The 288,358-nt window shown below is 43.9% G+C and overlaps 4 protein-coding genes across 7 annotated transcripts; 3 read left to right on the top strand and 1 right to left on the bottom strand.

The window, feature by feature from the left end:
* The first annotated feature begins 69,372 nt into the window (after positions 1–69,372).
* On the top strand, positions 69,373–133,607 carry PDLIM3 (PDZ and LIM domain 3). 3 transcript variants are annotated; one of them, XM_073578664.1, is made up of 9 exons: positions 69,373–69,460; positions 69,596–69,713; positions 100,565–100,716; positions 103,169–103,241; positions 113,833–113,900; positions 119,787–120,050; positions 126,314–126,444; positions 126,697–126,805; positions 130,852–133,607. In XM_073578664.1, exons 2-9 carry the CDS (start codon positions 69,621–69,623, stop codon positions 131,039–131,041), a joined length of 1,080 nt encoding a protein of 359 aa, XP_073434765.1. In that variant the 5' UTR covers positions 69,373–69,460; positions 69,596–69,620; the 3' UTR covers positions 131,042–133,607. The 3 variants fall into 3 exon arrangements, with proteins under 3 accessions (XP_073434765.1, XP_073434757.1, XP_073434776.1); XM_073578656.1 differs by lacking the exon at positions 69,373–69,460 and having other exon boundaries at positions 69,470–69,713; XM_073578675.1 differs by lacking the exons at positions 69,373–69,460; positions 113,833–113,900; positions 119,787–120,050 and adding an exon at positions 110,666–110,853 and having other exon boundaries at positions 69,473–69,713.
* Positions 133,608–159,501: 25,894 nt separating this feature from the next.
* CCDC110 (coiled-coil domain containing 110) lies at positions 159,502–185,334 on the top strand. Of its 2 annotated transcripts, none has more exons than XM_073576127.1 (4): positions 159,502–159,788; positions 164,531–164,646; positions 176,669–178,012; positions 185,148–185,334. In XM_073576127.1, exons 2-4 carry the CDS (start codon positions 164,581–164,583, stop codon positions 185,205–185,207), a joined length of 1,470 nt encoding a protein of 489 aa, XP_073432228.1. In that variant the 5' UTR covers positions 159,502–159,788; positions 164,531–164,580; the 3' UTR covers positions 185,208–185,334. The 2 variants fall into 2 exon arrangements, with proteins under 2 accessions (XP_073432228.1, XP_073432231.1); XM_073576130.1 differs by having other exon boundaries at positions 159,776–159,788; positions 176,730–178,012.
* Positions 185,335–205,774: 20,440 nt separating this feature from the next.
* CFAP96 (cilia and flagella associated protein 96) lies at positions 205,775–252,278 on the bottom strand. The gene is made up of 8 exons (XM_073578643.1): positions 252,141–252,278; positions 246,143–246,273; positions 242,269–242,488; positions 241,289–241,426; positions 241,139–241,214; positions 236,728–236,907; positions 213,593–213,759; positions 205,775–205,941 (listed from the first exon to the last, which is right to left on the bottom strand). The coding sequence occupies exons 2-8, from the start codon at positions 246,237–246,239 to the stop codon at positions 205,893–205,895; spliced, it is 927 nt and encodes a 308-aa protein (XP_073434744.1). The 5' UTR covers positions 246,240–246,273; positions 252,141–252,278; the 3' UTR covers positions 205,775–205,892.
* Positions 252,279–252,480: 202 nt separating this feature from the next.
* UFSP2 (UFM1 specific peptidase 2) lies at positions 252,481–285,883 on the top strand. The gene is made up of 12 exons (XM_073578633.1): positions 252,481–252,630; positions 261,573–261,651; positions 261,845–262,028; positions 262,109–262,172; positions 264,045–264,199; positions 264,394–264,586; positions 265,457–265,603; positions 268,012–268,176; positions 271,127–271,251; positions 272,511–272,587; positions 277,069–277,193; positions 284,423–285,883. The coding sequence occupies exons 1-12, from the start codon at positions 252,628–252,630 to the stop codon at positions 284,507–284,509; spliced, it is 1,404 nt and encodes a 467-aa protein (XP_073434734.1). The 5' UTR covers positions 252,481–252,627; the 3' UTR covers positions 284,510–285,883.
* Positions 285,884–288,358: the final 2,475 nt, after the last annotated feature.

Genomic DNA, 288,358 nt, shown 5'->3' with positions numbered 1-288,358 from the left:
AATCTGTCCATAAGACACTTTCCCAAAAGGATTTTGGCTTACTCACATACGTTTTGGCAAACTGCAGTCTAGCTTTTTTATGTCTGTCAGCAGTTGAGTCCTCCTCGATCTCCTGCCCTAGCATTTCATTTCATTCAAATGTCGACAGATAGTTTGTGCTGACACAGATGCACTTGGAGCCTACAGGACAGCTTGAATTTCTTTGGAACTCAATTGGGGCTGCTTATCCACCATCTCGACTATCCTGCATTGCAGCCTTTCAGCAATTTTTCTCTGCAGTCCATGTCCAGGGAGATTAACTAGAGTGTCATGGGTGTAAACTTTTTGATTATGTTGCGCACTGTGGACAAAAGGAACATTAAGATCTCTAGAGATGAATCTGTAACCTTGAGATTATTGATATTGTTCAACAATTTGGGTTCTCAAGTCCTCAAGTCTTCTCCTCTTTCTGTTCTCCATGCTTAGTGTGGCACACAATGCAAAGACTGAGTTAACTTCTCCCCTTTTTATCTGGTTTCAGGTGATTTTCATATTGCCCACACCTGTTACTTGCCACAGGTGAGTTTGAAAGAGCATCCCATACTTGAAATAAAGTTGTTTACCCATATTTTTTATAAAGTGACAACAAATTTTCAGGCCCTTTTTGGGGTTGCGTGAAATTATGTCCAATTTGCCATTTTTTGTGTTGTTCCAAAACACAAAGGAAATAAACATGTTTATAACAAAAAAATGTGTAATTGCAATAACAATATTCTGGGAGAAACACTTAATTTTCTGGAACAATTTCAATAGTGCCAGAAACTTTGGTCATGACTGTAAGTAAGCAAATAAATTTAAAAAAAAATTCACATCTTATGATTTTTAATTGTTTTGAACATGTGCCTATACAGAGACATTCGTGTTCAGGGTCCTCATACAGTGGGCAGGTCAGTAATCAGTGGATGCTGGACTAGAAGCTGCAAAATGCCTCCTACCATCCAAAATCCATTGAAGTCTCTTCTAATTCTTGTTCTAGCATGATCTCATGGTTGTTGCAAAACAGATGCATAATGTCACACCTGACAGACATGGATTCTGGCCGGTAGATACGTTTTTGCAGAGATGTGGTCTAGCGGCTATGTACATGGCTAATGGATCAGAATCCTGTGTGCAAATCTTTTTGTTTATCTCTAAAATATAAAATATGTACGTATTATTTTGCATCTAAGGAAAATATAACCATATGAATAGAGATTGATATGGATACATATTTACACATGCTTGTTATGATACATTTTATGGAACTTTGTTATTACTGGATGGAATTTCAATAACCAGCAGATTTCCAGGCAACAGTAAAGGATACATGCATCCTTATTGGATCCTTTCCTTTGAGAAACAACTCTTTTATAAGGCTGGTTTAACATTTGCGTCTGCGCAGCGTTTCATCCGCAGCAATCCGTATGTGTCATGTTTCCTTATCTTTAACATGGTGTACACAGGGGCATGCACTTGCATCAGTTCGCATGCGTCAGCGTACACATGCATTGTTTTTTGGTGTGCGGCGGGGTCCGGCAAACGCATCATGTGGGATTTTTGAAAGAGGCAAAAATCCGCCAAATATACTCATTTGTACGCATGCAGGTGAGTGCGTCAAGTAAACGCATTACTGTCTATGGGAACGCATGCGTACTCAAGGACATGCCTATGCATGCGTTCGAAACCCATGTGTTTTTCACATAATCATGTCCGGGAAATGAGACATGCCCATTGGGTGTGGCTTGTGTCATGGAAATTCTCCGAACGCATGCGCTGAAAAAAACTCATATGCATGCAAAAAACGCATGCAAACGCAGCATTTTTTCCCCGCCATGCGTAAGCTGATGCAGATAAAAACCGCTGCATAAACATAGAATCATAGAATCGTAGAGTTGGAAGGGACCTCCTGGGCCATCTGGTCCAACCCCCTGCTCAAAGCAGGATTCACTAAATCATCCAAGTCAGATGTCTGTCCAGCCTCTGTTTGAAGACTTCCATTGAAGGAGAACTCACCACTTCTCGTGGCAGCCTGTTCCACTCATTGATCAATCTAACTGTCAAAAAGTTTTTTCTAATATCTAATCTGTGTCTCCTCCCATTCAGTTTCATCCCATTGCTTCTAGTCTTTCCTTGTGCAAATGAAAATAAAGTTGATCCTTCTACAATGTGACAGCCCTTTAGATATTTGTAGACAGCTATTAAGTCTCCTCTCAGTCTTCTCTTTTGCAAACTAAACAATCCCAAATCCTGCAACCTTTCCTCATAAGACATGGTTTACAAACCATGCGCTTATACGTGTTTTGACATGCGTTTGCGCATGCAGATACGCTGCGCACACAAACGCTAATGTGAACCTAGCCTAATGCTAGCTGTTAACCCCCAAGCAATTACTGTCCTTGCACCTACCTCCCTTACCAGACCTTTTTTCCCCTTTCTCTATTACAGCACCTCCTGCCTATTTTCTCTTTTTTTTTTCCTTCTCTCTCCTTCCTTTTTACCTTTTCTTCCTTATATTAAAGGAGCTGCACGTCTACCATCAATCCACGTTGTGAGTATTCTCCGGAGCCAGTACCAGGAGCTGTGGGCGCATAACAACAAGTATGTGATTTCATAGAATCATAGAATCGTAGAGTTGGAAGGGACCTCCTGGGCCATCTGGTCCAACCCCCTGCTCAAAGCAGGATTCGCTAAATCATCCCAGTCAGATGCCTGTCCAGCCTCTGTTTGATGACTTCCATTGAAGGAGAACTCACCACTTCTCGTGGCAGCCTGTTCCACTCATTGATCACTCTAACTGTCAAAAAGTTTTTTCTAATATCTAATCTGTGTCTCCTCCCATTCAGTTTCATCCCATTGCTTCTAGTCTTTCCTTGTGCAAATGAGAATAAAGTTGATCCTTCTACAATGTGACAGCCCTTTAGATATTTGTAGACAGCTATTAAGTCTCCTCTCAGTCTTCTCTTTTGGAAACTAAACAATCCCAAATCCTGCAACCTTTCCTCATAAGACATGGTTTGCAGACCATGCGCTTATACGTGTTTTGACATGCGTTTGCGCATGCAGATACGCTGCGCACACAAACGCTAATGTGAACCTAGCCTAATGCTAGCTGTTAACCCCCAAGCAATTACTGTCCTTGCACCTACCTCCCTTACCAGACCTTTTTTTCCCCTTTCACTATTACAGCACCTCCTGCCTATTTTCTCTTTTTTTTTTCCTTCTCTCTCCTTCCTTTTTACCTTTTCTTCCTTATATTAAAGGAGCTGCACGTCTACCATCAATCCACGTTGTGAGTATTCTCCGGAGCCAGTACCAGGAGCTGTGGGCGCATAACAACAAGTATGTGATTTCATAGAATCATAGAATCGTAGAGTTGGAAGGGACCTCCTGGGCCATCTGGTCCAACCCCCTGCTCAAAGCAGGATTCGCTAAATCATCCCAGTCAGATGCCTGTCCAGCCTCTGTTTGATGACTTCCATTGAAGGAGAACTCACCACTTCTCGTGGCAGCCTGTTCCACTCATTGATCACTCTAACTGTCAAAAAGTTTTTTCTAATATCTAATCTGTGTCTCCTCCCATTCAGTTTCATCCCATTGCTTCTAGTCTTTCCTTGTGCAAATGAGAATAAAGTTGATCCTTCTACAATGTGACAGCCCTTTAGATATTTGTAGACAGCTATTAAGTCTCCTCTCAGTCTTCTCTTTTGGAAACTAAACAATCCCAAATCCTGCAACCTTTCCTCATAAGACATGGTTTGCAGACCATGCGCTTATACGTGTTTTGACATGCGTTTGCGCATGCAGATACGCTGCGCACACAAACGCTAATGTGAACCTAGCCTAATGCTAGCTGTTAACCCCCAAGCAATTACTGTCCTTACACCTACCTCCCTTACCAGACCTTTTTTCCCCTTTCACTATTACAGCACCTCCTGCCTATTTTCTCTTTTTTTTTTCCTTCTCTCTCCTTCCTTTTTACCTTTTCTTCCTTATATTAAAGGAGCTGCACGTCTACCATCAATCCACGTTGTGAGTATTCTCCGGAGCCAGTACCAGGAGCTGTGGGCACATAACAACAAGTATGTGATTTCATAGAATCATAGAATCATAGAATCGTAGAGTTGGAAGGGACCTCCTGGGCCATCTGGTCCAACCCCCTGCTCAAAGCAGGATTCGCTAAATCATCCCAGTCAGATGCCTGTCCAGCCTCTGTTTGATGACTTCCATTGAAGGAGAACTCACCACTTCTCGTGGCAGCCTGTTCCACTCATTGATCACTCTGTCAAAAAGTTTTTTCTAATATCTAATCTGTGTCTCCTCCCATTCAGTTTCAACCCATTGCTTCTAGTCTTTCCTTGTGCAAATGAGAATAAAGTTGATCCTTCTACAATGTGACAGCCCTTTAGATATTTGTAGACAGCTATTAAGTCTCCTCTCAGTCTTCTCTTTTGCAAACTAAACAATCCCAAATCCTGCAACCTTTCCTCATAAGACAGGGTTTGCAGACCGGTCACCATTCTGGTCGCTCTTTTCTGAACTTGCTCCAGTTTGTTGATGTCTTTTTTAAAATGTGGTGCCCAAAACTGGACACAATATTCCAGATGAGGTCTGACCAAAGAGGAGTAGAGGGAAATAATGACTTCACGTGATCTAGACTGTATGCTTCTGTTAATACATCCTAGAATTGCATTTGCCTTTTTTGCTGCTGCATCACACTGTTGACTCATATTCAGTCTGTGATCTATTAGTATACCCAAGTCTTTTTCACATGTGCTGTCACTAAGCCCTATTCCTCCCATTCTGTATATGCTTTTTCATTTTTATTGCCCAGATGTAGTACTTTGCATTTCTCCCTGTTAAAACCATTCTGTTAGTTGCTGCCCACTTCTCCAGTTTATTTAAATCTTTTTGAATCCTCTCTCTCTTCTCTAGTATTAGCTATCCCTTTTAGCTTTGTGTCATCAGCAAATTTAATCAGTTTACCCTCAATTCCTTCATCTAAATCGTTGATAAAGATGTTGAACAATACAGGGCCCAGGACAGAGCCCTGTGGTACCCCACTTGAGACATTCTTCCAACTGGATGTGCAGTCATTTACGACCACTCTTTGGGTCCGATCACTAAGCCAGTTATGAATCCACCTAACAGTTGCCTTGTCCATTCCATACTTAGTCATTTTTTCAACAAGGATTGTATGAGAGACTTTGTCAAATGCTTTGCTGAAGTCAAGATATACTATATCTACAGCATTTCCTTGATCCACCCAATCAGTGATACCGTCATAGAAGGAAATTAAGTTAGTCTGACATGACTTATTAGTAACAAACCCATGCTGACTCTGTTTAATCACTTCATTCTTATCCAGGTATTGACATACATGTTGTTTAATAATTTGTTCAAAGATCTTTCCTGGTATAGAAGTCAGACTCACCGGCCTATAGTTGTCTGGGTCCACCTTCTTCCCCTTTTTGAAGATAGGAACAACATTTGCCCTTCTCCAGTCTTCTGGCACTTCTCCTGTTCTCCAAGAATTTTCAAAGATTATGGAGAGGGGTTGAAAAATTTCTTCTGCTATCTCCTTCAGTACTCTGGGGTGTAATTCATCTGGACCTGGAGACTTGAATTCATTTAGGTTAGCTAAGTGTTTCCTCACTATCTTTCTGTTTATAGATATCCTGGATTCTTCTATTCCCTTAATAGGACAGTGAAGAACAGTTGATGTTACATTTCCTTTCTGAGAGAAAACAGATGCAAAATAGGAATTTAAAAGTTCAGCCTTCTCAACATCCTGTCTTACCATTTCATCATTTTCATCCTGTAAAAATCCTATAGCATCTTTGACTTTTCTTTTACTTTTGACATATCCCCAAAATCCTTTATTATTGCTTTTGACAACTCTTGCAAGCCTCAATTCATTTTCAGCTTTAGATAATCTAATTTGTGCCCTGCAGGTTCTGCAGACAGCATTATATTCTTCTTTAGATATGCCTCCCTCTTTCCATTTTATAAACATTTTTTTCTTCCTTTATAGCATGTGCTTAAGTTCTGTGTTCATCCATCCTGGTTTCCTTAAATGCTTCCTCTTCTTCCCTCTTTTCGGAATTGTTAACAATTGTGCTTTGAGAATTTCATTTTTCAAGATTTCCCATCCATCCTGGACATTTTTGTCTTTAAGGATATCCAGCCATTGGATCCCTCCAATTCTGTTTCTGAGTCCCTTAAAATCTGCCTTTCTGAAATCTAACCTTGACGTCTGAGTCTTCACATGTCTTCCTCCTCTTGTTATCCAAAATTCTAAAATAGCATGGTCGCTACCTCCTAGGGTCCCAGCCACTTTTACCTCCTCAACCATTTCCTACCTGTTTATAAGGATTAGATCCAAGGTAGCAGTTCCCCTTGTTTTCTCCCCTACCTTTTGGAAGATAAAGTTGTCAGCAAGAGAGGATAAGAATTTCCTTGACCTGTTAGTTTTGCCTGAGAGAGATTCCCAACAAATGTCTGGATAGTTGAAATCTCCCATGACAACTATGTCATATTTTTTGGAGAACTTGGCCATTTGATGCATAAAGAGTTTATCCATATCTTCAGCTTGCACAGGCGGCCTGTAGTAAATGCCTACAATGGTGTCCTTTCCATTGTTCTGTCCTTGTATTCTTACCCAAATAGTTTCCACAGAACTCCCAGTCTCTGAAGCTTCAATCTCTGTGCAGATATATGGGTTTCTAACATACAGTGCGACACCCCCTCCTCGTTTATCAAGTCTGTTTCTTGCAAATAAGTTGTATCCTTCTAGTCTTGTATTCCAATCATGTGTATTGTCCCACCAAGTTTCAGTGATTCCAATGACATCATATTTATTTTCCTGTGTTAGTAGTTCCAATTCTCCTTGTTTGTTGCCCATGCTTTGTGCATTAGTATAGAAACATTTTAGTTTGTGATTGGTTTCTCTTTCTCCAATATTTGTATTAATTAGATACTTTTGTCTTTGTTCTTCCTTTCCACTTCTAATAGCAGAGTTCTCAATAGCATTTGTCAGGTGTATGGCTTTTTCTGGTCTTTTGCTTCCCTTCCCATGTTGTTCTAGTTTAAAGCTCTCCTTACAAGTGTAGCAAGGTGACTTCCAAATACATGCTTTCCAGTCTTCGTAAGGTGCACCCCATCTCTAGCAAGTAGTCCATCGTATAAGTAATTCACTCCGTGATCCAGAAATCCAAATCGTTGCTGACGGCACCATCGACGTAGCCAGTTGTTCACCTGCAGAAACTTATTCCACCTCCTTGTTCCATGGCCATCCACTGGGAGGATGGAAGAGAAGACCACCTGCGCTCCCAGTTCTTTCACTTTCTTGCCTAAGTCTTCAAAGTCTCTGCAGATGGTTTCCAGATCAATTCTTGCGGTGTCATTTGTCCCCACATGTAGTAGCAGGAATGGGTAGTCATCTGTAGGTCTGAAGAGTCCTGATATCCTGTCAGACACATCTTTAATTTTTGCACCTGGAAGACAGCACATTTCTCTTGAAGTTATATCCGGTCTGCAGATAGCATACATGCGGCCACATGTGCCAACTAGATGCCCATGGCCTCGTTCAATGCAAGTGCATTAAGGTCTAGTTCAGGGATGTCAAACATTCAAATATATACAGACACAAAATTAAAACCTTGGACAAAGTTGCGGACCAACTTTGATGTTTATTAAAAGTTTACAATTGAGGACCTTTTTCCTTATTATCAAATATAAAGGTGTTGTCCCATGAACAAAGTACATTTTAACTAATAGTTCTTAGGCTACGTTCACAAGTAGTGGAACGCCCGCGGAAGTTACTGCGAGAATTCCGGAATTCCGTTCCGCAGGAAAATCGCATTTTAAATTTAAATAGCGATTTGCAAGCCTAATTAGCTTGCAGAATGCTAGCATTTTACAAGCGATTTGGAGCATTGCTTGGAGAACTGATTGACAGGTTGGTCACACTCGTCAAACCTAGCGTTTGACAAATGTGACCAACTTTTTACTACTGATGCTGCCTATGCAGCATCAGTAGTAAAAGATAGGATATTAAAAAAATAAATATTATTATTCTGACCTTCTGGCGTCCTGCGCAGCCTTCCCGCCTCTCTCCACGCTCCCGGCATCTTCCGGTCCCAGTAATCCTTTGCGCGAATGACCGCGAGACGTGGCGCTCCCGCGAGACCGTGACATCATCGCGGTCATTCTCGCAAAGGATTACTGGGACCGGAAGATGCCGGGAGCGTGGAGAGAGGCGGGAAGAAGATCGCCGGCCGTTGGAGGGTGAGAATAACAATATTTTTTATTTTAATTCTATTTTTTACAGGGATATGGTACCCACAGCCCAGAGGACAGTCTCCTCTTCTCCGGACCGTGGGTACCATCCGCAAATGTTCTGCTTATTTTTCGCATGGTGGGCACAGCCACATGCGGAAAGTAAGCAGAACAACGCATTCCTATGTGGGTGGAATCGCCGCGATTCCGCAAAATGAATGAGCATGCTGTGCATTTTACCGCGATGCGATTCCGCCGCAGGAAAATCCGCAGCATTAGCACAGCATTGCGGAATCCCATAGGATTGCATGGGATGCTGTTTTTTTGTGTTTTCGCTGCAAAATCGCTTGTTTAAAATCGCCACGAGAACGCAAAAAAACGCTACTTTTGTATCCAGCCTTAGAATAAAATATTGGAAAAATATAATATGTAATGTAAGAGGAGTAAGAAACATATGGCCCCGTGGCCTAAGACGAGGAGTGGAACAATCAGAGGAAAAGTGTAATAGCATCCTGTCACCACTTCTGTATTTATCACCCACTCCTGGTTTTGGCTTTTACTGATGTAAAATACTGACCAAGTAATGAACGTGTGAACAAAACCTAATACAAATAATAAAAAATGATGCAAACAAAAGTGCCCCCCAAAAAACAGTATGATATTCCCACAGTGATTCCTCCACAGTACCCTCTACACGCATGATATGATGGCCCTACTGTACCCACCTTCTCTCAATCCGTCTGGAAAAAAATTGGTGACCCCATCACAGTATAATTCTATAACTGTAATCCCCAAATAGCCCTCCATACAGTATAATGATCACAAAAAAGTGCCCCATACAGTATAAAGTAATGGGCCCCACATAATCCTCCATACAGTATAACAGGGTCCTGCATTGCCTTCCATATATGATAATGGCCCCACATAATACTCTATACAGTATAATGGGCCCTGTACTGTGCTTCATACAGTATAATGGACTCAAATAGTGCTCTATACAAGATAATGAGCTCCACATATTGATCCATACAGTATAATAGGCCCCACATTAAAAGAAAAAAAATACTTACGTCTACCCATTCCCCCACTGCTCTGGTCTCTTCAGATCCTCTGTAAACCATGGTACAGTGGGTGCGTTGTAATGAAATCATCACACCCACTGTGTTTAGATGTTAGATGCAAAGGGGGATGGGAGAGGGCGCATCAGCTGCTCCATCACTGCTTTCAACTGTATCGTCAGGGGCCAATTATACTCACGCTGTGGACCAAATTTGGCCCTTGGGCCAGAGTTTGACATATATGTTCTAGTTGCATATAGCTTTTATGCCATATTTGATCAAATACAGTATTAGTATGAAGTCTGAATTATTTAAATTCACTTTTGCTTTTTATTTATTTAATTACAGCAGGGTTTTTCTCATTTTGTCTTTTGTAGGTTTCGTATGCTTTATGGCCAATGTGAACATGCGTTTATGTGCTGCATGTGTACCAATTCAAACCAAGCTCAATTTTTGTGATATTTTCTTTGTATTTTTACATTCTGTGCAAGCTGGGGTGTGGCCTCCCTCTCCTGAGCTGGAAATTGTATTTAAAGGCTTCCCCTGACTGGTGTCAACTGGTTGGGACCTGGTCCTTTTGTCTGCCCTTATTCACACATGGACGTCAACTTTGACACATGCTAAGGTTTTTAATAGAAGACAGTGAAGGGATCAGAGTCACCTTCTAGATGGTGGGATGGCTTTTATGCTATATTTGATCAAATACAGTATTACTAAGAACTCTGAATTATTTAAATGCACTTTTGCTTTTTATTTATTTAATTACAGCAGGGTTTTTCTCATTTTGTCTCTTGTAGGTTTTGTATGCTTTATGGCCAATGTGAACATGCATTTATGTGCTGCATGTGTACCAACTCAAACCAAGCTCAATTTGTGGTTTTTTTTTATTGCCTTCCATATAGTATAATGACCGCACCAAGTGTTCCATATAGTACAGTTGTGGCCAAAAGTATTGACACCCCTGCAATTCTGTCAGATAATACTCAGTTTCTTCCTGAAAATGATTGCAAACACAAATACTTTGGTATTATTATCTTCATTTACCGTAATTTGTCTTAAATGAAAAAACACAATAGACTGAAGCAAAAAGCAAAACATTGATAATTTCACACAAAACTCCAAAAATGGGCCAGAAAAAAGTATTGGCACCCTCAGCCTAATACTTGGTTGCACAACCTTTAGCCAAAATAACTGCGACCAACCGCTTCCGGTAACCATCAATGAGTTTCTTACAATGTTCTGCTGGAATTTTAGACCATTCTTCTTTGCCAAACTGCTCCAGGTCCCTTATATTTGAAGGGTGCCTTCTCCAAACTGCCATTTTTAGATCTCTCCACAGGTGGTCTATGGGATTCAGGTCTGGACTCATTGCTGGCCACCTTAGAAGTCTCCAGTGCTTTCTCTCAAACCATTTTCTAGTGCTTTTTGAAGTGTGCTTTGGGTCATTGTCCTGCTGGAAGACCCATGACCTCTGAAGGAGACCCAGCTTTCTCACACTGGGCCCTACATTATGCTGCAAAATTTGTTGGTAGTCTTCAGACTTCATAAGGCCATGCACACGGTCAAGAAGTCCAGTGCCAGAGGCAGCAAAGCAACCCCAAAACATCAGGGAACCTCCACCATGTTTGACTGTAGGGACTGTGTTTTTTCTTTGAATGCCTCTTTTTTTCTCCTGTAAACTCTATGTTGATGCCTTTGCCCAAAATGCTCTACTTTTGTCTCATCTGACCAGAGAACATTCTTCCAAAACGTTTTAGGCTTTTTCAGGTAAGTTTTGGTAAACTCCAGCCTGGCTTTTTTATGTCTTGGGGTAAGAAGTGGGGTCTTCCTGGGTCTCCTACCATACAGTCCCTTTTCATTCAGACGCCGACAGATAGTACGGGTTGACACTGTTGTACCCTCGGACTGCAGGGCAGCTTGAACTTGTTTGGATGTTAGTCGAGGCTCTTTATCCAACATCCGCACAATCTTGCGTTGAAATCTCTTGTCAATTTTTCTTTTCCGTCCACATCTAGGGAGGTTAGCCACAGTGCCATGGGGTTTAAACTTCTTGATGACACTGCGCACGGTAGACACAGGAACAGTCAGGTCTTTGGAGATGGACTTGTAGCCTTGAGATTGCTCATGCTTCCTCACAATTTGGTTTCTCAAGTCCTCAGACACTTCTTTGGTCTTCTTTCTTTTCTCCATGCTCAATGTGGTGCACACAAGGACACAGGACATAGGTTGAGTCAACTTTAATCCATGTCAACTGGCTGCAAGTGTGATTTAGTTATTGCCAACACCTGTTAGGTGCCACAGGTAAGTTACAGGTGTTGTTAATTACACAAATTAGAGAAGCATCACATGATTTTTCGAACAGTGCCAATACTTTTGTCCACCCTCTTTTTTATGTTTGGTGTGGAATTATATCCAATTTGGCTTTAGTACAATTCTTTTTGTGTTTTTTCATTTAAGAGAAATTAAATGAAGATAATAATAACAAAGAATTTGTGTTTGCAATCATTTTCAGGAAGAAACTGAGTATTATCTGACAGAATTGCAGGGGTGTGAATACTTTTGGCCACAACTGTATAATGGCCCCACATAATACTCCCTATAGTATAACAGGGCCCTGCATTGCCTTCCATATAGTATAATAGCCCCACATAATACTCTCTACAGTATAATGGGCCCTGTATTGTGCTCCATACAGTATAATAGACTCACATAGTGCTCCATACAATATAAGCTTCACATACTGATCCATACAGTATAATTGGCCCCACATTAAAAGAAAAAAAAATTACTTATGTCTACCCGTTCCCCCACTGCCCTGGTCTCTTCATGGTGTCTTCAGATCCTCTGCACACCTTGGTATAGTGGGTGCATTGTAATGAAATCATCACACCCACTTAGATGCAAAGGGGCAATGATGGGAGAGGGCGCATCAGCTGCTCCATCACTGCTTTCAACTGTATCATCAGGGGCCAATTATACTCACCCTGTGGACCAAATTTGGCCCATGTGTCAGAGTTTGACATATACAGTGGGGAAAAAAAGTATTTAGTCAGTCAGCAATAGTGCAAGTTCCACCACTTAAAAAGATGAGAGGCGTCTGTAATTTACATCATAGGTAGACCTCAACTATGGGAGACAAACTGAGAAAAAAAAATCCAGAAAATCACATTGTCTGTATTTTTTTTTCATTTTATTTGCATATTATGGTGGAAAATAAGTATTTGGTCAGAAACAAAATTTCATCTCAATACTTTGTGATATATCCTTTGTTGGCAATGACAGAGGTCAAACGTTTTCTGTAAGTCTTCACAAGGTTGCCACACACTGTTGTTGGTATGTTGGCCCATTCCTCCATGCAGATCTCCTCTAGAGCAGTGATGTTTTTGGCTTTTCGCTTGGCAACACGGACTTTCAACTCCCTCCAAAGGTTTTCTATAGGGTTGAGATCTGGAGACTGGCTAGGCCACTCCAGGACCTTGAAATGCTTCTTACGAAGCCACTCCTTCGTTGCCCTGGTGGTGTGCTTTGGATCATTGTCATGTTGAAAGACCCAGCCACGTTTCATCTTCAATGCCCTTGCTGATGGAAGGAGGTTTGCACTCAAAATCTCACGATACATGGCCCCATTCATTCTTTCATGTACCCGGATCAGTCGTCCTGGTCCCTTTGCAGAGAAACAGCCCCAAAGCATGATGTTTCCACCACCATGCTTTACAGTAGGTATGGTGTTTGATGGATGCAACTCAATATTCTTTTTCCTCCAAACACGACAAGTTGTGTTTCTACCAAACAGTTCCAGTTTGGTTTCATCAGACCATAGGACATTCTCCCAAAACTCCTCTGGATCATCCAAATGCTCTCTAGCAAACTTCAGACGGGCCCGGACATGTACAGGCTTAAGCAGTGGGACACGTCTGGCACTGCAGGATCTGAGTCCATGGTGGCGTAGTGTGTTACTTATGGTCGGCCTTGTTATATTGGTCCCAGCTCTCTGCAGTTCATTCACTAGGTCCCCCCGCGTGGTTCTGGGATTTTTGCTCACCGTTCTTGTGATCATTCTGACCCCACGGGGTGGGATTTTGCGTGGAGCACCAGATCGAGGGAGATTATCAGTGGTCTTGTATGTCTTCCATTTTCTAATTATTGCTCCCACAGTTGATTTCTTCACTCCAAGCTGGTTGGCTATTGCAGATTCAGTCTTCCCAGCCTGGTGCAGGGCTACAATTTTGTTTCTGGTGTCCTTTGACAGCTCTTTGGTCTTCACCATAGTGGAGTTTGGAGTCAGACTGTTTGAGGGTGTGCACAGGTGTCTTTTTATACTGATAACAAGTTTAAACAGGTGCCATTACTACAGGTAATGAGTAGAGGAAAGAGGAGACTCTTAAAGAAGAAGTTACAGGTCTGTGAGAGCCAGAAATCTTGATTGCTTGTTTCTGACCAAATACTTATTTTCCACCATAATATGCAAATAAAATGAAAAAAAAAAACAGACAATGTGATTTTCTGGATTTTTTTTTCTCAATTTGTCTCCCATAGTTGAGGTCTACCTATGATGTAAATTACAGACGCCTCTCATCTTTTTAAGTGGTGGAACTTGCACTATTGCTGACTGACTAAATACTTTTTTTCCCCACTGTATGTTCTAGTTGCAATGTGACCAAAAGTCTGCAGTCAAACAGAGTGACTGCAGTCTTCTTGCCTAAGGTTGGACAACCCTTTTAAGAATTAGATGTGAGATCTCTGGTGGACTTCATCCCCACAAGCAGCATATCTTATATATTGATACCTGTAAATAAACAGGCATTGATCTGATTTTGTATTGTATGTATTGACTCTTCCACGGCTATTATGAATGTTATGAATATCTTTATACTGCATTCCAAATTATTATTCAAACTGCATTTAAGTGTCATAAAGATGTAATTTGTTTTTCAAATAAACTCATGGATGTATTCTTTGGATAACTGAAATCAATCTCAAACACCTGTGTTAATTAGTTTGCCAGGTGAGCTCAATTAAAGGAAAATTACACAAGTTTCAAGTACTTTTTCTTTCAAATGTTATCTCTGCTGCCGAAAAGAGTCAAATAGCGTAATGCCTTGGACAATGTATGAAAATGAGATATTTCATGAAAACTTAAGCGTGATCATAATATGGTGAAGATATTTGTGGCTGATACAGAGCACAGATGGGTTCGTGCAGATGAAGGTATAATGAGGAAAGTTTTTAACAAAATTCATCAGATTAAGAGAGCACCTGCTAAAATACTATTGCAAAGCAGCAAACAGGTGATATAGAAGAGTTAATGGTTTGCTTTATATCCCTTTAAATGCCTTTAAGACTTCAATCACCTTTTGCCTAATATTGCTAGAATTATTCTTATGTAGACTATTAGTCTCTGTGTTCAAGGAAACTATACTTATCGTATTTGTTCTCAACAACATGCTCTGGGTACATTGTAAACATGGCATAACTCTGAAGGTGATGGGGGGGCTACATGTGTAGTGTCGGTGGTGGGGTGCCGAGCTGGGGGGGTGGTCCTACTTTTATACCACGCAGAGATGACAACAGAGACACGATGGAGGCAGATTCTGGGTGCAACAGGTCCAAGTTTATTTCTTCACTTGCCGTCCGACTGACGGCACACCTCGCGGCCCTCCGTTTCCAGAGCCGCTTCTCACACCGTACACTGGAGACGTGTCTGCACACACCGTCCCCTCCTTTACTGTCGACGCTCCTGACAGTTCCGTCACTGTGGCCGCCTTAGGCCCATTAACCAACAGCGCTTCTACTGCTCAGTCGTCGTGTCACATACGGTGTCTTACACCCAGTACCTCGTCTCAACTGCGGTCCTTTCCTGTCAGGACCACCCCCCTGACGTCCTCTCTCCTCAGTCCCCCTGGTCTGGATTCTCCTCAGAGTGCACAGACTGTCGTAGTCCTCCTGTCACTTGAGCTCCCCCTGGGGACTGGAACCTTCTGGAACCCTCCCTCAGTATTTATAACTCTCCCGGTTCCTTGAAACGGTCACTCTAACTGTCACCACGCCCCCCATGACCAACGGTTTCTAAAGCCCTAAGCTGCTGTAAAGTCCTTTGCTCACACTCCTCCCTCCCATCTAATGTCCACCCAAGGTACTGCACGTCCACTACACTTTCCTAGCTGTTTCCCCTCTATAATAACTGACACCTACCTACACTGTGCATACCTATCTTTCTCCATTCTGACACGTCCGTCCGTCCGTCAGGTCACCTTCCCTACACTCCCCCTTCCTTTGTCCATTGTCGTCCTCGACAATCGTCATCCCTGCCTTCGTCGTTCTGAATCTACACCTACATTCTGTTGTCGGACCAGAAGTTGAGCCAAACCCACTATCTGCGGGGGGCCGAACCATACTGGGAGCACTATGCTCTGAGCAGCCTACTGCTACTCACCAGCGCGCACGCCACATGACGTCTTTCAAATTGGGCAAGGTACACCTGTATTCTCTCTACGGCGTGTATCTTTCCCCTACTCTCCCCTACTGTTACCTTTCACTATCCGGTACGCCATGATCGAGGCCACTCACCTACCAGATCATTGCCGGCGCCCGCCTTTCCTTCTTCAGGGGTGTCCGTGGTGTTGGGGACCTGACCTAGGACGGCTGTCTTTCTCACGTCTTCCAACTCATTTTCCTTCTTTCAATTACATGTCATGGTCGGCGTCCCGGTCTCCCAGACCTCCTCAACTCTTAGATCCCTACCGGATCTCACACTTTCCTTTGGTCCCGCAGACCTTCCCTTACCCGGACCTGTTGCATTTTACTTTGCATATTATACATCATACAACTTTATAATAGCACAAGTACCCCATTTTTTATAATTTTTTTTTTTCCGTTTTCTTTTGCTCATTTTAAAACCAACATATAACAACATAACATTGCATGTCTTCTTTCTCCCCCCTTCCTTGGACATGGACACTCCCTCTCTTATAAGTATCCCCGCTCTGTCAGTCTAACAAGTAAACACAAACTATCCTGTAAGAGGAACATAGAAAAACAGACATAAAAATCACAGATAAACATTTCTTTTTTTTTTTTAAAAGCTGACCGCGAACTGTCCTTTTGACCTGCACAACGGTGCAACGAACTCCTGACAGTTCAATCCTCCTTTCGGTGGTCAGTAGTATGGGACCCCACAACCGTGGAGCTCCCAGGATGCAAGAAGTGTCCCTTTCTGCAAGATAGTATAAACGAGCCGTCCCGGGGGTCGTGCAGCCGCCATGCCAGCCTCTCCCCTCTCATGGAGCAGGTTCCAGACTTCCTGCCCCCTGGCCCTCTTCTTCTCTATAACTCCTGCGACCCAAACAGAGGGTCCGGCATGAGCCCTGGAGTCCGGTGGGCGGGACTTAACCGAGGAAGGACGTGGATCAGAGGCGGCCGATGATTCCTGCGGCTCAACAGCCGCTGGGGCCAGGTGGCAAATGGGGACAACCGGGTCCTTGGAGGCTGGAATCACAAGGCCCACTAAGTCGGCCGCAGTCGACTTCAGCAGCGGCATTACGCGGCCTCAGGACAGGCCGCATCCACTACTTCCAATGGAGCCGGAGTAACGGCCTGTTCCAACGACGCAGCTGCTATCAGCAGGGGGAACGCAGCAGCGTCTTCTTTGGATGACTTCCGCACTGGCGGCTCCAGGCGGGGTACCTCAGGGACTTGAGCAGGGGCCTCGCACAACTCTGCATACACCACTGGGCCCGATGTACCCAGGCCTTCCGGTGCGCAGGGGGCAGCGTGCTGCGGCGGAATGATGAGGGCCGCTGGCGGAGGCACTGGTGGTGCCGGGGGTACTCTCACCTTCCCCGGCGCTGCGGCCTCCATCACATCAATACGCGGCTTCACCCGCAGCCTCCGTCCCTCGCTCCACTGTCCCGCGGGTCTTTCCCCCAAACTCGGGGGCTCCGCTGAGAAGTCCTCTGCTGGTATTGGTGGCGGCCGTTCTCGCTGACTCCGCTCAGGCTCCACTCCCCAGCTCAGCATCCCGCTGCTCTCCCGTGGCTCTGAGGGCGACTTCTGGCACAGCTCCATCCCCTGCCGCCACTGCCACTCTAGGCGGCCGATGCCCCGACACCTGCAGAGTCTCATACCGTCCGTTGGGCAGCACTCGAATGGCATCAGACAGCCGCAGCCAAGTTTTTCTTCTGTGCCACTCCCTCTGTGAGGTGAGGTGTCCGCAGGCCTCTCCACCCTCCTGTCAGGGTCCAATATATGGAAGCGTCGATCTCCAGGCACATACTGCTTCCTTTTGGGATACGTTGGAGGGGGTCCCAGTCCATTCAACATGACTGCAAACACCCGGACCTCTCCTCTGCGCTGAAGCAACACCGCCATACTGCACAGTACCTGGTACCGCCCCGGATCCTCTGCTGGCCACACAGATCCGCCACAGCGCTTCCCATTTGTATTCCACAGGTAGGTCATTTGTAATCCACAGGTAATTGTAATCCAAAGAGTAGTCCAAGTCCTTTTCCAGTCTTTGAGGCAGGCCTGCCGCAGAAGATGATGTATTAGCGGCGTCTATCCTGCCGACTACGCCAAATGTAGTGTCGGTGGTGGGGTGCCGAGCTGGGGGGGGTGGTCCTACTTTTATACCGCGCAGAGATGACAACAGAGACACGATGGAGGCAGATTCTGGGTGCAACAGGTCCAAGTTTATTTCTTCACTTGCCGTCCGACTGACGGCACACCTCGCGGCCCTCCGTTTCCAGAGCCGCTTCTCACACCGTACACTGGAGACGTGTCTGCACACACCGTCCCCTCCTTTACTGTCGACGCTCCTGACAGTTCCGTCACTGTGGCCGCCTTAGGCCCATTAACCAACAGCGCTTCTACTGCTCAGTCGTCGTGTCACATACGGTGTCTTACACCCAGTACCTCGTCTCAACTGCGGTCCTTTCCTGTCAGGACCACCCCCCTGACGTCCTCTCTCCTCAGTCCCCCTGGTCTGGATTCTCCTCAGAGTGCACAGACTGTCGTAGTCCTCCTGTCACTTGAGCTCCCCCTGGGGACTGGAACCTTCTGGAACCCTCCCTCAGTATTTATAACTCTCCCGGTTCCTTGAAACTGTCACTCTAACTGTCACCACGCCCCCCATGACCAACGGTTTCTAAAGCCCTAAGCTGCTGTAAAGTCCTTTGCTCACACTCCTCCCTGCCATCTAATGTCCACCCAAGGTACTGCACGTCCACTACACTTTCCTAGCTGTTTCCCCTCTATAATAACTGACACCTACCTACACTGTGCATACCTATCTTTCTCCATTCTGACACGTCCGTCCGTCCGTCAGGTCACCTTCCCTACACATGAGCGCCATAGAGTTGCATTTGTTGTAAATGGTATAAAAGTTTTCCTTGTATTTCATTACGTCAGATAAAGTGATTTGACCACGGCTCATGTGTGTTGAGTCTCTTTGTCTCCAAGCGCTTGCAACAGAAGGGCTAAAAACCTCACAATCCGGACTCACTGGTGATCTGGCATAGCTGATGCTTGGTCAGAACAAAAAGCAGCTACAACAGTTTTTGATGCCCAACAGGGGCCATGGAAACCAGCCTATTCGGAATCCGTATGTGGGAGCTTCCTGTGAGGTTGAATATGCAGAATCCAGGCTGCAGCAGGTGAGAACATTTATTCTTACATTGATTCTGCATCTGCAACCTTTCAAAGGATGTCTACATATCTCTGGATAAGACTGTACAACACGGTTCAAAAGAACCCACATGACCAGTGAGTGGTGAGTATGTCCGTATGAGAGTTGAATAATAGACTCTGTGCAGTGTTTATTTGGATTGGCAGTAAATCATATGAGGCTGTATTTTGTATAGGGCTGTGGTTTTTGGTTGGTTTGGTTTTCACTGATTCTTGTTGTTTAAGATGTTGGCTTTGGTGTTCTCAGAGTTCTCAGTGTGTCAGTGGACACTGCTGTAGGTTAAGGTGTCAAATCCAAAGCGCAAGATAGGCAGGCTGTGTGAATCCTTGTATGTATGTCTATGAGAACCTCTGAATGAGTTGAGAGATGAGTAATTGAGTATAAGGGATATAAATAAATCCCTGATTGATGAGGGGTTCCATTAGGCATGGTCCTCTGTATGTGACAGAGGACATTATTCAACTCACTTTGAGCTGAATTAGGCGGCGTGATGGAGATAAGGGATTTTTGTTATCTTCTCTTTATCAAATGACCGCCGAAAAGTGAAAGAAAAAAAAAATCCCTGAATGAGCACGTATGAATGAATCATCACACATCATTTTTGTGTCAAGAGATTTGTTACCTTTCTAGGTTTGTGGGAGATCCCGGACAGATGCATTATAGATATTTCAAATCTACATATGAGACTGAATGAATTGAGTAATGCTATAGCTCGTGTTATATGTGGCATTACATTGTAAAGTTTCCTGAATGCATTTGGCCATAAAAGGGCAAGGCGTAGTTACTCACATTATACAGTTATCTGCTCTTACAGTGAAATCCTGTGATTTTGAGGTTTTTCTTGTAGAAATTGATTTTGATCAAGTCTAAAAAGCTATGGCATTCTGTTACTCTGTGAAGGACACTACATTCTGATGGGAGGGGGAAGGATGGCGCTGCGCGGTTTCTTCTCTCCCCTTCTCTCAACTCTGCTGAGTGTCTAATAAGAGGATTCCCAGAGCTGCGCTCAGATTCTCTGTGGTTCTGAAATGCTCGCTATAAGATTTGCGCATTTTAAAGCAACAGTACTTAACTGAAGTGGAATGAAATTTTTTAAATTGAAGTTGGAAGTTGAAAGTAAAATATGGTGCCTAATTTAGAAGGGAATTGTAAGTGATTGTTTGGTCATTTGTGTTTGAACCTGCTTCTAGTTGTGTGATTGATTTGTATAGCAAATTGTGGATCAACAAAGGAGGTAGCCGACTGTATGGCTGATAATGTAGGTCAGAGGCCTATCACACCTGGGCCTTCTTACTTTAGTCAGCGGGTTTTTTTGTTGTAGGTGAGAGGCAAGGGCAAGGAGCCCTCTGGTTATACCTTGGCAGGCTCACTCTGACTTGTTATGTGTGGGTAGGTCTACCGGGTGAGAGGTAAGGAGCCTTCCTGCTACACCTTGGCAGGCTTGCTCTGACTTGCTATGTGTGGTCGCCCGTAGATAAGGTTAGGCACACTAGAAGGGCATTTCAGAAGAAAGGTGAGCTGTCGGGAGAAAAAGGTTGAAGCCATGGGCAACTTTTTCTGTATACGGTCGGTGCTCCCTATGGGATCCAAGACAGCTATGCAAATTGTAAAAGACAGAGAAGAAAGGAAGCAGTGAAACAAGTGGGACCAATATTGAAAAAGGCAAAAATACCAGAGTGTGAATGTTTGGATGTACAAAAAGGCACAGACAAGGGAAGAAAATAGCAAGTGAATAAATGGTGTCTGAGAATGTACAGCAGTATGAAAGGTGTATTATGAATGTTTTGATTGACAAAGTGTAACCAGAGACCCAGACAAAACAGATGGACTTGTAAACACTGTGGTCAGACTCAGACAAACCCAGAATGAATAGCTACTTGTGTGACCTGTGCTACTGACCTAAGCAAATTGCGCTAAATCCTGTCCAGACAAGATCATATGCAGTGACATAAGAAGCTGACATAATAGTGTGGTTAGTGGGTAGCTGACAGTAGACATGAGATGACCAACTGCATCAGGACCTAGAAGGGCGACTAGAATAAGAAAGATGCAGGTGTATTATCCCTGGAGCCCGTCTGACCAGTTGGCTATGCTAAAGCAGTTACCTGACCCTGAAAACCAACCATTCCCATTTTACAGACACATAAAGGAAGTAAAGAAGACATATAAGTGCACCTGGGCAGACCTAGAGAGGTTGGTGAGTTTAAAGGCAGGTGACACACTAGGACACATAATTAAGACACACACAGATGTGGCAAAGAATCAGGCTTGGGGCATGGATGATAAATCTGCACAGTCTGGGGAGACATACTGTGAGTCACTAAAACAGTGGGCTACAATGGAACAATCAGAGCAGTCTGTACTCCTGACTAACGTGACACAGCAAAGAGGAGAGAGTGTAGAGATGTACTTTGGACGGTTACAGCTGAAATGGGCATACATGGGGTACAGTCGCATAAACCCACTTGATGTTAGAATACTGGTGAATGCATTCATTGACGGTATGAACAAAGACTTACGAGACGCAGTACAGACAGTCAGACCTGAATGGAGATATGTAGATCCAAAAGACCTCCTTAAGGTGGTTAAAGAAGTTGAGCAAACAAGGACGATAAGACAACCTGTCATGTATGCTGGAGCACAAGGAAAACAGTGGAGACGTAATAAGGGACCAAGGGACCTAGAAACAGTGAGGTGCTGGAATTGTGGTGCTTACAAAACTTATTGTTAGCGACAATACCCCTATAAACTTATTGTCATGATTAAATTGAAAAAAAAAAAAAAGGGGAACCACTCCTCCTTGTTTAAAGCAATACACCTTGAGCCTAGCCAAATCAATGGCCCCGAGCAGAGATATTAGAGAGTATGTTAAGGCAGGGGTTCTAGTGCAAAGATTTTCACCCTGCAACCCCCCATTGTATCCCATTAGGGAAAAAGGACTCAAGGGTTTGCTGACACTTACAGAAAGGTTCATGATTTAAGGGCTATTAATGATGTTACAGTGAGTGTGACCTCAATTGTCCTAACACACACACAATACTGTCACAGATCCCAGTAATGTCAAAATGTTTCACAGTCATTGACTTAGCAGGTGCATTTTTCTCTGTACCCCTGCACCCTGACTGTCAGCATCTTTTTCCTTTACTCATAAAGGTAAATAATATTGTTGGACAGTCCTCCCACAAAGGGGGAAAGAAATCCCCTGCCATCTATTCAGCAGCGATGGCAGGGATCCTTGAGTAGTGGCAATCACCTCATCTGCTGATAGTACTATTACAGTACGTGGATGACCTTTTGCTGTTCTGCCTGGACCAGAGGTCCTGCAGGGAAGCTACAGTTTCCTTGCTATGTTTTTTTTAGCAGAAAAGGGTTGCAAGGTCTCACGTGACAAATTACAGTATTGCAAACAAAAGGTGACATTTTTAGGACATTGTATTGCCAAAGGTACCAGACACCTGACTGAAGACAGGAAATAGGCAATTCAAAATCTCCCTCTACACAGGTCACATCAGCATCTACACACTTTCCTAGGCTTAGTGACCTACTGCAGGCCTTGGATAAGGCCTGCTTCACAAATGTTGCAGCCACTTTATGACTGTTTGTCATCAGACCCCTATGGTATCACTACTTTGACAATCCTTTCCATACTCGTACAAGTTCAACCAAAACATCTGTCTATGGCCAGACAGCTCCGACTTGCATGTGCTCTACTTATTACTGAGTATGTCACCCTCAAAAGATGTAACGTTCTGAAACCAGCCACCCTCCTGCCTGTGGACCCAGAAAATGGGGAATTGGTGTACGTATTAGCAAGTGAGGAAGAATACTTTGACATGATGCATGAACATAACTGCATAGAACTGTTCCTCATGCAGATTTTGAGGGTTTTTTTGGTAGATGGCTCCAGATACCACCAGGATGGACGATTCTTCACTGGATATGCAGTAGTATCCTCAGATGAGGTAATCCGAGCTGAACCACTCCCTCCTCACATGTCGACGCAGGAAGCAGAGTTGAAGGCACTCAGTGAGGCGTGTAGAGCCGCTGCTTGTAAAGTCGCTAATATTTTCACAGATTCGAAGCCCATTAAAAATGCAGAGCTGGTGAAACAATTGATGGAGGCATTGATGTTACCAGTCCAGGTTGGCATTGTCAAGGTAAAAGCACACACAAAAGGTGATTCCGTGGAGGTAGAGGGCAACAGAAGGGTGGACGAGGCTGCTAAAGTAGCAGCAAGGCGGCTGAGAGAGCAGTGGACGGTGGCGGGGAGTCAGCGTATTCCAGCCACACTGAGCCTATATGTCCAGAAATCTCTCCAGCAACAGGCTGCCCAAACAGAGAAGGTACACCGGGGGTGAATGGGAGCTGAGCTGAAATCAAACGGAGCATGGCAGAATAAGGATAAGTTGTGCCTTCCAAAGTCCCTGTTCCCGATTATGGCGCAAGCAACACATGGCCTCACTAACGCCTTAAAAAGTCACATGTGTGCCATGGTGGATGCCTTCTGGATCGCTCCTGGTTTCAGTTACGCAGCTGCGAAACTTGTACAATCATGCCTCATCAGTGCACAGCACAACCCAGGTAAAACAGTAAAAGTCCCTAAGAAAGCGACACCTAGGCCTCTCTACCTGTTTCAGAGACTGCAGATTGACGACATACAGCTACCAAGGTAGGAGTGTATGCAAATGCCCTAGTATGTGTAGATCTCTTCTCTGGTTGGCCGAAGCCTATTCGGTAAAATGTGCAAATGCTAAAACGACTGCAGACAAACTGATGAAAGAACTGATCTGCAGGTATGGTGTCCCAGAAGCCATAGAGAGCGATAGGGGTACACACTTCACAGGAGAAATAATGAGGGAAGTCATGAAGGCCCCGGGTGTACAGCAAGCATTTCATACACCATATAGGCCACAAAGTAGTGGGAAAGTGGAAAGACTAAATGGGACACAAACTGAAAATTCAAAAGGCCATGGCAGACACAGGAAAGAGCTGGGTAGAGTGCTTGCCTCTTGTACTCTTTCCAGTCAGACACACTCCAAATAGAAAGACAGGTCTGTCTCCCTTTGAAGTCCTGTTTGGTAGTGCACCAAAGACTGGTCTGTACTTCCCACAGGTGCTACAAATGCGACACGGTTCTATGACAGCCTACGTCCAGGCCTTGCAGGAAAAACTTAATGTGGTGCATAAACATGTGTTCTCATCCATTTCAGATCCTAATGCCAGTGCAGATGTGCATCAGCTGAATCCAGGTGATTGGGTGGTTATACGCAGACACGTGAGAAGGAGCCTGGACCCACAAGTTGACGGCCCCTTCCAAGTCTAGCTGACCACATCCACCTCAGTAAAACTTGAGGGAAAGCCCACCTGGATCCATGCCAGTCACTGCAAGAAGGTCTTTTCAACAGCAGAATGACTGTTCTACTCATCACCTTGCTGGCAGTGACATAGACACAGGATAAACTCTTAAATGCTGACTGGGACAACAAACTTATTCGGCATCATGCTCTACTTATAAAGGACATGTAGGACAGAAATCGAAAGACTGTTGGATCTGTACACACAGCCCAGTATCTGCGAGGACTATGCCGTACTTAGCCTTACCTCTGGAGCCATGGGAGGTATTAACCCCACACTGCATACACCATGAGACTTGGACTCAATCTAGGTTTTGGGGAAAAGATGTGCCCCGTGATATATCTGCCTCATTGGCTGTAATCAGATGGGCTGCTAATCCCTGGTTTCAGTTTAATATAACGCGGCCTAAGGTACAAATGTGGTGGCGGGAATATGATTCAGATGTCGGAAATATGGTCGCCAGGAGGAGGACTGAAATCCCTCACTCAGACCCCATTCCCAATGATGGACTGTGGTTCAGTCTTCAACACACTGGAGCAAACACCTGTGGTGAGGACAATAATTGCTTCCGTATATACACTCATGATCAAACACCGGTTAAGGAGACGGTGTACCAGGATGGTGTTGAAGGCTGTAAAGCATCTATGGGTAAAATAATAAGAAAGGGGTAAATGTACAACTGGTATAAGTGGAAAACAAATGAATAATACTTGGTGTGCCCATAAGCCTATGTCAGGACTTTTGAGTTTATACCAATGTATACAGACCCCAGGTCACGTTTGTGTTCTAACCGAAGGAGTATTCTTGGTTTGCGGACATCGTGCCTACAGGTGGGTGAGCCCAGACACAAGAGGGGTTTGCACTCTTGCCAAACTAACACCAGCCACTTTCACAGTTCCTCATAGTAAAATAGACACAGCAGCAGTCCCAATTCATACTTTGTATTGAAGGGCTGCAGACAATAAGCCAAATGGTAGGCCGCATCTAGTAGAAATGGGGATAACAAATAAAATATTCCGTAGTATGCTAATATACCCCTTCATAACACAAATGTGGGATAAATTAGTGGAAGCTACCAACTTCCTGGACGATCAGATTTTCCAGATTCTTGAAGTTCTTAATTAAACTAATACAATACAGAGACAATTAATCATAGTTACTAACCAACATACTATAGTACGAGATTACCTGACAGCAAAAGAAAGAGGAATGTGTCAGATAATGGGTCCCACCTGTTGTAATTATATTGACCCTGCTGGCAATCTCCAGATCAGTGCCAGTATAGACAAAATAGGTGAACTTAGAGACCAATGGTTAAAATAACACAGTGCAAGCAGAGACTCCTGGTGGGGTAACACATTCTCTTTTCTAAATCCAGCAAATTGGTTTAATGGCCTTGCAGGATGGATTTTTGGCATTGTACAGACTTTGTATGCAAATTTTGTTGTTTTGCTTATTGTTTTATGTAGCCGTAAAAGCGCTAATATATGTAGTACTTAAGCTACTGAATAATGTATGCATAAAAAAAGAATCTAAGGCTGAACCTTCTGTAGTGTATCATAGACCCCAGGTAGCTATTGCTGATGGGGAAAGTGAGTGTCCACACTGAGGTTGGATGGGCGAAGCAGGTAGGAAGCCCCCTTATGGGTACTAGACCCATGAGACAGTAGCTCCTTTGTGGACATCAGCTGACCCTGTGGCAAAGGTTATACTATTTACAAAAGGGGGAAATTGATATAGAAGACTTAATGGTTTGCTTTATATCCCTTTAAATGCCTTTAAGACTTCAATTGCCTTTTGCCTAATATTGCTAGAATTATTCTCATGTAGACTATTAGTCTCTGTGTTCAAGGAAACTATACTTGTTATCATATTTGTTCTCAGCAACATGTTCTGGGTACATTGTAAACATGGCATAACTCTGAAGGTGATGGGGGAGCTACATGAGCTCCATAGCGTTGCATTTCTTGTAAATGGTATAAAAGTTTTCCTTGTATTTCATTACGTCAGATAAAGTGATTTGACCACGGCTTGTGTGTTGAGTCTCTTTGTCTCCAAGCGCTTGCAACAGAAGGGCGAAAAACCTCACAATCCGGACTCACTGGTGATCTGGCATAGCTGACGCTTGGTCAGAACAAAAAGCAGCTACAACACAGGTATTTGAAACAGTTGGTGCCTCTGGAATCCTACAAACCCCAAGGTATAGGATCCTCCAGAGGTTCACAGTTGCCTACTATTCGGCCATGCCTAAGCAGTGCTTACAAGCAGAAATGATTGCATTGGGCCCAGACATGCATGAAGAGTGATCTTAAAACAGTTTATTAATCAGAGTCCCGTGCAACTCTGGATGATCCTGATGGATGGAGTAGTGGATGGTTGAAGGATGACCACAATGTCCCAACAAGGCTGTGATGTCAGCATGGAGGTGACGGAGTCATGTTTTGGGCCAGAAGCATGTTTAGAGAGCTTTATAAAGTTCAAAAAGAAAAACCGTTCCATCTGTAGCAAAATCATCTTTATGCATGACAATGCACCATCTCATACTACAAAAAAATACCTCTGAGTCATTGGCTGATCTGGGCATAAAGGAGAGAAACTCATGGTGTGGCCACCATCTTTTCCTGACCTCAACCCAATTGAGAACCTTTAGGCTATGTGCACATGTATGCAGAAAATTTCTGCATGAAAACCGGACTCCTTCCCAGAAAACGCGCGTTTTTTCCCCCGCACGTTTTTGCCGCGATTTTTGCGCGTTGTTTGCCACGATTTTTTCCGGAGAGTCTCCAGACACAGAAAATAGCCAGAAATGCGGAATATACCGCGAAATTAATGAGCATCCTGTGTTTTTTTTACTGCAAAGCGTTTTTTTTGCGGTAAAAAACGCATCAATATGCACAAAAAGTGCAAAATGCATTAAAATGAATGGGAAGCTTCTTTTAGGCATTTTTTGAGCGGATTTTTTGGTAAATCCATGGGAAAAACAAGAAAAAAAACGCAACGTGTGAACACAGCCTTTGAGTATCCTCAAGAAAAAGATCTATGACAGTGGGAGGCAGGTCACAGCAGAACAGCAGCTCTGGGAGGCTATTCTGACATCCTGCTACAAAATCTATGATTCTATGATTCAAGCAACTACCTCAAAAACCACAAGGGTACAAGAATTGTGAAGGTGATATCAAAGAAGCGTCCTATGTTAACATCTAACTTGGCCTGTTAAGAGGTTTTTTAATTGAAAAAGCTTTTGATTTCAGTAAGACTGACCTCTTAATGCTGCAAAATCACCAAATGCCCATTTCCAGTTCTTTACAACCTATAAAATATTTGGAAACTTTGTTGTGCACAATAATTTGGAGCAGGGCAGTTAGAGTTGTTTTACTTTTGAAAAAATACTGTTATTAGAGGTCTTTCCAATAAAATGCAATTTATTCTCTAACGATTGATGATTTGAACATTATTACATACTCAATTTTATTGACCATTTAAGAAAATCACAGAAAAATATAATTTGCATAATAATTTGGAGCGTGGTGCACATTTTCCTAAACTCATTATGCAGTTAGTCCCTCCTCTGTGCTAATTTCTATTTTCTAAATTAAAAAAATTATTTATCACGGATGGTAACTTGTATCCCTGTTACAGCCGCTCCATCCTTTCCCTATGTAGGTGTAAATGTGGAGAAGATGAAGACTCACCTTCTCTGAAGACTCCGGTTTTATTGTGTGTAAATTGTATTTTATTGTGTATTTTATTCTCAAGTAGGTTGCAGCTTCCTGTTAGGCAGGGGTGACAGGGTTAACTGTAGGGCCAACCCAGAGTTGCCGAGGGGTAATGGGAACCAGTGTTTTACTTCCTGGTTTTCAGATCAGTCTAGAGAGAGCTTGAGAGAAAGAAAGGACACCCTCAGACAGTTCTGTCATCATTGGATATGTTTGAAGTAACAGACCGGCAAGGGAGCAACTTATTCACTAGGCAATATATAGTGGCGGGAAACTTCCACATAGCAGCCAAGTTGGAGTATGTATGCAAGAAGATTTTAAGCAAGTCTCAGTGCTAGCCAGACTTGGTGGTCAGCAGTGAAAGAATATGGGTCAGCCCGGGTGGAGCATGTTCTTAAGGTGGTAGCTAGTGAGCACTACGTTACCCCGTTCACAGAGTGTAGTTAGGATACAGTGGCGCAGTATAACACGTTGACCCGTGTGACCCTGTACCAGGAATATGAAGGCCCCCCAGGCGTAACCTGTTATGCATATGCAACGTTCTTCAAAGGTTATGTAACCACTACAAATGTGCCTCTGTATTGAAAAGGTCAAGCATCGTTCCTGTTACCCCTTTTCTATATGTTTCAACCTCTGTTAACAAGACTTTAGTTTTGCAAAACCGTCTGTTTTCTGCATCGGGAAATGAAAGGGGTCCAGTGCTGCACAAAATTTGCAAGAACTAAACCTGAAGTGCCTGTAACAGAATTGTAACCACATAGACGCACTCAAGGAGCTGTTTAGGGGTGCAGGAATAGAAATCGTCCAAATTTCCCCCCTTTCATAGGTGCTGCAAAAAGCCAAGAGCAGCACTCGACAACATCGTGGGAAGTGATGGGCGCAGCGGTTGAACTTGAGCACTGCAGCTTATTCTAACGGGGATGAAAATTTCCCTTTATGCTAATCGATGTGGATGCAGTCAGACACCCTCATGGATAGGTGATGCTTTGTTTTCACTGGAGAAACCATTTAAAACCATATAAAAATAATACATAACCACTATATTTAGCTTAAAAAAGGCAAGTTATAAAAATTATAGAAATAAAACCTCAAAGTTTAAAGACAGAATCAACAAAAAAATATAGAAAAGATTGGCATGATCAAGTGACAAGAGACAAATGCATAAAAATCATATCTCAAGTTACAAAAGACAACTCCACATATGGGATTTCCCGTGTTGCTCATATATTTATGCCTGTGACTCACTAAGCCTGGATCAGGGCTTGTAGAAATCAGCACTTACTCCACTTACGAAAGGAGATACAACTGCAGAAAAGGATCCAAGCAAACAAGTCCATCAGGGCTTTGAATGGAGAACTTCCATCTATTAGCTCAGAATTCTCGAACGGGGTTATGAAAATTGCATTTGTAAATCAGACAAGCCCTTTACTGGTAGGACTGTGGGAACATAGAGCCTAGACTATAGATCTGCTTATTAGGTTTCAGCTATCAAATACTGTATATATTAAATACATTTTTTTTGGTTCAAACTATTTTTCTTTTCATTGATTCTCAAGGTTTGCTTCTGCCAGTGTTTTTATACTACAAATTGTTTAATTGTTAAAATGTAAAACCAATAACCTAAAACTAAAATAAAGTAATAGGCACTGAAGAAACTCAATACACACTCCGCAATATAATGATGTTGCGCTGCTGAAAAACATTTTAGATATTAAAAGACCTTGGTATCTTGGCAGCACATTTCAATTGATACTGCTCACAGCATAGCTAGTATTGATAGCTCCACTCATATTGTGTATGTTAAAGAAAATCTGTCAGCAAATTTCTGCTATTTAGTCTGATAGCAACATGACATCGGGACAGAGATCCTGATTCCAGCAATCAGTTTACTGGGATCAGCAGTTGTGACAGAATCACAGTTTTCTCAGCTGCAAAATTAGGAGAGTGTGGAATGCTGAGCTCTGTATAACCCTGCCCACACCACTGATTGGCCACTTCCTGTGTACACTGTGTATTGGCAGAAAGCCACCAATCAGTGGTGTGGGTGTGGTTGCACAGAGTAGTTGACTAGGAGGCACGAGACACCTAGTCCTCTAGTGATAACCTCCTGCTCGTAAGACAATGATTTTATTGAAACAGAAACACACAGCCTAGTAAGGCTACTTATACATAAAACTAACACATTGATCTTTTGTAGGTTTTATGTTTTATGGCCAATGTCAACATGCATTTATGTGCTGCATGTGTATCAACGCAACCCAAGCTCAATTTTTGTGTTTTTTCTTTGAATTTTTTGCATTCTGTGCAAGCTGGGGTGTGGCCTCCCTCTCCTGAGCTGGAAATTGTATATAAGGCTTCCCCAGACTGGTGTCTACTGTTTGGGACCCAGTCCTTTTGTCTGCCCTTGTTCACACATTGAGGTCAACTTTGACACAAGACAAAGTTTTTAATATTAGACAGTGCAGGACCGTCCCGAACAGAGTTACCGTGTCGTGGTGGGATGGCTTTCATGCTATTTTTGATCAAAAACAGTATTACTAAAAACTCTGCATTATTTAGATGCACTTTTGCTTTTACTTATTTAGCTACAGCAGGGTTTTTGCTCATTTTGGCTTTTGTAGGTTTTACATTGATCAATATGTAAACCACACCCGGCGTCAGCACCCGGTGTACCCGGGCAAGTGCCGGGGCCCTGGCGAGACGGGGGGCCCACTCACACTGTCTGGGAATGCGACCTTGGCTTGAATCAGTGGCGGCGCGCCGGCAGCAGATGCGCTTCTATTGGATGCATACATTCTCATTCAGGCCAACGATAGCGTGCCGTCAGCCAATCAGAGTCCAAGCAGTCAGGAGTGTCTTTCTGTGATTGGTGGAGAGCTCCCCTGTCCCCCTCCCCCTGTTTCTTCTCACGTGTGCCGCGCAGGGAGGATGTGACGAGGCGGAGACAGGAGGAGGCGGGCGGAGGACAGAAGCTTAGTTTGTGTGCATGGAAACGGAACGGAGGGACCGTCCGGAGACACCGACACATCCAGGCGCTCGCTGAGGCTCCAGGGGGAGGGGGTGATACCTGGGGAGGGGTGATAGTTACAATGAAAAAATGATTAGGGGGGACCGGGCCGGGGCCGGGGTCTCATTGCTTCATAATCATTACAATTCATCAGGAGGAACATGCTGATAATGACAAACCTCCAGGGGGACTCCGAGGAGGGTATGGTATGTAACTTATGGAAGCCACTAGTGATGAGCCCAGCGGAGATGAGAATGAGCCCAACGGGGGAGATGAGCCTATTATTCTCTATGGGGCATTATATGGGGCCCATTCTATATGTACGGAGCATTATCCTGTTTGGAGCATTATATGGGGCCCATTATCCTGTTTGGAGCATTATATGGGGCCCATTATCCTGTATGGAGCATTATATGGGGCCCATTATCCTGTATGGAGCATTATATGGGGCCCATTATCCTGTATGGAGCATTATATGGGGCCCATTATCCAGTATGGAGCATTATATGGGGCCCATTATCCTGTATGGAGCATTATATGGGGCTCATTATCGTGTTTGGAGCATTATATGGGGCCCATTATCCAGTATGGAGCATTATATGGTACCCATTATCCTGTATGGAGCATTACATGGTGTCCATTATTCTTTATGGAGCATTATATGGGGCCCATTATTCTGTATGATGCATTATATGATGTCCATTATTCTGTATGGAGTATTATATGTGGCCAATTCTGTATGGAGCAATGTATGGGGCCTATTCTGTATGGAGCAATGTATGAGGCCCATTCTGTATGAAGTATTATATGTTGTCCATTTTTCTGTATGGAGCATTATATGGGGCCCATTATTCTGTATGGATCATTATATGGGTGCTCATTATTCTGTATGGATCATTATATTGGGACCGTTATTCTGTATGGATCATTATATTGGGCCCATTATTCTGTATGGATCATTATATTGGGCCCATTATTCTGTATGGATCATTATATTGGGCCCGTTATTCTGTATGGATCATTATATTGGGCCTGCTATTCTGTATGGAGCATTATATTGGGCCCGTTATTCTGTATGGAGCATTATTCTGTATAAAGCAATATTTGGGGCTCATTATATTGTATGGAGCATTATATGAGGCCCATTATTCTGTATGAAGCAATATTTGGGGCTCATTATTCTGTATGAAGCAATATATGGGGCCCAAAAAACTGTATGGAAGACTATGTGATGCCCAGAATACTGTATGGAGTTCTATACTGTCCGATCTTAAATGAAAACTTTTGAATCCACACTAGGGCACGCACTGTGCTCTGCGAGGATTTGCTGGTTTCTGAGCCATTGTAGAATTTACAATAGAGATCACTCATATAATATAAGAAGTTAGTGATATCTTTGGCATTGTACTATACCTATATTTCTTTGCCGTATCTGTGCATCATGAATTGTGGTACATGTTAAAGGGGCCCACTGAGACACTTTCGCCCGGAGCCCACAAAAATCTGGAACCGGCCCTGACGTAGACAATCAGTAGAAGCCTTTTTTTTTTGCAAATAAACCTCTCATTTAATTTGTCAGAAAATAGATAATGCCAATGGAAAAGCTGAAAATTAGAAACTCGTCTAATTCTTGGACCTACATCGTGAGCAGCTTACAATACGTTGACACATGCTTTTTCCGTGTTATATTTTCAGAATCTCTTTTTAAGCTTTTAGGCAAAACAATTTTTCACAAAGAAGAAAATTGAATAAAACAATATAATAGAAATGTGTTCCTATTCCCAGGAACACAGAGCTAATTTTGGCCTCGAGGACGGGAAGACTGTTTTTGATTATTTCTCTTTTCATTCCAGCAGTCGCAGTTTTGTTTTTTTTAGCTATTTGTATGCGTCTTTCTGTTTGTTCAAGACGAGTTGTATTTTGTGTAGGTACCATTTTTGGCACATTTACTTGAATAAATGTACTTACGGCGTATCTGCGAGTATAGTTTTTTTAATATTTAGTTTTGGTTGGATTTGAAATTAGGGAGAAAAAAGAAAAAGTGATAAATAAGAATTACTTGTCTTACATTATTAAATTATTTGGATTGCAGATAACAATGGCTGTCAGTCTCCATTTCTAAAAGCATTCATATTGCTATGTTGTTGGTCTGTGCTAACTAGACCAAAATTATAATTTTTGATCCTGTTCATACAATTATTCTTCTCGGTGGGAAACAAAACATAGTGCGGCATTCTGACAGTGGGATGGCTACTGAATAGAGCACTATTTGGCAATATTATTTATAGCTTTATAGCTTGTAATGTTCTTTAGGATAGCCGTGTTTTGTGGTTAATGATTATTACAATTATGTAGGCCCTGTTATGTAGCTACTGAAGGTTTATAGTTATGGTCACTATATGCAGGTGTTATATATGGACTGTATAGTGGTATTATACAAGCATTGTTTGGCATAATGCAGGCCTCTACAACATACGGCCAGCAGGAAGCATGCGGCCCGCCGAAGGATGTTGTGCGGCCTGCAGAGCTGTCCGGGATGAGCCTCTGCTTCTTCTTGTATTCAAATGTATTTGCATCTTTTGAACATAAATACATTTGAACACTGTGGAGCCGGGAAAGGAGCAGCTGACATCACACTGCCGCCGGCACTGAAGCTCCCGGATAAGGGACGACACGGCCAATGGTCAGCGCTCCATCATGGAGCCGAAGATTGAAGGCTTTATTATTTCGGATGAGGTGGGGAGGTGGTTAATGTTACTCTGAGAGACTATAATGGGGTGACAATTTTGAAAGGGGACATAATTTTGAGGGAGGTAGTTGTAGGGGGGTACTTTATTCAGAGGACCAGTGTGCTCTGGATATTTTACAGAGGTGCAGTGTTTGTATGTCTAGGGGGGTGATATTTTGTAGAGGGGCAGTGTGGGGAGATATTTTGGAAAGACATAGTATGGAGGGTATATTTTGAAGAGGGGCAATGTGAGGAGATATTTTGAAGAGGCGTAGTATGTGGAGTATATTTTGCAGATGGAGAGTGCGGGGGAAATTTGCGCAAGCAAATTGTGCAGGGGGTATTTTGCAGAGGTGCCGTGTGTAAGAGATACAGTTGCTTGCAAACGTTTTCACATCTTCCCCCCTGGGCTTTTTACCTATTTTGTTACATTACAATTTGTGTTTAAATATTTTTGTAATCAATGAGCCAAATCATACTGCTAAAGCAACCCTCAAGTGGTTTAAGGGGAAATGTGTAAATGTTTTTGAGTGGCCTAGTCCAAGCCCAGACCCTAATCCAAAATCTGTGGTTAGAATTGAAGATTGCTGTTCGCCAGAGTAAAACATCTCACTTGAAGCAGCTGGAGCAGTTTTGCCTTGAGGAATGGGCAGAAATCCCATTTGCAAGATGTGCAAAGCTCACACAGACATATCCAAATCGACTTGCAGCTGTATTTGCCGTAAAAGGAGGCTCTACAAAGTAATGAATTTAGGCAGGTGAATAGTTATGCACGCTGAAGTTTTCAGTATGTTTTCCTATTTGTTGTTTGTTTTACAATAAAAAGAAAACCAAATGTTCACAGTTGTAGACATGCTTTTGACATGAACTGATGCAAACCTTTAAAAAAACAGTGAAATTCCATGTTTTGGAAAAGCACAGTGTGGGGAGATATTTTGGAGAGGCACAGTGTGCAGGGGACATTTTGCAGAGGTGGCAGTGTGCAAGGAATATTTTGGAGAAGAGCAATGAGGGGGGATATTTTATGTAGGAAATACAGGCAACTATTTATTCAGGTATTTTTAGGGCCACGGTGTCGATAATCTTTGCTGAAGATTAAGAAGAGCGAAGTCTGGAGACGTGCTCTGGGCATGAAATCTCTTCATGTTGTCTATTGCTACATTGAGACAAAAAGTGACGGGAAAGTCTTAAATCATGTTAAATATAAGGTACCTGGATGTAATTGTTTACTTGTAATACAGACTATGTCTCATGACTTCTGTGGTTCTTGTGTGGTCCGCAGTCTGATGATGACTGTTAACACCCAGTATCTCCTAACCACTGCAAAATACATACTGGGAGTTGTAGGTTATTTTCATACAAGTGTATGTGGGGCTTACCTGACATTGCAACTGATCTCTCTGCTAAGCTTGATGATTAATTCATGTACTAATGGTTCTGGAGCTGCTTTCGCTGATGGTGGTTTTGGCGCTGTATACATGTACTGACCGTGGTTCTGGCTCTGCATTCATGTGCTGATGTTGGTTCTGACCTTGTACATGTGTAGTAATCCAAAACTTGCAACATGGCTATGTTAACCCCTTCACCCCCAAGGGTGGTTTGCACGTTCATGACCGGGCCAATTTTTACAATTCTGACCACTGTACCTTTATGAGGTCATAACTCTGGAACGCTTCCATGGATCCCGGTGATTCTGACATTGTTTTCTCGTGACATATTGTACTTCATGTTAGTGGTAAAATTTCATTCAAATAACTTACGTTTATTTAGGAGAAAAACGGAAATTTGGCGAAAATTTTGAAAATTTCGCAATTTTCCAACTTTGAATTTTTATGCCCTTAAATCACAGAGATATGGCACCCAAAAAACTTGATAACTAACATTTCCCACATGTTTACTTTACATCAGCACAATTTTGGAACCAAAATTTTTTTTTGTTAGGAAGTTATAAGGGTTAAAAGTTGACCAGCGATTTCTCATTTTTACAACACCATTTTATTTTTACGGACCACATCACATTTGAAGCCACTTTGAGGGGTCTATATGATAGAAAATACCCAAAAGTGACACCATTCTAAAAAATGCACCCCTTAAGGTGCTCAAAACCACATTCAAGAAGTTTATTAACCCTTTAGGTGCGTCACAGGAATTTTTTTGAATATTTAAAAAAAATGAACATCTAACTTTTTTTCACAAAAAAAGTACTTCAGGTTCAATTTTTTTTATTTTACCAAGGGTAACAGGAGAAATTGGACTGCAAAAGTTATTGTGCAATTTGTCCTGAGTACGCTGATACCTGATATGTGGGGGGGAACGACTGTTTCGGCGCATGGCAGAGCTCAGAATGGAAGAGCGCCGTTTGACTTTTTCAATGCAAAATTGTCTGGAATTCTGATCGGACGCCATGTCACGTTTGGAGAGTCCCTGATGTACCTAAACAGTGGAAAACCCCTACAAGTGACCCCATTTTGGAAACTAGACCCCCCAAGGAACTTATCTAGATATGTGGTGAGAACTTTGAACCCACAAGGGCTTTACAGAAGTTTATAACGTACAGCGGTACAATTAAAAAATCATATTTTTTCCACAAAAATGATCTTTTCACCCCAGTTTTTATTTTCCCAAGGGTAACAGGACCCTAAAAGTTATTGTGCAATTTGTCCTGAGTACGCTGATACCCCACATGTGGGGGTAAACCACTATTTGGGCGCATGGCAGAGCTCGGAAGGGAAGCAGCGCCATTTGACGTTTTTGGCTGGAATTGAGATCGGACATCATGTCGCGATTGGAAATCCCCTGATGTACCAAAACAGTGGAAACCCCCCACAAATGACACCATTTTGGAAACTAGACCCCCTAAGGAACTTATCTAGATGTGTGGTGAGCACTTTGAACCCCCCAGTGCTTCACAGAAGTTTATAACGCCCGGGCGTGAAAATAAAAAATTTGTATTTTTTCCACAAACATGATCTTTTAGTCACCATTTTTTTTATTTTCCCAAGGGTACCAGGAGAAATTGGACCCCAAAAGTTGTTGTCCAATTTGTCCTGAGTATGCTGATACCCCATATGTGGGAGAAAACTACTGTATGGGCACACGTCGGGGCTAGGAAGGGAAGTAGTGATGTTTTGGAATGCAGACTTTGATGGAATGGTCTGCGGGTGTCATGTTGCCTTTGGAGAGCCCCTAATGTACCTAAACAGTGGAAACCCCCCACAAATGACCCCATTTTGAAAACTAGACCCCCTAAGGAACTTATCTAGATGTGTGGTGAGCACTTTGAACCCCCAATTGCTTCACAGAATTTTATAACGCTCGGACGTGAAAATAAAAAAATCATTTTTTTCTACAAAAATGATATTTTTGCCCCCAATTTTTTATTTTCCTAAGGGTAACAGGAGAAATTGGACCCCAAAAATTGTTTTGCAATTTGTCCTGAGTAGGCTGATACCCTACATGTGGGGGTAAAACACTGTTTGGGCGCATGTCAGAGCTTGGAAGGGAAGGAGCACCATTTGACTTTTTCAACTCAGAATTGGCTGGAATTGAAATCAGACGCCATGTTGCATTTGGAGAGCCCCTGATGTGCCCAAACAGTGGAAACCCCCAATTCTAACTCCAACCCGAACCCCAACACACCCCTAACCCTAATCTCAGCCCTAACCCTAGCCCTAACCCTAACTGTAATGGAAAAAATGGAAATAAATACATTTTTTTTATTTTATTATTTTTCCCTAACTAAGGGGGTGATAACGGGGGGTTTGATTTACTATTTATGGCGGTTTTTATTTTTGGCGGCTGTCGCACGCTAAAAGACGCTTTTTATTGTAAAAATAGTTTTTGCATCACCACATATTGAGAGCTATAATTTTTCCGTATTTTGACCCACCGAGTCATGTGAGGTCTTATTTTTTGCGGGACGAGTTGACGTTTTTATTGGTACCATTTTCGGGCACGTGACATTTTTTGATCGCTTTTTATTCCGATTTTTGGGACGCAGAATGAACAAAAACCAGCGTTTCATGAATTTCTTTTGGGGGGGGTGCATTTACACCGTTCCGCGTGCGGTAAAATTGATAAAGCGGTTTTATTCTTCGGGTCAGTACAGTTACAGCGATACCTCATTTAGGTTGTTTTTTTATGTTTTGTCGGTTTTATGCAATGAAAACTATTTTATATAAAAAATAATTATTTTTGCATCGCTTTATTCTGCGAGCTATAACTTTTTTATTTTTTTGCTGATGATGCTGTGTGGCAGCTCGTTTTTTGCGGGACAAGATGACGTTTTCAGCGGTACCATGGATATTTATATGCGTCTTTTTGATCGCGCGTTATTACACTTTTTGTTTGACGGTAAGATAATAAATCATTATTTTTTGCTTCGTTTTTTATTTTTATTTTTTAAGGGGTTCGCTAAAGGGGTTAAATAATGGGACAGTTTTATAGGGCGGGTCGTTACGGACGCGGCGATACCTAATATGTGTACTTTTATTGTTTTTTTTTTTATTTTCAAAAAATGGATTTATTTGGGGGAATATTTTTTTTTTTTTTTGTAATTTATTTGGCGATTTTTTTTAAATTATTTTAACACTTTATTTTTATTTTACTTTATTAAATAGTCCCAGGTGGGACATCACTGTTCTGTGACAGATCGCTGATCTGTCACATCACAGATCACTGTGACAGATCAGCAATCTGTCACAGGCAGTGCACAAGGTTTCCTCATGCCTGCGCTTTGCAGGCACTGAGGAAGCCAGCTACCTGCAGGCCCCCGTCGCCATCTTGGATTTGGGGGCCTGCAGGAAAGGAGCCTCCGGCAGCAGCGCTGCACATTGCGCTGCCGTGGGGGGCTCAGGGAAGCACGGAGGGAGCCCCCTCCCTGCGGATGCTTCCCTTTAACCCCCGGTACACCGTGATCATGTTTGATCGCGGTGTGCAAGGGGTTAACGTGTCGGGGGCAGTCCGTGACCGCCCCTGACACATTGTGCCGGGTGTCATCTGTGATAATCAGCTGACACCCGTCCGCGATCAGCGGCGCTCACCACGTGGGCGCCGCTGATCGCGGTAGACATACTATCCCGTCCATGGGCATAGGGGCCCGGGTCCCATGGACGGGATAGTACGTCTGATGTCAGGAAGGGGTTAAAACTTAAAAATCCTCAAAACTTAGAGTTTTGAGTTCCTGAAGAGCATCTGGCCAGATTGTGCTCTGTTTCTGCTTTAGCAACTCAGTGTAAGTTAGCATATGTTCAAACTTATTTTTTGAAGCAAAAACTGAACAGAATCTCTTCAAATACTCAAAACTTTGTTCTGGTGATGTATCAATATAAGTACCGGTTTAAATTTTTGGCTGCACCTGTGATTTATTTATTCAGTATGGCATTGCAGCCCCATGACCAAAAAATGTTTTGAACCCCTTCTGTAAACCATTGCAAAGATGGATGGCGTATCATGCAGAAAGTCAAGTTTCTCAAAAGCTCTTGACTGGTTGCTTAGAAGACAAGCTTTGGTTTTCCCTTACAATTTCAACACCTACTTATTTAATCCTTTATTAGAATTGTGAAGGTGCCCTGCCTAACATGTGCCTATTTCAAGAGATCACTTTGACATTCTGCTACCTCAAATACTATACAATCCTCTTAGCACTGTGCAGTGATTTCTCACACTGACAATCATATATACAATTCTATGTACAGTTGTGCTCAAAAGTTTACATACCCCAGCAGAATTTTTGTTTTCTTTGCCTTTTTTCTAATAATAAGTGTTGAACAACAAAGAACAACGTGAAGGTTCTGGAGTGGCCATCTCAGTCTCCTGACCTAAATATCATTGAGGCAACTCTGGGGAAATCTCAAGTGTGCAGTTCATGCTAGACAGCTCAGGAATTTACAGGAACTGGAGGCTTTTTGCCAAGAAGAGTGGGCTGCTTTACCGTCTGAGAAAATAAAGAACCTCATCCACAACTACTACAGAAGACTTCAAGCTGTCATTGATGTCAGAGGGGGCAATACACGGTATTAAGAAATGGGGTATGTGAACTTTTGATCAGGGTCATTTGGATGTTTTGTGTTGACAATAAATGTCTTCAGCAAACCACTAACCATGAGTGGAGAGAAAGGATTGGTGTTATCATTCATATTCTCTGAAAAATGGCAAAGAAAGCAAACATTTTGCCAGGGTATGTAAACTTTTGAGCACAACTGTACACATAGGAAATTAGACATATTTATATGTATGAATTGACAATTGCATGCACTTTTTGAAAAAGCTTTTTATTTATGGACAGCTTTATGAATTTTGAACATAAAGCACACTTACCAATTTGATCACTGAGATGCATAAATAAGTGGACATTAGAATACAGATCTTTATAAATACAGTATAGTGAACAGTTGTCCTGCCCACCACTTCGGCTGTTCATAATAGACTTGGACCTGTCATGGCCGAGTAAGCCCTCTCAGCACATAAGATGCTGAAGCAATACTTTCAGGTTTATATCACTGAAGCAACCTTGACACGGTATCTGCGTTAATGTGTAGTTTCCTGGCCTATGCTCCACATAGAAGCTGAAGTCTTAGAGTGCCAGAAACCACCTAGTCATCTGGGTATTCTTCCCGTTCTTTTCCCTCATTCATCTTAGGGGCGCATGGTCTGAAACTAACCTGAACTTTTGGCCCAGCAAGCAGTACTTCAAAGTGTTTTAATCGCCTATTTGATGACCAAGCATTCTTTTTCCACAGTGGCATAATTTTTCTCACAGGATTAAAGTTTCCTACTTAGGGAAAGGATTGGATGTTCCTCTTCATTTCCTGTGACAAGACGGCTCCCAACCCGACTTCCTCAGTGCATTGAGTACCGCCTGGACTTTCTGCAGATGACTTTCCCAATCTAGGCTGAAGATCACAATATTGCCTAGGTAAGCTGCAGCGTATTTCGTGTGAGGAGTTAGCACCCGGTCCATGGCCCTTTGGAAGGTGGCTGGGGCTCCATACAGATAAAAACGCATCCTGGTCTATTGGAAACACCCACCAGGTGTAGAAAAGGCCATCTTCACCTTGGCTGTTTGGGATATGGGGATTTGCCAGTACCATTTCGTTAGACCCAGGGTGGTGATGTATCTTGCTGACCGCAACCTCTCAATGAGCTCATCGACCCAGGGCATCGAATACACATCCAACCTGGACACCTCATACAGCTTACAATAATCATTGCAAAACTGTAATTTTCCATTTGGTTTCAGTACAAGGACAAATGACTGGACCAACCCGCTCGAAGACCGAAGACTCTGATGACGCCCAGGCTCAACACTCTGCTCATATCCTTCGAAATCACATCGTGGTGGGCTTCATGGATTCAAAATGGCTTAAGGTTTACCCGCACATGCGGTTCCATTCAATTTTCATGCTCCATGATCTGAGTACATCCTGGCAACTCTGAAAACAGGTCTCAACTCAGTTCTTACCACTGTTGTTTCTGGGCTGATGATAGTGTCTCTGAAACCTTGACATCCTCAACATTTGCTCCAGGGTTATCCCCCAGACAAGGAGAATTCCCGGGCGCTCTCTTATGCCATGGCTTGAAATGTTGGCGTGGTAGACCTGATAGGCTTTTCTATTCCCTGGCTGGAGGACTTTATAGTTAACTTCACTCAGTTTTTCAACCACTTACTGGCCCTTACGGGCCCTTGCCACTTAGTCTGGAGGAGGTTCTCTCTTACAATTGGCATTACCTCTGCAAATCGCTTGCATCTGGGAGAAATGCTTAATGCTTCGGTGGGGTGTAACACGTGATTCAAAGGTATCCTTTGCAACATCCAGGAAACTGCAAGGGTTTTGGCCATACGACAGTTCAAATGGGGAGAACTCCGGAGAGGCCTGTGTAACTTCCCTAATGAAAAACAGCAGATACGGGAATAGGCAGTCTCAGTCTCGAACATGTTTCTTTATGACTCTATTGAGTATGGCTTTCGTGGTCTTCTTAAACCTCTCTGGCAGGCCGTCCATTTGTGGATGGTATACAGCCATCCTGAGTTGCAAAATCTGGAAGTTTTTACACAACTCTCTCATTACTTTGGACATAAATTGGGTTATACTTCTGGCTGAGGAGTTTCTTAGACGTACCGCCTCCGTATAACGTGTCGCATAGTCCAGGACCCACCAGGATATATTGATGCCCTCGGGAGGATTTTATCAAGGGTCTGACTAGATCCATGGCAATGCGGATAAATGGGAACTCTATAATGAGATACAAGACTAGGGGACTCTGGAAGTGAGAGACTGTGGCGGTTATCTGGCAAGTAGGACAGGACCTACAATAGCTTGAAATGTCTTGGTGACATCCGGGCAAGTAGAACCTTCAAAGAATCCGCTTCTTTGGCTTGTCTACCAAAAGATGCCCACCCAAGATATGAGAATAGACCACGTCTAACACCCTACGCCTATAGGGCCCTGGTAATACCAGTTGTTCCAATACCTCTTCCCCTAGATTAGTCACCTGAAATGGCAAATCCCCATTTACTGCAAAGTGTGGAAGCCTTGTGTCGACTCCTGGCTCAACCTTTTTTAAACACAGTGAAGTTATCATACACCCCTTTTAGCGTAAGGTCCTTCAGTTAAGCAGTCCCAAAGTTCTCCCCGGGAGCTCCCAACTCGGAAACGTCAACCTCAGATGTCACTGTCTTGTCATCATTCACAAGCACACACAGGGGAAACCTATCTGCATACGACTGTGATTAGGGGTTTTTAAGGGTGACCCTGCTCTTATCTGAGTCACTTGGTACATCCCCTTTCCGACATATGTCCTAGAATAAGATAAAGTCCTGTCCTATTATAATGGAGTGTATCAGGTCTTTGACCACTCCAATCTCGTGGGGCTTAGTTCCACACTTTAGTGCGTTCCGCCGTTCCTAACACAAATAAAAATAATACTAAAGTGCGTTCGCTGCTCGGGGTCCACCGTGCAGTAGGAGTTACAACCGCTGCTGAGTAATGGCAGACGGGCTCTGTTCACACACAGAGGTGCCGCAACAAAAACATACAAAAAGGCTGAGCCTGTTAGAGTCACAGGCCTCAGGTAAATGCACACACGGTATAAGGTCACAGGAGCATGAACTAAGACAGAGGGGCTGTGTCCGTCTAGACCTACCGTGTGCGGCGTTGCTACTGCGAACGCCAAGAAGGGCTGCAACTGCAGCGCGGCGCAGGACACTGCCGCTGGACGACACAGCTACAAAGCAGGCGCTATGTCGGACGCTAGCGCAGAGGTGCGGTGTGCACAGTGGCCTAAGACTTGCCACAGACTGGCGCAGACTACTGAACTAATTCCCTAACCACATGCGTAATATCAGAGGGAAGGGGTTTCATAATAAGTCAATCACCAGAAACATACATTTGTCACCATTCACACATAGCAGTATAGTCTATACTAGCGCACGGTGGAAGGGCCATGCGCGCTTTTTATAGCAGCCGGGACCTTCCGGAAGCTTCCAGATCTCCGAGATGGACCAATGAGATCTGGAGCAGGACCTGAGCACATGACTCCCGATCTCCAATGGGAAACCGTCTCATGAGCATGTTCAGTAGGGGGACAGAGGGACTTGGCCCCTGGAGAGATTGCCTTGCAGCAAATCTCCTCTGCGGTAGATAAAGAGAAAGAGACCGCAGAATGTAAGGGTCTGGATTCCTGCAGAGCAAACGCAGGAACCTGACTCCTAACATTACCCCCCCTCCTAGGGCCCCCTCCTCTCTGAGCCTTCCAATCCACCACCCTGTGCCCATCAGAGGCATAGGCCTCAGACTCATCTGAAGGCAAGTCTGATGTCCCGGTAGGTGACACGGAAAACCGGGACACGTGGAAGGTATCAGAGGCGGCAAGATCGCCTGGTTTAAGAAGGGACATGTGGGAGACAACAGGAGCAGCAAAACCGCCCGGAGCATAAGTTGTAGTGGGACGCAGCGGTGTGTCAGCAAACGTCTCCACTCTCTGTTTAAGGAAGCTTACCCGAGCACACGAGGCGCATGCCTAAATATATTTCTTAATGTCCCGAACCCTGTGCGGCCACCAATACGACCCTGCCAGGAGTTTTGTGGTCTGCATGTAGCCACAGTGACCACCTGCCCTGGACGCGAGTGCCCAAGCGAGAACCTTCGGCCGAAGGCGAGGGGGGACAAAGGTCTTGCCCGGCTGCACAGAGTTTGGCCATTGCGGAGGCCCATTATCCTGGTGAACAGAGTGCTGACAGTGGCAGTCGCAAGTGGAGCTTAGTGCCGGACGCGCCTCGAGACACCTCCATGGGCTCTTGGAGAGAACACTCTGGCTCGGGTGATTCCAGAGGTTCAAAGAAGTTGGGAGCCGGAGTAACCCTCCGTCTGGATTAAGCACGATCCAGCCCGCGCTCCGAAAAATGGAGATCAATACGGGTGGAAATAGCAATCAGCTCCTCCAGACTTGCAGGAACCTCTCTAGTAGAAAGAGCATCTTTAACATGCTCAGCTAAACCTCTCCAAAACACAGGGATGAGGGCTTTGTCAGACCACTCCAGCTTGGAAGCCAGTGTCCGAAAACGGACGGCATACTGACTAACCGAGAGGGATCCCTGAGTCAAAGCAAGTAGCTGCAGAGAGGTGTTGTGCGTGACCCGTGGTCCCAGGAAGACCTGCTTAATAGCTGTTAAAAACTGAGCAGCGGTCCGAACCTCTGGGTCACCACGCTCCCATAGTGGCGTAGCCCACTCCAACGCCTTGCCCGACAGAAGGGAAACAATAAACCCCACCTTGGCCCGCTCCGTAGGGAATCGCGCAGCCAGTAACTCCAGCTGGATAGAGCATTGGCTGACGAAACCCCTACAGGAGGCGCCATCGCCAGAAAATTTATCAGGCAACGGGAGGCAGGTAATGGAGGACGTGGATATACGCGAAACCGCCTCTGCCTGTACAGCAGCCTCCGAAGACTTTGCCGCTGCGATAACACTCTCAAGAGTAGCCAACCGGCCCTCTAGCTGGCGAATGCACTGAAGGAGTTGCTGCTGATCTGCCATCACTAGCCAGACCCTCTCGATAGTATAATGTTAGGAACGGCGGAACGCACTAAATAAAAATAATACTAAAGTGCGATCGCCGATCCGGGTCCACCGTGCAGTAGGTGTTACAACCGCTGCTGAGTAATGGCAGACGAGCAATATGGCGATATAATTCGCACGGGTTCAACTTCACCCGAAGTGCGCAGAGCGGGCTCTGTTCACACACACAGAGGCGCCGCAACAAAAACATACAAAAAGGCTGAGCCTGTTAGAGTCACAGGCCTCAGGTAAATGCACACACGGTATAAGGTCACAGGAGCATGAACTTAAACAGAGGGGCTGCATCCGTCTAGACCTACCGTGTGTGCGGCGTTGCTACTGCGAACGCCAAGAAGGGGACAGAGGGACTTAGCCCCTGGAGAGATTTGCTGCAAGGCAATCTCCTCTGCGTTAGATAAAGAGCAAGAGACCGCAGAATGTAAGGGTCTGGATTCCTGCAGAGCAAATGCAGGAACCTGACTCCTAACACTTTGTTTCTATGGGGACTCGAGTGACAGGGTAGTCCTTATCATAGTCGTATATACAGTGGAATCCCGCAATCCTTCCAGTAATCAATTGATGAAGGAGTGGGTCACTACGAGGGTCACTAGGCTCCCAGTCTCCAAGAGTCCCGACACCAGCACTCCACTTATTGTCACAGGATGTGTCATCCCGAGTTGACAGTCCAAACTGCAGGTTGGATAAGTGTAATAAAAAATGCGCCATCCAAGGCTGCAATTCATCAGTTTGGGGGACATGGGAGAATGAGCAACTTTGTGTCCCAAACCGTGACACCTTCAACCAATTAAGTCCTTAACCCCTACCCTAGGCAAGCAGTCAGCGGGCCCTTGGGATTTGGGTTTATCCTGGTGTAGGATAACGACCAACCTCAAGTAGGCAAAATGTGTAGGCAGTTCCTGATTGATGAAGGAATTGATGCCATTGACTGGTTCTCACATTCTCCACCTTTGATTCCAAATGAGAACCTCTTAAACATTATGTATCAATATATCTGATGCTGAAAAGTAGCATCATAAAACCACAAAAAGCCCATAGAGCACTATGAGCTATGAGGCCATACACACTACTGACACATAATGTAGCAAAAATACAGGATATGCCATAGTGCAGATATTCTTATGAAATTAATGGTAACAGCAAATCCATCAAATTTAAATCAGCTCATCCATTAAAAATAAAGAAATAAAAATACATATTTAGTATCGCTGCCTGTGTCAAAATGTGGTCTTTCAAGATATAAAATCATTTTACCCAAATAGCAGTGACGAAAAGAAAAAGAAATCGAATTGCTATAATTGGATTTTTTTGTGTTACTACAACTTTTTAAAAAATGCAATAAAGCCATTAAAAACATCTTAGGTTTTATTCATTTATCAATATTTTTGATCAATATTTCATCAGTATTTGTATGCAGGGCCGCCATCAGGGCATTATTGCCCTTACTGGCGTATGGGGCCCGATAAGCAGAGGGTGCCCACAGCAGCAGGATCACTTCAGTAACTGACCGCGTGTCCTCCTATGCATGATCAGTTAAAATCTGTTGCTGTGCAGGAACCGCAATGACACATGTCTCCCCACAAGGATCCGTTAGACAGCCATTTTACAAAGAATAGGGAAAAATGCAAACGTAAAAATGAAAATTGGCTGCGGAGGAGAGGGAATAATATTTTTCTGCAAGTATACAGGCCCATGCGGAAAGGTTAGTAACGCGCAGCTGCCAAAAATGAAAAAGGAGGAATTAATGTTTTTATTATTATGATTTTATTCTTCATTTTGGAAAAACGTCTAATTTCTATACAGACATTCTCCAATCGTGACAGTGTCTCTGTCTCTAATAAAGTGGCCATACACACATTTGTTATTATTACATTATAGGAAATATAACATTTCTTCAGATGCACTGTGGCATACTTAAAAGTCTTCCCTGCTCATTTCTTACAGTATTGGCACAGATCCCAGTTGGAGACTTTCCAAGTCAACTCTCTTGGAATGAGCCTGCTCAGTTTCCATTTGCCAGACAGAAATGTAAGCGCAAACCAAATATGGAAGCAGCCTGCCAAACACGAGGGTGACGTATTACTGAAGCTATTAAGCATGGAGCTTAGCCACAGATGACCAGCCACAGAATTAGATTTTTACTTCTAAACTTTCGGTGTTGACAGGTCTCCCAAAGCATGGTGTATAGTAAATTGTCCATGACCCTATATCCGAAAATAACAGAGTGCCACATCAAGTACAATACAATAACCTGAAATAACCAGTATTCAGCATTTGGTTTTTTTAATTTACTTTATTTTACCTGCTAGAATTGAACCACACACTGTAAATTAATCAGTGTGACGGAGTCAGCTTCTGCTGAGTCAATTTCTAGAGTGGACCCTCTGGGTCGTGGCAGCCACCTACCTAGGGTGAGCTGACCTCGTGAGGAACCACACATACACATGCAGGGAGTGTCAGGAGCAAGACCAAGGGGGTGAGTCACCACGACTGCTGGAACCAGACGGCTGGCTCATGGAAGACACAAGTGTGAGTGTCTGGCAACAGGGAACATGCAGGGTACAAGACAAAGTGTGATCACAGGGTTTCTTCAATAAAGTGTGGTCTAGGGGTTTAATCAGGAACAAGACATAGTTACAAGGACAAAGTGAAACATAGCAAGGTGTGTGCGTGGGCATGCCAAGGTCCAAGGCATGATACGTGCTAGGTGGCACAGCAAGGGCTAGATGGCATCGGACTCTGGACATCTGGCAACGATTGACAGGCTCCAGACATCAGGCTGCGGACATCAGCTCCGGACATCAGGCCGCAGTCATCAGGCTCCGGACCTCTGGCAGCGATCGGCAGACTCCGGGCATCCGGCAGGCAAGCCAGGGTTCAGGCAAGGAGGCACGCCAGAGTTCAAGACATGGTGCGTGTTAGGAGACATGCCAAGGTCCAAGGCAGGGTTCCAGGCAGGATGCGTGCTAGGAGACACACCAGGGTCCAGGGCAGGGTTCAAGGCAGGGTGCGTGCTAGGGGGCACACCAGGGTCCAAGGCAGGGTGCAAGGTAGGGTGTGTGCTAGGGGGCACACCAGGGTCAGGCTAGGGCCTGTGCATGCTAGAGGGCATGCCAAGGTACAGGCTAGGCCTGTGCATGCTAGAGGGCACGCCAGGGTACAGGATAGGGCCTGTGCATGCTAGGGGTCACGCTAGGGTTCAGGCTAGGGCCTGTGTGCTAGGGGGCACGCTAGGGTTCAGGCTAGGGCCTGTGTGTGCCAGGAGGCACATCAGAGTTCATGGCAGGACCTGCGCGTGCTTTAGAGAAGCACGGGGAGGTATGCCAAGGAGCAGGCTAGGGCCTGCGCATGTCAAGAGGGCACGCAATGCACAGTGCAGAGATAGCGTGAGTGCAAGGAAGCAAAGAGCACGGCTGGGGCACTGGCCAGCTGGTCGGGCTGAGGCTCAGACAGGCGGGCAAAACTGAAGCGAGCACGGCTGAGACACAACAGGCGGACACAGCTAAGTCACTGGCTGACGAGCATGGCTGAAGGACAAGCAGGCGGGCATGGCTGAGGCACAAACAGGAGGGTGAGGGAAGGCCAGGCACATGCAAAGGGCACGCGAAGAAACAAGGCAAGGCTAGGCAAAGTACAGAACAAGGAGCGAAATGTAGGCAGAAGCACAGAGCCGAGTACAAGAAAGAGAAGTGTAGCATAGCTTCTAGAGCCCAGACCCGGGTCAGAGACATAGAGCAGAGTACAGACAGGTAGCGGAACGTATGCTGAGGCACAGAGCCGGGTACAAGGGAAAGCGGAGCGTATGCCAGAGCACATAGCCGGGTATATGGCAAGGCACAGAGTACAAGACAGGCCTTGTACTAAAGGAGCACGGGAAGGCAGAATACAAAGATAAGGCTTAAAGCAGAGTATATGGCCAAAGCGCGTACAGACCACACGGCGAGGCACAATATGGAAACAGGCTTGTGCAAGAGAGCACGATAGGGCAGAGCAAAGGAAGGAAGCAGAGCTTGTGCAAAAGGAGCACAATAAGACAGAGGATAGGAAAGCCAGGCAAAGCAAGATACAGTACACAAGGCAAGGAACAGGACGCAAGACGAAGTACAGAACACCAGACGAGGTACAGGACAAAAGACAAACACAGGGCACCAGACGAAGTACAGAGCGTGTGCGAAGAAGCACAACAGGGCAGAGTGCAGGTGCACAGAATACAAGGAGCAACCGAGCAGACCAAACATCCTAGCAGGGAAGCAACATGATACTCAGGCCCCGACCATAGGAAGGGACAGTCTGATATAGGGCATTAGCATCTGGACTTCCAGGTCAGGACCATGAGGGGAACTTCCGGGTCAGGTCCTCCAGAACCATAGAGCGGATCGCTGGGTCAGGTCCTCCTAGACCATAGAAAGGATCACATGGTCGGGTCCTCCAGGACCATAGAGAGGATTGCTGGATCAGGTCCTCCTGGACCATAGATAGGATCACATGGTTAGGTCCTCTAGGACCACAGAGGATTGCTGGGTCAGGTCCTCCTGGACCATAGAGAGGATCACATGGTCGGGTCCTCCAGGACCATAGAGAGGATTGCTGGATCAGGTCCTCCTGGACCATAGAAAGGACCACAGCAGGCAGAGCAGAGACGGGCACGCACACAGTAATGGCATGCAGCCATGAGGTAAAGCACACATGCGCACAGCAACGGCATGCAGCCATGGTGAGGTACGCGTGCACACTAGCGATGGCGCACAGCCATGAGATGAAGCACATGTGCGCACAAGCAATGGCGTATAGCCATGAGGTAGAGCATGAGTGCACAACAGCAACGGCAGGCAGCCATGAGATGAGGTGGGCGTGCACACTGCTCCAGGTGCCATGCAGCATAACAGACCCGGCAGGCATAACAGTGAGGTGCGCGTGCACACTGCTCCAGGGGTCATGCAGCATAACAAACATGACGGGCATGACAATCAGCATGGCTCATGTATGTAAAACAGTCCTGCACATTATATATACTGTATATTGTATATCTATATGTTATATTTGGATTTATTTTGTACAACTACAGACGGCTGTGGTGCTATAATGAAGCCTCCATAAAATAATTGACATTTTGGCAGGTCCTGTTTATTAGCAATGAAAGGATCGATCCACGGCAGATCAAGTTTGAGTCAAATTTCTTGAAATTCACGGATTCAAGCAAATTCAAGTATTTTGAAATTAAATTCATGGTTCGTAGAAAAAAATCTGTGTGCCTTGCACATACCCCAGGTAGGAGCTGACGCGGAGGGAGTGCTGGATGGGGGCCGTGGCGGTGAGTGAGCAGAAAATGCCAGAAGAATGGACAAGTCACTCCCTTTAACCACTTGGTAGTTTTACACACCAGATGCCGTTAAAAGACATATAGTGTAGCAGATAAAGCAAACATAATCAGATTTACTTTTTTGCAGGCTGGTTTTCAATATGTCAGTTATGTCTAGCCAGTTGTTTTATGTCTGAGCAAGGCACAAGTGATGCAAAGTTGGGCACCAGTTTGGAGTCCATAGCCAGTAAGAAAAGCTGCATTCAACATTTTTTTAAAATCCTGATTTATGACCAATCCAGTGCAAAAATTGATATGCCACATGATGAAGACAAATCTATAGAAATCTATGGGTTCAGTTTTAGAATTCGTTTCCCTCATGGATTTCTGAAGTTCCCCCAAATGGAAAAACACCAGATGACCTTAAACCTGCATTAAAATATACTTGCAATTTTCTTCTGCATAAAACATTAACGCGCAAATATTAAAGTTGAAAGTGCTCATTGGTATAGCCCTTTAGCACCACATGGCACCACAGATGCTGCAGATAAATCCCCAGCTTGTACCACAGTCCAATTGATAGATGATTCTACACCTTGATTCATACAAATTTTCTATACTATTGTAGCTACGTAAAACATGTCAGCTGTCAATGTTGCCAAAGATTGTGCAACCGCCGAATATTAGGGAACTGTGCCTTTAATCCTAGTCATGTCATATATTAAGTTCCTTATCTCTTTTTCTTTTTTTTAATTACTGCATGTAAATTGACAGATTGACCCAAAAACCACAATATCCCCTTGAGAAACAAGACACATACATACATATTGAATACAATATTGATAGTAATCTAGGCTATTGTTATGAAGTTCGTTTTTATGTCTTGCATATCCCTGTTTCTGCTTAATGTTATTTATCTTTAGTTGAAGTAATATCTAATAAAACATTGCATTTTATCAATTTAAGTGTGACACATTTTTATAGGGATAATATGTTGATCTGTGCATACTTCACTCACATGGTTTCTTGCATATAGGTTCAGATGTACATTGATAGGTCAACTTTTTGTTAAAGGTATTTGAACATGTGATAACATGTGATAAAATACACAGTCGGTACCATATCCTCTTATTTCTGAAGATACAGTCATATGTAAAAGTTTTGGGCACCCCTAATAATGTTAACCTTCAATGATATTCAGGTCTGGGGACTGGGATGGCCATTCCAGAACATTGTAATTGTTCCTCTGCATGAATGCCTGAGTAGATTTGGAGCGGTGCTTTGGATCATTGTCTTGCTGAAATATCCATTCCCTGCGTAACTTCAACTTCGTCACTGATTCTTTCACATTATTGTCAAGAATCTGCTGATACTGAGTTGAATCCATGCGACCCTCAACTTTAACAAGATTCCCGGTGCCGGCATTGGCCACACAGCCCCAAAGCATGATGGAACCTCCACCAAATTTTACTGCGGGTAGCAAGTGGTTTTCTTGGAATGCTGTGTTTTTTAGCCTCCATGCATAACGCCTTTTTGTATGACCAAACAACTCAATCTTTGTTTCATCAGTCCACAGGACCTTCTTCGAAAATGTAATTGGCTTGTCCAAATGTGCTTTTGCATACCTCAGGCGACTCTGTTTGTGGCGTGCTTGCAGAAACGGCTTCTTTTGCATCACTCTCCCATACAGCTTCTCCTTGTGCAAAGTGCGCTGTATTGCTGACCCCTGAAAAGCTATGTTGAATAATCTTTGTTTTCAGATCATTTGAGAGTTGTTTTGAGGAGCCCATGATGCCACTCTTCATAGGAGAATCAAATAGGAGAACTACTTGCAAGTGGCCACCTTAAATACCTTTTCTCATGATTTGATACACCTGGCTATGAAGTTCAAAGCTCAATGAGGTTACAAAACCAATTTAGTGTACCAGGAAGTCAGTAAAAAGTAGTTAGGAGTGTTCAAATCAAGAAAATGATAAGGGTGCCCATACTTTTGCACCAGTCAAATTTTGTTAAAATGCAGAGTGCACATTTTCTGTTAGTACAATAAACCTCATTTGAATACAGAAATATAACTGAGTCCATCAGTTATTAGATATATGAAACTGAAATAGCTGTTGCAAAAACCAAAATTATTATAAAGAAAAAAGGTTAACATTAATAGGGGTGCCCAAACTTTAACATATGACTGTATGGGCTTTTAATAATAAACAATCAAGGTTGCCAAAAATGTTGACCTCAGCAGCACTAGGAAGTGATGTTACATGGCGACCATTTAAACGATCAGGTGATCACTTTAAAGACACGCTTTAGTCCTCCAAAAGGGAGCTGCTCTTTCTAAATAGACATTTTCAACAAAAAACAGATCTCAGGATATTTCTTAATGGTTGCAATGTGTTCCTACTGATTTTCCACTAACCTGAACAAACTCCAATAATATCATGTTCAGAGCTTCCGTATCCTTATCATTTATTAGTCTTTCTGGGAAAATTAAAATCCTGTACATAAAAGAATCAGGAGATTTTCCAATGGGTTTCACGCTATGTTGATTAGATGCAGTAGCAGTCATTAAGGCACTATCTATATTACATTGCATGAAAACATAACAGGACCTATTTAACAATGGTCAATTGTAGCCAGAAACACTTCAATTCAAGAAAATCAGTGAAGAGCTCACTGGAATTAAAGCCTGTATCCTGCAAGTGTGACAAACAAAGCTTAAAATGTGCGTAATCTATCAAATTCACGCTGTTTTATAAATGTAATTTAAAGATAGTCTAGTCTAAGTTTACACCTTCTATTAGTTGGCTTACTTTGTGCCAAAAATTCTTGTAACAATATTCCTGTCTTTTTGGTGCATTATGCAGTAAGTCATGTCCATTTTTAGCAAGACTACACCACTGACTTAGATAAGTCATAACAAGTGTTAGTCTGAATCATAAAGAATTAAGCTTGAAAAATATGCCTATAACCATCGGGGGCATCACACTGTGGTGATCCACCCAGAGGAAAAGCCACTTTTAACTGTAGCGGTGTGCACATCCCGCTGATACAGATGAACTCTGTGGCAGAGCAAGGAGACATGCTCTACCGCTGTCCGTTCTGTAGGTTGTACTTCGCTTTAGTGTGCTAATATCATCACTCCGGGACTCGGATGTCCTGTGTGCGTCCCAGTGCAATGAAATCATTGCGTTGGTCACCCCCCCCATGCTTTTTTTTCATTTTGGAGAATTCTGTTTGTAACAATTTTGAGCACATAAAAATCTAAGCGGTTTGCCACCAGCCTTTTTATTGATGACCTAGCTTTAGAATAGGTTATCAATATCAGTTTAGAGAGGGGCCGACACCCTGTACCCCCACTGGTCAGCCATTAGCAGTGTCGACAGAGGCCGGATGTAGACAGTGCATGGAATAGAGCACCACTGCCCCATTACATTAGTTACTAGCAGCTGCTGGGTAATGCAGATCAGTCATTATGGGAATAGTACCCGGGAGCAGCCATCAGTGTTCTGATCCATACACTGTTTGAATTTGTTATGTATCGTTACTACAAACAGCTGAGCGCCAGATACCCTCCGATCTGACATTCATGACCCAAGAATAGGGCATTAATATCAAAATGGTAAAAAGGCCCCTAAAAATTATATTAAAAAAAGTATATAATTCTATTTTTTCTGTTAATGTTTTTGTTATCCTAAACAGTGTTTTTCATTTGTTGTAAGGTCTGTTATGATTATATAGAAATATATGTATATTTTATATTTAGAGATGGTGAGTTTTCATTCAATGGAAGTCTTCAAACAGAGGCGGAACAGACATCTGTCTGGGATGGTTTAGTGAATCCTGCTTTGAGCAGGGGGTTGGACACGATGATGACCCTGGAGGACGCTTCCAACTCTACCATTCTATGATTCTGTGGCTCTAACTTATTAATTATTTTATGTGCAATTATTTAACAAATTATCCTATGAAGAGAAATGACTTATTCCTATGGAGGTAAAATGCAGAGACAAGCTGTTAGGGCATACCTGTTATACCAATTCATTCTGTCAGGTCAGGTGCCATCACTTTGGTCTCTGGCTGGCACATCCACAAAACTAGGATTATTGCTAGTTTTATTGCCCCATCAGGACATCCTTGTAACCAGCTAATCAGGAGAGCCGGTCAGTAGGTGAATATGTGGGTGAAATAACGGCTAATCAGAGGTGCCCTTTTTAACTTCCCTAAGTTTGTTCCAAATACTGGGTGTAATGGGGTCTTCCAAGCTGGGGTACCTCTTTCAGTACCACCCCGTGTTTTCGGAGGTCCGCTCTGCGTTGGCTGGAATCTGAATGAAGGACGCTGGCTGGAATTCCTCTGAGTGCATGGGCGCATATAAAAGATCACTGCTTCTCCATGTATTTCCAGTCTGACAACACTTTACTCACAGGACACAGAATATATCACACAGATACAGAGGGCCGGCCAATAGACAAGCGTCAGGCCAGACATGCAATACAAAAGCAGCAGGTGACCGGAGCCTGCGTATGTTTACTGTGGGAATTACAAAGGTCGGAGGAGGGCGGACACTGCTGATACATTAGGGACATGCATCTCACATGGAACCTATTATATATACATATAACTGCACAACATATTCTGGGTGCTGAGTTCTGTAACACTGGGCATAGAGCTGTATACCACCCTAGTGAGCTTTGGATTTCATTTTATTTTTCCTGACACTTCACAGCCCTCACTGGTTTTGCCCTTGGACTGCCTGACCATTCTCCTCTCTTTTATTCTGCATATCTTTCCAGGCTTTGACTCAACTACTCCCATCTACATTCTAGGATTCCGTCCCAATTATTCTCAGGTTTTGATAATGGCTCAATCCACTCTTCAGCGCTTGCTTCTCTCAGACACTACCTGTGGATCCCTGGGGTGAAGGCCAGAAGCCTGGAACGGGATTACATGGTTAATACCAGGGAGCCACTTGGGTCCTGTTAAACAAAGTGGCCAGTACAAAAGTCTGATGGTGGAAGGCCTGTTTGAGCTGGCAGATTGTTACAGCACATTCAGCTATGTCCTAACAGGAATTAACACATGGCGGATGATCACGGGAAAAGTTGTTCAACTGTTAATAAACTCTATTTTATGTTGCACGAAAGGAAAATATAACTTACTTGTGATCATGCCTCTGGTTGTTTTAGCTTCTTATGCACTCAATTAAGATGCCACTGAATGCATGTCTCCTTTCTTGACCTCTTCAAGCTTCTTATTACATGTTACAGTATTTCTTCCAGGAACTTGCCTTAAGCAAAATAGCACGCCATTTCTCTAGTAACATAGTAGTATTGTGGTCTGAATACAAATGCCACATATTTAATTCACTGATAAGCAGTACCATTATTATAAATGCCATAATATATATATATACAGTTGTGGCCAAAAGTATTGACACCCCTGCAATTCTGTCAGATAATAGTCAGTTTCTTCCTGAAAATGATTGCAATGATTGTTACCGTCATCCTTAAAATTTCTAAGATGCAGTCCATTACAACAAGGTCAAGCAGAAGTCATTGGGAACAACAAAGCTACAGTCCGGCAGAGGGCGAAAACGACTCTCCACTGACCAGAATGACCGTCATCTTATTCAAATGGGACTCAGCAACTGCAGGATGACATCAAGTGACCTACAAAAGGAATGGCAAATGGCAGCTGGGGTGAAGTGCACAGCAAGAACAGTTTGTAACAGGCTCCTAGAAGCAGGACTCAAATCATATAAAGGTAGAAAAAAGCCTTTCATCAATGAGAAGCAAAGGAGAGCCAGGCTCACGTTTGCCAAAGACCATACGGATTGGACCATAGAGGACTGGAGTAAGGTAATCTCTGATGAGTCTAATTTTCAGCTTTGCCCAACACCTGGTCATCTAATGGTTAGACGAAGACCTGGAGAGGCATACAAGCCACAGTGTCTTGCACCCATTGTGAATTTTGGTGGAGGATCAGTGATGTTCTGGAGATGCTTCAGCAAGGCTGGAATTGGGCAGGTTAATTTTTGCGAAGGATGTATGAATCAAGCCGCATACAAGGTTATCCTGGAAAAACAGTTGACTCCTTCTGCTCAGGCAATGTTCCCCAACTCTGAGGACTGGTTTTTCCAGCAGGACAATACGTCATGCCACACAGCTAGGTCAATCAATGTGTTGATGATGGACCACCACATCAAATCCCTGTCATGGCCAGCCCAATCTCCAAACCTGAACCCCATTGAAAACCTCTGGAATGTAATCAAGATGAAGATGGATAGTCACAAGCCATCAAACAAAGAAGAGCTGCTTAGATTTTTGTACCAGGAGTGGTATAAGGTCACCCAAAAGCAGTGTGAAAGACTGGTGAAAAGCATGCCAAGACGCATGAAAGCTGTGATTAAAAATCATGGTTATTCCACAAAATATAAAATTTCTGAACTCTTACTGAGTTAAAACATTAGTATTGTTGTTTCTAAATGATTATGCACTTGTTTTCTTAGCATTATTTGAGGTCTGCAAGCACTGCATTTTTTTTGTTATTTTGACCATTTCTCATTTTCTGAAAATAAATACAAAATTTTGTGCTTGGAAATTCGAAGACAACACAGAAAAACAATTCAATTACAACCTAGAAAGGAACAAGCAATATAACATCATTGTATCCCCCAAGCCTACAGTGTTCGCACTAAATTTAAATGATTATACCATGTGATGTCACAGCTAAGACCATCTGATGCCTCTGCTAATACCATGTGATGGTACTGCTAATACCAGGAGATGGTACTGCTAATACCAGGAGATAGTACTGCTAATAAAGCATGGCAGAGGAAAATTTCTAAGGCCATAACAGATGTGTGTTCATACTGCTGCAGTAAAGGCATCTTAATTGTGAAATCAATACCACAATGAAATATAAAACACAGCCAAAGCAATAATAGAAACTTTTAAAATTCCCCCAAAAATTAAATTATAGACATAGCAAAAAAGCAATGGTATTTACTAGCCAAGGTCACAAAGGAAAATGCACAAACAGGGTGCAGAAGACCACTTTACTAAAGGAGGTAACCCAAGTGCAAAATTTGGTGAAACACCCACTCAGCCTACCATTCCATGGAGGATGTGATTGCCAGTAATAGAATTGCACACAGATGATGCTTGCAATAGGGCACAAGTCCCACACATGTATAGCACAGTGTCCAGCTAACACACTATTATACGCCTCTGCTATTCGAATAGGCCGGCTTCCCGGCATTATACCAGTGCATCACAGATGTTCAAGCCCCTAATTTGCAAGGTCACCATTAAAGGGCCTGGCTGCACCCTGTAAAGGTGTAGAGCTGTTGGCTGCCACAAGTGTATGTTGTACATCAGCAGCACTGAAGGATTTGAAAATGATAAAAGCTTATCTGGAAAAAGACATTTATGTGGCTCCCCTTTTCTTTGAGCTGGACATAAAATTCATGTAGTTCACCATGCCTGGGTGTCCATTATACTGGCTCAGTCCTTCTCATTCCTTATCCACATATACATCACTTGACAAATAGTAAGGTTTTAAAACTACAGGTTAGGACCATCCCGAATAGGGTCACCGTGACTTGGTGGATGGTTTTTATGTTTTATTTTTTAATCAAAATTATGCTAATTAAGCAGCCTATATTATTTGCATGCACTGTTGCTATTTATTTACTTACTGCAGGGTATTTGCTTATTATGTTTTTATCATGCGTTTTGTCTGTTTAGTTGCCAGTGTGAAAACGTGCCTACATGCTGCATGCACACCAAATTATATTCAAGCTCATCTCTTTAGGTTTTTGTTTATGTTGAACATCAGCCATACTGAATGATTTGTAAATTATAAAAGCTAGACATTTATGGCATACTAAAATTATGTGGGTTTCATTTATTAGACATCTTATTGTGCTGCATTCAGAACAAACCATAGCAGTAAGTCGAGACAGCAGCACATTCGCAACCACCTCTCTTGTCACCACAGCCCAGGTCCTGCTGGAACAGTTGATCAAGAAAACCCTGTTCTTGAGATAGATGGATAGATTTAAATCCCAGAGGTAGGATCCTTATCTGCTGAACATTTTGGAATATACTGGGAACATACGATATACAATCAAAGGATTTGAACTCATTAGAATTTTCCATTTTTCCCTCATATATTTTGACCTAAAACGACATCAGATTTTCACAAGTACTTTAAGATAAAAAGAACAAAATCAAATGAGTCCAAAATATTTAAATTTGTCATTTTTTAAATGAACAAAGAAGTGGTAAAAGTATGTGAACCTTTAGGATTACAGGAGGATTTGAATGTGAAATTAGAGTGCGGTGTTTTCAATCAAAAGACAATTAGGCATAAGGGAGCAATCTGTTTTATTTAAAGAACAGAGACCTGTCAAAGCCTAATCTTCCAAACACATGTCTGAGGAAGAGTATCAGGAAACAAATAACGGAGATTTCTGAAGACCTCAGAAAAAGAGTTACGGATACTCATCAATCTGGAAAACAAAACCATCTCTAAAGAGTTTTTAATCCACCAATCCAGTTATACAGATTGTGTTCAATTGGAAGAATTTCAAGATCATTACTATCCTCCCTAGGAGAGGTCGACCAACAAAGATCTCTTCTATAGCACAACGTACAATAGTTTGCGGGGTTACAAAGGAACCCAAAGTAATATCTTAGCAACTAAAGGCTTCGCTCACATTAGCTAATATTTATGTTCAGGAGTTCACCAGCAGGAGAATGCTGAAGCTTTGGTGTGCTTGGCCAGATTGCAAGGAGAAATCTAGGTCTCTAAAAATAACATTACAGGGGTGTGGTTTGCAGGGGAAGGGATCAGACCTGTTTACCAGGAGCTCCTGCTAACCCCCTATTTAAGCTTGCAAAAGCTTACTAAAAAGCGGAACTTTTTGATCTAAAAACCTGCTAGAACATGCCTGGAGTGAAGAAGTACCCGGATCCAATGAAGATAAACTTTATTTATGAACCAAAAAGCCCTCTGAAAAGATCTGAGGTAGGCCTCCCTTCCAAAACAAAACAATGGAAGCCGCGGCTTGGAGTTCCAGCGTCCGGCCAGGAGAGGGGGAAGATGACTCAGCAGGCTCAATGGATTCCCCGGGCTGAAGACATGAAGAGGATCATGCAGACAGCGGCTCCAGCATCTGAGGAGTCAAGTCAGCATCACCGTCGGGAGACCGCCGGGAGCTGCAAAGCAGGAAGACCGCGGGACAAAGAAGAATCCTCCCCGAGATCGGTGCTGGTCCGGAGCGGAGGTAAGCCCAATGCTGGGCAGGAAGGAACATACAGGAGGCCAAGCAGAGCAGCGGGACCTGCGGCAAACCCAGGGAAAGCAGCGGTGCCGGCGGGAGGAGGACACCGGCATGAATCAGCACTTTCCAAGTCAGTGGCAGCAGACGCAGGCCAGGACCCGGAGAAAGCAGCAGTGACTTATCAAGCAGCTGCGAGAGCGTCCGTAAGTTCGGGAGATGCAGAGGTGAAGGTATCAGCGACTGCAGAGGTCGGGTGTCCGGGGGAGGTGGCGGTGAGTCTGTCAGCGGCTGCAGAGGATGTCAGATGTCTTGGAGAAGTGGCGGTGAGTCTGTCAGTGGCTGCGGGAGCGGCCAGGAACCCCAGGGAGCAGCCGGGAGCCTGGGGGAGGTGGCAGTGTTTTCTTCAGCGGCCAGGAGATCGGGAGAAGTGGCGGCAATTTCAAGAGCGGCTGCAGGAGCAGCCGGGAGCATGAGGGAAGTAGCGGTGATCTCTTTAGCGGCTGCAGGTGCAGTCAGAGGATCAGGAGAAGTGGCGGCAAATTTAAAAGTGGCTGCAGGAGCAGATGGGAGGCTAAAGGAAGCGGCAGTGATTTCATCAGCGGCTGCAGGAGCAGCCAGTAGTCTGGGGGACACGGCGGGGGAATCATTGGCTTCCACAGGGAAAAATAGAAGCTGGAGGGACCTAGAACTTAACGGCTCAGCAGCAGATACAGCAATCATTAAAATTCTGATTGATGCAGCAGCAGACTTAGCAGCGACGGTAAGAGCAACCACAAAACCAGCGGATGTAGGAGCAGATGGGAGACAGACTCGTATATCGATGGATACTATGGGGTTGTCAGGAACAGTCAGGAGTTGGGGAGACATGGCGGAGGATACCTTAGATGTGGTAGAAGTAGACAGGTGCCTGGGAGAAGAAGTTACAGTTTCTCCAGTGTTAACAGAAGTCAGCCGGGGCCCCGGGGAGGCGGCGGTGTGTATGGCAGAGACGACAGTTACGGTGGTAAACTGGAAACTAGCGACGGCAATGGAGATGGGGAGCAGCACTGTAGTACAATGGAGACAAAATGGGGGAGACAATGTTAAACAGAGAAGGGAAGATCCAAACCTTTCTAAAGGTGCAATCCTTGGCTTAGGGGTTAATTCTCATTTATATGAATATGTAGTGTCGGAGGAAGAAAACCAATATGACCAGTATACAACCCCAATACGACATAACCCTTGCAGACCCTTCTCACCCAAGTTAGCTGTAGACGGCAGACTCAGACATGATGTGCCAATGTTTGTTCCAGGGAAAATTGGGAAGGACTCTTATAGGTCATGGGAAGGAGAGAAGATAAAAGGCTGCGATCTTGATCTCTTTAAATCCAGTAATAATGCAAACGATTTATCAGACCATACATATAGCTCATTCAACTCATTGGAAGACCTGCAAAGTTTAAATTCTGAGGATTTTTTGGATATGGGGTTATCTGAATCTGGAGGTAGTGATTCGTCTGCTGACACGGATTCCGAGGAGTACAATGCCTCAGACTCTTTTTCAGAGGATGGGGGAGATGGAAACTCTGTATCTGTACCTGATATTGGAGGAAATTCTAGTAATACTTACAACAAGAAAAATTATAATACCTCCATTACATCATTAATCGACGAAATACCTGCTTCTGATAGATATCCTACAGATGACTTTATGCTTAATATGTTTAAAGCTTTGATAAAATCCATAGAAATACTAGGGGAAAACCACATCACAGATAAAAATTTAGAAGCAGCGACTGAGTCAAAAATCAAAATATCGGACTCTAAGAAAATTAGAACATCAGAGGCTTTTATAAAAAGACTTTCCCAAAAGACGCTGTCTTTTTTCATGGAGGACTCTCACCTTAATTCTACCAAATCCTCAGCCATTCCTCCTTACGACTCCAAAACAGATACATTTTCTTATCCAAATTTCGAGCATTTATGTGTTGAAGAAATTAAGAGCTTACCTACAGTTACAAAATCCGTGGAAAATATTCAAAAGGATATAGATTCCCTTAGAGATAGCTTGGCCACATACGAAGATTATAAGAGAAGAAATAATATCAAGATAAGAGGGATCCCCGAGAAAGTTCTGTCATTTCAATTAAAAAGTTACATCTCATCAATGATCCAACAAATTATTCCTCATGCTGGAGAGAGAAATCTGACTGAAAAAGCTTTCAGAATCCGTAGACCTCCCTTCAATCGGGTGTTGCCAGGGACGTCATTGTCACATTTTATCCCAACTGGGTCAGGAACACGCTCCTAAATATTGCAAAAGAACCATCATTTCTATCATCCTCATATAGCCACTTATCTTTTTATAAAGATCTCTCTAAGGACACCTGGAGGAAAAGAAAATAATTTCATACTATAACAAAGGAACGCCGTTGAGCTGATATTCCCTACAACTGGATTCAACATTCTATTCTCCAGGTCAAATTTGCAGCAAAAGTGACTGTCATTCCTTCACCGGAGGAAGGTGTTGAGTTTTTGAAAAATATCGGAATATTATCTTCGGCAGATTCACCTGAACTCTCTAGTCTTTCCAAAGCAGACCTTAATCCTACATGAAAGCATTTAAAGCATTTAAAGACTGTAAGGCCTCGGATGATGGTGGCGGTTTTGTCCTCCTTTCCCCCTTTTCTTTTCCCAGGATTTTATTATCCATATATTTGAATATTGCTAGGATTCGGACATTAATAATAGTAGTGCTATTTCTTTTTTCAGGGTAAACTATTTGTGTATATTATAACTTAACAGATTAGTATTTATGTAGGGATAAAGAATAGTATTTCGCTTTGTAGTCTTAGATTGAACCATTTTTTTTGCCTCCAAATTGGTCCTAGTAATCATACACCTATAGCTACTAGTTTTCTTGTTTAAGGATATGTATCAAGTCAATACTAGAAAGATTTCTAGAGTTATATCGTAAAATTATGCAAATATGGTACTTTTATGTATGTCTGCCTGTCTATCCGGGGGTCTCCCTGTCTTTACAGGGGGATTTCTTTCCTATTCCTAATCCTTCCTTTCCTTTCTTTTCCTTTCCTGTTAAAAATTTAATAAAAATTATTGGAAAATAAAAATAACATTACTGCCAGTACTCAGTTTGCTAAAGATCACCTGGACTAGCCAAAAAGCTATAAGACCAATCAGAACAGGTTTTGTTGGATAAGACCAAAATAGAGCTTTCTGGTTTAAATGAGATGTGCTATGTTTTGAGGAAGAAAAATAATACATTACAGCATAAAAGCCTCAAACATATGTGAAACTAGGTGGTAGTAGTACTTTGGCTTGAGCTCATTTTGATGCTTTTGGGCCAGGATGGAACAATGAATTCTGAATTATACCAAAAAATTCTTAGAGGAAATTTCAGGACATTTGTTTATAAGCTTAATCTAAAGAGAACATGAATCATGCAGCAAAACTACGAATCCAAACCCACAAAATATTCTACCAAAAATGGTTAAAGAAGAATAAAGTAAAAAGCTTTGGAATGGCCAAGTCAAAGTCCTGACTGCAATCCAATAGAATTGTTCTGAAACAACCTGATGGCACCCACCACCATTACAGATTTTAAGCTGTTTTATGGAGAGCAAATTCAGCTTAGCCAATGTGCAGGACTAATCAACAATTACAAGGGGGTCACACCAGATACTATAAGGAAAGGTACATACAGGTGCTGCCCACAGAATTAGAATATAATCAAAAAGTTCATTTCTTTCAGTTCTTCAATACAAAAAATGAATCTCATATATCATATAGAGTCATTACAAAAGAGTGATCAATTTCAAGTGTTTATTTCTGTTGATGATTATGGCTTACAACCAATTAAAACCCAAAAGTTATCATCTCAGTAAATTAGAATAATTAACAAAAAACACCTGCAAAGCCTTCCTAAGCATTTAAAAAGGTCCCTTAGTCTGTGTCAGTAGGCTCCACAATCATGGGGAAGACTGCTAACTGGGCAGATGTCCAGAAGGCAGTCATTGACACACTCCACAAGGAGGGTAAGCCACAAAAGGTCATAGCTAAAGAAGCTGGCTGTTGACAGAGTGCTGTATCCAAGCACATTAATGGAAAGTTGAATGGAAGGAAAAAATGAGGTAGAAAAAGGTGCACATGCAATAGGGATAACTGCAGCCTTGAAAGGATTGTTAAGAAAAGGCCATTCAAAATTTGGGGGAGAGTCACAAGGAGTGGACTGCTGCTGGAGTCATTGCTTCAAGAGCCACAACACACAGACGTATCCAGGACATGGGCTACTGGTGTCGTATTCCTCATGTCAACCACTCATGACCAGTAGACAACGCCAGAAGTGTCCTACCTGGGCCAAGGAGAAAAATAAGTGGACTGTTGCTCAGTGGTCCAAGGTGTTGTTTTCAGATGAAAGTAAAGAACTTGTGTTAAAATCTGATATAATTTTAGCTCAATAGTGTGTAGTAATATGAAAACTTCTGAATGTTTCACAAACCTTCAAGCTCAAACGTATGTCTGTCACAACACATTCCCATTTAAAGGGAATCTGTCACCCCATTTTAGCCCTATCAGCTGCCGGCACCACCATCAGGGCTTATCTACAGCACTCTGTAATACTGTAGATAAGCCCCCCGATGTAACCTGAAAGATAAGAAAAAGAGTTAGATTATATTCACCCCGGCGTTTGGTCTGGTCCGATGGGTGTCGCCATCCCATCCGGCGCCTCCCATTTTCATACGATGATGTCCTCCTCCTTGCTTCTCCCTCGGCTCCTGCGCAGGCGTACTTTATCTGCACTGTTGAGGGCAGAGCAGAGTACTGCAGTGCGCAGGCGCCGCACCTTTCCCGGCTCCTGCGCACTGCAGTACTTTATTCTGGCCTCAACAGGGCAGATAAAGTATGCCTGCGCAAGAGCTGAGGGAGAATCAAGGAGGAGGACATCATCATATGAAGATGGGAGGCACCGGACCACGACCCCCACCGCACCCGCCCCCCGGTAAGTATAATCTAATGTGTTTTTCTTATCTTTCAGATTTCATCGGGGGCTTATCTACAGCATTACAGAATGCTGTAGATAAGCCCCTGATGGCCTATAGGGCTAAAATGGGGTGACAGATTCCCTTTAAGTACCGTATATACTCGTGTATAAGTCGACCCGAGTATAAACCAAGGCACCTAATTTTGCCATGAAAAACTGAGAAAACTTATTGACTCAAGCATAAGCTGGGTATACATTGTCCCCTCATCCCTGTCCTTGTATGCATAGCTCCCCATCCCTGTCCTTGTATGCATGGCTCCCCATCCCTGTCCATGTATGCGTGTCTCATCGTCTCCATCCTTGTATGCATGGCTCCCCATCCCCGTCCTTGTAAGCATGGCTCACCATCCCCATCCTTGTATACACGGCTTCCCATCCCTGTCCTTGTATACACGGCTCCCCATCACTGTCCTTGCATGCATGACTCCCCATCCCTGTCCTTGTATGCATGACTCCCCATCCCTGTTTGCATAGCTCCTTATCCCAGTCCTTGCATGCATGGCTCCCTATCCCCATCTTTGTATGCATGGCTCCCCATCCCTGTTCCTGTATGCATGGTTCCCCATCCCTGTCCTTTTATGCATGGCTCTGTGGCGCCCCTGAGGGTTCAGTCGCCACAGAGGTACTGCACCTCCTCCTGAGGTGTGATGTCCCACCATCCAGGTAAGGTGGAGACACCTGACCACACTCCAACACCTGCATCCCACACAACATAGTAGTGTAGCAAAGCACCCTTTGGTGGCTCCCTGCTTGGAACACGAAGGGTGCTGAGAGGTGGGTGGAGCTTAGTCTGCACAAGAGAGCAGGAGATGATTAGGACTAGGTCAGTCAGTCTGACGAGGAGTCAGAGAGAGGATCCTCTGAGAGGGATAGATGAAGGAAGTGCTGCAGCAGACCTCAGTGACCTGGGTCTGCTGGCACAAGAAAGAGATATTCAGAAAGCCTAATTCTCCATAAGAAAGATTGATTTGTACGGAACGTAAGGAGAAGAAGAGAACTAAGGATTAGGGTTAGAGCAGAGCCCTTCCTCAAGTTCTAAGCGCATGGCCGGGGTCCGGTCCTCGAGGTTGTATGGATACTAATGGTCCTGCGACAGACACCGGAGGAATAGAAGTTGTCACCACTTTATTCCCACACAAGACTTGGGGGCACAACAGCAACGAGAGTGAGCCAGGACTTAGTAGCAAGGAGTCCCCGAAGCAGGCTACAGCTGTCTGCCATACAAGTAGAGTTCTAAGAACATCTGAAAGGAGGAACTCCAGTGTAACTCAGTACTGTGAGTACTTCACTACGAGCGCTAAGGAGGGAGATGTTCAGAAAAGGCACATATGTTGGCGGAGTGGTGGAACGGAGTGCTTTATCTTGCTTGGAGTTTGGCTGAGCTCCTGACCTGGAGGACACAGCATGGATGCTGGCATCTGTATGCACAACAGACTGTGAGTAAAGCTTTGGAACTACATGCCCTGGTGTCCTCCACTTATTCCTGCGCCAACACACTCAGCACTGCTACATCGCAGTGCCTGACACCGCACCATCTACATCTCCTCCCTATCTCTTCACCTACACTGCCCTGGGACTACAGCCCTGCCTGTGGAGGGCCACACCATCATTGCTGCACCACACCATCTGTCCCAGAGGATCTGTCTGCAGCGTCGGCTTAACATCTTCATTGCCGAACACCACAGGTGGCGTCACGAATCATTCACTAATAAACTTTAATCATCATCCACACATTCAACATTCCCCTTTTACAATGGACGCTCATGGCCACGGACCGGGTCACAGCTACCGTGACATCTCCCATTGAACTCCACGGACCCGGTACAGAGTACCCCGCAGCCCTGGGTGAGGGCGACCGATCCAGCTGCCCATCCCTGTCCTTGTATGCATGGCTACCCATCCCTGTTCCTGTATGCATGGCTCCCCATCCCTGTCCTTGTATGCATGGCTCCCCATCCCTGTCCATGTATGCATGGCTCCTTATCCCAGTCCTTGTTTGCATGGCTCCACATCCCCGTCCTTGTAGGCATGGCTCCCCATCCCTGTATGCATGGCTCCTTATCCCCTAACCTTCTATGCATGGCTTCTTATCCCCTATCATTGTATGCATGGCTTCCCATCCCTGTCCTTGTATGCATGGTTATTATTAAAAAAAAACCTACTTACCCAGCTCATTTAAGTAATGAATATTCACCTCTCTCCACATCTATGGGAGTGGAGAGAGGTGAATATTCATTACCTTAATGAGCGGGCACTCGTGATAGCCCGGCCACTGCTGGAAGCAGGCGGCTGTGGCTGTAACTGTGTGCGCTATACGAGAAATGAATATTCATTTCTCTTTGGCAGTGAACACAGGCATTAGCCGCAGCCACCGGCTCCAGCCTCAGTGACACGCTACTCCCCTTCAGTCTTTCTGGAGCAATGACTAGTGTATAAGCTGAGGGGGGTGTTTTCAGCACAAAAAATGTGCTGAAAAACTCAGCTTATACACGAGTATATATGGTAATTTTACTGTGATTTCACCATACTGTATATAAAGTGTTTAAAATACTTAATAAAACTTAGGGCTTGATTTTTTTCAAATTGGTACCTTTTGGAAATTGATTAATGATGTGTTTTTTTTTATTAGTCACTACTGGTCAAATTTTGGCATTTAGTAAACCAATAAAGAGAGATAAACAAGTCTTAGAATGTAATTGTTAGAGGAATTCTCTATGGAGAACGCTTCCTTATAGAATTAGTAGTGTATACAAACACTTCATATTTACTCTGTAACTGTTTAAAATCTCTGCAACCACTGAAAAAAATAGCTGATTTTGTGACATTTCAAAAATGGAGAGTGTGGCAGATCACCATAGAAGCTTGTGCCTACCCCTTCACCTGGAATGGTACATTTCAAAGTTTAGTAAGTTTATCATCAAGTTTTGGTCTATCCTTAATTTTTTTACATTGGTTTAAAATTTACAGATGTTTAATGTTATTTTAATGGATAAAACTATCCATAAACATAATAGAAAAGAAATGTCCCAACTTATCTGACGTGTCAGTAGAAAGGATTGACATAAAGGATATCATTGTACCCAACTTGGATCCCAATCGAGATACATGACTTCAAAGCGGGTTCCCCACTTCTCCCCTTGTAAACACATAAAAATCCAGCCATGTGTAATGGAGATTTGGAGACTATAGGTATGGGATGACAGGTATCGATGGTGTACAGATAGCTTAACAAACAGTTCTAAACTCAATGTATAGAATTGCACAAGACAAGGACAACCACAGGGTCTTCTCTAATGGTTGATTGTGAAAAGAAACTATTTTAATCAAAGATTGTGAATACTAAACATGGCAATGTACAATGTATTTTCTGTGATTAAAAAACGTTACAACCACCAAAAAAATGCAGATTAACCTCTTTTGCCACCGCTTCTTGTAATATATAAAATAGACCAACGTTATTCTGTAAGTAGCAACAGAAAGAGCAACATGTCCTAGCAGAAAGCAAAATTATACAGCTGTATAAACTGAGGAAAAACTAATATCCACTTATTGAGGAAATATGCATTAATCTGGTCTTAAAGGGTAAATTTTCAAAATGCTAACTAGTTAACATTGCAACAAATAGAGACCATAAGTGGAACCATCAATAAACAAAAGCCGAAGAAATAAAAATCCTTGTGGTCAGATCTCCGGCACAACATTGAAGTAGGACATTCCTGAATAGAGCTAACCAGAAAAAATTGGAGTCTAAGTTCCCTGATACTGCACCTGGAGAAAGCGAACGTGAAACGCGCGTCGGTGGCAGCGTGGCGCGTGTCCTGCAGTAGTGAGATATGGGTAAGCACCGATAGGGTATTTTGGGGGACTTAGACCCAGGGTCTGTACACGCACTAAGGCGATGATACAATGAAAACATTGAGATCTACCCTATCTACCCCAGTTTAAGACATGCACTTTACACTTTATTATATACGTGCCCGTTTCATCAGAACACTTGTGGCATTATTCTACCTGATCCTGCTGCTTTATGTGTCTCTAGTACCATTATTCACATTCTGTTGATTTGTTATTATTATTATTTTTGGTGCTATAATACATGTTTAATAAATTTATGCCTTTTATTAATTTTTTGAACTTAGCACTCCAATTTTTTCTGGTTAGTTAACATTGAAAAGTGCTTGAAAAAAAAAAAGCAGCTTTGCAATTTACTTGTCATTAAAATCTTCTCCATTCTCAAGAACACAGGGATTTTTAATTTGATTGTTTCCTGCTTGTCACTACAGGAGTGGTCGGTCTCCTAGGCGACGAGCGCAGTGCTCACAAGCTTTTTCCTGCAAAGCTTGTAATCGCTGCACCGAGGCTGACAGGATCTCTGAATCCACCCAGCTTAAATGCCCCTGTACTCCTCCAAAGCTGCAGAGGAAAAGCTGTCTCTGCTTGCAGTATTGGAAAGCATACAGTTCGGGTCAGCAGCCAGACAATGGTTCTGGTCCGAACTGACAATAAATCAGGAGCACACTGCCCCCCATACCAGCAAGCAGGAAGCCAGGAGGCTGGGGAGCGGTGCGCTCCTGAAGAATGATTTTGCAAAAAACCTTTAATAAGTGCAGGTACTTAAAATGAAATCATTGGATAATCCAAAGTATTAAATTATATCTAATTATCCAGGTTCTGGCAAATATCTACATATGATTTCATAGTTCACATTGTGCAAGAGACCTGAACGAATACAAGTGGTCTGGCTAATTTAAGAGTTAATATACTGTAGCTGTAATAGCTGAAGTATCTCGAGGTTTAGGAATGTCAGCTCCCAAACACATCCCTCGCTGTCTTTCTTTTCCCTCCCTCTGTTCATTCTCCTCCACTCATACTCTCTTCTCCCTAGGTCTCCATTCGAGGCTGTGACGTCGGTCTGAGTAAGAGCATAAAGAGGAGATCATTAGGAATCAGGGAGTTGGGCTGCTCCAGCTGCAGCTTGGAGGAGGCTATAATCTTTGGATTGTGGATCTGAGACTTTTTTCTTTTGTTGTTTTTGTTTTTCTTTACTACAGTAAATCTTCTAACAGGAACAGAAAAATGCCGCAAAATTTGGTCCTACCTGGACCTGCTCCTTGGGGATTTAGATTGACTGGGGGCGTAGATTTTAATCAGCCTCTAGTTATCTCTAGGGTAAGTAAAGTTCCAAAATATATCTTATTTCTTTTCCACTGTCAGTGTTTGTGATCGGAGAACTGGGATGTAAATGAAGGGATCGCAGTCACATCTGGGTCCTGGTGGCTTAGGAGCTCTATACTAAAATAGCATGTGACACTTGAGAGGCCCCGTATAAATTTTACATCAGTGTAACAGTTACGCTTTAGTCTGTAAGGGCAAAATGAATAGTCTTTGGGGTAGAGTAGGTAAAACAAGAAAATGGGAATGATCTACAACAAATGGTGACCAGATCAAACTCTGGCACACAGGACTACTAAACTTACTTTGTGTTTCTCACATTTATTGGAAAAAAAGTAGCTATGCCTTGTTTAATATATTAATAACATACTGCTAATTATATAGTAATTACAGAGAATAGTATGCAGTAAGATACCTTAAAGGGTTATTCCTACGATATTAAGTAAACCCCTATGCTGCAGGGACCCCCCCATAATCCTGAAAACAGAGACTCTGTATCTCGAGAAGTGGCCACATAGAGCACCGTATTAAATGGAGCAAGGGTGCAGATGTTCAACTACTGCTTCATTGTCTATGTAACTGCCAGAAATAGTGTAGAGCTGTTCTTAGTTTTCTCCGGCAGACTCATTGACCATGAATATAGTGGATTTTGAGCTTGCGCACCTCCTCTCTATTCAAGATGGGGCTTCCCAGGTTCCAGAGCCACGTTCTCAAGTTCACTGGGGGTCCAAATGGTATTATCGACACTCATTAGCAAATTATTCCTATTCTATGGAATCTAACCACACAAAACTACCAAAGAACCAAAAATCAAGCTAATAAGGGCACAGTTTGCATGTAGAAGGTAGAAATATATTAAGTCATTTTTCATTCATTGACTGCTTCAGAAAAGTGTTGTGCCATCCTAAGCAACATCAAAACACTATACATCATATTTTGCAAGTCAATAGGGGAAACGAACCATAGACAACCACTGCAGTAGTAGTTGCCTGTGGTTCATTTCCCCTACTGACTTGCAAAATATGAAGGGAATAGGAAAAAAGCACTTTCGCAGACCTCTCTTCTCAGTCCTTATTATTGCTCCACTCTCATTCCCAAGAATAGTTTTCCTCTCCTCAGTCCTTGCCATATTCTCTCCTCTCATTTTTATTCTACACAACATGTGTACAGTAAGCTTTTCTTTATGCCAAGACAGTAAGCTGTAGGCTGGTGCTTCAGATTACTGCAGGGGTTCAGCTCCGTTCACAAGCAGCCCGATGTTCAGAGAAGAGTCAATTCAGTTATGCATGGAGTTTTTACAACGGGGATTCCAGCAAAACAATGTATTCAAAAGCATTTATTACAAGTGACAATAAAACACTGTCAATCACATAGTATAAAATAGCCACTGAAAAATGGCTATGAATGATCATAGAGCTATGGTTATTTATCTTTTTGCTGAATCTATTTGTTTCTCAGATTGTATCTTTTAGGCTAGTTTCACACTAGCGTTCGGCAAAGCTGCGGAGGGCTGCGTAGTTCCTCCGTTAAGCTCTGCCCACTGCCGCACCTCCTCCATTCAGCTCCGCCTACGTCTGCATGCGGCCTGCGTACCTATCTTTAACATTGAGTACGCAAGCCGTGCAACAAAATGCAACACGCTGCGTTCGACGCGGGTCGCCGCAGGGTCAAAAAGACGCAAGCGGAGGCATCCGCATACATCCGCACGGCCTGCGTATCCAATGTTAAAGATAGGTACGCAGGCCGCCTGAAGACGTAGGCGGAGCTGACCGGAGGAGGTGCGGCAGTGGGAGGAGCTTCACGGAGGAACTACGCAGCCCTCCGCAGCTCTGCCGAACGCAAATGTGAAGCCGGCCTTAGAAAAATCTGTATATACTAAAAAGTTTTAATCCAACTATGAACATTTCTCACTCAACAATGGAATAGGTGATAAATATTAGATTAATGATGATCTAAATTCCACGTTTCCATCAAGATAACAGTGGGGAGACGTTGTATGCAGCACTTGCACAGCTCGTGCATGGACACTTCTTTAAAGGAGTTGTCAGGTGAAAACACGTTGTCACCTATTCGCAGGACACACGATAACTTAATGATTAAAAGTGGTCTGATCACTGGGACCAACACCGATCGGCAGAAGTGGGAACTTAAATCACTGTTAGGAGCGAGCAGCAGTGCAGAAGCTCAACCTCCGCTCCATGTACTCCTTATGGGGCTGCCAAGTGCTGTGCTTTGTTTTTTCTGGTAGCACCAAGAGGATAAAATGGAATGATGGAGCATTTGACCTGCCACGCCATTTTGTAATGGGCATAAAAGTTTGCTGTCAGAGATAAAAATGATCAGTCTGATGATTGGTGTGGTATAGGTCTAGACGGTTGGACACCCCACCGATCAGCAAGTTATCACCTATTCAATGAATAGGTGATAACTTGCTTTAACTGGAAAACTTTTTTAAGCTCTGTGGGATATATGTAAACACGTGAGTACATTTTAGGAGTTTTACTTTGTTAGTTTATTGATAATAACTTATAATATACACACATTGAATTACTCTATTTTCATCTCCCTTTTTCTTCTATGTATTATAGCAAGAGAACACATATTATAGTGTATATAAGTTATGTGTTCTCTTGCTATAATACATAGAAGAAAAAGGGAGATGAAAATTGCTCCCTATGTGTAGTAAAATACTTACAGAAGATGAGGCCGAGTAAGTATTATACTCGACATAGGGAACTGACATTACTGATACCACTACAGAGCGAAAGTAAAAAAAATATACTGGAGTGCTGTCTTAAAATGGACCTTTGACCCAATTTTTCATGTTGAACTAGACACATGATGTAATAGCGGCTGCAGAGTGGAATAAACCAGTTTTTTTTTTGTCTTTTTCACTCTTGATTGCAGAGATATTAGCAATCAAACTATTTGGAACTTAGTTAACTTTCATTCCATCCAAGTGGGTGTTATCATGAATCTTTCACAGGGGGAATATACTCTCACTATATAATGCTGACCACTCGTAAGCAGACAGCAGCACACTGGAGAAAAAGAACCCACCTTCCCAATAGCTTTGAGCAGGTGTCTCAGTGTGTGACATGTAATGACAGATAGATCTCCTGTTCTAACGTCCTGCATGATCAGAAAGTGCTGAGTACAGATGAGTAACACCTATCAGATGAGGTCATTACATCATTACATGAGCAGAATAGTCTGTCATTATAATTAGAGTTGAGCAAATATCTTCAGTTCCCCGCTTATTTGGCAAGTTATAGCGCTACAGCAGGAACCCGGCTTCCTGGATCGCTCCTGCTGAACAGCTGATCGCCGCCGCAGCTGCATGTGTCGCGGCTGTATCATTGTCAAAGCACATGCATGGAAAGCCTGTGTGTTGGGCTCTCCATGCATGTGCTGTGCCTGTGACTGTCACACAGCCGCAACACATGCAGCTGCGGCGGCGATCAGCTGTTCAGCAGGAGCGATCCAGGAAGCCGGGTTCCTGCTGTAGCTTATTCGGCAAGGCTATAGCTTGCCAAATAAGCGGGGAACTGAAGATATTTGCTCAACTCTAATTATAAGTCTTACATAGGAATAGCCTGATCTGCTCTCACTGCAAAGCAATTACAAGTTGCTGAGAACACAACAGACAGAAGTGTGATACTGACCCCTTTGAGTTCTTATCTAGGGACAGGTAAGGAGCGAAGGGCAGTACAGCAGAGATGACAGTTCTATGAGAGGAAGAGAGATGATAGAAGAGTTGTAATGGGAGATAGATACACTACAGGGGCGTGATAACATACTTAGTGGGCCGACTAATCTATGGACACTAACACCCCTTCGACTAGTCAAAGGCCTCATTTACATATCATAAATGGATCGTAGAAATACTTTTTATAAAGATCTTTTTATGTATTTAATGTAATAAAGGGACTGTTAGGCAGGGCATTTACATATGCAGACACATCTTCTGGTGGTTCTGGGAGCACGGGAGACCTGACAGGTTCCATTTAAATTCTAAAAGATAATATGAATGTTACAAATTTGTTATAGTTTATGAAAAGTAACAGACCCATATTGTACCTGAATTGCTGCGTGATACCTTTTTTTCCCCCACTTACTGACGTAATAGTGCGCTGTTCTTCAAGTAATTTTGTTTTTTTTAATATGCTTCCATAACATTTAGATGTTTAAATCTAAAATGAATATGCATAGAGAGTCCCAACAGAGATGGTGAAGGGTGCTGTTTTGGCATAAGATTTTTTATTGTGTAGGAAAATGTTTTCTACGATGGAAGACTGTTTGCTATGTAAACCAATAGAGTAGCATATATCACAGCCTCGCGTTAGAGGAAATACTTCCAACATATACCTCAGACTGTAAAAAAAAAAGAAATAAATTCACTAATGGTATGAGCTCCTTCACAACATTTCCAGTGCACGTACCAGAAATTAAGCTGTGACTGCATGCTACATTCAGATCTGTATTTTCATCAAAATACTAACATAATTGGCTTATTTCACATCAATAATACTATGTAGTTTCTATAAAAAAATACTCTTTACTTTAAAGGGGTTGTCCACTATTAGGACAACCTCTTCTTAAACTAAATGTTCAGCATCGATAAAATAATAAAGCCTACACTCATCTCAGATGCCGGTGCCGTTCCCGCGGTATCGGGGGTATAGGGGTTGTCCTAGTAGTGGGAAACCCCTTTAAGCCTAGAAAGATATTGAATGATGGCATTTTATTAGAAGGATAAATTAGAATCTAAAGCAAGATAGGTATGTTAGAAAAAGTTATAGTAAAGTTCAGATTTAAGTTTATTACAGTCTAGAAATGAGATGCTGCGAGCCATCTTTGGTATCTACATGGTTCAAAAATGCCAGGAAGGAAAACTTTATGGACACTCAAAGGAATGCTCCTATTAAGATTTACAGTACACAGTTCTGTTCTTAGGAAACTCGAACATAGTTGATATTCCCTGCGTGCATCCAACAAAAAACTTTTAATATGCACTTTTATTGTTGTTTGAAGTAAACTTTTGTAACAGCATTTTTAAAGTTATATGGAAAACTGACTCCCCAAAAACTTTATAAAAAAAAGAAATATTAAATATATAAAATAATAATAAAAAACCTTTTCACAACATGAATAGCAGGGAGGCACAGCCGTTTCAGGCATGAGGTCCACATTCTCAGATTGAATCAGTCCCAATATGAAAAGATATTACCATTTAAGACATTTATGGTATCGCGAAAATAGAAATGTACTAGATGGAGGCCCGATGTGGGAGGGCGGTAATGTCACGATGGAGGCAGGCTTTGCAACGTTGAGAATCTCTCCCCACCATGTGCTCAAGCACCTATCCACTTTCTCTTTCCCCATGTGCTGACTTCTTCCATCTGTGCTGTTCTTTGACCTGTCTACCCCATGTGCTATCCCCCTTGTCTGCTGTCTCTCTCCTTCCTGTGCTGTGTTCTCCCCTCATGTGCTGTCCCGTTTGAGCTGTCTCCCCCCTGTGCTCTGTCTCTCTCACCCTTGTGCACTTTCTCTCTCTCTCCCATCTGCTGTCTTCTCCTCTCATGTCATCTATTCTTTCACCTGTGTACCCCATGTGCTCTCCCCCTCGTCTGCTCTCTCTCTCTCTCTCCACCACTGTTCTGTCTTCTTCCCTCATGTGTTCTTTCATTTGATGGCGGTGGGCAGTGAATCATTCGGCTGATCCCGGCGGCGGAGTGTTTGCGACAGTGTTCCGCTAGTGATACCGCTCAAGAGGCTGCATACAACATATACAGTGTGTGTGTGGTGCGTATGGCATATACAGTGTGTTTGTGTGTGATGCGTACGGCGTATATAGTGTGTGTGTGGTGCGACGGTGTTCCGCTGGTGGTACCGCGGCAAGGGGCTGGTACCACCAGTAGTTTCCATATTAACACACCCATCACCTGGGTGTCCCAATATGGCGGTCGGTGAACTTCCGCCGCTTGGAATCCTGGGATCTGGACACATCTGGATGGAACAGAATGTGAAGACATTACAAGGTAATTATATATTAGATGACCGGTGTCTCAACCCTCTCTCTATTCACACTTTAGAAAACAAGAGACTATGCAACTATTTTAGTTCATGTGAAATGCTGAAGCGGTTGTGTTTCACTACTACTTCTGTAAAACTACACTGCAAATTGCAGCGCAGACACATTGCTGACTTTTCACTACATCTGGTCTCCACAAGAGTGTCACGCAGAGGTCAGGAAACACCCATACTGCAAATATAAAGGGAACCCAAAGAGGGCCACATGCTATTATTATTTACCTCTCCCTGCTTCCCCACTACATGCGACTCTCCTGTTCTCCAACATAGAAAATACACGTGTGCAGCCACTAAAATACAAGCACGTCTGTGACCAGACAGTCTTGGGTGGCACAGAACCCCACCACTGGACATAAGTGGCCCCCCCGGGTTGCGGGTCATGCTCCCCAAGTGTAGTGGACTTAGGTGGCCTGCACAGAGCATGACCTCAAGCACAAACAACACCATTGGGATGAACTGAAACACTAATGGCAACCAGACCTTCTAGTCCCGTGTTAGTTAGCTGGATGTGTTTCGCAACCCTGGAGAGCAACAGAGGGTTGCAAAAACACATCCAGACCTCTCTCCCTTCTCCAGAGAAGTGACATCCTGCCCCCCCTCCTAAAAGTAGCTTCAAGCACATTCTCCGAATCACAGTATCATCCTATCTCCAGATTACTATATTTACAGTGATGAGCAAAACGGTAACAATGTTTTGAACTTTTCACTTTCAGGCTCCAGATCTCACCATCCACTACTGCTTCGAACGTGAGACTGCCATCATTTTATAGACCACCATCTTGGCTATCTCATACATAAATTTGACTTTGAACTATATAGCATATGATTAGTTATGCAGATTCTTTTCATGGCACTGCATTGTTACTGTTTTGCTCCTTGTGGTGGAAAAACCTTTTTCTTCCTGAATACTAGAAAATATAACCTGTTCTCACATTCCCTAGTAGCTCAGTGTGCTATTAGGTTGATTCCCAAGAGAAATGGCACTGGTTTAAATCAAGGAGCAGCCATGAAGATTTCTCAAGAAAAGAAACAGCATCATCCAGCTCATCGATAGCGGTCTCTTGGCCTACAAAGTTTCTAAACTGCATCATGTGAGTGCCATGACAGTTGGAGTAATATGAAATGAAGTCCATCCATTCAGAAGCCAAGAGGTGGACGTCCAGGCAAAATGTCGCAGTCATCAAGTTGCCTCATCACAAGGACTCTCAGTTCTGGAGTCATAAACACAGCAGTGAACATGGCTCATATGCTTCGTAACAGTGATCACAGATGTCCATGCAAGCACCGTGAGACACACATTACACAAGTCTGGAATGGTGGTTCAAAAAATGGAGAAGAAGCCTAGACTTCAATATAGTCATAACAAGCGTTGGCTCAAGCTTTCAAAAAAGTACAAAAAGTAGAACAGTAGACGATTGGAAAAGGGTGATTTGGAGCGAATAGATAAAAGACTAGACTCTGATGTGTGCAAATAGGTCTGGAAGAAACAAGGGAAAAAGTGGCTAACAGAGAAATTGAAGGCACTGTCAAGTTCGGTGGAGGAAGCCTGATGATATGGGGTTGTTTCACAGACAACAGCATTGGATACTTGACCAGGATTGATGGTGGTCTCAATGCTGAGCTATTTGTGAGTATTCTACAAGACGAGTTACTTCGCACACTTCGAGTACTATGGGTGTGAAAAGGACGATATGGTGTTCCAGAAGGACAATGTCCTGAAGCATACGTCGAGACAACCGTGAGTCACAAATCATAAGCCCTCGAGCCACTTGTGGCTCCCGGCCTCTGTCCTAGTCCAACATTAGTGACTGACCTCACAAATACTATTGTTTTTTTATGGGATGTCCAACAAAATCATATAGATGCAATGGTCACTGGTCATATACTTTTGGCCATAGATTGAAAATTATTTCCAAATGTGCAGATATTAAATTTCAAGGTAATTAGCCTTCCTTTGTCTTAGGCTAGTTTCACACTAACATTTTTTTGTGCTGCGCCTTGTGCGTATACCAAACGCACGCAAAAAACGCATCATGCATTTTGCATGCGTTCTGTTTTTTTGCGCATGCGATTTAACAATTTTGTCACCATGCTAACTCCAAAACCGCATGCGATTTAAACGCATGCGTGCGCATGTCCTAGCGCACGCGTGCGTTCCCATAGACTGTAATGCTGTTTTTTTGCGCATTCCATGGGCTAATGTGTGCATGCGTTTTTTTGAGACAGGTCGGACGGACCAAAAATGTAACAGGTTGGTCCGGCGCACCTAGGCGCACACTACAAAAAACGCTGACACTCAAGCCCTTCAGCAGCTGCTGATTGGCTGCAGGGCTCAAGTGGCAAAACAATGTCATGCGAGCACTGACAGAACCGAGGCAACATTACTAGAAGGGCAAATATGCAGGAGACAGGTATAAGTTTTTTTTTCTTTATTTTACTCGTAGACTACAGTATTTAATAAGGGCTTGTCCAAGAAGTGGACAAGTGACGGACAACCCTTTAAATTGGCAATCCAGGAAATTATATAGACTACTGTTTTGTTATGACAGATCGTCAATGTATGATTAGTGGAAGTCTCATTGCTAAGACCCCCATTATTTACTAAACTGAAGGGACAACAGTGCTCAATACCACAGCTCACGTATACACAGCCCAATTAACTTGAATAGACTGCAGCAGGAGGCAGAGCCACAATCAAGTGGATGTTGCCATGACATGTAATACAGTGAAGGGGCTTGTCCCTTTTGTTCTGCGGATTAGTGAGGGCGAGAAGATGAATCCTCCCCCATTCATACACTGATCGCCAATTGTTGCAATAGAAAACCAAAAGTGAAATCCATAATCAATTGTTCAATGCGATATATTCAGATACATTCTGGGTAAAAAAGCTCAACAGCAGCGTGAACCTGCCTTGATTTCATGTTGCTACAAAAAACTGGGAAGAGGGAGATCACCGGCTGACTGCTCAGCTCTCTTTACCTAGGACATGTTAAGAATAAGTAGAATGCAAAGTTTTGCATTTTTCTCACCAACTTTAGAGTAAAAATAAGCCTAAAAAAGCTCAGAAGGTCCTCCAGTGAGTAGTTATGCTGTAAATAGCGCGTAATGTTTCATTTTAAGCTCAGAAATCTCGATCTGTTTACGCCTTTCCGTCGCAGATAGCATTTCACGAACAGGCCTTGCCTCAGAGCAGATCAAGTAGACGGATCCGGCCAAAGCGGGATGCCCTTGTCAGCCGAATGAGAAATGAGGTGATGATATCATAGAACTGAATGTATGTATTCAGGGAGCACGAGGAGGTCATCTTCTCATGTGCACCTGCTCAGCAGTTGACACGGGCCAATCTTATATCCATAGCACCCTATGATGTAACTTGTATACAAGTCTTACTAACATTCATAACAGGAAAATCAAAACAAAATATTTCACCTTATTTTAAGACATAAATATAATGAAATATACTTACAAATTCAAGACAGGGTTTTCACTTAATTTGGGCAACTCAAACATATATCCCCTTAGAAAGATCAAACTGTCTCATTTCCATATTGTCCACGTAGCACTCGGTCATGCTTAAACAGAGCTCCGTCCATTGACAAGTCCTCAAATTAACTCCCTACCTGTTTCTGTGCATTGCTGGGCTCTAAAGTGAACTTAAAGAGTAATTAAACTTTTTTTTTATCCCTGATCAGTCATTGTAAAATTATAAATCATTGTATTAAGATACTTCATTACCTTACTTTGCCACCTACTATCCTTAAAGGGGTTGTCCGGGTCTTTGGATATTTTTTCGCATGGGGCTAAGTATTTACCGGCAGGTTGTTACTAAATACCTGCCTGCTCTGCCCAGTGACAATCTCAGGCGGTGACTCTTCTGCTTCCGCTGACCTCACGTCAACAGAGCAGCTCTTTGGCTGCGTGCACATGCTGCGGATTCACCTGCGGATTTTTCCCGCGCAATCCGCAGGTAAAGTGACCTGCGGTTTATCTGTGGATTTGCCTGCGGTTTTCCTCTGCGGTTTGACACCTGGACAATGGAACAGGTATCAAACCGCAGCGGAATCCGCAGAAAGAATTGACATGCTGCGGATTTAAAACCGCACGGAAAAATCTTCAGCATGTGCACTGTGGATTTGAAATGCCATTGAATAACATGGTACTGTACACTGTCTGCGGATTCGCAGGGTGTGCACACACCCTTTGTCTTCTGCTCTGCTCTGTCGATAGGGCGTCCCTGCCAACTACATGCTGATTGAAAGTCAGCTCCCCGTTAGTAAATAACATTTACCACGTCTACTTTACATCAGCATCATTTTTTAAATATCATTTTTTTGATAGGCAGATAGAAGGGTTAAAGTTTATCAGCAATTTCTCATTTTTTCCAACAAAATTTACAAACCAATTTTTTAGGATCCACATCACATTTGAAGTGACTTTGAAGGACCTGTGTGACAGAAAATACCCAAAAGGGACACAATTTTGAAAACTGCACCCCTCAAAGTACTCAAAACCACATTGAAGAAGCTTATTAACCCTTTAGGTGTTTCACAGGAATTATAACAATATGGAAGGAAAAAAATTCAAAATTTAAAATTTTGTCACAAAAATGTCTCTTTAGCCACAAATTTAACAGTAACAGAAGAAAATGGACTCCATTCTCCAATATTTGTTGTGCAATTTCTCCTGATTATGATGATAGTCCACTTGTGGTGGAAAAGTGCTGTTTGGGCTCACGGCATGGGTGAGAAAGGAAAGAGCACCATTTGACTTTTGGAGCGCAAAATTGGCTGAAATATAGTGGACGCCATGTTGCATTTGCAGAGCCCCTGATGTGCCTAAACATTGGAAAGTGATCCCATTTTGGAAACTACACCCTTGAAAGAATTTATCTAGAGGTGTGTTGAGCACTTTGAACCAGCAAGTGCTTCACAGAATTTTATAATGTTGAGCTGTAAAAATAAGTAACAAAAACCAGCAATTCAAGATTTTTTTTTTACACCATTCCGTGTGTGGTAAAATCAACAAGGCAGTTTTATTCTTCGGGTCAGTACAATTACAGTGATACCTAATTTATATTATTATTTTAAGTTTTGGCGCTCTTACACAATAAAAACTTTCATAGAAAAAACGATTATTTTTGCATTGTTTTATTCTGAGAGGTATAACTTTTTATTTTTCCGCTAACAGAGCTGTGTGGCGGCTCGTTTTTTGCGGGACAAGATGTTTTCAGCTGTATCATTTTAATCTTGCAGCTGGGTTCAACATGGAGACCATCAGCACAATGTGATCACATTGTGTTGTGCTGATGGGATGAGACAGGGAGCTCACTCCCCGTGTGATGCTCCTCAATGTCGCTGTCACTATTGACAGTTGCATCATAGGGGTTAAATGCCCACGATCGATGCTAGCACCGATCGTGGGCATTGCAGCAGGGTGTCAGCTCTCACATAAAGCTGACACTCAAACCCGATCATGGCAAGGCATAGAGTGCGCCAGCGCGATTGCGATGTCGTACATGTACCTCGCTTTGCAAAGCACGGTACACGTATGACGCATGTCGGGAAGGAGTTAAAAAAGATGGACACTGCTGGATCATAGGCCAGACATTCTATGACTAAGGGCTGATAGACAGAAACGCTTCAGAATGTGATCTGTTTTTATTCACATGGATTCCATTGTCATTTTAATGGTGTGAAATAAAGAAGGTATTTTTTATACATTCAGCAAAGTGATCCTATTTTTTCTCATACCACTATCCGATGATCAGACGGACTCTGGATCTCTGCTGCAGCATTCAAGGCTATCAAGCACATATTACATGGTGAGGCAATTTTCCCCTTTTTGTTCTTTTGTTCTTAGTTGCATATCCACTGTGACCATTGGGGAGTTAGGGCAGCCTCATTCAAGATTGTTCCTTTCATGTGTACATATTCACTATTGTGATTTTTATTATGTGTTTGTTTTTACTATGTCATGTTTTCCAGTATGTCGCTCTTGATAATAAAATGTAACCTTTTAAACTTGGATACGCCAAGATTTATTTTTCTGGTGCACTTTTTGGTTTTCTCTTTACACAAGTTTTTTTTTACACCAGTTTTGTGCACACTACATATTATTGGTGCTTGTTTGTTGTGGCTAATGTCTGTGATAAACATTGGACATTGTCACATTTTTCCATACGTGAAAATCACTGATCAAATGTTGATGGACCGCAGATGAAAAACGCTGATGAAACTTGCACTTTTTTTTTTGCATATGTAAAACAAACACTGACATATGAATACGGTCTAATCTGTCCTCTCTCCAACTTTTCTTCCTCACTGCTCCATTGACTTCTATAGGCAGCTGGTGTAATTTGATCCCTCACTTAAGTCAGATCAATAGATAGATTTGACCAGTTTCTCAAAGTGAATAAATCAGTGCTGGGAAAAGAGTGCCTGATAAATGGAGGAAAATAAAGCATTTTTCACTAATAGAATATACTGTAAGTTTGTAATCTTTGCTTGCTCAGCACATTTCTGAAAATAATAATAATAAACTGCAATTACTAATGAAGTACCTAATGCAAAAACAGACATGTATTGAAATGTGATCGAATTCAGTCATCCCAACACTTAAGACAAATCATATAATAATCATATCTGCTTAAACATCATCATAAAAATATTTGTCACTTTAGGAGTGGCTGCCAAATACAATTGTAGAAGTGAGTGAAGGTAAATAATGATTATGGTATTAAAATGAATAAATGGCATATTATTGTTGATGAAATACATGTTTCAGAGAATGCACTTAGAAAGTTGTCTAACAGCAATATAGATGAGCGCCTGAGAACTTGACGAAAAACGTTAGCTCTTAACCCCTTAACAACTGACTTTTTACAGCAGTCATTAAGGGGCCTTATTACTCAGTTCTACCATTTTATGGTGCTGGAAGATAAGTAAATAGCGCCCCCAGATGGGCAAAAAATGCAGGTGTCACATGTCTAACTCTTTAGATGTCACTGGCAATAGCAACATCGGCATCTACTGTAAATAGTTAAGAGATGCGTTAGCTTTTTCTTTAACCTCATCGACACTCAAGGATCACAAGGTCATAATGGTTGCGATGGCAACCTGAGGCCAAGAAATGGTAAAGTGTAAAACGTCCCATAGTAGGACTAAGAAAAAGATTAATACAATTTGTAAATGAAAAAAAAAACACAAGAAACTTGCAAAAAATTTTGAAGCTGTATTGACAATAAAAAGAGAGCTTTTATGTGAAAACAAATAAAAGTACACATAATTGGTAGTGTTGGTATTGCAGTATGTGGAATGACCCGAAACATAAAACGAGCACATTCTTTATCCCATATAGAAAAAAATATTTTAAAAAAAGAAGGCAAAACAATATAACAATAAGCATGCCAATAAAAAGCAATCAAACGGTCACACTGATGGGTTGTGGATCCACTACACCATGGGCTGGTGTTAGGAGTCTGATTTCTTCCTTCCCTATGATGAAATCTAGACCCTTACATGCTGCAGTCTCCTGCGTTTCATCTGCGGTAGAGGAGATTGCAGAGGAGAGTGCCTTGCGGCAACTCTCTCCAGAGGCTAAGTCCTCTGTTCCCTCCACTGAGCATGCTCATGGGACGAGCTCCCATTGGAGTTCGGGAGTCACATGCTCAGGTCCTGTGTCTAATCCTATTGGCTCCTCCTGGAGCCTTGGAGACTTCCGGAAGGTCCCGTTTGGTATAAAAAGCGCGCATGGCTGTTCCGCCATGCGCTAGTATTTCATACTTGCTGCTGTATGTATGGTGATGGATGCTTGGACTGGTGACTGACTTATTAAGAAACCCCTTCCCTCTGATAATACGATTGTGTGAGTGTTTGGGTTCAGCCAGTAGCAGCGCTAGCGCCAGCGCGCATATGCTCCATCTTGCTCAGCATCTTAGCGTCTGTATTGCACCAGCATTATTGCAGTGCCTTGCCAGCGGCTTAGTTCTTGCCACGCTGCAGTTGCAGCTTTCTCTGCGTCCGCGGTTGCGACGCTTCGCATTTAATTTGACGGTAGTTCTAGACGGAGTAGTCCTGCTGTTTAAGGCTACTCCTGTGACCGCGAATACCGCGACTATATCGCTGTGTATCTGTGACTCTGAACAGACTCAGCTTTAATTTGTGCTTATTTGCCTGCAGCTCTGTGAGTATAACCGAGCTTGCTTTTGTGCTCTAGGTGCCGTCTAACCCTTGTGCACATTACCGCCTTGTGCTCTGCCTCTCTAGCAGCAGTTTTTCCATCCACCGCACGGTGGACCCCGGGTGGCGAAGGCACTTTATTTTTTATTTAGTGTCTTCCGCCACTCCTAACACTGGATTTATTCTGGAGGGGCATAGCTAGGCTGATACCTGGTTTTCACTAGAGCCCCTTATGGTGGAGTTAGGCTGGCAGGTACTACTTCATGGCAGTCTCCGATACTGCAGCAGCTGTTCCCAAGGGTCAGGAATGCAGGTACGGACTCTGAGTCCAAGGCAGGGCTGGATACTGATAATGTTACTGCTACAGACTGTGCAGATTCTGGAAGACTTGACCGAATGGAAACTGGTACTAGTACAAGCAGTATGAATTATGGAACACTTCAGACTAGATGGGTTCTGGAACACTTGACAAGACGGGAAACAGGAACAGCTGCTGGTTCAGACTAGTCTGTTACTATACTCAGGATCAAGTTCCTAAAGGATGGGCTTAGAAATAGGTACAGGTAGGACGGATTCAGATTCAGGTATTCAGGTTCAGGAACAGACAGGACAGATTTAGATTCAGGTTCATATAGAATGGATTCAGGTTCAGGAACAGATGGGAAGGATTCAAGTTCAGGAACAGACGGGAAGGATTCAGATTCTGGGAGAGACAGGAAGGATTCAGGTTCAGGGACTGACAAGGTGGGTTCAGGCTCCGGGACACACAGAGCTGTTACATGTTCTTGCAATACGGGTATAGGACAACAGAATTAGAACAGGGGCCTAACATCGGCTTAGCAGATTGCAGTCTATCTAAATACAGATGTTGCACAGGCACCACCTGACAGGGAAAGGTATCTTAAATGTTAGTACTTTCCAGTCACTGGTTGGGCACATATAAGGAGTGCACGCACTACCCCGTTAAGAAGTGGGGAGAGAGCATGTGCCCTAAGCATGCTGACTGGAGACCTGCACGACATGTACAGATCCTGGGACATAGGAGGTGAAGCAGAGGACACAGCTGGGCGGTCGAGGTGGTGAGCAAGTTGGCATCCCTGCTGGGAGGAGGAAAAAACATGCAGGGATGCCGGCGTTAGTCATTTTTTTTTTTTTTTTAAGAAAAGAAGGTACAGCTCTCAGAATATACTGGTACAAAACCATTATTTTATGCAACAATATAACTTAGCATGCAAAAAAAACTCCTTTGTATTTCTAGTTACTATAAGATAAAACAGGGAAGCGCCATAGCATTCATTAATACCATATTGATCTGGTTCCCAAATGAGTGGATGGAGCAGCAGTCTAGACTTTGGATTCTCATACCAATCTCAGAGTTGTGTCTGTCATTCTGTGTTGCTATTAATAAATCAGCTTTTTTGCATTACACGACTGCTTTTATATGTTTTTAAACAAAGTCTTCTAGGCTATATTGGCAATAACCAGGTCCATACATAAATGTTGTCATATATAGTCAAAGTAATATTCTACATAAAAAGTAATATTATATATATATATATATATATATATATATATATATATACAGTGCCTACAAGTAGTATTCAACCCCCTGCAGATTTAGCAGGTTTACACATTCGGAATTAACTTGGCATTGTGACATTTGGACTGTAGATCAGCCTGGAAGTGTGAAATGCACTGCAGCAAAAAAGAATGTTATTTCTTTGTTTAATTTTTTTTTAAATTGTGAAAAGTTTATTCAGAGGGTCATTTATTATTCAACCCCTCAAACCACCAGAATTCTGTTTGGTTCCCCTAAAGTATTAAGAAGTATTTCAGGCACAAAGAACAATGAGCTTCACATGTTTGGATTAATTATCTCTTTTTCCAGCCTTTTCTGACTATTTAAGACCCTCCCCAAACTTGTGAACAGCACTCATACATGGTCAACATGGGAAAGACAAAGGAGCATTCCAAGGCCATCAGAGACAAGATCGTGGAGGGTCACAAGGCTGGCAAGGAGTACAAAACCCTTTCCAAGGAGTTGGGCCTACCTGTCTCCACTGTTGGGAGCATCATCCGGAAGTGGAAGGCTTATGGAACTACTGTTAGCCTTCCACGGCCTGGACAGCCTTTGAAAGTTTCCTCCCGTGCCGAGGCCAGGCTTGTCCAAAGAGTCAAGGCTAACCCAAGGACAACAAGGAAGGAGCTCCGGGAAGATCTCATGGCAGTGGGGACATTGGTTTCAGTCAATACCATAAGTAACGTACTCCACTGAAATGGTCTCCGTTCCAGACGAGCCCGTAAGGTACCTTTACTTTCAAAGCGTCATGTCAAGGCTCGTCTACAGTTTGCTCATGATCACTTGGAGGACTCTGAGACAGACTGGTTCAAGGTTCTCTGGTCTGATGAGACCAAGATCGAGATCTTTGGTGCCAACCACACACGTGACTTTTGGAGACTGGATGGCACTGCATACGACCCCAAGAATACCATCCCTACAGTCAAGCATGGTGGTGGCAGCATCATGCTGTGGGGCTGTTTCTCAGCCAAGGGGCCTGGCCATCTGGTCCGCATCCATGGGAAGATGGATAGCACGGCCTACCTGGAGATTTTGGGCAAGAACCTCCGCTCCTCCATCAAGGATCTTAAGATGGGTCGTCATTTCATCTTCCAACAAGACAACGACCCAAAGCACACAGCCAAGAAAACCAAGGCCTGGTTCAAGAGGCAAAAAATCAAGGTGTTGGAGTGGCCTAGTCAGTCTCCTGACCTTAACCCAATTGAAAACTTGTGGAAGGAGCTCAAGATTAAAGTCCACATGAGACACCCAAAGAACCTAGATAACTTGGAGAAGATCTGCATGGAGGAGTGGGCCAAGATAACTCCAGAGACCTGTGCCGGCCTGATCAGGTCTTATAAAAGACGATTATTAGCTGTAATTGCAAACAAGGGTTATTCCACAAAATATTAAACCTAGGGGTTGAATAATAATTGACCCACACTTTTATGTTTAAAATTTATTAAAATTTAACTGAGCAACATAACTTTTTGGTTTGTAAGATTTATGCATCTGTTAATAAATCCTGCTCTTGTGTGAAGTTTGAAGGCTCTAACTTATTTGCATCTTATCAAACCTGCTAAATCTGCAGGGGGTTGAATACTACTTGTAGGCACTGTATATATATATATTACTAAAACAAAACAAGCAAAAACCAGAACTGACCAAAAGTCCATGCTGATAACAAAATTTATTACTATTGCAGGAGATTAATAATGAAAAAAAGAATCAATGTACAGAGTAGAAAAGATGTACACAGTAGAAATAAGATAAAAGATAAAGGGCAATACTATCCAGAATATACAATCACAGTACAAAGATGTGCTAAAAAAAACCTTAAAATCTCAATGATATATGATAAAAAAAAAATCACATATGAATTGCACATATGATGTAAACAATGAGTGGATAAAAAATAATAAATAATTAAGTCATTAAATGTGCATGTATAAATAGAAATTACAATATAATCACTAACCATGTGAAAAAAGTAAAGTGTGAGTGCAAAAGACACCAGTAGGTGTCAGCAAGTGTACAGCATGCATCTCTTGAACAAGAGACACCAGTGGGTGTCAGTAAGTATGCAACATGCACATCTGGACCAGAGCAAGAGAGTGTATAATAATAGTAATAAACATATAATTTTGAATGTTCAGGATAAAGTAATTACTTACAGTATGATATACTCCTGGTCACCTGGATATGCAACTTCCCCAACGCGCGTTTCGGCACGCTGCCTGATGAAGGTTCTGGTTTTTGCTTGTTTTGTTGGTTAATTTCCCGACTGTCCAGTTGCCTTTTATTTGTCTTTTTAAGTCAGCCAGCGTATATACCACTTGGTTTTTGACTGATTGTGATTTGGATACATAATTAATTTGCTGTGTTCTGACTTTTTATTCCCTTTGGTGGTTTGGTTATCATATTACTAAAGTAATACAGTAATATTCTATATGATAGATATGCTTGACTGCACTTACCAGTTTATGCTCCACAGAGGCTATATATAGCAATAATGACACATACAGGTATTACCAGTTTTATTTAACCTTATAGTTATGATTAATTGCACTTGTCACTTTGCACTCTCTTGTAGTCATTGATATACATAAGGAGACCTTGGTTTGTTTATTTATTAGATTGCCAAAAATTGATTGCAGATGTTCCTGTATTACAGGTCAAACCAATCCATTGTTCCAAATATTGGTGATTTTTTGGATGGTATACATTTATTGACTATAGATCTTTGCACCTACTTAGGAGCACTACATTTTTTAATTTGTGAATTTTTATATTCAATATTAAAGATAAATTATGGTTTAAAACTTACTCTGGGTTTTTGGCTTTTTTTGTGTTGAAAAAAATATAAAGTACCCCAAAATAATATCTATATATCTTAAATAGTCAATATTGACTTGTAGGATTGCTACTTCCAATAGGTGGTGCTAGAGTCCTCTTCCTCTCTGAAGATATGAGATTCAATGGCTAGCACACGATAGGTACGGGGGTATGGTGCTAGTGAAGGAGGCTCATGAGTCCCACATAAATGTCTATTAGAATCACTGCACACATACACTTAAGGAGTATTTGCTTATTAGTGAAATTTATTGAAAGCAAGTGCTCTTATAGTGATTGCGACAGAATGACGTTTCGGTCATTCAAGACCTTGATCACATAAGTCGCCTTGAACAATGTAGTGGTTCATGAAGGATGTGGTCCTTATGATCAAAAATTGGGACAGCGAGTATGCCCGTAGTAGTTCTGAACTAAGGACAGCCCTTAGTTCAGAACTACTACGGGCATACTCGCTGTCCCAATTTTTGATCATAAGGACCACATCCTTCATGAACCACTACATTGTTCAAGGCGACTTATGTGATCAAGGTCTTGAATGACCGAAACGTCATTCTGTCGCAATCACTATAAGAGCACTTGCTTTCAATAAATTTCACTAATAAGCAAATACTCCTTAAGTGTATGTGTGCAGTGATTCTAATAGACATTCCTCTCTGAAGAGTGTAGTTGAGTATTAAAATTCTGTGAAGCACTTGTGGGTTCAAAGTACTCACCACTACCATAGATGAATTCCCTAAGAAGTGCAGTTTTCCAAATGGTGTCACTTGTGATGGGTTTCTGTTGTTCTGGAACCTCAGTAACTCTGCAAATGCAACATGGAGTCTATGCTCTATTTCAGCCAATTTTGCACTCCAAAAAACAATCCTTCCTTTCTGAGCCCTGCCGGTGCCCAGACGGTAGTTTTCTGCCATATATGAGGTATCAGCGAGTTCGAGAGAAGTTGACAAATGTTTGGGGGGGTAAAACAAAATTTTACTGGAGATACTGTACTTTTTCATTTTTATGTTCCAATGTTATGAAGTTACATGAAGCAGCTGTGGGTCAAAAGTGCTCACCACACCCCTAGATGAATCCTTTGATGGGTCGTTTCTAATATGGGGTAACTTGTGTGGGGGTTTCTGATAATTCTGGCACTTCAGGTACTCTGCAAATGTGAAACTATGTCTGCAATCTATACCAGCCCTATTTGTAAGCTAAAAATTAACCTCATTCCTTTCTAAGCCCGTCCATGGGCGGTACCCAAGTAAGGATTCCTATGGAGATCTCCTTCAGAATGTCATGTTGATCTAAATGGTATCTCCTATTATTATAAGAGTGGATATACTGATTTAAATGCCTTGCAAAAAGGAATATATAACCATACATAGAGAAATGTATAAATCTCCTTGGAGGTATCATGGACGCTTAATCTGTTTGAAACTAGTGCTGTATAGTCCAGGAGGTAAATGGGTCCATATGAAGCTTGTTTAGATATGGAGGTGGCATACACAGGTGGGACGCGGTATTCCCCCGCTTGTCAGCTGGCCAGGAGATTTATACATTTCTCTATGTATGGTTATATATTCCTTTTTGCAAGGCATTTAAATCAGTATATCCACTCTTATAATAATAGGAGATACCATTTAGATCAACATGACATTCTGAAGTAGATCTCCATAGGAATCCTTACTTGGGTACCGGATTAGTATTTCGCGATAGCAGTCGGCAGACTGAGGAAGGCCGATAATAGGCCGAAACGTTTCCAGGACTGCAATAAATTATAAAATCTAATTTGCAAAGGATTATTCAGTTGAGTGCCAAGTTACTTTATTATTCACTTTGGTCTGGGTAACCTACTTGCCCACCCTGCGGTAGTGCCACGCTATATTTGACACAGTTAAGACAAAAATTGGCTCAGTCACTAAGGGGTTAAAAGACTGTACAGGAGAATGCTTTTGATAATAGTATTCTGTCAGACTCACATTGGATTTTGCAAGAGGCATAAATGATTTTTTAGAACAACATAACGCTTAGAGAAAAGTATAAAATACTTGTGAATGTTGATGCAGTCTGACTTGAATTTGCCTAATCAAAATGTAAGTAAATACCGTAATAATAATAATAATATATAATAAATTTTATTTCTATAGCGCTGACATATTCCGCAGCACTTTACATTTCAGAGGGGACTTGTACAGACAATAGACATTACAGCATAACAAAAATCACATAGATCATAACAGATACCAAGAGGAATGAGGTCCCTACTCGCAAGCTTACAATCTATGAAGAAAAAAGGGGAGACGCGAAAGGTGGGTGGTAACAGTTGCCCTGATTGTATGGACCAGCCATAATGTTAAGTGTGTAACAGTACGGATGCAGAGGGCTAATGGATGCATAAAGCATGTGGGAACATGATGCGGGGAACCTGGTTATGGTAAAAAAAACTTTTGGCTGTGCCACATAGGGATAGATTAGGTTAATGTGTTGAGGCGATAGGCCAGTCTGAACAAATGAGTTTTCAGGGCACGCTTAAAATTGTGGGGATTGGGGACTAATCGTATTGACCTGGGAAGTGCATTCCAAAGAATTGGCGCAGCACGTGTATAGTCTTGAAGACGGGAGTGGGAGGTTCTGATTATTGAGGATGCTAACCTCAGGTCATCAGCAGAACGGAGGGCACGGGTAGGATGGTATACTGAAACAAGGGAGGAGATGTAGGGTGGTGCTGAGCAATGAAGAGCTTTGTGGGTGAGGGTAATAAGTTTGTACTGGATTCTGGAGTGGATGGGTATCCAGTGTAATGACTGGCACAAGGTAGAGGCATCGGTGTAACGATTGGCGAGGAATATGATCCTGGCTGCAGCATTCAAGACAGATTGGAGGGGGGAGAGTTTGGTAAGAGGGAGACCGATTAGAAGAGAGTTACAATAGTCGAGACGAGAATGAATAAGAGAAACAGTCAGAGTAATACAGTTTCAGGTAACGGCATTTCGCAGTCGTTGAGAAGAAAAAGCTTAGTCTCAAAGAAGGCCTTTAAATGTTTCCAGATCTAGTAAAGGAAAAAACATCTGAACAAAAAAAATCTTAGTACTTTATTACTTTTCCTCAATCTTTATACTATATAATGGCTTGAATCAATGAGGTCTAATTGTTAAAAACAGTAAGGCTATGTGCACACGCTGCAGTTTTTGCTGCGGATGCGCTCTGCAGACAGTGTACAGTAGCATGTAAATCTATGTGATTTACAATCCGCAGTGCACACGCTGCGGATTTTTAACTGCAGAAAAGCTGCGGTTTTGAATCCGCAGAAAGAAATGACATGTCATTCTTTTCTGCGGATTCTGCTGCGGTTTACCATCACCTCCATTGTAGAGGTTATAAACCGCAGGCCAATCCGCAGGTAAAACCGCAGGTCATTTTACCTGCGGTTCCGCAGATACAAATCCGCAGACCAATCTGCAGCGTGTGCACATAGCCTAAATTTATATTTCATAATTGTAACAAGGTGCTGAGCGGTAGCCGAGGGCAAAGTACTCATCTCTTGTAGCTTGGCACATTACATGAAAGTGTGGATCCTAACTGGGTGTGTGGACTTGCCGCAAGCAAACAATGTTGCTGGTTGGCCAGGACCAGATGTTTGACAGTTCAAGGAGGACACCACCATTTCAAAATAAACTTTCTGCTGGACATTAACTCGGGGAGGGTTATATAAAGTAGATAGCGGGTACATATCTTCTCAAACGTTTCACTGATAATGTGTAACATTTTCCTCTCCTTTCCGTTCTCTCTCTTTACTTGTCCTCTGTCTTCACTATTTCACCACAACCCAACTAGCAAGAGTGCATCTGAGTGCAGTCGTATTTCCGTGAACTGACTCAATGGAGAAGATGGAGACATTTTTCTCTCCATCGTCTCCTCATCCAAGAGAAGTGGATCACACTCTGATCCGACTTTGATCAATGTCTCATTAGCATAATTGATCCAATTTTCTTGGATAACAAAAAAATTTGCTCGTCTGCACACGGCCTTGGAGATTTTTTTTGTATATGATGTTCAACCTAGAGAGAAATTATCTCGTCTTTTGTGCTCAACATATCCATAACAAATGTGCTGTTTTGCCCCTTTGTCGTGAAAAATAGATTTTATTTGCTATCTTGTCAGTATGAATCAATCACATTAAACTCAACATTTTAACTATCAATTAGGTTTTGAAAATAAATCTATTCTCAATCTTGATTGAGGAGCCAGCTTCAGAGTCTGTAATGTACATTAGTGCTGAATGGCTTCTTTAGGATGAATGTGGAGTAGTCCTTCTGACCTTGCCCTGATCAACCTGTCATCAAGTTATCAAATAACACTTGAGCCTCTCATCCCCAAGGTTGCAGTGATGGATGATGCAATACTTGCAAGGGAAAAGTATGAAATTTGAGATTGGTAATAGATCCATAAATTAACAAACACCCTGAGTACCATTTGGGAAGGATATAATGGAGTTTTCATATAGATATGTTGCTGAATACCTGAAGGCCTCATTCAGACATAATTTTTTTTGAGGTACGAGAAAAACGGACCAAGTTTCATCAGTGACTTCCATCAGAGTTGGTCAGAGAGTCATCAGTTTTTTTTCACTGAAGAAAAAAAACAAACAAACGCTTTTCCAACTACTACTGTCAGTGAACAATGAACAGCACGTAGATGGTGTCTGATTTTTTCACGGACCCAAAGTCTTTAATTAACAAGATTAATCCAATATTCAGATCAATATCACACATGTCTTAAGCCCCCGTTACACACTGCGATATCGCTAGCAATATCGCTGTAAAGTCACCGATTTTGTGACGTTACAGCGATATTGCTAGCGATATCGCTGTGTCTGATACTTACCTCCGACCGGCTCCCCCGCTGGTAGTCGCTGATCGCGCGAGAAGCTGCTGGACCATTCCTCGTCGGTCACTTCCTGCGGCGCTTCCTGCTGTGACGACGAGCGACGCGTGGACGCGGGCGGGAGGACGCAGGATCACCGCGTCTGACAGGTAAGTAGCGATCCCTGTCCCCAGCGATGTCGCTGGTGAGATCTGCCTGTGTGGCAGCTCACTAGCGACCACTTAGCAATGCACCAGCGATCCTGACCGCGTCATATCGCTAGTCGGGATCGCTGGTGCATCGCTAGGTGTAACGGTACCCTTAGAGATTTTGGATGGACCACTCGGTCTGAATAAAAAAAATCACAGGTTCCAGAGACAATCATTGTTATGAGTGCTATCTGTGACAAAAAAAAACCGGATAGCACAGGTATGTGCAAAACTGTAACGTGCAATAAAATAGGAGATTTGGGGATGTTAGCCGCGCTGCCCAATAAAATGAGGAACAAGTGGAATCAGGAGTATCCAAAATGAAAAATAGTGGTTTGATTCAATGCGTTTCGAAGTTCAGATGACTTCTTCCTCAAGACATAACCACATATATCATACACATTATACATGTGGTTATGTCCTGAGGAAGAAGTCATCTGAACTTTCAAATGCGTTGAATAAAACCACTATCTTTCATTTTGGATACTCCTGGTTCCACATTTTATTCGGCAGCACAGATTATATCCACAAATCTCCTATTTTATTGCATCTGTTATGGTCACTTGCGGACCTGTGGATTGGCTGCAGCTGATATGGCATCCCTGAGGGTTCAGTTGCTACAGAGGTACTGCACCTCCTACTGAGGTGTGGTATCCCACTTCCCATGTAAGATTGAGACAACTGACCAGACTCCAGCACCTGCACCCAGCACGGAAACCTTAGAACAGCAGGGCACCCTCTATGACCCTTGCTTGTTTCAAGAAGGGTGCTGGGAGGTGGGTGGAGTTTAGTTTTGCACTAGAGAGCAGAACTGCTAGGAAGTCAAGGTCAGTTCCCCAGAGGGGGGAGCAGTGAGAGGACGTGTATGCAGCAGCCTCCTGTGAGCTGGAACTGCTGGGAAAGAAAGGAGGGAAGGATCAGTTCTCCAGAAGAAAGATAGGAAAGGACGGGTAGTGTGGAGGAGAGCTGGGGACTGGGGCTAGAGCAGAGTCCTTCCCTAAGCTTACTGTATGCGCCAAAGGCTGGGCATCAGTATCCGAGGTTGTGTGGATGCTAATGATCCTACAGCAGAAACCAGAGGAATAGAAGCTGTAACCTTTTTAATCCCAACCAAGACTCGATGACACAGTAGAATCGTGTGTGAGCCGGGACATATTTGTAAGGAGTCCCTGAAGTAGGCTACAGCTACCTGTCATGCGAGTGGAGTTCTAAGTAACAGCAAGAAGGAGGAACTTGGATGTAATTCATAACTGCAAGTAGTTCAGATTAGTGCTAGTATGGAGACGTCCAGTAAAGGCACATACGGAAGGGAGTGCTGGAAGGGTGTGCGCCATCTGCCTGGGAGTTGGCTGAGCCCCTCGCCTGGAGGACAAGGCACTGAAGCGGGCACCTGTGTATGCTAGAAACGTGAGTAAAGCTTTAGAACAGCATTCAGCTGTGTCTCTGCCTTCTTCCTGCGTCAGCCTTTCAGCACTGCTACATCCCTTGCCTGAACACTACACCATCTACCTCAACATCTACCACAACTGCCCTGGGACTACAGCTCTGCCTGTGGAGAGCTATTACACCTCTGCTGCATCAGACCATATGTCCCAGAGGATCTGCACTGCAGTGCTGGTCACCTCGGACCAGATACCACAGGTGGCGTCACAAACTTATCTACACAAACTTTATTCCTCTTATTCTACATGGACACGGACCGGGTCACTGCCACCGTGAGACATCCCATTAAGACACCGGCCCAGTACCGAGTAAACCCCACAGCCATGGGGGTGATCCACTGATATCTTCAATAAGATCTATAGGCCATACTAACAGATCTACCAGGTTAGTATATAATCTGAATTTATCAATTTTTTATCCATCGGATAAGACCCTATGTGCGCTGATCTCTCCTACAGCTTCTCTCTTGGCAAAACTGTCATGTGAATGATCCCTAACTGGAAGGTTAGTCAAGTAACAGAAAAACATTGCTGAAATCTTTAGGAGAGCTCAAGTTCTGGAGGAATTGAGGTGTCCTTGTATTACATGTAGGAAAAATGCCTACTGGCCATAGCTTTCCATTGCTTAGTGACAGCATTTCTGATGATCCTTTTAAGGAATTTGGAACAAAAAACCCTATGAACTTGTTGTCTCTGAAGCTTTGCTGTCTTTAAGGTATATTTATTAACACACCCATTAATAAGCTCTATTATGGCGGTCTCCAAAATACGATGCTCCTGTACTGCTGTACTAAGGAGCTAGGAGAAGATGCCGCTATGACTACTGGAAAAAATATAGAGAGGGTCTACTGTAGTTTTGACTGCTGGAGAAGTGGAGGCTGCTGTAACTGTTGGAAAAATAATGTACGGCTTTGCTGAGCCTACTGGATAAGTGGCGTGTCTGCTCTAATGGCTGGCTAAAAAGGAGGAAATAGAAAGAGGGTGAAGAACAAACATATGTTAGAATGATCTTACATGAAACATTACATTACTATAAATTCACTCACATTTACCTTTAAAAGTTGGGCATAAGAATAACAAAGTAGGAGAGATATAAGGAATTAGCTTAAAGTGGTGGTCTGGAGCCTAAAATGTCCTTTCTAAATATCTATCCTTACACAATAACCACTTTAGTAATTTGCTTTATTATACAACAACCTTTTTTTCCCTATCTAGCTAATCCATTAATATGTTTTTAATATGTTTTTTATACTCTACTTCCTGTGATGTTTTGTTTGAGAGGAGTCTCAAATGTGATGTCAAAATGAGACTGGGGCTGCACTCACTCCCTACAGCGACCATTGCCCCTCCTGGAACAGGACGTCACAGGAGGCTGGGGCTGCTCTCACTCCCTACAGCGACCATCACCCCTCCTGGAACAGGACGTCACAGGAGGTGGAGCTGCACTCACTCCCTACAGCGACCATCGCCCCTCCTGGAACAGGGCGTCACAGGAGGCTGGAGCTGCACTCACTCCCTACAGCGACCATTGCCCCTCCTGGAACAGGACGTCACAGGAGGCTGGGGCTGCTCTCACTCCCTACAGCGACCATTGCCTCTCCTGGAACAGGACGTCACAGGAGGCTGGGGCTGCTCTCACTCCCTACAGCGACCATAGCCCCTCCTGGAACAGGACGTCACAGGAGGCTGGAGCTGCACTCACTCCCTACAGCGACCATCGCCCCTCCTGGAACTGGACATCACAGGAGGCTGGAGCTGCACTCACTCCCTACAGCGACCATCGCCCCTCCTGGAACAGGACGTCACAGGAGGCTGGGGCTGCTCTCACTCCCTACAGCGACCATCACCCCTCCTGGAACAGGACGTCACAGGAGGCTGGGGCTGCTCTCACTCCCTACAGCGACCATCACCCCTCCTGGAACAGGACGTCACAGGAGGCTGGGGCTGCTCTCACTCCCTACAGCGACCATCACCCCTCCTGGAACAGGACGTCACAGGAGGCTGGAGCTGCACTCACTCCCTACAGCGACCATCGCCCCTCCTGGAACAGGGCGTCACTGGAGCTGGAGCTGCACTCACTCCCTACAGCGACCATTGCCCCTCCTGGAACAGGACGTCACAGGAGGCTGGGGCTGCTCTCACTCCCTACAGCGACCATCGCCCCTCCTGGAACAGGACGTCACAGGAGGCTGGAGCTGCACTCACTCCCTACAGCGACCATCGCCCCTCCTGGAACAGGACGTCACAGGAGGCTGGAGCTGCACTCACTCCCTACAGCGACCATCGCCCCTCCTGGAACAGGACGTCACAGGAGGCTGGAGCTGCACTCACTCCCTACAGCGACCATCGCCCCTCCTGGAACAGGACGTCACAGGAGGCTGGGGCTGCTCTCACTCCCTACAGCGACCATCTCCCCTCCTGGAACAGGACGTCACAGGAGGCTGGAGCTGCACTCACTCCCTACAGCGACCATCGCCCCTCCTGGAACAGGGCGTCACAGGAGGCTGGAGCTGCACTCACTCCCTACAGCGACCATCACCCCTCCTGGAACAGGACGTCACAGGAGGCTGGGGCTGCTCTCACTCCCTACAGCAACCATCTCCCCTCCTGGAACAGGATGTCACAGGAGGCTGGAGCTGCACTCACTCCCTACAGCGACCATCGCCCCTCCTGGAACAAGGCGTCACAGGAGGCTGGAGCTGCACTCACTCCCTACAGCGACCATCGCCCCTCCTGGAACAGGACGTCACAGGAGGCTGGAGCTGCACTCTCTCCCTACAGCGACCATCGCCCCTCCTGGAACAGGGCGTCACAGGAGGCTGGAGCTGCACTCACTCCCTACAGCGACCATCGGCCCTCCTGGAACAGGACATCACAGGAGGCTGGAGCTGCACTCTCTCCCTACAGCGACCATCGCCCCTCCTGGAACAGGGCGTCACAGGAGGCTGGAGCTGCACTCACTCCCTACAGCGACCATCGGCCCTCCTGGAACAGGACATCACAGGAGGCTGGAGCTGCACTCACTCCCTACAGCGACCATCGCCCCTCCTGGAGCAGGACGTCACAGGAGGCTTGAGCTGCACTCACTCCCTACAGCGACCATCGCCCCTCCTGGAACAGGACGTCACAGGAGGCTTGAGCTGCACTCACTCCCTACAGCGACCATCGCCCCTCCTGGAACAGGACGTCATAGGAGGCTGGAGCTGCACTCACTCCCTACAGCGACCATTGCCCCTCCTGGAACAGGATGTCACAGGAGGCTGGAGCTGCACTCACTCCCTACAGCGACCATCGCCCCTCCTGGAACAGGATGTCATAGGAGGCTGGAGCTGCACTCACTCCCTACAGCGACCATCGCACCTCCTGGAACAGGACGTCAAAGGAGGCTGGAGCTGCACTCACTCCCTACAGCGACCATCGCCCCTCCTGGAACAGGACGTCACAGGAGGCTGGAGCTGCACTCACTCCCTACAGCGACCATTGCCCCTCCTGGAACAGGATGTCACAGGAGGCTGGAGCTGCACTCACTCCCTACAGCGACCATCGCCCCTCCTGGAACAGGATGTCATAGGAGGCTGGAGCTGCACTCACTCCCTACAGCGACCATTGCCCCTCCTGGAACAGGATGTCACAGGAGGCTGGAGCTGCACTCACTCCCTACAGCGACCATTGCCCCTCCTGGAACAGGATGTCACAGGAGACAGTGCTGCAGTGACTGACGCTGCACTCACATCTCCCACAGAGACCATCATCTAGGATGCAAGAAGACGTATTTGGAGGGGGTGACGATGCAAAACACTAGTGAGTAGCTGCAGCACTGTCCCCTGTGATGGCCTGTTCCAGGAGGCGAAACTCCTCTCAAACAAAACATCACAGGAAGTGAGGTAAAAAAAACAACATACATTGGGATTAGCTAGGTAGAGAGAAGTGTAGGGTATTGTGTAATAAAACAAAATACAAAAGTAGTTAGGGTGTAAGGATATATATTTAGAAAATACATTTTAGGTGCTGGACGACACCTTTAAGGTAATTCCTGTTCATGCAATTTGATCATAGTTTAGGCATACTCAGAAAACAATTTCCACTAATGCATATAATATTGCTTATTTATATTCTTTTAGATGGGTATTTTTTACTATGAGGGCATGTTCTCCTGTACTCTCCACACCTTAATCCGCAGCAAACATGTCCTTTTGTTTAACCCCTTAACACCGCAGCCCATTTTCGTTTTTCTGCTTCCGTTTTTCCCTCCCCTTCTTCCCATAAAGAAACAAAAGAAAACACACATGCTGAGAAAATATTGATCACCAAGAATAAAAGTAAAAAAATCAATTTTTATTATATAGCCAACACTGCAAACAAAAAAAAACAACATTAAAAACATATAAAAACCAAAACAGGTAAGTACACCAGTCACGCCTATAATAAGGCAATGACTCTCCTCCAAAATAATTGTTCACAGATATAAGCAGGTTACTATACCTAACCGAAAACAGGGATAAAAGCATGCAACCCCCAATAATAGCCAACAATTAAACAAAAAACATGAAAAAAATCATAAGAAATAAACAGCGCCTGCAATAGAGCAACTGAATCAGATTAAACAGGAAAGTTGAATAAATAGATCCAGTAGGGTGAAGCCATATAAATATAGCAGATACATGGGTGCATGTGAAAATTTAGAAAAAAAACCCACTATTCTGACATTGTTTTTTGGGAATTGTTTTTACGGTTTACATTTTGTGGTAAAAATGATCACAAAGTATGATTCTCCTCATCAATATGATACCAAATACGTCCAGTTTTTTTTTAAATTATTTTAGTGGTGAAAAAAACCCTGAAATTTTTATTTTTCGTCTGATGGAACCATTTGATAGCTTAGTCTTTGCAAGGCGGCACAACGTTTCCATTAGTACCATTTGGGGATAGATGTGACTGTTTAATCACTTGTTACAGCATTTTTATATGAAACTGTGTCGATTAAAAAACCCGTAATTTTGGTGTTCTTTAATTTTATTTCCGCGTACGGTGTTTACCGATCAGGTGAAGTGTTTTTTTATATTTTGATAGATTGGACTTTTGAGAATGGGGCGATACCACATACGTGTATGTTTTTAATATTTTTATATCCTGTGGGGGGAGGGGGTTGATTTGAACTTTTATTTATTTTTATTTTTTTCATGTTTTTTTTAAACTTTTGTTTTTCTGTTTTACTTTTTACTGATTTTGTTAGTTTGAAGATATGATCATCTGATCGGTTGTGCTATATGCGGCAGCTTCAGCATCACTGCATATAGCAGAAATCACAGTCTCCTTTGAAACGCTGCCACGAGCAGGGTTTCAAAGGAGTTCCATACTGACAGTCACAGGGGTCATCAGCTGACCCTCGGCTGTCATGACAACACATCGGCGACCACTGAGTTAAATGCCGCTGCCGCACTTAATAGGTTAACAATCGCAGGCCGCGCTTAGCTCCACCTGCGATTGTTAGCGGCAGGCCCTGGCTGTAATACACAGCCATCGCCTGCCAGGTTTGGGACAAGCTCGCCGCGTGAGCCCGCTCCATACACCGGCTTCCGACTTGCGCCGTATATATACGGCGCATGTCGTGAAAGGGTTAATGCTGTCAGATTTTTCATGTATGTACTCAAGGAATATGTTTGCTTTTCAGATAACACCAGGAAGTAAATCTTCTCTCGCTAATTTGTCCCCTGGAGATGTGATACTCGCCATTGATGGATACAGCACTGACACTATGACGCACGCTGAAGCACAGGATAGGATTAAAGCTGCAACTGACCAGCTCTGTCTAAAGATTGACAGGTATACACTGGCCGCCTGCTATGGATTAGGACAGCCTGCAGGACTCGGGGGTCAGCTACCAGCGTGAAGCCAGAGCTCTTAATGCCGATTACAGTGTGAAGTTTTCTCGAGAGCAGCGCTTCAATTTAACCTACATCAGCAGTGTCAAATGTATGAAACACTATGATAATCTCTCTGGCTGCACCCGAGCTATTAATAATAACAACCGTTATAAATACATGGAGATAAAGATCACGTAATAGAAAGGAATGTTGTCTTTAAGAACACCGGTGATTACCTTTAATATTTAGCTTACTTCCAATAATGAAGAATGCTTGGGCAACCCCTAAGTGATGATAATGTGACCAAAATACATTAACAATAATGAGCCCTGTGTATGTGAGGGATATATATATATATATATATATATATATATACACACACACACACGTAATCACATGGAGTGCTTTCACTCAATTAAAAGGAATCTCATTCAAAAGAACGCTCTTAAGGCCCATGCAGTGACTGTATAGGGTGAGCCATTTATATGGATACACCTGGGTGGACCATTTATAAAGTTACATCCAAAATGGCCGACTTCAAAATGGCCGCCATGGTCACCACCCATCTTGAAAAGTTTCCCCCCTCCCATATACTAATGTGCCACAAACAAGAAGTTGATATCACCAACCATTCCCATTTTATTTGGGTGTATCCATATAAATGGCCCAACCAGATTGTATCCATATAAATGGCCCACCCTGTATTATCGGCCCAGATAAGAGCTGACAAAACATCAGGTCACATTTGGGCCAATGTTATGCCATGGAGCTGAACACATGTCCAATTGCTGACACAGCCGGTCTGGGGGAAAAAAAAAACACTGCATGTGTGAGCTTGATCCGATATTTGGATCACAGTCAGCCATGCAAGTCAATGAGTGCGAGGAAAACATCTGACTGCACTTAGATGACAGCTGAGTGCAGTCCGATTTCCACGGACTGACAGAATGGAGAAGATGGAGAATTATTTTTCCCCTTCTTCTGTTCATTCGAGAGAGTTGGAGCACACTATGATCACACTCTGGTCAGAGTGTGATCAAATTGTGACTTGAATAATCGGCCCAATTTTCTCGGATGAGAAAACATACTGGCGTGTGACCCTAGCCTAATGTTGAACCGGCTGTTAGTCAGTGCTGGGGCATGGCTACAGCCACCATTCACTATGCACTGAAAAACCGAGGATGCCGGGAGGAATAAAGCTAATTTCCTCCTGGCAGCGGGGCTCTCAGTGTGGGACCGGGAAGCTTCAGAACACTAATAACTTGTAGATTAACTCCATGTTAATAGCATTAGTTTACATGACAGGTTCCCTTTAAATTCATGTCACTAAACAGACCGGACTGCAGATAAAGAGACCAGAGACCCCGATTCTCTTGGTCAGTTGAGATCCACCAAGCTTTATCCTCCATCTGATTTAAAATACAAATCTTTTAGGTTGTATTAAAAGCCATCACCATGATAAAAGCTGCATTTGAGGAGCTAAAAATCAATTCATAAATATCTTTTTCAATCCATAGTTTCAACCATGATCATTTTGGAGAAAGAGTGCAAAATTAACTTACCGTACTCTAGCCGTGCTAGGCATTTGATAGAAAGATGAGATGCAATTATGTGACTGGACCATTAAGGCCCCGTTACACGCAACGACATTGTGAACGGTGACGTTGCAGCGATGTCGAAACGACATTGTTGCGTGTAACACGTAGCAACGATCAACGATCAGTTAGCTGATTGTTAATCGTTGCCTAATGGTCTGGGCCATAAATCTATCGTTGGTCTCCCGCTGGGCAGCACACATCACTGCGTGTGACAGCGAGAGACCAACGATCAGCGAGCTCCCAGCGCCATACAGCAGACGCTGGGAGCTGGTATCCAAGGTAAACAGCGGGTAACTAAGAGCCGCACGGCGCTTAGATACCCGCTGTTTACCTTGGATACCAGCGTGCTCACTGGTCCTGATCGGGTATCCAGGGTAAACAGCGGGTAACTAAGAGCTGTGCGGCGCTTAGATACCCGCTGTTTACCCTGGATACCAGCGTGCTTGCTGGTCCTGATCACTGGTGAGTCTGCCTATGTGACAGCTCACCAGCGATCAGCTAACTATGTCCCAGCGATCCCACCCACGTTGGCTCGTTGGTGGGATCGCTGGGACATTGAAGCGTGTAACGGGGCCCTTACTCAAGAAAGAGCTGTCATGTCTGCAATTCTGTAACAAAACTACAACATGCTTATCATGTTTGCACAATCTAAACCAACACTTGGGTCAGATTATGCAACACTTATCTATTCTTTGGATGAAATTGCAATTTATTATTATATTCCAAAATAGCTCGGCATCTTTACATGTCTGGTTGAAGTTACAGACTATTATTAAAGTCAATGAATTTCTAAAAGTGAACATTTATCTTCAGAGCGGAAACAAGGATGTGGTCTCCGAACATTTGTGAAGATCCATATAAAATTAACCTTGAAGCTGAACCACAGGTAAGAAAAACTTACCGTAAGCTTTCTTCTGAAATACTGATGTCACATGAATGGTCTGTAGTCTCCATTTAAGGCCATGTTCACACGTTCAGTATTTGGTCAGTATTTTACATCAGTATGTGTAAGCCAAAACCAGGAGAGGAGCAATCAGAGGAGAAGTATAATAGAAACACGTCACCACCTCCTGGTTTTGGCTTATAAATACAGACCAAATACTGACCGTGTCCTTAGTGATAGCTAAACATATGATATTGCATATACTATATATATATATATATATATATATATATATATATATACACATATACACACACACACTGTATATCCACACTGCATGAATATACCCTAAGGGCTCGCTCACACGGGTGTTTACTTTGGATGAGTGCTATCCAATATTTTGTTGGATCGCTCTCGGACCAATGTTATACTACGGGTCGGTGCTGATCAGCCTTTTTTTTTTTATCTCATACCAATTCGGCATGAGAAACAAAATCACAGCATGTTGTGGTCTGCAGTGCAAATCGGATGGCACGTACCCATTTAGGTCAATGCAAGTCTATGGGTGCGACTGTGTGGAATTGAATTCTGATGAGATCCGAGTGCAGTCCGATTTCCGCAGACTCGCAGGATGGAGAAATTTTGTTCTCAGTCTTCTCCTGACGCGCTCTGAATCTCTCATCAGAGAGAATTGGATCACACTAAGCTGGAACTTGGATCAAACTCAGATCAGAGAGTCATTAACATAATGGACCTGATTCTCTCGCATTAGAGAATATCTGATCATGTGAGCGAGCCCTAAGAGGGAGGCTAAGAAGTTGCCATGCAAATTCTTCATAGATGAAAATGTGCAAATAATCTTATGACACTTGCGAAAGTTTGTATAATGTCAATACTGTTCGAGTCATTCATTGTACTAGCAAGACTGTGTTACTAAAATTGGCTACAATCAACTAAAATAATACCACTAAGCAGTGCTAAATCATAGAATCATAGAATCATAGAATCGTTGGAAGGGACCTCCTGGGCCATCTGGTCCAACCCCCTGCTCAAAGCAGGATTCGCTAAATCATCCCAGTCAGATGTCTGTCCAGCCTCTGTTTGAAGACTTCCATTGAAGGAGAACTCACCACTTCTCGTGGCAGCCTGTTCCACTCATTGATCACTCTAACTGTCAAAAAGTTTTTTCTAATATCTAATCTGTGTCTCCTCCCATTCAGTTTCATCCCATTGCTTCTAGTCTTTCCTTGTGCAAATGAGAATAAAGTTGATCCTTCTACAATGTGACAGCCCTTTAGATATTTGTAGACAGCAATTAAGTCTCCTCTCAGTCTTCTCTTTTGCAAACTAAACATTCCCAAATCCTGCAACCTTTCCTCATAAGACAGGGTTTGCAGACCGGTCACCATTCTGGTCGCTCTTTTCTGAACTTGCTCCAGTTTGTTGATGTCTTTTTTAAAATGTGGTGCCCAAAACTGGACACAATATTCCAGATGAGGTCTACCAAAGAGGAGTAGAGGGAAATAATGACTTCACGTGATCTAGACTGTATGCTTCTGTTAATACATCCTAGAACTGCATTTGCCTTTTTTGCTGCTGCATCACACTGTTGACTCATATTCAGTCTGTGATCTATTAGTATACCCAAGTCTTTTTCACATGTGCTGTCACTTAGCCCTATTCCTCCCATTCTATATATGCTTTTTTCATTTTTATTGCCCAGATGTAGTACTTTGCATTTCTCCCTGTTAAAAACCATTCTGTTAGTTACTGCCCACTTCTCCAGTTTATTTAAATCTTTTTGAATCCTCTCTCTCTCTTCTCTAGTATTAGCTATCCCTCCTAGATTTGTGTCATCAGCAAATTTAATCAGTTTACCCTCAATTCCTTCATCTAAATCGTTGATAAAGATGTTGAACAATACAGGGCCCAGGACAGAGCCCTGTGGTACCCCACTTGAGACATTCTTCCAACTGGATGTGCAGCCATTTACGACCACTCTTTGGGTCCGATCACTAAGCCAGCTATGAATCCACCTAACAGTTGCCTTGTCCATTCCATACTTAGTCATTTTTTCAATAAGGATTGTATGAGAGACTTTGTCAAATGCTTTGCTGAAGTCAAGATATACTATATCTACAGCATTTCCTTGATCCACCCAATCAGTGATACTGTCATAGAAGGAAATTAAGTTAGTCTGACATGACTTATTAGTTACAAACCCATGCTGACTCTGTTTGATCACTTCATTCTTATCCAGGTATTGACTTACATGTTGTTTAATAATTTGTTCAATAGATCAGTTCATACTGTCATACAGAGTACAGCTATAATTCCTCCACATTAGAGGTGCAAAGTAATATCAACAGCAAATTATTTAAATACCACATACAAATTCAAAATAATTATACCATACAAAGCTCCAAAAATACTGCCAGGTAGTCCACCCGCAATGCAATCCTTTACTCATATAGGCACTCACATGTTGTATCGGGGACATCCTTGAGCTGTGAGACTTCATATTTGGCCTCATTCAGACGTCCGTCCTGCATGTCCATGTTCTAACATGCTATCAGCCAAAGGATTAAAAAAAAACATTTTACCATCTGATGATATTATCATATAAAACTTTACATTTATTATATATAATAAAATGAATCTACATGGTAGTTAAAATAATAACCACAATATTATTACCATATATACACAAGTATAGACTGAGTTTTTCAGCACATTTTTTTTTGTGCTGAAAATGCCCCCCTTGGCTTATACTCGAGCGAGGTGTCTAGAACATGGAGGTGGAGGGGCAGCGGCAGAGCAGCAGGTCATAGGAGGCAGGAGCTGGCTGCTGCAGCTAACTCCTGTGCCTGCTGCTAAAGAGAAGTGAATATTCACTGCACTGGCAATAAATATTAATTTCTCTGTAATAGCGCACACACAGTGTTAGTCGCAGCCGTTGGCTTCCCATGGGCGTGGAGAGAGGTGAAAATGAATTTCTCTTAAGTAGCGGCACACGTGAGCGCTTGGCGGCTGACACTGTGCGTGCTAATTAATACTCATTGCCCTCACGCACATAGTTCCAGCGTGGGGAGCGGTGAGTATTCCGGCATCTGTGCTCCGCTTGTGAGCAGCGCATGACGTCACTGCCATGCGCTGCTTACAAGCATAAAGCAGCTGCTGGCACCAAAACAAGACATAGCAAGAAAGGTAAGTGTAATGGTGTATTTGTTTATGATTTTTGATGGGGGCCAATCATACCAGGATAAGGATGGGCTCATGCATACATGGATAGGGATGGAACCATGCATACAAGTATAGGGATGGAGCCATGCATTCAAGAATAAGGATGGAACCATACATATAAGGATAGGGATGGAGCCATGCATACACAGACAGGGATGGAGCCATGCATACCCAGATAGGGATGGAGCCATGCATACCCAGATAGGGATGGAGCCATGCATACCCAGATAGGGATGGAGCCATGCATACCCAGATAGGGATGGAGCCATGCATACAAGGATAGGGATGGAGCCATGCATACAAGGATAGGGATGGAGCCATGCATACAAGGATAGGGATGGAGCCATGCATACAAGGATAGGGATGGAGCCATGCATACAAGGATAGGGATGGAGCCATGCATATAAGATCAGATAAGATAAGATAAGATAAGATAATCCTTTAATAGTCCCACCATGGGGAAATTCAGAGCATTACAGTAGCAAGGCAGGAACAAGTACAGATACAGATGCATAAAGGCATTACATTGACAGTAGGTAGGTACATATACGGGGGAAAAAAAAAAAATGTAACCGGAATGTCACAACTTTGAATCTAAGGATAGGGATGGAGCCATGCATAAATGGATAAGGATGGGGCTATGCATACACAGACAAGGATGGAGCCATGCATACCCAGATAGGGATGGAGCCATGCATATAAGAATAGGGATGGAGCCATGCATTCAAGAATAAGGATGGAGCCATACATATAAGGATAGGGATGGAGCCATGCATAAATGGATAAGGATGGGGCTATGCATACACAGACAGGGATGGAGCCATGCATACCCAGATAGGGATGGAGCCATGCATACCCAGATAGGGATGGAGCCATGCATACCCAGATAGGGATGGAGCCATGCATACCCAGATAGGGATGGAGCCATGCATACCCAGATAGGGATGGAGCCATGCATACAAGGATAGGGATGGAGCCATGCATACAAGGATAGGGATGGAGCCATGCATACCCGGATAGGGATGGAGCCATGCATACCCAGATAGGCATGGAGCCATGCATACCCAGATAGGGATGGAGCCATGCATACCCAGATAGGGATGGAGCCATGCATACCCAGATAGGGATGGAGCCATGCATACCCAGATAGGGATGGAGCCATGCATACCCAGATAGGGATGGAGCCATGCATACCCAGATAGGGATGGAGCCATGCATACCCAGATAGGGATGGAGCCATGCATACCCAGATAGGGATGGAGCCATGCATACCCAGATAGGGATGGAGCCATGCATACCCAGATAGGGATGGAGCCATGCATACCCAGATAGGGATGGAGCCATGCATACCCAGATAGGGATGGAGCCATGCATACCCAGATAGGGATGGAGCCATGCATACCCAGATAGGGATGGAGCCATGCATACCCAGATAGGGATGGAGCCATGCATACCCAGATAGGGATGGAGCCATGCATACCCAGATAGGGATGGAGCCATGCATACCCAGATAGGGATGGAGCCATGCATACCCAGATAGGGATGGAGCCATGCATACCCAGATAGGGATGGAGCCATGCATACCCAGATAGGGATGGAGCCATGCATACCCAGATAGGGATGGAGCCATGCATACCCAGATAGGGATGGAGCCATGCATACAAGGATAGGGATGGAGCCATGCATACAAGGATAGGGATGGAGCCATGCATACCCAGATAGGGATGGAGCCATACATACCCAGATAGGGATGGAGCCATGCATACCCAGATAGGGATGGAGCCATGCATACCCAGATAGGGATGGAGCCATGCATACCCAGATAGGGATGGAGCCATGCATACCCAGATAGGGATGGAGCCATGCATACCCAGATAGGGATGGAGCCATGCATACAAGGATAGGGATGGAGCCATGCATACAAGGATAGGGATGGAGCCATGCATACAAGGATAGGGATGGAGCCATGCATACAAGGATAGGGATGGAGCCATGCATACAAGGATAGGGATGGAGCCATGCATACAAGGATAGGGATGGAGCCATGCATACAAGGATAGGGATGGAGCCATGCATACAAGGATAGAGATGGAGCCATGCATATAAGGATAGGGATGGAGCCATGCATAAATGGATAAGGATGGGGCTATGCATACACAGACAAGGATGGAGCCATACATACCCAGATAGGGATGGAGCCATGCATACCCAGATATGGATGGAGCCATGCATACCCAGATAGGGATGGAGCCATGCATACCCAGATAGGGATGGAGCCATGCATACAAAGATTGGGATGAGGAGCCATGCAGACAAGGAAGGAGATGAGGAGCCATGCATACCAGGATGGGGATGACGAGGCCATGCATACCAGGATGGGGATGAGGGGACAATGCATACCAGGCTTATAATCGAGTCAATCAGTTTTCCCATTTTTTTTTTTGTTAAATTAGGTGCCTCGGCTTCTACTCAGGTTGGCTTATACGCGAGTATATACGGTATATTAGCACCCCCACCATGTATCACCATGAGATGACGCTATCAAAGGGCACAAGGACTAATGGCCCTCAGCTCTTGTGCCTCTTGATAATGCTGTCTCACAGAGAAATATAATGGTGAAATCACACTTCCTAATCCTGTAAAAGATTAGTAGACCAATGTGTCAAATGTCCCAAAATAATGGAGAATCTTGCACATTTTACGTGATTTTTTTATATTGAAATAATTCATAAATGTATTTCACACCACGAGGTTATACTCCTTCATTTTTAAAGGGAATCTGTCAGATCATTTTTGAGGATCCTAATAGTAACCTGTAATAGGGCTTGGGCAGTTTTCAGGATATATAACATTTATTTTTGTATGTTGCCCTGTTGTGTTCCTGTAACACCCAGAAAATTTATCCTTGGACTTACCATCTGCTCTCCTGACCCAAGTGTGATAGCTGCATAGAAATACATGCAGTCACTCTCAGGTCAGGAGAGCCAACGTCCAGCTCAAGGATTGCAACGCAGGCGAGTAATATAGAAGTAGTACTGAATCGGTGATGCTGGTGCAGAGGAGTGGATGGTATTATGGCGGGGGAAGGGGTGAATATTGATTTCACATTTACATGCGCACCGGCTAGCCAAGCGTATGTAGGTGAAAAATTAATATTCGCCTCTTGCACCTCCCATAATCCTACCCACTCCTCTGCATTGGAATCACTGTTTGGGTGCAGTCAGACTGCCATATTACTCGATATTCTCGGGCTTGACGTCTGCTTTCTGACCTAAGCACGACAGCAAGTATTTCTAAGTAGCTGTCACACTCAGGTTAGGAGAGCTGACGACCAGTCCGAGGATAGCGATGCGATCCTCGGGCATACGACAGTCTGACTGAATCAGTGACACCGGCAGAGGGGCGGGCGGGATTATGGGTGAATAATCATTTGGCATTAACATATGTTTGACTTGCCGATGCACAACACTACATTTTCAAGGGCTTACAGCAAGACAACGGGGTATCGTACATCAATGAGGGCTGTTCAAGCCATATTTCAGGATTCCATTAGTAAAGCCTGCAAAAAATGACCAAACAGATTTCCTTTACATTTACGTATTAACTAAAATGGTTTATTAACTGGTATAAAGCACTCATACTTTTCATATAGGCCTTTCCCACAAAAATAGAGAGCAAACACAAAGACTAATGTCCCCCAATGTACTTTTTACGAACTAATAATGTTTTGCGATTTGCAGATGTTTTGTTATGTTTGGACCAAAGACAGAGGTTCCTAACTTTACAAAACTTTTCCCCACTCGGTGGTTTGATGAGGCTTCTAGCAGTTTGTTTTTAATTCGGAACATGCTTTGGACATAACATTACGCTACAACGTCATCTGAAAATATCTAGTGATTGCTGGTACAATTGTACTCTGTTGCCTACAATTGATGAAAATGCTAAAATTCCGTTAAGGGACCATTACAGTTAAAGATGTTAATTTTTCACTCTCCCACCATCTAAGCTATCTACAAACTACATTGTGCTCCATAATTCACATGGACAGTTCACAAAAAAAAGTTCATTAATCCAGAACTAATATGTGCGTGCCATGTTTATGTGTGAAATATAATCAGCGTTGCTTACGTTTAGTTTAACCTGCATGAATTGTGGTTTGGTGTGTTTTATCCAAATGTACGCAGGAGTTCAAGCCTATTGGCACAGCTCATAACAGAAGAGCACTACCATTTGTAGCTGGTGCACATATTGGGGACAAAAAGCAGGTAGTGAGTTCTTCCTATAATACCCCAATTGGACTGTATTCATCTGGCAACATTAAAGATGCCTTCCATGGACAAATGAGAGGTCTTATTCCGAATGCAGATCAAATGTGAGTATGCATGCAGACAATGGCGTGCTTAGAAAGAAAAACAAACTAACCATTGTGACAAATCTTGTAATTGTTAATCCCAGACTCTTACCTTTATGTATCTTACATGTCAATTAAATCTGCAATGTAAGTAAAGCTGTGGAAGACTGGCAGTCCTGTAATGGTTCAATTACACGAGTAGATAATTATTTAAACGATGATCATCACGAGAGCAACTCACGACTAGCAAACGAGGTCAGACAAGTTTTACTAGGATGAACAACGAACATTGTGTTTATAGAGAGAACCTTATTTAGAACTTTACGTTCCACTTCTTTTTGCAGGTCAATTTGTTGAGCGAGCAAAAAATTTCCACTTAGCTTACTAAATCTAAACGAGAATGGGCGCTTCTGGACCACATCGTTCAGCACATTCGCATTACACAATTATTGTGAAGGCTGGGTCGTTAAGGATAGGATCTGGTTTTCTGCCGTAATTAAGAATGTATGAACCAGACACCTTATGCAGTCCTTCCCTCCCCCCAAGAAATTAACGATTGGCCATATTAGATTTTACACCGATGTTGGAAAACAATCTGAAAACATTTGGGCCATCACAGCACATGTTAGCTGGTGTATGATTCAGGATCCAGCTATAATAATGTAAAAAGTGTAGCCTGCTTTAGGAAAAGATGAAATGTTACAATAAAATTGCCATTTATTTCCTTTCATATATCCCGGTAATGCACAGCCACCTCTATAATTTAATGCAGGCTCCCTTGTAGGCCATACATAGGGTACAACATATTGGATAGATGCGGACATTAGACACTCCATCATTTTGGCTCAAATCATTCTAGCAAAATTATTAATGTCATAACGAAAAATGAACAGAAGTCAGCATTATGCTCAACACTCTTCTAAAGTGACGTACAACAGGACCATGGTTTCATTAAGATGCAAAATGATCTAGATCTACTTCTGTTGTGAGCCACTAATAAGGGGCAAATTACTGGATTAGTGTTTGTCACTGTAGACTCTGCCTACAGCCCCAGAGCACGAGAACCTCATTAACTGAAAACTTCTAACACTGATTACACAAGAACCACAAGACGGATTTCTTCACCCCAGGTATCAATTTAATCAGTATAACATCACCAACCTGACAATGCCTGTGGTTTACTTGGCAAAATCCTGCTGTCAGGTTCACTTTAATATTAGTCTGCATTAGCAAATCTGCCCTATCATGTTAGTTTTTCTTTGTGGGGTCCTTAATAGAAAGAAACCATCAGAGACTGACCTATTGTTAAAATCAGATTTTTGTGTTAAAGTTATATTATCAATATATTAGGTATTTTTTTAACAAATCACAATCTGTATAAAAAGTAATAAGCTTCCAAATTTCACACTGGCCGCTGGTTTTTTTAGACCCTAACTTTCTTGTATTTCTGGAAACAACACATGAACATGTGCAAGAGCATGACCCTATCATTTGTATTGAAGTATGAATGACTGCAAAGAATGAAGTAATGAAGTAATGACTGCAAATCTAAATATGAAGAAAGAGGGAGCAGGGGAGCTGTGATATTACCTATTGAAAATGGTGGCTCCTGTGTATATAGGTGTTACCTGTCACTGTGATCCTGCCTCTGTTAAGCCCCCGTTACACACTGCGATATCGCTAGCAATATCGCTGTAAAGTCACCGATTTTGTGACGTTGCAGCGATATTGCTAGCGATATCGCTGCATGTGATACTTACCTCCGATCGGCTCCCCCGCTGGTTATCGCTGATCGCGCGAGAAGCTCCTGGACCATTCGTCGGTCACTTCCTGCTGTGACGACGAGCGACGCGTGGACGCAGGCGGGAGGACGCTGGATCGCCTCGTCTGACAGGTAAGTAGCGATCCCCGTCCCCAGCGATGTCGCTGGTGAGATCTGCCTGTGTGGCAGCTCACTAGCGACCACCTAGCGATGCACCAGCGGTCCTGACCGCGTCGTATCGCTGGTCGGGATCGCTGGTGCATCGCTAGGTGTAACGGTACCCTTAGTATGGAGCCTTGCTGAAAACTCATCCTGGGAGGACAGGAATTATGAATTAAATAAAAAGTCCAAGTGGCCACTGTAAAAATTGTAAGATTACTTTTTTATAGTATATTTTTTATAGTACATTTTTATATATTAATATATTAAAAATATAAAATATAAAAATATAACATAGCATATTTTTTATATATATTAATATATTAAAAAAAATATAAAATATAAGAATATAACATATACTGTAAAAAATATATACTTTAAAAAAGTAATCTTACAATTTTCACAGTGGCCACTTGGACTTTTTATTTATTTCATAATTCCTGTCCTCCCAGGATGAGTTTTCAGCAAGCTTGCATACTAGCAGAGGCAGGATCACAGTGACAGGTAACACCTATATACACAGGAGCCACCATTTTCAATAGGTAATGTCACAGCTCCCCTGCTCCCTCTTTCTTCTTATTTATCTTTGCACTCATTAGATTCTTCAATAGAAAAGATAGGGTCATGTTCTCGCACATGTTCGTGTCTTCTTTCCAGAAATACACAAAATCTAGAGTCTAAAAATATATATACACACAAAAACAAAACACAGTTACTTATAACACCGAAACGTGGTTTACACAATTGGTCACTTTTCTGATGATAGCTTTCCTTTAAAGCAAAACTAATAGAAAGCTTTTGTGTCAGTTATGTTAAGTGTAAAGCTCAGAGTAGGTATATCCTCCAATCTATATGCAACTACTTTCCAAGACAGATAATTTCCAAAGCACTGTGTTAGCTCTAGGTAACTCTTCTCATAGGAAATTATTGTTACCGTATTCTTTACAACTGAAGTACAAAGATCTTATTTTTTGCCCATGATGAGTGTGTGACAAACTATGCATTGATCATTCCTGATATAGCAAATATAGAACTTTATGGTTTACATTTAGACTTTACAAACCATTTTTATCCTACAGGACTTGGGATACTTTGAGCACAAGCATAATATCAGGCCTAAGCCTTTCATTCTTCCAGGCAGGACCAGGTTATGATCATTTGAACTATTTGTGTTGTATGCATGCTGCTAAATAGTATTAAATTACTAGTAACGTATTTGTGTAAGCTTCAAGACTAATTTGGCAAATATTAAGGTGAAGCACAGGTCTTCTATTCAGAAATATAAGTTACCATTTAGAAAACAACACAAAATCTACAGTATAAATGACAAATCAAAACCAGAAGCAGCTAGAAACTAAGTTAAATAATGTACCTATACAGTATATGCTACACTTAAAGGGAATCTGTCACTTCAATTTTGCCCTAAGAGATGCGGCCACTGCCATCAGGGGCTTATCTACAGCATTCTGTAATGCTATAGATAAGCCCCTGATGTAACCTGAAAGATAAAAATGAGTTAGATTATACTCATTCGGGGGTCCAGTCCAGTCTGATGGGTGTCGCGGTCCAGTCCGGCGCCTCCCATCTTCTCGCAATGACGTCCTCCTTCTTACTTCTGCCGCGGCTCCTGCGCAGGCGTACTATATCTGCCCTAGTAAAGTACTGCAGTGCGCAGGTGCCGGACCTCTCTGACCTTTCCCGGCGCCTGCGCACTGCAGTACTCATTCATAAGTCTGCAGTCAATCGATATGGACCATACAACCCCTTTAAGTTTTAATTGAATGCTTGCAAAAAAGTCAATACAAATACCGCAAGCAAAAAATTTTGTGTAAATTACAAAGTACAAGGATTGCAGATAATGACACACACATAGTCGCTGTGCTGCAGTTGCTGCAAGTTGTTTTTGATACCAGCATTCTGAACTAATTGTCACATTCTAGTGGAAAACAGAAAAGTGGATTAGGTTACTGGATATGGCTCCTACCCTGAGCCAACTAATCCATTTTTTCTAATGAAGAAAATTCTGGGGAAGAAGTCAGAAAGAGAAAAAATTATTTATGTGTATTTCATTGCTATTTCTGGGGGTTGTTAAAGGGAATCTGTCACCCCTTTTTAGAGATATCATATAATGATATCATTCAATTGTGTGTCACATAAGGATTCTCTTAGTACTTTTGCTTCCCCCTGACCCCGCACCTTTCATGCATAAATACCTTGTTTATATCGGTTCAGATGTATGCAAACTGCCACGGTCCGGTCCGCTGGGCGGGGCTTATTCACCTGCTCCCCCCCTCCCTGTCTTGCTCTACACAAGAAGAAATGCGTAGAGCAAGACGAGGGGGGGAGCAGTTGAATAAGCCCCGCCCAGCGGACCGGACAGCGGCAGTTTACATACATCTGAACCGATATAAAAAGGTATTTATGCATGAAAGGTGCGGGGTCAGGAGGAAGCAAAAGTACTAAGAGAATCCTTATGTGACACACAATTGAATGATATCATTATATGATATCTCAAAAAAGGGGTGACAGATTCCCTTTAATGGCATGGACAAATTGCACTGTAAATGTACAGAGTCTTATAATGGTGTCTTTGAGAATTACCCTCCTGTGAGTGTGAGGAAGCATACATATGTATTCCTACATCAATAAAGTTACAATAAAAACAATTATAAAATCAACGTAAACACAACAATGAATTGTAAAATGTGCCTTCAGGGGCCCTATAAATACAGAATTAAATTAGTAAGAATATTTTCTGTCTCTCATTGCTCACTGCTATATTTGTTATTGGCACCCCTAGTATCTCTAGTTTTCCCTGCATGGTGGCACTGCAAAAATATTGGGTGCATAAAATATGTTCAAATATTAGAAGCAAGCAAATTACAGAAAATGGGTAAAAAAAAAAAATCTAGGATTTTACTGATTAAACCCTGTGGTCATTAGCATCATGTGGCTGTTTCCCTGAGGATCATTCCTATTGTTCCAAATATCCTGTACTACATGGATCCTAACAACTGGCATCTGAAGGTTAGAAATGACCCAAAGACTGATTGGAGACAAAATTTCCATGCACAGTCAACCTAGAAAAAACATAATTGCTGATGAAAGCTCTAGACAACTTGTACGATGCTTTGAAGAAGTTGTCAGAAAGCAATTTAACAGTAAGAAACTATCACCATTGCTTGGCCATCCACTGGTAAAGTTCACTCACAACGCTTCTGATCTGCATGTCTACCCGATCACTCAGAAATAATGGCAGCTTCTAGTGCTTTCAAATAACAATACTGCAAAAACTGCACCTCAATCTTAGACCTTACCTACATTACCAAATGATGCAAAAGTGTAAACTCTACTTTTGAAGTTCCATGTGGTGCTGTATTTTTAGGCATTCATATGTTCGGTACAAGAAAATGTAGAATGACAAAAATATATTTATCCCAATTCATGCACATTTGGTCTAGGGATAAAACAAATGGTACAGTCACAGCAGCTGTCATCAGCAGGTGTGGAAAGTAAGAATGCTTTCAAAAATAAAAGTATTAATAGTTTATCATCAATTAACAAAATGCAAAGTGAATAAACAAGAGGCAAATCTAAATCAAATCAATATTTGGTGTGACCACACTTTGCCTTCAGAGCAGTGTCAAAGCATTGGTCCTTCTAGGTACAACTGTATGCAGCTTTTAAAGGAACTTGGCAGGGCACTTGTTCCAAACATCTTGGAAGAACTAACCACAGATCTTCTGTGGATGTCGCTTGTGCTAATCCTTCTGTCTCTACATGTAACCCCAGGCAGATTGGATGATATTGAGATCAGGGCTCTGTGAGGGCCATATCGTCACCTCCAGGACTCATAGAATCGTAGCGTTGGAAGGGACCTCCTGGGCCATCTGGTCCAACTCCCTGCTCAAAGAAGGATTCTCTAAATCATCCCAGTCAGATGTCTGTCCAGCCTCTGTTTGAAGACTTCCATTGAAGGAGAACTCACCACCTCTCGTGGCAGCCTGTTCCACTCATCGATCACTCTGTCATAAAGTTTTTCCTAATATCTAATCTGTGTTTCCTCCCATTCAGTTTCATCCCATTGCTTCTAGTCTTTCCTTGTGCAAATGAGAACTCCTTGTTCTTTAGGCTGAAGATGATTCTTAATGACATTCGCTATATGTTCTGGGTAGTTGTCCTGCTGCAGAATAAATTTGGGGCCAATCAGTTGCCTCCCTGATGATATTAGATGATGGATAAGTATCTGACTGTATATGTCAGCATTGAGCACACCAAGAAATGGGCAACACTAAGGACCACAAACACAATGGTCTGCCAAGGACCCTTCATGCAGCAGCTGAATGATACATCATGCTTACTTTCCTTCCAAATTGGAAGATGACCAGCAGTGCCATCAGCTCATAACTGTCAATAAGCAGGCGGGCCCAGCTACACTCATCTAATGTTCAATGAAGTCTGGCCAGAAGTGGTCTTCATAGAAAAATTGCAGCCAAATGCCGTACCTTCCATATGGAAACGGTCAAGTAACTGAACGATTCACGAACACATAACTTGGCTATAGAAAGATGGCAGCATGTGCTCTGGACTGATGAGTGAAAAGTGAAATATTGTACTTTAGTAGAAGGCAGATTGTTCACAAACAGTGACAAAAAGTGAAGGGTCCTTGCAACTTTGGGGCTGCACTTATCAAATGGAGTTTGATTTTGATCAAGATTATGCTGACAAATACAGATACTCATCCATCATGTAATACAATCAGGGAGACATTTGATTGGCTCCAAATTTATTCAGCAGCAGGACAACGAAGTCCTGGAATTCCTCACAGAGCCCTGATCTCAACATCATTGAGTCTGCCTGGGATTACATTATTTGAAAGGATTTGCACAGGTCGACAGAAAATCTGTAATTAGTTCTACAAGATGTTTGTAGGACAATCTACCTAGTGAATTAATGCTTGGATGCGGTTTTGAATACACAGTGTGGTCACACCAAATATTGACTTGATTTCGATTTCTCTTTTTCTCATTCATTTAGATAATGGATCAAAAATAAAATATTAACATTCCAATTTTTTTTAACTATCCGCGCCACAATTTGTACACTATGGCAGCACGCAGATTGAATATATATATAAATATACAGTTGTGGCAAAAAGTATTGACACCCCTGCAATTTTGACAGATAATACTCAGTTTCTTCCTGAAAATGATTGTAAACAGAAATTCTTTGGTATTATTATCTTCATTTAATTTGTTTTAAATGAAAAAACACAAAAGAGAATGAAGCAAAAAGCAAAACATTGATCATTTCATACAAAACTCCAAAAATGGGCCAGACAAAAGTATTGGCACCCACAGCCTAATACTTGGTTGCACAACCTTTAGCCAAAATAACTGCGACCAACCGCTTCCGGTAACCATCAATGATTTTCTTACAATGCTCTGCTGGAATTTTAGACCATTCTTCTTTGTCAAACTGCTCCAGGTCCCTGATATTTGAAGGGTGCCTTCTCCAAACTGCCATTTTTAGATCTCTCCACAGGTGTTCTATGGGATTCAGGTCTGGACTCATTGCTGGCCACCTTAGAAGTCTCCAGTGCTTTCTCTCAAACCATTTTCTAGTGCTTTTTGAAGTGTGTTTTGGGTCATTGTCCTGCTGGAAGACCCATGACCTCTGAGGGAGACCCAGCTTTCTCACACTGGGCCCTACATTATGCTGCAAAATTTGTTGGTAGTCTTCAGACTTCATAATGCCATGCACACGGTCAAGCAGTCCAGTGCCAGAGGCAGCAAAGCAACCCCAAAACATCAGGGAACCTCCACCATGTTTGACTGTAGGGACCGTGTTTTTTTCTTTGAATGCCTCTTTTTTTCCTCCTGTAAACTCTATGTTGATGCCTTTGCCCAAAAAGCTCTACTTTTGTCTCATCTGACCAGAGAACATTCTTCCAAAACATTTTAGGCTTTTTCAGGTAAGTTTTGGCAAACTCCAGCCTGGCTTTATGTCTCGGGGTAAGAAGTGGGGTCTTCCTGGGTCTCCTACCATACAGTCCCTTTTCATTCAGACGCCGACGGATAGTACGGGTTGACACTGTTGTACCCTCGGACTGCAGGGCAGCTTGAATTTGTTTGGATGTTAGTCGAGGTTCTTTATCCAACATCCGCACAATCTTGCGTTGAAGTCTCTTGTCAATTTTTCTTTTCCGTCCACATCTAGGGAGGTTAGCCACAGTGCCATGGGCTTTAAACTTCTTGATGACACTGCACACGGTAGACACAGGAACATTCAGGTCTTTGGAGATGGACTTGTAGCCTTGAGATTGCTCATGCTTCCTCACAATTTGGTTTCTCAAATCCTCAGACAGTTCTTTGGTCTTCTTTCTTTTCTCCATGCTCAGCGTGGTACACACAAGGACACAGGACAGAGGTTGAGTTAACTTTAATCCATGTCAACTGGCTGCAAGTGTAATTTAGTTATTGCCAACACCTGTTAGGTGCCACAGGTAAGTTACAGGTGCTGTTACACAAATTAGAGAAGCATCACATGATTTTTCGAACAGTGCCAATACTTTTGTCCACCCTCTTTTTTATGTTTGGTATGGAATTATATCCAATTTGTCTTTCGGACAATTCTTTTTGTGTTTTTTCATTTAAGACAAATTAAATGAAGATAATAATACCAAAGAATTTGTGTTTGCAATCATTTTCAGGAAGAAACTGAGTATTATCTGACAAAATTGCATGGGTGTCAATACTTTTGGCCACAACTGTATATATATTATATATATATATATACACATATACAGTAGCCCAGCGCCACATGGAACATTACAGGTCCATATTCCAGTTGTGTGCATGGGGCCAGCGCATTAGTTTTCTATGTGCATGCATTATCTCAGCCATTTCACTGAATGATTTAACCTATATGAGTTCATGTGTGCATGCCACGTATTCTGTAACTACACTCTGGCTAATATCTGCACTTCTTTAACTTTTTTCATTCCTGCTATGTCACTGGCTGTGTAACACAGTGGAAGCAGCACACCTTCAGGCTTTGACCCTGGCAGTGGACGCAGCACCCCCTCCACAGTGAGCACAGTCAGCACTATAGATCCTGGTGAGCTGAAAGCTGCCTCCAGAATTGCACCTAACATTCCTCTGGAAATGGAGCTTCCTGGTGTGAAGATTGTCCATGCACAGTTTAATACACCGATGCAACTATATTCTGATGATAATATTATGGAAAGTCTACATGGGCAAGTGTCCACCATCTTGGGGGAGAAACCTCAGATGAGGTACATAGCATTAATGCAACACTATTATAGATGTCATATTAAAGACAGAACCTTTACATTACCATGAAAGGTTTTGGTAAGAAAAAGTAACAGGTACAGAGTCTAGTATGCACAAATTTATCCTAATAAGGTTCAGAGCAATGTATACAGTGGGAGAGGACATCTCTCTACCTTGTAACTGTGCTACTATATGCACTTTCTAACATGGCATAGAAAAATAAACTAAAATCAAATCAAAGGCATAAATATGTGCAGTATGGGCTCACATACAGCTCTGGCAAAAATTAAGAGACCACTGCACAGTTTTATAAAGATCAGCTTCTCTACATGTCTGACAACCATTCCATTCCAGTGTCAGTTGAATTACAACCAGAGTACACCTCAGTCTACTTAATGTGCTTCTGATTAGGTGATCACCTGAACCATATCTTATTTAACGAGGGAAAGTATAAAAAAAACCCTGCTGTGTTCACAATCCTCTTGCAATAGGACAAGCTGCATGGCAAAACAAGATATAGTAAAATCCCAAAAGTAATAGTAATGAAAAAATAACTTTTAACCATGCCAAAGGAGTTGAAAAGAAAAGTCTTGAGTGAGGAAAAGAAGTGCTCAATTCTGGCTTTACTAGCAGAGGGATACAGTGAGCGTCATGTTGCCTCCATCCTTAAAATTTCTAAGACGGCAGTCCATTACAACAATGTCAAGCAGCAGATATTGGGGATAACAAAGCTACAGACCGGCAGAGGGCAAAAACAACTCTCCACTGATCGTGATGACCGTCATCTTATTCTAATGTCACTCGGCAACTGCAGGATGACATCAAGTGACCTAAAAAAGAATTGCAAATGGCAGCTGGGGTGAAGTGCACGGCAAGAATAGTTCTTAACAGGCTCCTAGAGGCAGGGCTCAAGTCATTTGTAAAGCTAGAAAAAAGCCTTTTATCAATGAGAAGCAAAGGAGAGCCAGGCTGAAGTTTCCCAAAGACCTTAAGGATTGGACCATAGAGGACTGGAGAAAGGTAATCTTCTCTGATGAGTCTAATTTTCAGCTCAACAACTGGTCATCTAATGGTTAGACAGAGACCTGGAGAGGCGTACAAGCCACAGTGTCTTGCACCCACTGTGAAATTTGGTGGAGGATCAGTGATGATCTGGAGATGCTTCAGCAAGGCTGGAATTGGGAACGTTAATCTTTGCGAAGGACGTATGACTCAAGCCGCATACCTATATAACCTTTATCCTGGAAAAACAGTTGATTCCTTCTGCTCAGGCAATGTTTCCCAACTCTGAGGACTGGTTTTTCCAGCACGACAATGTGCCATGCCACACAGCTAGGACAATCAATGTGTGGATGAAGGACGACCACATCAAATCACTGTCATGTGCAGCCCAATCTCCAGACCTGAACCTGTTGTGAGTTCATTTTCCCCTTCACCGTCGATGTCTGATGAACTCCCTCTTCTGGTGAAGGAAGGTAGTGAGGCTGATTACCAAACACCTGATCTGGTAGATGATGACTGGGTAACAGGAAATTCTGACTTGATGTAAGGCAGCCGACGCCCTTCTGAGTCGCTGGTGATTTCTCTGCTGGATTCTTGGAGACCAGTCTGATTCCTGCTTCCAAAGATAAGTTTTGCTCTGCTTTTGAACTTATTAGTTTTGTTTTGTTTACCTTGTTTTTTGGAGTTCAGCCATCCCCGGTTGGGGGTGTGCTGAGTTCCATTTTTGTATCTGATCAGTTTGCCTCTTTGCTCTGTCTTCAGAATTTACCTGAGTGCTGATATAGTCTTTTTGAAGTCCTAGCGACTTCAGGGCCTGTTTTTCCTATCAGACGGTTGGGACATTTTTTGGTAGGGTTTTTTACGGATTGCAGACAGCAGCTTTTCTATCCTGTCCTTTTTAGTTAGCTTGGGCCCCATCGTTTGCTCAACCTATTTTTCTATCTGTGTTAGTGTTTTCATCTTGCTTCACCGTCATTATTTGTTGGGGGCTGCCTATTGCTTTGGGGTCTGCTCTGGGGCAGTTTAGATTTCCCCTTTCTTTCTTTAGGCCTATTTAGTTCTCCGGCTGTGATCGAGCGGTCTAGGGCATCGTAGGAACCCCCCACGGCTACTGTTTGTTGTTGTGGATAGGATCAGGGGTCTGCAATCCGATAGCTACCAACCTCTCCGGTTTTCTGGACTTAGCTTGTATTTTTGTTTTTTCTTCCTTCGGTGACTCATTCATAACATGAACCCCATTGAAAACTTCTGGAATTTAATAAAGTGGAAGATGGATAGTCACAAGCCATCAAAGAAGAACTGCTTACATTTTTGTACCAGGAGTGGCATAAGGTCACCCAAAAGCAGTGTGAAAGATTGGTGGAAAGCATGCCAAGACGCATGAAAGCTGTGATTGAAAATAATAATAATAATCTTTATATTTATATAGCGCCAACATATTCCACAGCATTTTACAGTTTGCACACATTATCATCACTGTCCCCGATGGGGCTCACAATCTAAATGCCCTATCAGTATGTCTTTGGAATGTGGGAGGAAACCCACGCAAACACAGGGAGAACATACAAAACTCCTTGCAGATGTTGTCCTTGGTGGGATTCGAACCCAGGACTCTGAACTCTTCCTGAGTTAAAGCATTAGTATGGTCATTTCTAAATTATTATGAACTTGTTTTCTTAGCATTATTTGAGGTCTGCAAGTGCTGGATTATTTTTGATTATTTTTTTGAATGCATTATTGAGCTTTTATTGATCAGTTGAAGAATTATGCAGTACAACATGGAACAAAGTCCTACTGAAATCAAACATTTTGGAACAGAAATCGCATTTGTGCAGCGGACAGGAGTGCAGAAAGAAAGAGGGAGGCTGCATAGCTCAGCATTGTATGTCAGTCGGGAGGGAGTCGCATCCCCAATGTGTCAGCAGGCAGGAGGGCTAATGTTGGACACTATTGCCCATAGGGGGTTGGAAGACTGAGCCGGACAAAATAAAGAAAACGTGTATGTTGGCCTCATAATCAACGATGAAGACTGCATTAGAACAGTACACGCAGGACATGGCTAAACCGCTATTCACACTATTACAGGACAATGGACCTTGTCCGTACAGTTAAGGGCAACCATGTCAGACTCAATTATTAAGACTTAAGAGGGGAAGGGCAAGTGGCAAAAGTGACGACAAGTTCCGAGGCTCAGTGTACAAACTTTAATTTTTTGGGGGGGTATCTGTAAAAAGTTTCATCCTATTCTATAGTGGACCACATAAGTGACGTGTGAACACAAATTTAACATTTACGAAACGAGACAAAAATGGTCAAAAGACCAAAAATGAAGACGAGCTTAAAAAAAAATAAAAATAAATAAAAATAAAAATGTTCTGACGAGCGTACAAAAACAAACCACAGGCTTATGCGGTACCAAACTTTAGTTAAAAGAAAAACCAAAGCAAAACAAAAAAAGGAATGATGTCAGATCGATTGTACAATGGATAATATATGGAAATAGGGAATGATGCTTACGAGCCGGCCATTTGAAGGAATGGTCACCCATGTAATGCATAGAAGGGATGGGTCCGCCAGAATGGCGCTGCGTACTGGGGGAACACCTGCTACAACATCCGTGTGTCCAGAAAAAGGCGTATGCACTGAGGGTGGATAGCCCCTTTAAGAGATGTCAAACACAATCAAGTGATTTAATGTACAGGCACCAGTCTGGAAAGAAAAACGACATGTTAGGAGGTTACAGCACCCGCGGTAATGTAACACTGAGACATTCAACCTGCACAGACTTTGCTGCCTTTATCGGAAACCATATTTTAATACCGGGGCTGCGGTGATTTCTGCTGCCAAGCAAGAGGTAACCAGCCCTTTTTATGTTAATATTAGGGACACAGACAAGAGCGTTGGTTGCTGAGGTCTGAAGGAACAGCGAATTTTTGATTATTTTGACTATTTCTCATTTTCTGAAAATAAATATAAAATTTAGTGCTTGGAAATTCGAAGACATGTTGTCAGTAGTTTATAGAATAAAAGAGCAATTTACATTTTACTCAAAAATATACCTATGAAGAGAAAAATCAGACAAACTGACAATTTTGCAGTGGTCTCTTAATTTTTACCAGAGCTGTACTTCTATGTGTGCCGTATTATGATCTGTAGAAACTGGAGCTTCAATGAGACATCCATGAGCATTCACCCAAATGGAAATATTATATTTCAATGTATTGTCTATATAAGTTTTGTTTTTAATATATAGTCAATTTGCTAAATATCCTACTTGTAAAGTCCATGTTTGCTTTTAATAGGTAAATAGAAAGCAAAACTCATCAAACCCTGCACATTGTTACATGATCACAATGTTACACAACCATTCTGCATTTATGAATGATACCATCATGTAGCTGTACGCAGGACAGTCTGTAGCTGTCCACTTTCTATTGCCACATAGATCAGCTCTTGGCACTGAGACACTACAGTGAAAAATATTAGAAAAGGGAATATACCCTAATTAAGTTCGGAGATGCTGAAAGTTAATATGGTGGTCATTACTAAAATGATGCTGGATAGTCAATTTTTTTAAGCATTTTTCCAAAAGGGTAAAGGGTTTTGCATTAAAAATGTTGCTTTGTTTGACTTTTGAAACTTCTTTATAAGTCTATACATCGTCGGACATACACTGCCCTTAACAGAAAAATCCGTCAAAGAGCTTGTCTGGAGGCCTTCATCTCCAATAGTGATGAGTATACTCGTTGCTCAGGTTTTCCCGAGCATGCTCAAATGTCCTCCGAATATTTTGGCGTGCTCGCAGATTTTGTTTTCGTCGTCTCAGCTGCATGATTTGTGACTTGCCGACAGGCTGAATACATGTGGGGATTCCCTAACAAACAGGCATTCCACACATGTATTCAGGCTGTCCAGCAACCATAAATCATGCAGCTGAGACGACGAAAACTAAATCTCCGAGCACGCCAAAATACTTGGAGACCACCCAAGCATACTCAGGGAGACCTGAGCAACGAGTATACTGGCTCATCACTAATCTCCAACCATTCTCTTTCATCTCCCTCGTAAATGACCTTATAAGCTGATGTATAGCTAAGTCCTAGCTAAAATTAGTGGGAGTGCTTCTTTAAAGGTTATCTACTATTATGAATCTGATATTTATGACCTATCATTAGATCACAAGTATCAGATTGGTGATGGTCCAACACTCAGCACCCCCAATGATTGATTATCAGCTTCCGCAGGTGCCGAGTATAAAACGGTTAAACATAGTGGTACGGCACTTCCCCATCGCACCGTTTAGTGGCTGCTCGGTCCCGCGTGTAGGGTTTCTTTGAAAGATCATCTGTATCATAGTAGGACAAACCTATAATAAAGCACCATTGCAAATGTTTTAAGAGTATTTTAAGTTCTCCTCCTGTACTAGTTAGCACAGCTTTCCACAGACTGCACAGCTCTTCTGTTCTCAGATGTTGATGAAGGTCCATGTGGACCATAAAGTACCATAGATCGGAATCAAATAAGTAACAAACTGGAACAGCGAGAAATCGGACCATACTATTTACATTTTTTCCTACTGAATGATATATAAGATTCACTTGATGAGTTCTCAAAAAACAGTGGCAGATCTTAAACGTTTAAAGCTGCGGTTAGCATCATATAAATAGGAGTATGACACCCGGGTGAGAAGTAAAGTTATCCCCTATCGATAACTTCCTGATTGGCTTGGAATCTGACCCCTGGGATCACCATTGATGGCCGTTCTCCTGATCACGGGAGGTCTCAATGGTAGAACTTTGAACGTTCATGAAGTTATCCCATAACCTTAGTTCACAGCTTGGTACAAACACTTTAAAGGGTTCGTCCACTATCTGGACAAACATTTCATAAATGCAAGAGTGCCCCATGTAAAATAAAGTACCATATATTGACCTCCCAGACAGGTGCCATTATAGTGATGACGGTGCTGTATTGTTTGCTGTTCATGTGACATTACTTCATGTGAGCAGCTATAAATGTCGCCGACAGACACAGCGTCAGCATCACTGGAATGGTGCCAGTCGGATAAATAAATGGGGTTTTTGTTTTACATGGGGCACTGCTGTATTTAGGAAGGAGCTGTTCAAGTAGTAAACAACCGCTTTACCTGTAGTCCTATGGTATCCTTCACAGAGTCTGCAATACTGGACGATAATGTTGGGATCACTGTTCCATGTAACAGCACTACTTACGTGATGGATTCATTATTAATTTATTTTTTTAGTGATCCAATACCTGCCTCCGGACCACAGTCAGATGTTTACAGGCTCCTCCATGATGACGCAGAACTTGATAGTAGACCGCGGCAGTCTGGTTCCTTCAGAATGCTGCAAGATATGGTTGACGATGATTCTGGTTAGTACACATATATGTAATGTATTATGTAGCTGGAAACAAGGGCCAAGTGCCCCCACCCTCATCTGTCCACCTTCACCATTGGTCCCTGAGGTTATTTTTTTATCTGGCCCCATCAGTGGCTTTACATAAAACTAATATTTAGCTACATCACTGGTATAACAAATCATTCAGTAATTGCATTTTCTATCTTTAATATTATATTAAGAATAAAAGAAAAAACAAAATTCTTTGTAAAAATTCTTGTTTTAGATCGTCCTGCAGGCACAAGAAGTGTAAGAGCCCCGGTGTCCAAGCCCAGCACAGGCGTACCAGCTGTGCAAAAAGTTCCCCTATGTGACAGATGTGGGAACGGGATAGTGTAAGTATAAATGGGTATAAATATAGGTATTGAACATTTAGATACTCGCGTATTCTGCTGTTTTAGCGATATATAGGTTGAAGAAAGATATTTTTTGTATTATAAGACGCCCCCCCCAAATGGTGATGCATTTTATAATCCGAATGTAACTTACGCGGGGGGTGAGGGGGCTGCGGTGGTGCGGGGTCCAGGAAGGCAGGGTCACTGCTGCAGGAAGCTTGCGGAGGCAGTGGCTGGAGAAGGGCGATGTTGCAGGTCCAGGGAGTGGAGGAGGGGGTGTTCAGCAGTGCAATGCTACAGCGGCCCGAGGACTTTCCCAAAATTGGCGAAGTCCCCGCACTTTCCATCATTTTCCCTGCGGTGGACTTTGGGGAAAATGGCCCATGTCCACCACAGTGAAAACGAAGGAAAGTGCGGGGACTCCATCAACAATTTGTAAAAGCCCGGAGTCCGCCGCACCCTCACACCACCGTACACCATGAACACTTAGCTACTCACGCATTCTGCTATTTTAGTAATACATAGGTTGAAGAAAGATATTTTTTGCATTATAAGACGCACTCCCTCCTCAAATTAGGGGTAAAATGGTGATGCATTTTATAATCCGTATGTAGCTTACCTGGGGTGAGGGGGCTGCGGTGGAGCGGGGGTCAAGGTCACTGCTGGAAGCTTGCGGAGGCAGTGGCAGAAGGGCGATGTTGCAGGTCCAGGGCTGGGAGGAGGGGGTGTTCTGTGGTGCAACGCTTCAGAGACCAGAGGGGAATTGCAGAGACTCCACCAACAATTTGTAAAAGACTGGAACCCGCCGCAGGCTCACATCACCGTACACCCCCTCCTCCAAGCCCAGAACCCACAGCAACACCCATTCCTGCCACCGTCCCCAGCTTCCTGCATCAACATTGCTTCCTGGGACCCCGCTCCACCACAGCCGCCATCCCCCCCGGTAACCTACCCCAAAAGCAGACCATAAGAAGCATCAACATTTTATTAAAAAATGTTTTTCCTATTTTCTTCCTTCCAAATTTTGGGTGCATCTTATAATCCTCAAAATATGGTTATATATTATCTAGCCCTAGATTATTTATAACACGCAATGCCATTTGTTGTGAAAAAGCATCAAGCTCTTTTTAGAGGGAATGTGTCACCAGATTTGTGCTATGTAATCTGAGAGCAGCTTGATGTAGGGGCCCCGATTCCAGCGATGTGTCACTTACTGAGCTGTTTGCTACAGCTCCATGGCAAAATCACAGTTTTTTTCTGCTGCAGATCTATCAGTTTTCTTAATGCTAAGCTATGTATAACCTTGCCCACACCACTAATGGGCTGCTTTCTGTGTACACTGTGCATAGGCATAAAGCTGCCATTGGTGGGTCCGGGGTTATACATATCGAGGACTACATAGTCCTCTAGTGAAAATCTCCTGCTGATAAAACACTGATTATATTCAAACTACAGAAATCAGCCCAGTAAGTGACGTCTGCAATCAGGGCCTCTGTCCCCACATCATGATGCTCTCAGATTAAATAACAAGACCCACTGACAAAATCCCTTTAAATAATATAGTGTCTGGCATTGCTATTTATGGTAGTGCACTCCTCACTCCTTTAAGGCTGCGTGCCCACGATCAGGAAAAGCAGCGTTTTGGATGCAGCACATTTGCACTGCGTCCAAATTGCTGCGTTCTACTTGAGATTTATAGAAATTCCGTGCCCACTGTGCTTTTGTACTGTAAACTCACCCTCGGTGAGGCTTTACGAGCCACAGCATGTTAATTTTGGATTAGTTTCCCGCATAGCCATTCAATAGATGCATTAAATCTGAATAGTTCACGAAGAACATGCAGATTTACCTGCGTGATTAGTCACATTTTGGAGGCATAAAAAAAAAAGCGTCCAAAACGCTTCTATTCCTGATCGTGGGCATGTAGCCTATCTGTAAAGAATCCTTAAAGGAAACCGGTCATCAGAATTTTGCTCAGTAACCTACAGACAGTGTCAAGTTGCACCATTACACTGATTAAAATGACACTTGGTTGATGAAATCCGTCTTGTGGTTCTTGTTTAATCTGTATTTGCAGTTTTCAGTTAATGATATGCTCGTGCTCCAGGGCGGCCCATACCGATGCATAGCTAATCAGAGAACCACATTAAGCTCCACCCCCAAGCTGCCCTGAAGCACGAGCATCTCATTAACTGAAAACTAAAAATACAGATAAAACAACAACCACAAGATGGATTCCATCAACCAAGGTATGATTTTAATCCGTATAACGGCGCCGACCTGACACTGTCTGTGGGTTACTGTGCACAATCCTGCTGACAGGTTCCCTTTAAGCAAGAGAAAATAGTGTGAATGTTGTTCACCATTCTCACACTTCCCATAGCGCTTGACTGCTGTAAAGAGTGTGTGTAGGTGCCATCATAATGTATCGTGTAACATAAAGAAAAATGGAGCCAAGTACATATGATAGGGTAATATGCCTGAACAGTAGAGAAAGGAAAAGCTTATATACAATCTTACTGAATGCTTGTAAGTTACTGTGCTTCTAGTTTGGACAGTTACTGAAGTATCCTCACATGTTCCACAGGACTATCAGGGTGAAAGCACAAGGCAACTGTTCTCAGCATCTAGCTCCCAATGAATTCCATAAAATGAAGACAATTAGAAGTTCTGTAAATAAGAAATGCATTTTTAGGAGATTCCCTACAGAGAATATATTTGTCTTGTCTGAAGGGGAACGTTTTCCCTCAGAGACATTATATTATACTTTAGTTTTGAGCTACTACTAAAGGTGCATAAAGAATATATTTTTCCTTTGGGATTCATAGGCAGTTTGGTGTCCTCAGAACAATCATGCATTTGGCATCATGTTATAAAGGGGTGATCTAGAGCCACACATTGGGGCAAGTTACTAATTCATTCTTACTAGTTTTCTGGCATACACAGATATATAGCAGAGCGGTTGCCCACTACTTTGTGATTGATGACCTATCCTTGGATAGGTTATCAATACCTGATCGTTCAGGGTCAGACACCTAGCCATCCCCGCCGATGAGCTGTTGTCAGTGGCAAAGTCCGCCGGCCGGAACTGCTCTGTCTTCTGATAGTGGCCTATCAAATCAATAGGAGGCGGATGTGTAGTAAACTCCAGCGGCCACTCTCAGAAGACGTTAGTTTGCCAGCTTACGTATTATGGCCATAATATTAACCAATACCTTACATATATTGATGTTTTTGTGCACTTTTTATCTTTTCAGGGTGCAGTTGGGCACAAATGGTTCTGTAAACTGTGGCCTCTGTTCACACGGGATGCATTCTAGTTAGCACTGGGCAGCCCCCCTATATGGTGTTACTAAGAGGCTTAGAACCATATGCTCTGCATTCCCCGTGTGAACATTGCCACATACAGATTATTTTTTTGCACTGGTGTACCACACGGCCAATCCCTGATTGTAGGCTGGTTGTTTCATTTGGTATTATTGCACCTGTGCAGTTGCCATTTTACTTGTGTCTGCTGCACCCTGATAGTGCATTTGTATTGAGGCCTGTCTATACCGGTAAGCATCTCTGCCTGTTTTTGCTTTTTTCTCAAATATTGGAGGATTTTTTTTCATCTGTTCTGTGGTCTTCATGCTAGAGTAGGACTGGCAAGTGTAAGGAACTTTGACTCTCAGAAGATGGAACAGCTCCGTAATAGAGCAGTTACGGCCGGCGGCCGCCAACACAGAGAACAGCCAATTCACGGGGGTGCTGAACCCTGAATAATCAGACATGGTCATCAATGAAAAAGTAGTGGACAACCTCTTTAAGCCAAGAGGTGCAATATTTGGGGACATTAGCATCTTGTATATGTTTCACTCTAGATCTCGAGATGTCCTAGTATGGAAAGCTGCCCTGTATTATCATTTGTCAAAGTTTGTTATGATATGGGTCTTGCAAGATGCTGAGCACATGTAAAAAAAAAAAAAAAAGCAATTTACAAAAAAATAACATGTCAATAAGATAAACATTGAAACATCTATTTTTTTTTTTATTTCAAAATATAGCGGCACTGTGGTAAAAGCTAAGGATAAGTTTCGCCACCCCGACTGCTTTGTCTGTGCAGACTGCAATCTGAACCTGAAGCAGAAAGGATACTTCTTTGTGGAGGGTCAGCTGTATTGTGAAGCCCATGCAAGAGCACGCATGAGACCACCAGAAGGATATGACGCGGTCACAGTCTACCCAAAAGCTTAAACAGAGCAAACTTCAGCCACAACTTATTTCAAGAAGCCCAGATGGCTTTAATGATGCGTATTGTAGGTTTTCAAGTGGTATAAAGCCAAAGGTTTACCAACTATGGTTAAAAGTGAAAACCGCATCTAAGACGTCAGTAATGAATAGGATTTTCTATAGTGTAATAATTTGCCAAACAACATGAAAAGAGGCTTTTGCAAAGCAAATATATATATATATATGTATTTTGATAGCATATACCTTAGAGAAAAAAATTTCACTAACACAAACGCACCGCACTTTCACCTTTATAAGAACGAGACATTGCACTTGCACGACGTGCTTTTCACAGTAAAGACCCTCTTTCTGACACCTACAATATATACTACTTCATAAAATCCTAAAGGTCACAGATCCAGCATGAATATAACCGAGGGGTCATGTACTTGGCTTTGTGCGATGTGAAGCAGCCCAAACAATACAGAAACCGGTGTGTGACAAACCAGCGGAGATACCGCACTAAACATCAAGAAGGACATTTACAGACATATGAATGTATATGGAAAGGCGGCTTCTCTATACTACTTACCGTAATTGAATTTTAACCATGTCCTTGGAGGTTTTTTTCCTTGCATTTCAGCTATTTTTTGACCAAAGACATTTGGAATAGAGAATGAGAATATCCAACATTTATTTTACAAGGATTCTCTAGTAATCAAAAATGATTAGGTTGTCGTCACTGGCAATGGGCTAGAAATGTTACACGCACATCGTTTCACCTGTTTTTCCATTTTAAAGGAGCAAAAGAAACAAAAAAAAGATACTAGAACACCCTCCCTTTATATTTCCTTTACTTTTAATTACACTTAAAACTGAGACATATACAGTGTAAAGAAATGTGTGTGTCTGAGGAGCTGGGCCATGCCCCTTCCCTCCTCGCTGTCCTGTTTCTGGCTGTAAGACAACTGGCTGGAGCAGAAACCTCACTGTCCAGTCTGTAGTAGTACAGAAGATTACTAAGACCCCCTTCCCCTCGACTAAGTTCCCCCTTCAAGGGGTTGTCCAGTATCAGAGGGTATGTATGAGTTATATATACCAACGGCCAATGACAGCAGCTTTGCTCCATACACCTCTATTCGGTCACACCTACTGGACGGCCTCGTCCCTGGAAGGGGCGCCGCCTTGCTCAATACAAATGTATAGAGAGCGAGGCCACGCCCACTGGCCAGGAGTTTGTATAAAGCCGGGGTCACACTTGCGAGAAACTCGCACGAGTCTCGCACCTCAACACCCGGCAGTTCTGCCGGCACTCGGAACCGGAGCGCTCACCTGCATAGAAATACATGCAGCTGCACACTCCGGTCCCGAGTGCCGGGTATTGAGGTGCGAGTTTCTCACAAGTGTGACCCCGGCCTACTCATACATACCCTCTGATCCCGGGTATGAAGCCAGCGAATCCCCGCAGTGCACAGTGCGTACGCTGGAGGGATTCATAAGTCAGCAGTCACTTGATTTGGACAGGACAACCCCTTTAGGTTTTAATTGAATGCTTGCAAAAAAAGTCAATACAAAATACAGCAAAATTATGTGCAAATTACAAAATACATGGGACAACCCCTATCAGGCCATTACCAGTTGAAAATGAAACAAATCTGCAGACTATCCCAGTGTTACTGGCAGACCTGTTTCAGGATCATGTAGAAATGGCTGCATACTTACAGTGAGGGTGACTATACTTATTGTGTACTTTTATTATTCATTTCTTTATTGTTCCTTTACACGTAGTCAATGGGACAACAGATACAACATATCAAAAATACAGATTTCGCAATGTAGGAAAAACTGATACTGTTTAATATTGAAATAGTCATTTGTTTGAAGAAAATCAAAGATGACACATTGGTGAGAATATACATTTATTTCAATTGTTATAAAATACAGTTATTACTACAAATGTTACAGCTGGTAAAAAACTCACATCATTAAATGTATTTATCTATTACTCAACCTACATTTTTCACTACAACTCTACGATTTCATTTGCATCTTTACATAAGTCTCAGCGTGTGCAGAAGAGAGCAGTTAAAAGCGTATTCCCATCTTGTTCTTTTATGGCAGATTCAGAGGATACACCATAAGTGTACAGTGGATGTGTATCCCACCAGGGAAGCGGGCATCCACCTACAGGACGGCTCCCCCCACCCCACACGGTATTCAGTAGGGACGTGGTCAAAATTCCCATACAAATGAATGGGAATTCTAACCTCTGCTCCACTGACAGCACCACGAATCAGGGACCCGTTCTCTAGATAGACGCTGGTCACATTGGTGGGATCTACATCTGTTATAGGATCGTTTATGGCTTTTCCAGCAGTAAATATGCCATAAAAGTAAAAAATGGAAATACCTATAATGCATTTTATTATGTTTAGATCTTTTGTTTAATTTTGTCAACTAATAAGGAGAAAACATAACTAAACATTATCCTGTAACTACAAGGCTTTTTTGATGCGATGCCATTTGAAAAAAAAGTGTGACTTATTGTTACATAATGCAAATGAGCATTAAATAAATCTCCACAAAAATACAGATTGTGTATTGGTGTTTAACCGCTTTACCCCTAAGGGTGGTTTGCTTGTTTGTGACCGGGCTAATTTTTACAGTTCTGACCACTGTCCTTTTATGAGGCAATAACTCTTCCATGGATCCAGGTGATTCTGACATTGTTTTCTCATGACATATTGTACTTCGTGTTAGTGGTAAAATTTCTTTGATATGACTTGCGTTTACTTGTGAAAAAAACGGAAATTTGGCAAAAAAAAAGTGAAAATTTTGCAATTTTCCAAATTTGAATTTTCGTGCCCTTAAGGCTACTTTCACACATCAGTTTTTTGCCGTCAGGCAGGATCCGGCATTTTTTAGAAAAAACGGATCCGGCATAAATTTTGGAGAACTGTAGAAACGGATCCGTTTTTTTGCTGGATCCGTCTCTGTTCCTGGCGGCTGGCCAATTGGATCTGAGCATGCGCAGACTTAAAAAAACCGGATCCGGTTGCTGGATCCGTCTTTTTCTGGATCCGGCGCATTCCGGCGCCCATAGACTTTCATTGTAGCAAAAAGCTGGAAGCGCCGGATCCGGCGCTTCCGGCTTTTTCGCCGGAGACAAAAAACGTTACAGTAGACGTTTTTTCAAGACGCCGGAATGAGACAAGTTGCCGGATCCGGCAAAAAACGGATGAAACGCAATGCCATCCGGCGCGATCCGGCGCTAATGCAAGTCAATGGGGAAAAAACGGATCCGGCATTGCATTTTGCCGGATCCGTTTTTTCCAAAAAAAGCCGGATCGCGCCTGAAGGCAAAAAACTGATGTGTGAAAGAGGCCTAAAACAGAGAAATATGTCACACAAAATAGTTAATAAATAACATTTACCACATGTTTACTTTACATCAGCACAATTTTGGAACCAAATTTTTTTTTGTTAGGGAGTTATAAGGGTTAAAAGTTGACCAGCGATTTCTCACTTTTAGACCATTTTTTTTTAGGGACCACATCATATTTGAAGTCACTTTGAGGGGTCTATGTGATAGAAAATACCAAAAAGTGACACCATTGTAAAAACTGCACCCCTGAAGGTGCTCAAAACCACATTCAAGAAGTTTATAAACCCTTCAGGTGCTTCACAGGAATTTTTGGAATGTTTAAAAAAAAAATGAACATTTAACGTTTTTTCACAAAAAAATTACTTCAGATCCAATTTGTTTTATTTTACCAAGGGTAACAGGAGAAATTGGACCCCAAAAGTTGTTGTACAAATTGTTCTGAGTATGCTGATACCCCATATATGCAGGTAAACCGCTGTTTGGGCACATGGCAGCGCCTTTAAGGGAAGGAGCGCCGTTTGGCTTTTCAATGCAAAATTGGCTGGGGTTGAGATCGGACGCCATGTCGCGTTTGGAGAGCTCCTGATGTGCCTAAACAGTGGAAAACCCCTACAAGTGACACCATTTTGGAAAGTAGACCCCTAAGGAACTTATCTAGATGTGTGGTGACCACTTTGAAACTCCAAGTGCTTCACAGAAGCCGTAAAAATCTAAAAAAAATTTTTTCACAAAAATGATCTTTTTGCCCCCAATTTTTTATTTTCCCAAGGGTAACAGGAACAATTGGACCCCAAAAGTTGTTGTGCAATTTGTCCTGAGTAGGCCGATACTCCATATGTTGGGATAAACCACTGTTTGGGCGCATGGCAGAGCTCGGAAGGGAAGGTGCACGTTTGACTTTTTCAACGCAGAATTGGCTGAAATTGAGATCAGATGCATGTCGTGTTTGGCGACCCCCTGATGTGCCTAAACAGTGGAAACCCCCAGTTCTAACTCCAGCCCTAACCCCAACACACCCTTAACCATAATCCCAACCCTAACCATAACCACAAACCTAACCCTAATCCCAACCCCAACTTTAGCCCCAACCCTAACCCTAAAATGGAGATAAATACACTTTTTTAATTTTATTATTTTTCCCTAACTAAGCGAGTGATAAAGGGGGATTTGATTTACCATTTATAGCGGGTTTTTATGTTTGGCAGCAGTCACACACTTAAAGAGGCTTTTTATTGCAAAAAAATTTTTGCTTCACCACATTTTGAGAGCTATAATTTTTCCATATTTAGGCCCACAGAGTCATGTGAGGTCTTATTTTTTGCGGGACGAGTTGACATTTTTATTGGTACCATTTTCGGGCACATGACATTTTTGGGGGGGGGGCTGTTTATACCGCTCCGCGTGTTGTAAAATTGATAAAGCAGCTTCAATCTTCAGGTCAGTACGATTACAGTGATACCTCATTTATTTTTTTTGTTTTGGCGCTTTTATACAATAAAAACTATTTTATAGAAAAAATAATTATTTTTGCATCTCTTTATTCTGAGAGCTATAACTGTTATTTTTCCATTGATGGAGCTATATGGCAGCTTGTTTTTTGCAGGACAAGATGACATTTTCAGCGGTACCAGTTTTCAGTGGTACCACGTTTATTTATATCCATCTTTTTGATCAAGTGTTATTCAGTTTTTGTTCGGCGGTATGATGATAAAGCATTGGTTTTCTTTGCCTTGTTTTTTTTTTTAAATGGTGTTCACTATAGGGGTTAACTAGTTGGACAGTTTTATAGGTCGGGTCGTTATTGACGCGGCAATACTAAATATGTGTACTTTTATTGTTTAGATTTTTTTATTCACATATTTATTTATTGCTGTAATATTGATTTTTTTAATTATTTTTTTTATTTTTACAATTATTTCTTTTTTTTTTTTCATTCTTACTTTTACACTGTGTCCCACTATGGGTCACTCATTTTGTGCAGGCTGATCGCTTATATGGCATGCAGATCTGCATGCCATATAAGCTGTCAGCGCTGCACTCTGTGCACACTGACATCAGACTTCCTGACATGCAGTTCGCATGACAGTATGTCTCTGAGCTTTGGTAACCCGGATGTCGCCATGACATCAGGTTACCATGGGAGCAATCGGGTCCCCCGCGTCATGCCACGGGGTGTCCGATCCAAAGGCAGAGGCGCTGTTACAGCTGACAGCCCCTCTGCCTGCTCCCAGAACGCTGCGATCATGTTTGATCGCAGTGTGTCGGGGGTTAAAGTGCTGGGAGCGGTTCGTGACCACTCCTGGCACTTAGTGCCGGGTGTCAGCTGTGAGAATCCGTTAGCATGGCTGATCATTCATGACGTAATATCTCGTCCATGGTCATACGGGCCCCGGTAATCTGGATGGTATAGTACATCATATGTCGGAAATGGGTTAAAAAAATACAAAAAAATTATTACTTTGTTAACTATATTTCCAAAGGCAATAGAGGGAAATTATTGTTACAAAATTTAGTACAAGTGATATTTTCCAACTTTTTTATTACCTTTTTGTGCTAGTTCTGGCATTATTCTAAAAAAGGAACTGGGCTTAGCAAAATGGTGTAAGGTCAACCACTGACAATTTACTAAAATGCATACCGGAAAACTGGTGTAAATTGTAGCCAAGATCTTTGCCTGCTTATCGATCTTGAGCTTTTTTATAAAGCCATCTTGCAAGTATGGAGCGCCCGCCAGGGCAGTGGGAATACTTGGTAGGGGGTAGGGAGCGGTTCTTAACCCCTTAAGCCCCAAGGGTGGTTTGCACGTTCATGACCGGGCCAATTATTACAATTCTGACCACTGTCCCTTTATGAGGTAATAACTCTGAAACGCTTCGATAGATCCTGGTGATTCTGACATTGTTTTCTCGTGACATATTGTACTTCATGTTAGTGGTAAAATTTCATTCAAATAACTTGCGTTTATTTGTGAGAAAAACGGAAATTTGGCGAAAATTTTGAAAATTTCGCAATTTTCCAACTTTGAATTTTTATGCCCTTAAATCACAGAGATACGGCAAACAAAAATCTTGATAAGTAACATTTCCCACATGTTTACTTTACATCAGCACAATTTTGGAACCAAAATTTTTTTTTGTTAGGAAGTTATAAGGGTTAAAAATTGACCAGCGATTTCTCAACTTTTGCAACACCATTTGAAGCCACTTTGAGGGGTCTATATGATAGAAAATACCCAAAAGTGACACTATTCTAAAAACTGCACCCCTTAAGGTGCTCAAAACCACATTCAAAAAGTTTATTAACCCCTTAGGTGCATCACAGGAATTTTTTGAATATTTAAAAAAAAAAATGAACATTTAACTTTTTTTCACAAAAAAAATACTTCAGGTTCAATTTTTTTTATTTTACCAAGGGTAACAGGAGAAATTGGACTGCAAAATTTATTGTGCAATTCGTCCTGAGTACGCTGATAGCTGATATGTGGGGGGGAACCACTGTTTTGTCGCATGGCAGAGCTCAGAATGGAAGGAGCGCTGTTTTACTTTTTCAATGGAAAATTGGCTGGAATTCAGATCGGACGCCATGTCACGTTTGGAGAGCCCCTGATGTACCTAAACAGTGGAAACCCCCCACAAGTGACCCCATTTTGTAAACTAGACCCCCCCAAGGAACTTATCTAGATATATGGTGAGAACTTTGAACTCACAAGGGCTTCACAGAAGTTTATAACGTACAGCGGTACAATTAAAAAAATCATATTTTTTCCACAAAAATGATCTTTTCACCCCCAATTTTTATTTTCCCAAGGGTAACAGGACCCTAAAAGTTATTGTGCAATTTGTCCTGTGTATGCTGATACCCCATATGTGGGGGTAGACCACTATTTGGGCGCATGGCAGAGCTCGGAAGGGAAGCAGCGCCATTTGACGTTTTTGGCTGGAATTGAGATCGGACACCATGTCGCGTTTGGAGAGCCCCTGATGTACCAAAACAGTGGAAACCCCCCACAAATGACACCATTTTGGAAACTAGACCCCCTAGGGAACTTATCTAGTTGTGTGGTGAGCACTTTGAACCCCCCAGTGCTTCACAGAAGTTTATAACGACCGGCGTGAAAATAAAAAAATCGTATTTTTTCCACAAACATGATCTTTTAGTCGCCATTTTTTTATTTCTCCAAGGGTAATAGGAGAAATTGGACCCCAAAAGTTGTTGTCCAATTTGTCCTGAGTACGCTGACACCCCATATGTGGGAGAAAACTACTGTATGGGTACACGTCGGGGCTCGGAAGGGAAGTAGTGACGTTTTGGAATGCAGACTTTGATGGAATGCTCTGCGGGTGTCATGTTGCCTTTGGAGAACCTCTAATGTACCTAAACAGTGGAAACCCCCCACAAATGACACCATTCTGGAAACTAGACCCCCTAACGAACTTATCTAGATGTGTGGTGAGCACTTTGAACCCCCAAGGGCTTCACAGAAGTTTATAATGCCCGGCATGAAAATAAAAAAATCGTATTTTTTCCACAAACATGATCAATTTTTTTATTTTCCCAAGGGTAACAGGAGAAATTGGACCCCAAAAGTAGTTGTCCAATTTGTCCTGAGTACGCTGATACCCCATATGTGGGAGAAAACTACTGTATGGGCACACGTCGAGTCTCGGAAAGGAAGTAGTGACGTTTTGGAATGCAGACTTTGATGGAATGCTCAGCGGGTGTCATGTGCGTTTGCAGAGCCCCTGATGTACCTAAACTATTGAAACTCCCCACAAGTGACCCCATTTTGGAAACTAGACCCCCCACGGAACTTATCTAGATGTGTGGTGAGCACTTTGAACCCCCAAGTGCTTCACAGAAGTTTATAACGCCCGGGCGTGAAAATAAAAAAATCATTTTTTTCCACAAAAATGATATTTTTGCCCCCAATTTTTTATTTTCCTAAGGGCAACAGGAGAAATAGGACCCCAAAAGATGTTTTGCAATTTGTCCTGAGTAGGCTGATACCCCATATGTGGGGGTAAAACACTGTTTGGGCGCATGGCAGAGCTTGGAAGGGAAGGAGCACCATTTGACTTTTTCAACTCAGAATTGGCTGGAATTGAGATCAGACGCCATGTTGCATTTGGAGAGCACCTGATGTGCCCAAACAGTGGAAACCCTCCAATTATAACTCCAACCCTAACCCCAACACACCCCTAACCCTAATCTCAGCCCTAACCCTAATGGGAAAATGGAAATAAATACATTTTCTTTTAATTTTATTATTTTTCCCTAACTAAGGGGGTGATAACGGGGGGTTTGATTTACTATTTATGGCGGTTTTTATGTTTGGCAGCTGTCGCACGCTAAAAGACGCTTTTTATTGTAAAAAGTTTTTGCATCACCACATATTGAGAGCTATAATTTTTCCGTATTTTGACCCACCGTGTCATGTGAGGTCTTGTTTTTTGCGGGACGAGTTGACGTTTTTATTGGTAACATTTTCGGGCACGTGACATTTTTTGATCGCTTTTTATTCTGATTTTTGGGATGCAGAATGAGCAAAAACCAGCATTTCATGAATTTCTTTTGGGGGGGTGCACTTACACCGTTCTGCGTGCGGTAAAATTGATAAAGCGGTTTTATTCTTCGGGTCGGTACGGTTACAGTGACACCTCATTTATGTCTTTTTTTTATGTTTTGGCGGTTTTAGGCAATGAAAACAATTTTATATTAAAAATAATTATTTTTGCATCGCTTTATTCTGCGAGCTATAACTTTTTTATTTTTTCGCTGATGATGCTGTATTGTGGCTTGTTTTTTGCGGGACAAGATGCCGTTTTCAGCGGTACCATGGATATTTATATGCGTCTTTTTTATCGCGCGTTATTGCACTTTTTGTTTGGCGGTATGATAATAAATCTTCATTTTTTGCTTCGTTTTTTATTTTTATTTTTTAAGGGGTTCGCTAAAGGGGTTAACTAATGGGATAGTTTTATAGGGCGGGTCGTTATGGACGCGGCGATACCAAATAGGTGTACTTTTGTTTTTTATTTCCAAAAAATGAATTTATTGGGGGAATATTTTTTTTTTTTTCTAATTTATTTGGCGATTTTTTTAAAATTATTTTAACACTTTTTTTTTTTAACTTTATTACATTGTCCCACGTGGGACATCACTGTCCTGTGACAGATCGCTGATCTGTCACATCACAGATCACTGTGAGAGATCAGTGATCTGTCACAGGCAGTGCAGCAGGCATCCTCGTACCTGCGCTTTGCAGGCACTGAGGAAGTCAGCTCCCTGCAGGCCCCTGAAGGTCCCCATCGCCATCTTGGATTCGGGGGCCTGCAGTGATAGAGCCCCCCGCAGCAGCGCTGCACATTGCGCTGCTGTGGGGGGCTCAAGGAAGCACGGAGGGAGCCCCCTCCCTGCCGATGCTTTCCTTTAACCCCCGGTACACCGCGATCGTGTTTGATCGCGGTGTGCAAGGGGTTAACGTGTCGGGGGCGGTCCGTGACCGCCCCTGACACATTGTGCTGGGTGTCAGCTGTGACTATCAGCTGACACCCGGCCGCGATCAGCGGCGCTCACCACGTGGGCGCCGCTGATCGCTATGACGTACTATCCCGTCCCTGGGAATTAAGTCCCAGGGCACATGGACGGGATAGTACGTATTATGGGATTAAGGGGTTAAAGGGGAAGTGTCACGCCAGCTGTGACCCGGTCCATGGCCCTGGGCGTCCAATAAAAGGGGGATATTTACAAGGGATGATAAAGTTCGTAATAAAGTATTTGTGATGCCACCTGTGGTTTCTGGTCAGAGGTGACCAATGCTGCAGAATAGGTCCTCTGGGACTGATGGTAATGCAGCAGAGTTGCTACAGCTCTCCACAGGCAGAGCTTTGTCCCAGGGCAGTTGTGATAGAAAGGATGTTGTATTTGATAATGATAGATGTAGCAGAGTTGGTGAGTGATGCAGGAATGATCAGAGGACACAAGTGAGGTGCAGTTCCAAAGCTTTACTCACTGTTATGGTGCACATATGCCCGCTTGGCGTTGCGTCCTCCAGGTGAGGGGTCCAGTAGACTCCCAGGTAGATCAGGATTCACCTTCCCAGGACTCCCTTCAGTATATGCCTCTCCTGGCCATCTTGCTGTGCAGGCTTTCCTCCCTTCCTGCCCAACACCTCACAGTCAGTGTCCCAGGCCAGCAGCCGTGGACCTTGTTGGGTGATGTCCTCTCTGCATCCCCTTGCTCCCTTATCGCTGCCTTTCCGGAGAAGATAACTTTGGCTTGTGGCTGAAACACCTACAGGTGCCTCTGCCTTCGGCTTGCTAGTTGAGTTTGATGATTTCTCTCCTAGGCTAGGGGGCCGGTACCCCCGTGCGACCTGGTCTCTCCAATACTGGATCTGACCCCACGGGTGGGTCTCGCACGTCCCGTGCCCCTAAGACCTTCTGCTCTCTGTCCCTTTCCCTCCTTCTGCAGATCCTCCTTACAGGGAGCTGCTTCACACACATCTCTCCACTTTCCTTCCTCCCAACTGACCTCTCTTCTCCCACTCTCTTCCTTCTAGCTCCACCCACCTCCCAACCACCCTTTACTATCCAGCCAGGGATGAGACCATCCTCCCAAAGGGTACCTCCAGGGTGCCCTGCTTCTGTAGAGTGTGTTGGGTGCAGGTGTTAGAGTCCTGTGTGGTGCTCCCTCCTTACCTGAGAATGGGGTACCACACCTCTGGGTGAGGTGCAGTACCTCTGTGGTGACTGGACCCTCAGGGGTGCCACAAGTACATGAGGATTAATTATTTCTGGCCAATATATAACTATTAGCCTTCATTTTTCACCAGTTTTCCTCTTTGCAGGTTTTATCTGTAATTTCATTAGTCTCTGAGCTAATGATTGGAGACTAGCTGCTATGGTGTCTCCCATACACTGCATATAGTGATTACTGTACTGCCTCGATTTAACACCATCAGAAAAAGCAACAGCACAGAGGACATTACATAACAGTACTGAGCAATGTAGCTGTGAATCCATCTCTGTAGTCTGGTTCATTCCTTCTCCTTCCCTCTTCCAATCTAATATCTCAGCGAGATGGCAGCCTTTTTTGTTTTGACCAAGACGGAGTTTAGCAATTTTTCTCACAGCGAATAATGAGTTAAAGTGGCAGAGGAGGCTAGAAGTGGCTCATAAGTGGAGAAATAAGCATATTTTTTAAGATGTACTATTGATTGAAAACACTTATCATTTAAAGTACATGTCTCAAGCTCTTAAATAGGTAAAATTGCAACGTGCTTGAAAAGACAAGCAACTTTGCAATGTATCTCCTATTAAAAATCTTCTTGACTCTCAAGAACCAAGGAATTGCTGCATTATTTATTTTTTTAAGAAAATAGTTGGTTGCCCAGGTTACCGGCCACCCTGTAGTCTCATAGACACCGAGGTAAGGTAAGGTTATATTCACAAGTTGCATTTTTTCTGAAGGCAAAATCTGCTCCCTTGACAGTGAAGAAGCTGCTTATAAAAAGCAGCTTTTGCTGAGTTTTTGTCAGGTGCATGTGTGTATTGTGCAGGCTGATAAAGTTTAGTACATAAAAAAAGCATGATTCAACTTCCTCAGATTTTTGCAACAAAAACACAGCAAAACCTGATCCCCACATTTTTTTTTGCAGTGTTCTTGCACTTACCCACCGCTTTCTAGGGGGGAAACAATGCTGCCAAAATGTGGAAAAAAGTGACATGCTACATTTTGCAAGAACGCAGCAGTTTTCAAAATCAGTCAGGAAAAAATACAATGTGCGTGCATGAGATTTCTGAAATCTCATAGCCTTTGCTGGTACTGCAAACCACAGCTTAAGGCTATGTTCACAGAGGACTTTTTTGCTGCGTTTTTTTTTTCATGGTTTTTATGCTAATTTTCAGCTGCTTTTTCCATTACCAGCAAAGCCTATGAGATTTCAGAAATCTCATGCACACACCTTGGTTTTGTGTGTGATCAGGATTTTGGACTTTGCTGTGTTTTTTGGACATAGAGCATGTCACTTCTTTCAGCATTTTTGCTGCGTTTTTTTCAGCGTTTTTCACTTATTGACTTGAATGGGTGTTGAAAAAACGCTGCAAAAACACACCAAAGGCAGGTGTCATTATATGCAGCATTTTTGCTGCAGAAAAATCATGGACATTAGCATGGACAAAGAGAAAAAAAAATGCACCAAAAACGCATAAAAAAATGCACCTAAACCTGCGTTTTTGCCGCAGCTTCTTTCCTGCCAAGAAGATCAGGTTTTGCTGCAGAAAAAAAAGTCATGTGTGAACTTACCCTACAATTTGCATAAAGCAGCTAATGCAGCAAAAATGCAACATGTGAACATAGCCTAAAGAGCTTGTGTTATTGGCAGACTCTAAACCATTCTGTGCAGCCCTGTTTCATCTGGTTACAGAATCGCTTGCGTTTGTGGATGGGTGGCACTCTACGTTGGGAGAAATGAGGTCCCTTGACCCCCTCATTATTACTCCAGAAAGGTGCACATGAGTTTTACAGGTGGCCCTCTAAGCTTGTGGATCTCTACAGTGCAGTTTATGTTATGTAAAATAATAATATGATAATGAAAAATAGTCGGCACTCCAGTCGATATCGTGGTGCATGGGGGGGAATGATTCATCCAAGAAAAGAGGAAATCCCGGCACTCATGTGTTGATTTAATTTGCTTTATTCCACATCACAGCAAACAGCAAAACGTTTCAGCTCATCCAGAGCCTTTGTCAATTGTAATAATGGCCTTCTTCTCTCCTAAGTGCTAATTAGAGATAAAGTGGACATCTGTATGTTCCCACGGTCAGTAACCGGCAGCGCTTTGGACGCAGCACATGTCCGCTCCGTCCAAAGCGCTGCCGGCTTTTGTACGCGCGGTGATTCCACATGTTTCCATTGAGCACATGGAATCACCGCATCCAATACAAAGGACGGCGATATTTATCTTGCAGAGACTGTGCGTCTCCATAAGATGAATAGACATGCTGCGGTCTGGAAAGCTGCGCCGCATTGTCCGGTTACACAGGGATGCCCTGCACGCATAGTGGAGATGAGATTTCATGAAAATCCCCTCCACTATGCTGTAACTTCTGGCCGCTGTGGGTTGGACGCTGTGGATGTACGCAGCGTCCAACCCGCAGCGTTTACTGACTGTGGGAACATACCCTAACATTCCCATAAGTGCAGGCTCCCATTCTGGACTACTAATTATGGCATTTCACAATGATATGCCAGAAATAGCTCTGACTCTAAATAGTTTTATTCTAGCATGAAGTGATTCAACCTGACGATGTGGCCCTAAAATCCCGGATTTAGAACCTGCCTGTGGTGCTTCGTAGCTGGCTGGATCCCTGGAACTACTCAGCTTTCGTGCCCCTGTGCTTCTCCTATCCTGCAGAGGCAAAGCTGCCCCTGCTACCAGACTGGGAGGGCAGACAGTCAATCTGCGGGAGCGCTGCCATCTTTCCCCAAAGTTGCACTTTAACAATAGGCACCGCTAAGTACATGTCATTTTGCATTATGATTAGCAAAGCAGAGAAGGCTTTGGTCTGAATTGGAACCATCAGCAAAACAGAATCACCATGAGCAAAACGACAGAAGAGCCACTTTGAATAAAAATCTGTCTCCTATTACGGAGACTTAGCAGAAAAAAACAAGGTCATTATCTTTCCTACCAATTAGTATCACTCAGATGAGTCTTATCCAATGCATAGTGTTACCAGCAATTCATTCACCACAGCATCATTAGGACTTTTGATAGAAAGAAATGAAAACAGAATGAAAAACATGAGATTGGTTTTATAGACCTGATTGGCCACAAAGTGGCCCAGCACAGACATATTTCGCTTCTCAGTATCAGTCAGCTTCTATAGTCAGTATTATTCTCTAAGGGCAGAGACACACTGCTGTATTTCTAGAGCGAGTAAAACTCCCACTGGCTGTCGGCTCTCCTGACCTGAGGTTGATAGCTGAATAGTAATCCATCTCGCTGTCATGCTCAGGTCAGGAGAGGTGTCGGGCCGGTCCATGCAGTGCGATGCATTTATCGCATGAGAAATACTGCAGTGTGACTCCAGCCTAAGGGCTCATACTCACTTGCGAGAGGCTCGCACAATTCTCATGCGAGTCTCTCGCATGAAAACCTGGTACTGCCGCCGGCACTGGGACAGGAGCATGCGGCTACATAGAAATACATGTAGCCGCATGCTCCTGTCCTAGTGCCGGTGGCAGTACCAGGTTTTCATGTGAGAGACTCGCATGAGAATTGTGCGAGACTCTCGCAAGTGAGTATGAGCCCTAACGATGAAAAGCAATCCTCTTACGGTGCATTCAGACATCTGTACTAATTACCCAGAGATCGGACCGCAATGCACGGACGGTTAGGTAGTAGCCATTTTTTATTTTACGCATTCTCAGCCCTTACACAATTATGTAAAGCATCACCCAGCTATTCCAGTATACTGAATGGCAAATGGCCACTAAAAGTGTAATGCAGAAAGTTTAGGTAGTAGGCCGGGGTCACACGACAGTAGATTCTCTCATTAGAGAGAGGGGCGATTATGCTAATGACACTCCCATCAAACTCTGACCTGAGTTTGCTCAGTGTGATCTGATTCTCTCTTAGGCCTGTTTCCCACTTCCGTTTTTGACCATCAGTCAAAATCCGCCGTTTTTGCAAAAAAACGGATCCAACATTTTTTTTGGCGGATCCGTTTTTTTCCCCATTGACTTGCATTACCGGCGGATCTTGACGGATGGCCATCCGTTGGATCCGTTTTTTTGTGGATCCGTCAATTTTTTTTGCATCCGCCGAGATGCCTGGACGGACCATGCAACGTTTTTTGTACTGCAGGATCCGCATTTTTATAGAGCGCATGCCCGGAGGATCTCTCTCTCCCCCCCCCCATCCCGGGCACCGGTTCCTTTAAAATTCTTCATTCGGCGGATCCGTCAAAAAACGGATCCGGTGGCATCCGTTCACATCAGTTAGGAACGGATCCGCTTTCCGCCTTTTTGGCAGATTTTAACTGACACAAAAAACTGAAGTGTGAAACAGGCCTTATAAGAGAATAGTACACTGAGAGGAGACGGTGGAGAACAAAATGTATTCACCCTCTCCATTCTGTGAGTCCGCAGAAATCGGACTGCACTCAGAAGTCATCTGAATGCAGTCTGGTGTTTTCCAGGCACCTACAGACTTTAATGGGCGAGTGCCTTCTGATTTCAGAGTGAAATTGAAGAATGCTGTGATTTTTGTTTCATAAACAGATTCTGTCAGTAAAAGAGAAAATCGGTCATCAGATCGGTCTCACGGAATTACATTGGTCCGAGTTATATGCTGATTGGTCCGAGTTATATGCTGGTGTGTCCCTGGCTGTCAGCATATAATATAAGCCAGGGCTTTTTTTGTAAAAAAAAATATTTGCCCCCCTGACCTCCTCTGTGCAGCCCCCGTCCTTCTCCTTCATACTCACCCTGCTGTGCTGTCGCTGAACGTTCCTGAAATCTTCCGTTGTCCAGCGCTGAAAAGCTTCTTCCTGCCTTCAGGGGTCACATGGTCCCGCTCATTAAGCTCATGAATATGTTTCCACGCCCATGGGCGTCCATATTCATGAGCTTAATGAGCGGTACCATGTGACCGCTGAAGGCAGGAAGAAGCTGTCAGCGCTGGGACAAGGAGGATGCAGGGGAGGGGTGAGTATGACTTCCCAGCCACAGGCTCCTGCCGCCGCTCCCCCTCCCCCGCTGAAGCACCTTCAGATTTCCGGTACGCCGTACCGTCCCATAAAAAGCACTGATATAAGCTCTGGCTAACGCTGTGCCCAGGAAATTAAAGAGCAGTGAAAGTGATTAAAAAAAAGTTAACTCCCACAGCTACAGAGTATAGTTGTTGTGATTTCCTCTGGTCTCAATTACTTTCCAAGAAGCAATGACATCATGCTCATTCACATGACCGCTGCAGCCAATCACTGGCCTTAGCTGTCTGATGTCACACATGCAGGCACCACAGGCTAGCGACTGTACCGATAACATGAAGGTCCCTGGCGTCATTACGGCAGCAAACAAAGAGCAGCAGCGCTAAAGTTATACCGCCTTGTTCAGCTTACACTTTTTTTTATAATTTTGAAAGTCTGAAACCAAAGAGCCGTAGTGAAAGCTGCAATTGATAATATTATTGATATGTTATACAGCTTCTTTCACCCTGCCACCTAATTTGCCAGGGCCCAGATGTGAGCAGCACCACTGCATTCCCCATAGTAACTTTTGCTGCTGCCCCCATTGAACCTACCCTAAAAAGGGCCTAAAGGGGTATTACCAACTGATATATTATTGGTATATGAAAATATACACCATAAATGTCTGATGGCTGTAATAACAACAAAATGTTAATAAAAAAAAATGCTGCATGGCTTCAAACAAAGGAGCCTTGAAGTAAGCAGGAGATGGCGCAGGGCAGACAATAGAGCGCTCTCTGCCATTAGACGGGTAGGAGGAGTTGCGGGGCTTGAATCTGCGCTGCTGACGATACATTCTGAGGTTTGTCCTGATGAAGAAGGGAATACTTCAAAATGCGTTGACTAATAGAGCGCTATTAAAACTCTTTGGTCCAGGCATCCATTTTTGAATACCTTTGATCAAAGAAACTAGTAAGGCTGGTTTCACATTAGCGTTTTTTAGCGCAGCGCATCGTGAGTGTCCATGTGCCCCTATGTTTAACATGGGGGCGCATGGTCTAGCGTTTGCACGCGTTTGCATGCGTTTTTGTGAGCATGCGGTTTTTTGTAGTGTGCGCCTAGGCGCGCCGGACGCAACCTGTTGCATTTTTGGTCCGTCCAACCTGTGTCAAAAAACGCATGCGCACGGAATGCGCCAAAATAACACATTACAGTCTATGGGAACGCAGGTGTGCGCACGCCTATGTTTAAAATCGCATGCGTTTTAAGAGTTAACATGGCTAGAAACGCATGCGCCTAAAAAAGCAAACGCATGCAAAACGCATGATGCGTTTTTGCATGCGTTTCTATTGCGCACGAAGCGCAGCGCTAAAAAACGCTAACATGAAAGTAGCCTAACATCGGCAGCGCAGATTGAAACCCTCCAATTCCTCCTACACATCTAAGAGCACATTTAGTATGTCACCCATAGGGCCCCACTGTAAGGCCGGGGTCACACTTGCAAGTGTGATGTGAGAAACTGGCACGAGTCTCTAGCATCAACACCCGGGGCTGCCGCCGGCACTCAAGACCGGAGTGTGTGACTTAATAGAAGTACATGCAGCTGTACACTCCAGTCCCGAGTGCCGGCGGCAGTGCTGGGTATTTAGGTGCAAGACTTGTGCGAGTTTCTCGCAAGTGTGACCCCGTCCTAAAAGTGTATATGGCTTGAAAAAAGGTGTTTACAGGTATTTGTACTCTGAGGTGTAGTCTACACATAATTTATTAACAGAAAAAGGGATTCTGCAGGTTCATGCCGGATATGAGCCAAGGGGGACTCTTGTGGCATAGTGGGCATTATGGTTATATTCAGAGCGAACAATGTAAACACAGCATTAAAGGGAACCTGTCAGCTGATTCAGAATCGACGGCGGGAGTCAGACACACAGACGGCGGGAGTGAGTCACACAGATGGCGGGAGTCAGGCTGACAGGCAGCGGGAGTCAGGCACATCAAGGCAGAAGTCAGACACACAGACAGCGGGAGTCAGACACACTGACGGCGGGAGTCAGGCACTCTCTGCATTATTGCAGCCAAGTGATTTTAGACTAGGACTACACTGTGACATGTATAGAACGACACTGAGATCGCAGCGTTGCATCACATCTAAGGATTTACTATGATGCTACTTGCGACCTATCACGAATGTGATTCAGTAGAAAATGTTTCCAGATGAGCTGGACTTTCACAAGTCTCATGGGGTTGTGATTTGTGTGTAAAATCCCATCTCTAAAATAGTCAGGCGCCAACATTGTTAGGAACGGCGGAACGCACTAAATAAATAATAAAGTGCGTTCGCCGCTCGGGGTACACCGTGCAGGTGTTAACACTGCTGCTAATTAATGGCAGACGCGCTAAATGGCGGTATAATGCGCATGGGTTCAACGTTACCAGATGTGCGCAGAGCGGACTCTGTTAACTCACAGAGGTGCTGTAACATAAACATAAACACTGAGCCTGTTAGACTCACAGGTCTCAGCGAAATTGCACGCACGGTATCAGGTCACAGGTCCAAGACAGGGGACGGTGTCCGTCTAGACCTACCGTGTGTGCGGCGTCACTACTGCGGACGCCGGTAAGTGCTGCTGAATGCAGCACGGCGGCAGACACAGCCTATATGCGATAGTGCCGTGAGAGACAAGACACCACCGGACGCTAGTGTAGAGGTGCGGTGTGCACAGTGGCCTATGGCTTGCCACTGATTGGTGCTGACTCTTTCTATAGTTCCCTATCCACATGCGTAATATCAGAGGGAAGGGAATCTTAATAAGTCAGTCACCAGAATCATACATCCATCACCATTTACACATCTAGCAAGAAGAGTCTATACTAGCGCATGGCTGAGTGGCCATGCGGGCCTTTTATAGCCGTGCGCTGCCGGGACCTTCCAGATCTCTGAGATGGACGAATCAGATCTGGAGAAGGACATGAGCACGTGACTCCCGACCTCCAATGGGATATCGTCTCGTGAGCAAGCTCAGTGGAGCGGCAGAGGAACTTAGCCTCAGTAATGACTTGCTGCAGAGCAGCATGTGAGGCTCTGAATTCCTGTTGTGTAGCTGCAGGAATCCGGCGCCTAACATTACCCCCCCTCCTAGGGCCCCCTCCCTCCTGAGCCTTCCAACCCACCAAGCAAAGCCTTCCAACCCACCACAGAGGCGTAGGCCTCAGGCTCGTCCGAAGACCAGCCTGATGCCCCGGCAGATGACTTGAAAAACCGGGACATGTGAATCGGTTTGAGAAGGGACACGTGGAAGGCGTCAGGGATGGCTAAGTCGCCAGGAGCCAAAGTTGGAGTGGGGCGCCGAAGTGTGTCGGCAGGCGTCTTCATTCTCATTTTAGAGATTTGAGTGACATGCGGGGTGCGACCCAGACTGTCACGGACCTCCATTGCCCGGTCTGCCACCGGCAAGGGATACAGTAACCCAGCCGGCCTTTGTTTAGAGGTGCTATTCCGAGCGCAAGAGGCGCATGCCTGAATATAATTTTTAGTGTCCCGAGCCCTGTGAGGCCACCAATAAGAGCTAGCCAGAAGTTTAGTGGTCCGCTTGTAACCAAAGTGACCACCCAGTCTGAACGCGTGTGCCCACGCGAGAACCTTGGACCGCAGGTGAAGCGGGACAAAGGTCTTGCTCGGTGGCACTGGCTCATGGACGACTGGAACCATGGACATCAGACAGATTCCCAGTGAGGGGCGTGGAATGATCCGCGGGCATCTTCGCAGAGGCTACTTGGACACTGCCCCCCATGCACCTTTCCACACAGTCCTTGCTCCAACCCAGTATACTCCCCGAGGACCACTCTATATGACGGGAATGGCAACGGAGCCAGGGGAGCCCGAGAAGCACCTGGTCGATGCCCTTAGGCATAATGAGAAGGGACAACGTCTCACGATGAGACGGGGAGATTGAAAACCCCAGGGGTGCTGTTTGGTGGGTAATCTGAGACGGTAAGGTAGAGCCGTTGACCACTCTAACGGTCACGGGGTGAGGAAGTGGCACCAGTGGAATGGCGTGCTTTTGGGCGAAGGCTGAAGACAAAGTTTCCTTCTGCCCCAGAGTCCACTGTGATCTCTAACTCCCAGGTGGAAGCTCCACTATCTAACGTCCCTCGAAATACCGGTTTGGAGGAGAAAGTTTTCATATTAGGTAGATCTCCACCAACTGCCACTGGAGGTGAACATTTTTCCGACCGCTGCGGACACCTGTTAGCCAAGTGGCCCGACTGTCGACACAGGTAGCAGCAAGTGGAGCCCTGTGCCGGACGTGGTTTCGGACCAGTACTAGACACGTCCATGGGCTCAGGAGGTAAAACTTCCAGATCTGGGGGTTCCAGAAATTCAGAGAAGTCGGGAGCCGACCTAAGCTTCTGTCTGAACGCTCCAGCCCGCCTCCGTAAACCGGAGGTCAATATGGGTGGAGATCGCTATCAACTCTTCCAGGCTTGTGGGGACCTCCCTGGTAGATAAAGCATCTTTGACATGCTCAGCCAACCCTCTCCAGAACACAGGGATGAGTGCTTTAGGCCTCTTTCACACATCAGGTTTTCGCCGTCAGGCGCGATCCGGCGCTTTTGACAAAAACCGGATCCGGCGAAATGCAATGCCGGATCCGGTTTCCCCCCCATTGACTTGCATTAGAGCCGGATGGCCATGCGTTTCATCCGATTTTCGCCGGATCCGGCAATGTGACGCGATCCGGCGTCTGGAAAAAACGGCTACTGTAACGTTTTTTGTCTCCGGCGAAAAAGCCGGACACGCCGGATCCGGCGTGTCCGGCTTTTTCATACAATGAAAGCCTATGAGCGCCGCAATGCGCCTTATCCGGCGACAGCCGGATCCCGTTTTTTTGGTCTGAGCATGCTCAGTAGCTCTGCCCACAAGACATATATAAAAGCAAGACAGTGGGACCCTCAGCCACACCCAACATGCCACCCAAGCCAAGAACCAGGAGCAGGAGAAGGCAGCAGACATCTGCAGCAGCACCATCAGCACCACCCCAAATGGAGCAGCATGCTGAACAACGGGAGGGGAGTCCAGCAGCAGATGAGAGACGGTAATTATCAAATCCCCCATTCCTCCAAACTAGGGCTATGGAATATCAAGATATTCATTGGCCCTTTGTTTCTCTTTATTCAACAGCCGCCCAATAGATGCAGCAGCAGCAGCAATGGCAGCAGCAGGAACACCACCCACAGCCATGGAGTCTGGCCATGAGGAAGACAGCACATCTTCTTATGGGAGCCCTCCCTCACATCGTCAGCGTTTGACGGTAAGTTTTTATTTCCAAAATCCATCATCTCTGTAATATATGTCTATTCATTGCCTTTTATTTCAAAACAGGAATCACAAGATGAAGAGGAGCTCCCAGAAGAAGAAGGAAGGGGTGGACAGACACTTGGAGTGGGCTCACAATTGGTAAGTTTTTTGCATCAAACGCAGAAACACAACATCACACTACACACAACACATAGAAAACAATGTTCTGCAGACCACACACAGCAAACAAATGCCTACATCCAAAGACATAACATTTTTTGTTTTCTTCTCTAGTCTTCCCAATCTGGTGCTCGACCAAGAGGTCCTCGCAGTGCCTCCCAGGGTCGTCGGCGACAGCAACGCGGCGGTCACCAGCGTGTAAGTATAAATATTTTTGCTTTGTTTTTTTTGCACTTTTTATTTCATTTCTTTTGTGGAGGCTAATTATGTTATTTTTGTCTTTTTCTTTAACAGCCTTCACAGCGTGCTCCCGACTCTGACGGTGAGGATGGAGGGATTGATGTGGACCACCTCATTGATCTCGTCAGAGAAAGGGAGCCGCTCTGGAATATGGCTGACCGCCGCCACGCTGACCTTATCGTTACCCGACGACTCTGGGAGGAAATCTGTTCGCTCCTTGTGGACCGCTGGGAGGACCTCGAAGCTCGGGCCCAGATTAAAGAGCGTAAGTATATACAGTACCGGTTGCTTGATTTAAACCAGTGTTTCCCGAACTCCAGTCGTCGTGGTCCCCACGGATCATGTGTTCAGGATTTCTATTTACTTTGGAAATCCTGAAAACATGACCCCTGGGGACCATGAGGACTGGAGTTTGGGAAACACTGATGTTGTATACTAACCACTTTGTCCTTGCTCGTTTCAGGGGAGAGAATTGTGAAGCGGTGGCGGTCTGTGAGGGATCGTTTCAAGAAGGAGTTCAATAAAGAGATGCGGGCCCCGAGTGGATCTGGAGGACGCAGGAGCAAGTACAAGTACGCACGAGCCCTGTCGTTCCTCTGGGAGACAATGCTCACCAGAAGGTAAATATTACCCACCACATGTGACAAAAAAATGTTTAGATGTAACTTTTTTTTTCAGCCAGGGCCATACCATGTCACTATTTTAATTGTTTTTTTTTCTCTTTATTCCACAGCACGGTGAGCAGCACTCGGGAGCCTGCACGATTGGACACTTCTGAGGCGATCCCTGTGGAGACCGGCACCGAGGGACACTTCGACCGCCCCGGTACATCTGCACCTTCCCAGCCTTCCCACACATTCGACCCATCTGTCCCATCCACCAGCACAGGAGCATCGTGGCCGCCTACATTACATGAAGCTGCTGGTGAGGAGATCGCTTTCCCTTTACCCCACCCTTCTGCCCCTGCCACCTCTAGTACACCTGCGGGTACTGGGCGGCAGCGGCAGAGGGGTCAGGAAAAGAGTTATGCTCCAGTGTTCTTGCAACTGAATGCATCTTTCCAGAACTGTCTAAAAGTCTTGTCAGAGCAAATCTCCGCAGGCTTTCAGCAGATCAACTCCAGCATTCTGGAGGTGAAGACACTTCTGCAAACCATGCATTCAGAAGCAAGATCTTCGCCAAACCACACCTTTTTCAGGTCTGTTGTGGAGCGCATGGCAACACTATCTCCTACCCAGCAGATGCATGTAATGCATTCGTGCCACGGTGCTCTACAGCAGGTTACCTCCCAACCTCCACCTCCCACCACTGTAGTTCCTCCACCTGCACCCCCTCCAGCCACTTTCCATCCTCCCCCTCCTATTACATCTGCACCCCCTCCAGCCACTTTCCATCCTCCCCCTCCTATTACATACCAGCAACCTGCCCAGTACCAGCAACCTCCCCAGTACCAGCAACCTCCCCAGTACCAGACATCTCTCCACTTCCAGCAACCTGCCCCGTACCAAACTCCTTCCCCGTACCAAACTCCTTCCCTACATACAACTTTCCATCAACATCATCTGCTCCTACAGTCCCTGCCCAACCCTCCACTCCACCGCCCACCACCTCTTCTGCCTCCCACATGTCCACCCATTCTGTAGCTTTCTCCACACATCACCTCTAACTGTTCCTTCCCCACCACGATCCCAGTCCTCTCTCCACACTCCCATTGTCGAAGTGTCCCGCAGCCCCTCCAGCAGTATTTCCACCCCACACTACACAGATTTATGATGTGTTTTGTAATAAAAATGCCCAGTTGGTTTCAAACCTTTATTAAAAAAGTTTTTTTAACTTTAAAAACAGTTTACAAAAAAAAAATATTTTAAATAAAAGTTAAATTATTGTTTACACTGGTTGTCTGTCATTTCTTTCTGCGGCGAAATATGTTTAAAAAAAAGGTTAAATACAGGGTATTTAAAAGGTAAAAAGGCATTCAAAACCAGGAATATAACTGTGGGTAAATTTTAGCTTTTTGCCACAGTTGTGTTCCTGGTTGTGTTTGAAGCAAAGTATTTCACCTAAAAAGTTGTGTTTATTGTTGGTGATTTCCTAACAATGTACACAACTTTTGTTAAAAGGTGAAATACTTTGCATAAAACACAACCAGGTACACACCTGTGGCCTAAAGCTAAAAATAGAGACCATGACAAGATAGCCAACTTTGGTTGGCAAAGGTATATACTGTTGGTACAGAAGGTACACAAGTTTGGTTAGGGCACAAATCTTTCACACTCTGTCATCCTGCCAGTGTACTCTGAATTGAGGTGACAAAGTATAGTGCAAAATTGTCCCTCATTACTGAAACCGTCACAGAACTTCTAGTGGTAATGTCATGGTAATCTTGCAAGGTGGTTTCTTCAGAGGTGTCCTCAATGGAAATGGGTTCCTTGCAGATAACAAAATTGTGGAGTACCACGCAAGCTTTGATCACCTCATCAACAGTTTCTGTCTTGAGGTTGATCGCAGTCAATAGGACCCGCCATTTGGCTGTCAGAATACCAAAGGTACATTCAACCATTCTTCTTGCTCTTGTGAGGCGGTAATTAAAAATGCGTTTTGGTCTTGTCAATCCTCTGCTAGAGTACGGTTTCAAAAGGTGTTCTGACAGCTGGAAGGCTTCATCCCCTACACAGACAAATGGCATAGGTGGACCAGATGTTTGCGGCAGCGGTCTAGGTGGTGGGAACTGGAAGGTGTTTCCATACAGTTTACGCCCCATGGCAGACAGTTTGAAAACTTGAGAGTCATTGGAGCGGCCATAGGCCCCAATATCAACAGCAATAAATTTGTATTCCGCGTCAGCGATGGCCATGAGGACAATTGAAAAATATTTCTTGTAATTGAAATATTCCGATCCCGATCCGGCTGGCTTTACAATGCGGATATGTTTCCCGTCCACAGCGCCCAAGCAGTTGGGAAACTGACATATCTGTTGAAACTTGTCAGCAATTTCAATCCACCTCTCTGTTGTGGGCTCTGGTAAAAACTCTTCAGCTAAGGAGTCCCACAGTGCACGGCATGTGTACTTCACTATTCCAGATATGGTGGAAATCCCGAGTCTGTACTGGAAATGCAGTGACGAAAGGGATTCTCCAGTTGCAAGAAATCTGTGGGGAATTAAAAAACAATCAATTAGTTTTAAATCACAGCATTACATACCAAAACTCAGCTATAACACTTGGAGATACAAACTACCACCAACAAGATTGCAGTGAAAGTGTGCTCTGATGCGATTACATCCAATAAATGTGGCTTACCTTAAAGTCACCATCAGACGCTCTGCGGGTGAAACAGAGAAGCGGCAATAGGTGTCCGCTTTTCTTATGAGGTGTGCAATGCGCTCCACCAAGTAATCAAAATTCTCCATTTTCATCCTAACATATCCAAAAAATTTATCCGGGTTTCGTCGAAGGTCCATGCAGAGTGTAGAACAGACCCCACGCGTCATTCTCTTGGCTGTGATGGGGTGGATCCACAAACGTCGTCTACGATGCCTGATGCGCTGCTGTCTCGCTCTCTCCTTCTCCAGAACAATCACCCTCAAACGATTCGCCTCCGCTATAAAATCCGCCAAATTCTTCAAAATATTTCCAATCACAACATCCATCTTCGCCAACTTGCTCTTCTCTCCAACCTGTCAAAGAAGGGCTGTAGGAACACGCTATATATAGTTTTCCAGTAGCCAATCCCGTTCGGAAGGCCACAAGGGTCAATTTTAAAAACCAGATCCGGCGTAATCCGTCGAAAAACGGATAGAAAAACGGATGAACCGGATGAGACGGATCCGGTTTTGTCTGTCAAGAACAAGACGGATCCGGCAGAAAACCGGATCCGGCACATCAGGTTTTACAAAACATTTGCTGGATCCGGCGTTCCGGCACGACGCCGGATCGCGCCTGACGCCGAAAACCTGATGTGTGAAAGTAGCCTTATCATGCCACTTGAGCTCAGAAGCCAGTGTCCGGAAACGGACAGCGTACTGACTGACCGACAGGGATCCCTGCGTTAACCCAAGTAACTGGAGAGAGGTATCATGAGTGACCCGGGGCCCCAAAAAGACCTGCTTTAGCGATTTTAGAAAATGAGCCGCGCTCAGTACCACAGGGTCATCACGCTCCCATAGTGGCGTAGCCAACTCCAACGCCCTGCCCAACAGGAGGGAGACGATAAACCCCACCTTAGCCCGCTCTGTAGGAAATTGCATGGCCAGTAACTCGAGCTGGGTAGTACACTGGCTCACGAAACCCCTACAGGTGGCGCTGTCACCAGAAAATTTATCGGGCAATGGGAGGTGAGAAATTGTCGGCATGGGCGTGGACATAGACGCCCGGGAGACAGCTTCTGCAAGTGTCGGAACAGCGACTACAGCAGCATCCGCAGCCGAGGTGGAACTGTCGAGGGCTGCCAACATGCCCTCCAGCTGCTGAATGTACCGCTTTAGCTGCTGCTGGTCCGCTATTATTATCCAGACCCTGGCGCTAGTATAATGTTAGGAACGACGGAACGCACTAAATAAATAATAAAGTGCGTTCGCCGCTCAGGGACCACTGTGCAGGTGTTAACACTGCTGCTAATTAATGGCAGACGCGCTAAATGGCGGTATAATGCGCACGGGTTCAACGTCACCCAATGTGCACAGAGCGGACTCTGTTAACTCACAGAGGCGCTGTAACATAAACACAAACACCGAGCCTGTTAGACTCACAGGTCTCAGCGAAATTGCACGCACGGTATCAGGTCACAGGTCCAAGACAGGGGACGGTGTCCGTCTAGACCTACCGTGTGTGCGGCGTCACAACTGCGGACTCCGGTAAGTGCTGCTGAATGCAGCGCAGCGGCAGACACAGTCGCTATGCGTGACACTACCGGACGCTAGTGTAGAGGTGCGGTGTGCACAGTGGCCTATGGCTTGCCACTGACTGGCGCTGACTCTTTCTATAGTTCCCTATCCACATGCGTAATATCAGAGAGATGGGAATCTTAATAAGTCAGTCACCAGAATCATACATCCATCACCATTCACCCATCTAGCAAGAAGAGTCTATACTAGCGCATGGCTGAGCGGCCATGCGGGCCTTTTATAGCCGTGCGCTGCCGGCACCTTCTAGATCTCTGAGATGGACCAATCAGATCAGGAGAAGGACCTGAGCACATGACTCCCGACCTCCAATGGTAGATCGTCTCGTGAGCATGCTCAGTGGAGCGGCAGAGGAACTTAGCCTCAGTAATGACTTGCTGCAGAGCAGCATGTGAGGCTCTGGATTCCTGTTATGCAGCTGCAGGAATCCGGCGCCTAACAAACATGTTGCACAAATGTTTTCGGTTGTGAGAATTGTTGCCGTGCAGCATTGGCCCCAATTCTGACACGCAATGTTTTATGCCGGAATCAGACAAGTCCAGAAAAAAAAAGAGAGTTCTCAGTGGCTCTGTGTGTCTCATCGCTGTGCTAGGTATACAACAGATAACATTTACAAGGCTCCTAGGACAATAACTGCAATGTATCCGTACAGTGGCAGGCCGGACGGGACCATCACATAACGGATTGGAATGTGCAATGAAATCCCTTTACAGCAGGGATCGCTCCGCTCGTGGATTTTTCTCACAGACATTTCGTTTATGCTAAAGAACTGTGATCTGAGCCGTCCTAGGGAAGAAAGCTGGTCAGTGTGCTGCCGGGTGACAAGGATGGATCACGTCTGTCTACTACGCCATGTTAACGAGCCCTAGTAATGGACGTCGGGGGCGGGGCATGCACCCTAGTAATGGACGTCGGGGGCGGGGCATACATCCTAGTAATGGACGTCGGGGCATACACCCTAGTAATGGACGTCGGGGGAGGGGCATACACCCTAGTAATGGACGTCGGGGCATACACCCTAGTAATGGACGTTGGGGGCGGGGCATACACCCTAGTAATGGACGTCGGGGCATACACCCTAGTAATGGACGTCGGGGGATACACCCTAGTAATGGACGTCGGGGCATACACCCTAGTAATGGACGTCGGGGCATACACCCTAGTAATGGACGTCGGGGCATACACCCTAGTAATGGACGTCGGGGCATACACCCTAGTAATGGACGTCGGGGCATACACCCTAGTAATGGACGTCGGGGCATACACCCTAGTAATGGACGTCGGGGCATACACCCTAGTAATGGACGTCGGGGCATACACCCTAGTAATGGACGTCGGGGGCGGGGCATACACCCTAGTAATGGACGTCGGGGCATACACCCTAGTAATGGACGTCGGGGGCGGGGCATACACCCTAGTAATGGACGTCGGGGCATACACCCTAGTAACGGACGTCGGAGGCGGGGCATACACCCTAGTAATGGACGTCGGGGGCGGGGCATACACCCTAGTAATGGACGTTGGGGCATACACCCTAGTAATGGATGTCGGGGGTGGCACATGCACAGTAATACAAGACAGGCGCGTATACACAGGGCCATAACCGCACTTCGTATACAGTGCTGCCCCCTGCAAGCACATGGTGCGGCAGAATTACTACATAGGTAAATGGTAGTCACACAGGTAACAGAAGAGGCCGGCAATATCAGCAGTATACGGGGCCGCAGGGTCACAGCCATATTAAGTGGTAGCATAAGGCCCACACACATTAACCTAATATTCCCGCCATGCTGTCACAAATCCCCTACACGGCAAACAGCAGGAGAGTCAGCCATTACTGACACTGCGCGCAGTACTGTGTTACAATAAGCCTCATCCATCAGCTCCGTTATAACGTCACCACTCAGCAGCGGCAGCCAGCACCGCCTCACGTGTGGCCGCACACAGGGTCCGCAGCACGCAGCTCCACGAGTACCGCACATGCGCACACCTCACCACACGCAGCGGTTGGGTGGCAGAGGGCGGGGCCGTTAGTGGAGCTGGGACCGGGCATAGCGGAGCTGCCGACGTCGCAGGTATCAGTGTGTGAAGGCGTCGTGTGGTCACAGCTGCCGTCTCCTCACACTCAGCGTGTAGGCCATGAGTGAGGGTGTGTCACTCTCTGATAGTCGCCCGTGTGTGGGTGTAGAGGACGCGGCTAGCTGCTGCATTACATTTTTAAAGGGATTTTCCACATTCTTTAAAAAAGTGGCCTCCAAACAATAGAAATCATGTAAAATGACTCACCTCCGCTGCTCCACTCCGTATGGTTTGGCTGCAGTGTTGGATTCGTGTGAACAGCACACATCACTGCTGCAGCCAATCACTGAGCTCTGCAGCTTGTGCAGTTTACATGATCAGACATCTAGAATTCTGTGATTGGTTGCAGCGGTGATGTGGGAAGGGCAGGGCGAGCTCCACATTATTTTAAATGACTGCTATTGCATGAGGACCTCTTTTTAAAAGCTGAAAACACCTTTAAGATGTGGCCATATTTTGTAACAAACTGTGGTTCATGCGCTCTGGTCCTGTGAGGCAGTGTGCCCACAACGATCCCACCATGTGCCCACAACGGTCCGACCATGTGCCCACAACGATCCGACCATGTGCCACAACGATCCCACCATGTGCCCACAACGATCCCACCATGTGCCCACAACGATCCCACCATGTGCCCACAACGGTCCGACCATGTGCCCACAACGATCCCACCATGTGCCCACAACGGTCCGACCATGTGCCCACAACGATCCCACCATGTGCCCACAACGGTCCGACCATGTGCCCACAACGATCCCACCATGTGCCCACAACGGTCCGTCCATGTGCCCACAACGATCTGACCATGTGCCCACAACGATCCCACCATGTGCCCACAACGATCCCACCGTGTCCACAACGATCCCACCATGTGCCCACAACGGTCCGACCATGTGCCCACAACGATCTGACCATGTGCCCACAACTATCCCACCATGTGCCCACAACAATCCCACTGTGTCCACAACGATCCCACCATGTGCCCACAACGATCCCACTGTGTCCACAACGATTTCACCATGTGCCCACAACGATCCCACCATGTGCCCACAACGATCCCACCATGTTCCTACAATGATCCCACCATGAGCCTACAATGTTCCCATGATGTATCTACAGTGATTCCACCATGTGCCTACAATGATTCCACCATGTGCCTACAATGATTCCACCATGTGCCTACAGTGATTCCACCATGTGCCCACAATGATCCCACCATGTGCCCACAACGATCCCACCATGTGCCCACAATGTTCCCACGATGAACCTACAGTGATTCCACCATGTTCCTACAATGAGCCCACCATGTGCCCACAACAATCCCACCATGTGCCCACAATGATCCCACCATGTGCCTACAGTGATCTCACCATGTGCCCACAATGATCCCACCATGTGCCCACAATGATCCCACCATGTGCCCACAATGATCCCACCATGTGCCTACAGTGATCCCACCATGTGCCGACAATGATCCCACCATGTGCCCTCGATCCCACCATGTGCCTACAGTGATCCCACCATGTGCCCACAATGATCCCACCATGTGCCCTCAATGATACCACCATTTGCCCACAATGATCCCACCATGTGCCTACAGTGAGCCCATCGTGTGCCCACAATGAGCTTCTGATCTGTTTTTTTGCTGAGTTCCAGCACGGTGGACGGGATGTACAGGAATCTGCTGCCTGCTGTGGTTTTATTCTACTCCGTGTAAACTGACCTGCGGTCCGCGGATCACATCCACATGTCAGTCTCTCTAGTGGGTGCGCTGAGCTTTATGTGCAGATTTTTCCCATAGTCTTACATTGGGTGTGGAAAATCTGCAGGGAAAAAACACGTGTTTTTCTTGTGTTTCTGCCATGGAGACATGCCATGTAGTCCACATGTGTCAATAAAGTGTTGTCAAAGCCAATTACCAGGAAGTATCAAGAACATAGAAGTTTTATTTAAATCATGTCACACCAACAAGAGACAGAAACCCTAGTGGCAAAAAAAACACAATGAAAAAAAAGTAATGTAATTTACATAGTAGGTGCAGAAAATTGGCACCAAAAGCTCATCGTGTGAATGTAGCCCTTAGCGTATGTTCACGCAGAGGATTTTTCTCTCCTTATTAAAGGGAATCTGTCACCCTTTTTTGGACTATGAGCTCCCGGCATCGACATCAGGGGTTTATCTACAGCATTCTGTAATGCTGTAGATAAGTCTCTGATGTAACCTGAAAGAGAATAAAAATTAGTTAGATTACACTCACCCTGGGGGGGCGGTCCGGTCCGATGGGTGTCGCCGTCCGGTGCCTCCCATCTTCATACGATGCCGTCCTTTCCCAGCGCCTGCGCGCTGCAGGACTCTGCTCTGCCCTCAACAGGGCAGAGCAGTGCACCTACGTCGGAGCCACGACAGGAAGGGAAGAAGAGGACGGCATCGTATGAAAATGGAAGGCGCTGGACCGGACGGCGACACCCATCGGACCGGACGCCGGGGTGAGTATAATCTCTTTTTTCTTATCTTTCAGGTTACATCGGGGGCTTATCTACAGCATTACAGAGTGCTGTATATAGGCCCCTGATGTCGGTGCCGGCAGCTCATATTCCAAAAAAAGGGTGACAGATTCCCTTTAACCACTTTAAAAACAACTCTTCCCATTCATTGCTATGTAATATTCACTTTGAGGAGTTTCTTAAGCGCTTGTTTTCTTTAAGAGGTTTGAAAAACTGTTGGAAAAAGAAGATCATAACTTTTTGAAGCAGATCCTGGTGGGATCCACACTGAACGAGGCTGTGTCAGAAGGCTGCAAAATGCGTCAGGAGAAAAATCTTCCAAAACTACATCAATGAAAGGAAACGTAGATTCTGCTTGAAAATTTCTATTTTCTAACATCTCAAAAATCTCAGTGCAAACATAACCCTTAAGCTATGTGCCCACGTATGCAGAAAATTTCTGATTCCAAACCGGACTCCTTCCCAGAAAACGCGCGTTTTTTTCCGCGCGTTTTCTGACCCATAGTATATAGCAAAAACGCAGATGTTTCTGCAAAGTTAATGAGCATGCTGCGTTTTTTACTGCAAAGCGTTTTTTTCATGGAAAAAAACGCATCAATGTGCACAAAAAGTGCGGAATTTATTTAAAATGAATGGTATGCTTCTTTTATGCGTTTTTGAAGCGTTTTGACCGGGACAAACGCTTCAGAAACGCGTAAAAAACGCTTACGTGGGCACACAGCCTTAGGGTGTGCTGAGAACAGTAATTCGAAAAAATGGAGAACTTGAGGGCACTACAAATAATCTATAGGGGACTGCAGTCCACACACTTGGAAAAAGAGTACAATTGTGGGAAAAGAAGTGTGCAGAATGGACGCGATTAACCCAAAATAAACGCAAGTTATTTACTATAATAGATTATCAATTTTTATTGTTAGCATGTGGAAGGAACACGCAAGTGACAAAAACACAAATAAAACAATTAAAAAGGCTAAGAACAATTTCACCATTAATGACACTCCAAAAAAACAGGTCTTTAGGTAGGAACCTGATATATACCCCCTCCAATATATTTGGGCAGAGACTTATGGAATAAGAGACATGCCCGCATGTTACCCCTCCCAGCCTTTTACATCTTGCGGGCATTTGACTTTATTATTAGACCTTCATCTTACCTCCATGGGTTTGCAGTTTTTAGGCACTTGGTGCATTGGCATGTCTCTTATTGTAGAGACTTCATAGTCTCTTTTTGATGTCATAGTGCTTCATTATGTGGTGCATTTATACTTAGGGAAACTGCAATCACATTTTGAGAATTGTTATTCATATAAAACTAGATCAAAACATGGTATTTTCCTTAGGCCGGGGTCAGACTTGTGAGAAACTCGCACGAGTCTCGCTCCTCAATGCCCAGCACTGCCGCCTGCACTTGGACCGGAGTGTGCAGCTGTATAGAAATACATGCAGCCGCACACTCCGGTCCCGAAAACTGGGGGCAGTGCCGGGCATTGAGGAGCGAGACTCGTGCGAGTTTCTCACAAGTCTGACCCCGGCCTTAATTGTACAAACTGTACCATAAAATACATAGAGCAGAACCCAAAAAACAAGTCCTCACGTAGCTCTATCAATGGAAAAATAAAGTAGTTATGGGTTTCAGAAACTGGCGAAACAAGTAATTTTTTTAATTATGCCTACAAACAGAAAAATGGTGTATATTTGGTTTTACCCTAATTGTACTTACCTGGAGCATCCTGTTGCCATGTAATTTTACTGAACTAAATAGCAAAGACACAAAAAGAGGACTAAAAATTCAAGAATAACGGGCATATAGGGCACTGTTCACACACATACACAGGTAATGCACAGTATCTGGCTTATGCCTGTTAGTGACACCCATACTATTAGATTAGGTGGGCTGCCCATTTTAATGCAAAATTAACCCCGTAAAAACAAAGCCGGAATTCCCTTTTTTTCGCCATTCGCCCTTGTAAGGATTTTTTTCTTCTCCTTTTAGTATATTATATGTTAAAGTGAATGGTGTCATTCAGAATTATAACTCAACCAACAACAGACAAGCACTCATAGGTGATGTCGATAGAAAAAAATAAAAAAAAAGTTATGGCTCTTTGAAATTGGGGAGGAAAAGAAGTAAATGGAAAAACAAAAATTGCAAAAGGGCAGGACTGGTTGCGTTGTACTGGAGTACTTCTCAGACTACAAAAATGTATTGTATTACAAAGCTATATTTTTTACAGGTCTGTTCACATCAGAAATTAAGGATTCCTCAAACCAAAGCATTAAATAAATGGAAGGTTCACAGAGTGCTTCTACGCAACTTCCAATGACCAGTACACCAAAATATAAAGCTATGGTATGTTAAATTGTTAAACCTTTCAGTGACACTTATGCACTACAAATTCCTTAGTTAGAGCTACATGGAGACTTGTTAGTACACAACTCTTAGGCCAGGATCACACATGCGAGAAACTCGGACAAGTCTCGCATGTTAATACCTGGCAGTGCCGCTGGCACTCGGGAGCGGAGCGTGCGGCTGCATAGAAATACATGGAGCCGCACGCTCCTGTCCGAGTGCCGGTGGCACTGCCTGGTATTAACATGCAAGACTTGTCCGAGTTCCTCGCATGTGTGATCCCGACCTTAGGCTCATTCAGACATCAGTGATTTTCTCATACAAGAATATTAGTCCAAGTTTATTCATCATTTTTTTTTATCACGGTTTCATCAGTTTGGTCAGTGTGTCAGTTTTTACCATCAGAGTTTGGTCAAGTTTCATCAGTTTTTCTCGGATGAGAAACAAACAAAAAATAAAGTATTTCTATATTTTCCTATTTAGCATTCTGTTAAACACACGCAGCACTCGGATAGCATCTAAGTGTATTCCGATTTCTTCACGGACACATAGACTTGCATTACCGATTTTGATCCGACAATCAGATCAATATTGGGCACATCTCAGTGATTTTGTGCGCCCCTCTTGGTACGCGAAAACCATAGGCATATGAACGGCCCCAATGACTATTGTTGGTAGAAGTTCTATCCTTCAAAAACACAGATTGCACTTGTATTAAAAAAACTGATGTGTGAATGAACCCTATGTTGCTATCAAAGCGGCAACCAAAGATACTGAATGTGGACATGCCGGACTGGATCTCTGCTGACTGTTGGGTGGAACATGATCACTGTCATTAGTTGGGACATTGCAATCTGCTGTCTTGCGACAAGTTATTATGAACCTAAATCTGATGTAAAAATACCTAACAATTACACATACAGCCTGCTGCTTTATTTTGAAATTATGCAATGTACCCTAAAATATATGCAGATTTTTACGTAGCAGGTGCACTCACTTATATTGTACTACACCCTGTTGCCGAATTTTATTGTGATATAGCAGAACTTGAAAGTCTGATAATTTTGGTAAAATACAATTAAAGCACCACTCCAGCAGGTTTTTTTCAGCACAGGAGTGGCACTTGAAATGTAAGAGCCCTGCCCCTGTTTTTATATTCACCTTCTGATTGCTTCACCTTTTACCAACACCGCTCCGGTCCCACAGTGCCATCTTAAACCCATAAATTCTGACTGTCTGGAAGTCAAAAGTTACGTCACAAGAGCTCAATGCAAGTCTATGAGTGCCAGAGCGAGGGTCTCTTAGAGTTGTATTGATGACCTCTGGTGTGCTCCATGAAACATTGTAGCTGCCGGCAGGTCACTTTTCGTTGGAGGCCGACGGGAGCGATGCTGGAAAAGGGTGAAGGTGGATGCAGTTGACTATGAGATGGGGCGGGGGAATTACATCTAAAGGACTGCTCCAGTGGTGCAATAAAAAAATCGCTGGGATGGTGCTTTAAGCAAGCAAAGGAGCACAGTACTGTTAAAGAAATTCTGATATTGGAACTTCCAGCATTTTTTGACTTTTTCCCATAAAATAATGTTAGCTCTAGCCATATTTTGTTGCTTTAACAGAAGAACATCAGACAAGTACATTTAAATTATGCCATGGCCATTTGAATGGACTTGGTAGGCAACAGCAGCAAGTTGTGAGAGCACTGTCCTTAAAGTGACTATCAGTTATTCAAGGTGGTCAAGATCACAGCTTGCATTCACTCAATAGGACATTTGTTATCTTCATGTGATGGAGACACTGGTACAGGACAGTTTTTAGAGTTGTGTCTTGTAAAGACCTATGTGGTGTATACATCACACAGCCATGGATGGTAAATATATGCTCCTCAACATTTAAATTGCAATTCTAAGAAGGAAAAGTCATGTAATTATGGACTCACGATCTATTGCCATGCTAATAATAAGCAAATGATGAAAAAGTAGAAACAATTTTTTCAAAAGATATTAAGTGTTGAATCTGAGCGCCACACACAGCAATAAACATGCTTACACTCCTTGGCTGCTATCATTGAAGTTATGGTAGTCATAGAATCATAGAATGTTAGCGTTGGAAGGGACCTCTTGGGTTATCAAGTCCAACGACCTGCTCAATGCAGGATTCACTAAACCATCTCACACAGATGTCTGTCCAGCCTCTGTTTGAAGACTTCCATTGAAGGAGACCTCCCCACCTCTCGTGGCAGCCTGTTCCACTCATTGATCACCCTCACTGTCAAAAATGTTTTTCTAATATCTAATCTGTATCTTCTCCTGTTCTGTTTCATTCCATTGCTTCTCGTGTTTCCATGTTCAAATGGGAATAAGAATGATCCCTATACACTGTGACATCCCTTCAGATATTTGTAGAAAGCTATTAAGTCTCTTCTTAGTCTTCTTTTTTGCAAGCTATACATTCCCAGATCCTTTAACCATTCCTCATTAGATATAATTTGCAGTACGCTCACCATCTTGGTAGCTCTTTTCTGATCTTGCTCGTGTTTTTCAATGTCTTTTTTAAAATGTGGTGCCCAGAATTAGACACAGTATTCCCGATGTATGACACATGAAAATTGAATTGAATTACTGCACTAGAAATATGCAAAATTAAGAATGCTTAGCGCATAAATTGGCCAATTCATGTGTTCCTGGCAGCCACGTTAAGGCGATTCTCGTTTACCAGGTCCTAATGCCAGTCCTCTCTTAGACAGTCTACACTTCTTCTGGGAACCTAATGTGAATCCTCTCCTAGACTGAAGTCTAAAATCTCAATGGAGGGGTATGATCCTGTTGCAATTAAAAACGCCTTCTGACTGAGCACTCCGACCCTTAGCCTCAGGTGTTTTTAATTGCAACAGGATCATACCCCACCATTGAGATTTTAGACTTCAGTCTAGGAGAGGATTCACATTAGGTTCCCAGAAGAAGTGTAGACTGTCTAAGAGGATTGGCATTAGGTCCTGGCAAAGGAGAATCGCCTTAACGTGGCTGCCAGGTACACATGAATTGGCCACTTTATGCCTTAAGCATTCTTAATTTTTCATATTTCTAGTGCAGTAATGCAATTCAATTTATTTGTATGTTATAGCACTACAAAGTGCTACCTTTTATGTTTATTGTAAATGAGTTGGCGACTCTTAGGTAAGCACCTGTTTACACCTGATTTATGTTTGGATATGACGGTCAGTGTTTTGATATTAGTATTCCCAATGTGGCTTGACCAAGGAGGCGTAGAGGAGGATAATTACTGCACATGATCTAGAATCTATGCTTCTCTTAATATATCCTAGAACTGTGTTTGCTTTTTTTGCTGCTGCATCAAACTGTTGACTCATTTGCAGTCTGTGATCTATTAGTATACCCAAGGATTTTTCACACATGCTATTGCTTAGTTCTATTCCTCCCATTCTGTAGGTGTAATTTTAATGTTTTTTGCCCAGATGTAGAATCTTGCATTTCTCTCTGTTAATGTAACGTCATCGTCAGACTCAGGGCCTGCTGTCCCGGCCTCGGCCACTAGGAGGCGCCGGACTGTCACATCACCATCAGACTCAGGGCCTGCTGTCCCGGCCTTGACCACTAGGAGGCGCCGGACTGTCCCATCGCCGTCTGACTCGTGGCCTGCGGTTCCGGCCTCGGTCTCTGGGAGGCGCTGTGCTTCAACCCCGAGTCATGGCGGCGATAGTTATGAGGCTCCTGCGCAGGCGTCCCCTGGATGCAGGCTTCGCTCCTCGGTCAGTCATGAAGGGGCTGGTGCATCACCATTCAGCCTGGTCCTGGGGGCGGTCCGGATGACATCATCAGCCCAGGAGCCTGTGAGGGATGACATGATCCCTCAAATACTTTGGGACGGCTCTTGCAGGCCGCCGGATATATTCTTGGTTCCCCTGCGTGTTACTGTGTGAATTACTGTTTGTCTGACTTTGACTTTTGCCTGGACTTCTGACCCCGCTTCTGCCTAACGATTCTGTACCTCTGCGACTCTCCTGGTTTATGACTCTGACTTCGGCCTGGATTCTGACTCTGCTCCTGCCTAACGATTCTGTACCTCTGCGACTCTCCTGGTTTATGACTCTGACTTCGGCCTGGATTCTGACTCTGCTTCTGCCTAACGATTCTGTACCTCTGCGACTCTCCTGGTTTATGACTCTGGCTTCGGCCTGGAATCTGACTCTGCTACTGTCTACTGTTTTAATACCATTTCTGCCCGACTGGTTTAGTCTCGGATATCATTTCCTCTGTGTCCTGTATTGGAACACCTTTCTGACGACCGTCCTGCTCTGGTCATTGCTCCTATTCAGACAGCGCCTCCTGGGCTCTGCTATAAATCCAGATCCCTGTATAGGGGTAAAGGGTATCAGTGTTTCTCGGGGTGTTGTCTGGCTGCAGCCCAGACCGCAGGCAGACGTCACATTATATCCGGCCCAAAAAATAAAACTGCTTTTTGTGTCTATACTTAACACATATAAAAGCAGTTTTCCTTACCTTTTTTTTTTCCTCTTCCTCCTGACTGAGCTGATCCTTGGCCCAAACACCTGTTACATTGCACAGCCTGGAAGGTCACTCTCAGGCTCAAGCATGCTGCAGCCTGGAAGCTTCAAGGAAAATGCTGGCTGTTGGAAATCCACATTCCTGGATCATCGCCCCCTGGACAGCTCTGGGGGCCAGGTATTGCCCGCAAATGCGGCCAAACTGTTGTTACCAGTTTCCCTTTCTTTTGCTAAGAAACGTCTGTGTGTGAAGGCTTATGTGGATTGTGGTGCTGCCGGCAACCTTATGGATTTTTTATTTGCTAGGAGCCTTGGTGTACCTCTGTCAAGGCTTAAAGCGCCTATTCAGACTACTGCAATTAATGGTACATCTATATTCCAGGGAGGCGTGGAATTCGTTACTGCTGAAATTTCTATGTCAGTGGGGACATTACATAACGAACAAATGTCATTTTTTGTTATACATAATTTATCAGATCCTGTTGTATTAGGCATGCCATGGTTGCACCAGCATAATCCGGTTATTGACTGGCGCATAGGTGATATCGTGCGCTGGAGTCCACGGTGTCAGAGTAACTGTATGTCACTGTCGGTGAACCAAATTAAAATTAAAACACCTTCTATTCCATATGCGTTTAGGGATTATTAAGATGTTTTCTCCATAGTGGAGTCTGAGAAACTACCTCCTCACAGAGAATACGATTGTCCTATTGACTTGGTCTCTGGTGCCCGTCTCCCTAAGGGGAGAATATTCAACCTCTCTGGTCCTGAGCGTGTAGCCATGAATGACTACATAGCAGACAGCCTACGAAAAGGCTTCATTAGACCTTCCACTTCACCTGTAGGAGCTGGGTTTTTCTTTGTAGAGAAAAAAGATGGTGGACTCAGACCATGTATTGATTACCGTGAGCTGAACGCCATTACTGTAAAAAATCAGTACCCGCTGCCACTCATTCCTGATCTTTTTAATCAGTTACTGGGAGCCCGCTGGTTTACTAAACTTGACCTCCGGGGGGCATATAACCTGGTCCGCATAAGAGATGGGGACGAATGGAAAACGGCCTTTAATACACCCCTTGGCCATTTTGAGTACCTGGTAATGCCGTTCGGACTCAGTAACGCTCCTGCAGTATTTCAGCACTTCGTCAACGATATTTTCAGAGACATTTGTGGGGTGTATGTCGTCGTATATCTGGACGACATTTTGATTTATTCTGCTGACCCTGTGACACATGCTCAACACGTTCGTTCAGTACTGCAAAGACTGCGCGAAAACTCTTTGTTTGCGAAATTTGAAAAATGTGTTTTTTTTGCCGAAGAGGTGCAGTTTTTAGGATACATGGTCTCAGGCAAGGGGTTCCGCATGGATCCTGCCAAGATTCAACCTATTAAGGATTGGGTGCAACCCAAATCGCTGAAAGCACTGCAGCGATTTTTGGCATTTGCGAATTATTATCGCAAATTCATCAGGGGATTCTCAGAGATTGCCAAGCGGACCTTACCCGGAAAGAGGCGGACGTGACCAATTGGAATCCTGAGGCAACTCGGGCTTTTTCTACACTAAAAGAGTGCTTCGTGGCCAACCCGGTGTTGATTCAACCAAACTTGGACCACCCGTTTTATTGTAGAAGTAGATGCCTCCGAAGTCGGAGTGGGAGCAGTGCTCTCGCAAGGCACTGCATCCCTCACTCAGCTTCGCCCATGTGCCTTTTTCTCCCGCAAATTCTCTGCCACGGAGAGAAACTATGACATCGGCAATCGGGAGTTACAGGCAATCAAGTGGGCCTTCGAGGAATGGCGCCACTTCCTCGAAGGTGCCAAACACAAGGTTACTGTTATTACCGACCACAAAAACCTAACCTACCTAGAGTCGGCTAAAAGACTAAATCCTAGGCAGGCCAGGTGGGCCTTGTTTTTCTCCAGGTTTGATTTTTTAATCACCTTTCGCCCCGGAACTAAAAATGTGAGGGCAGATGCCCTCTCCCACAGCTTTTGCCCCACACAGACCGAGGACTATGAACCAGTTCCAATATTGGCTAATGGGATTGTCGTGTCGGCAGTATCTCTGGACCTCCTGGAGGAGATCCGTAGGTCATCAGAACGAGCTCCTGACACTAGACCCCCCAAAAAAATTATTTGTTCCAGCTACCTTTCGCTTACAAGTGTTAAAAGAATCACACGACTCCGTCCTGGCAGGCCATCCTGGTCTCAATAATACCACTAGGCTGGTAACCAGGAACTTTTGGTGGCCGACGGTGGCCAAGGACTGTAAGGACTACGTCTCAGTGTGTGAAGTCTGTGCCCGCGCCAAGTCCCCCCCCATAATAGCCCTACCGGCTGGCTTCAGTCCTTGCCCACCCCTGAGAGTCCATGGACCCACATCTCCATGGACTTCATTACAGACCTGCCACCCTCCGATGGGAAAACTTGTATCTGGGTGGTGGTGGACAGGTTCAGTAAGCAGTGTCACTTTGTTCCCCTGTCTGGCTTGCCTAAGTCTGAAACTTTAAGTAAGTTGTTTGTTCTTCACGTTGTACGTTTGCACGGCGTTCCGGCAAATATTGTGTCCGACAGGGGTACCCAGTTTGTCTCGAAGTTCTGGAGGGCGTTCTGTAAACGTATTGGTGTTGAGTTGTCCTTCTCCTCGGCATACCATCCCGAAGCCAATGGTCAAACTGAGCGTGCCAACCAAGCGCTGGAGCAATACCTCCGCTGCTATGTCTCAGCACATCAGTCAGATTGGGTGGAACATTTGCCATTGGCGGAGTTCGCTCTCAATAATAGATACCAAAACTCCATCAAAACTACCCCCTTTTTCTGTAACCTTGGACTACATCCGCGCTTTGGATGATTTTCGGCCAAGATGTCGGAACTCCCAGGGGTTGAGCAAAATATACATCGTCTGAAGACAATTTGGTCCGAAGTAAACTCAAATTTGAAAGGGGCTCAGATTAGGCAGGCTTCGGCGGCTAATAGACGACGATCCCAGGGGCTGCACCTGGGAGTTGGTGACAAGGTTTGGCTCTCTACAAGAAACATCAAACTTAAGGTACCGTCTGCCAAACTGGGTCCCAGGTTCATCGGCCCATATGAAATATTAGACGTAATTAACCCGGTAGCGTTTCGGTTGAAACTCCCGCAGTCGTTTAAAATTCCTAATGTTTTCCATAAGTCCCTCCTCAAGGTGTACTGCTCCCCAATTCGTCCCGTCCAGTCCCCTCCTCCTCCAGTTTTGGTCAAGGGTGCCTTGGAGCACGAAGTCCAGGGCATCTTTGATTCACGTCTAGTGAGAAACTCTGTGCAATATTTAGTGCATTGGAAGGGCTACGGCCCAGAGGAGAGGTCCTGGGTCCCCGCTAGTGACATTCATGCAAAGGGGTTGATTAGAAGGTTTCACCTCCTCCACCCTGACAAACCGGGTTTTGAGGGTCCGGAGGCCCCTCTTAGAGGGGGGGTACTGTCACGTCATCGTCAGACTCAGGGCCTGCTGTCCCGGCCTCGGCCACTAGGAGGCGCCGGACTGTCACATCACCATCAGACTCAGGGCCTGCTGTCCCAGCCTTGACCACTAGGAGGCGCCGGACTGTCCCATCGCCGTCTGACTCGTGGCCTGCGGTTCCGGCCTCGGTCTCTGGGAGGCGCTGTGCTTCAACCCCGAGTCATGGCGGCGATAGTTATGAGGCTCCTGCGCAGGCATCCGCTGGACGCAGGCTTCGCTCCTCGGTCAGTCATGAAGGGGCTGGTGCATCACCATCCAGCCTGGTCCTGGGGGCGGTCCAGATGACATCATCAGCCCAGGAGCCTGTGAGGGATGACATGATCCCTCAAATACTTTGGGACGGCTCTTGCAGGCCGCCGGATATATTCTTGGTTCCCCTGCGTGTTACTGTGTGAATTACTGTTTGACTGACTCTGACTTTTGCCTGGACTTCTGACCCCGCTTCTGCCTAACGATTCTGTACCTCTGCGACTCTCCTGGTTTATGACTCTGACTTCGGCCTGGATTCTGACTCTGCTCCTGCCTAACGATTCTGTACCTCTGCGACTCTCCTGGTTTATGACTCTGACTTCGGCCTGGATTCTGACTCTGCTTCTGCCTAACGATTCTGTACCTCTGCGACTCTCCTGGTTTATGACTCTGGCTTCGGCCTGGAATCTGACTCTGCTACTGTCTACTGTTTTTATACCATTTCTGCCCGACTGGTTTAGTCTCGGATATCATTGCCTCTGTGTCCTGTATTGGAACACCTTTCTGACGACCGTCCTGCTCTGGTCATTGCTCCTATTCAGACAGCGCCTCCTGGGCTCTGCTATAAATCCAGATCCCTGTATAGGGGTAAAGGGTATCAGTGTTTCTCGGGGTGTTGTCTGGCTGCAGCCCAGACCGCAGGCAGACGTCACAGTTAATTACTATTCTATTAGTCGCTGCCCATTGTTCATGCTTGTCTAGATCCTCTTGAATCCTTCCTCTGTCTTCTCTAGTGTTAGCTATCCCTCCTAGCTGTTAGGAACGGCGGAACGCACTAAATAAAAATTAATAATAAAGTGCGTTCGCCGCTCGGGGTAAGTGTTACACCGCTGCTAGGTAATGACAGACGAGTAATATGGCAGTATATGCGCACAGGTTAGACTTCACCCAAAGTGCGCAAAGCAGGCTCTGTTCACACACAGAGGTGCCGCAACATAAACATACGAAAACACTGAGCCTGTTAGTGTCACATACCACAGGAAATGCACACACGGTATCTGGTCACAGGAGCAGGACCCAGGGCAGAGGAGCTGTATCCGTCTAGACCTACTGTGTGTGCGGCATCGCTACTGCGGACACCAAGGAGGGCTGCAACTGCAGCGTGGCGTAGGGCACGGCCGCTAGTCGACAAAGCTAGGAAGCAGGCGCAATGTCGGACGCTAGAGTAGAGGTGCGGTGCAGTGTGCACAGTGGCCTAAGGTTTGCCACTGACTGGTGCTGACTGCTGCACTAATTCCGTATCCACATGTGTAATATCAGAGGGAAGGGGTTTCAACTGAGTCAGTCACCAGAGTCATACATCCGTCACCATTCACACATTTAGCTTGAAAAGTCTATTCTAGCGCATGGCCGAACGGTAATGCGTGCTTTTTATAGCCGTGCGGGACCTTACAGATCTCCGAGATGGACCAATGAGATCTGGAGCAGGACCTGGGCACATAACTCCCGATCTCCAATGGGAGATCGCCTCCTGAGCATGCCAAGTAGGAGCACAGAGGAACTTAGTCTCTGGAGCGGTCTGCTGCAAAGTAATCTTCTCTGCAGTAGATAGACAGCATGAGACCGCAGAATGTGAGGCTCTGGATTCCTGCAGAGCAGACGCAGAAACCAGACGCCTAAAGCCCCCGTTACACACTGCAATATCGCTAGCATTATTGCTGTAAAGTCACCGATTTTGTGACATTGCAGCGATATTTCTAGCGATATCGCTGCATGTGATACTTACCTCCGACCCGCTCCCCCGCTGCTCATCGTTGGTCGCGTGAGAAGGTCCTGGATCATTTCTCGTCGGCCACTTCCTGCTGCGCTTCCTGTGGCGCCGACGAGCGAGGCATGGACGCGGGCGGGAGGACGTCAGGATCGCCGCGTCTGACAGGTAAGTAGCGACCCCCGACCCCAGCGATGTCGCTGGTGAGATCTGCCTGTGTGGCAGCTCACTAGCGACCACTTAGCGATGCACCAGCGATCCATATCGTCGGGGTCGCTGGTGCATCGCTATGTGTAATGGTACCCTAACACTAGCTTTGCATTGTCTGCAAATTTGATCAGTTTACCTTCAGTTCCCTTATCTAGATCATTTATAAAAAATGTTGAACAACACTGGGGCCAGGACAGAGCCTTGTGGTACCCCACTTGAACATTCTTCTAATTGGATGTGCAACCTCTCTTTTGGTTCGATTACTGAGCCAGTTATGAATCCACCTAACCTTAACCTTGTCAGTCCCATACTTGGTCATTTTGTCAATAAGGATAGTATGAGATATTTTATCAAATTCTTTGCTGAAGTCGAGATATACTATATCTACCGCATTTCCCTGATCCACCCAGTCAGGGATCATATCATTGAAGGAAATTAGTTAAGTCTGGCATTACTTGTTTGCTACATGCTGGGTCTGGTTAATTACTGTATTCGTGTCCAAGTACTTACATACATGCTGTTTAATAATTTGTTCAAAGATTTTTCCTGCTATAGAAGTAAGGCTCCCTAGCCTGTAATTTCTTGGCTCCATCTTTCCTTTTTTTGAAGATTGAGACGACATTTGGCCTTCAAAATATACAAAAAAAGTTTAGTGTCTGCTCACCTCCACGCAAAACCGTGCGTCTTAATCATTGACAGAGATCTAATGGCAGACTCAACATTTTAGACTAGTTCACAGTTCAATCCCACCCTCCAGATCCAACTACCTGATAGGGACAGCTGTGTAGAGAAACCTGATAGACAATTAACCCCTTACAGGCTGGGATCATATATGACATCAGATGGGTATTTTTTTTTATTTTTTATCATTCTTAGTGATAAATCAGATCCTGTCTAATATTGATGCCATGCGGGACCCTGGTGTTTAGCTGATAAATCCACCATGTTTCCCGGCTTATCAGTTTTCTTTTAATATCTAGTCTAAAATGTCTGCCATTAGATCTCTGTGAATGATTAAGACGCATGGTTTTGCGTTGAAACGCGTTGATTTTAATGTTTTGGACTATGACGTAATTGCTTTTATACTACTGGAAGTGATGGAATAAAAGAAAAATGGATTTTATGGACTTACAGCGCTGGACTTATTTTTCTAACGTTTGGCCTTCTCCAGTCTTTCAGGACTTCTGTTCTCCAGGATTTTTCAGATTCTGGTTAGTCTAAAGGGCCTGTCACACTAAGCGATATCGCTAGCAATATCGCTATAACGTCACTGGTTTTTGTGACATTATAGCGATATTGCTAGCGATATCGCTATGTCTGATACATACCTCCGACTGCTCCCCCGCTGGTTATCGCTGATCGCGCGAGAACGTCCTGGACCGTTTCTCGTCGTCAGCTTCCTGCTGGGCTTCCTGTGGAGAGACGAGCAACGAGCGTGGACGCGGGCAGAAGGATGTCAGGATCGTCTAGTGTGACAGGTAAGTAGCGAACCCCGACCCCTGCCATGTTGAAAAACAGCTCATTAATTTTTTGGTGAAATGTGGCCATACTACTGGTTCCACACATGATACGAAGTATGGATCCCAATACAGGTCTAAGTGGTCAGCCCTCGACTAATCAACAAATTATCACCTTTCCTCAGGAGAGGTGATAACTTATTTTTACAGGACAAACCTTTTCAGCAAATATTTGTATAATTACTTGCATTAAGTCCCTTTCCATTAGCTTATTTCTACTGGAAGGTGTTAAGAAATACAAATATGTCCACATTTCTAACAGTAATAATTACAATGCAATTTTACCTGTTAGTACAATAGTGCCTTTGTAATTGCAGGATAAATTATCTCCTCTGCATGGCATTAGAGACAATATGCATATTCCGTTCTCTATCACAGATAAGATGAGTGATCCAAGGAAATATGAGAGCAGGTTATATGCTTCTTGTGCCAATAAGGAATGTGAGGAGTCTCAGCGTACCACCACACATAAGTCGCCTGAACTCCCATTCATGGCAAGTAAAATACATCTTGCTTCAGAAATGTTGTTGGTGCCTTCTACATATACAGCTTTACCAGTAAAAGTTGATAAACGACCCAGGAGTAGCCTATCTTACATCAACCATCATATTCCTAAATCCAAAGACTCGTTGGTTTCCTTTGAAGGTGAGGATGTTGAGCAAATTAACGATCGGATGTTATTTATTAGTGAACTGAAAGGAAATCCCTCTCCTGCTGAAGAGATGGAATTTAGACCATTACAAATTACTGATGTTTCTTTACAACTAAATGACAGCAGTATGTCAGCAACAAGTGACAGTCGACTCATAGACCATTCTATAGATTTAACAAAGGCAGAAGTGCCTTATTTGCATCAAAGTAAAGCCTTGCTTCATACAAGTGAGAAGACAATTGTGGATAACTCCTTGGATAATTCAACTTGTTCAACCACTAACGCTGATAATCTCAAACCTGTCATCTCAATTACCGAAAGTCAAGAACGAGCTGGAAGTGAAGAAAAAGGAAAAATAAATACTTTGAAAAATGAAAACTCCAATCTTCAAAAACATTTCAAGAATGTGGACGGTGGGAATGTAGCCAAAGGTGATGACTTCGTATTTAGGATTCAGGAACTAGAAAGTTACCTAACTGAATCAGATCAAGTTCACATGCAGGAGCAGCGGCTCAAGAGTAAAACTGAAGGCGTGCAGATGGCACTAAAACAGCTACAAATTAATGAGGAGTTCTTAAAGGAAGAAAATTTCCTCTATAGGGAACAAATCATCAGCTTAAAGACAGAGATAAGCTTCCTTCAGCTACGGCTGTCCAGAGCAGAACAGGATGGAGAAGAATACGTCCATGAGATGAACACTATAACGGACAAATGTGAGGAGCTTCTTAGCCAAAGGAAACTTTTTCAGGATCAGAGGAACCATTTATCTGTTGAGAAACAGTTTTTAGCTAAAGAAATCGAACATTTAAACAGGGAGAATAAAAGAAATGCCGAACAACTGGCATTAATTACTGCTGAGAAAGACAAACTTGTCAATATGGTAATTTCCATGAAGACAACGGTATTCACATATGCCAAGGAGAAACAAGAGCTACAATCCAGATTAAAGGAAGTACTGGTAGATAACACCAACCTAAGAAGAAAAATAAGTACCCATACAACTGAGCAGGTAAAAGTAAGAAAGAAAAATGAACATGGTTGTAGTTGTACCAAGTTTGAAAGTTATCCCCTGTCCTTAAGATATAGACTCTTCTGATCGCAAAGGGTCCAACCACTGGGACTCCCACTGATCCCAAAAATGATAACATTAAAGAGCCCCATCTAAATGGAGTGGTGGTCTATCATGCTCTCCATTTATTCTTATGGGACTGCCGAAGACTAGCCGATGTCTACCAATTTCTCCTGCTTCCCCATTAGGAACGGAGTAGACATGTTTATGATTAAGCACCACTCTAATCACAGGGGAGTCTCTAGAACCCCAATTCTTAGGATTGGTGTTCATCCCAGCAGATGGACCTCCCCTGACAATTGGGCAGTTATCACCTATTCATAACTCATTTTCAAAATTGATAAAACCCCTTTTGAGAAAGTTATTAATCATTCACCTCTTTGTTTCAAAAATATCAATCACTCCAGAGGCTGCTGTAGATGTACAGTGGGGAAAATAAGTATTTGATACAGTGCTGATTTTGCAAATTTCCCACCTACAAAGAATGGAGAGGTCTGTAATTTTTATCGTAGGTACACTTCAACTGTAAGAGACAGAATCCAAAAAAATCTAGTAAATTACATTGTATGATTTTTACATAATTAGGCTAGTTTCACATTTGCGCTTTTGAGCGCAGCGACGGCCTGCGCACGGCCGCCGCTAAGCCCCGCCTCCGCCGGTAGCTCCGCCTACGGCGAATGATGCTGCATGCGTCCCCTATCTTTATCACTGGGGGCACAGGCCGTGCGCAGTATGCGTTTGGCGGCGCATGCGTCCTTTTCACGGTGCGCCGAGCGCAACCAAACTGCAGCAGGTTGCGTTTGGCGCTGGTCGGCGCACCGTGAAAAGGACGCATGCGCCGCCAAACGCATACTGCGCACGGCCTGCGCCCCCAGTGATAAAGAGAGGGGACGCAGGACGCATGCAGCATCATGCGCCGGTAGGCGGAGCTACCGGCAGAGGCGCAGCAGGTGGCGGGGCTTAGCGGTGGCCCTGCGCAGGCCGTCGCTGCGCTCAAAAGCGCAAATGTGAAACTAGCCTTAATTGCATTTTATTGCATGAAATATGTATTTGATCGCCTACCAACCAGCAAGAATTTTGCCTCTCATAGACTTGTTAGTTTTTCTTTAAGAAGCTCTCCTAGTCTGCACTCATTACTTGTATTAATTGCACCAATATAAAGACATTTGGCCCTACAATCAATCACACCCCAAACTCTCCACCATGGCCAATACCAAAGAGCTGTCTAAGGACACCAGGGACAAAATTGTACACCTGTACAAGGCTGGGATGGGCTACATGACAATAGGCAAGCAGCTCTTTGAGAAGGCAACTGTTACGCTGGGTGAAGAATAACACAGCAATGGGAAAAAGGGGGAACCCAAACACTAGGGAAGAGCGGAGTGGAGACCCCTAGGCAGATCTAAAATCACCCTGTCTGCCCTAAACGTCCCTTTATAGGTTCTGCATCTATCGCCGAGCAGGAACCTAATCCCTTCCTAACCCTAGCGATAGGTCCTACATAGGGAGGGGACAGAGTGAGCACTAGTCAGTTCGCACTAAAACTAAAGACAAAGGGTAGATGGATAGGGGGAAGCACTTAGCTTGAAAAGACCATCAAGATGTCACACCAGCAATTTTCCAAGGGTCCTCAGGGAAGACACTAACTGATTGCTAGAACATCTAACAAGACTGAGGCAAGTATGAGCTAACACCCACACATGCTGCAGCAATTGAATATAAGCCTTCAGCATAGGTGTGTGATCAGCAGCAGAAGGTGGAGGTAACTATTCGGTCTTAGAGGGAGAAGGATATCGCTCCATAACAGAGATGCAAAAATCAAGGTGCTTGAGCTAAATGCAAAGACCTTCTGCAGCCGGACCCAGGATGACTGTCACACCTGACACACCCGTGACAGCAACAACTGTTGGCACAATTATTAGAAAATGGAAAAAAACCACATCAATCTTCCTCGGTCACGGGCTCCATGTAAGTTCTTGCCTCGTCAGGTAAGGATGATTCTGAGAAAGGTCAGGAATCAGCCCAGAACTACACAGGAAGACCTGGTCAATGACATGAAGAGACCTTGGATCACAGTCTCAAACATTACCATTAGTAACACACTACGCCATCATGGATTAAAATTCTGCAGGGCATGCAAGGTCCCCAACCTCACACCAGCATATGTCCAGGCAAATTTGAAGTTAGCCAAAGAACATCTGGATGACCACAGGAGACATGGGAGAAGGTCACGTGGTCAGATGAGACCAAAATAGAACTTTTTGGTATCAACTCCATTCGCCATGTTTGGAAGAAAAAGAAGGATGAGTACAACCCCAAGAGCACCGTCCCAGCCGTGAAGCATGGTGGGGGAAAACATCATACCTTGGGGGTGCTTTTCTGCAAACGGTCAGGACGACTGCACCGTTTTGAAGGGAGGATGGATGGAGTCATGTATCGCGAGATTTTGGCCAACAACTTGCTTCCCTTAGTAAGAGCAGTGAAAATAGGTCATGGCTGAGTCTTCCAGCATGACAATGACCCGAAACACACAGCCAGGGAAACTAAGAAATGGCTCCGTAAGAAGCATTTCAGGTTCCTGTAGTGGCCTAGCCAGTCTCAAGACCTGAACCTATTAGAAAATCTTTGCAGGGAACTGAAATTCAGTGTTGCGCAGCAACAACCCCAAAACATGAAAGCTCTGGAGAAGCTCTGTATGGAGGAGTGGGCCAAAATCCCTGCTGCAGTGTGTGCAAATTTGGTCAAGAACTACAGGAAACAACTAACCTGAAATTGCAAACAAAGGTTTCTGTACCAAATATTGTAAGATAACAAGCAGGAACGCGGGATGCAGTGACGGGACGCAGGCAGAGCAAAGGTTAACAGGTTTATTTACAGGGGAATATTCCATTTAGGGAGGTAAATAGTTAAACAGTCAGGAGATAAAGGGTTAGTCAGGGGAGACAAACAGTACATTAAAGGCAAAGGATATAACAACTGTTCACATGGCGGCAGTTCGTTAGCATAGATGTGAGGCAGTCCTTAATCTTAATATGCAGCTCCTACTGCAAACTCAATTGTGCCGCAACAGCTGGCGCAGTGTCCTTTCTAGTGGGGTCAGGTAGACGATAATACCCTGTCTTCTGGTAACTGGTCGGTCTCCGATACCTTCCACTGCCCCTTGTCCATATACTGTTGTGGCTATTAAAGGCACGGGCCACAGACCAGTACGACCCCAGCGTGGCTCCTTAATTGTAGGTCACAAAGATCAGGATAATTATTCTGTGTCCACGGCCGGGTGCGAGTGTCAGTCCTGTGTGGTTTCTGTTAGGCAGTGCGTGTGCGGTACTTACGGTCAGGTCATGTACAGCACCTGGTACTCTGGCTGTCACTAGACACACACCCACGTCTCACTCTCCCTGGTCCCCACTGTTGGCGGCGGGTGACGCTGGTCTGCCTGGTGATGGTACTTCTGGCCAGAACACCCCTCTCTTAGTCTGCTGCCATCCAGCTTGGCTTCGCTCTGGGTGCACAGCTCTCACTGCTGGCACTGCTCTGCTCCACTGACACAGTTCTCCCTGCTGACACAGCTCTGCTCTGCTGGCACAGCTCTGCTCTGCAGGTGACGGGGGTTCCTTCTATATGGCCCGTCGCCACTCCAGGACATTAAATAATTATTTCATGCAATAAAATGCAAATTAATTATGTAAATATAATACAATGTGATTTTCTGGATTTTGTTTTAGATTTTGTCTCTCACAATTGAAGTTGTTTCACATAAACCAGTAGAGTAAAAGCATATTCTGGATCTCCTGCTTTCTCTACTGGTTTCCTTAAAATATGTTTTCTCTATCCATCCTTGCGGAGTGGGCAGGCCTTTTCTGGTGTGATGTGACAAACAGTATTCTATGCTATTCATTAACTTGGGAGAAAATACTTGTGACAAAAGTATTTTAAAAGTATTATAAAACTATATAAAAGTCCCATAGCACATACATTTGACATTTACCATTTAAATATGGTTGATTTACGATGCTGAAAAAACATCCAAAAATTATTCCTGTCTACATAATTAACAATGATGAGTGTAAATTGCAGGGCAACACAAGTATTCAGTTTTTTTTTTTTTTTGTTTTGTTTTTTTGTAGAAGCCTATTAGGCTATGTGCACACGTTCCGGATGTAGCAGCGCTTTGGACGCAGCATATTTTTGCTGGATCCAAAACGAAGATGCGCCACATGTCCGTTTCCATGGGTGCACAGTGGACGTGGTATTTCTTGAAATCCCATCCACTATGCTTGAACATCTGGCCGTTGCGGGTTTGACGATGCATAAATACACAGCAATTCATGAACGTGGCAACGTACCCTTGAAGTACCTGAAAAACACAGGGTCAGGTATACACGATAAAAACATTCCTCGTTTCTGGGCAACAATGCCATTAGTTCAGACTACAATTCACCAGTCTCTGCCGTAATCTGTGACCTCGTGTTGACTTTCAGTCTAGTCAGTTGTGCCATCGAAAATATGTAATATATGGCCGATTTATGCTTCCCGATAGTAGGATATGATATAGGGAGGGAAACTAACCACGGTGATTTAAAGGCTTATATTATTCAAAGTAGAATGTCAGAGTAAATAGCAGAGTAATACCTTAAGGCCCCGACACACATAGCGATCTCGCTAGCGAGATCGCTGCTGAGTTACAAGTTTTGTGACACAACAGCGATCTCACCAGCGAGATCGCTGTGTGTGACAGCGATCAGCGACCGGCCCCCCTGCCGGTATCGCTGATCGCTGTAGGAAAGCCCAGGACTTTTCTTTGGTCACTGGTCTCCCGCTGGCCAGCACGCATCGCTGCGTGTGACAGGCGGGAGACCAGCGAACAGCTGGTAACTAACGTACACATCGGGTATGCAAGGGACGTACGTCCCTTACAAACCCGATGTGTACGTTAGTTACCAGCGCACTGATGCAGGGAGCTGGTAACTAACGTACACATCGGGTATCTAAGGGACGCACGTCCCTTGGATACCCGATGTGTACATTAGTTACCAGCTCCCTGCATCAGCGCGCTGGTAACTAACGAACACAGCGACGCCGGGCGCTCGGCGTCGCTGTGCTGATCGCTGGTGAAGCTGTCTGTTTGACAGCTCACCAGCGATCACATAGCGACTTACCAGCGATCCTGACACGTTGATATCGTTGTCGGGATCGCAGGTGAGTCGTTATGTGTGACGGGGCCTTTACAGGACTCCTAGCTGAGATTTTAAGAATCCTGTTCAGTTTTTGTACGGAGAAGGTTATCAGCCATTGTGATTGGTAATTAGGACAGCCACCAATTGTGCAAGTTCTCCCACTTAAAAAGATGAGAGAGGCCTGTAATTGACATCATAAGTAGACAACAACTAAGAGAGTCAAAATGAGAAAACAAATCCAGAAAATCACCTGGTTTGAATTGGCAAGATTTATTTTTCAATTTATGGTGGAAAATACCGTAAGTATTTTGTCACCTAAAAGCATGCAAGATTTCTTGCTCTCATAGACCTGTAACTTCTTCTTTAAGAGTCTCCTCTGTCCTCCACTTATTGCCTGTAGTAATGGCACCGGTTTGAACTTGTTATCAGTATAAAAGACACCTGTCCACAACCTCAAACAGTCACACTCCAAACTACTCTATGGTGAACACCAAAGAGCTGTTGAAGGACACGAGAAACAAAAGCAGAAGCAGGTTGGTGTGATGTAATCAACCGTGGGAGCAATAATAAGAAAATGGAAGACATACAAGACCACTGATAATCTCCCTTGATCTGAGACTCCAAGCAAGATCTCACTCCGTGGGGTCAAAATGATCACAAGAACGGTAAGCAAAAATCGCAGAACCACACGGGGGGACCTAGTGAATGACCTTCATAGAGCTGGGACCACCGTAACAAAGTCTACCATCAGTAACACACTACGCCTCCAGGGACTCAGATCCTGCAGTGCCAGACGTGTCCCCCTGCTTAAACCAGTACATGTTCGGGCCTGTCTGAAGTTTGCTAGAGAGCATTTGAATTATCCAGAAGAGTATTGGGAGAATGTAATATAGTCTGATGAAACAAAAGTAGAACTGTTTGCTAGAAACAAAACGTGTCATGTTTGAAGGAGACTGATTGCTGACTTGCATCCAAAGAACACCACACCTACTGTGAAGCATGAGGGTGGCAACATCATGCTTTGGAGCTGTTTCTTTGCAAAGTGACCAGGACGACTGATCTGTGTACATGAAAGAATGAATGGGGCCATGTATCATAAGATTTTGAGTGCAAATCTCCTTCCATCAGCAAGGGCATTGAAGATGAAACGTGGATGGGTCTTTCAGCATGATAATGATCCCAAGCACACCTCCAGGGCAACAGAGTGGCTTCGTAAGAAGCATATGAAGGTCCTGGAGTGCCCTAGACAATCTCCAGATCTCAACCCCATAGAAAACCTTTGGAGGGATTTGAAAGTCTGTGTTGTCCGTGTTGGCGACAGGCCCAAACATCACTGCTCTAGAGGAGATCTGCATGGAGGAATGGTCCAACATACCACCAACAGTGTGTGCCAACCTTGTGAAGACAGAAAACGTTTGACCTCTGTCATTGCCAACATAGGATATATAACAAAATATTGAGATGAACCTCTGTTAATGACCAAATACTTATTTTCTACCATGATTTGAAAAATAAATCTTGCCAAATCAGGCAAGGTGATTTTTCTGGATTTGTTTTCTCATTTTGACTCTCATAGTTGTGGTCTACCTATGATGTCAATTACAGGCCTCTTATCTTTTTAAGTGGGAGAACTTGCACAATTGGTGGCTGACTAAATACTCTTTTCCCCACTGTATCTGGTCACCGTGAGCTGACAAGGTTGGAATTTTTGTATGTCATCGAATGTCCCCATCTTTTCCTCCCCATAGGCAAAAATAAAAGTTGGGCAAGTATAAATTGTCATGAAGTCCCAATATTAGCATCTATGTTTATAATATTGTGCAGGTCAAATTTGCTGATATGTATCTCAAGAATTTAATTGAAAAATGTTATTTTTTAATGGAAATCTTCTATTTCAGCAAGAAATGGATGACTCAAAAGAAAGTTGGCGTAATGAAGAAACAGACATCATACCCTAGAAATGACACCGTTATGTCCCACAGCTAAGAAACTATAAAAGATATGGAAAATTATATTAAAACTCATTGGTAAAAAGCATAGTAAAAAAAACATGTTCAGAAAATAAAGATATCCAGCTTAACCTAGCATGTATGACTTTCACTGAATACTGGTATGGATTAAATTAAAGTACCATATTTTTTCGGACTATAAGATGCACCGGACCATAAGACGCACCCCAAATTTACAGAAGGAAAATAGGGGAAAAAAATAATGTGTCAAATGGGGGTCCGTTTTACAGTCAGAATTCAGCTTACCAGGGAAGGGATCTGCACAGGTGGAGGAGTGGTCACAGGGGTCGTTCGGTGGGCCAGGCAGGTGCGGTGGCCTCCGGGAAATCCCAGGCTGGTGCGGTGGCGGTGCTCTGTAGGGTGGCTGTGCTCTGTGGGGCGACAGGTCTCTGGGGTGGCGTGGGCTCTGTGGGGTGGCTGGGCTTTGTGGGGCGGCAGCAATCTGTCCTGGGGTGGCAGTAGCTCTCTGCTGCGTGGGGTCTCCGTCGGCATTTCATCAAAGCCCAGAAGACCCCCGTAGCTCCGTTGCTGCAATGCGTAGGCCTCCGGAAAGATGGTCGCCGGGGGCCTCCGAGATCTGAATCTGAGCATGCCCTGTCCCCGGTGGCCATCTTTCCAGAGGCCACCGTGTCGCAGCAATGGAGCTGTGGGAGCTTCCGGGCTTTGATGAAATACCGGCGGAGCCCCCCACGCAACACAGATCCCCGCTGCCGCCACCCCACAGAGCCCCGACACCACCGCACAACAGAGCACAGCCACGGCTGCACCACAGCCGCACCAGCCTGGGAAGGGAGGCTGTATTGGGACCGCCGCCACCAGGATTGCCGCCGCCACTACAGGATTTGTAAGTGTATTGCAACCATAAGATTCACCCCCATTTTCCCAAAAAAAATTTTGGGAAAAAAGTGCGTCTTATGGTCCGAAAAATACGGTAATAGTAGTATCATTTAAAGGGTTGTCTCAGAATGATAAATGGTTAAAATTTCAAAATGATTTTAAAAACAAGCAATTTTGCTATTTAATGGTATTTCTATCCCTTTTCAAGATTGTTGGGATTTTTAATGCTTTAGTTTACGGTCAGTTGCCTAGGTCACTGTTAACCTCTGCAACAATGGACTGTTTGCTAAGCAATGAATGTAGAGCTTGGAAGGTCGTTGGTATACAGTGGCTTGAAAAAGTATTCACCCCTATTGAGTTTTTACCTATTTTGTTACATTACAATCTGTATTTAAATATTTTTGTAAATGGATTTGTGTGTGATGCATCAGCACTAAATAGTCTAAGTTGGTGACCTGAAGTGAGAAAAATAAACGCGAAAATTAAATTTATGGGATAAAATATATAAAAATTAGCATGCGTGCATGTATTCACCCCTTTAGCTATAAAGACCTTAAAGTTTCTGGTGCAAGCAATTAGCTTCATAAGTCACATGGTTAGTGAAAGGAAGTCCACCTGTGTACAATTTAAGTGTCAAATGGTCTGTCAGTATACACACACCTTTTCTGAAAGGCCACAGAGGCTTCAACACCATTAAGCAAGAGGCACCACTAACTAAACACCATGAAGACCAAGGAGATCTCCAAACAAGTCAGTGACAAAGTTGTTGAGAAGTACAAGTCAGGGTTACATTATGAAAAAAATATCCCAATCTCTGAAAATCACCCAGAGCACCATCAAGTCCCTTATCAAATAGAAAGACATGGTACCACAATAAACCAGCGAAGAGAGGGCCACCCGCCAAAACTTTCAGTCTGTGAAAGTAGGGCATTAATCAAAGAGGCAGCACAAAGACCAAAGGTAAACCTGAAGGAGCTGCAGGGTTCCCAAGCAGAGATTGCAGTATATGTCCATGTGACCACTCCATAGAAGTGGCCTTTATGTAAAAGTAGGCAGAATAAAAGCCTTTATTTACACACAAAAATTGTAAGACTGCTTTTGAGTTTGCCAAAAGATGTGCAAAACTCCCCAAATATACAGAGAAAGGTGCTGTGGTCAGATGAGACCAAAATTGAACTTTTTGATCACCAAGGTAAATGCCATGTTTGGTGCCAAACCAACACAGCTCATCACCCTAAGAACACCATTCCCACAATGAAACATAGTGGAGGCAACATCATCCTGTGGGGATGTTTTTCGGTAGCAGGGATAGGTAAAATGGTCCAAGTCAAGGGGAAGATCGATGGTGCGAAATACAGGGATATTCACGTGCAAAACCTGTTTCAGTCTGTCAGTGATTTGAGACGAGGATGGAGGTTCACCTTCCAGCAAGACAATGACCAAAAGCACACTTCTATAGCAACACTCGAGTGGTTTAAGGGGAAACATGTAATGTTTTTAAGTGGCCTAGTCAAAGCCCAGACATTAATCCAATTGAGAATCTGAAGTCATCCTTAAAGATTGCTGTTCTCCAGAGGAGACCATCTAACCTGAAGGAGCTGGAGTTTTGCCTTGGGGAATGGGCAAAAATCCTACTAGCCAGATGTGGAAAACTCAACACTTATCCAAAGCGACTTGCAGCTGTACTTCCCGCAATAGAAGGCTCTACAAAGTTCTGACGTTCTGACTTGGGGGGGATGAATACTTAAGCACACTGAAGTTTTCAGTTATTTTGTCCTATTTGTTGATTGCTTCACAAGAAAAAAAGCAAATGTTCACAGTTGTAGACATGTTCTTTACATGAACTGATGCAAACCCTCATAAAAAACAGTAAAATTCCAGGTTGTGAGGTAGCTAAACAGGAAAATGCCAAGGGGATGATTAATTTCTCAAGCCACTTAGATCTATTGAGTGCTGCAATGGTCTATGTCACTGGATCTTGAATGCTTCAGTCCCCCTGTGCTCCTCCAATGCTGCATGCTAGCAGAATAGGACAACACATGGTTTGGACCAGTGGTATAACCATGACATCAGCCCAAACTGGCAGTTTTCTGGAGTGCACAGCCCCTAGAAAAACGGAATCTAAGATGTTGGGGAGCGGTGTGCTACTGAAGACAGAATGGAATATTAAAGCAGTGTATAGAAGTATAAAATGTGTATTGTGTGTGGGAAAACACTAAACAGAATCATCATCAAAATTGATTTTAGTATATATCCCAAACTTTTTTTGTTGAGATATGTGGTATTGAAATGTAGAAGGATGTAAACATTATGGACAATATATATAGTATGTCCTAACCAGCACAGATAGGACAGCAGGAGTCGGGCTCATAGACCTGGATTAGAGCAGCGTTTGTGATCTGCGATCTGCTCCGTCTCATCTGTTAAGAGGGAATTGAAAGTGTTTGATCGATACAGGAAGTGGGGAAAAAGAGGCTCATAAGTATAGAAAAAAGCATTTTGCTGAAAAATGTTCTTATGTTAAAAAATATCTTACATTGGTTGTACTATTGAAACAGTAAAAGTTTGTTGAGTTACAATAAGGAAGAATACAAAAGAATACAAAAGAAGAATCTAATTCCCAAAGGACTCTGGATTACAAACCCAATTCTTCATACCTACAATACCCAATATGCAAAACCTTTGTCACAGGACTTCTGAGAGACTAAGGAACCACCTTTTGCATGTCTGATACAGCATAAAGAGTAAAGTCCAAGAGCAATTTGAAACTCAGGAAAACACAGAAAGCACAGAGCAAAAATTACAACAATACTAAAACAAACTTGAAAAGAAACTACACAGATTGCGCCTCAATTCAGGACTCTATACAAACAGATACAAATCAAAGCCAAAACATGACAACTTGGACAACCACTCCATTCCAGACACAAAAGCATCTAACTGTCATCAATCTCTCAGATTATAAACCCAACAAAGTGGAGCTGGCCGTGCTTTCTAGAGGACTCTCATTTTGCCCTACTAAGGCCCTAGATAAAACTGAACTCTGCAGTGATATGGAACATTATTTCAGGAGACTGTGCCTGAAGGAATATTTCAATGACACAGAAGATTCAGAAAACACTCGGACTGAAGGAAAAGAGATCCCAACAACCAAAAAGAGGTCAGACTGGACACCTCCACCTGGACTCAACCCCCATTTGGATAAATATATAGACTGCTTCTGACATTTGATAAAATCCAATATCATAGACACCAACAGGAGACAAGTGTTGTGAATTCGCTTTCTGACCTACCTCTGGTTACTGCTGAAGATTGTGGAGCTGGTCAGGTTGACGGAGGGGTTGTGAGTTCTCTTTCTGGGCTCCCTCTGGTGGTTACTGGAGGTAATGGAGCTGATCTGATTAACAGAGGCTTGCCACCTGATAATGAGGATGACGATTGGAGATCTGGGATTTCAGACTGGATTTAAGACAGCCGACTCCCTCTATCCCTGCTGGTGATTTTTTCCTGCCTCTTGAGGTCTTAGTTTCCAGCTCAGTCCCTGCATGCTCAGCTAAGTATTCTTTTGCTATTCTGTTCACATTTGACCTGGTTTTGTCTATTTCAGTTTTGTGTGGGTCAGCCAGCTCCGGCTGGGGCTGTGCTGAATCACCATCCATATGTTACTGCTTATGCCAGTTTGTTTTTGTCCCTTATTAGATTGGCCTCTTTTTGCTCTGCTTTCAGAATATACCAGAGTGCTGATATAGTGAGAGAAGTCGTGCGACTTCAGTATTTTTGCATTAGATGTGTTGGACCTTTTTGCAGTGTTTTTTGCGTGATTGCAGACAGTGTCTTTCCTTTCCTGTCCTGTCTAGTCAGTATGGGCCCCATCGTTTGCTCAGTCTATTTTCCTACCTGCGTTTGTGTTTTCATCTTGTCTCACCGACAATATATGTTTGGGGGCTAGCTATTCCTTTGGGGTCTGCTCTGGGGCAGTTTAGACTTCCCCTTTCTTGCTTTAAGCTTAGTTAGCTCTCCGGCTGTGCGGAGGTGTCTAGGATCATCGTAGGCACGCTCCACAGCTACTGCTAGTTGTGGGGATAGGATCAGGGGTCTGCAATCCGCTTAGTTACCAACCTCTCTGGTTTTCTGTGGCTTAGCTTGGGCTTGCTCTCCTCCTCGGTGACCCAATCATAACAGACAAGCATCCAACATCAGTCCCCAGGAGAGAAAGGCTATACAGTCTCTGAAAACCAACAAGGAAATAATCATTAAACCTGCTGACAAGGAAGGTGCAATAGTCATGATGAACACATCAGACTATATGAAGGAAGCAAACAGACAACTTATGGATACACGCTACTACAGAAAACTGGAGATGGATCCTACATAGGACTATTACAAGGAACTAAACAAGTTGGTATCTTGTCTGCCTGATGGATCCATAAGAGTCGATGACCTGATACCAGAGAGTCCAAGAATAGGGACATTCTACAAGCTTCCCAAAATCCTAAAATCTGGAAATCCAGGGAGGCCAATTATTTCATGTGTGGGCACCCTTACTGAACAGGTATCTGGATGGGTAGAGGGTGTTCTTAAACCCCTGGTAAAGAATAGAGCAAGCTACATTCAGGACACAACTGATTTTTGAATAAACTAGCAGCAATAGGTCCTCTACCAGAAGGAACCATCCTGGGCACCATGGATGTGGAATCTTTGTACTCTAATATCCCACACCAGGATAGATTAAATGCCTGCAAAGTCTTTATGGAAAACATTGGGAATGATGCTGATTCTGTGGTGAAACTCACAAAATTCATCCTCACCCACAATTACTTTGAATTTGTCAACAAGATCTATCTACAGGAGACTGGTACAGCTATGGGAAGTAAAATGGCTCCACAGTATGCAAATCTTTTCATGGCCAAGCTTGAAAGTGACTTTTTGTCCTCATGTCCCATCAGGGCTCTGGCCTATTACCGCTACATTGATGATATTTTAATCATCTGGATTGAGTATGAGCCACAGCTAAAGACGTTCCATGAACACTTTAATCAATTTCATCTTACCATCAACTTAACACTTAACTACTCCAGCACTGAAATTAACTTTTTAGACACCATCATTAAGCTAAAGAACAATGACAGAAACATCCCTGTATCAGAAGCCAATCGACCGTCCAACATACCTTAAATGGGATAGTTTCCATCCCAAACACATAAAAAACTCTATTGTCTACAGCCAAGCCATTAGATACAATCGTATATGTTTCAACCCCATGGATAGAGACAAACATCTTGGTCGCCTCAGAAAGACCTTTTTGAATCAGGGCTACCATCCAAGAACAATTGAAAACCAAATTACAAGAGCCACCAGAATATCAAGGAATCACCTGCTACATTACAAAGCTAAAGATGAAAATAACCAGGTGCCTCTAATCGTCACCTACAATCCAAATCTGGAGGTGCTAAGGGGAGCTTCACGGAAAGTACAACCTTTACTAGAAAAAGATGCATGATTACAATCCATATTTCCAGACCCCCACCTACTGTGTTTTAGGCAGCCCCCAAATTTAAGAAGTATCATTGTCAGAAGCTCCCTGTCCTCTCCAACAGCTGCAGGAACCTTTCCTTGCAACCAGAAAAAATGTAAAAGCTGTCCATTTATAATGACCACGGACAAGAAGATAAAGATCCCCAACTCACATCAGGACTATAAGATCCCAGGTACTTTCAGCTGCATCACATCTAATTAATTGTACTAAATGTCCAACTGGGGATCTGTATGTGGGAGAGACCAGGCAAAAACTGAGAACAAGGATGAATTCTCATCGCCACACAATAAGAGAAAAAAAATGGATCTACCTGTGGCAAAACATTTTTGTATCCCCGGTCAAAGCATCATGGACATTAAATTACTTGTTTTGAAAGGTAACTTCAAATCTCAGAGAGATAGGAGGGTCTGGGAGTATAAATTTATGACAACCTTTGACACACTCAGTGCAGGAATGAATGTGTCGCATGGATTTATGTCTTTTTACATCAATTAAGGAATTTGCTCTTCAGACTTTCTGGGGGCATCACAACCCAGTACCAGACCCCAATCAGAGGACAATAAAACTTTCACAATCCTTATCTATGAACTGTTCCAATATTTATGTTTATCCATCTCCCATAATGACAATTCTGCTTCACGTCACTTGTCTTATCTATTGTGTTATTTCTGTGCTGTTTTGTGCATAAATATGTAATTCTTCAGCTGTTGTATTGTTTGTAATTTGTTACCATCTTTTCAGTTAGCCATTAAAAGGTATCAATCACTGAGGACTCTGAATTCTTAGGCTATGTGCACACGATGTGGATTTTCATGCGGGTTCACAGCGTTTTTTGATGCGTGAAATTGCTTGAAATGCGCAGTGTAGTGCACATCTAATGTTAGTCAATGATAATTGAAGAATTGCTGTGCACATGCTGCGGAAACATTCACACAGATTTGCAGCGGTTCTATTTCCGCAGCATGTCAATTCTTTTTTGCGGATCCGCACCAGCGTTTTCCAGTCTGGCACATAAAAAATCTCTCTCAATATTTTTCTGTCTACTGGCTAACACGGTACACAGATATATATCTTTCCAGTATTGAGCTACAATAGTCAGTTATTCACAGAATATTTCATACATTTCTAATTGCTGGTTGCTCCGTCCGCAAGACTTAAAGGGACACTAGAACAGGGTTTCTGATCTCTTGTTCATCACAACAGTCAAGTACTTAAAGGGAAGCTGTCACCCCCCCCCAGGCATTTTTAAGTTAAAAAAGCCAAATTGTGCAGCACTAATGCTGCATTCTGTCAAGGTGGCTCTTTTATTTAGCGTCCCTTCCACTGCAGAAATAATCGTTTTTAAAATTGGTCAGACATACCTGATATTTGACAGGGGGGCAGGTCTCCCCCCCCGGACACAGATGCCTCACATCCGTCAGTCATGTCCTGCTTTTGAATTTGGCGCCGCCTCCTCATTTCTTTTTCTCGCGCCTGCTCTGTAATATTCTTTCAGTGGTGCAGCAGGGGGCTTGGTACCTTCTGCCAACAAACAGTGGATCCTCGACAGAGTGTCGGAATTGCCATGCAGTTTCCCTGGCCTATGCTCCACATGGAAGTTAAAATTCTGACGTGTTGGGAACCACCTGGTCACTCAGGCAATGATCCCTTTTGTCTGGACCACAAACTCCTTAGAGAAATTGGGTGCTCCAGCATCAGCTATTTGCACAGGGCCAGCATCAGTTCTTGGAAGATCATTTAGCCAAGACCGACTTTGTCCCTTTAAGGAGGTCTGTCGGAGAGGCAGCTACCATGGCGAAGTTTGGGATAAATCGGCGGTAATAGCCCACAATGCCCAGAAACACCCTGACCTGCTTCTTTGAGGGGTTATGGCCAACCCTGGATCGCCTCAACTTTATTTATATGAGGCTTTATTTCGCCCCTGCCTACAACATAGCTCAAGTATCTCGCTTCCTCCATTCCCAAGGCACACTTCTTCAGGTTTATGGAAATCCCTGCCTTCCGTAGAGCATCAAATATCACCTGGACCTTGCTCAGATGGCTTCCCAATCTTGGCTGAAGATCACAATATTGTCCAAGTAGGCTGCTGCATACCTCTTGTGGGGAGCAAGGATCCGGTCCATGGCTCGCTGGAACGTTGCTAGAGTGCCTTGTAATCCAAACGGCATCCTTGTGTAGTGGAAACATCCATCTGGGGTTGAGAATGCAGTCTTGGTGCCTTCGGACATGGGGATTTGCCAATAACCTTTTGTGAGGTCTAGGGTAGTAATGTACTGAGCCAGCCCTGGCCTCTCAATTCATTGACCCAGGGCATCGGGTAGGCATCGGTCTTAGAAACCTCTTTCAGCTTCCGATGGTCATTGCAAAATCGCCACTCCCCATCTGGTTTTGGCACTAGGACTATTGGACTGGATCAGTCACTCTTGGATTTCTCCACTCCCAGGCTCAGCATCCGCTTCACCACCTTTGAGATCACCTCTTGGCGTACTTCGCGAATCCAGTATGGCTTCAAGTTGACCCGGACATGAGGCTCCGTCTGGACATCATGCTCTATGACCTTAGTACAACCTGGAAGTTCTGAGAACAAGTCTCTGTTCCACTGTGGAAACTCTTGGCACTGCTGTTTCTGCAAGCGAGACAAGGTGTCTGCCACCTTAACATCCTCCGAACGGACAATGGACTTGGCCAGCAGACAAGGAGCATCCATGGGTTCTTTGTCCTGCCACGGTTTGATCAGGTTCGCGTGGTACACCTGGTAGGGCTTCCGCTTCCCCAGTTGGTGGACTTTGTAGTTGACCTCACCAACTTTCTCCACTACCTCATAGAGACCCTGTCACTTTTCCAGGAATTTAGTCTCCACCGTGGGCACCAGCACAAGTACGTAATTTCCTGGATTGAACTGTCTTACTCTGGCTGACCTATTATATACCCTGGACTGGGCTTCCTGAGACTTGGGGAGGTGTTCCTTTACAATGGACATCACATTGGCAATCCTCTCTTGCATCTGGGTGACATGCTCTACCACACTTCTATAGGGGTGGTTTCAGCCTCCCAGGATTCATTCGCCACATCCAGGAGCCCTCAAGGGTGTCGTCCATAGAGCAGTTCAAATGGGAAGAAGCCAATGGAAGCTTGGGGAACTTCCTGGAGGGAGAAGAACAGGTAAGGAAGCAGACAGTCCCAGTCTCGGCCATCCTTGTCCACTGCTTTCTTCAGCATAGCCTTCAAGGTTCTGTTAAACCTTTCCACCAGCCTGGGGATGGTATACGGAGGTTCTGAGCTGTGAAATCTGCAGGGTCTTGCACGACTCCCTCATGACCTTCGACATGAAGGGGGTCCCTTGGTCCGTCAGTATCACCTTCAGCAGCCCGGTTCAGGAGAAGATATGGATCAGCTCCATAGAGACACACTTGGCAGAGGCATTTCTTAAGGGTACCACAGGTTATTATAATCCAGGACCACCAATATGTATTGATGTCCTCTTGCGGACTTTACCAGGGGTCCCACCAGGTCCATCACTTCGCTCAAATGGCACCATGATGATGGGCAATGGTACCAGAGGACTGTGGTAGTGGGCCAATGGAGAGGTCAGCTGTCACGTGGGTAAGGAACGACAGTAGTTCTAGATTTTTCTGTAACACCCCGGCCAGTAGAATCTCTGCAGAATGCGCTCCTGAGTCTCATCTGCCCCCAGGTGACCACCCAAAACATGGGAATGAGCCATGTCTAACACCCTGTTTCTATAGGGCCCTGGCACCAGTAACTGCTCTATCACCTCACCCCTTTGCTTGGTTACTCAATAAAGCAGACCCCAAATAACAGCAAAATGAGGGAATCGATTGTCGGCTCCTGAGGCACACCATTTAACATAGTTACATTTTCAAATGCCCCCTTTAAGAGTTAGGTCCCTGAGTTGGACAGTTCCAAAGTTTCCACCAGACACCTCCAGCTCAGGGGCATTGAGCTCAGTGGATGCTGCCTCATCCTCATCGCCAACAAGCACACAAAATGGAAACCTGTCATCCACAGTCTGCGACAAGCTTTCTTTGGTAGCAACCTGGCTGTTGACCAGACAACCTGACATCCTCCCATTTCCTGACAAGTCCCAGAATACAAAGTCCCGCCCTATTATAATAGGGTGCAATGGGTCATTGACTACAGCGACCTCATGGGACTCAGTGCCACAGTTTGTGTTTATGACTACTTGGGCCACAGGATAGTCCTTAGCATCGCCATGGATACAGCAGACACCCACCCTCTTTCCAAGAATCAGCCAATGGGGAATGGTGGCCCTCAATAGGGTTACCAAACTCCCTGAGTCTAGCAGACCAGTCATTTGCACCCCGTTTACTGTCACGGGGCTTGCCTGCGGCCCCTCTCCCATTTGGGGGACAGCACTGCAGGCTGTATATGCAAAATATGAGCAGCGCCGTCCTGTGCTGCAGTCCATTGGCTTGGTGTCATGGGGCAACAGGAGGCTATGTGGCCAGGGGTACGACACCTCCAACAAATTACACTATGGGAAGGGACCTTGGACACTAACTCCGGTGTTCTTGGATGACCCCCAGGTGTGGCACTAGCTCCCCTCTTTTGGGTGTCAGCCCCGCTTTGGGAACCCCAGTATGTGGATGCTACAATCCCTGCTTCCCCAAGACCTCTCAACCGCCTGATACCTCTCCACCAGTCTCACTAGGTCATCATCTTTACGGGGATCTCCCTGTGCAACCCAGGATTGAATCGGCCTTGGTAGGGAGTGTATTAACCTGTCCATGACAACCTTCTTCACCATCTGTACGGGGAGGGGGATTCAGGTTGCAACCATTTTTGAATCAAGTGTAGGAGATCGAACATTTGGAAGCGGGGAGGTTTGTCACTGTGGTACGCCCACTCGTGCACCCATTGCAGACAGTCAGTCACTCCTAAGCGTGCCAAGATCTCAGCCTTCAACTTGGCGTATTCTTTTGCATCCTGGAACGCCAAGTCATAATACGCCTTTTGTGATTCACCTGTAAATATGGTGACAGAACCTCTGCCCACTGTTGCAGAGGCCATTTCTCCCGTTCCACCACCCTTTAAAACAGTGCTCCCCAACTCCAGTCCTCAAGAGCCACCAACTGGCTAGGTTTTATGCATTTCCTTAGTATCACCCAGGTAGGATTATTGCCTGTGTAGGTGAGCAGATCTCAGCTGTGCAATTTTAAGAGAAATCCTGAAAACATGACCTGTTGGTGGCTCTTGAGGACTGGAGTTGGGGAACACTGCTTTAAAACATTGCCAGGAACGCCTCAAGGTCATCACCTGGGTTCATCTTTTGCAATGCTCTTCTTACCATCTTCCTCACGTGAGAGTCATCACATGGATTTGGGATTGAGGCGGTTGCCCTGCCACGGACTGCCTCGACTAAAAGTTCGATCTGCTGCCGGTGCTGCTGTGGCCACTGCTGCTGATGTTGCTGCTGCCACATCTGTTGCTGCTAGAGATAAGCCTGCATCTGTTGCTTTATCAAATCCTCCATGTTGTCAGATTTCGCTCCTGCAGCCACTTTTACCCAGGACATGCGATATCTGTGTGGCAGTCACCCTGCCACTTGGAATTCATGCCTGTGCTTCTAGCACCAATTGTAGAAGTTTGAACTCACTCAGCTACTCTTGAGGTAGTCACAGGAGGCGGTTTTCATGCAAAGTCCTGGCAAGTTTATTAAACTTCATAAACTGCGCTGGGTGACAAAACAAAGCATAGCCTTCTCAGGCACAAAGTGAAACCAAAATTAAAATAGTAAAATTAGTGGCGCATATAACCTCCCTGAAACCGCTGCAAAAACAAGGGTCTATACCATAGAGACCAACAAAACTCTGATAAGAATGAATCAATAGTTTTGCGCAGATAACAGTAATTAATTGTAGGTAGCGTTGCAGCGATGTGACACGCTGTTAATCTATGTCCTGCGGTACTGAGCAGAGCGCGTGTCAGCGCGTGTACTGACTGCAGGACCTGTGTGGTTTGAGTGACGTCTTCGGCCACGTGACTCTTTTGCGATCAGACGGTGCTCACTAGTTTACAACGGAGAAAGAACAGAACCATTTCCTACGTGTTTCGGAAAATACATAGTTTTCCTTCATTGACTTTGTAACCGGGATCATCCGACATTAAGTGCACCTGTTATCTTCGCAAAATTATTGATTCATTCTTAGCAAAATTAAAAACAAATAGTCCATATGGTATTGCGGGTCCGCCCGCTCAGGACAGTGCCTTTAGCAACACACACTGAAGGTGAACACGAACAGCCAGTAAGTAGTCCATATAGCACTGCGGGTCCACCCGCTCAGGTCAGTGCCTTTAGCACCACACACTGGAGGTCTCCACACCTACAGATACTGAATGAGAGACTCGGCCTCCATTTTATCTGCCAAACCACGCCCCTGGGGGTTGAGATATGTGAGTGGTCATTCCCATCCATCTCTTATGACCGCTCGTAAAACCTGGCCCTGGAATGGCCAAATAACTCTCTCAGCACTATATGTGCTGGAGCATTCTTCTGATCTCACATCACCGCAGCTAACAGCTGCGATGACACATATCTCCCCTCAAGGACTCGTCCGGCAGCCATCTTACACTTCAAATAACCAAAGGGGTATATAGATGGTCACTTCCAAAATATATAATACCCAAAAGCGGAAACTTTGGGAAACCCTGATAATAAAATGTATCAATCTTTGAGACTCAATTTAAAACAATAAAATAAAAAATAGGAGATGAATACAGAGTGAACCTAACCCAAACCCAGTTATAATTGGGAATTACATTTCATATTGTACTGATATATCCACACATGCTAATGAGCTGTCACAGAATAAATCATAATGTACTGAGGCCATCTTAGTGGGCACATATCAAAGTGACAGAAAGTTGAAAATAAGTAGACAGAGTAAAATCCACACTGATATATCCCATTAAAATGGTATTGCTAAGCAAATGCAAAATATGTCCAATATACACTGCTCAAAAAAATAAAGGGAACACTCAAATAACACATCCTAGATCTGAATGACTGAAATAATCTCATTGAATACTTTGTTCTGTACAAAATTGAATGTGCTGACAAAAAAAACATCACACAAAAATCATAAATGGAAATCAAATTCATTAACCAATGGAGGTGCTGGATTTGGAGTCATACACAAATTAAAGTGGAATGTAATGTCCTTAAAACAAGTCAAAATGAGGCTCAGTATTGTGTGTGGCCTCCACGTGCCTGTATAACCTCCGTACAATGCCTGGGCATGCTCCTGATGAGGTTGCGGATGGTCTCCTGAGGGATCTCCTCCCACACCTGGACTAAAGCATCCACCATCTGGACAGTCTGTGGGGCAACGTGACATTGGTGGATGGAGCGAGACATGATGTCCCAGATGTGCTCAATCCGATTCAGATCCTGGGAACGGGCTGACCAGTCCATAGCTTCAGTGCCTTCATCTTGCAAGAACTGCTGACACACTCCAGACACGAGGTCTGGCATTGTCCTGCATTAGGATGAACCCAGGGCCAACCGCACTAGCATATGGTCTCACAAGGGGTCTGAGGATCTCATCTTGGTACCTAATGGCAGTCAGGCTACCTCTGGCGAGCACATGGAGGGCTGTGCGGCCCTCCAAAGAAATGCCACCCCACACCATTACTGACCCATTGCCAAACCGGTCATGCTGAAGGATGTTGCAGGCAGCAGATCGCTCACCACGGCGTCTCCAGACTCTGTCACATGTGCTCAGTGTGAACCTGCTTTCATCTGTGAAGAACACGGCACCAGTGGCGAATTTGCCAATCCTGTTGTTCTGTGACAAATGCCAAGCATCCTGCACGGTGTTGGGCTGTGAGCACAACTCAACTGTGAGACGTCGGGCCCTCAAACCATCCTCATGGAGTCGGTTTCTAACCGTTTTTGCAGACACATGCACATTTGTGGCCTGCAAATGCACGGTTGCCACCTACAGGTCAGGTATTCACATTGAGCTGCCATGTGTATTTAACTGTTTACCTGTGCATTTGCACTTTTCCATATAGCGATATGTTTTTCCCATGGTAGGAGGCTTTCTGACTTTTTGACTTGTCTTCTATGTACTGCCACTAGGCTATATAATACCTTTATCTCATTGCAGTTTGCACTCAGCACTTAGCACTTTTGGATGAAGATAGATATACAATTCTTATATATTGTCAGCCTTCTTTAGTTCTGCCATGCACTAGCTAGTTTGGGAAGATTTAGCTGGTAGTTCATTATTTGCACATGTTACCTGGTAGTTCTTCCTTTTACAATCATTTCGTATTATATGATAAATGATGTTATTGGGGATTTTGTTCAATATCTACATATTCAAGAGGGGTGCATTGGTGTAACTACATATTATACATTGTCAGTATTGTTTTGCAGATAATTATTCAGTGCACCCAAATAAAATCATATGATAGTACCATTTTCCCTGTACTTTTGTCTATGTGATACCTTTGTTGGTGGTTCCAATGTGCACACTGTATCTATGTATATCTTTTGTGATCCATACAATGAGTATGTATTTTATATGACTTAATAAATGCTGTTTTTAGCTCATGTCTTTCAACAGTATTATTCATACTTCCTCTTTTTTCTGGATTGTAATTACTATACTGCTTCATTGCATCTCCGACAGCACTATGAAGAAACAGGGGGGGAAGGGGGGGGCTCATTCTAGTGATAGTGAGGGCATTTATCGCCTATTCACGTAGTCAGATCTGCTGTCATACTCCTTTTACTCCATTTAAATGTTGGTAACATACATTTTGTAAGTTAACAAGATGTATGGGACACATGGGAAGGGAGAAGACGAGACAAGATTTATCTTTTCGTCTTCCATTCTGGAGACATATAGGTTTGCGTATGAGCTGTAGATGTAAGGGGGTGAAGAGGAAGAAGAGCCCAAAAGAGGTTACCTTGCCTGTTCCGTATCTGGAACCACCTAGCCAGACAGCAGGGTTGCCTGGGGGAAGACAGTCTGCCCTGGACCGACTGGACAATGTGACTCCAAGGGGCAGTGAGGCAAAGGAAGGGGCGGTGGACCGGAAGCTGTGCAGGCAGAGGGTGCGAAAGGAGAGCGCGTCAGGCACAGAGAAGAGTGCACCAGAGACGGGAGAGTGCACCAGAGAGAAAGCAGGCTGCAGCACCACGCTCCCAGAGAGAGAACTCCCCGTCAGAGGACTGAGACTGAAGTACGAGACATAGTGAAAGCTGTATGTGAGTACATGGACTCGGTAGCCTCCGTGACCAGAGGAAACTACCCCCCGGACAGTGCAGAGACAGTGACCCATGAGTTCAGTCCCGGTGACCGCAGTGGCAAGCTGAGACCCCTGAGTGTGGCAAAGAGACTTCCCAGTGTGCACAGCATCATTCCTGCAGAGAGACTGTCAGTGTATCATACAGAGGCTTAGAGCAGGGGAGACTCAGCGTCTCCCTGCTTCCTGCTTTAACCCCTGAGGTCCCAGCTTGATCCAGAGGAGAGACTACAGAGGCCGCAAGCGCCGCTGTTGACGGTGCCAACGTGGGAGAAAGAGAACCTTTTAATCAAGCTTTCCCCGGACTGATAAGTTACAAGAATTCCAGTTTAACCGTTTCAACTCTGCATACAGTTGTGGCCAAAAGTATTGACACCCCTGCAATTTTGTCAGATAATACTCAGTTTCTTCCTGAAAATGATTGCAATCACAAATTCTTTGGTATTATTATCTTCATTTAATTTGTCTTAAATGAAAAAACACAAAAGAGAATGAAGCAAAAAGCAAAACATTGATCATTTCACACAAAACTCCAAAAATGGGCCAGGCAAAAGTATTGGCACCCTCAGCCTAATACTTGGTTGCCCAACCTTTAGCCAAAATAGCTGCGACAAACCGCTTACGGTAACCATCAATGAGTTTCTTACAATGCTCTGCTGGAATTTTAGACCATTCTTCTTTGGTAAACTGCTCCAGGTCCCTGATATTAGAAGGGTGTCTTCTCCAAACTGCCATTTTTAGATCTCTCCACAGGTGTTCTATGGGATTCAGGTCTGGACTCATTGCTGGCCACCTTAGAAGTCTCCAGTGCTTTCTCTGAAACCATTTTCTAGTGCTTTTTGAAGTGTGTTTTGGGTCATTGGTCCTGCTGGAAGACCCATGACCTCTGAGGGAGACCCAGCTTTCTCACACTGGGCCCTACATTATGCTGCAAAATTTGTTGGTAGTCTTCAGACTTCATAATGCTATGCACACGGTCAAGCAGTCCAGTGCCAGAGGCAACAAAGCAACCCCAAAACATCAGGGAACCTCCGCCATGTTTGACTGTAGGGACCGTGTTTTTTTCTTTGAATGCCTCTATTTTTCTCCTGTAAACTCTATGTTGATGCCTTTGCCCAAAAAGCTCTACTTTTGTCTCATCTGACCAGAGAACATTCTTCCAAAACGTTTTAGGCTTTTTCAGGTAAGTTTTGGCAAACTCCAGCCTGGCTTTTTTATGTCTCGGGGTAAGAAGTGGGGTCTTCCTGGGTCTCCTACCATACAGTCCCTTTTCATTCAGACGCCGACGGATAGTACGGTGTTGTGAGTTCATTTTCCCCTTCGTCACTGAGGTCTGGTGAACTCCCTATTCTGGTGAAGGAAGGTAATGAGCCTGATTATCAGGCACCTGAACCTGATGAGGATGACTGGCTGAGTGGAGTCACGGACTGGATATAAGGCTGCCGACGCCCTTCTGCCCTGCGGGTGATTTCTCTGTGGACTTCTAGGACACCAGTCTGATTCCTGCTCCTCTAAGCTAAGTTTTTCTGCTTTGCCTGTTTGCATTAGTGTTTTGTTTTTGTTTTCCTTGCTTTTCTGGATTCTGCCATTCCCTGCTGGGGTGATCTGAATCTCCTTTTGCCTGTAGCTCTGTCTTCAGAATATTCCTGAGTACTGACATAGCTTTTTTGAAGCCTAGCGTCTTCAGGGCCTTTTTCACTGTCAGTCTGTTGGCTCTTATTTTCATAGGGTTTTTCACGGATTGCAGACAGCAGCCTTCCTGTCCTTTTCCATCTAGCTAGATTGGGCCCCGTCTTTGCTCAGTCTATCTTTCTGCCTGTGTTAGTGTTTTCATCTTGCTTCACCGTCATTATATGTTGGGGGCTGCCTATTGCTTTGGGGTCTGCTCTGGGGCAGTTTAGTTTCCCCCTTTCTTTCTTTAGGCCTAGCTATTTCTCCGGCTGTGATCGAGGGGTCTAGGGCATCGTAGGAACCCCCCACGGCTACTGCTAGTTGTGTTGATAGGTTCAGGGGTCTGCAATCCGATAGCTGCCAACTTCTCTGGTTTTCTGGACTTACAGTGCCTACAAGTAGTATTCAACCCCCTGCAGATTTAGCAGGTTTGATAAGATGCAAATAAGTTAGAGCCTTCAAACTTCACACAAGAGCAGGATTTATTAACAGATGCATAAATCTTACAAACCAAAAAGTTATGTTGCTCAGTTAAATTTTTTTTTAAACCAAAGATTTGCTCAGTTAAATTTTAATAAATTTTAAACATAAAAGTGTGGGTCAATTATTATTCAACCCCTAGGTTTAATATTTTGTGGAATAACCCTTGTTTGCAATTACAGCTAATAATCGTCTTTTATAAGACCTGATCAGGCCGGCACAGGTCTCTGGAGTTATCTTGGCCCACTCCTCCATGCAGATCTTCTCCAAGTTATCTAGTTTCTTTGGGTGTCTCATGTGGACTTTAATCTTGAGCTCCTTCCACAAGTTTTCAATTGGGTTAAGGTCAGGAGACTGACTAGGCCACTCCAACACCTTGATTTTTTGCCTCTTGAACCAGGCCTTGGTTTTCTTGGCTGTGTGCTTTGGGTCGTTGTCTTGTTGGAAGATGAAATGACGACCCATCTTAAGATCCTTGATGGAGGAGCGGAGGTTCTTGGCCAAAATCTCCAGGTAGGCCGTGCTATCCATCTTCCCATGGATGCGGACCAGATGGCCAGGCCCCTTGGCTGAGAAACAGCCCCACAGCATGATGCTGCCACCACCATGCTTGACTGTAGGGATGGTATTCTTGGGGTCGTATGCAGTGCCATCCAGTCTCCAAACATCACGTGTGTGGTTGGCACCAAAGATCTCGATCTTGGTCTCATCAGACCAGAGAACCTTGAACCTGTCTGTCTCAGAGTCCTCCAAGTGATCATGAGCAAACTGTAGACGAGCCTTGACATGACATTTTGAAAGTAAAGGTACCTTACGGGCTCGTCTGGAACGGAGACCATTGCGGTGGAGTACGTTACTTATGGTATTGACTGAAACCAATGTCCCCACTGCCATGAGATCTTCCCGGAGCTCCTTCCTTGTTGTCCTTGGGTTAGCCTTGACTCTTCGGACAAGCCTGGCCTCGGCACGGGAGGAAACTTTCAAAGGCTGTCCAGGCCGTGGAAGGCTAACAGTAGTTCCATAAGCCTTCCACTTCCAGATGATGCTCCCAACAGTGGAGACAGGTAGGCCCAACTCCTTGGAAAGGGTTTTGTACCCCTTGCCAGCCTTGTGACCCTCCCCGATCTTGTCTCTGATGGCCTTGGAATGCTCCTTTGTCTTTCCCATGTTGACCATGTATGAGTGCTGTTCACAAGTTTGGGGAGGGTCTTAAATAGTCAGAAAAGGCTGGAAAAAGAGATAATTAATCCAAACATGTGAAGCTCATTGTTCTTTGTGCCTGAAATACTTCTTAATATTTTAGGGGAACCAAACAGAAATCTGGTGGTTTGAGGGGTTGAATAATAAATGACCCTCTGAATAAACTTTTCACAATTTAAAAAAAAATTAAACAAAGAAATAACATTCTTTTTTGCTGCAGTCCATTTCACACTTCCAGGCTGATCTACAGTCCAAATGTCACAATGCCAAGTTAATTCCGAATGTGTAAACCTGCTAAATCTGCAGGGGGTTGAATACTACTTGTAGGCACTGTAGCTAGCATTTCTGTTTTTGCCTCCGACGGTGACTCAATCATAACAGTACGGGTTGACACTGTTGTAACCTCGGACTGCAGGGCACCTTGAACTTGTTTGAATGTTAGTCGAGGTTCTTTATCCAACATCCGCACAATGTTACGTTGAAATCTGTTGTAAATTTTTCTTTTCCGTCCACATCTAGGGAGGTTAGCCACAGTGCCATGGGCTTTAAACTTCTTGATGACACTGCGCACGGCAGACACAGGAACATTCAGGTCTTTGGAGATGGACTTGTAGCCTTGAGATTGCTCATGCTTCCTCACAATTTGGTTTCTCAAGTCCTCAGACAGTTCTTTGGTCTTCTTTCTTTTCTCCATGCTCAATGTGGTACACACAAGGACACAGGACAGAGGTTGAGTCAACTTTAATCCGTGTCAACTGGCTGCAAGTGTGATTTAGTTATTGCCAACACCTGTTGTTAGGTGCCACAGGTAAGTTACAGGTGCTGTTAATTACACAAATTAGAGAAGCATCACATGATTTTTCGAACAGTGCCAATATTTTTGTCCACCCTCTTTTTTATGTTTGGCGTGGAATTATATCCAATTTGGCTTTAGGACAATTCTTTTTGTGTTTTTTCATTCAAGACAAATTAAATGAAGATAATAATAACAAAGAATTTGTATTTGCAATAATTTTCAGGAAGAAACTGAGTATTATCTGGCAAAATTGCAGGGGTGTCAATACTTTTGGCCACAACTGTAACTGTTTAAAAGCTTTCCTTAGCCTTTCTACTGTTTTACCGTTTTCTCTGTCACTTTTAACTCCCACTGCTTCTCCCTGTGTGGAGAGTCTATTCCCAATAAATAAACCCTTTAAATCTTGGTCTGTCTCTGATCCGCGACGACATCCCCAGCACCTGCAGCATTATTACATAGACACTAAAATTTAGTTAATTAAATTTCTACAAAACGTTGCTGTATTTCAGATGCATTGCACAAACATGGAGTCCACATCCGGCTGTGTTAAATACTAGCACTCTGTGCAATGGACAGGAGAAGGAAGAAGTGTATGGAATCTACAATGCTTCAAGGGCCCAGCCATTCTCCTGCTATGTAAAGTGGTGTAGAAAGAATATAGTATCATTAGAAATCACAGTGCACTTGTAAGGGATATAAAGCTTAAAATTATTTTATTTAGAAAAAATATAAACTGTACAGGTGCTTTTTATAATTATTGTCTGTGCATTGTCACATGTACATTGGCTTTAAACACAGCTATTCAGGGCTGTCTTCAGTATGATATCAGCGTTGCCGACTTGTAGTTTTGTGGGTTCACTGTCCTGCAATGAAATGGACATTAAATAATGTACTAACATATAAGCTGTTAGAGACATACCTCAAAAGAATTGTAGGAGTAATTGCAGCAAAAGATGGTCCCACAAAGTATTGACTCAGGGGGGCTGAATACAATGCATGTCACAATTTTCAGATTCATGTTTTTAAAATAATTAGAAAACAACTAAGTAGTTACTTTTCACTTCACAAATACTTGCTACTTAGTGTTGGTGTATCACATAAAATCCCCTAAAATGTGGAAAAGTTCACAGGCTAAACATGAATACTTTTTCAAGCCAATGAACATATATACAGCTCTGGCAAAAATTAAGAGACCACTGCACAGTTTTAGAAAAATCAGCTTCTCTACATGTCTGACAGCCATTCCATTCCAGTGTCAGTTGAATTCCAACCAGAGTACACCTCAGTTTACTTCATGTGCTTCTGATAAGGTGATCACCTGAACCAAATGTTATTTAACGAAGGAAAGTATAAAAAACCCTGCTGTGGTGTTCACAATCCTCTTGCAATTGGACAAGCTGAATGGCAAAACAAGTGCTAGTACTATCCCAAAAGTAAAAGGAATTAAAAAGTAACTTTTATTCATGCCAAAGGAGTTGAAAGGAAAAGTCTTGAGTGAGGAAAAGAAGGGCTCAATTCTGGCTTTCCTTGCAGAGGGATACAGTGAGCATCATGTTGCCTCCATCCTTAAAATTTCCAAGACGACAGTCCATTACAACAAGGTCAAGCAGCAGACATTGGGGACAATAAAGCTACAGACCGGCAGAGGGCGAAAACAACTCTCCAATGACTGGGATGACCATCATATTATTTGAATGTCACTCAGCAACCACAGGATGACATCAAGTGACCTACAAAAGGAATGGCAGCTGGGTGAAGTGCACGGCAAGAACAGTTCGTAACAGGCTCCTAGAGGCAGGGCTCAAGTCATGTAAAGCTAGAAAAAAGCCTTTCATCAATGAGAAGCAAAGGAGAGCCAGGCTGAAGTTTCCCAAAGACCATAAGGATTGGACTATAGAGGACTGGAGTAAGGTAATCTTCTCTGATGAGTCTAATTTTCAGCTTTGCCCAACACCTGGTCGTCTAATGGTTAGACGGAGGCCTGGAGAGGCATACAAGCCACAGTGTCTTGCACCTACTGTGAAATTTGGTGGAGGATCGGTGATGATCTGGGGATGCTTCAGCAAGGCTGGATTTGGGCAGGTTAATCTTTGCGAAGGACATATGAATCAAGCCGCACACAAGGTTATCCTGGAAAACAGTTGATTCCTTCTGCTCAGGCAGTGTTCCCCAACTCTGAGGACTGTTTTTTCCAGCAAGACAATGCGCCATGAAACACAGCTAGTTCAATCAATGTGTGAATGAAAGACCACCACATCAATCTCTGTCATGGCCAGCCCAATCTCCAGACCTGAACCCCATTGAAAACCTCTGGAATGTAATCAAGAGGATGATGGATAGTCACAAGCCATCAAACAAAGAAGAACTGCTTAAATTTTTGTACCAGGAGTGGCATAAGGTCACCCAAAAGCAGTGTGAAAGACTGGTGGAAAGCATGCCAAGACGCATAAAAGCTGTGATTAAAAATCATGGTTATTCCACAAAATATTATTATTATTATTATTTATAAAGAACCATTAATTCCATGGTGCTGTACATGAGACAAATATTGATTTCTGAACTCTTCCTGAGTTAAAACATTAGTATTGTTGTTTCTAAATGATTATGAACTTGTTTTCTTTGTATTATTTGAGGTCTGCAAGCACTGCATTTTTTTGTTGTTTTGACCATTTCTCATTTTCTGAAAATAAATACAAAATTTAGTGCTTGGAAATTCAAAGACATGTTGTCGGTAGTTTATAAAATAAAAGAGCAAATTACATTTTACTCAAAAATATAACTATAAAGAGAAAAATCAGACAAACTGAAAATTTTGCAGTGGTCTCTTAATTTTTACCAGAGCTGTATATGTTCATTGGCTTGAAAAAGTATTCATGTATAGTTAATCGGCCATCTTGGGTCCAGTTCTAATTGTGAGCAGCTGAAGAGTTAAGGAGGGTAGGCTGCTCACCATATCTCTACTCCTGGGTGTGGTTCACATTGTAAAATGGGACCTATTTATCTGAAACATGGTGCTGTGTATGAAGGTGAGAAGACCTCCTGATTGTGTGACTTTTCAACAGGACTTAGAAGCTGAACTCTTAAAGGGAAGGTGCAAAAAAAGAGTAAGTAACAAAACATGTTGTTTCAGCAAATGTTGTACTAACCAGGATTTATGGTTTGTTTGTAATAATGTTTTATTGTAGCCACTGGGCGCTGCCATCTTGATTTGCAGATCTGTGGAGGACTCATACAGTCTGCAAATATGGCCGTCCCTGGACATAGGAGACTGCGGTCGGCTCCCGACCCCACATTGCAGCCTCATTAGCAGAGAACTGGGCACGCCCCTGTGGGCTGCACCATTCACTGCTGTAGGTGTGGCTGGGCGCCATTTTACTGTAGCCCAGTGCTATCTGCTGAGCTCCACGTTCTGCTTCCTGCTCCAGCTCCACTGTCCTCCTGCTCTGTCTCCGCCTCCTCACTCACAGCCCCAATGATCTCCGGTAATCTGACACCTTCCCTTTTATGACAGCTTTTATGGCTGTCTGAGGAGGACAGTGACATATACAGCCCATAGTCTAGTGTATAATTGGGGGGGCTGGAAGTTTCACCAGTGTGGGCATATCTGTAATACTGTCTTGTGTGATACTGCCTGCTGAGCCGTGTATCTAATCCTCTCCTGTGTGATTCTGACTGCTGAGCCGTGTACCTAATCCTCTCCTATGTGATACTGACTTCTGAACCGTGTATCTAATCCTCTCCTGTGTGATACTGACTGCTGAGCCGTGTATCTAATCCTCTCCTGTGTGAAACTGACTGCTGAGCCGTGTATCTAATCCTCTCCTGTGTGATGCTGACTGCTGAGCCATGTATCTAATCCTCTCCTGTGATACTGTCTGCTGAGCCGTGTATCTAATCCTCTCCTGTGTGATACTGACTGCTGAGCCATGTATCTAATCTTCTCCTGTGTGATACTGACTGCTGAGCCGTGTATCTAATCCTATCCTGTGTGATACTGACTGCTGAGCCGTGTATCTAATCCTCTCCTGTGTGATACTGACTGCTGAGCTGTGTATCTAATCCTCTCCTGTGTGATGCTGACTGATGAGCCGTGTATCTAATCCTCTCCTGTGTGATGCTGACTGCTGAGCCGTGTATCTAATCCTCTCCTGTGTGATGCTGACTGCTGAGCCGTGTATCTAATCCTCTCCTGTGATACTGTCTGCTGAGCCGTGTATCTAATCCTCTCCTGTGTGATACTGACTGCTGAGCAATGTATCTAATCCTCCCCTTCTGTGATACTGACAGCTGAGCCGTGTATCTAATCCTCTCCTGTGTGGTGCTGACTGCTGAGCCGTGTATCTAATCCTCTCCTGTGATACTGTCTGCTGAGCCGTGTATCTAATCCTCTCCTGTGTGATACTGACTGCTGAGTCATGTATCTAATCCTCCCCTGTGTGATACTGACTGGTGAGCCATGTATCTAATCCTCTCCTGTGTGATACTGACTGCTGAGCCGTGTATCTAATCCTATCCTGTGTGATACTGACTGCTGAGCCGTGTATCTAATCCTATCCTGTGTGATACTGACTGCTGAGCCGTGTATCTAATCCTCTCCTGTGTGATACTGACTGCTGAGCCGTGTATCTAATCCTCCCCTGTGTGATACTGACTGCTGAGCCGTGTATCTAATCCTCTCCTGTGTGATACTGTCTGCTGAGCCGTGTATCTAATCCTCTCCTGTGTGATACTGACTGCTGAGCCATGTATCTAATCCTCCCCTGTGTGATACTGACTGCTGAGCAACATATCTAATCCTCTCCTGTGTGATACTGACTGCTGAGCCGTGTATCTAATCCTCTCCTGTGTGATACTGACTGCTGAGCCATGTATCTAATCCTATCCTGTGTGATGCTGACTGCTGAGCCATGTATCTAATCCTCTCCTGTGATACTGTCTGCTGAGCCGTGTATCTAATCCTCTCCTGTGTGATACTGACTGCTGAGCCATTTATCTAATCCTCCCCTGTGTGATACTGACTGCTGAGCCATGTATCTAATCCTCTCCTGTGTGATACTGACTGCTGAGCCGTGTATCTAATCCTATCCTGTGTGATACTGACTGCTGAGCCGTGTATCTAATCCTCCCCTTCTGTGATACTGACAGCTGAGCCGTGTATCTAATCCTCTCCTGTGTGATGCTGACTGCTGAGCCGTGTATCTAATCCTCTCCTGTGATACTGTCTGCTGAGCCGTGTATCTAATCCTCTCCTGTGTGATACTGACTGCTGAGCCATGTATCTAATCCTCCCCTGTGTGATACTGACTGGTGAGCCATGTATCTAATCCTCTCCTGTGTGATACTGACTGCTGAGCCGTGTATCTAATCCTCTCCTGTGTGTTACTGACTGCTGACCCGTGTATCTAATCCTATCCTGTGTGATACTGACTGCTGAGCCGTGTATCTAATCCTCTCCTGTGTGATACTGACTGCTGAGCCGTGTATCTAATCCTCCCCTGTGTGATACTGACTGCTGAGCCGTGTATCTAATCCTCTCCTGTGTGATACTGTCTGCTGAGCCGTGTATCTAATCCTCTCCTGTGTGATACTGACTGCTGAGCTGTGTATCTAATCCTCTCCTGTGTGATACTGACTGCTGAGCCATGTATCTAATCCTATCCTGTGTGATACTGTCTGCTGAGCCGTGTATCTAATCCTATCCAGTGTGATACTGCTCTCCTGAAATACTCTGTGCTGCTGTCACCCTGCTGGTTTTATGTGTGATCTACATGGTGGTATGAACTATATGGCGGCATTATGTGGGAAGTATATGGCGGTATTATGTGAGAACACTATGGCAGTATTATCTGCTAAAAGCGGACCCATTCTAGGGTGGTTCTGGCTGAGCCCCTGCACACGGGTCAGGGGTAATAGGTGAAGTCAGAGGAGGGCTGGTGAGGCAGCTGAAGAGAGGGGTCTCATTTTTACTATATGGCTACATTTCCCCCCAGCCTGCTTCCCAGCGTCACCCCGGACTGCGCCTGTCGCCTCGCTGTCACACATCGCCAGGACAGGATCTGAGGAGGGGAATGGGGTCTTTGCATGCAAAGTCTGGATCAGAACAGGCCATCAATCAGCAGAAATGTTTCCTGGATTTCTGTGGTGCTGTCACCCTGCTCCTCCCCCATATATCTCCCTCTGTGACCCCCATAGACCAGCGCACTGCTCTCCTGAAATACTCTGTGCTGCTGTCACCCTGCTCCTCCACCATTTATCTCCCTCTGTGCCCCCCATAGACCAGCACACTGCTCTCCTGAAATACTCTGTGCTGCTGTCACCCTGCTCCTCCCCCATATATCTCCCTCTGTGCCCCCCATAGACCAGCACATTGCTCTCCTGAAATACTCTGTGCTGCTGTCACCCTGCTCCTCCCCCATATATCTCCCTCTGTGCCCCCCATAGACCAGCGCACTGCTCTCCTGAAATACTCTGTGCTGCTGTCACCCTGCTCCTCCCCCATATATCTCCCTCTGTGCCCCCCATAGACCAGCACACTGCTCTCCTGAAATACTCTGTGCTGCTGTCACCCTGCTCCCAGAATCCTTGCTGCCTGCCATCCTCAGTGACCGAAGACCCCATTCCTCTCCTCAGATCCTGTCCTGGCGATGTGTGAAAGCGAGGCGACAGGGGCCTGATGTATGGTGGAAGGAGCAGAGTGACAGCAGCACAGAGTATTTCAGGAGAGCAGTGTGCGGGTCTATGGGGGGCGCCCTGTTCGGTGCCAGGGATTGTACATAGAGTGCTGTGTTTTATACACATGGATGGACCGTCTGCTTGTCTGCTCCACAGAAATCCAGGAAACATTTCTGCTGATTGATGACCTGTTCTGATCCAGACTTTACATGCAAAGACAGTCAGTAACTTTGCAGGCCCCATCAAAATGGCTGCTCACTGTGTTCCTAGATGTCATAGGTTTTTGTGCCAGATTTCAGTAGCTGCTCCCCCTAGTGTTAACAAGTGGAAATGCCAAACTTTTTAAAATTATTTTTCATATTTTGCAAAATTAAAAACAAATGATAATAATTTTTAAGAAAATGTAAACATTAATTCTTTACATTTTTTCAATTGCTGAAAAAAAATTTTTTTGGATGGCACCTTCCCTTTAAGGCTATGTGCACACGTACCGGAACTCTCGCGGAAATTACCGCGAGAATTCCGGAATTCCATTCCGTGGGAAAATCGCATTTTAAATTCCCGCGATTTTCCCGAGGAAAAAATAGCATTTTGCAAGCGTATTTAGCTTGCAAAATGCTAGCGTTTTCCAAGCGATCTGTAGCATCGCTTGGAGAACTGATTGACAGGTTGGTCACACTCGTCAAACATAGTGTTTGACGAGTGTGACCAACTTTTTACTACTGAAGCCGCCTATGCAGCATCAGTAGTAAAAGATAAAATGTAAAAAAAAAAATAAAAAATACTGTTATTCTTACCTTCCGACGTCCCGCGCAGCCGTTCCCAGTAATCCTTTGCGAAAATGCCCGCGATGACGTCAGTTCTCGCGGGATCGCGATGTCTCGCGGTAATTCGCGATGACATCGCGCGAATGACCGCGAGACTTCGCGATCCCGCGAGAACGGACGTCATCGCGGGCATTTTCGCAAAGGATTACTGGGAACGAGAGCGTGGAGAAAGGCGGGAAGGCTGCGCGGGACGTCGGAAGGTAAGAATAACAATATTTTTTATTTTAAATTCTATTTTTTACAGGGATATGGTACCCAAAGCCCGGAGGACAGTCTCCTCTCCTCCGGACCGTGGGTACCATCCGCAAATGTTCTGCTTACTTTCCGCATGGTGTGCACAGCCACATGCGGGAAGTAAGCAGAACAATGCATTCCTATGGGTGCGGGATTGCCGCGAATCCGCAAAATTAATGAGCATGCTGCGTTTTTTAACGCGAAGCGATTCCGCCGCGGTGCAGAGCGTTTGGAAGTTGTTATTTCCATTGACATCACATGTCTTGGTATTCACAGGGTGCTGTTGTGCCTTTTTCATATGTTTTGCAGTCACTGCAGCTTGCACCTACTCACACTTAGGAGGTGCTGGTCAGTTTTTTTTGTAGATGTGTGTGTGTGTGTGTGTGTGTGTGTGTGTGTGTGTATATATATATATATATATACACAAACATATATACACACAGTATATACACAGTAGCAGTATATTCCCAGTATACTGCTCAAAAAAATAAAGGGAACAAATTACAGGCTGATCAAACATTTAGTGTTCCCTTTATTTTTCTGGGCAGTATACACAGTGTATATATATATATATATATATATATATATATATATATATATAGACACACAGTATATAGATATACAGTGTATATATATATATACAGTATATATCTCCTGTGGTTTACTAACTTTTGTAACTACAAAATCTTCTGTTACTGGTTTTCACCTCGCAAAAGGCTAATTCATTGAAGAAGAAAAAAAAAAGTATAGTCCGCATTCTTAATAAGACTATGGCCCTTACTTTATAACATGTGATTCCAAGATACTTCTTATTGGATATGATTTGGGCCCTGCTGAAGGTTGGAAGGTCTTTCCTCCTTTTACAGCACTTTTTGTAGACTTTTTTCCATAGGGCTCATTAGAATGCAATGGATATGGGTCAAATGTTCCTGCCTTCATACCTCCTGGCTGGTAACAGAAATGGCAAGAAAATAAGTTTAATAAATAAAATTAGAAGACATACGCAACTGAGCAGTTTATCAACAAAGACAGGATACAAATGGAGCTACATTCACTTAGGATCCATTGATATATTGCACTGCACTATACAGAACAGATTACACTGTGCAGTGTTACTTATTAGGAATTCAAATTGTGATGGTCCAGGAAAGGTCTATAATTGTAACATTGCATTTATATCTACACTAGGTGCACAGGCAATGTGTTGTCATTGATGGATGGAAAGTGTGCAGACTATGGTAATGTGGGTGTGTAATGAAACTCCCATAGGTCGGCTACATTTATATATAAAAATGATGTGCGCTTGTCGATACCGGTGCACATGTGCGCTGACATATGTAGTTCTAGCACTTACACCAAATGTCATGAAGTGACAAGTGACTGTAGGCACATACCTGATCACTCGAACTAGGGGTGCCCTAGGATATCCCTGTCCCCCTGACGATGGTGATGGAGATGCTGGGGTCTCATGCCTTGCTATGCTCCTATCTTACCCTATCTGTTCCCATACCCACCCAGGAAGGTGTGAGGCCGAAGTGTATAAATAAACAATAACCAGACTTACAGGGGTAAACAGACAGAGAGAAAAGAAAACTACAATCATACAAATACACTCACTAAACAACAGAGTGGGAAAGGGGAGGAACAGGAAGGAAGAGACCAAATGGGAGAGGATAAGGATAAACATGCAAACCAACTCTACGCATCAATGTCTGGGAAAAATCTCCAACCTATTCCAAACACTATACTCTCTCCTTCATATAGTGGTAACGATCACTAGCAAGGTCAGAAACGAGGAGGGTTCTTATAAATAACTCAGAACAGCTGATACAACCCAAGACAGAGAACTCAGGGAGTCCAGCTAAGCTGTTTAACCCTTACAGCACCAGAGCAAAGAAAGCCAGAACTTGTATCAGGACAGAGAAGCCGTTCTACTACCGCATGCGTATGTGTCACCAGATGCTGCGATCGTCAGACCCCACTCTGTTGCGGTATCCCCGTGACACCATAACAATATTTTAAGGCTTCGAGGTCCAACAGCTATAGCTGGCCATAAATGTTAAAGACTGTCAGTTATAGATTTATACCTGGATGTGAGTGGGCGCTGTTATAACAACTAGCTGCAAAAGAATATTTATTATTATAAACAAGAATAAAAGCGACACTTAGAAAATGAATGAAAAGAATAATGTTTCAGAAAGTTATTTGTTACACACACTGGCGAATGATACAAATGAGAAAAAATGCCTGACTAGTCTCTCATACAAACAATTGTGTTTTTTTGGAAAGTTAATTAATATCTAAAGTCAATGTAATAATATGTTTGTCACATTAGTATTGAAGAGATAGGTAGCATTGCCTTCATTTATTTGATATTCTGTAACAGCAGATATAGTTAGTCAACACATTATACATTTATAATGTATATACATTTTTGTAGATCACATACCCAGGCATACTCTTTGGTTAGGTAAAAGCAGTCCCCGCTCTTTAGGAACCATCAGCTATAAATTGCTTTAAAAAGAAATTTTCATTATATTATTTCTGCCGAAAGTGCCATGCAGCATAAATCAGAGACTAACTTCATGATTGCTGTAGGGAGTTAACGAGAAAAGAGTTTGCAGAGCCGGACAGAGAACATAGAGAGATGAGATGAATCTGATGTCTGGCCTCTCCCCGTAGCGCTCCAAATGATTGACATGTCTCTCCTTATATATACATACGAGAGAGACATGTCAATTATACCTGGCTGCAATGGTGTAGCCAGGCTCTGATGCATACTGCCCATGGTAAAGCCAGCATGAATGAAATGATAAATTCCCTTCAGGACATTTGCAGACTACAGTCTTATAAACCAAGATGAGTTTTTTAAAAGTTTAGCTGTCCTTTAAATAAGACAACAGGAATAGGATGACAGGTTCTCCTTAACCGCTTTACGACATTTTACATAGGTTTACGTCATGGTCATGATTGGCTTCCAGCAAAATGACGTTAACCTACCTCATGGTGATTATGCGGACACAGGAGCCGTGCCCGCACAATGGCCGCCTGGGAGCTCGACTTGGTAACTGAGCCTGTGTTGTCACAGCCGGGAGTGGTGCCCGCATCACCCAGGAATAATTAACCACTAAATACCTCGATCGATGGCAATCGCAGCATTTAGAAAGCTGGCAGAGGGATGAGACACCAATCGGCACCCCTGCAATGTCATACACATGTGGTCAAAATTGTTGGTACCCCTCGTTTAATGACAGAAAAACCCACAATGGTCACAGAAATAACTTGAATCTGACAAAAGTAATAATAAATAAAAAATCTATGAAAACGAACAAATGAAAGTCAGACATTGCTTTTCAGCCATGCTTCCACAGAAAAAAACAAGACAAACTACCAAACAAACTTGAAGTTTGCCAATGAACACCTGGATGATTCTGTGAGTGATTGGGAGAAGGTGCTGTGGTCAGATGAGACAAAAATTGCGCTCTTTGGCATTAACTCAACTCGCCGTGTTTGGAGGAAGAGAAATGCTACCTATGACCCAAAGAACACTATCCCCACTGTCAAGCATGGAGGTGGAAACATGACTTGGGGGTGTTTCTCTGCTAAGAGCACAGGACTACTTCACCGCATCAGTTGGAGAATGGATAGAGCCATGTAGCGTAAAATTCTGAGTGACAACCTCCTTTCCTCCGCAAGGACATTAAAATGGGTTTTAGCTGGGTCTTCCAACAAGACAATGACCCAAAACATACAGGCAACAAAGGAGTGGCTCAAAAAGAAGCAAATTACGGTAATGGAGTGGCCTAGCCAGTCTCCTGACCTTAATCCCATACAAAACTTATGGAGGGAGTCGAAGCTCCGAGTTGCCAAGTGACAGCCTCAAAATCTTAATGATTTAGAGATGATCTGCAAAGAGGCGTGGACCAAAATTCCTCCTGACATGTGCTCAAACCTCATCATCAACTACAAAAAACTTCTGACTGCTGTGCCTGCCAACAAGAGTTTTGCCACCAAGTATTAAGTCTTGTTTGCCAGAGGGCTCAAATACTTATTTCTCACTGCAAAATGCAAATATATATATATATATTAAAAAAGAGAAGAGCCAGCACTGCCAGTGGTCAGAACGCATAACATGAGGTGCATATGCACATATCTTACTGCATTCAAAATGAGACATTTAGCAAAATATTGATCAATATATTGAGCCACCCCGCCACGCCAAGGCAATCTCATATGGGGGGTCCTACTCTACATTTTTATTTATTCACTGTGCCATTGCGGCCTCCTAAATGTTTTAAAAGCAAGACCATATCAAATACAATCCTTACCTGAAGCATATCTGCATCACTCCCGTGCAGCCAGATGGAGCAGGTGCAGATGAAGGCCAACCAGGTCTGAACACAGACATCTCAGGTTTGACCTCCACACACTGCCCAACCAGCAAACACAGATGAAGGGCAATGCAGGCTCAGACATGGATGCAAAAATAAATAAAGCCTGGGGCAGGGCGGGGCTGCCGTGAGTGTGCACAGCAGCCTAGATCAATCACAATAAACACAGAAAAGATGGCGAACATGACCCAGCGTGCACGGCAACAGTGGTGGTCAGCCACAAACCAAATTGCAATAAAAAAAGAGAAGAGCCAGCACTGCCAGTGGTCAGAACGCATAACATGAGGTGCATATGCACATATCTTACTGCATTCAAAATGAGACATTTAGCAAAATATTGATCAATATATTGAGCCACCCCGCCACGCCAAGGCAATCTCATATGGGGGGTCCTACTCTACATTTTTATTTATTCACTGTGTCATTGCGGCCTCCTAAATGTTTTAAAAGCAAGGCCATATCAAATGCAATCCTTACCTGAAGCATATCTGCATCACTCCCGTGCAGCCAGATGGAGCAGGTGCAGATGAAGGCCAACCAGGTCTGAACACAGACATCTCAGGTTTGACCTCCACACACTGCCCAACCAGCAAACACAGATGAAGGGCAATGCAGGCTCAGACATGGATGCAAAAATAAATAAAGCCTGGGGCAGGGCGGGGCTGCCGTGAGTGTGCACAGCAGCCTAGATCAATCACAATAAACACAGAAAAGATGGCGAACATGACCCAGCGTGCACGGCAACAGTGGTGGTCAGCCACAAACCAATTTGCAATAAAAAAATGGCACAGTGAATAAATAAAAATGTAGAGTAGGACCCCCCATATGAGATTGCCTTGGCGTGGCGGGGTGGCTCAATATATTGATCAATATTTTGCTAAATGTCTCATTTTGAATGCAGTAAGATATGTGCATATGCACCTCATGTTATGCGTTCTGACCACTGGCAGTGCTGGCTCTTCTCTTTTTTTAATATATATATATATATATATATATATATATAGATATACTGTATATATATAATTTATACAATGTGATTTTCTGGATGTGATTTTTGATATTCTATCTCTCAATGTTAAAATTAACCTACCCTTAAAATTATACACTGTTCATGTCTTTGTCAGTGGGCAAACTTACAAATTCAGCAAGGAATCAAATAATTATTTCCTTCATTGTATATATACACACCAACACTGGTATCATCATGTCCAGAACAACCCGATCTATAAAACTTTTTTTTTCATATTTTTTCCCTCCTTTTTTGATTGTTGGACCCACTTATATTAACATCTCTGCACTGAACAAACAGGTGCATTTAGTGTTAGTGCATATTCTTTTGTTTTCTTTGATACAACATTCCATTACACATGCAGGCAGACTGTGTTTATGCAGCTTTATACACCATCAATTAATAGCAGCCCTGGTTTATATTGTTTTCTATCTGTAAAACCGTCACACTATTTAACCCCTTCAGTAAACTCCATGTAAAAAAGAAAAAAAAAAGTGGTGTGACAGCTTCATTAGAGCTGTATGTGAGGTGTGGTATGTGTCATGAAGATTGATATCTTCAGTGATGTGAAACCTGGAAGCTTCTCTCCCAGCATGTTATGTGCTCAGGGGTTAATCAGCCTTTGCAACAGCTGTTTTTTTTTGTGAGTATATGTAAGAGATGGGCGGGACGAATACTCACCATGTCTCCACCTCAAGGGTGTCATTGGGGAGCTAAATATCCAGCTACTGTTTTTTTTCTGTGTTGTGTGTTTGGAGACAGGGAAGTCTCTAGATGGTAGCTCCAGGTGGAGCTGAAGACTTGTGGTATTCTGAGAGGGTGAATCCCGCAGATATAAGGACTCTGCTATACATTATCTTTTGTTTTGTCGTTATGACAGAAAGGCCATGTTTATTTTCTTAAATCCTGCCAAAGCTTATATGATGCTTAACCCCTTTACCCCCAAGGGTGGTTTGCACGTTAATGACCCGGCCAATTTTTACAATTCTGACCACTGTCCCTTTATGAGGCCATATGTTGTGAATTCGCTTTCTGGCCTACCTCTGGTTACTGCTGAAGGTGGTGGAGCTGGTCAGGTTGACGGAGGGGTTGCAAGTTCTCTTTCTGGGCTCCCTCTGGTGGTTACTGGAGGTAATGGAGCTGATCTGATTAACAGAGGCTTGCCACCTGATAATGATGATGACGATTGGAGATCTGGGGTTTCTGACTGGATTTAAGACAGCCGACTCCCTCTATCCCTGCTGGTGATTTTTTCCTGCCTCCTGAGGTTTTAGTTTCCAGCTCAGTCCCTGCATGCTCAGCTAAGTGTTCTTTTGCTATTTTGTTCACATTTGATCTGGTTTTGTCTATTTCAGTTTTGTGTGGGTCAGCCAGCTCCGGCTGGGGCTGTGCTGAATCACCATCCATATGTTACTGCTTGTGCCAGTTTGTTTTTGTCCCTTATTAGATTGGCCTCTTTTTTGCTCTGCTTTCAGAATATACCAGAGTGCTGATATAGTGGGCGAAGTCGTGCGACTTCAGTATTTTTGCATCAGACGTGTTGGACCTTTTTGCAGGGTTTTTTGCATGATTGCAGGCAGTGTTTTTCCTTTCCTGTCCTGCCTAGTCAGTGTGGGCCCCATCGTTTTCTCAATTTTCCTACCTGCGTTTGTGTTTTCATCTTGTCTCACCAACAATATATGTTTGGGGGCTATCTATTCCTTTGGGGTCTGTTCTGGGGCAGTTTAGATTTCCCCTTTCTTGCTTTAGCCTTAGTTAGCTCTCCGGCTGTGCCGAGGCGTCTAGGATCAGCGTAGGCACGCTCCACGGCTACTGCTAGTTGTGTGGATAGGATCAGGGGTCTGCAATCCACTTAGTTACCAACCTCTCTGGTTTTCTGTGGCTTAGCTTGGGCTTGCTCTCCTCCTCGGTGACCCAATCATAACAGAATCACCAGCCTAACCGCAGACTCTAGGGTACTCAAAAGAAGGAAAGAATTGTAAAAAAAAAAAAAGTGTCAGAATTTTTTTATATATAGGATTTTTTCTTTAATAGAGATTAAGCAATTGTCTGATTGTGTTGAGCAGCTCCCTGCTGAAGTGCGGGGAATTTCTGCCTATCTCGCTCAATCATGTGCTGTTGAACCAAAAATCCCTACTCCTGATGTGTTTTCTGGGGATCGGTCTAAATTTTTGAATTTTAAGAATAATTGTAAACTATTTCTTGCCTTGAAGCCTAACTCATTGGGGAGCTCTGTGCAGCAGGTTAAAATTGTCATCTCCTTGCTGCACGGCGATCCCCAGGATTGGGCTTTTTCTGTGACACCTGGAGATCCTATTCTGACTAATGTGGACGCATTTTTTCAAGCCTTGGGGTTGTTGCATTATGAACCTAATGCAATTGATCAAGCTGAGAAAACCTTATTGGTATTGAACCAGGGTCAGGATTCTGCAGAGTTATAGTGTCAAAAATTCCGAAAGTGGGAGGTCCTTACTAAATGGAATGACGATGCCCTAGCAGCTCTCTTTTGGAAGGGTTTGGCAGAAACTGTAAAGGATGTTATGGTGGGATGTCCTGTTCCCTCTGGTCTTGACTATTCTATGTCATTGGCCATTCAAGTTGATCGACGTGTAAGTGAACGTAAAACTACATGAGAGGCATTGCCGCCTTTTGAACGAACATCTGAACCCATGCAATGTGATAGGGTTTTGCCTAGGGCGCAACGTCAGAAGTTTAGAAGGCGTAATAAGCTGTGTTTTTTCTGTGGAGACGCCTATCATACTATTTCTGTCTGCCCTAAACGAGAAAAACGTTTTGCTCACATATTTGCCGTGGGCAGTGTACAGTAGGGTGACCGGATCTCATATGGGGGGGGAAAAAATGTCAGAATCTTGTTCGTCTGGACCCCACAAAACGATTCCCCTTTCCAGATATTGAGAGAGCCAAAATTTGAGCTCGATCAAACGACGTTAACCCGTGCCGCTCGTCGCTCAAAGTTTGAAAAAATCCAAATTGAGGTATTTTAAGATTTAGGTATTTTGCATAGTCTATTAGACTATAAAGAATGTGACAACATTGCAGAAATAGCCCTGACCAAATTTTCAAACCATTTGTGGTATTTGAATGCAGAGTTGGTGGGATTATCGTTTTTTGATCCCACCATTACAGACAATGAAAAGTTGTTAATGGCTAATAAATTGCTCAGTAGCACAGATGAACCATCAGAGCACGCTAATCTACATGAGTTGATAATTTTACATAGTTATCTAATCTATTCTAGAGCTTTTGTTAAAGTAGTTTTTGAAACGTCAGAATATAATGCTCGGCATTTGCTTACAACTTGCAGGACATATTGCTTTTGTTCTTCATCTTTTGTCAGAAGGTCGTTAAAGTCGGTTACTTCCTACCTCTTTTAATTTTTCTTTCCTAACTTTTGGATTTACAACCCTAGCGTGCTCTGATGGTTCATCTGTGCTACTGAGCAATTTATTAGCCATTAACAACTTTTCATTGTCTGTAATGGTGGGATCAAAAAACGATAATCCCACCAACTCTGCATTCAAATACCACAAATGGTTCGAAAATTTGGTCAGGGCTATATCTGCAATGTTGTTGTCACATTCTTTATAGTCTAACAGACTATGCAAAATACCTAAATCTTAAAATACCTCAATTTGGATTTTTTCAAACTTTGAGCGACGAGCGGCACGGGTTAACGTCGTTTGATCGAGCTCAAATTTTGGCTATCTCAATATCTGGAAAGGGGAATCGTTTTGTGGGGTCCAGACGGACAAAATTCCGACATCGATTTTTTGCGGTCACCCTAGTGTACAGCCTAAGTTCCTTTTGGCAATTACTCTGATCTGCTCCTTGTCTACATTTTCCGCTAAAGCTTTTGTAGATTCAGGAGCAGCTTTGAATCTGATGGACTTAGACTTTGCTAAACATTGTGGTTTTCCCATGATACCCCTGCGGACTCCTATCCCTTTGAGGGGTATTGATGCTACTCCATTGGCGGACAATAAACCCCAGTTTTGGACCCAGGTGATAATGCGGGTCGCCCGGACCACCAAGAAAATTGTAAATTTTTGGTGTTGCACAATTTGCTTGATACTATTGTTCTGGGTTTTCCCTGGTTGCAAACTCATAATCCTGTTTTGGATTGGAAATCTGTGTCTGTGGTGAGTTGGTGTTGTCAGTGTGTTCTTAGTGACACTCCTGTTTTCTCCACCTCTCCCCAGTCTCATGATATTTCTGATTATTTGGCTGATTTTTCTGATGTATTTAGTGAGAGTAAGTCTGCATCTTTGCCTCCTCATAGGAGTTATGACTGTGCAATTGAGTTAATGCCTGGGCGTAAATTTCCCAAGGGATTTTCAACTTATCGGTACCCGAACATGATGCTATGCGATCTTATATCAAGGAGTCGTTGGAGAAGGGTCATATTAGACCATCCTCTTCACCTTTAGGTGCTTGTTTTTTTTGTGGCCAAGAAAGATGGTTCATTAAGGCCTTGTATTGACTATCGTTCCCTTAACAAAATCACTGTTAAATATCAGTACCCGTTACCCCTGATGTCTGATTTATTTTCCAGAGTTAATAGTGCCTGTTGGTTTACCAAGCTTGACCGTATAATCTTATTCGCATCAAGCACGAGGATGAATGGAAGACGGCGTTTAATACTCCGGAGGGACATTTTGAGTACCTGGTGATGCCTTTTGGGCTCACTAATGCCCCTTCTGTCTTCCAATCTTTTATGAACGATATTTTCTGGGACTTTGTGGATAAGTTTTTGATCATTTATCTGGATGATCTTTTGATCTTTTCCAGTGATTGGGATTCTCATGTGGAACATGTCCGGACTGTGTTCCGGATTTTGAGGGAAAATTCCCTGTATGTTAAGGGATCGAATTGCCTCTTTGGTGTACAGAGGATTTCATTTTTGGGATTCATTTTGTCCCCGTCGGCTATTGAAATGGACCCAGCCAAGGTACAGGCCATTTATGATTGGGTTCAGCCCACTTCTTTGAAGGCTCTCCAGAAGTTTTTGGGTTTTGCTAATTTCTACCGTAAATTTATAAGTAATTTTTCTGGTATTGTCAAACCACTGACTGATCTGACCAAAAATGGCGCTGATGTGGTGAATTGGTCTCCAGAGACAGTCTCGGCATTTCAGGAGCTTAAGCGGAGATTCACTTCTGCTCCGGTTATACGGCAACCTGATGTCTCACTCCCATTTCAGGTGGAGGTAACATAACATAGTAACATAGTTATTAAGCTTGAAGGGAGACTTTAAGTCCATCTATTTCAACCCATATCCTATCCTAACCTGCCCTAACATGTTGATCCAGAGGAAGGCAAAAAAAACCCATGCGGCAAACAGTAAGCTTCACATTGGGGAAAAAAATTCCTTCCCGACTCCACATACGGCAATCAGACTAGCTCCCTGATCAACGCAATATTAAGGAAACTAGTGTATATACCCTGTAATATTATACTTTTCAAGAAAGGCATCCAGTCCCTTCTTAAATTTTAGTCGGCAGAGAGTTCCATAGTCTCACTGCTCTTACAGTAAAGAATCCGCGTCTGTGATTATGCTTAAACCTTCGTTCCTCCAGACGTAGAGGATGCCCCCTTGTCCCCGTCACAGGTCTAAGAGTAAAAAGATTATAAAGGTCTTTGTACTGTCCCCGCATATATTTATACATTGTAATAAGATCACCCCTAAGCCTTCGATTCTCCAAACTAAATAACCCCAAGTGTAATAACCTGTCTTGGTATTGCAGACCCCCTAGTTCCCTAATAACCTTGGTCACTCTTCTCTGCACCCGCTCCAGTTCAGCTATGTCTTTCTTATACACCGGAGACCAGAACTGTACACTGTATTCTAAGTGTGGTCGCACTAGTGACTTATATAGAGGTTAAATTGTGTTCTCCTCATGAGTATCTATGCCTCTTTTAATGCATCTCATTATTTTATTTGCCTTTGCAACAGCTGCCTGACACTGGCCACTAAATGTGAGTTTGTAGTCCACCCATACACCCAGGTCTTTCAGTCACAGTTTTGCCCAGTGTTGTACAATTAAGCACATAATTATACATCTTGTTTGTTCTACCCAAGTTCATGACCTTACATTTATCCCCATTAAAGCTCATTTGCCATTTATCAGCCCAAGCTTCTAGTTTACATAAATCCTCCTGTAATATAAAATTGTCCTCCTCTGTATTGATTACCCTGCAGAGTTTAGCGTCATCTGCAAATATTGAAATTCTACTCTCTATGACCCCTACAAGGTCATTAATAAATATGTTAAAAAGAAGCGGGCCCAAAACTGACCCCTGTGGTACCCCACTGCTAACCGTGACCCAGTCCGAGTGTGCTCCATTAATAACCACCCTTTGTTTCCTATCCCTGAGCCAGCTCTTAACCCACCTACACATATTTTCCCCTATCCCCATTGTTCTCATTTTATGTATCAACCTTTTGTGTGGCATCGTATCAAAAGCTTTTGAAAAGTCCATGTACATCACGTCCACTGCATTCCCTTGGTCCAGGTAGAGGTAGATGTTTCTGAGATTGGTGCAGGAGCCGTTTTGTCCCAAAAAGATCCGGTGACTTCTAAAATGAATCCCTGTGCATTCTTTTCTCGAAAATTCTCCCTATCTGAACGTAACTATGACGTGGGGAATCGGGAATTGTTGGCCATGAAATGGGCATTTGAAGAGTGGAGACATTGGTTGGAGGGAGCTAGACATCAAGTTGTGGTCCTCACCGACCACAAAAATTTGATTTATCTTGAATCAGCCAAACGCTTGAATCCTATTCAGGCTAGGTGGGCCTTGTTTTTCACGCGTTTTAATTTTGTGGTCTCTTTTCTTCCGGGCACTAAGAATGTTAAGGCGGACACCCTTTCTGTGAGTTTCTTTGTGGATTCTCTTATTGTGACCGAGCCTACTACCATTCTAAATGAGGGTGTAGTTCTTTCTGCCATCTCACCAGATTTGAGACGCGCCCTGGAGGAATTTCAGGAGGACAAACCTGAACGTTGCCCTATGGGAAAATTGTATGTCCCTGACCAGTGGAGGAAGAGAGTAATGTCTGAAATTCATTGCTCCGCATTGGCTGGTCATCCAGGTATTTTTGGCACCAGAGATTTGGTGAGTCGGTATTTTTGGTGGCCTGCCTTATCTCGTGATGTCAGGAATTTTGTGCAATCCTGTGGGCCTTGTTCTCGGTCCACACCCTGTTCTCATTCTAGTGGGTTGTTGATGCACCTGCCGATGCCCAAGAGGCCATGGACCCATATCTCAATGGATTTTATTTCCAATCTTCCTGTCTCTCAGAGAATGTCTGTTATCTGGGTGATTTGTGATAGATTTTCTAAGATGATCCATCTTGTACCACTCCCAAAGTTGCCATCTTCTTCTGAGTTGGTGCCCTTGTTTTTACAACAGGTGGTTCGGTTGCACGGGATTCCTGAGAACATTTTGTCGGACAGAGGAGTCCAGTTTGTTTCCAAATTTTGGAGAGCTTTCTGTTCCAAACTGGGAATTCAGTTATCTTTCATCCTCAGACCAATGGGCAGACTGAGAGAACAAACCAGACTTTGGAGTCCTATTTGAGATGTTTTATATCTGCTGATCAGGATGACTGGGTCTCATTTTTGCCCTTGGCCGAATTCGCGCTAAACAATACAGCTAGTTCTGCCACTTTGATGTCGCCCTTTTTCTGTAACTTTGGGTTTCATCCTCAATTTTCTTCAGGGCAAGTGGAATCTTCGACCTGCCCAAGTGTGGACACTGTGGTAGAGAGAATGCAGCAGATTTGGGACCAAGTGGCGGATAAGTTGTCCCTCTCTCAGGAAAAAGCCCAACGGTTTTCCAACTGGCATAGAACCATTGGTCCCCGGTTTAAAGTGGGTGATATGGTTTGGTTGTCGTGAAAGAATATTTCTATGAAGGTTGCGTCTCAAAAGTTCAAGCCAAGATTCATTGGACCTTATAAGATTTTGGAGATTCTTAATCCTGTTTCTTTTCGATTGGCTCTTCCAGCTACGTTTAAGATCCATAACGTGTTTCATATATCTCTGTTGAAGAGGTTTGTGGAGCCGGTAGATCCTATGGCGGCGCCTCCTGATCCTGTATTGGTTAAAGGCAATGTGGAATATGAGGTAGAGAAAATATTGGATTCTCGTTTGGCTAGACGGAGACTCCAGTACTTGGTCAAATGGAAGGGTTATGGCCAGGAGGATAATTCTTGGGTCTCTGTTTCTGACATTCAAGCCGATAGATTGGTTCGTGCTTTTCACCGGGCCCATCCTGATCGGCCTGGTGGCGTGGATGAGGGTTCGGTGACCCCTCCTCAAGGGGGGGTACTGTTGTGAATTCGCTTTCTGGCCTACCTCTGGTTACTGCTGAAGGTGGTGGAGCTGGTCAGGTTGATGGAGGGGTTGCAAGTTCTCTTTCTGGGCTCCCTCTGGTGGTTACTGGAGGTAATGGAGCTGATCTGATTAACAGAGGCTTGCCACCTGATAATGATGATGACGATTGGAGATCTGGGGTTTCTGTTTGATTTAAGACAGCCGACTCCCTCTATCCCTGCTGGTGATTTTTTCCTGCCTCCTGAAGTCTTAGTTTCCAACTCAGTCCCTGCATGCTCAGCTAAGTGTTCTTTTGCTATTCTGTTCACATTTGATCTGGTTTTGTCTATTTCAGTTTTGTGTGGGTCAGCCAGCTCCGGCTGGGGCTGTGCTGAATCACCATCCATATGTTACTGCTTGTGCCAGTTTGTTTTTGTCCCTTATTAGATATTGGCCTCTTTTTTTCTCTGCTTTCAGAATATACCAGAGTGCTGATATAGTGGGTGAAGTTGTGCGACTTCAGTATTTTTGCATCAGACGTATTGGACCTTTTTGCAGGGTTTTTTGCGTGATTGCAGACAGTGTCTTTCCTTTCCTGTTGTCACGATCTGCTGAGTTTGTGGGATCAGGTAGTTTAGAGGTTAATCTGGACAGCCTCACTCTGAGATTCTGAGAGGCTTTTTATAGCCTCATTGTGGGCTCACTCCTTGTCGCTTATACTCAGACCTTGGCCGAGTGTGTGACCCTGGTGTGCTTAGTGATTGTGATACTTTATGCTTGTTTGGTTTCGATCCGGTTCTGTCCCTGTTACGAGTTCTGCCTGTCCCCTTTGTACTACTTTGCTATCTCCATGTATGACTCTTTTGCCTTGGACCTGACTACGCTCTGATTTCCCCTCTTGTACGGCGTTGCCATCTCGGTGTATGATTCTTTGCTTACGTTCTCACTATTCTGACTGTTCCTCTGGTACCGCGCCGCCCTATCTGTGTATGACCCCTCGTTTGTCTGACCTGAGTTTCCCTAGCCTGTACTCCAGGATTCCTGTAATAGAATCCTACAGTCATCTCCTGCAACAGGACGCTAAGCCACGCCCCTGTGGTCACATGATCGTAGGTCTTTGTACATCTTTCTATCTTCAGTATCGCAGGTACTGTTGTCTGAACTTTCCCTGTAGTTTCGGACCCCGGGCCCCCCCGTAGTCTAGGTGAGCTACCCTGCTCAGCGATGGCAGTCCGCCAGCGCTGACAAGATCCTGATACCTGTCCTGTCTAGTCAGTGTGGGCCCCATCGTTTGATCAGTCTATTTTCCTACCTGCGTTTGTGTTTTCATCTTGTCTCACCGACAATATATGTTTGGGGGCTATCTATTCCTTTGGGGTCTGCTCTTGGGCAGTTTAGATTTCCCCTGTCTTGCTTTAGGCTTAGTCAGCTCTTCGGCTGTGCCGAGGCATCTAGGATCATTGTAGGCACGCTCCACGGCTACTGCTAGTTGTGTGGATAGGATCAGGGGTCTGAAATCCGCTTAGTTACCAACCTCTCTGGTTTTCTGTGGCTTAGCTTGGGCTTGCTCTCCTCCTCGGTGACCCAATCATAACAGAATCACCAGCCTAACCTCAGACTCTAGGGTACTCAAAGGAAGGAAAGAATTGAAAAAAAAAAGTCAGCATTTTTTTTATATATTTTTTCCCCTTTTTCTCTGGGGCCGTAGGAGGATTTTTTCTTTAATGGAGATTAAGCAATTGTCTGAGCAGCTCGCTGCTGAAGTGGCTTAGCTTGGGCTTGCTCTCCTCCTCGGTGACCAAATCATAACACCCATAACTCTGGAACGCTTCCATGGATCCCGGTGATTCTGACATTGTTTTTCTCGTGACATATTGTACTTCATGGTAGTGGTAAAATTTCATTGATATAACTTGTGTTTATTTATGAAAAAGATGGAAATTTGGCAAAAAGTTTGAACATTTCGCAATTTTCCAACTTTGAATTTTTATGCACTTAAATCACAGAGATATGGCACACAAAAAACTTAAGTAACATTTCACACATGTTTACTTTACATCAGCACAATTTTGGAACCAAATTTTTTTGTTGTTAGGAAGTTATAAGGGTTAAAAGTTGACCAGCAATTTCTCATTTTTACAACATTTTTTTAAGGACCACATCACATTTGAAGTCACTTTGAGGGGTCTATATAAAATACCCAAAAGTGACGGCATTCGAAAAACTGCACCCCTGACAGTACTCAAAACCACATTCAAGAAGTTTATTAACCCTTCAGGTGCTTCACAGGAATTTTTTGAATGTTTAAAAAAAAAAAATTAACATTTCACTTTTTTTTCACAAAAAAATTACTTCAGGTCCAATTTTTTTTATTTTACCAAGGGTAACTGGAGAAATTGGTCTGCAAAAGTTATTGTGCAATTTGTCCTCAGTACGCTGATACCTGATATTTGGGGGGGAACCACTGTTTCGGCGCATGGCAGAGCTCGGAAGGGAAGGAGCGCCGTTTGACTTTTTCAGTGCAAAATTGGCTGGAATTGAGATCGGACGCCATGTCACGTTTGGAGAGCCCCTGATGTGCCTAAACAGTGGAAACCCCCCACAAGTGACTCCATTTTGGAAACTAGACCCCCCCCAAGGAACTTATGTAGATGTGTGGTGAGAACTTTGAACCCCCAAGGGCTTCACAGAAGTTTATAACGTACCGCCGTACAATTAAGAAATCATATTTTTTCCACAAAAATGATCCTTTCACCCCCAATTTTTATTTTCCCAAGGGTAACAGGAGAAATTGGACCCCAAAAGTTGTTGTGCAATTTGTACTGAGTAGACTGAAACCCCATGTGTGGAGGTAAACCACTGTTTGGCCTCATGGCAGAGCTTCGAAGGGAAGGAGCACCGTTTCAACGCAGAATTGGCTGGTATTGAGATCAGACACCATGTTGCGTTTGGAGAGCCCCTGATGTGCCTAAACAGTGGAAACCCCCCAATTCTAACTCCAACCCTAACCCCAACACACCCCTAACCCTAATCTCAGCCCTAACCTTAGCTCTAACCCTAGCTCTAACCCTAGCCCTAACCCTAACGGGAAAATGGAAATAAATACTTTTTTTTAATTCTATTATTTTTCCCTAACTAAGGGGGTGATAAAGGGGGGTTTGATTTACTATTTTTAGCGGGTTTGGCAGCTGTCACACGTTAAAAGTCGCTTTTTATTGTAAAAATAGTTTTTGCATCACCACATTTTGAGAGCTATAATTTTTCCATATTTTGACCCACAGAGTCATGTGAGGTCTTATTTTTTGCAGGACGAGTTGACATTTTTATTGGTACCCATTTTCGGTCATGTGACTTTTTTATCTCTTTTTATTCCGATTTTTGGGACGCAGAATGAACAAAAAACAGCATTTCATGAAATTCTTTTGGGGGGGGGGCATTTACACCGTTCCACGTATGGTATAATTGATAAAGCAGTTTTATTCTGCGGGTCAGTACGATTACAGTGATGTCTTTTTTTATGTTTTGGAGCTTTTATGCAATAAAAAAAAATTTTATCTAAAAAATAATTATTTTTGCATCACTTTATTCTGCGAGCTATAACTTTTTTATTTTTTTGCTGATGTCGCTGTGTGGTGGCTCGTTTTTTTGCGGGACAAGATGATGTTTTCAGCGGTACCATGTTTATTTATATACGTCTTTTTGATCTCGTGTCATTGCACTTTTTGTTCGGCGGTATGATGATAAAGCATTGTTTTTTTATCACAGTATGCCAGGGGTTAATGTGCCGGGGGCGTTCAGTGACCGCCCCTGGCACATAGTGCCGGGTGTCAGCTGTGATAATCAGCTGTCACCTGGCCGTGATCGGCGGCGCTCCCCTCTGGGAGCGACGCTGATCTCTATGATGTACTATCCCGTCCCCGGTCATATGGGCCCCGATACAGTGGACGGGATAGTACATCAGAAGTCAGAAAGGGGTTAATAAACCAGAAAGTGTTTGATCCCAAACGCTTTCTTGTGTCTACCTCTGAAAGCAGCCGAGTGAGTCAACCTACCACAGTGCCCAAAAAAGTGGAATAAATAGCGATCAAACAGTCAAATGTAAATATAAATGGTATAGCTGAAAACGTCATCTGGTTCTGCAAACAACAAGCTACCATATACAGCTCCATCAGCAGAGAATTAAAAAAGTAATAGCTCTCAGAATAAAGCGATGCAAAAATAATTATTTTTTCTATAGTTTTTATAGTGTAAAAGCACCAAAACATTAAAAAAAATATATGTGTGGTATCGCTGTAATTATACTGACCACTTTTACCAAATGGTGAACAGTATAAACACCCCTACAAGAAAAATTCCCTGAATTGCTGGTTTTTGTTCATTCCGTCTTCAAAAAATTGGAATAGAAAGTGATTAAAATATGTTATGTGCCTGAAAATGGTACCAATAAAAATGTCAACTTGTCTTGCAAAATGACTGTGGGCAGAATTATAGAAAATTTAAAGCTCTCGGAATATGGCGATGCAAACATTTTTTTGCAAAAAAAATCTGGTATTGCTGTAATTGCACCTACATAAAGAATAAAGTCGTCTAAACACTTACTGTATACCACACGATGAACGGTGTAAAAAATAAATAAAACCATTTCCTCACCTGCTGTTGATTTGTTAATTCTGCCTCCCAGAGATTGCAGCAAAGCTCAGCACACATTTATACTGCTCTTCGGACAGAGCGCTTACACCACAGTTTCCATGTAAATCTCTAAAATACGTGATTCAGGTGGAATCCCCGACAGAAATCTCCCTATAATGAGGCAGGTGGAGGCACTGTGGACACTGTCTGGCCTGTGATACGGTGAGGTCTGTCTTTTTAGGTGTGCATAAAAGAGCGGTTGACCACAGTTTTGTGCAACTCTGAAAAAATGGACACTGCGGAACAGAGGCCATAGGGAATCCAGATTAACTCTACTGCTTCATTGTAGTGAATGGATCCATTGGGGGTTTCATCTGAATCTTGTCATTTGTAGATTTAGATGTAAGCCCCGATGTAAGTGCTCAGCGTAGAGAACAGGATAACTGTGATCCCAAATGTTATGTAAAATGTTCCCAACAAAAGCTTCAAGCAATCCACAAAAAAAAGATCTGTCACCTGTTAACAAAAATATAGGGGCTTTCACGATACTGGTAGTACAAAGGCTCTGGAAATTTTAAATGGCTCTCACACCCCAAATTCTGTGCTCTCAAAACCAAATTCCCCCTCTCTTCTGAGCTCCAGTGTGCCTAAACCATATTTATTATCCACATGTTTGGCATTTCTGTAGTGATGAGAGCCTGCCTAATTTATAGGCGTATGTCTCAAGAAGCATGAGCTGGGCAAAATGTACTGGTCACTACAATGCACTGGTCACTACAATGGCAGATTTGTAATTTTCACTCAGCAACATCTACTGCTTCTTGTTTCTGGAAAACACCCAGGGAGTCAAAATCATCTCATTACTCCTGTCGATAAATTCCCAGAGGGGTGTAATTTCCAAAATGGGTTCACATGAGGGGGAATTCTGCTCTTCTAACACTTAGGAGCTCTGTATATGGCGTCCACAAACTATTCTATCTAGGAAAACCTGCTATCCAGGAGTCGAATAGCGCTCCATCCTTCCCGACTCTCGCTGTGTGGCTAAAAAGTACTGTACAGCAGGGGCGGACATATCACATGTGGAGCCAGTGTGGTTGCACAGGGGCCTGGAGGTGGAGCAGGGCCCATGAAGTGCGGCTACCACTGAAGGCAATTTGGCCTGTTTATGCGGCGCTGAGGGTCCAAGGGGTCCCTGGCCAGAATGCCCTCATGTGTGGCAGGCAGTGAGCTATCTTTACAGCTCCAATGCGGAGCGGAGTTGCAAAGATCCGTCCTCTGCTTCCTGCCCGCACTTCCTTTCTGACACATCAGCGCAGCTGGATGACGTCAGCATTCAGCGCACTTCTGTGTCAGAGAAAGCTGCCAGCGATGATGCTGCGGGGAACGTGCGGAGAGGTAAGTAATGCTCTATGTGTCTGCGGGGAAAGTGCAGAGGGATGAGTGGTGCTGTGTGTGTGCGCACGCTGTGGCGAATGTACGGAGAGGCGAGTGATCCTCTTTGTGTGTGTGTATGTCTGTGTGTGTGTGTGTTGGCAGGTGACATGCAGAGGGGTGAGTGGTGCTGTGTGTGTCCGCGCTGTTGCGAACGTTCAAAGTAGTGAGTGGTATGTGTGTGTATGTGCTGCAGCTGCCGAAGAACGTGCAGAGAGGTGTGTGTGTGTGTGTGTGTGTAGGTGGTGGAGTGGGCAATGATGGGGGTGATGGAGAGGGCAATGATGGGGGTGGTGGGGGATAAAGCAATGATAGAGATGGTGGAAAGGGCTATGATTGGGGTGGAGGGGGAGAAGGCAAAGATGAAGGTAATGGAGAGGGCAATGATAGGGGTGGTGGGGGAGAGAAAGCAATGATAGAGGTGGTGGAAATGGCAATGATGGGGGTGGTGGGGGAGAAGGCAATGATGTGGTGGGGGAGAAGGCAATGATGGGGTGGTGGAATGGACAATGATGGGGTGGTGGGGAGAAGGCTATGATGGAGGTGGTGGAGAGGACAATGATGGGGCAGAGAGGGAGAACAATGATGCAGGTGGTGGAGAAGGCAATGATGGAGGTGGCGGGAAGGGCAATGAAGAGGGTGGTGGGGGAGAAGGAAATGATGGAGAGGACAATGATGGGGGTAGTGGAGAAGGCAATCATGGAGGTGATGAGTGCAATGATGGAGAGGGGGCCAATGAGGGATGTGGGGGATTGGGATGGGAGGAAGGGGGACTTATAATGGACTTACGAATAGGGAGAGGTGGAGGAAGATGTTAGATATGGATGCAAAATGAATTGAGTGTTGGAGGAGGATGCTAAGCCCCTGATACCGTCCTCCCCATCTCACAATTCACTGTGATGCTATCAGGGACTTAAAATTTATTGGGGAGTGGGAGAAGAGAGGGTAAAGTGCATAGGACCCTTTATAATAAACTGAAAGGTGGGACAGCATCAGGGACTTGTAATGAATTGGGAGGTGGCGGAGGTTGCTCTGTACCTGATAGCATCTTCTCCTACTTCCAAATTCATTATGATGCTACCAAGGACTTAAAATGAATGATGGGGACACAGGACAGGGACTAAGGCTATGTGCACACGTTCAGGATTTGCAGTAGAAAATTCTGCTGCATATCCTAATGTGTTGGCAGGAAGAAAGTTGCGTAAAATACATTTATTTTTTTCCACATTTTTGCCATGCTTTTGTTACGTATTTTTCCCATTAGCACAGGTGAAATACGTTGTAAGAATTGACATTATGCACATTTTAGCACATTTTAATCTGCTGCAAATCTGCAAGGAAAAAATAAGCAGCATGTGCATGAGACTTCAGGGATCTCATTCACTTTTCATGTACTGTAAATCCTTGCATATATTCCGTGTGCACATAGCCTTACAGATAATTGGGGAGAGTCACAGACTGAATAATTTATATTATTGGGAGTCAGAGATTATAGTTAATGGGGGCACAGCGCTGCTTATCACTTTATATTTTTAATGGTGCGTGGTTGATAGTATATTAATGGTGGGGTACATATCTGTATTCAGGGGGGAGACATGTATGATACAATTAGGAGTGATAATTTTTTTTGTAAAATCCCTTATTCTACATTCTCACATTTGTGTGAAATGTCCGTGTGCTTCCAGGTTTTTTTTAATTGGATGGCACACGAATTCGTAGCGTTTTATAGATCCATTCACACATACATGAAAACCACGGATCTGAGAATGAGATCTGTGAGGGTCAGAGAATGTTCTGCTCTGATCCAATTTTCAGGATCAGAATAGGACATGCTCAATGCGTCTGCAAAAGCGGGCAGCACACCGACACTGCACACGGATACAGGGATGTAGCCTTAGTATGTATAGCACAGTTCCTTAGTATATAGTGCAATCACTTATGTATTCCACAGTACTTTAGTATATAGTGTACTCACTTATTTGTGGGAAAAAGTACAATTTTGATTTTTTTTCCTTCCACAGTGCTTTAAATCCTGTGAAGCGCTTGAAGGGTTACTAAACTTTTTGAATGTGGTTTTGAGCCTTTTGAGGAGTGTAGTTTTTAAGATGTCACTTTTGGGCATTTTCGGTCATATAGGCACCTCAAAGTCTCTTCAAATATGATGTGGTCCAATGCAGTCCAGAAACAGATAACTGAAAAAACCTAAAAAGATGGAAATAAAAACAAGAAACAGTCCCTTGTTCACCAATTTATTAGTAGATCTGGTCCCGCAAAGCATCGATGTAGTCCACTTTCCCTGAATCTGGCTCCGGCAACTGAATAGCAGTAAAGTTCATGCTATTCACAGACGCCAGGTACTGACTACAACTCTTCTGAGCGTTGTAGGTTGTACCCAGCAATTGTGAATGGCAGGAACTTTACAGTTGCCAGAGCTAGATTCGGGGAAAGTGGACTACATCGATGCTTTGTGGGAACATTTCTACTAATAAATTGGTGAATGAGGGACTGTCTGTTGTTTTATTTCTGTCTTTTTATGTTTTTCAGGTATCCATTTCTGGTCTACATGGGTTTGGTGGATTACGGGAGACCTGCATGGGAATTTTTTTATTGTCAATAATTTGGTGAACAAGGATAGTGAGGGGGAGTTTTTATTCAAATAAAGTATTTTTCTGAGTGTGAGTTTTTATTTTTGATTAACAGGTTAGTAATGGGGATGTCTGATTAGACACCTCTCCATTACTAACACCGGGGCTTGATGCCAGCTGTGATTTTTGACAAATCATAGCTGTCATCAACACCAACTACCATTACATTGATTGCCACTGCACCAGGGCAATTGGAAACAGAAGTGCCACAATTGCCGCATCTAATGTGATGTGACAATTTTGGGGTGGCTGTGGGCTGATATTTTTAGTCTGGAAAGTGTCAAATAACCAGGGACCTTCCCAGCCTGTTAATATAAGCCCACAGCTGTCTGCTTTACCTTGGCTGGTTATCAAAAAAATAGGAGGGATCCAACGTTACTTTTTTAAATTAGTTATTTAGTTAATAAGTGAAATAAGGCTTAACACCAATTAGAGCCACATGAAAGGCACAAAGGGGTGCAAGTTTATTATTTGTAGGGGGCTTGTGGGATTATATATCTACAGGATATCTATATATTTTATCTATTCTCTTTAGTCTGATGGTTCTGTCTGTGAATTTACTCTACTTAGCTGATGAAATTTCGAGTTTCCTTTGAGATCGGGGGACATATGCATGGTCCGTGTGCCGTCCGATTTCTTTCTCGCACTTATAGACTTGCATTGGTGAGTCTCGTCCGTTATACGCAGTCAGTCACAGCATGTTGCAATTTTCACCTCAGTTCGATTAGAGCTGAGGAAAAACTTGCAGGTGAGAACTGACTCATTTAATAACATTGGTGAGAGTGCAATGCAATTTTTTTTCTTGCATTGCACTCAGAGTTTTTATGCACAAGTGTGAACAAGGCCTTACTCTGACATAAGCTTCTCAGACACTTATCGGAAGAGAGAGGGAGCCTCCTCCTCCCAGCCTCCTAAAAGTTATTATCGATATTGATTGGGGCATTTAGAGGCTTAAATAGCTGCGGGTGGTCCAAGCACCACTCCTGGCTGTGAGAGTCGAGGCTCATCTATCACGTAGACCGAGCTCCCGACGACGATAGCCCTGGCACAGTTCCTGTGCCACACACAATCACCATGGCGTACCTATACATCATCGGTCGAGAACCCTTATCCGACCGTGATTTATTAGTTAGTCAAATGTCGTGAAGTGGGTAAAGATGTCATGTGCACACACCCCAAGGACAAAATGATCTTTCCATCTGTGTAGCTTTATCCTCCTAGGCCATGTGCACACATTCAGTATTTGGTCAGCTTTTTACCTCAGTATCTGTAAGCCAAAACCAGGAGAGGAGCAATCAGAGGAGAAGCATAATAGAAACACGTCACCACTCCTGCATTTCTCACCCACTCCTGGTTTTGGCTTACAGATACTGAGGTAAAATCCTGACCAAAAACTCACTATGTGTACGTGGCCATAATATGGCACCCACTATATCCAATATAACAGGGTTATTATCACACATTTTACCTACCTCCTTACCAGGTGAACTTGGCTTAAATGGCATCACATTAACGTTCATCTCTTTCTTACTCTTCAGCGGTGGTAAAGCTTTGTCAGTCCGGTAGGGATTTATGTCAAAATATTCCTTTGGATAAAGGTTTAGCCTGAAAGCACCACCTTTAAGTTTTGATTTGTGCCGTTCCGTTTCTTTCTGTGATGAAAGCGCACAACACGTGTTTAACAGAGACGACAAGGTGGCGCCTTATTTTTAGATCCGACACAGTAATATATGATCTTTTATACCTGGAGGCAATGGGAAGAAGAGGATTCAATATAAAGAGACACTAAAGGAAGGTTCAGGAGAAGTCCGCATTACTCGTGACGGTGGTTACTTTCACTACTTAGAGGATGTCATATTTTTGTGCCACAGTTCGGCCCTCTCTTTATGCCAAGGGAAAGTAGAATTGGGCAAACTCTATTCAATTTTTTGTTGCCGCAAGTGGCTGATAATGGCTTATTTCGGTCTCCTTATAGAAACACACACATGCTGGGCTCAGACGAGCGAGCACGTGTATGACAAATCTGAGAGGAATAGCTGTGGGCCCGAACAAGCACTTGGCTAATTACTGTTGTACATGTATCGGAAGCTTACGGCTAGTGACCCACACAAGATGGCGGGAGAAGCGTCTTCAATACGCCAACAGGGCTTTTATATTTTCTGCATTGTGTGGCTACTGTATATGTCATTGCACTGTACTGATCATAGAGTGACCATACCAATCACCCGCAGTTGGAAAAAATAAGCTCTAGTGTGCTGACATCTAGTGGGCAATATGAAAACTGCAGTATTTTAGAATTTGAGGGGCTTTCTGATCATTTTTTCTATAAGGCATATTGCAGACAGCTACTCTAATGGTCTATGTTAGATTCACTCTGGCCGGAGTTCTGTGTTGAACCTATCAACACCAATGATGGGCGTTTCATTTGCTTAGTTCCTACCCTCACCATGACTATATTGATGATGGTCGGTTGCAGCGGTCCAGTGGGTGTTGCAGTGAAGATGGCAGCTAAAAAAGCAGGAGAGGCCATTATAGTTAGAAACATGGATCTATTTACTGTAGTTTTGGGAACATTCTCAGGACTCCCCTCCAGACTCTGCACCACCAATGCACCAATGCTCCCTTCAGTGTTTCACTAAGGGCATCCGTAGGACTTGCTGTCACTATCATATTAGTGTGTAAGGTCTTTACAAGGGGGCGTGGCTCACAGAATAATAATGTGGAGCAGCCTAAAGACACGCCTCTAGAGAATCCTGTGAGCCACGCCCACTTGGTAAAGACCATAAAATGCAGCTCTAAATAAAAAGTCCCATATCTCTTGAACTCTACAGCAGATATAAAAATGAAATACTAAGGGGAGTAGTGGGAACAAAATAAGAGCAAAAGCTATATATTGTACTTTTGACCTGGTGACAGTCTAGGTTCTCACATTGAATATTTAGTGAGGTTTTTTAACATGGATTTTCACTGCTCAGAAAACGCAGTGTCTTGCAACTCCAGCAAAGTGAATGGGATTAATATGTATTTCACGTCCACTGACCTGGAAACTGACTGGTGAACTCTGCAACATGTCAGCTTCTCGTACTGAAAATGTGGGTTTTATTTGTAGATTTTTCACACACCCTTGAATGAGATGAGAAAAATGTACAGATAATAAAACCTACATGCATTTCTATTGCGCTAAGGCAACGGAACGGCAGTAAAAATGCATTTAATCCACACATGGCATTATCAATAAAGTTTGATCACAGCTACAGTTCGGCCATAAATACTTGGACAATGACACAAGTTTAGACATTTTAGCTGTTTACCAAAACATATTCAAGATACAGTTATATAATTAATATGGGCTTAAAGTGCTTTACTTTTATTTGGAGTGAGGGCTTAGCAATTACCAGTGGGGCATAACAAGAGTCTGATGGGCTCCGGAGCAAGATTTGGACTGGGATTCCCCATCCTGAATATATATATACAGTATATATATATATACATACACACACCCCGTTCTGCCGCTGTTCTTTAATGTATAGAAAAAAATATACTATTATACTCACCAGGGGCGTAAATAGACATCATGGGGCCCCATAGCAGATGTGTACTGCATTCCTCATAGTCCTTCATATAGTATAACGTACAGCCCATAGTCCTCCCTATAGTATAATGCACCCCTCATAGTCCTCCCTATAGTATAATGCACCCCTCATATTCCTCGATATAATATTCTTCACAGCCCATAGTCCTCCATATAGTATAATGAACAGTCCTCCATAAAATATAATTCACAGTCCATAGTCATCATCCATGTACTCTAATGCACAGCCCATAGTCACCCATAAAATATAAAGCACAGACAATAGTCACACATAACGTATAATGCACAGCCCATAGTCATCCATAAAATATAATGCACAGCCCATAGTCATCCATAAAATATAATGCACAGCCCATAGTCACCCATAAAGTATAAGGCACAAACCACAGTCCTACATATAGTATAATGCACAGCCCTTAGTCACCCATAAAATATAATGCACAGCCCATAATCACCCAAAAAGTATAATGGACAGCCCATAGTCACCCATATAGTAAAATGCACAGCCCCATAATCCTACATATAATATAATGCAGTTCTTAGTCATTCATAAAGTATAGTGCACAGCCCATAGTCACCCATAAAGTGTAATGCACAGCCTATAGTCACCCATAAAGTATAATTCACAGCCTATAGGTATCCATAAAGTACAATGCACAGCCCATAGTCACCCATAAAGTGTAATTCACAGCCCATAGTCACCCATAAAGTATAAAGCATAGCCCATAGTCACCCATATAGTATAATGCAGAGCCCACAGTCACTGATTAAGTATAATGCACAGCCCATAGACACCCATAAAGTAAAATGCACAGCCTATAGTCATCCATAGTATTATCATACAGAGCCCATAGTCATACATGTAGTATTATGGTCAATGATTTAAAAAAAAAAAAAATAGACATAAATACTCCTCTTCACTCCGCTCCCCTGCTGCCATCCTCTTTTGAAACTGTCAGCTGATTTCAGTGTGTGACAAGAGCGCATGACATCACTGGCATGTGCCCCCGGACACATGCACTCCGACGTCATCTTCTGACCACTGATTGGCTGACAATGTGTATTGCTGCACACAGACCTGATTTTTTAGGAATTTCAGGATTACATCAAACAAATGTGTATACAATTCATTATTAGTGATGAGCGAGTATACTCGTTACTCGAGATTTTCGAGCATGCTCGGGTGGTCTCCGAGTTTTTCGGCGTGTTCGGAGATTTAGTTTGTGTTGCCACAGCTGCATGATTTGGGGCTGCTGGTCCGGCTGAATACATGTGGGGGTTGCCTGTTTATTAGGTAATCCCAACATGTATTCAGGCTGTGTAGCAGCCCCAAATCATGCAGCTACGGCGACACAAACTAAATCTCTGAGCATGCCAAAATACTCGGAGATCACCCGAGCATGCTCGAAAATCTCAAGTAACGAGTATACTCGCTCATCACTATTCATTACATATGCGATCAGGCTGCAGCGTAGGTGCCGCCACTGCCTGACTGCCTGCAGAAGGTTTTTTTTTTAACAAGATATATATATGTATATATATATATATATATATATTCATTATATAAAATAGGGGCAGGTCAATGAGGGATTAGTGATCTGTCCATCTTTTATCACGGCCGTAAATACAGCCGTAAGGCACACCGTGGATTTTTGCGGACCGATTTTGCGGCCCCAGAGATTTCTATGGGGCCACAAAATCGGCCCGCAAAAACACGGTAAGTGTAAAAGCAGCCTAAAGGTGCAATGTACAGAAATATTAAAAAAATTAGTCACAACCTATCGAACTAGCAGCTCACGTTCTCAGTGTAATCATTAAGGCAATAACCATAGTGCAGCATATAGAAAATACATTGTAGTCTTCAGAGGGGGTCACTTCTTCTCCGCCACTCTCATCCATCACTTCACTTCCCCAGTTAGATGAGGTCTGGCACATGTAGAGGTAGGACATTAGTGATAGGGACCTTCCATATTTAGGTACACCTTGACATGGTTGGATGACTTTTGCACTTTTGATTACAAAATGTTAACAAAAGTACCTTATGTTTGAACGTTTACAGCAATCTTGGAATATTCGAGTTTATGTATTCATTAATCGCACTGTGCTGATGCATCGTGTGCGTATATGTTCGTATATTGGCCTCATATGCACTAGTACATTCATTTAATACTAAAGGTGTGCTCGCCCCCTTTTTTGTGCTTTTTTACATTGTCACTAAGTGTAGAATTGGATTGCAAAATTATAGCAAAAACAGATGAACATCAGATGAACATGCGCCAAATTTGATTTACCTTCACAAGCTCTTTAGAGATGTCATAATTGTCAGAGGAATAAGTATAGCCTTTTCCAATGGTGACGTTTGGATATCTGTGAAGAAGAAACCAGTCAGTAATAAGGCTGCATAGACCAAGTATGGACACCGCAAGGTCATAGAACATTACCCGAATCCTGAGCCCTGCTTGGGAGGGTTTGTGTAGAAGTTTTTTCCTGGTGCAGTATAAGCTTTTCTTGGTTTAACTTCGGCACTGAAGGCTGAAATTGGGCCACTAAGAGTCCCATAAAAGCTGCCAACTCCAGACCTGAAATATGCAACAAGAAAATAAAGTGACGTGGTAACCACATATACAGTAGCTTGTACTTACAAAGGTCACCATTTGGAGCCTGCAGTAGGACGCAGTGTACTGTATTACGGTTTTTCATAGTCTTACTTTAAGGCCTTTTTCAGATGGGGCTATTCTGATACCGACCGGCACAAGCACTCAGAAGACGCTCAAAAGAATGAACATCTGCATTTCTTTTCATATGTTTAGGCTTTTGAGCATTTTTTTTTAACTTCTTCAGGTTTCAAAAGTCGCCAAGCAGCTAAAAGAAGTAACATGACCATTCTTCATGAATTTGACGCTCAGAAAATGCTCTGTATTTTACAATACAAGTCAAGTGGAAAGCTCAAAATACGCCTGAGCTACGCCGCCAGGGTGCCTTTGTGAGCGTTTTCCCAGCGTTTTTGCCTCAGTCAGAGGTTTCTTCAGTGGTGAATGGAGAGACAATGACTGGAAGACAACATTAAAAACGATGACCCAAAAAAGGATGGAAAAGGGGTAACAAATGCCTCAAGTGGTATAAATTTAAGAAGCTAGCATTCGCAAAACTACCAAAAAGATGCAAAAAAAAACAAAAACTTTTGGACAAAAAATGCTGGCATGTAATTCCAAGCGTCGTCTTCTTGGAAAACTGTTTGCGGTTTGTCCAAGACTAAAAGATGTTATGTGCACAACACACCCCAACTGTTTGGATCCTGAGCAGCAGAAATGAAACAAAGCAAATGTCTCACATCTGACTCACTCCCATTCTTGAGGCTCTTTGACTACTCAGCAACCCTTTTCTATGCAGACCGTTGCCATTTCAGGGCTGTGTTACTTACGGCTTCTTTTCCCCATTAGATGGGAGGAATGTTTTTCCCAGGTTCTTCTTCGCCTGCTGAATACGATACTGTCGCCTTTGTCTTAATGGATCGGAGTAGGCTTCTCCTTCAAACGTTCTTTTGAACTGTGTATCAAAGTAACCACCTAATGTATTTGCCATGGATTTGGCACCGCCAGGAAACATCTGTCTGTTCTTACTTGCAGCTTCATTAAATGGCTCTGGAAAAACACAATTAGGCCGGTTTCACATTAGCGCTTTTTCAGCGCGCGCACGGCCGGGGGTAGCTCCGCCCCCGAGCCGGCTCTCTGCCCGGCGTGCCCGCCCCTTGCTTGTAGCGCCGCCTACTAGCGGACAGCGGCGCCTGCGATCGGCGCACCCTATCTTTAGCATAGGGTGCGCAGATCGTGCGCAGGCCGTGCGCTAGTTGCGCTTTGACCTGCGCTGCGCACTTTTGACGGTGCGCCGTGCGCGCCAAAATCCGAAAAGTTTGATTTTGGCGCGCACGGCGCACCGTCAAAAGTGCGCAGCACAGGTCAAAGCGCAACTAGCGCACGGCCTGCGCACGATCTGCGCACCCTATGCTAAAGATAGGGTGCGCCGATCGCAGGCGCCGCTGTCCGCTAGTAGGCGGCGCTACAAGCAAGGGGCGGGCACGCCGGGCAGAGAGCCGGCTCGGGGGCGGAGCTACCCCCGGCCGTGCGCGCGCTGAAAAAGCGCTAATGTGAAACCGGCCTTATTTTTTTTTTACTCACTTACATAGCACCATTAATTCCACAACGCTTTACAGACATTATCATCACTGTCCCCGATGGAGCTCACAATCTAGATTTCCTATCAGTATGTCTCTGGAGTTTGGAGTTCTGGAGTTTGGAGTTCTACATAGAACTTCATGATGTGTGTGTTACTCCATGCGGAAATGTATGTATAATCTGACGATGTAGGAACCGACCTTGTTAACAAGGGTAAATTGTTCTAATTTGCAAGAAGTTTGTATGTTCTTCCCGTGTTTGCGTGGGTTTCCTACAACACGGAGGAAACCCACGCAAACACGGGAAGAACATACAAACTTCTTGCAAATTAGAACAATTTACCCTTGTTAACAAGGTCGGTTCCTACATCGTCAGATTATACATACATTTCCGCATGGAGTAACACACACATCGTGAAGTTCTATGTAGAGATTCACCAGAATTGTTATTTCATTGTCAATATAACTACTTACTAAAATAGACGTGACATAATAATAATAATAATAATAATAATAAATTTTATTTTTATAGCGCCGACATATTCCGCAGCACTTTACATTTCAGAGGGGATTTGTACAGACAATAGACATTACAGCATAACAATAATCACATACAGTAGATTATAACAAATACCAAGAGGAATGAGGGCCCTGCTCGCAAGCTTAGTCTGTGAGGAAAGAGGTAGACACGAAAGGTGGGTGGTAACAGTTGCCCTGATTGTATGGACCAGCCATAATGTTAAGTGTGTAACAGTACAAACACAGAGGGCTAATGGATGCATAAAGCATGTGGGAACATGATGCGGGAAATCTGGTTATGGTAAAACTTTTGGCTGTGCCACACAGGGATAGATTAGGTTAATGTGTTGAGGCGGTAGGCCAGTCTGAATAAATGTGTTTTCAGGGCAAGCTTAAAATTGTGGGGATTGGGGACTAATCGTATTGGCCTGGGAAGTGCATTCCAAAGAATTGGCGCGGCACGTGTAAAGTCTTGGAGACGGGAGTGGGAGGTTCTGACTATTGAGGATACTAACCTCAGGTCATCAGCAGAACGGAGGGCGCGGGTAGGGTGGTATACGGAAACAAGGGAGGAGATGTAGGGTGGTGCTGAGCCATGGAGGGCTTTGTGGGTGAGGGTAATAAGTTTATACTGAATTCTGGAGTGGATGGGTAGCCAGTGTAATGACTGGCACAAGGTAGAGGCATTGGTGTAACGATTGGTGAGGAATATGATCCTGGCTGCAGCATTCAAGACAGATTGGAGAGGGGAGAGTTTGGTAAGAGGGAGACTGATTAGAAGTGAGTTACAATAGTCGAGACGAGAATGAATAAGAGAAACAGTAAGAGTTTTTGCAGAGTCAAAAGTAAGAAAAGGTTGTATTCTAGAAATGTTTTTGAGGTGCAGATGACAAGAGCGAGCCAGTGATCGAATGTGGGGGGCAAAGGAAAGCTCGGAATCAAGTATGACCCCAAGACAGCGGTGACATGAAATAATACGTCATCAAGAGCAGGTCCATTATAAAGTATTGGAGGTAACTTGACATTTGAATGTAGGAAATGCTCAGTTTGTATGAAAAAAATGTAAATGAAAAATTGAAACATTTTGTAATTAACTTGTAAGTCGTCTGGTGTTTTGACTTGTCCGTAGTGATATCTCTTGCATTGGGGTGTAAGTATTTGCTAAGATTCTGAAACTTTTTATGTAGATGCTTCCCCAGTATATAATAGCATATCCCGAGAACAGGCTCAGAAACTAAGCACATGCCATACCCGGCAGATGTTGGCTGTGTCATACAGTTAGCATTTGCCCGTAATTCCAGCTATTAAAGCTAGCTACGCACACTACTGTTTAACCATTTAGATCATCAACATTCGGATCACCATCTTGGACCTCCTACAAAGACCAGCCTATGGCCGAACTTCATATGAAAATGTATTTTTAACTAAAAGTTATAATACTGTAGGATTGCCGTATATTGAGTAAGCGATCAAAAATTTGTGACTTTTAGTGTTTTTACACTAAAAACACGACGGCTCTAGTTTTCAAGAGGTGAGAAAATAGTTGCCAAATGCAGCCCAACAAAGTCATCATAATTGAAGCCACAAAGGTGGCATGAATAAACTCAGAAATTTACCCCAATTTTGTAAACTGGCACACAGCAACTGAAATATGCGTCAAATTCAAGTCCCCCATGGAGTTTAAAAAGTGAAAAAGTTTTTCTAACTAAAAATATAAAAGTTTGAATCACTTCCTCTTCTCACTGAACTACTCATACTCAACTGAGAGGAGTAATCCAGTCACATAGCAGCAGAAAAGGAGGAGGACTAAAGAGAAAAGCAGAAGAAGAGCAAAGAAAAAGGAGAGGGAGGGAAAGGAGGAAAGGCGAGAGGAAAGGGTGTTCAAAGGTGGCGTCCAAAGAAGACAGGTTGTTTTCTCCCATAAGGGCCAGATAGTCAGCAGAAGATAAAACCAGGTTTTGTTTAAAAAAAAAAGTCATAAGAATTATTAATCATATAAATGAGTTCAGAAATGCCATTTTTCAGTCACCGCACCTCCCAAAAAATGCAATAAAAAATAGATCAGAATGTTGTATTTACGCCAAAACAGGATCAATAAAAATGTATGAAAAAACAAAAGCCCTTATACAGGTCCATCAATGCAAGAAAAGTTTGTTGTTTTTTTTTTTTTGCAAGATACTTCTTAACTAAGATATTTACTGCCCAGTAAACGCTGTTTTTCAGTAAATTAAATGTTAAAGGAATGATGACGTTCCAAACCACAACTCATCCCTGCAAAAAACAATCTCTCATCTGGATGTGTCAGAAGCTATAGCTCTTGGAAGAAGGGACGAAAAAAATCAAAACAAAGAGTAAAAACAAAAATCACTGGTCAGGAATAGGTTAATAGATTGCATCAGATTAGAAAATATGCCCGCTTTCTTCCAGAAGCAGCGCCAGTCACCGAAACGCAATAGTCAGTCCGTAGACGAGAGGTGTGGATTACGGCATAAAGCAGCTATTGTTTTTAGTCTCTTAGTACCTGATCCCATTTACACCTTGGGAATTATTTTTCTATTATATAGCTTAGCATTCTACATAGTGATATTCGATAAAGCCAACTTACTAGAGCAGGGTGTGACGTATTTGTCTCCTATACTGATGTAGCTCATCTCACGGAACAGACCGATCCGATCCATATCGGATTTTGCTTCGCTAGGCATTGTTGTGAAGCGCTGATCTTACACACCTTGTATCCTAAGGGAAAGAGAGTAATATGGTATAGGCAATGGTGTCATCCAAAAGTACGGTCATCAGTTAGACTATTCATGATGGAATGGTAAAGGCTGCAGCAGATCAGCAGCCACAGATTGGTTGCAGCGGTCATGGGACATTACAGGAACGGAAGCGGTTTAGGAGGTAAATATAGAGAGTTTTTCTATTGTTTTGCTCTATGGAGCTATTATAATAATTTTTTCAATGTCATTTTCATTGTCAGTCACCCTTCTTAAGAGAACTGTAAAATATTGCTGCTCGTACTGCGCTCACGATAGACTGAACACAGTACTGAAGCGATCACTTCTCTGCAGGCTCATCATTATCCTCACAGACAGGAATCCAAGAACACTGCAGGCAGATAACACTGGGCCCTCCATTAATGATGGAGACATTGTCTCTTTTCTGAACACTAAACTATACACGTCACCCGATCATGCCTATTCTTCTACAGAAATGTGAAAAATGCGCAAGCAGCTCATCTAGTCGGGTGCACGACAGTAAAAGCAACAGTCCAAAGGATAGCCAGCACTCACATCTGCTTGAAAGAATTGCTTTATTCATCTAGTAGTATCCAAGGCACAAAAAAGGTTGAACACAACAGCACAAAAATTAAAAAGGCAAAAAAGAAATATCCACTGTGCTCCTAGACAACATATTTTGATCCTACAGCTGAAACCAGAAGTTTACATACACTATATAAAAAGACACATCTGCATGGTTTTCTCAATATCTGACATGAAATCAAAATAAACCTTTCCCGTTTTAGGTGAATTAGGATTACCATAATTATTAATATTTGCTAATGCCAGAATAATGAGAGAATGTTTTAAGGCATTTTTATTACTTACAGCAAAGTCAAAGTTTACATATATCTCATTAGTATTTTACCATTGCCCTTAAACTGAATGACTTGGGTCAAACGTTTGGGATCTCCTTCCACAAGCTTCTCACAATAGTTGGTCAGAATTTAGGCCCATTCCTCCTGACAAAACTGGTGTAACTGATCCAGGTTTGTAGGTCGCCTTGCTCGCAACCTGCCTTTTCAGCTTTGCCTATAAATTTTCATCAACATAAGATCTAGGGAGGTCGACACCGGCCTCCCCACCAATCAGTTATTAACAGCTCTCGGAGAGGTCAGATTTAAACAATGTACAAAGCAGAAGAGCACAGCTCTGTACATGATCCAGCGCCTGCTGCTGCAGACCAGCTAGTATTCTCATCTATAGGAGCTGAGCGGCTCTATTTAGTGGGGGTTTCGGATGTTGGACACCCCCCCGATCTTACGTTGATGACCTGTCTTTGGGATAGGTCATCAGCACAAGAGTAGAGGATAACCTCTTTATGGTAACTGAACACTTTGTAGAGTTGGGAAAAAAACCCTGCACAGATGATCCTGGAAGCCACAAGGTCTTCAGCTACGAATACAGAGGCTATTACTGGCATCTGATTATGGTTAATCATACACTGAAGAACACAGACGACTCCAGACGCCATCAGTCTCGTTCTCACTAATGAGTGAAACTGGAAGGCGTGAAAGCCCAGGAATTATTTATAATCCCGTGTCCAGCGGCTATACATTATTAACAGAGACTAACGAGCAGAGCTTCACGTCTGAATGATTCAGTGATGTCACGCAGAACTCGGCGGGTGACAATACCGTTCTTCTGTTTTACCATAACTTCTTTATTTTTTGAATCAGAGAACCAATCACAGAGCAGCTTTGTTTTTTCAAAAGTGAATTACAAGCTGAAAGCTGTGCTGTGATTGGTTGATATAGAGCTTTCCTTTTACACAGGTTAATCTTTAAAAACTCTCTTGATTTTCTAGCTGCCTTTTCACAAAACCTCTGACATGTCAAAGTGAATCGTCAGAAGTTCTGATCACTGTTAGGCCGTGTGCACATGAGTACAGTTCACAGTCAATATGCAAGTAACGACGTCTGGACTGACTTCAGGGCTTCCGGCCCAGGCCTACAGCACCAGAGATGCATACGAGCCTGTTCGTTTGGGTTGGGAGACACATCGTAAAGTCCAGGCCTCACATACTGTATACGGACCATTAAGTGTAGTCGTGTGAACTCGGCCTCACAGAAGAGCAGAACTCTCCTGTCAGGACGGTGCACAAACACTCGGGTTCATTTTTTTTCTCCTATGAAACCCTGTTTTCTGTATTCACAAGTGAGTTTTTCTCCAGATTTTTGATTGCTGACTGTTTACACCACATTTGAGCCTTCCAACGCCTGTGTCTGCAATGGTATATTAGACTATGCTCTTGTCTGCAGTAAGAGTGGATGTGCTGTAGCTAGCCACAATCATTAGCTAGCAGCGGCCAAGCTATTGTTCAGCTGGCAGCTATCTCACCCAACTCCCCCATACACAGGAGCGCTCGGCTCCAGTTGTGGGCAGTCCGGCTCTAGTCGTGGGCGGTCCGGCTCTAGTCGTGGGCGGTCCAGCTCTAGTCGTGGGCGGTCCAGCTCTAGTCGTGGGCGGTCCGGCTCTAGTCGTGGGCGGTCCGGCTCTAGTCGTGGGCGGTCCGGCTCTAGTCAGGGGCGGTCCGGCTCTAGTCATAGGCGGTCCGGCTCTAGTCAGGGGCGGTCCGGCTCTAGTCAGGGGCGGTCCAGCTCTAGTCGTGGGCGGTCCAGCTCTAGTCGTGGGCGGTCCGGCTCTAGTCATGTGCGGTCCAGCTCTAGTCAGGGGCGGTCCGGCTCTAGTCATGAGCGATCCAGCTCTAGTTATGGGCGGTCCGGCTCTAGTCATAGGTGATCCAGCTCTAGTCAGGGGCGGTCCGGCTCTATTCATGAGCGATCTAGCTCTAGTTATGGGCGGTCCGGCTCTAGTCAGGGGCAGTCCGGCTCTAGTCAGGGGCGGTCCGGTTCTAGTCAGGGGCGGTCCGGCTCTAGTCGTGGGTGGTCCGGCTCTAGTCACGGGAAAGGATTTTAGCGTGCACTCAGTCTTGATAACTATGAGGTGCTGGTGTAACAGACCAGAAGGTCTAGTCATGGGCGATCTGGCTCTAGTCATGGGCGGTCCAGCTCTAGTCATGGGCGGTCTGGCTCTTTTTGGTAACCTAAATCATTTGGCTGTGCTCACCAGAAAGTCAGCTCTTTTAGATCCCAAATAGATCCCTATTAAATCTGTGTCCTATCACACATAAACACATATTTATGATAAAATCACCACCATCTATCCTACCACCCACCCATCTGTAGAAAGCCAATAGGGGAGTTTTCAGGGGTGTCAGCTTCAGCAGAAGGATGGTGTAATGTTACATCAATGAGACTTGGAAATTGCAGAAAGGCTGTCACTGAGGTAAGGCTCCCATAAGAGAGCTGAATGGTTCGTGACTGACCCATCAATATTCGGCTCTCCCGCGCGCTCCCTTGTTCTCTATGATAGATCCGCTACTAGAACCAAACAAAAGGACAAAGCAAACACAACACAAGGATAGGGAGATTAACTTCCAACCTACTAGTACTTATGTCAGGAGGCTACCAGACATATTGGATGGAGGCTACATTGGCCACCTTCTGGTGAATGGGGATCCATACTTTTTTATTTTATTTATATAGCGCCACCATATTCCGCAGCGCTGTAAAGATGGCATAATCAATTTCCCCTACAATCTAAGTCCCCTATCAGTATGTGTTAGAACTGTGGGAGGAAACCCATGCAAACAAGACCTTGGGAGCACCCGGAAAAAAGTAAGAATGTAAGAAGACCCCAATACTTCCTGCCATCCACTAGGACCCTCTTTTACACATTACACTGACTGACTACAATCATAACATGGTGGAAAATGTGATGACGGAAACCGCTGCGGATAGAGACCATGGGAAGGAAGAGGATTTATTCTTCTAGAAAACCTTACTCTGCAGAGAGCTGAGCGCCCCCTACCCAGTCTCCTCATTATGTCTCATTGCCCCTCATGGTGGCCCCAGCTCCTAGATGTGACATGGGGTTTGTGGTGACCCTGAGAGACCCCTGCTCATCCCCCTCATGGTGACCCCAGCTCCTAGATGTGACATGGGGTGTGTGGTGACCCTGAGAGACCCCTGCTCATCCCCCTCATTTCCCCTCATGGTGACCCCAGCTCCTAGATGTGACATGGGGTGTGTGGTGACCCTGAGAGACCCCTGCTCATCCCCCTCATTGCCCATCATGGTAACCCCAGCTCCTAGATGTGACATAGGGTGTGTGGTGACCCTGAGAGACCCCTGCTCATCCCCCTCATTGCCCATCAGGGTGGCCCCAGCTCCTAGATGTGACGTGCGGTGACACTGAGACCCCTGCTCGTCCCTCTCATTGCCCCTCATGGTGACCCCAGCTCCTAGATGTGACATGGGTCGTGTGGTGACCCTGAGAAACCCCTGCTCAACCCACTCATGGTGACCCCAGCTCCTAGATGTGACATGGGGTGCGCGGAGACCCTGAGAGACCCCTACTCATCCCCCTCACTGCCCCTCATGGTGACCCCAGCTCCTAGATGTGACATGGGTCGTGTGGTGACCCTGAGAAACCCCTGCTCATCCCCCTCGTGGTGACCCCAGCTCCTAGATGTGACATGGGGTGTGTGGAGACACTGAGAGACCCCTGCTCATCCCCCTCATTGCCCCTCATGGTAACCCCAGCTCCTAGATGTGACATGGGGAGTGCGGTGACCCTGAGAGACCCCTGCTCATCCCCCTCATTGCCCCTCATGGTGGCCTTAGCTCCTAGATGTGACATGGGGTGTGCGGTGACCCTGAGAGACCCCTGCTCAACCCCCTCATTGCCCCTGAGAGACTCTTGCTCATCCCCCTCATGGTGACCCCAGCTCCTAGATGTGACATGGGGTGTGCGGTGACCCTGAGAGACCCCTGCTCGTCCCCCTCATTGCCCCTGAGACCCCTGCTCATCCCCCTCATGGTGACCCCAGCTCCTAGATGTGACATGGGGTGTGCAGTGACCCTGAGAGACCCCTGCTTGTCCCCCTCATTGCCCCGCATGGTGGCCTTGAGAGACCCCTGCTCATCCCCCTCATGGTGACCCCAGCTCCTAGATGTGACATGGGGTGTGCAGTGACCCTGAGAGACCCCTGCTCGTCCCCCTCATTGCCCCTGAGAGACCCCTGCTCATTCTCCTCATGGTGACCCCAGCTCCTAGATGTGACATGGGGTGTGTGGTGACCCTGAGAGACCCCTGCTCATCCCTTTCATTGCCCCTCATGGTGGCCCTGAGAGACCCCTGCTCATCCCCCTCATGGTGGCCCTGAGAGACCCCTGCTCATCCCCCTCATGGTGGCCCTGAGAGACCCCTGCTCATCCCCCTCATGGTGGCCCTGAGAGACCCCTGCTCATCCCTCTCATTGCCCCTCATGGTGACCCTGAGAGACCCCTGCTCATCCCCCTCATGGTGACCCCAGCTCCTAGATGTGACATGGGGTGTGTGGTGACCCTGAGAGACCCCTGCTCATCCCCCTCATGGTGACCCCAGCTCCTAGATGAGACAAGGGGTGTGCGGTGACCCTGAGAGACCCCTGCTCATCCCCCTCATGGTGACCCCAGCTCCTAGATGTGACAAGGGGTGTGTGGTGACCCTGACAGACCCCTGCTCATCCCCCTCATGGTGACCCCAGCTCCTAGATGAGACAAGGGGTGTGCGGTGACCCTGAGAGACCCCTGCTCATCCCCCTCAATGTGACCCCAGCTCCTAGATGTGACAAGGGGTGTGTGGTGACCCTGAGAGACCCCTGCTCATCCCCCTCATGGTGACCCCAGCTCCTAGATGTGACATGGGGTGTGCGGTGAATCAGGATCACATCCCCAGACCAGAGCCCCAATAAACAAGCCCCCCACACACTGACCATACCTGACCCTCAGTCTCCAGCTCCTCCTCAGCTCTTTAGATCCCAGCTGACAGCTTGTTACCAGTGGTTGCCATGGAAATGGACTAACTCAAGTAAGTGAGATGCCGAACTTCAGTTTTTCTCATAAACATCGCACATTTATACCATTACCTGCTTCTTAATTATATCAGTAATTTGACAGAAACAAATGTTTTTTATATGTCTAGAAGAAATGTTTAGCGTTCACTGATAAGATGTCGCCAAGTTCGTGACACACCGCCCTCCCCCGTTCTGTTAATGGTTCCGCCCTCTCTCACTTGCACGCTGGGAAATGTAGTTCTGTTGCGTGTGTGAAATTGTCACGCATGCGTCAAAAGTACTGAACGCCTTGGTGGGGGCGGGGTTTGTGTGACACGTGCGCTGCCGTTAAGTGATTGACAGCTAGTAACCGGAAGCTGGGAGGAAGAGAAGAGTGAAGAGCAGCATCAGTGCGAAGTCAGCGCCGGGGACATGGTGAGAGGGACACGTCTGATAGCAGGGAGCATGTGCAGAGCTGGCAGGCGCCCACACACCGGCCCCTCCGTGCCTATCCACATCACGTGGAAACATATGGTAGCCAGTGACCTGCTGTGCCTGCAGCTTGTGCTCTGGTATCTGGCAGTCCCGTGGCATCAGAGTCTGCAGCCTGTGCTGGCTGATTAGCCTGGGGCCCAGAATATAAAGGACCCACACTCCATAGACCCCCTCCTCACCCTCCATGGACCCCCTGCGGACATGCAGCCTGCAGCTTGCCATGTACATTGGGGTCTATGGCTCCCTTGGAGATCAGCGGCTCCAGAGATTGTAGCTGCTTATCCTTCCATCTACTGCCACCAGGCAGCGCTCCCATCCCTGTGACTCGTCCCAGGGCTTCCAAGTGTGATAGTGAGCAAAATGGATCAGTTATTATTGCGCCATTTATTCTATGGCGCTTTACATGTCAGTAGGGGTATAACATAAAGAACTAGGACAATAAAACAACAAAATGAGGAGAGAGGACCCTGCCCGCGAGGGCTCACAATCTACAAGAGGTGGGGGAGGCTACAGTAGGCGAGGGTAGAGCTGGTCGTGCAGCGCAGGACTGTGGAGTCGGTAAGCCAAACCTCCGACTCCTCAATTTCCCTTACACCGACTCCACGACTCCGACTCCCACACATATTGCTTATATTTAAGTGAAAAATTTATTGTAGTACAATGTGAACATCAGACATTTAATCATTTCTATGATCCAATAATCAAGATATTTAGGTAGAACATAATATCTATCTATTGGAATACAACTTTAGAACACAAAAAACTGTAATAAATTGTAAATATGTAATACACTATGTAATATCGATTACATACATACGGTACAGACCAAAGTTTGGTCACACCTTCTCATTCAAAGAGTTTTCTTTATTTTCATGACTATGAAAATTGTAGATTCACTCTGAAGGCATCAAAACTATGAATTAACACATGTGGAATTATATAATTAACAAAAAAGTGTGAAACAACTGAAAATATGTCTTGTATAATAAATGCCCTAAGCAGCTTCCGCTTGTAACAACTTCCGTCCAGTTGTAACCGGTGACGTCACCGCACACCTCTTTCCACGCACACCACTCCTCCTCAACACACACACTCCACTCACCTTTCACCATCTCCACTCACGTCCACTCACTCTTTCACTCCACATACGACCCCTTCTCTCACTCCGTCTCTCATACTCACGCCGTCATCGCCGCTGATCCACGATCCCCGACATCTTCCGCCGGAGCCATCCTGGATCCAGACGTCCTCCACGCTGGCGACATGTTCTTGCGGCGACGCCATCTTGAGTATCATGAAATCCGGCGATACTCAAGATGGCGTCGCCACAAGAGCATGTCGCCAGCGTGGATGCCGTTGGGATCCAAAATGGCGTCGGCGAAATCTCGCGAGATTTCGCCAACGCCATTTTGGATCCCGACGTCGTCCGACATGTTCTTCCGGCGACGCCATCTTGAGTATCGCGGGATTTCACGATACTCAAGATGGCGTCGCGGCGCCATTTTGGATCGGTGAAATCCCGCGATACTTAAGATGGCGTCGCCGCAAGAACATGTCGCCGGCGAGGACGACGTCGGGATCCAAAATGGCGTAGGTGAAAACTCGCAAGATTTCGCCAACGCCATTTTGGATCCCGACGTCGTCCGACATGTTCTTCCGGCGACGCCATCTTGAGTATCGCGAGATTTCACGATACTCAAGATGGCGTCGCCGGCGTGGAAGGACGTCTGGATCCAGGATGGCGCCAGCGGAAGATGATGTCGGGGATCGTGGAGCAGCGGTGATGACGGAGTGAGAGAAGGGGTCGTATGTGGAGTGAAGGAGTGAGTGGAGATGGTGAAAGGTGAGAGGAGTGTGTGTTGAGGCGTGTGTGTGTTGAGGGTTAACATGGCAAGAGGTGTGATGCCATAATCTAGTGTCTTATATTCTAGGTTCTTCAAAGTAGCCACCGTTTGCTTTGATTACTGCTTTGCACACTCTTGGCATTCTCTTGATGCGCTTCAAGAGGTAGTCACCGGAAATGGTCTTCCAACAGTCTTGAAGGAGTTTCCAGAGATGCTTAGCACTTGTTGGCCCTTTTGCCTTCACTCTGCGGTCCAGCTCACCCCAAACCATCTCGATTGTGTTCAGGCCTGGGGACTGTGGAGGCCAGGTCATCTGGCGTAGCACGCCATCACTCTCCTTGGTCAAATAGCCCTTACACAGCCTGGAGGTGTGTTTGGGGTCATTGTTCTGTTGAAAAATAAATGATGGTCCAACTAAACACAAACCGGATGGAATAGCATGCCGCTGCAAGATGCTGTGGTAGCCATGCTAGTTCAGGATGCCTTCAATTTTGAATAAATCCCCAACAGTGTCACCAGCAAAGCACCCCCACACCATCACACCTCCTCCGCCACGCTTCACGGTGGGAACCAGGCACGTAGAGTCCATCCGTTCACCTTTTCTGCGTCGCACAAAGACATGGTGGTTGGAACGAAAGATCTCAAATTTGGACTCGTCAGACCAAAGCACAGATTTCCACTGGTCTCATGTCCATTCCTTGTGTTCTTTAGCCCAAACAAGTCTCTTCTGCTTCCTGCATGTCCTCAGCAGTGGTTTCCTAGCAGCTATTTTACCAATGAAGGCCTGCTGCACAAAGTCTCCTCTTAACACTTGTTGTAGAGATGTGTCTGCTGCTAGAACTCTGTGTGGCATTGACCTGGTCCCTAATCTGAGCTGCTGTTAACCTGCGATTTCTGAGGCTGGTGACTCGGATGAACTTATCCTCCGCAGCAGAGGTGACTCTTGCTCTTCCTTTCCTGGGGCGGTCCTCATGTGAGCCAGTTTTTTGTAGCGCTTGATGGTTTTTGCCAATACACTTGGGGACACTTTCAAAGTTTTCCCAATTTTTCGAACTGACTGACCTTCATTTCTTAAAGTAATGATGGCCACTCGTTTTTCTTTACTTAGCTGCTTTTTTCTTGCCATAATACAAATTCTAACAGTCTATTCAGTAGGACTATCAGCTGTGTATCCACCAGACTTCTGCACAACACAACTGATGGTCCCAACCCCATTTATAAGGCAAAAAATCTCACTTATTAAACCTGACAGGGCACACCTGTGAAGTGAAAACCATTTCTGGTGACTACCTCTTGAAGCTCATCAAGAGAATGCCAAGAGTGTGCAAAGCAGTAATCAAAGCAAAAGGTGGCTACTTTGAAGAACCTAGAATATAAGACATATTTTCAGTTATTTCACACTTTTTTGCTAATTCTATAATTCCACATGTGTTAATTCATAGTTTTGATGCCTGCAGAGTGAATCTACAATTTTCATAGTCATGAAAATAAAGAAAACTCTTTGAATGAGGTGTGTCCAAACTTTTGGTCTGTACTGTGTGTGTGTGTGTGTGTGTGTGTGTATGTGTATATATATATATATATATATATATATATATACACACACATACACACACACAGTATGACTTATCTCAGCTAGATCCTCAGGCTACATTCACGCTATGGGCGTAGCCAGGATCAAACTTAGGGGGGGGGCAGAACCTCATGCCGTTCCGCAGAATTTCATACTGCACACCTCAGCTGCTGCAGAACCTCATACTTCACACACCTACACTTGAAAATAAAGCCTGCACCCTAAGAAGATGTGGTGATGAATGCAGTGTATTTATTCCAACTATCAGTTGATGTTGATGTGTTACTGAAGACGAGCAATGCCTGTCCTGGGTGTCCTTTTGGGCAGCTAAGAGGTGTGCCTGACTGGTGCTAAAAAAAGGAGTGTTAGTCTGTGTGCTACTCAGCTTTCATTCTTTTTGGTACAGATATGATATGGATACAGATATGGATATATAGATAGAGCAGATTTCTAATCTGCTTTTGCTATTCGACTCCACCAAAATGAGCACCGACTCCGACTCCACAGCCCTGGTGCATCGGTTTGGTGGATCGGTGGTTACTGCAGGTTGTAGGCTTGTCAGAAGAGGTCGGTCTTCAGGTTCTTTTTGAAGGTTTCCATGGTAGGCGAGAGTCTGATATGTTGTGGTAGAGAGTTCCAGAGTAGGGGGGATGCGCGGGAGAAAGATTGTATGCGATTGGTGGGAAGAGGGGAGTAGAGAAGGAGATCTTGTGAGGATTGGAGGTTGTGTGCTAGTAGGTACAGAGACGAGGTCACAGATGTATGGAGGAGACAGGTTGTGGATGGCTTCGTTTGTCATGGTTAGGGTGTTGAACTAGATTTTTTGGGTGATGGGGAGCCAGTGCAGGGATTGACAGAGGGGAGAGGCCGGGTAACAGCGGGGGGGAGGGGCAGGTGGATTAGTCGGGCAGCAGCGTTTAGGATAGATTCACACATCCGTCAGTATCACGGATCCGGGAGACCGGAGAGCATGTCCTATACTCGTTCATGTTTACGGATTTGATTCGGCCATTGGAGTGTATAGAAATCTGTAAAAACCAGAAGACAGACTTTGAACTGCTGTTTTCCGTGTGAAATTCACCAGTTTTTATCTGATGCATTGGGAAGAGTTAATGAATAAATAAAGGTCCTGACCGTCTCACCTGCTCCAGTGAGAAATGGGATGACACCCAAGAAACGTCAGCATTTGGTTTCAGTCACCGGGGCGGTTCAGTAGAAACTGCTGCTGTAACCATGCCCCCCCCCCCGACCCTGACTTACAGCCGGCTCCAATGCAGAGCCAGGATCACTGATGGAGGGCACAGGTACCGCTGCCTCTCCATATACTCCGAGCGGTGACTGAACCATCAGCTGGCGGGGAGGACAAAGTTCATTTCCTTCCCACAGGGTTCGGCTAAGTGCGGGCAGGTTAGTAACACTATTAAAAACCCAAGAACAAAACAATAAGAAAATACAACGCAGTAAATAAACAGCAATAGTACATGAAAATAACATAGGATGCTTAGCTAACAGAATTTTTATAAAAAAAAACCTAAAAGCCATTCCACAACGTCACGGTATTCTGGACGGTCCTAGCCTCTAACATTAAAACCTCTGTCGGCCCCCGGAGTCCTCCCGGCCCTCATTGGCGCTGGCGGCAACTTCCGTTCTCAGGGATGCATTGTGCGGATGACGTCACGGTCGCGAGACCGCTACGTCATCAGAGGTCATTCGCACAATGCATTCCTGGGGAGCGGTGGTTGCCGCCAGCGCCAATGAGGGCCGGGAGGGCTCCGTGGGCAAACAGAGTGTAAGTATATCCTTATTTTCTATTTTTAACATCCTATCTTTTACTATTGATGCCACATAGGCAGCATCAATAGTAAAAAGTGGTCACACATGTCAAGCACTATGCTTGACAAGTGTGACCAACCTGTCAATCACTTTTCCAAGCGATGCTTCCAATCACTTGGAAAGTGCTAGAGTTCTGCAAGCTAAAAACGCTTGTGTTTTGCGGGAAAACGCATGCGAATTCCGCATGCGTTTTACCCGCGGCAGGGACTTGCGAACATTCCCGCAGCATTTCTGCAACGTGGGCACATAGCCTTATATTGAGCAGGTGTGGTCTATGGCAGAGTGCATGAGATTGAGGCAAATGCTCTCTTATGTTTTAGGCTCTGCCCACAGTAGGGTGCTGAATCCCCCACTACCAGCAGCTGTCCTGCCAGCCCCTGCAATGATATACCCAGCTTTCGGAGGACGTGTCTTGCCGCAGCAGTGCTAGTATTGTACTGACACCCCCTCATCTACCTTTTGTCACTGGGTTACCACGACAGAGAAGAGCCAGAAGACTGCTCCTGCGCTGTAAAGATGCACTTCACCTTATTAAACCGTGTAAATATCTTTTGGCAGTACAGGGGTTAATCGGCCATGTTTGGAGATCTGGGAGTCTGAGCTCTCAGCTGAGCATAGTTAGCCACTCCTATCACCTATATAATCTGGGTCCTGACTGACACACCTCGTAGGAGTTAGCGTATGCTGCATGGCTAGGAGGATAGTAGTTGGTTGTATGAGAAGGTGTATGGTGGGTTTATCTGTGACTGTTGCTTGGTTTAGTAAGTGTGATAATTCCCTTTCCTTCTCCTACTTTGGTTTTCCCCCCATCCTCTACGCCCTGGGGCATCCCTTTGATATTTGTGTGTGTATATTTGTATGCCTGTTATTTTCCGTTTTCCCTGTTCTTGTTACCTTGTTCGTCTGTTTTGTGTACTACGGTGCCCTACTACTCCCCTCTTCCCTGGGTGGGGAAGGGTACAGATGGAGGGTGGATTTTGGAGATAAGGCAAGTAATGTGGCCCTGGCATCTTCACCATCAGAAGTAACTTGGGAAACCGGGCGAGCTAGGGCGCCCTCTAGCGTTAGGAACAGGGATGGAGCCCCTGGTCCCGGGTCACCCAACAACCAAGTCATGACACCTATCTAGCAAACTTATTGGGCTGTGACAGACCTGGACTAGCCTCCCTGACCCTTCCGTGTGTTTGATGGACAGAACATGTACCTATTATATAAAACCAAAAAGAATTTTCTATTTGGGACAGTAACAGTAATATAAGTAAGGCAAAAATGAAATGTAGGGGCAAACAATTGTAATAACTATTGAATAAAGTTTATTAATAAATATATACTTATAAACGCTTAGTGGTGAAAAGAAGTCAGACTAAAAGGCAAACATTAGAAAAAAAGATATAGATTAATAACTGGACCCAAAATCACTGATGTATGAGGCAAGAAAAAAACTTATATATGAGTCATAAATGAAGCATATAAATAGACCTGATATAAAGAACAGGTAAAGTATAAATATGAAAAATAGCAATCCTATTAATATGCTCAATAATAATGCATAACGGCTTTATATAGCAAGAATTTCCATGGCAATGTGTGTCTGAATAACAGGAACACCAACTGCATGCTGTAATAGAAACACTACATAATGCATATACCTTAGGACATAATCTGCCCCTAAGAGACACAAGGGAGAATAAAGGGTGCCCAGGCACCTTGACGCGCGTTTCAAAAACCGTTTCATTAGGCCATTCATATTTGAGTCTGTGTGGATGTTCATATGTCTGTGCGTTTGGTGGGTTTTTTTGCTAATTTTTCGGGCCTCAAAAAAAAACAAATAGTATGTTTGTTTTTCATTTAAGTCACAGATCAAGCTCCTCTGTGTTTAAAAAAATAAATAAAAAAAATGGGTGTGTGAAAATCATTGACAAGCGCATGGATGGCATCTGTGTGCAGTCCGTACGCAGGCTTGCTTTAATATTCTGATGGGTAGAATCAGATAAATTTCTATTAACGAAATTCAAACAGAGAACAGAGTCCAGACATTGCAATGTCCAACAAGGTCACATATTTTCAATTACAATGCATCCCCTCCTCCCCCCCCCCCCCTTATAGAAACATCAGTAACAAATACTCCATTCGGGATCTTCGTCTCTCCACCCACGGAGTCCACAATGCATCGAACATTTTTTCCCTTTTTCTTTTGGCATAAATATCTTTTTCCATATTTACAATAAAGTCTGATTGTCTAATAAATTCTTGTATCATCGGCGGTTCGTCACTTATCCAATGCCTGGCTATTAATTTGCGAGCAATGTATAACAATCTAGCTATCGCCAATTTGAACGGATTATGAATTTGAATCTCCTCCACATAACCCAAAATACAAACCACAGGATCCCTCTCGATTCTACAGTCATACACTCCCTCTATAGTGTTAATAACCCCTGTCCAGTATGAGTCCAGTCTGGAGCACTGAAACAACATGTGAGATCCCAGACCCATCAGTCTGACAATGAGGGCACTCAGAAGTCCTGTCCTGCCCTAGATAGTCTTTCAGGGGTCCTGTACACTCTATGGAGCACATATATTTGTGAGAGTCTACCCGGCTAACTCAGTGACAATTGGGGTATGTATTCCATAATCGCCTCCCACTTATCTTCTAACGGTCCCAATTCGTCTTCCCACTTCTCTTTAGCCTTAATTGGGTATTTGATTAAAAAGGTATGCATTAAGTCCTTATAAATACCTGACATAACTCCTTTTGTTCCCCCATCACTACACACATACAGTCTTACTCTGCACTATGTAAGCATGACAGCTGTCTATACTGGAATCTACAGATCTCAGATAACTCGTATTCCTCCTGTAGTTTCTCAAAAGTCACTAGTCCCCGCGGGTCCTGTAATTGGGCCATGTATTGAATTCCTTTCCTCGTCCAGTTTTGAAATTCTCCCATTTTGTCAAATTCCAGCAGCTTTTCATTTTGCCATATAGGGGAGTAATTAGTCAGGGCCACCACTCCCCTAATCCCTTTAATCTCCTCCCACACCTTGTGTATCAGGGCTAGAGTGGGGCATGACTAAAACTACCTGCCTCCAGTCCTTGAACCAATGAGCCTCTCCCCAACTCAATATCCGCCACGTCGAACCCCTGCCCTCTGTATCTCTCTAACCATAGGGCAGCACGGTGGCTCAGTGGTTAGCACTGGAGTCCTGGGTTCGAATCCCACCAAGGACAACATCTGCAAGGAGTTTGTATGTTCTCCCCGTGTTTGTGTGGGTTTCCTCCGAGTACTCCGGTTTCCTCCCGCATTCCAAAGACATACTGATAGGGAATCTAGATTGTGAGCCCCAATGGGGACAGTGATGATAATGTGTGTAAACTGTAAAAAGCGCTGCGGAGTATGTTAGCGCTATATAAAAATAAAGATTATTATTATCCCCTCAGCTGTTGGCCCTGAGCTGCTGGATAGAATAAGTTTAGCAATTTATATTTTTTATTCGTTACTGATGGTAAAAACTGACCCAGTGATGAAAATGTGATCCAAAACCCTGATGAAAATGAGACTGTATGAGAAAAAAACAAGTGTTGGTCGCTATGTAATAATATGGCCATTGGTTTTCCTCCTGACTCAATAGGTGACCTCAGAAGTTCCAGAAGTCGTTTTTAGGATACGAGGCGGCCTGGGGCTGTCATTCTCATTGACTAAAGCTGATGGTATGGTTTTATTTCATTTGTGGATTTAGTAAAGAAATTCCCTATGATCATGAAATAGTTTATTGTAGAGAAAACCAAGTGCTGATCCTCTTTGATATAGTCAGGGACACCACCGGTTTCTGTAGTTGCTTGTATTGTATAATTATTCGGCTGTAAGGGGGTTTCTCTCCACCTGCTCTGTCTTCCCTTGTAGAGACGTCTTGTAAGAAGGCCTTAGTGGCAGAGCTTAATAATCTGTCCGCGAAGCTTCAGTCTGAATCCTTGGTTTTCCATGTCTGCCGCACTTCATTGTACATATGGCCTAACACCGGAGTCAACACGTCACCCAGTGACCTGACGGACGGCTCCTTGTGTAGAGATGTCTTCAGCTTTATTCAGTGAGCAGAATGGCTTTATTACCTGTAGTAATGTTACCCAGCAGATTGTCACAATTCAGATGTGGTTTTCACTTTGCCAGAACTCGTGACGATGACTCTAGACGCAAATCTTCTAAAAAGAAAGAGAAAAAGCTGCAGGAAAAGGTATGAGGCTTACCGACAAGCTATCGTTCTTACCGATATTTAGGTAGAAGTCACAAACTTTCTCCTTAAAGAGAACCTGTCATCAGGATTTTATACCCCAAATTAATTGCATGTATATTAAGGTGGATAAATGCTGATTGAATCATTACTTTTTTTTACTTGTTTTAGAGAAATCCAACATTGAAATGTTATGCTGATGAGCTGCAAGTGCAGTGGGTGGACAATGCACTTGCAGCTCTACTGCTTCTCTCCCTATTTCCCGCCCACTATATGTCTCTGACAGGTCCCTCTTATTTCAGCGACCTGCTTGCCCTACTGAGATCTGTCGCTCGCGCCTGGTGCGGCTCATGTGCAGTAAGGTCCTCAGGATGTCACTAGACCCAGTGAGTTGATCTGAGCACATGCAGCCCCAGACACTAATGGTGCAAAGATCTCGGTATGGAAAGCATATGGCTGAAACATGAGTGACCTGTCACTCACAGGTGGAGAGAAGGTAGGAGAGCTGCAAGTGCACTGTCCCACCTCGCTGCACTTGCAACTCATCAGAATACAGTTTCTACAATGGATTTTTCTAAAAGGTGAAAACGGTTTCTAAAAGGAAAGTGAAGATTCATTCTGGATTACCTACATGGCAATAGTTTAGGCTATAAAATCCAGGCAACAGGTAAAAAAACTTCTAAAGAAACTTCACCGAAATGTATCTTCAGACTTGTCCATGTGATGGAAGCGCTACCAGTTCTCACAGTGAAGGCTGTGTTGTATAACACGGAGCGTTCTGGAGATTTCCAGCTTGGGTGGTCTGCAGAGTTCTGCATCCCATTATTTAGGGCTATCGCTCACATACCTCTGTCATTGTCTGACGTGCCAGTAAATAGGTGGACTTTCCTTTTAGCCAGGGATGAAGTATTTATCGTTAGCGTTAGTAAAGTAAACTTGGGCCGTGTTCACCCTCTGTGGCTTCCGGTAGGATTTACATGCCTGATTCCCAACGGAATCTATTAACACATTGCCTGCCATGCTTATGAATGGTGTATTGTTTTGTTCATTAACACTTGCTGGAGAATTTTCAGGCAAAATAATGAACATGTTCCAGATTTTAAAATCCACAGAAAAGCCACACATTAATTCTATTGGTGTCCTCCACATGAGTACCCATGTCACACTTGGCTAATGACTGCACACTTTTGGTCATTTTACTGGAAATGTATGAAAAGTCATTATTTTGTTCAGATTGTTCTATTTCTCACTATGTGAAGTCAATATAGAATCACTGCACACGTAAATTATGCTAAAGTGAGCTTTTTATTATTTAATTGACGGTGATGAAGCGACAGCTGACGTTTCGGCCTAACAACGGCCTTTATCACATAGTCGCCCTTTTGAAGTAGAGTTTTGGTAGTCACCGGTTGATAGTTTGTCACAGCTAGGCAATATTTCAAAAAAATGCAGATTATCAAACATTGGTGGCGCAGTGGGGGATGCAGGTACCGCCGTGCCTCAGCAGTGAATGCATCCCCCGCTGCGCCACCAATGTTTGATAATCTGCATTTTTTTGAAATATTGCCTAGCAGTGATAAACTATCAACCGGTGACTACCAAAACTCTACTTCAAAAGGGCGACAATGTGATAAAGGCCGTTGTTAGGCCGAAACGTCAGCTGTCGCTTCATCACCGTCAATTAAATAATAAAAAGCTCACTTTAGCATAATTTACGTGTGCAGTGATTCTATATTGACTTCACATTTACGGGACCAGAGGCTCCCTTTCACTAGCACCGTTTATTCATTACACTAGTCGAGTGCTAGCCATCTGCCATATCTACTATTTCTCACTATGTTAGATGAGCGAATGCAATGTGTCTGTTGTCCACAGCAAGTGGTAAATCTCAGCCCCATGTTTGAAATGTCAACGACTTCTAAAGCGGTGGCCCCGACTCTGAAATCCGACACACAGTGTCATCATCTGGTGACCATCACCCTGCCCATGGATTCGGCTGTGTCTCTCCCTGCAGAAGAGAAATGGTGCAGGTCAGTATTTGTACAGTTTTCCGATGCCGTCCATCACTATAATATTATGAGGCTTATTAGCCCACGGAAGGGGGAAAAATAGCCACCGTTAAAAGGTTGTGGTGGGAACTGCTCCTGGGATCCATATACCACAGTCATTTGTATGCACAGCTGAAAACAGTGTGCTTTTTTTTTTCCTTTTATTCTTGGCCCAGGGCACAGAAGATCCTCGTGAAGAAGCTCACACAGCAGCTGGCTGACATGGAGACGTGCCTGATGATGTATATGAAAGGAACCGCCATTCGTGTGGCAGAACCATTTCACTTCATGGTACCTGGGAGAGAAGAACTTGTCACCGTGGTTTACCCCGCAGGAGTGGCAGACTCTCAACTAGAAGATTGTAGAAAGGTATGTTGACTGCACAGATGTTCCACATATTGTCATGACCCACAGCACACCATCTTGATTACAGACGGTTGTCTCACGTCAGAAGCTTTAGATAATTTAGCATTGCACAAGCCACTGACCGATGTCTGGTTAGGGGTCAGATTCCACGTCGTGATGTCCCAATTCTGTTACCTGAGTCAAGGTGACCATTGCTAGATCTGTAGGGCAGCTCCAGTGTAAACTGCTGGTCGAAAGCCCCTTTGCATATGACAAGGTTGTTCAGCAGCTAAAAGTTTTTTCAAATGGTCTCAGATCAGTTTAAAAAAAAATTAAATGGAGCAATATTCTCCCCCTATTTAGAAAACCAAATCCCATTTTGAGTATATCTAGTCCGCCCCGTCTACATTTCCTGGTCCCACCTAGGCGTAGCGTTAATCAGTGTCGGCAGTTTTGCCACAACTTTTTTACTTGCCTTTCAGTCAGCGCCACATAAAAGCACACAGTAATATAGATCCGTCATGTTCCCCGATAGTTCCTTGTGACCCCATTTCATTCTGCCTTTCTCTTTGTAGATTACCTGCCGAACATCCAACACATGAACCCATTGTTCGTGGTCTCATTGTGTTCTCACTAAAGGTGATATGTTACATGGGCCTGCTTTACCACTGTACGTGAACAGGGCAAGCATAGAAAGTAATCCCCCCTACAGAGAGCGGGTGACACTGAGCCATCTGCATCTCATTCTAAATAGTTAACATGTGATTGTTTTAAAAATTTTGGGTGTTGATTGCTTTTATGGGAAGGGTTAACTAAAGTCACAATTGGACCATGTGCCATGGAAGGCGGTGTTGGGTGCGCCCTGTGTTATGTTACTCGCTCCTTCTCGTTTAGGCATTACATGGGGAGTTTAACCTGCCCCTGGACAGACCATATTTCAGAAGAGCCAACACCTATCATTTTCCTGATGAGCCATACAGAGATGGATATCTACGAAACCCACATGTCCACCTAAACCATCCCTGCCTGGAGGGCGGCACTGTGAGTATTCTGCAGAGTGCACTCATCTGTGATTGTAATACTACCAAAATCTGAGGTTCCCCACGTTAATGCATGGGGGCAGGAGATCCTCCATCAGTTGTTTTATCATAAGAAATCTTTCTTCTCTGTAATACATTAATTAATCTTATTTATCATACGTTGCATTTAATGGATTGTTGCTCCTAGCTGGTGCAAAGTGAACATGTCACACTCATTAAAGGATAGCTCTCGCTTTTGTCGAACTTCTCATAAACAGGAGTATCAGAGTATCATGAAAAAGAAGGGAATTCTGATGTTAAGGGGTATTTTGATGTACATAAATATCAACTATCCACCAATTTTCTGAATATTCCCCATTCTCCTCTGGCTGCAAAACTGCTGGCCAACCACTTCATAAAACTCTCCTTACCAGTGATCTTGTGGAAAAATGGGGTCAGAAAAGAGCGACCAAAATATGGGATTCAGTTTTGGGGCCCACATTTAAAAAAGACATTCAGAAATTAGTCAGTTCAAAGGTGGCAACTAGATTATTACAAGGGATGGAAGTCCTCTCATATAATGAAAGGTTGGAAACGTTGGGCTTGTTTAGCTTATGAAAAAGACTCTTCAGAGGAGATCTCATTTATATGTATAAATATATGTGTGGCCATTACAAAACACTGGCACATGACTTATTCCCTGCAAAGACCATACTGATTACTAGGGGGCACTCATTATGGGTGGAAGAAAGGCGATTCCGACAACTAAACGGGAGAGGGTTCTTTACAGTTAGAGCAGTCAGACTGCGGAAGGCCCGACCACAAGAGGTAGTAATGGCAGACACTAGAACAGCTTTTAGAACAGGGCTGGATGATTTCCTTGATACACATAACATTGTGGGTTATAGTTAATTTAGTGACGAAATGTACAATTGGTGGAGAAAGGGAGAACTTGATGGACCTAGGTCTTTTTTTCAACCTACTTAACTATGTAATGGTGACCGGTCTGCAAACAATTTCCAATGGTTGAATATTTTGCTTGCGAAAAAGAAGGCTAAGGCTGTGTGCACACGTTGCAGATTCTGCTGCGGAATTATCCTTGCAGATTTGTCTAAATCCGCAGGTCAAAATAACTGCGGATTTACTGCAGATTAGCCTGTGGTTTTCCCCTGCGGTTTGACACCTCTACAATGGAGCAGATACCAAACTGCTGCGGAATCCGCACAAAGAATTGACATGCTGCGGATTCAAATTCGCAGCAAATCCACGCGGAAAATTCCGCACCGTGGGCACTGCGTTTTTCAATTTACATAGACTAAAAGGGTACTGTACACCGCAGCAGACTCTGCGCTCTGCTGCGGATCCGCAGGGCCAATTCCGCTGCAGATCCGCAACAGAATCCGCAACGTGTGCACACACCCTAAGATCAAAATTAATAGCTGTCTACAAATATCTCAAGGGCTGTCACATTGTAGAAGGATCATCTTTATTCTCATTTGCACAAGGAAAGACTAGAAGCAATGGGATGAAACTGAATGGGAGGAGACACAGATTAGATATTAGAAACAACATTTTGACAGAGTGATCAGTGAGTGGAACAGGCTGCCACGAGATGCGGTGAGTTCTCCTTCAATGAAAGTCTTCAAACAGAGGCTGGACCGAATCTGTCTGAGATGGTTTAGTGAATCCTGCAGGGGATTGGACACGATGACCCTGGAGGACCCTTCCAACTCTAATATTCTATGATTCTGTGGGGGGGCACAAGAGCAGGGAAACACCGATATAACATTTATTATCTATTCAGGGGCTTGGTGATTTATAATTCATTAGAATACCCCTTTAATTGAGGGGTGTATAAAGGGATTATCCTGCCTTAGGGTTCAAGTCTGCAGTCATTCACTGCAGGCGGTCATGTGACTGTAACTGCGATTTTCACACTTCCAGCCACTTTCCGACTAGATGTGTCCGGCCTCACTAAATACACTTGCATTGAGCGAGGTCGGGCAAGTCTAGTTGGCATGTGACCACATGTAAGCAAATCGCATAGTTGCGGTCACGTGCTCGCTGATTCCGGCACCGGAGAATCCCGGCCACGCTGTCAGGATTCACATAGAGTGACTGCAGACTTGTACCTTAAGGCCTGGACAACCCTTTTATGGATCCTCATCTTGACAAAATTAAAAGTTAGTTACAAAGAGCATGTCGATCTGTGGAGGACGTGTCCTATACCGCAGACATCCCAGTGATTTGAAGATGGACTGTGAAAAGCAGAATTTCCCCTCTGGTTATGGTGCAGGGAATCGAACATTTTACTGACAGGTTTGTGACAATAAGCAAAAGGACAATGTGTATGTGCCTACAAAAACATGGTCGCTGCTAAAAGATAATAGTGATCAATGCTTTTACCACTAATCTATCCTCTCTCCGTAGGTCTCCATGGTACAAGGAGTCTATAGTTACCATCACTACATGCAGGACCGTATGGATGACAATGGCTGGGGCTGCGCCTACCGTTCTCTGCAGACCATCTGCTCCTGGTTCAATTATCAAGGTTATAGTGACAGATCCATCCCACCACACAGGGAGATTCAGCAGGTAGTGGTCATTGCTGCTCATCACAGGGGCACACTGAGTGCTGCTAATATCAGAGATCGGTGCCAATAAGAGGAAAATATATATATAATCATGATTTTTATACCATTCACTACTGGATGAAAAGATGACCTTAATGGGGTATCCCCATCTCCAAAATCCTATCCCAATATGTAGCAGATGTAATAATATTAGCAAATCCCTCCAATTAGAAATGTAGAATAGTTATTCTGATTCACTATGTCGCTTTCTCCATTTATGGCTTGCAGTGGCTTAGTTATTCATGGTTTCGGCCACTGATATAATGACCGTTAGTTGTTAGTGGTTATAACTATGGATACGTAAGCTATTGCAATGCCCGAAATGGGGAAAGCGACATAGCGAATCAGGAAAACTATACTACTTTTCTAATTGCAGGGATTTGCTAATATCATTATTATTAATAAAAATAATATATTACACCTACTATTTATTAGCACAGAATCCTGGAGATGGGAAAACTCCTTTAAAGGAATATTCATTTTTTTTTTCTCCTAAGAGATTGATGTTTCTCTATTGATGCATGGGTAATATCTACAGCCAAGACATATTTTGCCATTGCTGAGATGGCGAGTGTAAGATTCTGTGGAGAAAGGGAGGATGGAGGAGCTAGAGGCAGACACAGCCATTCTGCCGCATGTTCTCGTGAAGCGACCATTGCAGTTCTCCATCCAACTTTGAGCACCATCCATCATCTCCTATCTCATTCATTAACCCCTCAGTGACGGAGCTAATTTTGATCTTAATGACCAGGCCAAATTTTTTAAATCTGACCGTTGTCCCTCTATATGGTAATAAGTCTGCAGGGATCCAAGTGATTGAGTGTTTTTTTTCTTCCTGACCTATTGTCCTTCATGTTGGTGGTAAATTTTGGTTGATATGATTTACCTAAATTTATGAAAATTTGACAATTTGCAAATTTCCCAATTTTCAATCTTTAAATTTTTATGCCTTTAAATCAGATAGTTATACCACACACGATAATAAATAACCTATCCAACTGTCTACTTTACATCAGCACAATTGTTGCAACATAATTTTTTTCGTTAAGAAGTTAGAATGGTTGAGAAGCAATTTTTTAATTTGCCAACAAAACTTACAAAACAATATTTTTAGGGACCACATCACTGTTGAAGTGACTTTGAGGAACCTGCTTCTTTCTCCTCCAGGACTTATCATTTATTCTCTTTGAAGAGACAATTTGCATATTTCCCAGAGGAGCATTGCGGCTTTAAGTCTCCTCATCTGGGCATGCTTAGCATGTCATTCTCTGCAAGGAGAAACGATACTTCTTGGACCTTGGAATAGAAATGCTAGGGTCCCCTAAGAGTTGGGGCCCTGGGCAATTGACCAGTTTGCCACCTCCCCTCCCCCCAAACTCTGGTCCTGACTTTAACTAGTGCTTATTCTTGGACTAAGGCTTTTATTTCAAGCATACTCCAAAAATCCTGCTAAATCATGCTTGAGATTATTTTTGATTGACAGCATACCATCTGTCTTGGAGCGTGTTGATTGATTATTGCTCCTATATATTCACAATTTATAGTGTGGAATTAGATTCACTGTATTATTATAGCCTGTGGTCCACCAATGGACGCATGATTGTGAAAGTCATTGGCTTGCCACCCGTGGGTAGATTTTGCCCATATGTTCAACCGCAGCGTAGACGCATCCCAAGACCTAATTGGATTGAAATGCTCTTTATGCTTGATACCTGTGTTATACTTGAGAAATCTGAAATGTTGCAGAGGTGGTCTTATCTTCATTTTCTATTTATTTAGGCACCCCTGGGTGGAAAGCCAGATATGCTACTTTATTTTTGAAATGCTGCGCACTATATGTACAATACGATTAAAGCGTTTGTCTCATGTTCTGTCTTCAGTTGTACACCGTGGGCCCTTGTTAGCCGCAGCTGATTTGCCGCTTCAGCTGCTGCTGATTGACCAGTTTGGGCTGAGGGCATGGTTGGACCACCAAAGCAATCTGTGTGCTCTCCAATGCTGTAAGAAAAAACAACTTCTAGACATCAAGTCAGCATCAGAGCAGCACTTACAAGCTCTGTAGCTAAAAGCCTGTAAGCGCTGTGCTCCTTACCTAGGAGACCAGCCACCTTTCCATAGACTGCAGTTATGCCCGACACCCAAGGCATTAAGCAATACACATAATTGAAAATCTTCCAGAAGAGCTTGATTTGTCAAGTTGCTTTCTTTTTTATGAGCACTTTGCAATCTTACCCATTGAGGAATAGGAAACAATCGCCGACCTGACAGTGTCTGTAGGTTACTCAGCACAATCCTGCTGACAGGTCAGTGGCTGTAGGTTACTCAGCACAATCCTGCTGACAGGTCAGTGGCTGTAGGTTACTCAGCACAATCCTGCTGACAGGTCGGTGTCTGTAGGTTACTCAGCACAATCCTGCTGACAGGTCAGTAGCTGTAGGTTACTCAGCACAATCCTGCTGACAGGTCAGTAGCTGTAGGTTACTCAGCACAATCCTGCTGACAGGTCAGTGGCTGTAGGTTACTCAGCACAATCCTGCTCACAGTTCGGTGTCTGTAGATTATTACTCAGCACAATCCTGCTGACAGGTCAGTGGCTGTAGGTTACTCCGCACAATCCTGCTGACGGGTTCCCTTTAAAGAGCCATCTTGGCATTGCCAGGGGCAGAAATAGTGACGCCATCCCGGCTCTTGTCCTTTGTGCAGCAGCTTCTTCTGAATCTTGCGCATGCGCTAGTGATGTGCTGCTCATCTGCTGTGGTAAATCTGGGCACGTGCCCATGTAGGACGTCAGCAGCACATATGCCAGTGTTCGCCCAGCTCCGTATAAGGGCAGCAGTGTTGTAACGTGATGGAGGCCGCCGTCGGTGCAGCGTGTCGATATTCATTTGATGGATTCAGTCTTTATTTCACAGGCTCTGGTTGATGTGGGAGATAAACCCGCAAGCTTTGTTGGCTCCCGGCAGTGGATCGGCTCCATAGAGGTCCAGCTGGTGCTCAACCAGCTGCTCGGTGTCACATCCAAAATTCTGTTTGTCAGGTGAGTGCCCCAAATTCCAGCTGACGCTTCTTATTCTTAGAGGAACCTTCATTGCACCTATAGCAGCAGGTTGCATACAATTCCACTTTCTTACCATTTTTAAAGTGCTGTCAGTGAATGGAAGCATTCGACAACCGGAGGCTGAATACCCAGACCAGATAGTTGTCAGCGCTCAGGTTTAACTCCAATCATATCCAGTCTTGGCACATAAATCTCTCTCCAGGCCGGATCGCGTGATACCTTGTATCAGTGTAGGAAACGTATCAATCCCCAGTCCAAACTGTTTAGCTTTTCATCTGCACAGGTTTTCAGCTCCTGGGTGTAAAATGGGCAATTCCAGAGCACTGACAGCAAAACGGGGAAAAGCATAATCTCCCCACCCTCCTCCACAAATCAATAGTGCATGTGAACATGAGAAACTTTGAAATATATCTTATCAGAGGAATCTGCTTCTTTCTCCTCCAGGACTGATCATTTATTCTCAATATTCTCAATTCTCAGCTCAAACCTTTTTCAGTGGTTACCATTTTTCCCATTACTGAGATAGGAGATGACAGTTGGTGCTTCTAAAGTTCTATGGAGAACTGTACCCGTCATTTCAGGAGAACCTTCTGCAGGATGCCTGTGTTGGCTTCTAGCTCTGCCCTCCTCTAATGAATTTTAAAAGCACCAACTGTCATCTTCCATCCTCGTAATGGGAACATTCGTCTTCCTGCATTTACCTTTTACTTATGAATTGAGAGGGAAAGATCAGTCCAGGAGGAGAAAGAAGTACATTTCTCTGATGAGATATATTACACAGTTGCTTATTTTCTTGTGTACTACAAATATAAGAAACAAGAATGAAAACAATGATTGCGCTATAAATTAGGCCAGGTAAGTGCATGTCTGTTATCTGGCCATACAACCCAACAGCCGGCAAGGATTCAGTAAACTGTCCGACCCCGGGTTGGGTTTGGGCATTTGTCTGGCTGCTGCTTGTTGTCTCCAGTAGTAATATGCAGTAGAGCCCGGCAGCATGTTAGAAGGGGGGTGATCATTTTTGGATAATAGTTAAGTATCAGTTTTCACAGAAGATAATGGCATAGAATTTAGGCCGCAATGTATTGCATAATCTACTTGTGTTATCAGACCAGGAAATTACAGATCAGCACATGTAAACCTACTGCTATATACCAGACTTCCTACTGACAGGCGGTATGATGGTCATGGGATTTCAGCTCTGGCGGTGTCATTGAGCTTTTATTTTGCCTCCACAGTCAAGGTACAGAGCTGGCATCCAGGGGAAGGGATCTTGTTAGTCACTTCCAGACAGAAGGGACTCCTGTGATGATCGGTAAGCACACTACACAATGGCGTATGTGACGGGAGTGAAAACCGGGGAAGTGCTGACGGTGTTACCCGGAACCAGAAGATGACCCATTGTGTAGTTCAGTATTAATGTTACACATCAGAATTTATCCAGAAGCCGATTAAGGGCCCCGTCACACATAGTGACTCACCAGCAATCCCGACAACGATATCAACGTGTCAGGATCGCTGGTGAGTCGCTACATGATCGCTGGTGAGCTGTCAGACAGACAGCTTCACCAGCGATCAGCACCAGCGACGACCAAGCGAGCGTCGTCACTGTGTACATTAGTTACCAGCGCGCTGAAGCAGGGAGCTGGTAACTAAGGTACACAGCGGGTTTCTAAGGGACGTGCGTCCCTTAGATACCCGATGTGTACCTTAGTTACCAGCTGGTCTCTCGCCTGTCACACGCAGCGATGCGTGCTGGCCAGCGGGAGACCAGCGATCAAAGAAATGTCCAGGGCTTTCCAAGAGCGATCAGTGATACCGGCAGGGGGGCCGGTCACTGATCGCTGTCACACACAGCGATCTCGCTGGTGAGATCGCTGTTGTGTCACAAAACTTGTGACTCAGCAGCGATCTCGCTACCGAGATCGCTATGTGTGACGAGGCCCTTAGGCTCCTCTCACTGTAGGAGACACCCAGGTTAAGACAACAAAAAATAGGGGGGAAGAAAATATTGTTTCAGTAATTAAAACTTTCCCAGTGGCTTAAGGATGTAGATCATTGATGGTCTAGGTACTGTCTCCTCAGTGTTCTAAAGTAAGACAGAGGGTTAATAAGAAGTCTGCTCCTCTTAGAAAATGAAGGCACCAAGTTTATCGGGGTTGTCCAGGTTTAGGACAAAGGTCTCCTGTCACCGTATCTGCAGACTGCCAAATCGTGACAACTTGTGTAGTGTGTATGCCGTCACATTTCCCCAGTATTGGCCGAACTAGACGCCGATCACTTGAACGCTTGTACAGTATGCACACATTATACATACAGCTCTGCAGCACACATTATACATATAGCTCTGCAGCACGCATTATAATAATAATAATCTTTATTTTTATATAGCGCTAACAAATTCCGCAGTGCTTTACAGTTTGCACACATAATTATCACTGTCCCCGATGGGGCTCACAATCTAAATTCCCTATTAGTATGTCTTTGGAGTGTGGGAGGAAACCCACGCAAACACGGGGAGAACATACAAACTCCTTGCAGATGTTGTCCTTGGTGGGGATTTGAACCCAGGACCCCAGCACTGCAAGGCTGCAGCACTAACCACTGAGCCACCGTGCACACACAGCTCTGCAGCACGCATTATACACACACAGCTCTGCAGCACACACTATACATATAGCTCTACAGCACGCATTACACACACAGCTCTGCAGCACGCATTATACACACACAGCTCTGCAGCACACATTATACACACAGCACTGCAGCACACACTATACATACAGTTGTGGCCAAAAGTATTGACACCCCTGCAATTCTGTCAGATAATACTCAGTTTCTTCCTGAAAACGATTGCAAACACAAATTCTTTGGTATTATTATCTTCATTTAATTTGTCTTAAATGAAAAAACACAAAAAGAATTGTCCTAAAGCCAAATTGGATATAATTCCACACCAAACATAAAAAAGAGGGTGGACAAAAGTATTGGCACTGTTCCAAAAATCATGTGATGCTTCTCTAATTTGTGTAACTAACAGCACCTGTAACTTACCTGTGGCACCTAACAGGTGTTGGCAATAACTAAATCACACTTGCAGCCAGTTGACATGGATTAAAGTTGACTCAACCTCTGTCCTGTGTCCTTGTGTGTACCACATTGAGCATGGAGAAAAGAAAGAAGACCAAAGAACTGTCTGAGGACTTGAGAAACCAAATTGTGAGGAAGCATGAGCAATCTCAAGGCTACAAGTCCATCTCCAAAGACCTGAATGTTCCTGTGTCTACCGTGCGCAGTGTCATCAAGAAGTTTAAAGCCCATGGCGCTGTGGCTAACCTGTGGATCCGCATTTGACATTGGGCATGCCCAGAGGATTTGCCTTTCTCGGAAATTTAACCCTAAACTCTGTTCTGGCGGCGAAAAAATTCTCTCTCTCTCTCTCAGCGGTTCCTTTAAAATTCTTCGACGGATCCGTTAAAATAACGGTCCGGTGACAAACGTTGTCATCAGTCCAAGAACTGAGTCGTTGTCAGCCATTTTATCGGATTATAACTAAAGCAAAAAACTGATGTGTGAAACAGGCCTTAGGCTGAGGGTGCCAATACTTTTGTCTGGCCCATTTTTGGAGTTTTGTGTGAAATGATCAATGTTTTGCTTTTTGCTTCATTCTCTTTTGTGTTTTTTCATTTAAGACAAATTAAATGAAGATAATAATACCAAAGAATTTGTGTTTGCAATCATTTTCAGGAAGAAACTGAGTATTATCTGACAAAATTGCAGGGGTGTCAATACTTTTGGCCACAACTGTATAGCTCTGCAGCACACATGATACATATAGCTCTGCAGCACACATGATACATATAGCTCTGCAGCACACATGATACATATAGCTCTGCAGCACACATGATACATATAGCTCGGCAGCACACATGATACATATAGCTCGGCAGCACACGTTATACACGTGTATAGCTCGGCAGCACACGTTATACACGTGTATAGCTCGGCAGCACACGCTATACACGTGTATAGCTCGGCAGCACACATGATACATAGAGCTCTGCAGCACACACTATACACACAGCTCTGCAGCACGCATTATACATAGAGCTCAGCAGCACACATTATACACAGCTCTGCAGCACACATGATACATAGAGCTCAGCAGCACACATTATACACAGCTCTGCAGCACACATGATACATATAGCTCGGCAGCACACGTTATACACGTGTATAGCTCGGCAGCACACGTTATACACGCGCATTGCTCGGCAGCGCATACACTGTACATCACTTTCCAAATTATTTTGCTCTGATTTTCCTAAATGGTCGATGCAAATGGGTCAGTATAAGGTTCAAATCATCAGCCGTTAGAGGATAAATCACATTTCTTACCATGGAATAAAGTGATCAGACAGGCCCTTTTTAAGTATATAAAGGTTCTATCAGCTCTCTTCCCATGATTTCCAGCCGCCTCTTTGCTGACCTCGCAGTCCTATGGGGACAAGATGACCATCCACTACTCCATCCATCTGGACCATCCGGGGTTGCCTGGGGCACTCCTCAGTAAAAAAGACCGTTTTAAAATGAGTCTTCATGTTTGTCTGGGCCCAAAGCAACCATGTCAGCACGTGAGCACAGTTTAGGGGTGGCTGAATAGTGGGTTTATGCACAACTGCAAGTCTCAGGAGGATCCTACACCTTGAGGTTCCTGGGCCTCCAAGGGCATCAGCAGCTTCAAATGCGATGTGGAACCTGTGGCTGCTTAATCATGTGGAACATCCTTTTTAAGTAGTTTTCCGTTACTTGGGCTCAGCTGGCAAACTAAATATCACAGGTTTGAGATTGATTTCAGTGATTCCCGGAGCCCTGACACACAATACCATCCAGGAGTTTGAAAAATAAACAATCTGTCAGCAGGTTTTTCTGTGTAATCTGAAGACAGCATGCTGTAGGGGTTGAAACACAGATTTCAGTGATGCCTCTCTTAACAAGCTCAGGTTTTGTTTACCTGTAATGATTGTTTTAGCACCAGGAGCTTATGATTGCTGGGACACAGCAGGGCATGACTGGTAGTCAGACACGCCCCTCCTGTGATGGGCAGCTCACTGTCTATGGACGTTGTATATACAGAGGCTGGTGTGGGTTAAATTTAAAAGCTCTGATTGTGTCAGAACGGCAGCACCCAGTAAACTAAGTGATACATAGTTGGATTCAGCTTTTCTTTGCCTACATCAGGCTAATCTCAGATGAAGCAGCAAAAGCCTGCTGATAGATTCCCTTTAAATCTAAATCCAATTTGCGTAATAATTTGGAACACGTTATACACACACACCGCTCGGCAGCACGCATTTTATGCACAGCTCTGCACACAAATCTGTCTCAGAGACATGTGAATAATCACATTATGATGTAATGAATAATCCAGCTTACTAGGAGCCGTCCTCTCTTTTCTCTCACCTGTCTGCGCTCCATGTTGTGTATACTAAATTCAGCGCATGCACCACAGGGAATTTTGCGTTTCTCACAGTAGGACCAATTGATTGGCTGAATTTGTACGTTTCTTTGGGCAGATGACTCGAAAGCTGAACGTTGTGAACACCTTCCTCTCCTGGTCCCAACCGGTCATAAAGCCCCAAAGTTCTCTTGGTAATCAGGCAGAGTGCCTTATGAGCGCTCTGCCTGATCATTAAAGGGGGCTCTCCTGCAGTATTTTATGGATAAAGGGATTTGCTTATGAATAGTGATCCCAGCAATGGAAATCATGTAACACAGAATTTTGTCTTTGCTCAGGCGGCGGTGTTCTGGCACATACAATTCTTGGCGTAAACTGGAGTGAGACAACAGGAGAAATTAAATACTTAATTTTAGATCCACATTACAAAGGAGCAGAAGATCTACAGACCATTGTGGAAAAGGTAATGTGGAAAATGTAGCGTAATGTACAGAACTTAACCCCTTCCTGCCATCCGACGTACTATCCCGTCCATGGGACCTGGGCCCCTATGCCCATGGACGGGATAGTACGTCTCAGCGATCAGCGGCGCCCACGTGGTGAGCGCCGCTGATCGCGGCCGGGTGTCAGCTGATTATCACAGCTGACACCCGGCACAATGTGTCAGGGGCGGTCACGGACCGCCCCCGACACGTTAACCCCTTGCACACCGCGATCAAACATGATCGCTGTGTACCGGGAGTTAAAGGGAAGCATCGGCAGGGAGGGGGCTCCCTCCGTGCTTCCCTGAGCCCCCCACGGCAGTGCATTGTGCAGCGCTGCTGCGGGGGGCTCCTTTCCTGCAGGCCCCCGAATCCAAGATGGCGACGGGGGCCTGCAGGAAAGCGCAGGCATGAGGAAGCCTTCGGCACTGCCTGTGACAGATCGCTGATCTGTCACAGTGATCTGTGATGTGACAGATCAGCGATCTGTCACAGGACAGTGATGTCCCACCTGGGACTATGTAATAAAGTAAAAAAAAAATAAAAAAAAAAGTGTAAAAATAATTTTAAAAAAAATCGCCAAATAAATTAGTAAAAAAAAAAAAAAATATTCCCCAATAAATTCATTTTTTGAAAATAATAAAAAAAAACAATAAAAGTACACATATTAGGTATCGCCGCGTCCGTAACGACCCGCCCTATAAAACTGTCCCATTAGTTAACCCCTTTAGCGAACCCCTTAAAAAATAAAAATAAAAAACGAAGCAAAAAATGATTTATTATCATACCGCCAAACAAAAAGTGTAATAACGCGCGATCAAAAAGACGCATATAAATATCCATGGTACCGCTGAAAACGTCTTCTTGTCCCGCAAAAAACGAGCTGCCACACAGCATCATCAGCGAAAAAATAAAGTTATAGCTCGCAGAATAAAGCGATGCAAAAATAATTATTTTTTATATAAAATAGTTTTCATTGCATAAAACAGACAAAACATAAAAAAACAACCTAAATGAGGTATCGCTGTAACCGTACTGACCCGAAGAATAAAACCGCTTTATCAATTTTACCGCATGCGGAACGGTGTAAACGCACTCCCCCAAAAGAAATTCATGAAACGCTGGTTTTTGTTCATTCTGCGTCCCAAAAATCGGAATAAAAAGCGATCAAAAAATGTCACGTGCCCGAAAATGGTACCGATAAAAACGTCAACTCGTCCCGCAAAAAATAAGACCTCACATGACTCGTTGGGTCAAAATACGGAAAAATTATAGCTCTCAATATGTGGTGATTCAAAAACTATTTTTACAATAAAAAGCGTCTTTTAGCGTGCGACAGCTGCCAAACATAAAAACCGCCATAAATAGTAAATCAACCCCCCCGTTATCACCCCCTTAGTTAGGGAAAAATAATAAAATTAAAAAAAATGTATTTCCATTTTTCCATTAGGGTTAGGGCTAGGGTTAGGACTTGGGTTAGGGTTAGGGATGAGATTAGGGTTAGGGGTGTGTTGGGGTTCGGGTTGGAGTTAGAATTGGGGGTTTCCACTGTTTGGGCACATCAGGGGCTCTCCAAATGCAACATTGCTTCTGATCTCAATTCCAGCCAATTCTGAGTTGAAAAAGTCATATGGTGCTCCTTCCCTTCCAAGCTCTGCCATGCGCCCAAACAGTGTTTTACCCCCACATGTAGGGTATCAGCCTACTCAGGACAAATTGCAAAACAATTTTTGGGGTCCAATTTCTCCTGTTACCCTTAGGAAAATAAAAAATTGGGGGCAAAAATATCATTTTTGTGGAAAAAAGTGATTTTTTTATTTTCACGTCCGAGCGTTATAAACTTCTGTGATGCACTTGGGGGTTCAAAGTGCTCACAATACATCTAGATAAGTTCCGTGGGGGGGTCTAGTGTCCAAAATGGGGTCACTTGTGGGGAGTTTCAATAGTTTAGGTACATCAGGGGCTCTCCAAACGCACATGACACCCGCAGACCATTCCATCAAAGTCTGCATTCCAAAACGTCACTGCTTCCCTTCCGAGCCCCGGAACAGTAGTTTTCTCCCACATATGGGGTGTCAGCGTACTCATGACAAATTGGACAACAACTTTTGGGGTCCAATTTCTCCTGTTACCCTTGGGAAAATGAAAAAATTGGGAACTAATTGATCATGTTTGTGGAAAAAATACGATTTTTTTATTTTCATGCCCGGGCATTATAAACTTCTGTGAAGCCCTTGGGGGTTCAAAGTGCTCACCACACATCTAGATAAGTTCCTTAGTGGTTCTCGTTTCCAAAATGGGGTCATTTGTGGGTGTTTCCACTGTTTAGGTACATTAGGGGCTCTCCAAAGGCAACATGACACCCGCAGACCATTCCATCAAAGTCTGCATTCCAAAACGTCACTACTTCCCTTCCGAGCCCTGACGTGTGTCCATACAGTAGTTTTCTCCCACATATGGGGTGTCAGCGTACTCAGGACAAATTGGACAACAACTTTTGGGGTTCAATTTCTCCTGTTACCCTTGGGAAAATAAAACAATTGGGGACTAATTGATCATGTTTGTAGAAAAAATACGATTTTTTTATTTTCATGCCCTGGCATTATAAACTTCTGTGAAGCCCTTGGGGGTTCAAAGTGCTCACCTCACATCTAGATAAGTTCCTTGGGGGGTCTAGTTTACAAAATGGTGTCATTTGTGGGGGGTTTCCACTGTTTAGGTACATCAGGGGTTTTCCAATCGCGACATGGTGTCCGATCTCAATTCCAGCCAAAAACGTCAAATGGCGCTGCTTCCCTTCCGAGCTCTGCCATGCGCCCAAATAGTGGTTTACCCCCACATGTGGGGTATCAGCGTACTCAGGACAAATTGCACAATAACTTTTAGGGTGCTGTTACCCTTGGAAAAATAAGAATTGAGGGTGAAAAGATCATTTTTGTGGAAAAAATATGATTTTTTAATTGTACGGCTTTATGTTATAAACTTCTGTGAAGCCCTTGGGGGTTCAAAGTTCTCACCACACATCTAGATAAGTTCCTTAGGGGGTCTAGTTTCCAAAATGGTGTCATTTGTGGGGGGTTTCCACTGTTTTGGTACATCAGGGGTTTTCCAATCGCGACATGATGTCCAATCTCAATTCCAGCCAAAAACGTCAAATGGCGCTGCTTCCCTTCCAAGCTCTGCCATGCGCCCAAATAGTGGTTTACCCCCACATGTGGGGTATCAGCGTACTCAGGACAAATTGCACAATAACTTTTAGGGTCCTGTTACCCTTGGGAAAATAAAAATTGGGGTGAAAAGATAATTTTTGTGGAAAAAATATTTTTTTAATTGTACCGCTGTACGTTATAAACTTCTGTAAAGCCCTTGTGGGTTCAAAGTTCTCACCACATATCTAGATAAGTTCCTTGGGGGGTCTTGTTTCCAAAATGGGGTCACTTGTAGGGGGTTTCCACTGTTTAGGTACATCAGGGACTCTCCAAACGTGACATGGCATCCGATCTGAATTCCAGCCAATTTTGCATTGAAAAAGTCAAACGGCGCTCCTTCCATTCTGAGCTCTGCCATGCGCCAAAACAGTCGTTTTCCCCCCACAAATCAGGTATCAGCGTACTCAGGACAAATTGCACAATAACTTTTGCAGTCCAATTTCTCCTGTTGCCCTTGGTAAAATAAAAAAAATTGAACCTGAAGTATTTTTTTTGTGAAAAAAAGCTAATGTTCATTTCTTTTTAAATATTCAAAAAAATTCCTGTGATGCACCTAATGGGTTAATAAACTTCTTGAATGTGGTTTTGAGCACCTTAAGGGGTGCAGTTTTTAGAATGGTGTCACTTTTGGGTATTTTCTATCATATAGACCCCTCAAAGTGGCTTCAAATGTGATGTGGTCGTAAAAATAAAATGGTGTTGTAAAAATGAGAAATCGCTGGTCAACTTTTAACCCTTATAACTTCCTAACAACAAAAAAATTTTGGTTCCAAAATTGTGCTGATGTAAAGTAAACATGTGGGAAATGTTAGTTATCAAGTTTTTTGTGTGCCGTGTCTCTATGATTTAAGGGCATAAAAATTCAAAGTTGGAAAATTGCAAAATTTTCAAAATTTTTGCCAAATTTCCATTTTTTTCACAAATAAACGCAAGTTATTTGAATGAAATTTTACCACTAACATGAAGTACAATATGTCACGAGAAAGCAATGTGAGAATTACCGGGATCCATGGAAGCGTTCCAGAGTTATGACCTCATAAATGTACAGTGGTCAGAATTGTAAAAATTGGCCCGGTCATGAACGTGCAAACCACCCTTGGGGGTGAAGGGGTTAAGGTTCGTTTGCGATGCACAGGGTTAAGCGTCCGTGGACCGTCTACATTGTTTCTAGTCAGCGCTCGTTCATTAACCTGTTTACACATGCCGGCCGCGAATGCTCCAGGAATGATCTGTAATGGATCGTTGTGTGGAGATGATGCCATGTCCTGCTTACACAGGATGAAATGCTGGCGAGAATGATGGACTTTAAGGCAAAGAAAAAGATAATCTCACCTGCTGAACAAGTGTTTTGCTCATTCGTCAGGTGATTATTGTTTTTACCCTTAAAATGGATGAATAAGACACATCAAAAATATTTTACTCAGCGGTTTTTCTTGCCAACACTCTGGTTTGATTTTTGATGCAGAAAAATCTGCAAATGCTCAATGTGTGCACATAGTTTAACAGGAGCTAAATGGATGCAGTGATTTCACGATAAGGACATATAGGAGAGAATATACAAAAAAAATCATGTGACACGTTTCTGACCTCCACAGCCCTTCTCCAGAGCCTTGGTAAGAATCAGGCCAAGCGGTGGCTACAATGTCTAGGATGATGTAGATGCGGAGATCAGAAGTGTGTGTGCTACAGATATACAGTCACAACTAAAGGCACCAGAAATAGTATCGGTACCTGACAAACTACATACAGAGTATTGCGGTTTATCGTGTCCAGTGTGACTTGTGCCCTCTTATCTTATATAGGTTGTAGACCTATCGAATTAAGTGAGAATGCAGGAGGATTGTGGGGAGTCCATTAACTTAGAAGCAGTTAACCTTTTCAGTGTAGCTAAATATTTCAATATCGTTCATTCTGGAGACTTTACAAGCCAGACTTTTCATAACAGGGTTAATTGACCGAGTCGTGCATTACTTAAAGGGAACCTGTCAGCAGGTTTTTAGACCTCGAACTAACATCAGCTATGTAAAATCCCTGTAGTGTTGATGACATCCATACCTTTGTTAGATAAGTCTGTCTCCGTTCTGTAGAAATCCATCAGCATATTTGTATGCAATTGAACCATGATTGCAGGGGGCCTCTCCCTCATGTGCCGCCGGCCTACTGTCACTGACTGACAGGTCACTCTTTTCTGTGACCTGCTCTCCCACCCGAGATCTCGCATCGCTGATGTCATTCCTAGTTTATTTGTTAAAAATTTTCCAATGGTTTTCAATAAGTTGAAATCACGGATTTGTCATACAAAGGTATGGGCAAAATCAACATGACGGGGACTTTATATAGATGATCGTTTGGGACCCAAAAAATTGCAGACAGGTTCCCTTTAACAGAGAAGCCTTCTGGATTTTAAAGAGGCATTGCTCTCCAGACTTTCCTTAACCCCCGGAGGTATTTTCGTTTATGTGTTTTCGTTTTTTGCTCCCCTTCTTCCCAGAGCCATAACTTTTTTTTATTTTTCGGTCAGTATGGCCATGTGAGGACTTGTTTTTTGAAGGACGAATTGTACTTGTGAGCTACACCATTTGTTTTAACATATCGTGTACTGGAAAACCTGTTGTTTTTTTTGTTGTTGTTTTTTTTACTATATGCTAAACTGACCTGCCAATATTATTCTCCAGGTCATTACGAGTTCTTACACACTAAACATATCTAGGTTCTTTTTCATCTACTGTAAGTGGTGAAAAAAAGTTCCAGTTTGTTTTTAAATTAAAAAAAATGGTGCCATTTTCAGATATCCATAGCGTCTCCATTTTTCGTGAACTCGGGTTGGGTGAGGGATTATTTTTTGGGTGCCGAGCTGACGTTTTTAATGATACCACTTTTGCTCAGATACAATCTTTTGCTCGCCTGTTATTTCATTTTAATGCAATGTGTCGGCGACCAAAAAAGCGTAATTCTGGCTTTTTGACTTTTTTTTCCCTCATTACGCCGTTTAGCTATTGGGTTAATTCTTTTTTTATATTCTGAACTCGGCGATACCAAATGTGTGTGTGTTTGATTTCTTTTTTTGTTTATTTTGAATGGGGCGAAAGGGAGGTGATTTGAACTTTATTTTAAAAAATTTTTAATACTTTTAAAAACTTTATTTTTTTTACTTTTGACATGCTTCAATAGTCTAGAATAGATTAGAAGTTCCATAACCTGATCGCCTCTGCTACATACAGTACATGCGTTAATCAGATTACCTGTATGTAGCAGAATTGCTGACTTGCTATGAGCGCCGACCTCAGGGTGGCGCTCATAGCAATCTGGCAGTGACAACCATAGAGGTCTGCTGCTTTCCTTGGTTTCTCCGGCTTAGAGCAGGAAGATAAGACACAGCCTATAGTCCTGCCCCGGAGCACAAGTATCTCATTAACTGAAAACATCTAACACTTATTACATAAGAACCACAAGATGGATTCTCTCACCCCAGATATCATTTTAATCAGTTTATCAGCACAAACATAATAGTTCCTGTAGTTTACTGAGCAAAATACTGCCTTCAGATTCACTTTAAATGCTGCTGTCACTGTTTGACAGCGGTATTTACCTGGTTAACAGCTGCAGGTGGATGTTAGCGGCACATGACCACAGATCAGGTCCGCTATCGTGTGTGGGTTCAAGATGCGGACTCAACATCTGAGACCGCATCAAAGGCAGGGACATGACCTTTGATGATCCTTTTACGTCAAAGGTCTTGAAGCAGTTAAATTAGCCACATAATTGGAGCTGACCAGTCTATGACCTGTGATGGATGATGGAGCCTGGTCCACATTCTCCTGTTATACTCGGTTATAGCATCCACCTGTGCGGAATGTGCGTGAATCTCCCAAGTATGGAAACTGGAAGATGTAGACTTCGCTTGTAGCAGAAAGTATAGAAATTCTTTGGTTCTACAAGTCGATATTCTTGAATATTCTATATTACACTATGAAGAAAGCTAATGATTTTCTCTTCCTCAGGGATGGTGTGGATGGAAGGGCGCTGATTTCTGGGCCGCGGACGCGTACTACAATCTCTGCTTACCGCAGCGACCTGTAATCTTTTAAGAATAGTTAATTTGTTAAAGGTCATTTTAATATATTTATTGTATTAACTTTTTTTTTCTTAATTTGCAAAATAAATACTCAGCTGTATTCTGGGATCAAGAAGTGACATTGTATGTATAATAAATCAGACCATTTTAATATACATTGTATTGTATCGGATACCTACTTGCTCACAGTGAATATAGACCTTAAAGGGGTTGTCTGATCCAAATCGATAAGTCTGCTATCACTTTATGTGACTGCAGACTTATGAATCCGTCCCCCAGCACAGCACTGTGCACTGCGAGGATTTGCCGGTTTCTGAGCCGGGACTAGGATATGTATGCACTATACATGCTGCTGGCCAGTGGGCGTGGCCTCGCTCCATACAGTTGTATGGAGCAAAGCCATGCCCTCTAGTTGACCACACCCACTGGACGGCCCCCTCACTAGTCGGCGGGATGCAGCCTTACTTCGTACAAGTGTATAGAGCAATGTTGCACCCACTAGATGGGCTCTGGCCGGGAATATGTATAACGCATGCATACCCTCTGGTCCTGGGTGAGAAACCAGCTATCCAAGCAGTGTACAGTGCGTTCGATGGGGGGTTTCATAAGTCTGCAGTGACACAGAATTACTGCAGACTTATCGATTTGGAGCGGACAACCCCTTCAGTAGTGTATATATTCAGCTCGTGTAATCACACGAGTATCAGAGCTGTGCACATGTGTGCTGTCATATGATTACAAAAGCGATCATCCTCTGGAAGTAAATAGGATTATACGTTGTATCAACTCCTATCAGAGCCTCTCATTATGCATCGAATAACCTCTATTTGCTGAAACCAGAATACTTGTTTAAAGGGGTTTTCCCACCAACAAAGTTAATTTGTAATCAATATTTTAATCAATAGATCTTTAATAGATCTCCTGCTGTAATGTCTGTAAAAACTCTTCTGCTTCCTCCCCTGCCCAGGAGCTTCGGTATGATCAGACCATGTCCCCGTACGGTCAGACTCAACCATTACACAGTACACAGCACAAGCACATTTATAAGATTATCTCAGCACAGGAACATTTTTTTTTAATCACATCCAATTGTGGAAATTATTATTATTCCAAGATGTATTAAGTAAAATGTACTTTGTTTGTGGGAAAACCCTTTAATCGCATTTAATCACTTGATTTCACCTATACTGTTTTTGCTAAAAATACGATGAAAGCAAAACCAAAATGTGTGAAATCAGCCATAATGGGAATCTGACACACAAAAATATTTTTTTATATATATAAATAAATGTAATCTTAATGTTTTGTTTTTCTTGGCAAACCTTCTCTCTCTAGTCCAACAGTATGATGATACATCACAAATAAAGTTTGAGATTAGTGTACAGAATTTGGAGCTATTTTGTTAATTCTTAAATTTGTCAAAAGCAAAACGCAAAATTTGGGCACTTTTTTTATTTGTATTTTTATTAAAGAGGTTAAAAAATAAAATAAAAAATAAATGAAAACACTATAAAAACAAAAAAAGGTCAGGCAAACATCCTGCAAAAACCTCTTCCTTCCAGCAGAGAGGCAGTATTGTAATCCGGCTCAATGTTAGCCAGTAGGTTCGAGCTCCTGGTGGAAGCATATTAAATCGAAGAACAGATGGAAATCTTCTAGTGTCCGTCTACAAGAAGCCTGGAAAGGAGATAGGAAACATATGTTATGGCTCAGGTGTCATGGATCTGCTTTACCTTTATTGCTGGTGTCGCTGCCACATAATGTGGGACGTTCAGAGACGTTGTGCCTGTTCCAAATTAAATTGTAAAATTCAAATACGTGCACGAAAGAGCCACTCTAATACATTGAGAATCAAAGCAGATCTCTCTTTATTACATACCTTGGTCAGGGTTTTATAGGTTATTAGTATTCATGCATTGTAACAATATAATTGGCCCATCTTATCGCTAAACATGTGCTGACATTAGCATACATACATACATACATCTCATCGGCTAAGTTAACACTACTGACACCGAGCTTATGTCTACAGGTCGTACTAGCCTCTAAGTTTTTGTTCTCTGATTTTTGTCTTTATACAAAGATATTCCTGAGCCCCCTTATCTGATCATGGACTCCATCTTGGAAGGAAAGAAATACATGTAGAAAGAAAGTAACATAAACTCAGGACAAATAAATTATAAACCCTGCTCTCACACTGGAAATCACATAAAGTTCCCTTCCTCAAATGAAGGCCTTGAAGATGAATGCTGCCATTCTAATAATTACTTCTTGCTTTCTACATTTTATGCCTACATAAATACATTGGTGGGGGCACTTTTCTTTTTGGCTTACATTTTCTGAGACATTAAGCATTATAAATATGTTGTAAAGGTCATGCTACCTCTCAACTCCAAAATACAATAACCAATGTATATATGAGCATCTTATATGTAAAATCATGACACACTGGTGCTCAGGTATAGGACAATCATGGATCAGTCGCTGCTATACATTAAACATGAGTGTGGAGACCACAAAAATACGACCAAAGGATCCTGTATCACCATATTTATATTTCTTTATTAAAAAAGGACACAAAAAGGACAAGAAGGGGACATGTGCAAATTGCAGACTAAAGTGCAGCAGTGCCTAAAGACACACTGGACCACCACCAGCCACAGAGGGAAGGTAGTAAGGATATACAAATCTATTATTCAAGAGGCATTTAGTATATTAATGGGAAACAGGTAATAATCAAAGGTATATGACAAAGCTACACCAAAGGAGCCTGTGTCACCTCTGAAAGAGGTGCCGGCTATATAGATAAATGTCTATAATTCATGCACATAGAGCCACAATGCCCTAATATATTGCTTATAACATATGGTGTGCTTAATAAGACTAATGCCAACTGTTTCCATAAGCCCACATTATAATTAACAGGGAAATAATCATTCCCATCAGGGGGCTTAACTATCACCCACCCAAAAGGGGTTAAAAACCCCAAACCAACATTACCTCAGCAAGACCCTCAAATGACCGGGTAGTCCAGGTGTCACCCCAACGTGCGTTTCGGAGCCGTTCGCTCCTTCCTCAACTCCACAGAGCAATGAATGGACGGCTATATGTTTTCAATGAGAAGAGCACAGTAAAGTCCACCATACAACTTAGATTTCTGTCAGATGAGGCCGTCTCGCTCCACTTTCCCATACACAGGCATGCATGCTCGGTCAAGTGCTATTATCTTCTCTAAGACATCTGAGACCGCTAATATCAGGGAGAGCAAAAGACTCGGCAGAGCAATACCAGACGAGCCTTATACACATCTCCCCCCCCCCCCACCGGCATCATCTGTCCGGTGACCCCATATTTACTAAACTGCCGGTAAAACCCATCAACATTAATCTAATACGTATGTTGGCTTAAGCCGTTGCCTGATCCTGCTGGTGCCAGTTTACCTCCAAGGAGAACCAAGTAATCCTCCATTTCAATGTAAACAACCCAATCCTTATCTCCTACGCCTCATTGGGGGACACAGAGACAGTGGGTGTTATGCTGCTTGCCACTAGGACGACACAAAGTAAAACAGACAAAAAGTTAACTCTTCCCCTGCAGTATACACCCTCTCGCTGGATGAGATTTCTCCAGTTCTTGCTTAGTGTCTATAAGAGGCACTTGGGTCTGGCTTCAGACCCCACCGTTTTGATTTTATTTTTGAATTTTCTGTAAATTTTTATTTTTTAATTAATGGAAAGGACGGGGCGACGGTTCCTTTCTATGGCCCGCTCTCCCCCGAACCAACAACAGGCAAGCACGCTGAGTATACCTCCCCGTACACTTTCCTGCCACGATTGGGGCTGATTCCTCTGGTGATGATGTC

The sequence above is a fragment of the Dendrobates tinctorius genome, unplaced genomic scaffold, assembly GCF_039654945.1.
Source record: "Dendrobates tinctorius isolate UK_male_01 unplaced genomic scaffold, ASM3965494v1 ptg000008l, whole genome shotgun sequence".
NCBI lineage: Eukaryota > Metazoa > Chordata > Amphibia > Anura > Dendrobatidae > Dendrobates > Dendrobates tinctorius.
The sequence above is the reverse complement of the archived record's forward strand: the minus strand, read 5'-3'. Positions and strand labels throughout refer to the sequence as shown.

Bases quoted from the DNA above. Each gene is read 5' to 3' on its own strand.
- PDLIM3 (XM_073578664.1), top strand. From the start codon at position 69,621: ATGCCGCAAAATTTGGTCCTACCTGGACCTGCTCCTTGGGGATTTAGA. The intron at 69,714-100,564 runs GTAAGTAAAGTT...TTTGCTTTTCAG, and splicing joins AGCCTCTAGTTATCTCTAGG to ATAACACCAGGAAGTAAATC. The intron at 126,445-126,696 runs GTTAGTACACAT...TTCTTGTTTTAG, and splicing joins TATGGTTGACGATGATTCTG to ATCGTCCTGCAGGCACAAGA.
- CCDC110 (XM_073576127.1), top strand. From the start codon at position 164,581: ATGGAAGGTTCACAGAGTGCTTCTACGCAACTTCCAATGACCAGTACA. The intron at 164,647-176,668 runs GTATGTTAAATT...TTGTAATTGCAG, and splicing joins CACCAAAATATAAAGCTATG to GATAAATTATCTCCTCTGCA. The intron at 178,013-185,147 runs GTAAAAGTAAGA...CTTCTATTTCAG, and splicing joins GTACCCATACAACTGAGCAG to CAAGAAATGGATGACTCAAA.
- CFAP96 (XM_073578643.1), bottom strand. From the start codon at position 246,239: ATGCCTAGCGAAGCAAAATCCGATATGGATCGGATCGGTCTGTTCCGT. The intron at 242,489-246,142 runs GTAAGTTGGCTT...GTGTTTTTCCAG, and splicing joins ATACGTCACACCCTGCTCTA to AGCCATTTAATGAAGCTGCA. The intron at 241,215-241,288 runs GTAATGTTCTAT...TCTTCTTCACAG, and splicing joins AAGCAGGGCTCAGGATTCGG to ATATCCAAACGTCACCATTG.
- UFSP2 (XM_073578633.1), top strand. The intron at 262,029-262,108 runs GTGAGCAGAATG...TCACTTTGCCAG, and splicing joins GATGTCTTCAGCTTTATTCA to AACTCGTGACGATGACTCTA. The intron at 277,194-284,422 runs GTAATGTGGAAA...TCTCTTCCTCAG, and splicing joins TACAGACCATTGTGGAAAAG to GGATGGTGTGGATGGAAGGG.